This window comes from Pelodiscus sinensis, chromosome 5 (assembly GCF_049634645.1).
Source record: "Pelodiscus sinensis isolate JC-2024 chromosome 5, ASM4963464v1, whole genome shotgun sequence".
Lineage (NCBI taxonomy): Eukaryota > Metazoa > Chordata > Testudines > Trionychidae > Pelodiscus > Pelodiscus sinensis.
Window position 1 is genome coordinate 30802421 of NC_134715.1, and position 268985 is coordinate 31071405.

Genomic DNA, 268985 nt, shown 5'->3' on the forward strand with positions numbered 1-268985 from the left:
GACTGAGGCCTAAATATCCCTGAACTATCAAGTCCATCTGTTTTCAGGAAAGAAAAAAAAAAGCACACGATGCATTGTTTGGCAAACCATGAGAACTGCTCCATTTTATATGTGGCTACAACGCAAAACTGAAAGGGTCAAAAAGCATCCTTATGAGCCTGATTATTCAAAGATAAGTACTGATGGCCATTGCAGGACTTCAGTCACTATGGGATTCAGCTCTCCCACTCTTTGTTTTCATAGACGCATAGAATCATAAAATACGAGGACTGGAAGGGACCTTGAGAGGTCATCGAGTCCAGTGCCCTGCTTTCATGGCAGGACCCAGTACTGTCTAGACCATCCCTGATAGATATTTATCTAATCTACTCTTAAATATCTCCAGAGATGGAGATTCCACAACTTCCATAGGTAATTTATTCCAGTGTTTAACCACCCTGACAGTTAGGAACTTTTTTAATGTCCAACCTAAACCTCCCTTGCTGCAGTTTAAGCCCATTGCTTCTTGTTCTATCCTCAGAGACCAAGAAGAACAAGTTTTCTCCCTCCTCCTTGTGACACCCTTTTAGATACCTAAAAAACCCTCTCAGTCTTCTCTTTTCCAAACTAAACAAGCCCAATTCTTTCAGTCTTCCTTCATAGGTTATGTTCTCTAGACCTTTAATCATTCTTGTTGCTCTTCTCTGGACCATCTCCAATTTCTCCACATCTTGCTTGAAATGTGGTGCCCAGAAATGGACACAATACTCCAACTGAGGCCTAATCAGCGCAGAGTAAAGCGGAAGAATGACTTCTCGTGTCTTGCTCACACCACACCTGTTAATGCATCCTAGAACCATGTTTGCTTTTTTTGCAACAGCATCACAATGTTGATTCATATTTAGCTTGTGGTTCACTCTAACCCCTAGATCCCTTTCTGCCTTTCCCTTTCTGTTTTGTGTACTGTGTGATAAATAACAACATGAAAGGACTCTATGCTTGAAAAACTAAATTCTTTATTAAGAAAAGTATTAAAAGAGATGCTTCAGCTGTTGCTAGCATTCTAACCGTGTGGACTGTCTTCCAATCAAATCTGTGCTTCTCTCTCCAAGCTTCATGCCAATTGCTGATCTTTCCTTTGAAGAATTGTAGTTGCTGTGTCTTTTCTGCAAGTATTTTTTACCTTGCTGAGGCCAGAGTTTTCTAGAAGGCAGCCGAACCTAAGGACATAGCCTTTACCTCCAATTCACTGCAGCTTGTTAGGCCTCATGTTTTATCACTGTTGGTGGGAGACTTGTTTCCATCCTATTGTTTCGGTGGTGTCTCATTGTTTTTTTATGTTGCTCATATACCTTGTTTCTTCCGACTTTTCTACATCAGACCATATGATGGCTGGTATTGGCCTTCACCTCCTGTATTAAGATAGCCCACTGTCTGTTGCCACTCTGTAGCTATCTTCAGTTCTACGCTCTGTGTTGCTCAAAATTTTCATTTTCTCACCAACAGAAGTTGGTCCAATAAAATACATTCTCTCACCTACCTTGTGTCTCTAATATCCTAGGGACAGCCATGGTACAACAACTCCGCATGCATCATATGACCTACATCCAACTGCAGCTTAGACTGTAATCTTTTGCCGTTGTTTTGTGTGGCTATTTGATGGCTGACTCAGATCTCCTTACTTGTGAGCAGTGGCTTTAGGTCCATAGCTCCTTTGTTGTATCAGGCTGCCTGCTTAGCTCGGTATTCTTAGTTCCATCTGCATGTTGTCCATTGTTTCTCTGACTACTCCATTTGGGAAGCAGTGTTGGTTTCTCAGCCCATCAGTCCCTATGCTCAGCTACAATCTAGTTCCTGGGAGTGTATTTCATAATGGCCAAACACTGCCAAGTAGGAATCCTTTCCTATCTAGTTTGCTTTTGCCATCGGTCTCTTGACTGTCTTTACTGCTGACACTGCTCTCCCATTGATTTGTGCTTAAATACCCATTTTCTGAATGCTGGTGCTGAATCATCTGAATTCTGTACAGTGTACTGTGGCATTGTCTGAATATAGCTCAGATATGTCATACTTTGTGAAATGTGCCTTCAGTTTTCCTCATCACGTTCATTGCTCACATGTCCTCCAGATAATATTGTGCTCCAAAATTGGAGTCATGATCTACAGTGACCACAGAATTTCTGTCATTAAAAGCAAATTGGTCTATTCTGACCTTACCTCAGCATCGGCTTAAGATTTCATGAGGCTGTAAAGCCACCTCCTGTTGTTGCTCATTATGCTTTTTGTCCATCTCACACTGTTCCATAAACACTCTGAACGGGGCATTCATGCCTGGGCAGTATATACAGTGCTTACCTCATCTCTGTCACGCCTAGATTCTCTAGTGTGAAGCATGTATCGGTCTCCTGATGTCAGCCTTTACAAATCTAAATGCTGTCCTGCACACATAGTTCACCCCCCTTCTAGTAGAATTAACAATCTGTGGCACTTATTCCATTTGATCTGGTCAGCTAGGATTATAAACTGTTTTATTGCTTTTAGGACTCCATCTTGGTTGGTGCTTTGGCTTGCCTAAAGCTGTCATCCTGTTTTACAGAGTTATCTGTGCTGTAATGTGGAAGGTATGCCCTACTCAGTATATCTGCCACCAGTAGTGACTTCCTTTTGCAGTACCTAACAGACTCTGTATGCACATGGCTAGAATGCTAGCTGCAACTGCAGCATCTCTCTAAATCATCTTCTTAATGAAGAGCCAGCTTGATTTTGCAAGTTTTACAGGTTAGTTTTACAGAGTTCTTTCATGTTATTACCTGGCACCTGGTACATAAAACATGGTGCTAGAGATCCAAGGAGCCCCACAGGATGAAAAAGTTTAACAAGCAAGCAAAACAAAATTTAGAAACATAGCAAATGTGGAACAGGAAGGACTCAGACCACATTAAATGGTCTGAGACAAAAATCTATTACAACCATGGAATCAATGAAAGCAAGAACTGAGACTGTATACAAAACTGGTCATGAGGGGAAATGGTGAAAAAATGAAGATAAAGAACTTCTTTTAATTCTCTTATTGGGAAAGGTGACTAATGAAACACTGTTTCCAGGAATTATACTAAAAACATGGAATAGCTGATAAAAATATATGATGAGTTCTCTGACTCCAGACAGAATGAGATTGTAAACAGATACTGGATTTTTTGTTACCCTAAACTAAGCAGCAGAAGAGAGAATAGATACTTACATGGAACTGAAAACTCTGGTACCCATATGTTAATTCTGAAACATTAAAGATTCCCTAATTAGAGACAGAATAGTTTGTGGGACTTATAGGAGAGTTTATTGAGAGAAGGAAATCTAACCCTCATGAAATGCCTCCAAATAGAAAAGGCAGATAAACTGTCATAGCCACTAGTGCAGAACATGTACACAGGCTCAAGCTAAAGGGCCCCAGAAGCAGAACAGAGACAGGCTGACCAAGAATGCAGGCAGCATGAGCCAATGTATGTTCTCTAAAAAGCAACATAAGAGTCAAAAAAAGAAAAATGCACTGTTTATGGTATGGGAAACAGAGCCACTTTATATCCCCATGCCTCAGCTAGTCCAGGAAGTAAAAAAGTAGCAGCAGATGCATTGACTGAGGATGTAGAAACTTTCAATGAAAGGGAGGATATCTGCAGTGTGACTTTAGAGGATCGAAAGTCTTTTGATATACATGCACTGAAGATAAGGCTCCAGCCATTCAGCGGCCATATTTGCAACTATGTTATTAGATCAACAACCAATTTGATTCCAGCTGGATTGTGGAACCAGCTGCAGTGTGATCCCAGCAACACTGATAAGCAGTACTATTAGACTAGATAATGTGACTAAGTGCTGGTGATATACAATAAAATCATTCCGAGGCCAGTGGGCAAATGCAAGCTGTCAGTAAAAACTCTGCAAAACAAGAGATGTTACAGTTTGGAGTATGGTAATTGACACGCAGGAATACCATCCACTGCTGGACAGCAGGTAAGTACAAGCTACAGATTTGGTTCCAGTACATCAGAATGTCCTTAACTTGAGAGAGGCAGGAGTACATTCACCTTGAGCCCTGACCAGCATTCTAACAGGCTGCAAGGACAAGGACATGTAAGTCAAGGACATGGACATCTAGAGGACAGGCTGAAGTTAGAAATAGATATCTATTTGCAGCTTTTGTGTCTACTGAAATTTACCATGGCCGTTTGCTCTGGCGGAAAGAGCTGAAGAAAGAGCTGGTGAATCTGCAAAACAGAAATGTTACTACTCCCGTTGAAATTAGCATAGAATGGATCAGCAGCTTAGCAGTAGTGAGAAAACCTGCAGATAGAGCTCTCCACTGTTCCAAACCCACTGAAGAGAGCATTGGAAAAACAGCACTACCATTACCAAAGACTGAAGACACTCATTGTTGGCTATGTTTGGAATGGATTCTGACACACTGAGCTAGATAAGCCTGACAACTTCTGCCACATCTTTTGGCAGATACCATTGGGTATGAAAACCTATTGGCATCAGACCAACCTCTGAACCATTCCAATGAAAAATGAATCAGAAACTAGAGGAACTCTTACACATCAAGATTATAGCTGTCATCAGTTAACGTCCATGTTCTTAATGCAAGAGAAGAGGAGATCAAGGAAGAGGCTACCCAGGACAATGATATCAAGCTGTCAGAATTCCTAAACAGGTTCTGGGAGCAGACTATTAGGAATGTGGACAAGCTGAAGCTGAGAAGAACTGAGGCAATGTCTACATTGGATGTCTGTTGACTTCTGAGGGACTTCATCTAGCCCCTAAGAAAAATAAATCAATTAAAGCAGTGTGGTCTAGCAGTGAGTAAGGACTCAGAAGACCATTGAGACAGATAATACACAATGATGCAATGTGAGAGACGTCAGAGATTTTAAAACCAGGTAAAGAAAATCCTAAATAAGACACGAGTCTTAAATACTGTCATCCTGCAGAACATCTAGAGCTATAGTCAGATGCTGCAGAAGGAGGCCTACGAGTTGCCCTGGTACAAAGCCAGTAGCTCGTAGTGTGTGCAAATAAAGCTCTGACAGACACAGAAAGGATAGACAAGTAGCTACTGTCAGTTTGGCCAGGAACAATCCCATCAGTCTATTCTGGGCACAAGGTGAATTTGCAATCTGGTCACAAGCCACTAGGAAACAACATGGACCATTTGGGCATATGTGGCTATCCACAGGAGCAGCAGTGGCACATTCACTTGCATGTGGCAAGCTGTAGCTTTGAAATATTTATCATTTTGATCAGTAAAGGGACGCTCCCTTTTTTAGTCACTGATCCATTATTCATAAATTTACAGTTTTCCAGCTCCCTAGCAATCCTGCTTTAAGATTATCTGGTGTATAGTAAAAGTAGAATTAAGTAATTTCACCATAATCTAAAATGCTGCAGAAGTACTGGACAGGTTATATTAATGTGGGTATCACAAAAACGTGAAAACATGTGAAAGTGCTAGATTCACAAGGCATAGGATGAAGCCACTTTTCTTACACCAGTGTTTTGCCATGAACATTCTTTTGATGGCCTTTGACTGAAGAGTGTGATGGAACACAGTATAATGAAATACACAACTGGCTGGGGAAAACTACAACAGTATGTAACACTGAAATTAACAATATTTTCTAACCAAGTACTGAATAAACATAGTATGTGGAAAATTTTCTTGACATAAGCTTCATAAATAGAGCTGATGAGCTCAAATGACCTTCATTTCCCTAAATGACATTTCATAGTCAGTACAACTGCCTCAGCTGACCATAATACGTGTACCAGATTTGAACGTCATATCTGAAGGGGAACATGGAAAGTAATTGTTTCAGTCAGTGACATGTTACAAGCATCTGTATCTCATGTCATGTGTTGCTATCTTTATATTAATACATTTATAAATTATGTATAAAGTATGTGCCTTTAAACTCACCCCATGAGAATAAATGAACAATAATATGAGTTGATGCATCTGCCATACTTGTGCTGGGAATGTGGAAAATAATTTTGTGCTATGTTGCACGACATGATTTTGCTTAATATTTTTCCACTCTGAAGACTGTACATGCAAAAATAACATTGAGGAGTTTCAGGTTTGTCTGTAACAAAAATGTGTCTAACTGCCAGACCTGAGAATTCTGCTAGAAATTTGACGTGCAGCCTGGATTCTCCGCAGGTAGCATCACTAAATAATAAAGATTCGGCAGGTCAGAACATGTCCTCATTTACACACATTTGACCACAGTGTGTTTCAGTTATGTCCGAATTGGGCCTGATTCTTTGCTATACTAAGAGCTGGCATTAGCAAGGGATTTAGGTATGGCGGTACCTGTCCAGAGGAGGAGGATATTTTAGCCCTGCTCCCTTCCCCGCCCCCCTCACCCCACTAGTCTATTCACCTAGGCTGGTGGAGACCCAGGTTTAGTTTCTCCCTCTTCTTGATGTGGAGCTGTGATTTGAAGTTGTCTTTCCCTTTTTTTATTAACCACTGGGCTATTTGGGGGCATAACTTGCTTGCTGTGTAGAAATAATTAAACATCCAGGATACATCTACACTATGAGTTTTCTCAGCAAAAATATGCAAATGAGAGACTCATTTGCATGAGTCACAATCTCATTTGCATATTTTTCTGCCGATCCATTTTTGTCCTGGGGTTTTTGTGCAAAAATAACTACTGATCTTGCGAGAAAAGGGGGTTTTGTGAAAAAAGAAAACATCTACACTACTTGTTTTTGCACAAAAGCTCCAGTGCAAAAACAGATCGATAGAAAATATGCAAATGAGATTGTGGCTCATACAAATGAGCCCCTAATTAGCATATTTTTGCCAAGAAAACTCGTAGTGTAAACGTAGCCCCATTGGGCTAATCCTATGGATGGGGCCCACTGGCCCTAAACCACTGGCATAGAATCATAGAATAATAGAACTGGAAGGGACCTCGAGAGGTCATCGAGTCCAGCCCCCCGCCCTCAAGGCAGGACCAAGCTCCGTCTACACCATCCCTGACAGATGTCTATCTAACCTGTTCTTAAATATCTCCAGAGAGGGAGATTCCTCCACCTCCCTTGGCAATTTATTCCAATACTTGACCACCCTGACAGGTAGGAATTTTTTCCTAATGTCCAATCTAAACCTCCCTTGCTGCACTTTAAGCCCATTACTCCTTGTCCTGTCCTCAGAAACCAAGAGGAACAAACTTTCTCCTTCCTCCTTGTGACACCCTTTTAGATATTTGAAAACCGCTATCATGTCCCCCCTTAATCTTCTTTTTTCCAAACTAAACAAGCCCAGTTCATGAAGCCTGGCTTCATAGGTCATGTTCTCTAAACCTTTAATCATTCTTGTCGCTCTTCTCTGTACCCTTTCCAATTTCTCCACATCTTTCTTGAAATGTGGCGCCCAGAACTGAACACAGTACTCCAGCTGAGGCCTAACTAGTGCAGAGTAGAGCGGCAGAATGACTTCACGAGTTTTGCTTACAACACACCTGTTGATGCAACCTAGAATCATATTTGCTTTTTTTGCAACAGCATCACACTGTTGACTCATATTCAACTTGTGGTCCACTATGACCCCTAGATCCCTTTCCGCCATGCTCCTTCCTAGACAGTCGCTTCCCATCTTGTATGTATGGAACTGATTGTTCCTTCCTAAATGGAGCACTTTGCATTTCTCTTTATTAAACCTCATCCTGTTTATCTCTGACCATTTCTCTAACTTGCTAAGGTCATTTTGAATTATGTCCCTATCCTCCAAAGAAGTTGCAACCCCACCCAGTTTGGTATCATCTGCAAACTTAATAAGCGTACTCTCTATCCCAATATCTACATCATTGATGAAGATATTGAACAGTACGGGTCCCAAAACAAACCCTTGAGGAACTCCACTTGTTATCCCTTTCCAGCAGGATTTAGAACCATTAACAACAACTCTCTGAATACGGTTATCCAGCTAATTATGCACCCACCTTATCGTGGCCCTATCTAAGTTATATTTGCCTAGTTTTTCAATAAGAATATCATGCGAGACCATATCAAATGCCTTACTAAAGTCTAGGTATATGACATCCACCGCTTCTCCCTTATCCACAAGGCTCGTTATCCTATCAAAGAAAGCTATCAGATTAGTTTGGCATGACTTGTTCTTCACAAACCCATGCTGGCTATTCCCTATCACTTTATTACCTTCCAAGTGTTTGCATATGATTTCCTTAATTACCTGCTCCATTATCTTCCCTGGGACAGACGTTAAACTGACCGGTCTGTAGTTTCCTGGGTTGTTCTTATTCCCCTTTTTATAGATGGGCACAATATTTGCCCTTTTCCAGTCTTCTGGAATCTCCCCTGTCTGCCATGATTTTTCAAAAATCATAGCTAAAGGCTCAGCTACCTCCTCTATCAGTTCCTTGAGTATCCTGGGATGCATTTCATCAGGACCTGGTGACTTGTTGACATCTAACTTTCCTAAGTGATTTTTAACTTGTTCTTTGTGTATCCTATCTTCTAAACTTACCCTCTCTCTGCTTGTATTCACTACGTTAGGCACACCTCCAGACTTCTCGGTGAAGACCGAAACAAAGAAGTCATTGAGCATCTCTGCCATTTCCAAGTTTCCTGTTACTGCTTCTCCCTCCTCACTAAGCAGTGGGCCTACCCTGTCCTTGGTCTTCCTCTTGCTTTTAATGTATTTATAAAAGGTCTTCTTGTTTCCCTTTATGCCTGTAGCTAGTTTGATCTCATTTTGTGCCTTTGCCTTTCTAATCTTGCCCCTGCATTCCCGTGTTGCTTGCCTATATTCATCCTTCGTTATTTCCATTTTTTATATGACTCCTTTTTTATTTTGAGATCATGCAAGATCTCCTTGTTAAGCCAAGCTGGTCTTTTGCCATATTTTCTATCTTTCCTACACAGCGGAATTGTTTGCTTTTGGTTGAACTCAGTTGCCTTTTATGGATGTAGCCTGAAGGCCCTTTACTACCACACGGAGGGTGCGTCTGCATCGTTATTTCGAAAGAGCTAGCATTATTTTGAAATAACAATGTGAGTGTCTATACAGCCATTCCATTATTTTGAAATAATTGCAAAATAACGGATGGCTTATTCCAAAATCTGCACACCTCATTGTGCGAGGAATAAAACCTATTCTGAAATAGCTATTTCAAAATAAGGCGTGTGTAGATACACCACTGCAGCTATTTCGAAATAGCCCCTCACCAGGGCCATTCTAAGTTATTCTTCCCCAATGCCTGTTTGGACTCTGAATCAAGATAGCACATTTGCATTAGAGAAGCCCACCTCTGACTAATTTTGAGGCTTCCCTACAGTGTAGATGTGCTATTTTGAAATAAGCTATTTCAGAAAAACTGTTCCGGAATAGCTTATTTTGAAATAGTCGTGCAGGATAGATGTACCCTGACTGTGCAAAGCAGCATTAAAGTCAGGAGAGATGGATTTCTGAGAGTATTCCTGGCTAGCAATGAGGGTATTATGTGGACCCTGCTCCCAGCCTTGGTATAGGGAGCAAATCATAGTCGGGGTAGTTAGAGTGAACTATACTAGAGCAATTTTTTGCTTCCCAAGGCAAGCCTTGGGAAACAGGCTATACATTTGAGGAAATTTGGAGATAGCTGTATCTTATATCAATAGCTGAGCAGGTCCCTGTATGGCCCTAGAATATTTAGGAGGATAGTGCTGACTTAAAGTCTCATTTGCCTCCAGTCTCCTGTCTTTCCCCCTAGGCCTGCCCCAACTGTAACAACAGACAAAACTGAATAGCAGGCCAACTGCCTCAGGTGCAATTGATTGATCACACAGCTGAATTCAGTAAACAACTCTGCTGGTGAAGCTCAGGATGGAACACAACCTCTCCTCCCTCTCACATAGCTGTGCTGGTTGCAGAGGCTAAACAAAAATGTAAGGATTTAAGAGAGTTATTTTGTATTTTAGGATGGCAGGGACAAATAGCTCAATAGTCAAATACAAAATCCCAGCCATTATTTTAAAGGTCCAAATGACTGCTGTCTGAATTTGTCATGTTCCAGGAGCTCTGCAGTAAACTACATTTTTCCCCAGGAATCCCACTGAGAGTCAATTTGCATTATTTTACTAGATTAGCTCTGCACTGACAGAACTTCAGATTAATTAAAAGATAATTAAAATGTACTGAGGTCAATTTGCTGAGGCAAAATTACTCTTTTATGAGTCATATTTGTTCTTAATCAATTCAACTGAAACCTCTGCAGTATTGTGCTCAGGGCTATTGGAAAGTGACTCTCACTGGCTGCAGCAGATGAAGGACTGAGCCACAATTTGGGTTCCAAGAGCTCATATCTGCTGCATCAGGAAATGAAATAGATTGAATCTTAATTGTGAAAAGATGAGACAAGAGAGGGCGGGGAAAGGTTCATTTTGCACTGTAACCATTTCTCTCCTGTTTGGATTTTTCATTAGGAAAAAGTGCTATTCATGTGCTCCCTAGGAATGTTGTAAAACACATACAGAGAGTTTGTGAGCTCTCTGTGCTTTTTCTATATGGCTCAGAGTATTGTTTAAAACTTTTCCCACCTTCTTGAAATGACTCCCTGGGACAAAGTGTCAATGAGTAGATTAGCAGATAGAGGCCAGAAGCCAATAAGTTTCAAACAGTTCTGATAGGCTCCCTGCTTGATTCCTTCATTGAAAGAATTGATGCCAGTCCCAATGCACACTGGGGTAAGTAGACTTTCTGCTGGTGGTGGGAAGGTGTTTATATACATTAACAAAGCTTTGTCTTTCCAAATGCATTGTGATTGGAAAAGTAGTTCCATTGCAAATAACTGGATGTGGTTAAAAAGCATGTGGGTTTTTGCCCCTTGGAGTTAGAATAAGTTCTGTTAAGCCTTATGTATGTGTGTGAAGCTCTTACTGTAGTCACTAGGATTTTTGCTTATGGAAGGCGTGCAGTGTTAGGTAAGAGAGTTTATAGGTTTCCCTGAATTTCTTTGACTTAGTTCTGCTTTTAGTGAAATTCTATGTGGAGAATGAAAATACAATGGGAGATAAATATACATTTCTAAGCCACTTTAGAGTCCCTTCCCTTTTCTGAGTCACACAATGGCAGTTTCATTTCTTGAGACACTGGCAAATGCAGGCATAATCCTACATTGGCAGAAAAATGAGCTAGTTGATCTAATAAGTCTTTCTGATTCTGCCCTCTGTAATTCAATTAACTGTTCATTCCAGCTTGCCTGCATTATGTATTTGTCATTTTAAAATGTTCTGATTATGTTTAGGGATATTTCTCATGTATAGATTGATGTCCGTTCCTTATTGCACAGCCCATGTGCTGATGAATCAACAAAGCTGAATGACAGCCCCAGATTCTGCTTAGGCAATGCAGATGTTAGGATCTTGTATGATCTGCTTACTAGCTGAGTTTCCTATTAACTCTAACTACATGCAGGTTAGGGTGATCAATGCTCTTTGTCTGAAATAAAATAATGTGAAGACTGCTTAATCACTTAAAATCTGATTTTTGTAAAGTATTTGGCCCACTGCAGAATAATTTCCTTATATATGAGCAGACATGACAGCTGCAGCAAGAATAACCCAAATTAACTCATGTATTCCCTCCTGGCATCTGATGGGGTGGATTGTACAAAATACACTTTATGAAGCCAGCCAGGAAATTGAGTTCTTACAAACATTAACTTTAGCAATGTGATGAGCTGTGGCAGTGTTCTGAAATTAGCCCTAGATCTCTGTTTGCTAGTCACTTAATTACAAAAGACAAAGTGGGTGCTAGCATCCAAATTTGGTCTGTCTTTTCCTCAAGGTATCCTGGCCATGATCTGGCCCTTGCTGAGTTGGGATTATTTCCACGAAGAGACATGCAACGCACACTGCTCCTTTGAGGTTTTCTTTTCATTAAAGTTTGATTATGGCAGTAATCCCCCAGGGTGAAAGGAAGTGCTCCCACTTGGGTCATCTTAGATTTTAAAGTTTCCAAGCTGTGTCTGCAAACTCGCCATTTCATAATTTTACAAGATTCAAAGGGGGAGAAGAATAGCAATTTTAAATAGTGATTAAAATATGAGGGAGAGGAAAAGGGTGTCTTTCCACACAGCAGAGATCAATGTTTAATCCAACATACTTGCATTTTGTAGATATCTACTGATCGTTTGTTTTTAAAGATGACAGATTGTCCTTTTTCAGAAAAAATAGGTAAGCCCCATTCTGATTTAATTCAATGGGGAACTAATTCACAGGAACTCTTACTGTCCAGAAGGTCAGTATACAAAACAGGATTGTAGTGATGATTTGTAGCTCCTGAGACTAGTGGTATGTGTTTTTCTTATTTCACTAGTTTTATTTATTTCACTAGTTTTATTTAATGTTATTACCACCTCATTTGTATTCCTGTGAAGAGTGATGTTTATTTCTCCTTTCTGCCTCAGCCATGCAATGAGAAAAATCTGTTTTAAATCAAACACTTGTTTATATGAGCTAATAGAAAACATCAGGGTGTATATCAAATTTAAGTTCAAAACATATGTATTAAATTGACACTAAGAATAAATTTGTCAAACCATAAATGCTTATTGGAGTAGAACTTTTTGTAACCCTTTACTGGTCATGCCAGAATTTAATGGGTATTGTTTCTATGGTGAGGTTTCATAACATCTTTTAAATAAAGGGAGGGAGAATTTGCATGTACTGTGAATTGAAGGAACACATTATAGTGAGATCAAATTCAAAATGATCCATTAAGAATGTTGAATGGGTGGAGACTACAACCACAAAGCGTGAAAATATTATACAGTCTAAAATGGCAAAATACATGTTCAGTGGGGTTTTTTCCCCTGGGATAGAGACAGAGGAAGGATTAAGGATTAATCTCCATTTTAAAAAAAAGTTGCTTAGTTTTGACTCAAAGTGTAATTAACATTGATTTAGGTAAAAAAGATACAAAAAGCTGGGTAGAAACTCAGTAGCAGTCAACCTTTTAACTTAAATCAGTTAGGAACAGGTTCCATTTTGAAGCACTTGGAAGAGGGGAAGGTGATCAGGAATAGTCTGCATAGAGTCATGAAGGGCAAGTCGTGCCTGACCAATCTGATTAGCTTCTATGATGAGGTAACTGGCTCTGTGGATATGGGAAAGTCAGTGGATGTGATATACCTTGACTTTAGCAAGGCTTTTGATATGGTCTCCCACAACATTCTTGCCAGCAAGTTAAGGGAATGTGGATTGGATAAATGGACAGTGAGATGGATAGAAAGCTGGCTGGAAGGTCGGGCCCAGCGGGTAGTGATCGACGGCTCAAAGTCAGGATGGCGGTTGGTCTCTAGCGGAGTGCTCCAAGGTTCGGTTCTGAGATCTGTTTTGTTCGATATCTTTATTAATGACATGGATGAGGGGATGGATTGCACCGTCAGCAAGTTTGCAGATGACACTAAGCTAGGGGGAGAGGTAAACATGCTGGAGGGAAGGGATAGAGTCCAGAGTGACTTAGACAAATTGGAGGATTGGGCCACAATAAATCTGATGAGGTTCAACAAGGGCAAGTGTAGAGTCCTGCACTTGGGACGGAAGAATCCCAAGCATTGTTACAGGCTGGGGACCAACTGGCTAAGTAGCAGTTCTGTAGAAAAGGACCTGGGGGTTACAGTGGATGAGAAGCTGGATATGAATCAACAGTGTGCCCTTGTAGCCAAGAAGGCTAATGGCATTCTAGGTTGCATTAAGAGGAGCATTGCCAGTAGATCCAGAGATGTGATTATTCTTCTTTACTTGGCTCTGGTGAAGCCACATCTGGAGTATTGTGTCCAGTTCTAGGCCCCCAATTACAGGAAGGATGTGGATGCATTGGTGAGGGTCCAGCGGAGGGCAACCAAAATGATTAGGGGGCAGGAGCATATGACCTTTCAAGGAGAGGCTGAAGGAGTTGGGTCTATTTAGTCTGCAGAAGAGAAGAGTGAGGGGGGATTTGATAGCAGTCTTCAACTTCCTGAATGGAGGTTCCAAAGAGGCTGGAGAAAGGCTGTTCACAGTAGTGATGGATGGCAGAACAAGGAACAATGGTCTCAAGTTGTGGTGGGAGTAGGGATGGCCCATGGCTATAGGCCGACTCAGCCATCGCCTAGGGCGCCACCTTCAACAACGCCCAATGATGTCACCCCATTGATGGCCCATTGATGGCCGTGCAGGCGGGGGAGCCGATTGCGCATTCTGCCTGAGGAGCCAGCTGCCGCAGCCCGCCTCGGGCCGCTCCTGGGTGGGAGATGTCCAGATTGGATATTAGGAAATACTATTTTAGTAGGAGGGTGGTGAAGCACTGGAATGGGTTACCTAGGGAAGTAGTGGAGTCTCCATCCCTAGAGGTGTTTAAGTCCTGGCTTGACAAAGCCCTGTCTGGGTTGATTTAATTGAGATTGGCCCTGCCTTGGGCAGGGGACTGAACTTGATGGCCTTCTAAGGGTCTCTTTCAGCTCTATGATTCTATTAATTTAAAACTGAAATAAGTCACTCTTAGACCAAATTGGGAAAGTCTATACAGGGTTTTGCATCAGGCTAACTAAAACTGGTTCAAAAATTATTTAAGTTGAATGTGTGTAGTTTCTGTGCATAGAAAAAAAACCTACTTTGTCCTGTGCCTTGTGAGATCAACAAGATTTTGTCACTGATTTCAGTGACAGCAGAACCAGATCCTTGGTGCATGTGGTATACCAAATGAAGGACCTGGTGCTCATGGTACCAGACACCTCCTGAAAACAGGTTCTGGATGTTTTTTGTGCCAGTTTATTTATGTAAATGTGTCAGATATGAGCCATCAGAATATAAGAATGGCTGTACTAGGTTGGAATGAGTATCTTGGCTTCCAACAATGACTGGAGCCAAATGTTTCCAGAACAGGGCAATTAATAAATTCCATCCCATCATCCAGTCCCAGTTACTGGCCATTGGAGAGAAAATGCCACCCGGAGTATGGGGTTGCATCTCTGACCGTCATGGCTAATAGGTTCATCAATGGCTACCTCAGTGAAATAATCAAGTTATATTTTGAAACCCAGTTACACTTTTGCTCTGGACATCATCTCTGGAAATGAGTTCCACAGGTTGACTGTGTAAAGAAGTAATTCTTTGTGTTTCCTTTACACCTGCTACCTATTAATTTCATTTGGTGACTCCTGGTTCTAATGATATGGGAAGGAGTAAATAACACTTCACTTTCTCATCACCATTCATGATTTTATAGACCTATATCATACTCCCTCACCCCTAAATAGTTTCTCTTGTCAATTGTCAGCTGAACAGTTCAGTCTTTTTAATGTCTCCTCATGGGGAAGCTGTTCCTTCCCCCTAATCAATTTTGTTACTCTTCTCTGTACTCTTTCCAATTCTACTATATCTCTTTTGAGATGGGGTGACCAAAACTGCACATAATATTCAAGGTGTGGGGGTACCATGAATTTATATAGTAGTAGTAGTAGTATATTTTGTGTCTTTTTTCTTTACCTTTCCTAATGGTTTCAGGCATTGTAAGCTTTCTGTGACTGCCTCTGCAGACTGAACAGATGCTTTCAGGAAACTATCCACAATAACCTCAAGATCACTTCCTTGAGAGATAACAGCTAATTTAGACAACATGGTTTTGTTGGGATTATATTTTCTAGTGTGCACTTATTAGCACTGAATTCCATAAACCATTTTATTTCCCAGTCACACAGTTCTGTGGGATCTCTTTGTAACTATTCGCAGTCATCTTTTGGATTTAATTATTTGGCGTAGTTTTGTATTATCTGAAAACTTTGCCACCTCTCTCCCATCCTGCAGCCAGATCCATCCACTTCCAAACTCCCAAATGTAAGAATTTTGATTCAATTCAAACTTTACAGGTTGGCCCACGTTATACTCACTGTGTAGTTTTTGTTTTGATATGTACAATACAAGAATATAACTTGAAAGAAATACAAAATTTATAACACAGAAAAAATCTGAACGTGTCTTTCTCTCTCAAATATTCAAAGTATCTTTTAGAGCTAGCTATTTATCCACTTAGAGCATTTACCAATCATTCCAAACCAAAATGGCAAAATTCAGTGGTTTGATTATAGGATGTTAATCTCCGTTTAATGTGACATAGCTGTATGGGTAAGCTCCATCACTTAGCTGACAGGAAGGTGAGTGTGGTGGCAATTTAGCAATCTTCAAAATGCAAACAGACATCTATTAATTCATATGGCTACACTACAATTACACACCTGCAGCTACTCTTGCAGCTGACTCAGGTTCATGAGGCTTGGACTTGGGCTGGTTTAACTGTGGTATAAACAGACATTCTGGCTCAGCCTAGAGCCCAAACTCTAGGACCCTGTGAGATGGGAGAATCCCAGAACTCAGTTTGCAGTTTGAGGCCTGAATTCCCAGGTCTGCTGCCCATGCCAGCTTTGAGTATCTAATTGCAGTGTTGGCATACAGTAGAAATAATTTGAGCCCCTTGAAGACTGAACTGTACTTGAGTACCCATTGGGGGCAATATTGTAACACTGCAGAGTAGAAGAGAAGGCTCTAACCCTTGGCCTTCTCAGCCAGAAATTAATGTTGCCATTGTGCTGCATCCAGTAACAGAAATGAGTAGAGGGATGAGGTAATTAAAAAAGGGCAAAATCCTAAATTGAAGATGGCAGGAAAAACTCTGTGATCTCACTCTGATCATTTTAACATCTGGTCTGGAAACTCCAGATTGCTTTTAACTTTTAAAGAGCTGGAGTAATAGGAGAGTTACTGGTTTTGCTGCACTAAAATGAGGGGAATGGACAGTTCCTTTTGTTTGCAACAGGCTCTGGAAGCTTGACTAGGTAGCCAGCACTTAAATATGGCATGAATTTCATTGGATGGCTAGCACTACTGTTCATGACATTCAACAAAATTAAGTGATTTTCTATCCCCCAGAGTCAATGTTCACTATTTTAGGAAAGAATGGAGACAGATTTCAGAAAAGCAATACATTTCAACAGATGGAAAATAATAAATTTAAACAGATGGGATGGATACAATTATTATTTGTCCCATGTAACATTGATTGTTAAATGTATTCTATTAGTATCATAGATCTTTGCTAAGATGTATCATGAAGGCTAATGATTCTTCAGCTATTGTTTAATAGTACTATATCAATTCTGTACATAGAATAGCATACAAAGGAACAAATATTGTCCTTACTGGCAGTCAGAGAGAGTGCACTCACACAAGCTATCTATATTAAGGTAGAGATAAATAAAAATATTCATTGAGGACTTCAGGCAACTAGGAATAAGTAAATCTTAACCAGTAGTTTATCCAAATTTCATTGATTTGGAAATAGCCAGGGTCATGTTTCAGGCTTTCTTCTACATTTTACAGTAATACTTAGCTTCACCTGGTTACAAGTACTTTTAGAACCAACTTTTTGTTGCTTTTGGAATGCAGCAATAATCCACTGCAGAGTGTGCCTTACATGAAGGCTCTTGGCACAGGCATTTAAGCCATCACAGAAATGCAATAATAGACTACTAATGCAATAAGCCATTCCAGGGTTTGCATTAGGAGGCTATTGGTTTACATCTTCAGCCACCCAAGTAGAGCTACAGTGGCTTACTCTAAAGCACACCCTGTCTATCATCGATATATGCCTTTGTACAGAGAGCCTGAAGACTGTATATTCATCGTTCATATTTTGTCATTCCAGTTTCATGTGGGTCACAATGAGGTTTTTTTTTTTTTTCAGGGGTCCTTGTCATACAGCATATCATGATAGCAGTTTTCGTTGTGCTTCTCCTATGTGTATTTCCTTTCCTTAATACCTCATCATCCTTTTTGACACATGAATCTAGTGCGTGTTAACATTTGTGAACCCTATATTCATATATAGCCAAAGTAGAGCCAGTAAGGGGGGGGGGCTTATACGATACCTCTACCTAGACAGTTAAGTCAAATGTGCAGGTCTAAGTATCTTAACCATTCAACAGCTGAGATAATGGCTCAGAGGCTTACACTAATATTTAAATAAAGGTAGATGTGACATCCTGTATATTAATGAGCAGATTCTGAAAGGTATCTTGTCAGCTGAGGTCAGGAGGGACAGTGTTGGCCAGGACAAGTTTGTTGGTCTGTTAGCACCTGTTATATGCAAAGTTTCATATAGCTGTCTGCTAGTCCTGTGTTAAAAGAGCTGAGCCAATAGTGTGGTCCTTTCCTGTGTCCATTCAGAAAGAAGTTGGGTGATTTTTTTTTTTTTTTTTGGCCTTTGCGTGGTACATGTGTAAGCAGCTGGAAACTGTCTTTTTGGCCAGCACTTCTAAGGGACTGAAATCCTGGAACTATCCTCTCAGACAGCTGTCGTCTATGTAAATAAATGCCTGGCAGTAATGTTGGGAAGGTCGATTATGAAAAGGGGAAAATGTGCTACCACAGAGATGTAGATCTTTGTTTTGGAACCCCTAGGAGCTGGTCTTTTGCTCAAGTAGAACTTGGAACCAGCAGCCTCTCAGCAATAGTTCCATGGCAAAAATAACACCCTACAGTAGGACCAATGATAGTTTGTACCATAGGCCTGTGCGCCAAACTGTGTCATGTGCAGGAGTAAGATCTAGGAATATTGCACCTGTCTTACGCATAGTCTGGAAACCAGGTTTCATGTAAATAAGTGCCAGGAGCTAATTACAAGTGCTGTGGTTTGATCTGAATCCTGTTTGGACTTTGCTCAGGTTGTTCTCAAAAGTAGGGCAATTCTATAAGCCTTAGAAGAAAATTCTGAATGCAACGCAGCAAAGGAATGGGTTTGGGCAGGGCTATTATTTGTGCATTTCTCCAGATCTCAGGTATGGTGTTCTCCTGGATGATTCTAGACAGATATTGTCTGCCAGTGTCTCCCAGGTTCTTCTTTGAGGGAGAGGTTATCAAGTCCTCAACCTTTACCTATTTTCAATGTTTTGATTGCCCTTTCTGTTTCATCTGGGGTGATGAGCTAAATGCTTTCTTCATTTTCAGGTAGGAAAATGTTTGTACGGCCCTCATTTTGTCTTGACAATGTTTTGAGGTGTCTATCTTGAATGTATGCACCTTATGTGATTAAGGGATATGAATGAAGTAACTTCAAGACAAAAAGTATCTGTATCCCCATATTATGAGAGCCCTAGACCCTTTTAAAAATTTAGGATAGGTCTCATAGTTGAGTAATGTTATATTCCCCTTTTAAGTATATACAGAGTTGAGGGAAACAATATGCCAGAGCAAGCTGATTTGGTTCCAGCTATTTTTGCTAGCCATCAGAGGTAGAATTGTTTTCTTAGCATTTGGTGGGCCTACGTATATGGAGATCTGCTATGTGATGTTAAGTGACTTGACCGTGGACACAGAAAAAGTAGTGAGTCAAGAAGAACCCCAAAGTACCTCTTGTGCCACATTCTTTATCTGCTAGGCAACCAGTCACAGGTGCATAATCATTATCCATTAACAGCTAAGTGTGATTGCCTTTTCATATGGATATAGTAAAGACCTACTTGTATTTTCTCTTTCATTGCTTTGATTTGTTACTCCATTGGTTCCCCAGTGCTGGACTCTGATTTGGATAGCCATAGCCAATATCTCTCATCTTCATCTGCTCCTCCTCGCCTGCCTCCCCATCCCTCCTCACCCCTCTCCCATCCCTTCACCCAGCTGCTCTGGCTCCACCAGAGTGATACTACTTTTGATGTCCCTAAGTCTCCTCATTTCACAGCTGGTCTGCTTTTTTTCCGTAATGCCATTAAGTTAAAATGATCTTTGCAAACTTGGTCATCAACATACTTCCCTCACCACAGTCTGATCCCTCCTAAAAACTCGCTTCTGCCTTCTCACCAGTGAAAAGTGAGGAGGAAGTAAGTTAAAGAGAAAAAGTACCAGAACTAGATCTCTCAAATTATTTTATCTTATTGCTGTGCTTGACCTCCCTCTATCCTTCTAGAGTGTGAAGATGGAGTGTGTGTGTGTGTGTGTGTGTGTGTGTGTGTGTGTAAAATCACTGGATCGGTCAAGAATACAGAATATTTCTGTACTCTTCTTTTACATTGATTTGTTGCCTGGCTCAAGCAGATATACAGTTCATAGCATAAACCCAGGGGCCTACAAGCAGGGAATGGGCACTGGTAATAAGTACTCAAAACATGTGTTTTCCATTTAAGGGCAAGCATCAACAGAGACATAGTTATTGTTTCCTGTTGGCCACAACAGAACTCTTTCTTGGGGTACGTCTACACTACATGCTTATTTTGAAATGAGCTATTCCGGAAGAAATACTCCAAAATAGCTATTTGGAAATAGCATGTCTACACTACAGGGAAGCCTCAAAATTAATCCGAGGCAGGCTTCCCTAATGTGGACATGATACCTTGATTTAGAGCCCCAGAAGCCACTGGGAAGTAATTACTTTGAATGGCCTGGGGAGGAGTGATTTTCAAAATAGCAGCAGTGGTGCATCCACATTACTCCAAAATAACTATTTTGGAAGAGGCGTTATTCCTTATGGAATGAGGTTTACCAAAGTGAATAAGCCATCCATTATTTCAAATTTATTTCAAAATAACAGAATTGCTGTGCAGACACTCGCATTATTTTGGAATAACGGCCGTTGAAGAAAATATTATGAACAGAAGGTCTAACTGAAAATATATGAAAAAAGTTGATCAAGTGAGAGATCACTTCCTATATATGAACAGGGGTTGAGAAAAGGGCCCTGACACATTTCTTGATTGATTTTTGTAGAAGCCCAGGTACTAGTATGCATAGGAGGAGTGATGAGAAGTCTTCTATTCTCTTGCCTCTCCCATTGTTAAACCAAGAACCCTCATGAATTTTGTCCAGTAATCGCAGAAGAAAATTCCATTCAGGTATAGCCCTTAAACATTGTTTCTGTGGTTGCAATTAGTACTGATAAGCATGAACCTGACACTAGTCAAAACTCATGGAAGGCAATAAGATCAATTAAATTTTGAGATTTGCTAATTATCAGACTGAATAACCTTTTTCTGATGTTACAAATCTGTACACCGCTATGTCAATGGTATGAAAATGTGGGCAGTTCCTATTAATATTCATGGTGACATCCTGTGTAAATTTCCTCTGTGCTTAACCCCAACTTTTTTCATCAATCCCCTGTATTTTTAACAGTATTCTACAAGACTACTTGAACTCAGGGCCAGATTAAGGGGAAGGATAGCCAGGCAGCCGCCTGGGGTGCCAACCTATGGGGGTGCCTGATTGTAGCTGTAAGGGGCGCCGCATGGCCTTACAACTGCAATCAGGCGCCGCGTGGCCCCCGCCCCTGGGCACATGGCACCCTTTACAGCCCGGGGGCCGCACGGCTCCTGTTTACAGCTGTAAGGGGTGCCGCATGCTCGGGGGCGGGGCTGTGCATGCGCCGTACTCCCAGGGCAGAGCCGTGCATGCACCACGTGCCTGCTGCCCGGGGCACAAGAATGGCTCAAGGCGGCACTGCTTGATCTATACTATTAACAATATTTACAGTAGCTGATGTTTTAATCTTTCTTATTAATCCTTTAGTTTGGAAGTCATAAGTACATTGCTAGCTAGAAGTAGCTCCACTGTATATTTAATGTGTGTGTATTGGTACAATGACACAACACCTAACAGATGTGTACCAGAATTACTCCTTTCTTTGCATGCCATATTGTTTTTCCAAAAACTAATTTTAAGTCAAGTTTTGAAATGTTAGCTCTCAGTTTCTTCTCAAAGCTAATGCAATCACTGAGGTATACATGGCATAAAATATGCTATGCTTTAAATTTCCTGAAACCTATAAAAATAGAAAGGACACCCTCCCAAATCTGTCCTAAAATATTGAGAAGGGGAACAGTCACTTAGTTTGGCTCACTCTCACAGACTCTAAGGCACTTACACATATTTCCAGCGCTGTTATCTTCTGTCCCAGAAACACTTCCAAAGTAATCCCCCCATTGCCTGAAGAGGCATTGTGAGTAGTAGGAGACAGTTGTTGGCTGACTTTTTGGCTCAATATAAATAAAGAAGCTTTGAACTGTTTGTAGATCAGGTTTATTTATTTTCTATAGTGGAAGTAAATATGCACTAGGGGAGAGAAAATTGCACTGGAAATGAAATAAATGTGTTATATACATGCTATGCTCGTTTAGAAAATAAATGAAGTATTTCTGAAATGGACTATCAGTTTTTATTCTAGTAGATATTTCTATAGTATTTCTTGGTGTACTTAAAGTTTGAGTAAATTTATTATTCTCCAAGACACAAGTCAAATAAATGAATATTTACAAATTACATCTCTTAAACTGGTGCTTTTGGTTTGTACTTTAGTCTGTTATCTTTACATATGTTGGTACACTTTACAGTATGAATCTTCAGTAAAAAGGGTAGTCATAAAATAGGAGTGAGTGTATATGCTCCAGAGTGCAAGTTTTAGGGAATGTATTTCTTGTAAAAATCAGAGATATGGAGAGAGAGATTTTTTTTTTCCTGCTCCTAAAAGCCAATTGGAATGAGAGAAAGAGAGATGAAGATTAATCTTTGTGTTTCCATTGTTAAACCTCTCTTTCTAGATTATACTAATTTAGCATTAGAGCACTTAGCTTTGTGTATTTCATATCCAAAATCACATTAATGCATGATTTAGGAAATACACTGGAGTTAAAAACAAAATCCTCCAAGATCTTCTGTTGTTTTAAACTTTAAAGGGCTCTCTAATCCTTTAAACCTGTAAGCACTAGCAAAGAGACCATTGTCATTAAATCAAACTGATCTTTGCAGAAACAGCAGGCAGCAGAGTTCCTCTTGGATAATAATTGCACCTTAATAAGCCAACTTCACGTCTGATGTAACTTAGTCACATTACACCACCAGAGATCAATGCAGCATTTTAATCTTTAAAATGATTAAATGTTTGTGAAACAAACAGTAAGATGGACACCTCATTGCTACATGTATTTCTGAACTTCATCTTTATCGTTTCTGAAGACTACACTTTGTTTAACATTTAGGGTTACTTTAGGTCAGTTCTTAATACAATAGTGTATTTAACAACAGTGGATGTGGATTAATTAGTGCACAAGACTTGGAAAATGTAAAGTGCTATAAGAGCATGCAGCAGTACATCAGTGTGTACCTGCTTCTCCTGTTTTCTGGTGCAACAGTTCTGGCGCTTGAGAAAATGTTAATTTTCAGTAGTTTTTACTGTGTGTTGGAGTGTGTTGTTTTTTGTGTCAGTGAATTGAAAGCTTCAGTATTCAAGGGTTTCAGCTGATCCATACAACAGGTACTGCAGAGCTCCAAAATTTCCGCAAACTTCCCCACTATAATGTTCCTTCCCTGGTGTAGAGACTCCATATTTACTTATTATTTCTTTTGTCTGTACTGAGACTGTGGCCAGAGTGTGTTTGAGGCATTAGTACACAGACTGAATGGACATTCTCATAAGCTATAGACCAGTCTTCAGAGCATGGCAGCTGTCAGTCAGTAGTTGACCATGGCTAGCTTGAACCAGCAGCAGAGAAATTGAAAGCTCTTTGGCCCAGCACTCTACTGACCCATTTAACATCCCCCTTCTTGTTCCTTTCTTCTCAGGTTTAGAATATAGTTGGTTATTTTCAGCAGCACTCCCATTTGCAGGACAGTTAGTCCTCACATCTAAACATTTCCAAAGCAGAGAAATGATGGATTGTACAGCGAACATTTTCCCATCTTCCTTTGAGGCCAGCTTGAGCAACTCTATTAGCTTATAATTCTTGGAGAAGAGATATAAGGCTATTGAACTGATGACAGCAACAGACAAGAACTTAGAGACAGCACAATTCCTTCAGACAGACATTTGCCAGACAGACTGATAGCACTTCAACTTTTAAGTGACACCTCTTCTTAAAAATCCCTCAAACAAAAAAAATGGCAAAGCATCATACAGTGTCAGGTGTGAAGTTAAACATGGTTCATCTTTAGGACTTGATTATTCTCCATCTAGAGCTGTATCCTAGCAAAAGTTCAGACCTACTTTTTCTGGGCAAAAAAATGTGCCTCCTTCCCTGAACTTCTTTTTGTTTGCTTCATAAGCAGTGATTTTCTTGTATCTGTTAGGACTGTACATTCTTTATTCTTTGTATTGGACATGTGCACAATCCAATCCCTGTGTACAAGTACACCTAAATTTGGGATTGGTCTGAACTGTAAAGTTAGAATCTGAAGTCTCTAGTTTTACTTATACCTTGACTGTGGGGAAAGGGAGAAACTGCTTCATTAATAACTGTGAAAAATTGACTCATCCGGGAGAATAGCAAACCTGAAACCTGGAGCAGAGCACAAGTCCTGGTGTCTCAACACTTGCTCATTATTTTATACCATTTCCTTATGTACATAGAGCCAAACTAGAAGAAGGCAAATTCAAATCAGCTATAGATTTGATGGGGAAAGAACTCTGGATATACATGTTGGATCAATATCAAGCTGTGCTTAGCAACCTTTTTTTGAGCATCACAAAGGTTGATGGAAATGCTTTTGTGAGGGTCGGTTTCTCATACAAATAATTTAAAACCAGAGTGTAGAGAACAATATTATCTAGAAAGAATTAACCGATAAGCCTAGGAATCAATCGGCTACATGCACTCCCCCTGCCCTTGCTGCCTCTGTATTGGAGGCAGCAAAGTGGGGGAAAGAACCAGCTCCCCATGAGCGCCAGATATGTAGAGCCACCTGCCCGTCCTGCACCCCACCGCCTGCACTGATGCCTCAGATAAGAGAGACAGCAGCACAGAAGGTGATGGGGCAAGCAGGAGCCAGTACATGCAGGAATCTGGCTTTCAAGCCAACTGCCAGCATGTATCGGTTCCTGCAGAGCCGCTTGTTCCCCCCGCCACTTCCTTTCTATCAGAGGCAGCATCATGGGAGGATGAAGGGGTGGGCAGGAGCTGATACATGTGGCAGAGGGTCTGTTATCCTGCCTTCCTAATACGGGAGCCAGACCCATCTTTGGGGCAGCCTGTGTTGACTGCCTAGTGCCTGCCAGGGTGAACAGAACTTGAATCCTTTAGGGAGCCAGCTGTTAAGCCTCCTTCACAAAGCCAGTCACCCGGGGCCCCCCAATGCAGAGGCAGCAGCAGGGGATGTGTAGAGGCAGCTGCCACAGAGCAGCCTCTGTCTGCAGCAGACCCAGTCTCGCTGTAGACAGAGGCTGCTCTGTGGGATGCCAGCATGGTCTCTGTCTGCGGGGAGCTCAGACCCCCAATGGACAGGGGCTGCTGCCTCCTTGTGCTGCTGCCTCATTCTGCACAGGGAGCTGGTTTTTAATAGAGACAGCAGTGCAGAGCGGCAGGGGTCTCCCCAGAAGTGGGGCCGAGAGCACACTGACTGCCAGCCCTGTCCCCAAGGACTATCAAATAGTTGTGTAACCACAAAGATTTGATGCCCCTACACAATTATTCAATTAATCAGTATCGAACATTCCCACCTTAAGCCCACAACTCCAAAAGCACCAGATAAATTTGATGCATATTGATAGCTTACTGCAGTAGATCAAGCTTTATATATAGACCTAAATATGTTTTCTGCATCTGAAGTGTCAAGGGATCTCATTCTTCAGCAATATGTTTCTATATTTGTTGTATTTAATAAAATGTATTAAATTCTCCAAACCCCAGATCACGATGTACATATTTTATTATTAACCTAAGCACAACTGGATTTCGTTCATTAGGTACAATATATGCTACTTGTGGTGGTTTGCAGTTTACACTATGGATAGATAAATAATAAATTTGATAGTACGTGATTATTAGATTTATTTGGTGTGCCAAATATTTTCTAATACCAACTTCTCCGACTCTGCCGCAGTGTGAATGTATGTCCGTAGAAAGGTGACAGCATCAAAGCAAGTGGTAGACAGGCATCAAAAGCTGTTAATGTCTCTTCCCTTCTCCCTGCAAATTGTAAAGCAGCTTCTACTGCTGTTCTCGCTACTCTGTTCATCGCCATTCTTAGTGTGCTTTTATTTTCATCAGAAGAGCTGTCCAATGACTAAAAATATTAATCCTTAGTCGTGTGACCAAAAAAATTGAATCATGCTGTTATTACAGAATACCATTTATTTAAATATTTTTGAATGTTTTGTACTTTTTCAAGCCTCTTGATTTCAATTACAACACAGAGTACAAAGCATACCATGCTCACTTTATATTTTGATAGCAAATAGTTACAATGTAAAAAACAAAAGAAATGATATTTTTCAATTCACCTAATACAAGTACTATAGTGCAATCTCTTATGAAAGTTGAACTTGTAGATTTATGTACAAAATAACTGTATTAAAAATAAAACAATGTCAGCTGTAAAGTTTTACAAGTCCACTCAGACCTATTGCTTGGACAATTGAATTACGTTACAATTTGTTGGAGATAAACAAATGAGCGGCATTACAATGTCACCTAAAAGTGAGAACAGGTATTTACATGGCACTTTGGTTGCTGGTGTTGCAATATATTTATGTCTGGGTGCATTAAAGATTGATATGTTCCTTCTCACTTGAACCACCATTCCAGAGACCATACATCAATGCTGATGATGCATTCTGCTCAATAACAATCCAACGCAAAGTGGACTAATGCATGTTCGTTTTCATTATCTGAGTCAGATGCCACCAGTGGAAGGTTGATAGTTTTTGCTGGTTGAGTTCTATAATTTCCTGATTAGAGCGTTTCTCTTTTAAGACTTCTGAAAGCATGCTCCACAGCTTGTCCCTCTCAGATTTTAGAAAGCACTTCAGATTTTTAAACCTTGAAGAAAATGCTCTTGCTACCTTTAGAAATCTCTCTTTGGTATCTTTTTCACATTTGTTAACTATGCTGTGAAATTGTTCTTTGAATATGACCTGGGTCATCACCTGAGACTGCTATAACATGAAACATGGCAGAATGTGGATAAAACAAAACAGGAGGCATACAACTCCTCCCCAAGCAGTTCAGTCACAAATTAATTAACACTTGTTTAAAAAAAAAAAGTATCATCAGCATGGAAGCATGTCCTCTGGAATGGTGGCCAAAGCATGAAAAGGTATATGAATGTTTAGCGTATCTGGCATGTAAGTATTTTGCTATGCCAGCAACAAACATGCCATGCAACTGCCTGTTCTCATTTTGTGGTGACATTGGAAATAAAAAGCAGGCGGCAGTATCTCTCTTACCATCAACGTAAGTCTTGTTGGTCTTAGCAATTAACTGGACAAGAAGTTGGACAGAGTGAACTTGTTAGCTCTATTTTTGGGGAGGGGTTGCAATTAAGTACAAAACCCCCTGTCTGTGTCTACACTGGCATGAATTTCCGGAAATGCTTAAAACGGAATACTATTCCGTTTTCAGTTTTTCCGGAAAAGGAGCGTCTACATTGGCAGGCTGCTTTTCCGGAAAAAGCCCTTTTTCCGGAAAAGCGTCTGTGGCCAATGTAGACGCGCTTTTCCGGAAAAGAGCCCCGATTGCCATTTTCGCGATCGGGGCTTTTTTCTGGAAAAGACTACTGGGCTGTCTACACTGGCCCTTTTCCGGAACAGTGTTCCGGAATAAGGACTTATGCCCGAGCGGGAGCAGAATAGTTTTTCCGGAATAGCAGCTGATTTTGTACAGTAGATCATCGTTGCTTTTCCGGAAATTCAAGGGCCAATGTAGACAGCTTGCAGCTTATTCCGGAAAAGCAGCTTATTTTCCGGAATAAGTGGCCCAGTGTAGACACAGCCCCTATGTTTGTACATTACTTTTTTACGATGCAGAGATTCCATTATGGTACCTGTGTGAGGCTTAAATGCTATTTCTTTATCATTTTTAAAGCGCAAATATTTGCAATAAAAATAATATAAAGTATGGTACACTTAATATTCTGTGTTATAATTGAAATCAATATTGAAAATGTAGAAAGACATCCAAAATATTTAATAAATTTGAATTGGTATTTTATTGTCTAGTGTAACTAATTGCAAATAATTTCTGAGTTCACTGTGGCAGACAGCCTTAATCAGAAGGGTTTTTAAATACAAATATCCCTGGATAGTTGCTGAGTGACAAGACTATCAACTATTCAGCCTAATTGCCAAGTCATATATAATGCTGTTTTCCATGCTTACATTTACTGGCGCATTTGTGCCTGCATTTCTTCTAGATTTTATACAATGATGTATTAAATAACTTGGCCACAATTGATCAATCTCACTTACAGGAAAAAAATTAGATCTCAGTTTATCTCTGTAGTTGATTGGGATCCATATACCAATCTGGTGTTAATATGCTGTAGAATCCTTCCAGTTTCGCAATGGTGCCAATATTATCCTTGTGCTTATTCCTGGGAAATGGACCTCCTGTGATCATTTGTCTGTTACTAGTTAAAACTAACTTTTTGTCCAACTACAGCAAGTCTCTTGTCAATTTTAAGAGGGGTTGGTTGATCAGAAAGTGTCTATAGACAATTTTCTCCTTATCTCTGGTTCTTCTCTGTCAGTTGGGAGAATGAGTGTTTAGATTATTTCCCGAGAGAGGACAGCCCTTTCTGCAATGACTGGAAAATGTCAAGGGGTCATCTGAGTGTGAATCCACTACTGGAGCCTAACAAGAATGTGTCATTTGCCCCTTTTCTCAAGTCACACCCTGTGAAACATCATGTCATAAAACAGCTGTTTTAACAATGTATCAGTAGGGCTTTTGGTCCTTCTGCTCACTAAACAACATTTCAGCCAAGCATTAAAATACTTCTAAGGCCATTGAGAGAGAGGCCCCAAGCCCCTGGTGTAAGTACAAAACTATATATTGAACAAGACCAGAAGGATAGAAATTCACATGAATTGGATACTCCTTTCTCAATCTTCAATGTTACCATTAGCTTTGTATGGGAAGTGCATTTGCTCTGCATGTGCATCTATAAGTGAAATTTAAAGTAATTTGTTTTGCTTTATTGCAATAATCATGGAAGCGCCGATGCATTTCAAAGGCAAATACAATCTCTTTTCCTGTAGTAACTCTTACACAGCCATGGCTGCATAATGAAACAGCAATGTGCTGACTTACCTGCTTGTACCTTTACCCTCCTGATTTCATATACACTTATAAAAATGGAAGTAGTGTTGTCTCTCAAGATGAACTTTGCTGCATAGCATCAACAAGAATTAAAGAAGAATAGGGAGATGAACTATTATGGAGCCAGGAATGACTTCTTAGAGTAGGCGCAAATACCTTGCACTCCGAGAACCAGAGCCCTACCTAATGGCAGCAGAAGCTTTCTAACACAGAAGGGCCATCAGCATCCAAACCATGGTTCTACCACTCCATGCTGCCCCCTTCCTGAATGGTCTTGCTCCTTATCACGTGTTCATACTGATGGTAAAAAGCAGAGGGGGATATAACCTGCTGCCCCTCCCTTCTTTTCCTGTCCGTAGCTGGTAATTATTGAGTTATGCTGATAAACACCAGCTAAGGCTCTGACCCTACTGCCATTCATTAGCTCACTATGGGTATGCTCTCTTTGACTAGTGCATATCTCAGCTACTCTCTGTGGAGGCTTGTCCATATATAGTCTCAGCTTCTATTTAAAAAACAGTCTCATTTCTAGTTTTCAAGGTTAACTGAAGCCAATGTCTGCCTGAGTTTGCAGACAGCCCGAAATAATAGCCTTGAAGCGTGAATTGCCCCATCATTACAAAGTGAGCTGTCTCAGATACCAAAGGTGATACTTTAAATGTCAACATTGTTGACCATTGCACTCCTCATTAAAACAAGTAAGAAACTGGAAGAAGTAGAATATGAAGATATACAGGATCTATTCAGAGGCCTTGGGTAGATTTGCATAAAAGTTAAAACATTAGCTGATTCACTTTGGTTACTCTACCCTGTAGTGAATGGATAGAGAGAAAGAAACAGGAGCCTTAGCATTATCCCCACTCACTAGCTGGCCAGGGTAGATAGCGGGGAAGTAAACTTCATCTTCTCAAGGACAGCAGTGATTTGCTTCACTCAGAGCAAGTGGTCAGCAGGGATGCAACTGTGACAGCCACCCAATCCTCCAGTGGAGCAGTTAAGTGTTCTTTATTCAGGGCTGATTTGAGAGCTCACTATAGCCCTAAGTCTCTGATGAAGGCACATATGATTGTGCCCATTTTACAGATGAGTGAAGTGAGACTTGCAAAAGCCACATGACTGTTAAGTATCACAGGGGTAGCCATGTTAGTCTGAATTTGTATAAACAATGAGAAGTCCTGTGGCACCTTATAGACTAACAGATATGTTGGAGCATAAGCTTTTGTGGGCAAAAACCCACTTCGTCAGATGCATGTACACATGCATATGTATCTGACGAAGTGGGTCTTTGCCCATGAAAGCTTATACTCCAATAAATCTGTTAGGGTATGTCTACACTACAACGTTAATTCGAACTAACTTAGTTCGAATTAGTTAATTCGAACTAAGCTAATGTGAACTAACGGATCCAGACTAAAAAACTAGTTCGAATTAGCGTTTTGCTAATTCGAACTAGCATGTCCACATTAAGTGGACCCTGAACCGGGCTTAAGGATGGCCGGAAGCAGTGCCGGCAGGCCATCAGAGGAGGACTTAGAGCGTGGAGATGCTGTCTCAGGCTAGCCGAGGGCTGTGCTTAAAGGGTCCTGACCCCCACCCCAGACAGACAGTTCTCAGGGTGCCCCGCTTGCAAAGCAGTCCTGGCTTGGATTGCCCGGACTACCCACTCTGGGCACATCACACCACTCAGCCATCAGCCCGGCTGCACTTGCCACAGGCTGCCATCTGGGGAGAGGAGGCAATTGGGGGGCTGCAGAAGAGCTTCCACCCCCAGAAGCCCACAGAGCCAGCCCAGTCCTCCCCATCGGGGGCTCGTGCCCCATTCCTCCCTCATCTCCTTCCACTTACCCTTCCCTAGCCCCTCTTCTTGATGTACAAAATAAAGATAACGTGTCTTCCAAAATGGAATCTGTCTTTATTGAACAAAACTGGGGGAGACTGGGAAAAGGAGGTGGGAGAGGGGAAGAGAGAGGCTTTGAGAGGGGTTGGGAACAGGTCCCCTATGAAGAGAGGCTAAAGAGACTGGCACTTTTCAGCTTAGAAAAGAGGAGACGGAGGGCGGACAGGATAGAAGTCTCTAAAAGCAGGAGTTGGGTGGAGAGGGTGCATACAGAAAAGTTCTTCATTAGTTCCCATAAAGAAGGACTAGAGGACACCAAAGGAAAGGAATGGGTAGCAGGCTTCACAGTAGTAACAGAAAGTTCTTCTTCACAAAGCAAAGAGTCAACCTGTGGAACTCCTTGCTGCAGGAGGCTGTAAAGGCTAGAACTAGAACAGAGTTTAAAGGGACGTGAGATCAAGTCATGGAGGTTGGGTCCATGGAGTGGTATTAGCCAGGGAGTAGGAGTGGTGTCCCTGCCCAAGGTTTGTGGAAGGCTGGAGAGGGATGGCACGAGACAAATGGCTTGGTCACTGTCTTTGGTCCATCCCCTCCAGGGTCCCTAGGGTTGGCCGCTGTCGGCAGACAGGCTACTAGGTTAGATGGACCTTTGGTCTGACCCAGGATGGCCATTGTAAGCTCAGGGCTCAGGGTCGGGGGTCTCAGTGGACCCCCTTGATTCTCTTGCACACCTGCTCCTGGGTGGTCAGGCTGGCAGCTCTCCTGCCCAAGCCGGCCACTTTCCTGTGCCTAGTGCGGAGCTCGTGGACGAGGTCCACGATGTCTGCACTAGCCCAGGCGGGTTCCCCCCTCTTGTGGTCCTGGGCAAGCTCCCGGGAGCCGCCAGCCTGGTCCCGGGAAGAGGGGGAGGGCTGGGGGGCATCGGGTGGGTGGCTCGATCCGTGCCAGGTGCAGGGTCTGCTGGCTGGGTGCTGGCAGGCTTGCACCTGGCACGGGCACAGTAGCCAGCCCGTGACCCTTTAAGGGCTCCGGGGCCGGGAGGGGGGGCAGATGAGTTTCCCTGGTTTGGCCCAGAGTGGCCACCAGGGAAACCTGGGGAGAGCTAGCCTCCCACTAGTTCGAATTAAGGGTCTACACACCCCTTAATTCGAACTAGCTAGTTCGAACTAGGCTTAATCCTCGTGGAATGAGGTTTTCCTAGTTTGAACTAAGCACTCCGCTAGTTCGAATTAAATTCGAACTAACGGAGCGCTAGTGTAGCGCCTATGAAAGTTAGTTCAAACTAACGTCTGTTAGTTCGAACTAACTTTGTAGCATAGACATACCCTTAGTCTATAAGGTGCCACAGGACTCTGTGTTGTTTATGACTGTTAAGGATACAGAATGAGTCAACATCAGTGCTCAAAATGGAACTCAAACCTTGACTCCCATTTCACTGCTGTGCTCGTTGGACATCATCCCTTCCTAATGGACCAATGTAATAGAGAATACAACTCAAACCCTGGCTGGAGAAATGGAAAGCTTTTTACAAAAGTTGTTAACCCATATAAAGGTTAAGATTGACCCAATAAGGTTTGCAAATATGTAATGGTGGAGCTGAGTCAGATTTCCAGCAGTTGTAAATTGGCATAACTCCATTGATTCTTAAGAACATAAGAACGGACATACTGGGTCAGACCAAAGGTCCATCTAGCCCAGTATTCTGTCTGCCAACACTACCTGATACCAGATGCCCCAGAGGGAGGGATCACAACAGGTAATCCTCAGATGATCCCTCTCGTGTCATCCATTTCCAAACCGAGGCTAGAGCCACCATTCGTACCCATTCTGGCTAATAGCCATTGATGGACCTAATGTCCATAAATCTATCTAGCTCTTTTGTGAGCTCTGTTAAAGTCCTAGTCTTCACAACATCTTCTGGCAAGGAGTTCCACAGGTTGACACTGTGCCGAGTGGGGGAAAAAAACTTCCTTGTGTTTGTTTTAAACTTGTTATCTATTAATTTCATTTGGTGACCTGTAGTTCTTTTATTGTGAGAATAAGTAAATCACTACTTAAATTATATTGGGTATAGACCACATTTACAACTTACAGAAGGGGACATGTTCTACTCTAAAATACATCCATAGAGCCTCATTGACATTAATAAAGTAGGTATATTAGAAAAGATACTAAAGGTCATACAAAAAAATTACCAGGGAAAACTCTTCCTCCCTCCCATTTCATCTTTCCTTTATTCTCTCCAAACAGCAGTGATTTGTCTAAATTAAAAGCAAAACCGGAGATTCCAGAAACCAAACTATATGTCCCTGTTGGACATCATGGTCAAAACTACTAACTGTTAATAATAAGACTTGTATCTCAGTGGGATGCCCCTGGAAGTGGATTAGCAGTGCTCTAAACATCTCTGGGGATAAACAACAGGAAACTGACCCGAGAAGAGACTGCCAGTAGCTTAGCATGAACCCCCAGAAAGAGCTTCAGGCAAGATTTGTTCTTAATAAATATCCCAATATTGAATCTGAGGGGCTCTATATTCACTTTGCAAGATTGCCAGCACATGTCATGATCCTTCCCGGGGCCTGGCCTTGCCACAGCTTCCCTCCAAAGAAAGCAAACAGTAGTGGGCTAGAAAAGTACTTTAAACCTGGATTTAATTTCTTACAAATGAAAGAAATGTGTCCTTTTGAAAGCCCTCCTCTCTTATACAGCCAGACAAAGAAGTAAATCTGATTGTTTCTTCTTTAGCTTGGAGATTTACATAGGTAGAATGAAGGGAACACAATGCCCTTTGTTAAGGAGCCACTTAAAAATGAGGATTAAAAATAATGCCTCAAGGAGCTCACTCCTTGATTAAACAGTCACAGCAACAACAACAACAAAATAAAAGAAGTATTTGACTGGTAGTCATTAATTTTCTGTGTGGTATTAGAGTACCAAACAATTTTCTGTAAATGTGTGATTTCCCTGGTATTCGGTTTCATTTACCTTTCTCTCCATTTCTAGTGCACCCAACATTGTGGATCTAAGCTATGTCAGGGTTATTAAAATGCCCATAAAGCAGAAGGCATGACTTCAAGCTATGCATGGGGATGGAAGAGGATATGGAATTCATATTGATGGGGTGTGATATAAAGGCTTTATTTAATGCAAATAAATAAAACCGCCATTCAGCAATGGAGTCACAAGACCAGTTATGCAGGGCATTCACACTGCACAGTTAAAACCTTCACACCAGACCAGACAAGCATGTATTTTGTATATGCCACACATGTTACAGAAAAAACTACTGTAGGAATATTTAAGAGGTTGTGTTTTTTTTTTTTTTAAGTGTTGTGGCTCTTTTCATATTCTACCTTTTTAAAACAAGGTGCCTTAGTTACAACTCACAATTGGAAAGAGCATACAAGGAGAGAAAGATAAAACTAATAAACACTTCTCAAAAGCATCTAAAATAGCTTCTGTAGCTAAAAATGTTATTATGTGGAAGTCAGTTATCTTGGGTCCTTCCAAGATTACGGGTGAGTGCTGTGCACCCCATAACGAAGCTCCCCCATTCCCAGTGCTTTGATGGCTTTTGCACTGGTGCAGCTGACTGCACATGCTACCAGATGATAACAAATTAGTTTTTGAATAAGATGTGTTTTAAATTGATGGAATCAATAGCAACTAAACTCTTCAGTGCTCGTCGCCAACCACACATATCATTGTAGAATGGCAATTGGTCCCCCTGACAGGAATGTTATGAAATGATATATCTCCTATGTAACAATGTCATGTGGAAGGATCATGGTAGTGATGGAGTTGAGTGTTGTTCTTGCCAAAGCAGATGCATCTGTCAGTCAAGCTGGGAAAAAAAAACATTTCTGTGGCAGTAATTTTCATTTTGAAATTTCCATGCAAATGCAGCAATAAAAAAAAATCTGTAAATGCCAGAATGCAAGAACAGTCATACTGGGTCAGATCCAAAGGTCCATCTAGCTCAGTATCCTATCTTCTGACCGTACCTCAAAGGGAATGAACAGAACAAGGCAATTTTTTGAATGATCCATTGCCCTAACGTCCAATACAAGCTTTTCTAGCAACTGGAGTTTGGGGAGACCCAGAACATGGAGTTGCATCTTGACCATTTTGGATAATAGCCCTCGATGGCCCTATCCTCCATGAGCTAATAAAATTCTTTTTTGAAGACTGTTATACTTTTTTGCCTTCACAACACCCCCTCACAATGAATTCCACAGGTTGACTGTGCATACTGTGAAGAAGTACTTCCTTGGAAAAAAAATCTGCTGCATATTCATTTCACTGAATGACCCTGATTCTTGTGGTAAGTGAAGGTATAAATAATAGGGATGTTAGAGTCAACAGCACGGGGAGGGGAAAGGAGGGAGCTGGTGGTACATCTGATAGAGAGACAGCAGGGGGATGGGGTGCACATAGTCTTTTCCTTGGTAGCATTTGATTTCCAACTTTTAAAATGTGCCTGCTTAGTCCTAGTGGAGTGAGGGGAGGAGTTAATTTTTAATTTTGATCCTTACTTTATTATGTTATTTTGGATTATATATTTAGTTTAAGATTCTACTATATTGTTTTTAAAATGTTTCCATACATCTTGCAGGCATTTCACTCCTATGACTGTTCCTTTTAATTGCCATTTAAATAGCTTCCTTAGTTTTGCTTAGTTCCCCTTTTGAAGTTGTTATGGTAGAAGGGGGGTTATATTTTCTACCCCTCTGAACACCTTCTGCCAAATGTATAAATTCCTATAGCTGCTGAAAAACAGTATCCAGACCAGATGCATTATATACATGGTATTAACAAAGCATGACAATGAATGGATGGTGAATCAGACATCTTAGGTTTTGGCTGTAGCTTGGACAGCTTCTAGGCATGACTTGAGAAACTGTCTGAAGGATTACTTGCCAAAGTGGCATCCCCAGTTTTCTTTAAGCTTCTGTTTCCAATTTTTTCACTCACACCTCTTTCACAGTACCATGACTTTCTTCTTAGTCATTTATAAAATAATAAAGCACTTCTGGAGTATTGTCATTATTTGCCACTAATGAATTGTGTGTGGTTTTTATCAACTATTGAAATCTCATTATCTGTGCTAATTATTTTCAGTTCAATGACTGAGATGTCTTTGTGTGTGTCAAACGAGGTATGTGATGTTGGCCTCTTGCATGTAAAATCGTGTGTGTCAAGTGTCTGGCAAAAGTTTGGTTGGTAGCCAGGGCTTTCTTATATGAACTTACCAACAGCCAAAATATCAAGGAACTGGATCTTTGGAAACATTCACATAAACATGGTGATAGTGGAAAACAGATGTTTCAGCATCTATTGTGACTGAGATTTTTCTTTCTTTGATTTTGGATGAAAAAGAAGTTTCCATGGCTTTTGAGATGGGCATTTTTGGTAGACTGCATCATAGTTTTCCTCCACTAATCTGTAGCTATTATTTATATCCTCAAAGGAGAGCTAGAAATTCAGTCCTGACGTGGTTTCAATAGTGTGAACCTCCAGATCTGCTATAATCCCAAGATTAGATACTGAAGTACTGCTTCAATTGTGAAGTATTATCATGTACTATCACTTGGCCCCATTTCAAACTGCAGCATTTATTGACAATACTTTCAAAGCTGTTGCTAAGTTGTGAGCACTCTGCTTTATCTGCTGCTGCTTTTACAGCTTGAGCTAGGTATACTTTCTTGCAGGAAGAACTATGCTAATAATTTTGTCTGGTAATTATTATGCACGTGTGACCCTTTTTCAAACAAGAGCCTTTGCTCTGTACACAGTCCTTGTCTTTTTTTAACTAACTTTCCCTCCCCCTTTCCTTTCTCACCACTTCCATCTGGCTTGCTTACCAAAGCAATTCTGATAATTCCTGCATTTGTGGTGGTGTTCTACATTATTTAATTTTGTGCACTTTGGACAATGTCTTATGATTTGTTGTCTTCTGTGTGGTCAAGATTATTTTGCATGAAATGTTGAATAATTGGATTGTTTGAGCTCCAATGTCTTGTGTACAGATACCCTATACAATAGGCACAAATCATATAGTGACGGAAGCAGATATCTCTCTGTCATGCAGACCCAGAAATTGGGCTTGGAATTTAGTTGTGGCTACCTGTCAAAAGTGAAATAAATGTCTGATAAATTCTGTCAGCTGTGTAGAGGATGCTCTCAATGTGTTATATCGGTTGGAGTAAGAAGACCTACATTGGTTTTTCAGGGGCCCCTTAAAATAGATGCTTATGCAGTAGCTGTGCATCCCTAATGTCCAATATTGTTTTGCCAGAAATTTATTTCCAGAGCAACATTTATTTTGAATATGTGTATTAATAGTTTTGCTGCTATCTAGCATGCCAGGTAAGTGTCAGACTAAACACATGTTCAGTGCTGACCAGTGTACCAGGCATGATGCACATTCTGTGGTGCCTTCAGAATGGATATGTGACTGCCCAACTTCTCCTTAGAGGCAGGCTCAGCCAAAGAGTTTGCGGGGCCCAAAGTGGCATGCTGACAGCGGGGCCCAGAAGGTGGATGCCGCGGTGCAGGTGGAGCACCAGGGAGTGGGGCCTGGGAAGGAACTGTCTCCACTCTTCCATCCTGTTGCGGGGGCCGGACCAGGAAGCTTCCCTCCCAGCCCCATCCACTTGCAAGCCCTGAGTGAGTTTTGCTCGGGCCATAGGAGACAGTCCCACTAACTTGGGCTGGGCATCGAGCAGCAGCAGCCGGAGGCGATGGCCAGGAGCAGCAAGTGGAGGGAGGCATGCCCCCGGCTGCAGGGGCAGACAGGAGGGAGTGTGAGGAGAGAGGGCTCCGGCAGGACTTTATCCTCCGGACCGGGCTCCCATTGGGCAGCACGGAAATGGCCAGGGCCAATCACCACTGCTAATGTTGCAGCTAGCAATCCAAAGCCAGGCACCCCTGAACAGGAATCGGGCAGTTTCAGTGCCTGAGGTGTTTCTTGTGAGGCTGAATTAGCCACCTGACTCACACCAAAAAAACTGTCATTTGCAGCGTGGGGCCCAAGGCAACCACCTTGCTCGCCTTGCCCCAAGGCCAGGCCCACTTAGAGGTTTAGCAGCAGTTTTATTCCTGGCTTTGCCACTGACCTACTGATGTGAGTTTGTTTCCCTCTCCACTCCCTTGTCTGCCTTGTCCTATTTAGACAATAAGAACTTCAGGCCATTGTCTACTTTGTACCTGTGCAGTGCCTAGCACAGTTGGAGTGCTAGGTTCTACTGAAATAAAATAGTCAGTGGTGCTCTCATGCAAATAGATGAAAATTAACTTTGGAAGGACTTTGCCCATAACATCTATATTAGCTATATTTTTGCATAATAGTCACAGCAGGACCTCTTTCCATTACTTGAAACACCGTGCAGGATCAAGCCTAGACTCTGTTGGAAAGAAGGAGAACTATGAAATGCTCAGTGGATGGTCAACAACCACAAAAACTCTGTGACAAGTAGGTTGTGCCAGGAACTACACAGCAACAAAGAAACAAAAGTGAGGCGACATCTTCAAAAATGCTTAGTCCCAGAACCTCTAGACTTGTGTGTTTGGGATTTGTAAAATTCAGAGATCTGGAGTGTATTGTAGGCATACCCATATCAGCCCAGCTTTAGAGAGTAGGATAGAATGCTTGTTGAATCATCTGCTTTGTTGTTATTGTCTTGCTTATACGCGCCTCTTCCCATCCCACCTTTGGTGAATTAGGGTCGGGGTTAGCTCTAAAGGTGAAATAGTTGCTGATGCTATAAAGTATGCACAGGCAGATGCTTTTATCAAATCCGCATCAAAATAATTTTGTAGTATTGTAATGGAGAACTTTGACAAAGGAAAGGTGCAGTATCAAATATCCTAAGACATTGTCTCTCTAATTCTGGGACTATAAGCCCCCTTTATAAAAATTATACTGCATGTTTGAGAAGTTTTTTAAAAAGCCTGCACACCTTACTGTATAGATCGTCAACATTTCCTCTCAGCTTGTCCTTTATTCCTCTTTTCCACTCTTACTCTGTGAAACACTGGTGTACATCTCCGTAATGGGATACATCCTTTCCTTTCTCCTATTATATTCATGAGCAGGAAAATAGTCAATAGCATTGACATTTAAAGTATGATGATTTGCCTCTGATTTCATTGCATTTTATTTGAAATGCAGTTTACATCCATTGAAATGATTGTGGCTGTTGTTTCAGACTCTTTGCAAGCTCAAGAGAAATGTCAGTTATGTTAGCTTCATGTTTTGGAGGTTTTCATTTAGAGACTTCTAATGAAAACTGAGAGTTCAGAGAGCAAGTGAGAAATGTTTCATGACCCCCAGGTAGCTCTTTGTCTCTCCCACACTTTGAAAAGTGTGGGAGAGCCCATGTTTATATTTATATATATATACTGCAAGCTCAATGTATACAAAGCAAACAGTCTCATTTTCCTGCTGCTATAACTAATTTTGTGTTTCATTTCTGTAGGTCTTTCAGTACCTTTTTTGGAAATTATGGGGTTGTCAAATGCATTACTATTGTGTAACATCGTAAAGTAACTAGATATATTGAACTATCATATTTAAAATTTTCAGAATGCTCCATTCTATCCAAACACAGACTGTTCCGTATTTTTCTTGAAGTTATTGTAAAATGGTATAACCTAAAAGAGGGAATAAAAAATTGAATCTGGTTACCATTGAATCAGTGAAAGAGATTCTCCAGCATTTTTAATACAAATAGCATAAATTTTGTGAACAGTTGTTTATACTTTCATACCAAAATGTATGAAGAAAAATCTTCATCTAAAGTTTGAAACAACTTGCTGTTTACAAAATGGGGAAACGCATGGATTTCAGCCAATGGCAAAGATCCATTTTAGTGACTGAGTGTAAGAGACTGCAGCTGCAGTATGAATGGAGATAATTTATATTTCATTCTTTCATTTAAAAGAGAACTTAGTTTCAGTATCTCTCTTGCCTTTGAAAATGCACCCTGCCTTTGTAAATCAGCTGTGCCGACTAAGGTTCACGTGGCCTTTCATGCACTTATTGGAGACATGGCCATTTGGGGAATGTCTGTGTATGATTAGAATCATCAAGACTATGTTTTCAATAGAGGTTTTTAATTCTATTCTTCTCACTGAACCAAATTTTGCTCTCCGTAACATCAGTTTAAATCTAGAGTAACTCTAACACATTCAGTAGTTTTAATTTTCACCACAATAAATAAGTTCAGAATCCGGCTCAATAACTTACTTACTGTGACTGCATCAGTGAGAGAAATCATCACTTAAATGAAAAGAAAACTAACAAACTGTTGATTCTAGTTCTGAATGGTGAGGAGAAGAAGCCAAAACTGTGTTAAAGCCATTTTTTAGTCTACCAGTTTTGGAATCCAGAACCATTTAGTAACTCCAACCCTGTCCTAATTCATGGGGTATATGAATTTCTTCACTGTATGAATCTCTTCACTGACCCAGAATCGGGGCTGGTTTTGAAAATTTCCATCAGAATTGTTTTTTAAAGGAAAGTTGTACCCCTCCAAACCACCACCCACCAGAGAAACTTTTGATTAAAAGTGCTTTTTGTGGAAAAAATGAGATTTTTTCATGAAAAACAGAATGCCCCCAAACTGAAATATTTATGTGAGCGCCAAAATTTTGGTATTTAAATTTACACACATGCACACGTATGCAAAATCAACATTTATATGAAAATGAAATATTTTGATGAGGAGAGTCTAATTTTTCTATGGAAGAGAAATCCCTCTCTTTTGATTGGCTCTAATCCCCCTACACCCACCTTCTCTTTTCCTTCTATATATTTCCCCATTGCTCTGCCAGACCAGTGTTAGTGAGGAAGACCTTTACAAAGGATATATAGAGCTGCTTGAAACCTCCTTAGTAGCTGCCTAGCTGCTTGTGTGGCCCTCAGTTCACATAAGTGCCCTGCAATCATTAATCACAATGCTTCTGTAAATAGGGCACTACCACCCCTATTTTACAGTTGGGGAATCTGTTACACAGGTTAACATAGACTCAAGAAGTAAGAGTGTGGAGGAGCTGCAGCACTGTCAGGCTTCGCGCAAACTTGCCCCACATTTCTTCTACCCAGAGTCCCAGATGCTGGCTTTGCTGCCGGTCCCACCCGGTCTCTCGCCCTGGGGTCCCACCGGGCCCTGCATGCAGGGTCCAAGCTGCCCACCGTAGCTCTAGGATTTAGTAAGGGACATAAATGGGGATGGATACAGCTCAGCAGCCCCAGTCCAAAAACCGTGTCAGCACCACTGCAGGTTATTGATGTACCCTTGGTCCCATAGGATGCTTGTGGCTATTTTGGAAATTGACCCTAGGTCTACTGAGTATAAACTCAGTCCCCTGTCTACCAGCCCATTCTCTCTTCCTCATCCTCACAGTACATCAGTGGTTTAGAGGGAACAAATCAGGGAGAAAACTGAGACCTTTGATCTTAGTTATATCAATATAAATATAAACCTGGAAGTTTAACAAGATTGAATGATGTTATTCTGGATTTACTTTAATATGTCTGGTTGTTACCCGATACAAAGGAGCCCAACACTGCTGCCGCTACTGTGGCAGTGGCCAGAGCTCTGGGTTCCTTTGAATTGCCACTGGAGCTCAGCTCTGCGCAACTGTGAGGGCTGGGGGAGGGGTGGCACACCACAGTCTTGGCGGTGCTAAGGGCTGACTGCCCTTGGCCCCGCCTCTTCCACCCTCAGCACTGCCCATTCTGGGGGCACAGAGCCAGCTCCCTTCCCCCACACCTTGCCCTAGGGCCTATGGTGACTGTTGGCCCCACTGACATAAAGTCATTGTCCCTTAGAATATCTACCTTTTAGACCTTTAGTTGGATCTTGAAAGGATGGGAGAGGCAATGGACATTTGTAAAGGTGTGAGTGAAGTGAGGTGCTCCCAGTAGAGCTTTTGACAAATGAGGGGAAATATTTATCCCTGCTGTAGCTTCAGTGGAGTTAAACTAGGCATGCATTTGGTCCAAGATATGCTCAAATTTATTATCACAAAAAAGTGCATCAAATAAAACCAAAGCATAATAATGGCTGAAATGAGATAACTACTTTTAAATCTCTCAAATACCACTGATGTGGGACATCATTTGCCAACTTCCCCAATGAAGTCCTCAAGTAGATGGATCCCCTCTTCTCCACTCAGTGTCACTGGAGAGGATAATAAGCAAGATTTTGGAGTGGAGGGGGTGCTAGACTTCCCCAGCACACCTCCCTCTACTTCTTTCTCACCACCCAGAAGAAGCAAGGGATGTATTTTTCACAGCCTCTTCCCAAAATGGAGCCACTCGAGGGAGCTGGGAGCCTGGAAACTTCAACTGGCTTGGGTAAGTTTTTAAGCGAGCAAAACAGCACCTATGTGGAAGAGAGTGCAGAGTGTTTAACAAGTAACATGACACAGAGAGGGAAAATAGATTTTCACTTGAAACAACACTGTTCTAAAAAGAGAATAAATAGTCAATGGTGAAAATTTAAAGAACGTTGAACCTTCCTTTCCGTCTCTTGTTGGCTTATTTTCTTCTTATTGCCCAAAGCAATGGGATGTCAACATGCACAAGAGACACTCGTGCGTTAAGCCTGACTCCTCACCTCATTTACACAATTTGAAATAAAAAAAGGACTAGTCATGGCACACACAGTTTGGCCTATACAATGAAAGCTCTCTTTTGTGTAGGAACCCATCCTCATGCATGTATAAAAAGCAAACAATGATGAAAATTAGGTGACAAAAATGACACCTACAGCTTTCTGCTTATAGTTTTAAATCTCTGGACAGACTTAAAAAAATGTTTGAGAAATCATGTTTAATAATATTAATTTAGTTAGTAGTTGGCTTCTGGATGTCAGGGTCATGCATCTCCTTCTGAATTCTTATATACCTACACCTAGTGAGTGAGCTCATTTAAAAAAAAAAAAGTCTAATCCCAAAACATCTGAGCTGTAGGCTATGATTTTTTTAAACTTTAGTACCGTGTTATGGTGTTTTCTCATCTTTTCAAGTACAAATATGTAACAATACCAAATATTTTAGTTAAGGCTATGTCTACACTATACATCCCTCTGTCGGCAGATGGATGTAAATTAAGCACTTCTTCATTTGCATAATCACGTCATGGCGCTGTTTTGAACAAGCGCCATGACGAAACTACAGTTTAGATGCGTTTTTCCGATAACGGGGTGATTTTTTGAAAGATCTTGTACTCCTCAAAAAATGAGGACATAGCCAAAGAGGCCTCAAAGTATTATTCAAAAGACTATGTTGCTTTTTTGGTTTGTGTGTAGAACTTTAGCTCTGAAATTAAAATTTGATTTTAAAGGCTGCAAAGTCCATCTGTGCATTTTTAAGTTCTGTACAAGCTGAAGTCTGAGTGCTGTAAAGCGATAAGTAACCTACTTACCCTTTCACTTTATTACTCTTAAAAAATGGCGAATGCTGCAGTTTGTGGGACGTTATATAACATGAGACTCCCTGTATGATTTATAACTTTGACATCGCAGAGTGTGCTGGTTAAACTCAACCTGGCACGGCTGGTTTATATCAATATAAACCTATTTATTATCAATACATAAAAAATGCTGAGTAGTTTCATGTAGCTTTTCTGAAAAGTAATTGCTACTTAGTTCCACAAGTTCTCGTTGGATTATTATACTAGTACTAATGGTTGGAAGAGGAGTAGAGCAAGTAACTGGATTTTGGTGTCCATGTATCTTTACTGGCATACCCGCTCCTCTCCCACTCCCAAACTATGTCCCCTCTCAAAACATTGAAGATTTAATTCATTGCTGCACCAGCATAGGGGTGGAATGATGATAGCTTGTGCTATTCCAGTTCTCTGGCTGCCAGGGATATATAGAACAGCGAGGGCAAAGGACAGCCTATCCCTTATGTGCCCCTGAGCCCAGAAAATTCCCTCAATGCAAGAAGCATAATGGGGCTGCTGGTGGTTTGTGACCACTGTGCTGGTGTAATTGACCTTAAACTGATCTTCAGGATGTATCTGAGATGGTAGAGGCGCCCTGGGTGTGACTCTTTTCAGAGACAAATATCGCTCTTCTTAACTCAGCTGAAATAGTACCTGCAGAATGATATCTGGTATCAAGGGCCTGATTCCGCAAACCTTTACTTCTGTGAGTAACCCTTAGTCATGCGAGTATTTCCTTTCACTTTGACAGGAGTACTGCAGGACTAGGCCCATGGTGTTCCTTCCTATGTCTTACCAGCCCAAGACCTGAAGCCAAGCTTCTCACATTCAGAACAAAGAGTAATGTGTGCTGGGTGGGTGTGGGTGGGTGTGTGGGTGTGTGTGTTGTTTTAATGATTTGTAAATATGATAACGTGACTCCTTTTTTAAATAAAAACTGGGAAATTTTACTTAACTAAGCAGCTGCAGATCTGCTCACCGTTTACAAAATAGCTAGTGGGCCTGACTCCATGGATTTTCAGTCCACTGGATTTTATTTAGAAAAACAATGAAATGGGATTTATTGTTCAGGACCTATTGGTCATGCCTTTAATTGGATTCGGAGTTATTATGTTAATGCAAAAATCAGTGCCAGACTCTCAGCAGATTTGCAATACTGGAACAGACCAGCAATGAACAAGTTGATCCAGAAGTTTGGCTCTGTTATGGATAGAATAATTTGCTGGTGTTTGAGGTTTCACAGACCATCGAGACCTAACCTTTTACTACATGTGGGGGCTCATTAACCAATTTTCTCCTTCATTTGAATTTCCTTTGGGAAAAAAAAAAATGTATTTCTAACAGAAGCCTGTGTGATTTCAATGATAAAAGTTGCTATCCAATATGAATTCTGACTCTCCATTAAGGGAACTAATGAAACTTAATACTAAAAAGTTTAGGTTTTTTAACTAGCACCCATTCTTTTGTTTGACTCTGTTCTAGATTTGGCACATAGAAAAATGCTCTTTCTCCAAAATGTTTCTCAGTTGATGAAGTATTTGGGGCTGAAAGATATTGTATAAATGTGAGATCCTAGGTTGAAAAAATCCTATGAAAAGTAAAAATAGGACAAGCACAAAAGAACAAAATCAGAAGAGCTAAGGAACAAAATGAGTTATATCTAGAGCACTGCCGAATTCACTGCCATGAAAAATGTCAGACTGTAAATTCTGGTTTTCCCGTTTTCCCCATGAAATCTGGTTGTGTGTGTTCACTCTGTACTACATAGCACTGTTGTCTTCAAGTTGTCATTGTCAAGTCCAAGTCGAGTCTCAAGTCACTACAGTTCACTTTCAAGTCAAGTCCCAAGTCGAGTCTCAAGTCTTAATTTTTAAAATGTCAAGTAACTTTTGTACAAGCCGTCAATATTGGCATTTTTGGACACTTTTTTTTCACCAAATCGATTTAACAAAATTAGCAAGTCTCAAGTCGAGTCTCAAGTCACAAACAATGAACCCGAGTCGAGTCTCAAGTTGAGTCACCTTGACGACTTAAGTCGGACTCAAGTTCAAGTCGTGGGACTTGAGTCAACAACTCTGCTACACAGACTCCACAGGGGAGACCAGCATTTCTGAAACTAGGGGTTCTGACCAGTGTTCCCTGTAAGCTGCTCAGCAGCATAGATTCACAGGTGATTAATCAGCCTGCCCAGTCAGAAACTCGGGGCCCTCAACATGGAGCTGGCTGACTGGTGGGACTGATTAATCACCGGTGAAGCTGTGCTGCAGTACAGCTTAGAGGGAACACTGGTCCTGACCCAAAAAAGGAGTTTCGAGGGGGGATCACAAGGATTTTTTTAAGGGAGTCATATTGCCAGCTCTGCAGGCAGCAGTGCAGAAATAAGGGTGGTGATACCATACCATTCCATCCTTATTTCTGATCTCCTGCTTGCAGTGGCTCTGTTTTCGGAGCTGGAATCCCAGCCAGCAGTTGGCACTATCTCCCCAGCACTGACTATACCTCTGCTGCCAGCAGAAGCAGCACAGAAGTAAGGGTAGCAGTACCCGAAACCCCTCCTCCCCCAGCTCCTTTTTGAGAACCCGCACAACCACAATACTGTGAACTGAAACCATGAACTGAAAACTATTTTTTAAAATTCTATGGCCACGAAATTGTGCATTTGGTAGGGCCTCAGTTATGTCCCTTGCTAGGTATAAAAGCAATAAAACGTTCTTAATATACATTAGGAGCAAGAAAAAAGACAAAGGCATAGGTCCTCTATTTAGCAGAGGAGAGCTGATAACTTCTTATATGAAGAAGGCTAAGGTGTCATATGCTTATTTTCCTTCTGCCTTCACAGAAAAGGTTAATGGTGACAAGATACTCAACACAATATTAATAAGGAGGAAGGAATGAAAGCCAAAATATAGAGAGAGCGGGTTAAGTAATATTTAGGTAAACTGAATTAATTTGTTAGCAGGGCTTGACAGAATTCATCTTTAAAAAGGACAACAGAGATGGCACTGGGAATCATAGACCAGCCTAACTTTGATCCCTAGAATGATACTCGAACAAATTATACCATTTATAATCGCCCACAGGATAAGAGAGCTATAAAGTAATGTCTAGCATGAATTTGTCAACACCAAAACATGCCAAACCAAACTGATTTTCCTCTTTGGCGGGATTATTGGCCCAGTTAATTGACAGAAGCAGTAGACATGATATATCTTGATTTTAGTAAGGCTTTTCACACTTTTGAGTTTCACTTTACAGAGATTGGTGGGTAGGATAATATCTTTAACTGAGCAAACTCCTATTGGTGAAACATACAGGTTCTACATGACACTCTTTAGGCCCCACATGACATTCTCAGCTAGGGAAGTATGGACGAGGTGAGATGAATGCACAACTGGTTGAATAACTAGACTCACAGAGTATTTATCAATGGTTGTCTGTCAAAATGGGAGAGCACCCAGTCCTAGTCAATATTTTGTTTAATCACTTGGATAAAGCAGTTGAGTGTACTTGTAAAATTTGCAGATGGTACCAGGATGGGAGGGGTTTCACATACTTTGGAGAACAGGGTTAGAATTCAAAAGGACCTTGAAAAGTTGGAGAATTTGTCTGAATTCAGTAAAAATAAGTCCAAAGGAAGGAGGAAAAATCAAGTGGGTGGTAGTACTTGATGGCAGTACTGCTGAAAAGGGTCCAGAGGTTAAAGTGGATCACAAATTGAATGAGTCATTAATACGGATTCAGCTATGAAAGGAATCCTATGATTGGGTGGTGTATTAGCAAGAATGTATAGAATCATAGAGGTGGAAGAGACCTCAGGAGGTCATCAAGTCCAGCCCTCTGCCCAAGGCAGGACCAATGTAATATTGGAAGTAATTTTCCTGCTTTACTTGATACTAGTGGGGCCACAGATAGAATACCATATCCAGTTCTGGATGCCACACTTTAGGAAAGATGTGGACATAATGAAGAAAATCCCCAGGAGAGCAATAAAAGGGATACAAAGGTTAGAAAATTTGATCTACAGGGAATGGTTTAAAAAAACTGAGTATATTTAGTCTTGAGAAAAGAAGACAGAGGGAGGAGAACCTGATAAAAGGTTCTCAAATATATTAATGATTGTTATGAAATAAAGGATTATAATCAATTGTTCTCCATATCTATTGGGGATTAGACAAGAAATAATTAGCTTAATCTGCAGTAAGAGAGATTTAGGTGGTTACTTTATGGAATAGGCTATCAAGGGAGATTGTAGAATCCCCATCATTGGAAGTTTTAAGAACAATATGGACAAACACCTGTCAAGGATGGTCAAGGCTTTCTTGGTTCTGCCTCCATGAAGGAGGGCTGGATTTGATAGCCTCTCCTGGTTGCTTTCTGCCCTACATTTCTATGAGCTATCAGCAGATTCAGCAACACTAAAAATTCTAAACAGAAATCTTATGCTCCGTCTATCATTCACTGAAAATTGTAAATGGATTTACAAGAATATTGAATATTCACCATAGGATATACATGACTGTGCTATAAAGCAAAAATCAGTGTCAGGAATTTCTCAAATGATAGACATTTGGGAAAAATCTTAATCTTGACTCAGAGAAGACTACAGAAAAGTGTGAGGAGATTAATGTGAACTACTGAAGCAGTTAAAAGGAAGTAGAGAGTCCAGGATAGGGTAGTAGGAAAGGAAGATCAGTTTCTTGGGTATGATTTGAATCAGCTAGAGAGGCAAGAGAAGAGGGTATGATTTGAATCAGCTAGAGAGGCAAGAGAAGAGACTAAGGCAGTTCAGCAAAGAGAAGTATGAAATAATCAAGATGATATTACAAGAAGTGGATGATATTTGGTGATCTGAGTACATGTGATGTGATGAATTTTAAAGAGACAGTCCTAGGTAGTACACCTGCTGATGCTACCCTTAGGTGTACAGAGAGAAAGAAAATTGTCCAGTGTACTAAACTCAGAGAAGCAAGACAAACTTCTGATTTGTATTGCCAGCTCTTTCTCTGAAATTTTGTGGTGTTAAATGGTGAGAACAATATTTACCTCCCTCCCAGTGGGATAATACTTTTAACAATACTTGGAAAAATCAGTGTTGCCTACCTTTTTGTAATACTTAATTATTTTACACAAGGTCCTAGCATGTAATTGCATAAGAATCTCTACCTTTTTAAAAAAGAAGTTTCTAGCCATCATGGTTGCAGAAAAAGACTGGAGTTCAACCAGGAGGCAAATAAAAATTATGCAATACTTTTTAAAGTGGGGGGAAGCTAACATTAATTGAATGCCTAAGATTGGCAATATTGAAACTATAAAGATTCCCTGTTTGCAGTAAAGCTGATTGAATTGCTTTGTGTGTTTTTAGCTCTTTGTTTCTGTTTGCAAATCACAGATTAACAGTGATTTCCATGAAAGTTTCGTGAAAAAGTGTTAACATTAAGTGACTGATCACTCAAGTCACGTGCTGTTTCTTCTGATACTTGAACTTGTTTAGTGAAAAATAAATAGTGAATAGTGCACTGCCAATATGAATGTAAATAATCATTTTTACTGACATGTGCAACCTTCAAGATTCGCAAACATTTCCATGAGTGCCCAGTAGACATTCAGGTACTCACAAAAGAACAAATATCCATGAACTAGCACAGAATAAAATGGCCATTTATTCACAACTGTGTTTGTAAATCTGATTTTCATCATGCAGCTGGTTTTGGAGTTAAATATGTTCATTATACAATATAAAAGGGGCAGATGATGGCAATACACATGCATATAAGTAAATTTACATATGCATATAAGTAAATAATATGTAATAAATATATCACAGGATTACATATGCTTACATATGCGGACTTGGGGAAGCCGGGGGCGGCGCTGTGGGACCAACCCGGCAACACCCCAGCTGCTCTGCCCCTGGCTTCCCCAAGTCCGCCGCTGGTCAGTTTCAGCAGTGTTGGACTTCAGGAAGCAGCATGGAGCAGCTCCAATTGTCCAGCTGGCCAGAGCACTTCCGGGTTCCAGTTGGTGCCGGACTATCGGGAGTGCCAGACCACTGGATGCCAAACAACTGGAGTTTTACTGTATATCTCAAATTTCAGTAACATCCACTGTATAACTTTTACAAATACAACTAAAAGATCCTCATACAGTACAATGTTATTTCATTCAGAGCCCTCTCGCAGTATTGAGTTGACTGTAAGATTAAAGCATTACCTGCAAATGTGTGTTTTGCCACTGAGATTAGTAGTAAGCAATCCTAGCTTAAACACTGTAAGCAAACATGCAGAAATCATTCAGCTGATACAGACTAGAGCTTCTTCCTCAAGTTCTTCATTTGGCTGTGGTGAGATAAATAACATTAACAATTTCATTTTCCATCAGTAAAATAGGAAGTAAAACAAAAATGACCCGAGTATAAAAAGAATGTGCATCTCTGGGTTACATTCTGTAATGTATCCTGAATCTCTACTGCCTTTCACTTAATGCAGTAATTTATACCAGTGGAAGTAGATGTAAAATAATTTATTTTACTGATTTGGTATCATTTTATATCCATTTTGCTCTCACTTTTTACAGATATAAATAACTGGAGAAAAGGACCCTTCCAACATGCATTTATTCAGGAATTCTCTGATCCTTGACATGCACTTTTTTATTCTAGCCCTTAGCTATGCCAGCACAGGTGATTTAAACAGGTAGTGCCTTGTCACATAAAATCACTCTGTAATTGTAAACCTATTCTCCTGACTAGTCTGTTCTCTCATGAGCATGAAGTGCTTAGTTTACAGGGTGGTCATATCTGCTTGATTCATAGAGATGGGTGACCTGTTAGTACATGTTTAACTAAAATGTTTGACTAAAGCTATCAGTCATTCAAGAATCCAGGCAGGATTTATTTAGAAATGTTGAATTTTGAAAGGAATTAAGAGAAGCAGAGCCATCTTAAATCATATATAAAGTCCTATGTGGATGCTTTTTCCTCCAAACAACCAAAAAAACCCTGATGCTTTTTATGGGCTGATGTGACTTGTTACAAAAATAAGGCTCTCTCTGCAGCAGGCATCCACTGCTCCTACACACATGCGCAAACTGGTGTGCGTAAAATAAGAACTGATGATAACCATCAGCCCAAAACTAAATTTTATAGTTCTTTCTTTTCTTTTTTCTTTTTTTCCTCTAATGCATTTTAAATGTCTCTGGAATTCTGGGTTCTGGACAAACTAGAGAGAGCCATCCCAAAAATCTGGTACCTGGCTCTGTTTCTGTGAGATTTCATCCCAAATTTTCAGTCACAAGAAATTCAGATAGACATCCTTACCTGAATTCATTGGTTGAGTAGCCAAACTTTCAGGGCATATCGAACATGAACCAAACATTTTAAGGTGTGTCTGTCTATACTGATATTGCTCACATAACTCTATTTTAAATACTGTAAATATATATTCCTCTCCTCCTACTCAAAAGTGGAACGGAACAAACTAAAACTAATGGTCCTAAAACTAATGAGTATCTAGAATGACTTATGTGAGTAGTTCCACTGAATGTATGAGAGTTACTTAGCTAAATATACCACAGTATGAGCAAGAGAAAGACTGTGTATATTGCAATAATGGAGAACTACATATCACCTTATTACAAGTGGTAATACTCAATTGGCTAAAATTGTGTTTGAATTATGAGTCTCCATTTCCAGCAAGCCGAGTAAAAGATAAGATAAGATAGTGAAATGACATGTATGAATCAATTAATCTAACATAAAAAAGCTTTCACGACAGACTCAACTCAATATGAGACCATTTCTCAATAGCACAAGGTTTATACGCAAGTAATGGAGGTAGGGGGAAATGATCCTTTTTATCTGTGTTGTTGAAAGCTTGTAAATTTATTTTTAGACATGACTCACAAAGAAAAATGGCACAAAAGCTGCCTGGGTGCCAGGATGAGAGAGGTTTTAAGGCAGCAAGAAGGATTTTAATAGAAGAAATACTGTGTGAATATGGAAAACACCCTTACAATTCAGGAGACAAAAAAGTCAGATATAGAGAAGTGCCTACCACTCCTAAGTACTCACAAAGGGGCTGTTGAAATTGAACAGGAATGGGCAAGACCTGCATTCCTTTCACAATGTGTTTATTGAAGAGTAGAAGACCTACATAAGCTCTAGCAGTCCAACTCAACAGCATCTCTTAGAAAGCTAAACTCTGATATGGAGAGGATAAGTGCTGTGTAAATGCTCCCAATTTTGAAATAAACTATTTCGAAAAAAGCTATGCATTTGACACAGCTCAATTTGCATAGCTTATTTTGAGTTAAGCCCTGCTGTGTAGATGCAGCCAAGGTCACAGAGTCCTGTCTCTCCACATCAAAAGCGCGATTGAAGAAAAAGATTAAACTAGCTAAAATAGGAGTGGACCTGGGTCTTCAAAACTATAGGGCTGTGTCTACAGTGGCGCGATCTTGCGCAAAATCAGCCGCTTTTGTGCAAAAACTTGCTGCCTGTCTACATGGGCCGCGTGTTCTTGCACAAGTAAACTGACATTCTAATGTATGAAATCAGGGCTTCTTGTGCCAGAACTCTGCCGTTGCCGCTCGGGAATAAGCCCTTTTGCGCAGGGGCGGATATACGGAAGGGCGAACGGGGCAGCCGCCCCGGGCCCTGCGCTTCAGAAAGCCCCGCGCATGCGCCGTGGCAAAGGGGGGGGCCCGCGGAAGTATGCTGCCCGGGGCCCTGCAAAACCGTCATCTGCCCCTGCTTTTGCACAACTGTTCTTGCGCAAGAGGCCAGTGTAGACAGGCAACATGAATTTCTTGCACAAGAAAGCCCTATGGTTAAAATGGCCATCACAGCTTTCTTGCACAAGAGAGCGCCTACACTGGCAAGGATGCTCTTGCACAAAAGCACATCTCTTGTGCAAAAGCACATGCCAGTGTAGATGCTCTCTTGCGCAACTACTTTAGCGCAAGAACTCTTGCGCTAAAGAGTTTGCGCAAGATCATGCCAGTGTTAACATAGCCTAGGGTTACGACTAGACTGGCATGATTTCCTGGAAATGCTTTTAACGGAAAAGTTAAAAGCATTTTCGGAAAAGAGCATCTAGATTGGCAGGACGCTTTTCTGCAAAGGCACTTTTTGCGGAAAAGCGTCCATGGACAATCTAGACGCGCTTTTCCGCAAAAAAGCACCGATCGCCATTTTCGCGATCGGGGCTTTTTTGCGGAAAAGAAATCTCTGCTGTCTACACTGGCCCTTTTGTGCAAAAGTCTTTTGGAAAAAAGACTTTTGCCTGAATGGGAGCAGCATAGTATTTCCGGAAAAAGCACTGATTTCTTACAGTAGGAAGTCAGTGCTTTCGTGGCAATTCAAGCGGCTAGTGTAGATAGCTGGCAAGTTTTTCCAGAAAAGCGACTGATTTTCCAGAAAAACTGGCCAGTCTAGACACGGCCTACGTGTTTATCTTGCTGTCTTTAGCCAAAATTTCTCTCTTCTGCAATCCCTCTCCTTCTGCCCCTCACTCCACTCTATGCATTGATGTTCATGCTGTTGTGTGCTGCCTGCTATCATAAAATTCAGGTGGATGCACTTTAGTGGTATTGAATGTATGCGTTATAAAAATAGGTCTTAGATGAAAGGTGCTGCCCCAATGTAAAATGTAATTTTTCATAATAAATAAGCCCTGCAAGTTCCTGTCACAGTAATAGGCACTTTATAAATGTGTGCAATGAATAAATGACATTAATGCAAAATGAATGGAGGGAAAAAACAATTTTATTACTCATTCCAAGCCACTATCTCCTGGAGCTGAGTTTGATTGGCTCAAACAGGTAGTATTGTGATTTATGTATCTAATGCTCGATATGTGGTAGGAGACTTATGAAGACAAGACAAGGTTCCTGCTCCTACCCGTTTTATGATAGTATGAGAGGAAGTTGTGAATGAAGGGAGAAGTGCAGGGATAGTGAGATTAACTTCAGTGAGAGGTGTGTAGCTTGGTTCTAATCTTTCTCTTAAATTTATATTCCGTATATAAAAATATTTATTTTCTAACACAGAGATGGCTGATATCACACAGAGTCCTCTTCTGTGATTATTTTTGAGCATCCTCAACTCTGCTTTTAATTAATCTGTTCTGATTCATCGTATGGAACATCCCTTCCATACAAACGATTGGAATGTTTGTATGGAAGGGTACAACTTGCTCAGGAAGGATAAACAGGGAAAAAAGGAAGAAGGTGTTGCCTTGTATATTAAAAATGAACACACTTGGAGTGAGGCGGAGATGGACATAGGAGATGGAAGTGTTGAGAGTCTCTGGGTCAGGCTAAAAGGGATTAAAAACAAAGGTGATGTCATGCTAGGAGTCTACTACAGGCCACCTACCCAGGTGGAAGAAGTGGATGAGGCTTTTTTTAAACAACTAACTATATCATCCAAAGCCCAAGATTTGGTGGTGATGGGGGACTTCAACTATCCAGATATATGTTGGGAAAATAACACAGCGGGCCACAGACTATCCAATAAATTATTGGACTGCATTGGAGACAACTTTTTATTTCAGAAGGTTGAAAAGGCTACCGGGGGGGGGAGCTGTTCTAGATTTGATCCTATCAAATAGGGAGGAATAGATTGAGAATTTGCAAGTGGAAGGCAGCTTGGGTGAAAGTGATCATGAAATCATAGAGTTCACAATTCTAAGGAAGGATAGAAGGGAGAACAGCAAAATAGAGACAATTGATTTCGGGAAGGCGGATTTTGGTAAGCTCAGAGAGCTAATAGGTAAAGTGCCATGGGAATCAAGACTGAGGGGAAAAACAACTGAGGAGAGTTGGCAGTTTTTCAAAGGGACGTGGTTAAGGGCCCAAAAGCAAGCTATTCCGCTGCATCGGAAAGATAGAAAATATGGCAAAAGACCGCATTGGCTTAACCACGAGATCTTGCATGATCTAAAAATAAAAAAGGAGATGTATAAAAAATGGAAAGTAGGACAAATTACAAAGGATGAATATAGGAAAACAACACAGGAATGCAGGGGCAAGATAAGAAAGGCAAAGGCACAAAATGAGCTCAAACTTGCTACGGGAATAAAGGGAGACAAGAAGACTTTTTATGAATACATTAGAAGCAAGAGGAAGACCGAGGACAGGGTAGGCCCACTGGTCAGTGAGGAGGGAGAAACAGTAATAGGAAACTTGGAAATGGCGTCAAGAATCAGAGGGATAGCCGTGTTAGTCTGAATCTGCAAAAGTGGCGAGGAGTCCTGTGGCACTTTATAGACTAACTGAAGTGTTGGAGCATAAGCTTTCATGGGCAAAGACCCACTTTGTCAGATGCATGTAGTGGAAATTTCTAGAGGCAGGTATAAATATGCAGGCCAGAATCAGGCTGGAGATGTCGAGGTGGATCCAATCAGGGAGGATGAGGCCCACTTCTAGTAGCTGATCTGGAGGTGTGAATTCCAAGAGAGGAGAAGCTGCTTTTGTAGTTAGCAAGCCATTCACAGTCTTTGTTTAATCAGTGGCAGAATCAGGCCCTAGTAATGGAAGATGCCCAGAATTTCACAGGGGGCAATCACTAGAGGATCAAGTGCTGAGTAGTCTAGCCCCATTTGGAAGTAAATTTTTTTGCTATTTTCTGGTCTGTTTATATTTTCTAATTTGCTTATATTTGAACTAAGCCTGAAATGGTGATGACATGAGTGGGCCACTGGGAAACGGAAAAAGTAGTTGACTCTGCTTGATCTGTTTGGTGTTTTATAATCTGAGCTGGGCTTGAGCCATGAAAATTCAGGTTCAGAGCTATGTCTAGATTTTGGACCTTAGTGGAAGTTACTGGATCTTACATCCGTGGGTTTGGTTCATTTCATAGCTACCTGTATTTTAAATGGCGATAAATATGGGAACCTGAGGCTAGTAGGAGATCTCTGGAAGATCAGGTATTTTATTTTAAAATGTACAGTATTGTATGAGCCAAACTCTATCCTCCAGTTCATCCATTCCACTGAAGTCAGATTTCTGAGGTGTAACTGAAGGAAAAATTGGTTTTACATTTTTAAGGCCAAAAGTTTGTATTTATCAATTTGCAACAAGGTTAAAGAAGAGGAGGATTAGAATTTGGACCCTTCCTTTTAAAGTATGGCCACATGAAAAAAAAATGCAAATTATATAATTTTAACACAAGACAGTAAGTGGTTGCTACCAGGCCGACTGATTATGATCATGCAAAATTTCTACTGGGGTCAATAGGACTGAATATGGTTAGAGATGTTAAAACAGTTCACCAGTTAACTATTTTAACATCCCTAGAGGAATGTCCCTTAGAGCTAATGAAACGTATACATCAAAATCCCCCATGTTCCCAGTGTAAAATGAGGTCCCTGCATAGTGGTGATGGAAAAAAATCAATTGACCTACTTGCCTAAAAATGTGATCTTAGCTGCACATGGTGGGCCCCTCAAGCAGAACTGAAACCTGTCCATCATGATTCAGAACACATGGAAACAGTAATGTGCTGTAATATGCTGGCTTGATGAATTTTAAATCTGTGTGAAGCAGAGTAATCTGTGTGAAGTAATTTGGAAGCATCTCTGATCCTTCAGAACTCTCAGATTTTGGATTCTAGTGGAATTGTCTGGTAGAGATTTAAACATAATAACAAGCCAGATCAGTCTTTGTTTTCCTCTTTCTCCTAATTGGGGTAGAAAGACAGGAATTTGCTTAGGTGCCAGTCATTTTTATATGATTGCAGGCACTGCTCCAGGACTGTAGATTGCCCAGTCTGGGCATTTGGCCTATGTAACTTTCTACATCTGGGGAAATCCCACAATTTGGGGAAAAAGCATTTCTCTGCCATGATCGTTTTGTTGATTAATTTCTCTCTTGCTAATAGTAGAAGTAGGTTGGCAATTTGAGATATTAGAATAGAAAAACAGAATAGATTAATGGACAGGTTAGACTGTCAAAAGGGCATGAGAAATCAAGTTTAGCACACAGATGCTATAACATATTAATATACAATCTGTGAATATACTATATAAATTCATAGAGAGGCTGACATTAAAAAGCATAATTGTATCTATAATGTATTTATCATATTTGAAATACTGAAGCTATATTTTTCTTAGAACAAGAAATAACTACAGCATCTCAGAACATGCTGTGTCATACCTCTGAGGGAGGGTTAGTTTTAATGACTACCACTCTATTTGTATAGGGGGGCATACTGCATTATATTTGATCAATACTTTGATAGCACTGCTAAAATTCTTGTCCCTTCTCTTGCCATCTTCCACCTTGATTGCTATAATCTCATCCTCTCTGGTTCATTCAAAAGCTGTTGCTTCTATCAAGATGATAAGATGCTAACAAAGCTTACATAGTCTGAATCCTGCCCTGCCTCACATCACTCCACTGATTTCTTGTCTCCAGCATATCAAATCCAAGTTTATGGTCCTCAACTTCAAGGCCTCTTCTTACTTAACTGCTCTTATCTGTTACCACGACAGCCTCTATTCCATCAATTATGCTAACCGCTCCTGCCTGTTTGTTCTCTTGTCCTATAACCATATTTACAACTTCTTCCATATGGACCTTTCACATTGAATTCCATTGCTGTAAGGCCACTACCCTCTACTTGTTCAAATCCCCACTAAAGATCATTGTTATTATGTTGCCTACAGGAGAGAAGACAGATGATGATGATGATTAGGTTGTACATTATCTCTAGCCTCTGTAACTGCATGAACTGTTCTATTGCTTATTGCCAGTGGTGGATTAGGTCCTGGGCCAATTGGGCTGGGAAAAATGGGTGCCCCAACTCTCCCAACCTGCCTGATGTTCCTGCTGGAGAGCAGGATTGGGGTGTGAGGGCTTGCTTCACTCCACCTCTTTCAGTGCTCCTGCATGGGAGTGGGGACGCCCCCATGCTCTGACCTCACTCCCGAGCAAGAGGTGTGGGAAAAGCCCACATGCTGTAACCCCATTTCCTCAACAGGAACATGGGGGATGTTGGAGAGGGGGTTGCAGGTAAGAGGAGAAGAACCCCCATTTGCTCTGTCCCAATGCCCACTAAACAGTAATCCCCTTCTGTTAATCTCATTCCCTTTTACTTCTTGTTTTAAATTAGATTCAAAATGCTTGGGCAAGGAAGTATCTTCCTTGGGTTGTGTACAGCATAATGGGTCCATGAAACCTTGGTGTGCTACCCCAGTACAAATTATATGTATTTGGTATAATGTTTAAAAAACCTAGGGCAATATTTTTGTAAAAGAAGTATTTATTATGACAGTTTATTTCTGCTGTAGGAACAGGAGAGGTAGTTGGAATGCTGTCTCCACAGAGTTGTCAGAACTGTGCCATACAATTGTCTAGCAGTTCTAAAAAGAGCAAACACCCATTGACACTTATTGGTAGGACAGTGTTGCTTAACTTCCCTGAGCTAGTTTTTACACATTTACCTTCTGGGATTCCCATATACATCTTATTTGCAAAGCCTTTAGAGATCCATTAAAATAAAAGGAAGTGATGTACAAATAGAAGCTCCTTATCAGAACATCTCCTGAGGCTGAGAATAACATTTTGTAGGCTAGGGCCCCCCAAGATGCATTGTGAAAGGTGAATGGTGTAGCCCTCCAAACTACTACCCATAGATTAATCTTGCTTTGTTACTCGTGAGTAAGTCTGAAGCAAATCCATCAACGTCAGACTTACTATGCTATGACTTGCTATGATTTTACACTATTGTAACAGAGAATAGATATTAACTACATTTTTATAGTGTCACTTTTGGAATCTCTTGATTTTGGCTCTGTATCATAGCATGTCTATTTTAATCAAAAGCAATGTGTAGAGCAAAAAGTTATTTAATTCTAAAGGTAAATACTTCCAGCTAAAACAAGACTGAGAAAAATTCTGGGTGGGCAGGAGAAGGGAGCTGTCATACTAAAATGGGTGATTACTATTCTTACCCTACATATACTGGCATTTTGTGACAGATTGGAGCTCATCAGAGAAAACACACATACACAAAATTCTCTAGTTTCCATTTAATTTCAACAACAGAGGTTTTTTCTCCATTTAAGATTAAAGTTCTGAATTGAGTATTTCAAAATCTAGAAAGGTAAATGTATCCCTCAGAAAGAGGAGGGAGGGGAGACGGCTGGGAACAAGGACTAACATCTCACTCAGTCCCCCGCTGAAGGAAAGATCTTATCCTGCTGTTAGTGTAGCAACAGCAGTGAAGCATCTCCTGTGCAAGAGGCCTGCCCCGTTAGGACTAAGAACTTTCAACTGCAGGTGTTACCTGCAGCCATTACCAGGGGCGAGCTTAAAGCCAGGAGGCTGCCCGCTGGCAGTGGGCCACTAGCAGCGGGCCACTCCAAAGGGGCAAGCCAAAGGAGGCTTCCCTTTGGAGGAGCCCTTTGGAGGAGACTGAAGGCGAGGGTGTCTGTTGTGGTGGTTTTGTGTGCGATTGTATAATTTTTCAGGGTGTGTTTGTGTGTGCTGGCGAGAGCAACATACTGGTTGTGTGGTGGCCTATTCAGCCCTTGATGAAAGCAAGGAGGGCAGGGGTGAATTCTTGCTGAGAGGAAGTCCCCCTTACCTGCCTACACTGAAGGTCAAGGAAGGATTGTCTTTATTCTCTTTTTTCGTTATGTGCTTTGGCACAGACTAAGGGGGATGACTAAAGGGGAGGGTTCAGATAGCATTGTGGCAGTTGTGTCAGGTAGGGAAAGATATGACAGTAAGATCCAGACTGGCCAGCCAAGGGAATGAGGTTTAGACAATTGTGTTATTCCTTGTTCCAGTCCAGTTCCCAGACTTAATAACACTGGGAACCTCAATACCTTGTCATCAGCCCTGAGGGTGCTGCTGCTGAATTCCAGGTCAGTATTCCACAAGACAGCTGTCATCCATGATTTAATCCTGGATGAAGGGGCCAACCTGGCTTGTATCACTGAGATCTGGCTGGGAGTGGAGGGAGGCATTGACTCTTCCCAATTGTGCCTGGCTGGGTTCTTGATACAGCACCAGCCGCGGCTCAATGATTGGGAAGGTTGATGGTGATTGTCTATTGGAATACCATTTCCCTGGCCAGGGCTTTGGTCCAACAAAGTGTTAGATTCGAGTGTTTGTACCTGATTTGGGGTGATCAGGATAGGTTGGGTGTTCTACTTGTATACTGTCCACTCTGCTGTACGGCAGATGTTCTGCTTGAGCTGGCTGAGGTGGTCGAAAACTTGGCATTGAGGACCCTGAGGCTTCTGATCTTGGAGGACTTTAATAGTCATGCTGAGCTGTCCTGTCTGATCCGGCCTGAGATTTTAGGGATACCACGACGACCCTAGGACTATCCCAAGAAATAACTGCCCCCACACATGTTGCAGATTATACGCTTGATCTGGTCTTTTGGACTAAGGGTGATAGAGTTCTTGGGATAAGGGATGTGATTACACCCCCTTAGTCTTCACTGAGATGGCGGACCAATTAAGATGATCCGCCCTCAGAGGCTGATGGATCTAGAGGGTTTCCTGAGGTCCTGAGGGATTGTTAACCATTATGGCAAATGGTCCTGTCAATGCCCTAGTCAATATATGGAACATCGAGGTAGCCCGGGCAGTTGACATGATTGCTCCTAAGCGCCCTCTTCAGGCCAGTTGAGCCAAGTTTGCTCCCTGGTTTTCTGGAGAGTTGATGGTGGCAAAATGGTCTGTGTGACTGCTAGAACGCCGCTGGAGGAGAACTAGACCTGAGACCAATCGATTGTGTATTAGAGCTGAATTGTGAGCCTACTCTGTGGTGGTACTGACAGTGAAGAAAAGTGACTTTTCCACCCATATCGTATCTGCACAATGCCGTCCAGCAGAACTGTTTTGAGTGGTACAGGGCTTGTTACAGTCTGGCACTCATAATGAAATGGAGGAGCTCTTGGCTCCCCACTGGGATCTGTTCACAAAGCACTTTGCAAATAAGATCGCTTGCATTTGGTCTGATTTGGACTCTGGCTGCTATGTAAGTGGGGTGCAGAATGTGTTGAGCACACTGCCCAGTTGTGTGTGTGGGTGTGTTTTTTTTTTTTTTTTTTTTTTTAAGAACAGTTTCAGCTATTGCAGACTGTGGATGTGGGCAAGGTGCTTGGAGGAGTGCGACCAACCATGTGTTTGTTCGACCCCTGCCCTTCATGGCTTATTAAAACTAGCTGGGAAGGGATGACTGGCTGGGTCTAGAGGATTATTAATACATCTTTTAGATCTGGCATTGTTCCTGCCACCTTGAAAGAGGCAGTGATAAAAGTGCTATTTAAGAAGCCTTCTATGGACTCATGTAATCTGAATAACTATGGCCCGCCCAGTTGCTAATATTCCCTTCTTCGGCAAGGTACTTGAGTGGGCAGTGGCATTGCAACTACAAGCTTTCTTGGAAGAAACGGATTATCTAGATCCATTTCAGTCTGGCTTTAGGCTGGGTTTTGGAACTGAAACCACCTTGTTCACCCTGGTAAATGACCTACACCAGGAGATAGACCGGGAGAGTGAATCTCTTGGACCTCTCAACGACTTTTGATACCATCAACCACGGTATCCTTCTGGAATGACTGGTGGAGTTGGGTATTGGAGGTAGTGTTCTGCAGTGGTTCCAGTCTTACCTGTCGGGACGTTTTCAGAAGATGGAGCTAAGGGGTTGCTATTCGCCTCAGTGGCGATTGTGCAACAGAGTCCCGCAAGGTTCCATCTTGTTCCCTATGCTGTTTAACATCTATATGAAGCCGCTGGGAGAAGTCATGAGGAGTTTTGAAGGACGGTTCCATCAATATGCAGATTACACCCAACTCTATTTCCCTGTGACTTCAGAATCAGGTGTGGTGGTGAATGATCTAAACTGGTGTCTGGTAGCAGTGATGGACTGGATGAAGTCAAACAAGCTGAAGTTGAATCCAGATAAGACTGAGGACCTGCGGATCAGGAGGCCATCTGTTCAGCAACGTGGCATGGTACCTGTTCTACATGGGGTTACTCTCCCCCTGACAGAACAGGGAGCTTGGGAGTCCTCTTGGACCCTTTTTTTAACATTTGAGAACCAGATTTCTTCCATGGCCAGAAATGCCTTTGGGCAGCTTCATCTGCTCCGCCAGCTGTGACCCTTCCTGAACAAGCATGACTTGGCCACAGTGATCCAGGCTCTTGTTACATCCTGACCTGGATTATTGTAATGCGCTTTATGTGGGGCTGCCTCTAAGGAGCCTTCAGAAACTTCAGCTGGTCCAGATTGTGACTGCTCGAGTTTTAACTAATACTCATTATATGGAGCACATTACTCCAGTGGTCCGGCAGCTACACTGGCTTCCGATATGTTTCCAGGGACAATTTAATGTCTTGGTTATGACCTATAAAGCCCTAAATGAGTTTGGTCCAGGGAATCTGAAGGACCATCTGTGACCGACCTGGTCTGGGCACCACTGAGGGCGTCAGCTCAGGGTGAATTGCTCAAAACCATGGCTTACTTACAGCCTTCCACTGGAGACCTTTCCCAAATAGGCAACAAACCAGTCACCCAGAGCACTTCAGCTGCCAATCTGGCCAACAGGAAGCCTCATGACCAAAACCCCTCAGACACCTCCAGCTCTCCCTCTGCCACAATCAGCCCTGGGCCTTACACACAGGTGAGAGGTTATAAAACCCATTCTCATCAGCTCCAAACAGATCCTCCCAGTCCCAAAGAACCAGCCATGATCCCAGGTCAATTTACATTTTGGATCTTACCCACAAGAGCTTGCTGGGCCAATCCTTTAGAATCTAAAGGTTTATTAATAAAAGAAAGAAAAGGTTGAGAATAAGATTGAGTAGAATACATTACATACATCAATCACCAAGTTCTTGATGCAGGCTTTTAGCAGAGATGTTACAAACTGCTAGCTTAGAAGTCTCTGGTGTACATCCTGTGCTACAATGGGTCAGCAATCCTTCCTGGCTCTGTATCCCTAACAGGAATGCATCTGGAATTAGTAGCAAGATTGAAGACAAGATGGAGATGCCCTCATGGGATTTTTATATTCTGATGTCTCCCAAACTGGAGCTGGTCACTTGATCAAGTGACCTATCTCTGTTTCACATGCAAGTAGCCATTATGCACCAGCTACTTTGCAGGCTTCCAGCTGCATTCCTATGGTGTATATTGGCCACTCTGAGAGCCATTGTCCATGGAGCAGTGCTCATCAGCAGAGCTTTTCCACTGCACAATCCTTCCTCCCAGTAGGCAGTCCAGGCCTATTGCTCCCTCCCAGACAGAGAACATTTAAAATACAAGAACAGAGCCCATATTTATAACTGCACATACAAAGATCATACAAGTACATGCATAGCATAAATAGAATCAGTAGAGCATAAGCTTCAATTGGACACCTCACATGGTCCACTTAGTACAGAATTTGGGGCGCAAACTGCCTACGCGTGCAACAGTGATCTGTCTGCTCACTTCAAAATCCAATAACATCTTCTCTCATATGAACCTGCCCAGGGATTGAGGTCAGCTGAGGAGGCTTTGCTCAGTGTTCCCCCCACTTATGGAGATAAGATGAACATCTACACCAGTGGTCCCCAACCTTTTGAGGTTGTCAGGTGCCAGGGGCTGTGGCCGTTTGCCCGCCGCGCGCCCGGGGGCAGGGCCCCCTCCAAGAGCCGCGCGCCCGGGGCCGGCACTCCGCTCCCCCCCCCACCGAGTGCCGCAAGCCCGGGGCCGGTGCTCCTCCCCCCCCTCTGCCGAGTGCCGCGCGCCTGGGGCTGGCGCTCCGCTCACCCCCCCCCCCCCCGCCGAGTGCCGCATTCCCAGGGCCGGCGCTCCCCCCTGCCACGCTCCCCCCGCCGAGCGCCGCATGCCCGGGGCCGGCGCACCCCCCCTCCTCCCGCCGCACGCCTAGGGCCGGGGCCGGCGCTCTCCCCGCCGTGCACCCGGGGCCGGCGCTCCCCCCTCCCCGCCGAGTGCCGCGCGCCCAGGGCCGGCACTCCCCCCCTGCCACATGCCCGGGGCCCGCGCTCCCCCCCGCCGAGCACCGCGTGCCCGGGGCCGGCACTCCCCCCTGCCGCGTGCCCGGAGCCGGCGCTCCCCCCCGCCCCCTCCCGCCGCGTGCCGCGCACCTGGCGCTCCCTCCGCCAAGCGTGCTCCCCCCGCAAGCGCCCGTGTGCCATGTGCCCTGGGGACCTACGCGGACCAGGGCCTTCTCAGCTTTTGCTCCCAGGCTGTGGAATTCTCTTCCTCGGGATATTCGCTTTGCGCCAATGTTAGCATTGTTTCAGCATCAGGCTAAAGCCACTCTTTTTACTCGTGCTTTTATTGGTGTTTGAGTCTGTGTGTGTGTGTGTCCCGCCTCTCAAGACACTTGTAGCATGTTTTATGTCCCCCTGAGGTCTCGTATTTTAATTTTTTATATATATTTGTATAGTGTTTTTTTTAAAACAAAAAAAAAATTCTAAGCCACCTTGAATATTTTAAATAGAGTGGCTGGGTAAAAATATTTTAAATAAATAATATCTCTTCAGGGTTGAGCGACTGACATGTTTTCATTTCATATAATTGTATACAAAGAGAAGATAAGAAACCTCCCATTCTTATATGCCTTCTATCCATCAGCACTGACTGAAGAAGTGGGCCTCCCAGAATCTTAGCTTTTACTTTGTCTAGTAGCATTTTATCAAAGATTCATGCTGCTAAAAATCACTTGGTTCCATTAAAAGCAAGGATTAGCATTTTTAACTATCTACAGTTAATGCAGTCTCACAGAACAGGCCTCAATACTAAGTGTGTGCATCCCCAGGTACTTTGAGGGAAAGGCTGAATAGTAGACCAGACCAAAAATTATGCTTGAAATAGGTCTATTATAGATAATCCATGTTTTGCTCTATTGCTTTTTATCTTAGATAAAATATACTATAAATTAATAATTATTATATTTCCACAACACACACAGATCTCCCATGTATTATGTTATACCGTTCATGGAGGTTGGGATGGGTTTTTTTCCCATTTTTAAAGTATATTTATAAAGAAGCTGAGATTTGGCCTCTCTTACTTACAATGAGTAATGCTTTTCTTCCTGACTAGTTGCAATGATTTCAGTAGGACTGCTCACCTTAAGTAAAGGTCAACCAATTTGGTCCTGATTTGTATTTGCTGAAGCCCTGTGAGTGAAAGAATCACAGGGAACACATGTCCAGTAGATAAGGATGGCAGGAGCCCTTTAAAGAAAAAGACCTTTTCTCCAGAAGTGATCATGAACTTATGTGACTATTTGTGGCATAAAGTACTATTGTTCCTGTGTGGAATTCAGGCCCTATTTAAGTCAATTGAAGTTTTTCCATTAACTTCAGTGGAATCAGAATTTCACCAGTATAAGAGAGGAGGGAACTGGGTTCAGAAAAACTGGCATGTCCACTTCTCGAGTTGCAGGTTGAAATGTGCTGGTGTGCTGTGCTGTGCCACCTAGGGCTGTGTTTAGTATGAAAACTTAAGGGCTTTTCTTTGAGGTAAACCTCAGGACTGTTATTGGCCCCACTGCACCGGGACTTAAATTAGATTCCCCGCTTTCAGCCAGGGAAACTTAAAACAAACAAAAAAACCAGTGGGGAAAAGATTAATCAAAACTTTGACCTTTTAGTTTTTCCTTTCCTCATTCCTTTCCCTTATTTCTTTTTCTCATTATTTCCCTCCATCTCCATCTCACTCTGTCTGTCAGCTTTACTCCATTATTAGGTGATCTTCTCTTTTGCTGTCTCTCCTTACCCAATATCCCTTTACCTCTTCTCCAATGCTTTCTTTTGGACCTCCCATCTTTCTGTCCTCCCCCATTCTATGGCTTCCTTGATCCCTCTTTCTTTTCATTCCCATTTTGCCTTCCCATATTTTTACTCTCTTTGATTGCCTTGCTCCCACACTTTCAGGAAGAATAGTGATAGAAATGTAGCCGTGTTAGTCTGGGGTAGTTGAAGCAAAATGCAGGACAATGTAGCACTTTAAAGACTAACAAGATGGTTTATTAGATGATGAGCTTTCGTGGGCCAGACCCACTTCCTCAGATCAAATAGTGGAAGAAAGTAGTCACAACCATATATACCAAAGGATACAATTTAAAAAAATGAACAAATATGAAAAGGACAAATCACATTGCAGAACAGAAGGAGGATGCGGGGGGGTGGGAAGGGGGAGGAAGGAAGGTAAGTGTCTGTGAATTGCTGATATTAAAGGTAGGGAGAGTGGGATGTTTGTGAGTTAATGGTATTACAGGTGATAATTGGGGAAACTGTCTTGATAATGGGTGAGAAAGTTCAAAGACTTGTTAAGTCCTTGTTGGTAAGTGTCGAATTTTAACATGAATGACAGTTCAGAGGATTCCCTTTCAAGTGCAGATGTAAAAGGTCTTTGTAGCAGAATGCAGGTGGCTAAGTCATTTAGAGAGTGTCCTTTCTGGTTAAAGTGGCAAGAAACTGTTTTCTCTTTGTGATCTTGTCTAATATCTGTTTTGTGGGCATTAATCCTTTGGCGAAGTGTCTGAGATGTTTGTCCAATGTACATAGCAGACGGACACTTTCGGCACATGATAGCGTAGATTATATTTCTGGATGCGCAGGAATATGTGTTCTTGATCTTATAACTCACTTGGTTAGGTCCAATAATGGTATCAGCAGAATGAATATGTGGACAAAGCTGGCAACGGGGTTTGTTGCAAGGGAAGGTACCAGGGTTGGTATTAGTGTGGTATGTCCTGTGGTGGTTGGTAAGAATCATCTTGAGGTTAGGTGGTTGTCTATAGGAGACTATGGGTCTGTCTCCCAGAGCCTCTTTGAGTATGGTATCCTGTTCCAATATAGGCTGTAGTTTCTTGATAATGTGTTGGACAGGTTTAAGTTGGGGGTTGTAGGTGATGACAAGTGGTGTTCTATTGTTGGTTTTCTTGGGTCTGTCTTGAAGTAGATGGTTTCTAGGTATTTGTCTGGCTCTTTCAATTTGCTTTTTTGTTGTAGAGCCAGACAAATACCTAGAAACCATCTACTTCAAGACAGACCCAAGAAAACCAACAATAGAACACCACTTGTCATCACCTACAACCCCCAACTTAAACCTGTCCAACACATTATCAAGAAACTACAGCCTATATTGGAACAGGATACCATACTCAAAGAGGCTCTGGGAGACAGACCCATAGTCTCCTATAGACAACCACCTAACCTCAAGATGATTCTTACCAACCACCACAGGACATACCACACTAATACCAACCCTGGTACCTTCCCTTGCAACAAACCCCGTTGCCAGCTTTGTCCACATATTCATTCTGCTGATACCATTATTGGACCTAACCAAGTGAGTTATAAGATCAAGAACACATATTCCTGCGCATCCAGAAATATAATCTACGCTATCATGTGCCGAAAGTGTCCGTCTGCTATGTACATTGGACAAACATCTCAGACACTTCGCCAAAGGATTAATGCCCACAAAACAGATATTAGACAAGATCACAAAGAGAAAACAGTTTCTTGCCACTTTAACCAGAAAGGACACTCTCTAAATGACTTAGCCACCTGCATTCTGCTACAAAGACCTTTTACATCTGCACTTGAAAGGGAATCCTCTGAACTGTCATTCATGTTAAAATTCGACACTTACCAACAAGGACTTAACAAGTCTTTGAACTTTCTCACCCATTATCAAGACAGTTTCCCCAATTATCACCTGTAATACCATTAACTCACAAACATCCCACTCTCCCTACCTTTAATATCAGCAATTCACAGACACTTACCTTCCTTCCTCCCCCTTCCCACCCCCCCGCATCCTCCTTCTGTTCTGCAATGTGATTTGTCCTTTTCATATTTGTTCATTTTTTTAAATTGTATCCTTTGGTATATATGGTTGTGACTACTTTCTTCCACTATTTGATCTGAGGAAGTGGGTCTGGCCCACGAAAGCTCATCATCTAATAAACCATCTTGTTAGTCTTTAAAGTGCTACATTGTCCTGCATTTTGCTTCAACTTTCAGGAAGGAAAGAGGTCTCCCAGCAGACCTCATCCTCCCATGAAAAGCTGCACATTTTTCCTTGCAGCTCTTCTACTATGGGCTTTCTGTCAGAGAAATAGGTAGCTCTGGCACTGAATACTGAAGTTAGCAGGGAAAAAATGAGGCAAAATGTGGGATTAGCAAACATTGTGCTTTACTTCCTAATTCCTAGCTGGAGACGTTTTCCCAGGTCAGTGGCTTCTCTTGTAACTTTTTTGTTAAGGAGGTTGCACAAATATCCTTTTTGCTCCCACTAAGAAATATTTCTCAGGGATGGTAAAAAAAAAAAAAGTGTCCAATGTTGGCATAATTGCAGTATGAAATAGCCAGCTACAGCTGCTCTGTCAAGCAATGAATGTACCTGAGAGAGAGAGTAAAATCCAGAAATACTGTAAAACAGTTCACAACTTTTTAAGGAGATCATCATAGCCCTGGTCCATGACTAGGGCTTCTAAGTGCTATAGCTAGAATAAATAAATAATAGCAGAAAGTGGCAAAGCCTATATATTGCTCTAAAATTCTATAAGAAATCTGCCTAATTAGAAAAATAAGAAATTAAGAATATTTCTTATTGGCAGCATTGGTTGGAAACTTTTTCACAATGATTTTTTTTGGTTGGAAAATGCCAATGTGTCCATGCCAACGTTGTGTGTGTGGTTTTTTATTTTTGTTTTGTTTTGTTACGTTGTTGTTTGGTTGGGTTTTTTCCCAGCAATTTGTCTGTTTCCAAGACAGGATATATGGACAAAACAAGTGGGGGGAAAAAAGACAACCTAGCATAGCCTATAGTCTGGTACTTAGAGCATGCATTGGGATGAGGGAATGTCATAAACCACCAGTTTGTAGAGTTGATTTCTTGCTTTTTCTCTCTCTCTTGCTCAATGAATAGTTAATTATTTCTGCTGTGGGTGGATCAGCTCCAACATGACACACAGTGAGAGAAAGACAGGCTGACTCTATAGTCTGGTGTTTACAATATGCACCTGGGATGTAGGAGACTCAGGCTTCACTCCCTGTTCTGAGTCAGGCAGAGGAGAGATTTGAATGTGAGTATCCCACATCCTAGGTGAGTGTCCATATCATTGGGCTACTGGCTATTTAGGGGCGGCTTGCTCTCTTGCTGTCTCTCCAGTTGCCCAATAAAATGTGAAAGTTCTCATTTTCAATCTACATTAGAATGAAATCCAATGTCAAAACCTTAAAAATGTTTGCATCTTGGAATTTTTTTCTGGCCAGCCCTATTTGTATGTGTTTTCTGTTTGACATAGATTGAAATATCTCTTCTTCCATTTCTATCCATAAGATTAATATGGGTACATTCAAAATGCCCTGTTCATCTATGAGGCCTTCTTGAATGGTATGCTTATATAGTTGCAGTGTTCATTTACCAGTCTTTCCAGGAGCACTGCTTAATGAGCTATTCTGTTATCTAATTTTGTCCCTGTATTGTTTTGAATTTCCTCTTTCAGTGTGTTCTGTGTATATGTTCTTTGTGATTGTCACTGCAACTACCAGATTGTAGTTCCAAAATCTGACACGAAATACAAACATAGTCTGCTAAATGAAGAGATTGAGAAACTGATGATGATGTTAATACATTTAAACATAAACAGGAATATAAACCTGCAGCAATTAGCTAATGCCTATTTTAATGAAGACAAATATTAAGTTTAGTTATTGCCAAGAAATTATATACTGTATCATTTTTACTGAGAGAGAAATAGTTGATATCAATTATAAAAACTCACAGCTGAGTCTTGTGATCCAATGGAGAATCTGACTCAGTCTGAATTGTAGTTCTGAGGTATCTTGCTACTTGCAAGGAACTTTGTGAGTGATTTAGTAGTTCTAGCTACTCACAGAAATTAATAGTTAGTCCTAAAACTCTATTTGACCGGGAGAATGAGAGATTTACTGGCAAAGAAATTCCAAGTCAACAATAGGGATGGCCCAATACTTGTGTTAAAGAGTGAAAATCTGTAAATATCCTACATACTAATATACGGTGTTAGACTACTTTTTCAACAGAATATTTACTGCCAAAATAAAAAAAACTGGTGTAAAAAAAAAAGTTTGGTTTTTGTTGAATATGTTTGTTTGGTTTCGGTGAATAATTTTAAAGTATTAGGCTTGGAGAAAATAATAAAGTTTCAAAATTTACCTTGTATTATTCGGTGGTTCATGTGAGGTTTTTTCCATTTTTTCCCCTGGCTCCCATGTGCTTCTATGATTGTAACAAGAGCTATAATACCAGTTTTCCTAATTTTTTAAAAAAGTTTTAAATATAGATATAGAAACAAACAATATATGTTGATTAGAAATGGACAAAATATTTAGTCACAGAATGTTTTTGTCTAGTCAGAAATTTCTTTTTTTAAATGATTAAATATTTATCAGAATAGGAAGACTTATCTGAGATTTTTTTTGAAAGTGTCTGGTTTTTGTTTTCTGTCCTGCTAACAGGATAACTGTTGGTGACAAAAACAACAAATGGTCTGGTAGCACTTTATAGACTAACAAAACATGTAGATGGTATCATGAGCTTTCGTGGGCACCGCCCACTTCTTCAGATGACCGGAGTGGTGTATTGTGTGCCCATGAAAGCTCATGATACTATCTACATGTTTTGTTAGTCTGTAAAGTGCTACCAGACCATTTGTTGTTTTTTTTCTATAACAGATTAACTTGGCTACCCCCTGAAGCTGTTGGTGACTAGTTTAGTTGTGACTGCTCATATAAATCACATGGTACTGATTCTGCTTCTCTTATTGGCTGAATCTATCCCATGCAGTTAAGAGAATTAGTAGAAACCGTTTTGACTCATTTTCTTAAAATGAACGGCTTTTCTGCATTTGCTTTGCTTTCTATGAGCAAGTCAGACAAATATCAATAATAGCAGTGGTTTTGTGCTGTTCCTAATTCCAGTGTCAGAGAGAATATGGCTAGTTTTTACCTCACAAACCTGCCACAAGGTCTGTGGGGTGAGAGACATTTTTGTGTAGACAAAGGACCACATACCCTAGTGTGGTCCTCTTTAGGTTCAATGAAGCATTAACATTTTGAGCCTTTTGGACTTGACTTTAAATCAGCAGTGAAAGTAACTTAAAATTTCTTACAACTACTGTCTTGTTACAACCCAGGTCTCTGCCAGCTCTCTGGTGGCTTTTGCCGCAGGTCAGCCAGCTCTTGTGGGAGCTACGCACCAAAGCGCACCCATTTACAGTCACCTTTGCTTTCAACAAAGTTTCTTTTGTACAACTGCATAGTTAACTACCAGTTTGAGAGAGATTTCCTGGGTGTACTGCATAATAGGAATCCAGCTAAAACTGGTTAAAATGTTAAATGTCTTTTTTAAAAAGGTATGCACTGTATGATAGTATATAACTATCATATCTTTATGATAGTGTATAATTATTATATCTTTGTATGCTGAGGAACTTCACATGCATATGGTCAGTTATGTGACTGCTCACTTGTCTAAGCAATTGTATTTGTCCATGTGGTCACAGTAATTGTGGCTAACTTTATTTACAATTATCTTCACATGAGACTGCTTTACTATGTGTTCTAAAATGTAATTTGGTTGTGCTAATGTTGGAGTATGCATTTTTTTCACTTATTTTTTCCTCAGCCATAGCGTATGGGTCAGGAGCCATGATTAAAGCTTTGGACACACTGTAAAATACTGGTGGGGAAATAGATTGCTTTACCAGCAGCTTTCCTATACTAACAAATATCATTATACTGTCAGCCTTAAATTTTCTTCACTCTTTCTGGCTGTCCAAAATTCTGATTTTTAAAGTTGGACACCTTGACTGCTCACCTTCAAGGAGACAGTCAGCTCCTGGGGATGCTAAATGGAAATTGGGGAGAAGAGCATGCACAGGGAAAGCCTATTCATAGTGATGCAGCAGAGATGGTGTCTACATCACCAACAGATCTTTGGCATCACTAGCTGCAGGATGTAAGCCTTCAGCTTGTGCAATGGCATGGTGGGCTTGTGACTCCCACTGAGTAGCCAGAACTCCTGATTGTCCGGACCCTGCTCACAGTTTTTCAAGCACTAGTTATTTTGAGTGAAAGCAGCTCCTAAGTGACAGGGGCACTCTTATCTGTGTGCTGCCTTCTTCTAGTCAGTGGAAAGCTCTGGCAGTTGCTGCTGTCTTTGAGAGTACCAATGCCTCAACGCCTCAAGTTACACCTTCCTTCCTGGTTGGATCATTAGCTGTGACAGATCTCTGCTCCTCTGGCCTTTCTGGAGGTAGATCAAGAGGTAGATCCATTGCTGACCTCAAACGTGTGTTTATATAATATACTATAAATGTGAATCAGAATCTCTCTCTCAGGCAGTCTCTTCCTCCCTATATTTAGCTATTTTGCACAGTAATGCTGATTTAGAGATTAGGATTTTTTTTTAAGAGTAGTCCTGTGACTCCTTGAAGACTTTCAAATTTGTGTGTCTGTATAATATATATTATAAAATCATGAGCTTTCGTGGGCTTCTTCATATGAGATGAGCTTGAGTGGAGGAAAAAAAGGAGGGGGCGTCTTTTTTTTTTTCCTCCACTCTATCTCATCTGAAGAAGTGGGTTTTGCCCACAAAAGCTCATGATACTAAAGTTACAGACTAACATAATTAGGCTTCTGAGATTTATTTTTTTAAAAAGGCATTGATCAATGAAATAAACATCCAGGAGACATTTTGTTATATTTGTTTCCTTAAGTAATGATGATATGGTATTCCAATTCTAAAAACCTTTTCATCAACAGACTACACTGTTAAATATTACTCAGTACAGAGGTAACAAAGTAGGGCCCTTAATGTAACAATAACAACTTTATTCCAAAGAGATGGTAAGAGCTTTTCCCCAAATAGTAAAACAAAACCTACCTATGAGTAGAATGCATTGTGGTGTGCAGTACACACCACATAATTTAGAGCAGAAAATAACAGAGTACTATTTTGAAATAACACTACACTGGGATATACCTAATAAGAATGTAATTACACAAACAGGAATTTTAACTATATTACTAGGTGCTAATATACACCTATAGAATTTTTCATCATGTACATGAAGAGAACTGTAATTCTTTAGACTAGTTTTCATCCTGCTTCCATTGAAATCAACAATAATAGAAACTCTTTGACTTCATTTGGATTAGGTAAGCCCCCAGGTTTCATTAGAACAACAATCAAATAACACACTGTTGGCATTGCTAAAGTTACACTGTTTTTGCTAATGTATAGAATGTTTTTTTTTATTTAGTTGTGTCAAAGTCCGTTAGTTTTTCTTCTTATTTGCTGGTGGTAAAAATACCTACTATTCTTTACTATTCTGTCTACTTTCTTTCCCATCTTGTTTCTCTTTATTTTAGGTTCGTATCTGAATGAATTTATTTCTTTAAGAGATATTTCCAGTTCTACAAAGTTATTTCATACCTACCTACTTAAAATATTTCCTAAAGAGCTGATTCATACTGAATAAGAATTGTATCAATATCTCTCCCTTCTCCAATCCACTGTTAGGAAAATAATTCATTCTTGAGGAAATCCTCCCATGTGTTTCTTGCTGGTTTATGTTTGGATTTTACATCTGTTGTTATAAATTTCTGATTATTACCCTCTGTGGAGTAATTTTAAGAAAAGGGAGATATGTTTTTCTAGCTGAGTTGGGAAATGAGTGCTACACTTCCCTTACACGTAAAATATGATTATTTACTGAGAATAAACATAAACGTTTCAAAAAGGGAGACAAAATATAAGTTAAAGCTATCTAGAAGTTTCTAGAATAAATGTCAAAGTTAAGCCAGCAAAAGTTTTTCATTTATTTATCCTGATAGTAAATAACCATTTCCCCTGTATCATGCAGTACTGAAATATTCTACCTCTAGGACGAAGAATATAGTATCATAACATGATCACTTCAATAAATGTGTTAGAGACTATAGAAATTAGAGTGACCCTGACAAGAGTCCTCCACAAGAGTTAATGTTTATTTAACAATCGCTATAGTGTAAGCTTTTCGTAAGAAGACAGTCACATTGCATGTCTGTAGCAATTATGGCCTTTTTAAAAATTTGTCTTGCTGTCAGCCTGCTTTAGGCTTTTAATGGGTGCTTAAAATCCTTTTAACTTGTAAATCTGTTAAAGCCCTTGCGTTAATAACATAGAAGTTAAAATTTGCTTTGGCGAGAAGTTTCGCAGATAAGTGGCCAACTAGTATGAAAGCATGGGGGTGCCTTGTGAATGCAACTGGAGTTGTAAACATTATCAGGTAGAACTGAGATTTCCTGGGACTGCAGTAAGTAAAGCCTGTTACATCTTCTGGAATTAATCATAATAAGTGTTTTATCTTAGGCTGTCATGTTTAGTTTCTGCATGCAATTTACCTCTCAGGCTGAGCTGTTCACAATATCAGCCAGGCTTATCTCTGAACTTATAGTCAAGTACCTAAATGTATTTCCACCAGAGTTCCCACAGTTAATGTGACAAAAGCTAACATAAGTGCTATTTTAAGGCTGCACTCCGTCCCCTTACAAAAAACAGTGTTGCTTGTATTCTGACCACTCCTGTCAACTGGGGAAAAAAAACCTTAACGACCTCTACCAATTTACTGAAAGCCTGCTCATATCTTACCTTCCTATGTAGAGACACACTCGTGCATATTACTTTTCTAAAATGTATCATGACTCTAAATGTCTTTCACACATGCTGTCTCTTAAACATTATAGTGCCCAGGATTGCCACAATTCTTCCAAACAGAAAGGGGATCTGTGACCACCAAAAAGCTACACTGTGTACTCTGCACTGTGCATCAGGAGACACACTGATAGCCCATTTTAGATGAAAAGGGGGTAAAAAAGGTGTCTCTCTTGAACAGATTTGTCTGTAGTTCTTTTGGTGTAAAGATTCCAAAATAATAGAGAGAGAGTGGTCAAAGATTAGGCCGCTCATAATATTCCACTCTCTGTGACCCTATCTCAGTTCAATTCTCTTATGAGCTGTTAATAATCCTTTATAATTAAGCTTCCAGGATAATATTAAAATGTCATCCACATGAACACCAATCAGACTGTATAGCAAAGACTGAACTGGTTACCCCTTCTAGCCATGCATGACAAGCACTATGCAGTTTTAATTTCAAATCTTTAAGTGATTTGGCCCGGGATTTAAAGACAAATTATATTTCATTCCTGATATGCACAAATACAACAGAATAGGTCTTGATCAGACCAAAACTGTTATATTTTCTGGCTGCGCAACATACATAGTACATCTTGTAATTTTTTTATCCTTTTCCCCCTCCCCCCCCCCCCCCCGCCCCCAAAGGACTATTTGAAATGTTACCCCTCTGAATATGGTGGAAATCTCACTGGAGAACTGACTAAATATTTGAACAGCAGCACATATAAAAGGACCCAAGTTCAGACACATAATATACTGTGAATGTATCTTAAGAGGAAAATTTTGGCCTCCTATGTTTTCACTATGGCAAATATAGTTTGATTGATTTATATAAATCAATCATAGTAATCTTCTTAGGGTCAAGGGTTCTCTCATTTTGCACCAGTGTAATTTTGAAATACTTCCAATATGAAATAACAGACCTACTGCAGATTTACACTGATGTAACAGGGTAGAAATTGATTTTGTATTTCCATATGCTGCTCATGTCCCCATTTATTATCTTTACTCTAGTCTATGCAATTTTATATTCACATAATTCTTTAATTTTTGCTCTCAAAAACATAAAAGCATGAACAGGTTTATTCTGTACTAATGAAATGAAAACAAATTCAGCTTAAAAATATTGGATCCATTTGGATGTTTGTTGAACACAGCCAAAAGTATTCATCAAAAGATTCTTAATTTGCTATTCCCGTATGGTTCTGAAACACAGACAAGAACTTGAGATGCAGTTGTATGACCCATGAGGAGTGCTAGGAAAGGGGTAAGGAGGTATTAGCAATCTTAGTGTCTTGTAATCTTTTCCTTGGTTCTTTCAGAAAGAAGAGGACAATTTTAGCTGGGTTAAAGTAGAGTAAGCCTACAGAGTAGCATTTTACATATAGATTTACTACTTGGGAGAAAAAATACACAGAAAAAAACCCGCCTGCCCAGGTTATCTGGTCCTGACAAATTTCTTGTTTCTTCAGTGGAGCTTTGAAAACCCTGTGAAGAATGTGTTCCAGTGATGGCACACAGATAATGGAATTCTGAACATCTAATTAGTACATACAGATCTGTCTTGCTAGATATTGCCAGTGATATTAATATGTATTGCTTTAATTAGCCAAATCCATGAGTCAAAATTAACAACCAGTTTTCCACTGCTGGAAAACTTCATTCCAGAGCTTGACACTTGGATTCTTGCAGCTGCCAAGCTTCCTCCGTGAATGGTCAGACTCTGCTGGAGCAAATTAATGAAAGAGGGCAAAGGAGAGTCAAGCTGAATGTTACATTCAGCCAAAAAAAAAGATGATTTGCCAAGTACGTACTGTTCATGTTATTGCTCTTTAAAATTGTGTTGCTATTTTGGAAAGTACAAGTTGTGGCAAGAGAAGCCTTATCTCAGCATCTATTCAGTGTTCAGGTTATCAGAAATGCATAGAATGTGTCAGAATAAATGACAGCAGAGAGTATTTACAGCATCTGTCTGTGACCCGCCCATTCCCTCCCCTTAACACGAACATGACTCCAGCATATCGTGCAGTCTGTCCTTCTTCTTCTTCTTCTTCTTCTTCTTCTTAGCTGGACTGCTGAGATGATGTTTGCTTGTAAATATTTTTTTTGAGCACACAAAGGTGTGCTAGGTGCCTTGTAGTCAAAAGTGCATGGACTGCCCTTTTTTCAAAGTGGTGTAGGATAACATTAAAGCAGGATCTAAAGAAACAGACAGCAGGGGGGAGAGAGAGAAAAGAGGTAGCTAGCAATATTAAGAACATGGGTTATTTTTCAGTCAGCCACATTCAGCCTGCACATCTTGAAGGTTATGGTTAGCTTTTACTTTGCTGCCTGTCCTGGACCATTGTTCTAGATTCTGTAGAAACACAGAACAAAAAGACCTCCCCAAAGGACATCCAGTCAAATGAGGCTTCACCAAGTAAACTGCTTTTTTAGAAGATATTTCATGAAGCGAGAAAGATAGCTTGGTGAACCAGTTTTTGGAGTGCATTCCAAGATGTTGCAGTTTTCCACTCGTGTCTTAAGTATGTTCACATTTCTAAATGTATAATTTAAACTTCTTAGACTTTTATAGTATATAAAATTATCATGATTAAAGGTGTGTGGTGGTTTTTAATTTTATACATAGTTAGAATTAAATTGTTTGAAGAGACAGAGAGATTTTGTGGGTAGGTGGAATTGGAGAGTATCTGCCTGTATCATAGTTCTGGAAACTGAACTATTGTCAAATTTAGAAATTCATGTGAATATTTTCTCACATTTCATGTCAGGGCACCCCAGCTCAGATTTCACTTAGATCTGTTTTTGGGGTCATTCATGGCATCATTTACTGAATCCAATCTGAATTATTTCAGCTTCAAACCATTAATTAGCTCATATTTACAGTAAACTCAAGGTTCATGAACCTTTCGGTCAACCACTACTCTGAGATTTAACCTGTGACAAACATAATCTCCCAATTTTTGTGTACTTTCAAATTATGTTGCTAACATCTAGACTTCTAGATCTGAACCTTCAAGCCAAACTATGTTTAGGAAAAAATAACAATGTTTACTGTTTCTTTGCAGGGTATTATCAGGGATTGCTTACCCTTATATTATATGAATTATATTTATTTTTCTACTTTTGAATACCCATTTTCATCTTGATTTAAAGAGAGCCTGGTCCAAAGACCATTAAAGTGCTTGTTTTGAATGTTGATATATTTTCCCCCTTTAGAATGTCTTAGTCAGAATCAAAACCTAAATAACTTGGAATGCTTTTCTTCTTCATTCTCCACTCTCCCTATTGCCAAATGTCCAGAAGGTTAATGAACCAGATCTACATTGTTTAGATTTTGTACCAACTATAAAGAAAAATGTTTTGAATAGCTGATAAGTGGCAAGATCAATAATAGGAAAACATCTCCCAGCTGGTGTTGTATGAAGGAAAAATGATCAACAAATGACCTGGAATTGTCAACACTGGATTGTAATATATTGATTAGTTACACGTTAATCATCATATTTTAAACAACTGTAATGTAAACATCTGAGCCTGTATATTTGGATTATCACACATCTCAAAACTACATTTCTGAGTGGATGCCCAGGTTAGGTCTGATGTATAGCTCCACAGAGTCACCTTAGTAGTGCTCGTAAAGCCCTTCTGCAAATACTGTTTGTGCATTACTGCCCTAGTATACAATGTTAAGTACAAAAGCAAAGAAGTTCAGCTTAAGTCCAGGCATTTGCAGTGTAGGGTTATCTTTAAATTAATTTCCTTAGCATCCCTGAAGACTGAATAACTTTTGGCAACCACAAGTAAGATTTTTTTTTTGATCAACAATTCTCATAGTTTCAGTTTAATTCTTGTAGGCCTTTGTATTTTGATTAGCAGAGTAGCCATCTGTTGCTCTTCTCTAAAGAATTTTTGTGCTGTGTGAATTTAATCAGGGCTAAGGCATATTTGCACAATGCATATTTATTAAAAGATAACTAGGAAAACGTTATGTCAATAATTTGCTTTATAGGAATCAGACTAAGATATTAAATATATTTTTTTAATAAATGGCACTCACATCTAAATGCATTCCACACTAGGGTTATGAAAGGTTAACTGGTAAGGATTACCCTTTACAGGTGATGCTTACCAGTTCTGGTTAACCATTAACCGGTGGGGGCTGAAGCAATTCCCTGCTGCTTCAGCCCCTTTGGAGGTGGGGGGAGGGGCAGCTGTGGACAGGACCTGTTCCGGTGGTCTGGAGCTGCCTCTGTCTGTGGCAGGTTTGGACTCTCCACAGGCAGGAGCTGTTCAGCATCTGGAGTAGCCTCTGTCCACAGGGAGCCTGTGAACACCACTGGCTGGGACTGCCACCGTCAATACCCCTTTAATCAGTTAACCAGTTAAATGTAATATTTAATCAGTTAACCAATTAAACAGGATTTTACATCAATATATTACATACAATATTGAGCTTTGTTACTGTGAAGAACTTAATTTGAAAAACATTTTGTTCTGTATTAATATCGTTAGAATTGAGGCCTTTTCTTCCCTAAAAGGGAAGATCAAATACGCAACTCCAGCTAAGTTAATTACCTAGCTGGAATTGATGTACCTTAGTTCAAGTTTCCCTGCCATCCACCTTCCCTTACTCCTTGCAGAAGCGGGAGTGTACCGACCACCACTTGGGGTGCCCTCTGAGTTTGATTTAGCGGGTCTTCACTAGACCCGCTAAATCAAAGCCCAAAAGATTGATCACGGCAGCATCCATCTTCTGCTTAGTGAGTACATGGCCTGAGTCAGCTAGTGCCTTGAATATCCTGACAATGAAATTTGGTCCCCTGGAAGTCAATGGAAGTTTTGCCATTGAGACCTTATTTCATGTTACATTTCCCATTTTGTAATTTTTTACATTTATTATTTAATTTCTTTGTACAAATACTCTAACAAGTGCCTGTTTAAAAATAAAGCAAATAAAATTAATTTGTAACTCTGAGAACAGCATTATCACATACAGGGATACATTTCATAAGCTCCTGCCTGCTCCCCAATGAACATAGTCTGTCTTCTTGGGAATTGACAATCGTCTGACATTCCATTGAATTTTTCTGTCAACGAGATAATCATTTTGAGATGCGAGGATGCAAATTAAGAGATCACATTCACTATTTTTGTCAAATGTTATTTTAAATAAGCAGTAATTTATATAAAAATGTATGTACATTGCAAAATTATGTTGATGTTGCTTAGAAATACAAAAGACATTGTAAAGATGTAAAAATAGTAAAGTGAGTGAACTTAAAAATTTACAGCTTCAGATCTGTTCACTGTACTGAAAACTGGGAATAGTAATAGAACCAGTAATTTCTTGAAAGTCAGAATGGCCTTCAAGTGTGAACCCTTTTAGTTGAGAGGATTATTTTAAATATCTCTAGATTTGTTGATTTGTTTAATGTCTGTTTATTAGCTCCACAAATTTATATAAGAGCAGTGCTAGTAAGTCTTTATAACACAATTTAAATGTTTTGAAGGACTCCAGAGGCTGAGGAGTGTGTGTGTTTTTTGTGTGTCCATATATAAATATGAAAGGGGGAAGGCAAAGAATAGTCACCCTTTTTTTCCTCTTAAGAGAATGCCTTGAAATTTAATTCAAGTAAAATAAATGTTCTTATCAGAAGTCACAATAGACCTTCCCAGTTTTGTTTGTGGCAGAGTTCAGGAACCCTCCCATGACTTACTCTACCCTTCCCCCACTCCAGATATTAACCGGGACATCATGCCTTCCAAACATTAAATGAGCTGAGTGATGTTTTATTACATTTCTCATGTGGCTAAGCTTAGTGTGGCTTTTAAGTGTTCCTTGGTATGCCGTGCTCGCCCAAGTTATTTTCTGCTGTGGATTGTTGATGCTGCAGTAGCAGATGTGCCTTGAATTCCAATGAGGACAAGGAATTTAAAAAAATAAATAAATAAAGAGTGAGTATCTTTAAGACTTGTAAACTGAAATTGTTCTCTGTATTTCAGGTTTGATATATCAGGAATGAATTGTTTTAAGTACTGGTGCAAAATAATTCTATACTTTTACATCTCAACATTATTTTAAAACCCTGTTTGTAAATGTTGCTGTGTATTGAACTCTGTTATTGCTTCTATATATGTACAATTTTAGGCTCCTTAAAAAAACAAAGCTAAGTACACACGAGTTAATTTTTAATAATGACTGGCAAAAACAACAGGGGGAGAGAAAGTGAGTGGATGTGAATCTAAATTATAACGGATTTAGGATTTCTTTTATGGCTCTGTCTTACTTTGTTCTGACAATTTGGAAGAATTTATAAGCAGTGAGGTGGCCCAGTGAAGTGATGTGTATATTTTCACAAACTGTTTTAGGGGATTAAAATGTTTCAGTATTTCCTATCCATCTGCTTAGAGCTTGTGTTATTGGAAACAGTGCCTTTCCTCTTCCAGCAGTGGTGCTCAGATCCCTAGTTCTTAAGGGCTGTGTATGAAACAGATTTTAAGGGATCCAGCCCTGATTAGAGCAGTTAGCCTGTTAACATTCTATGTATTTACAGTGGATTATTTGAAGGGAAGCAGGGGTTAAGTCAGCAGGTCTCTCAGCTTCCCCAGGGGTTAACCTGGCAGCCTGTTTGGCACACACAGGAGGGCTGACAGGTAGCAGGATTTGTCTAAGCAGTGTGCATGAGAGCCAACAAGGAAAACTGAATGCTCTGGATTAGTTTTGGATTATGTTGTCAGAGTGAAGCCTGACGGACAAACTGCAGAGGAATAAAATGCAATCTGTTTGGGGAGAGAGACAGCGTGCATAGCTTTCATTTTTCTTGAAATGACAAGAAAAATCATTAATAATTTGTAAATCCGTGTCCATTAACTTTTCTCTTTGTTATCCCACGACAGTATCTGTAACGTGAATTTGCCACTGTTCTATATCTATTCTTTCTTGTGACAGATGGTAAGACAGATATGAAATTGCATTAATAAAATATAAGATAAAGGGAAAATATCTAGAAAACTTAACTTTTAACACCTGTACTTTTCTGTGGAGGGATGGGGGTTGAGAAGCATGTGTCTCTTGAGTGTGACGTTCAGTATAATTTTCAGGCTTTTTTATTCTGTAGTTCCACTTTGCGTAGATAATTTCAACTTGAGGAGCAGTGTATTGTAATTCAGCAAAAAGAATTAGATACTATTGATGAACAATAAAAGTGACTTTCTGATTTTTTCAGTAACTATTTCATTACTGTACTACAAGTTTGAGATCGTGAGTCACACGTTTCAGTGGTGTAGGTGGGAAGACATACAATGCAATTTACATGCCCTTTTCAAGAAAGACCTGCATCATTTTTCATTATAATAGTGTTTGTCCATGTCACTGTCATGCTGTTGTATTAGTCCCTGACAAAATGGTCATCCTTGCTATTAGTTAGCAGTGACTTCTTTGGCTACAGACAAAGCCAGTGAATAATGGTCTCCAGCAAATATTTGTAAACTTCAATCAGGTCTCATTTTTCACAAGGTGACTAATGCAGTTTTTATTTCATAATGGGAATAACGCAACTAACACATATAACTTGTCAAAGAGGGCGCATTTAAATTGCAATCAAAATAAGGAGAATGACTGACAGTTAAGATGTCAGCATGGACGCCTTTTTCAATTCTTTAATAAACGTACTCAGGTTACAACTTAAAAATTTGATTCCCCTCTCCCCTACCAAATGCCAATACTATATGGCAAACTCAACAATTTGAAAATAAAGAAGCATGTTTTCCACTTCTTAAAATAACACCCCATGACTAATAATAGTAATTCTGTATATTGGAGCCAAGTAGAACTATTTTGTTCCTGTTGCATGCGACAGACTAAAATACAACTCATTCTTTCAGACATGTATTGGCTCTGCAAGAATAACGAAGGTCATCTAGGAACATGCAGCAAATAATTTATGCATTGAAATTCAACTCTTCTTCTGCTTGTGAACAATCCATGAGTAGATTGTAATTTTTTTCTCACACTTATTCACTGTTGGAAATAGTTTGACAGATATTTTACAACAATAATTTGTGGTTTGAATTCCATCCATAAGCGGTTGCATACATTGAATATATGAAATCTGAGATGTGTTAATTAGTTTTGATAGGGCAAATAAATAACATAGTATGTTTCTGTTCTCTGATCAATTAATGTATCCCTTGCAAACAAGTTCACATGTTTAATGTCTAATTTATGTGTTTAAATATTTTCTATTCACCTAAAATGTGCTGCTTCTGTGAACATTCCTGCTAGTAATTTTGTTTGCTCTATAATTTATGGAAAGTGACCACAAAAGTGACATAAACATCAGTGCACACTAATTCTATTTGAGCAAATGTCTTGGAAAATATTTTAGGTATATTCACTCTGCTCTAACTAAAATAAATAAAACGTTTTCTCAGTAAACAAGCAGATCTTATTGGAAGAAACAGGGGCAACAGATATAAGAAGTTACAAGGTGTCAATTTTATATATAATTGTTATTTATCTGTTTGTACTTTTTAAAATGAGTGATACTTTGTTAAATTAATTTCCTCCTTACCTGCCGTAATACCATTTAAAAAAAAAAGAAAAGAGATTTGTGGATTAATAAAGAGAGATGTGTGCCTCACCTCTTTGTGGAAAAGATTGAAATCTGCATTTACATAACCTTCCAGTTTTCCTGTGATTGTTTTGGGTTTGGCTGAATCTAGATCATAAAAGGCTTACGCGTACACACACGCCCCAACAAACAAGTCTTTAGTCTAGGTGAGGAGAGAGACATCCCTTTATATTTCTTCCCCACTCCAGCATACAGTATAAGAACAGTAATGGAGTAGTAAGATAATCAAATAAAGTGGCAAAACGGAATCTAGCCAACAAAACAATATAACCAGTTAATAGTTCGCTAAGAGTATATCTACACTGCAAATCAATGTGCATTTGTATCTTAGGTTAGCTAACTCAGTTTTAAAAAAACACAGCAATTAGGCTTTTAAGTCAGGTTATCAGCTCAAGTTCAACTCAGGGCTCTCCTAGAAAATGACTACACTACAGCTGAGAGCAAGACTCCCAGCCTGAATAGACAGACTCATGCTAGTTGGGCTTGAGCTAGCACACTAAAAGTAGCTGTGTGCATTTGCAGCTCCAGCTGAGACTCTAGCTAGTACCCTCGTTCAGACGCAGGGTGCTGAGTGGTCCAGACAGACCTCTCAGCACATTAACTTGAGCTGCTAAACTGAATTTAAAAGCCTACTAACTAAATCTTCACTGCTATTTCCATTCCCGTTAGCTAATGTATATTAAGAACACCTTTTTTGCAGTGTAGATGTAGCCTTACTTGAAAATTAGGAATAATGACATGCATCAGTCTCGTCTACTTGTATCAAAATTCTTTGGTGTAAACAATTTTTGAGATACATTGTGTAAATGCAGTTTAAAAATCAAATAGAGACTGTGGCTGAAGACAACATTGGTACAAACTAAATGTACTCACAGTTTTGAATGTTAACATTTTTTGAATTCTTCTGGAGACACTGAAATAACTTTCTAATGTGGAGAGTCATAATCTCAAAGATGATTCCTATAAAACCTTGCTGACTTTCTCATCCACTCTTTTTATTTTGCTTCTTTATAAGGCAGACCGTGTATGCTGTTTGACACGCATAGCTTTTGAGCACCCAAAACTTTTTAGAGCATAGGTAATGTTAACACAGCACATATTGGTTTTAAATGGACAGAAAGAGATTATAAAGCAGTAGAACATATGTAGCATTTAAATTGCAGGCTTTGAGAACAAAAGGCCAGATCAAGTCCTGGGTAGGTTGTTCCCAGACAGGGAAGAAAAACTGAGCTGAACACTCAGAATTTTCCTGGAAATTTACCATTCTTAAACATTATTTCATCCCCCTTGTTTCTATGGAACTGACTGGGGGAAGAGGGCAGAATTCCCTCGCCTAAACAACAAGTTCAATCTCTCTAGTCCAGCATCCTCAAGACCTGACCAGTGCTGAATCACAGAATTTCCCAGACCGGGAGATCATATTGTCTATCAGCATTACCAACACTTCGACTGATTACTGGACACTTAGAAGACGTTTAAGGGTAAAATAGCGCTAAAAAACAGCAAACTGAGCACCAGAATTGGTAGCTGTAAACAGACTGTATGGGACTGTGGGAAACGTGGCCACACCCATAAGTGGACATCCAGCTAAATAAAATCATGCCAGATCATGGATGTTGCCAGACCAGAGCATGCTGGACTACAGAGATTCAACCTGTAGTGTCTCCCACAGAAATTGATAGAATCTCAAGGATTTGTGGCACTTTAAAACCATCCACATGGATGTCTTATGTCACTGGGTCTGGGTTCCTGACAGTGCAGGTTCTGGGATCACCTTGTGCCCACTGATGCAAGAATTGCCTCTTAACATAGCACTTTACACTACGAAAAGTCGGAAAAATGTGCATATCTTTTTCAGTTTTTCTTCCAAAAGAGGCTTTTCCGACATTTGACCTGTCTACACAGGGCCAAATGTCAGGAAAAAACTCCTCTTTCGGAACATCCCTTCTTTCTCATAAAACAAGATTTACAAGGATGCTGAAAAAAACACGTCTGCTTTTCCATCCATTCCTTGGACATGGCAGAGCTTTTCTGGGATACCTCCAGTATCCGGGAAAAGCTCTGTAGTCTAGACGTACCCTAAAGTACACAGATAATCCATCTAAATTAAGTGTTGACAGTTTAACAAACTCAAGAATTCATGGTGCTGGGTTTGATGCTGCATGCAGTGGCTATCCCCCAACCATGCTCCTTCCCTCTCCCATGTATGGACTCCAGACTCTTTAGAGCTGCCATGGAGAAACTTTCTTAGGGTTAGGAGAAGGAAGAACACTGCAGCACTCCTCTGCTATCTCATGCTAGCCCCTAGCCCCCTTCTTCCTCAATCTGTGAACATGGAAGGGATGATTTGGCCTCAAATCACAATTTTAAAATTATAAAATATGTATCTTTATTTCCAACCATGAGATCACAAATGAATAAAGTAAATCTTCTCTATGCCTTTTCAGAAAATACATGTTGACTAGCTGGAGAGGAGACCTGGTTTAAAGAGAGCCATCAGTTCAAGAAAACATGGTTAATTTTGAAATCAAGGAGACTACTCATAAGTATAAGTTTAAACATATGCATAAGTGTTCGTTTGAATTTAAGTCTTTGGAACTGGTGTCACTCAATTCTACTCTTGCTTCTAACATTGACTGGCTATGTAACCTGGAACAAATTATTTAAACTCTGTGCCTCACTTGCCCCTTTTGTAATGTGAGAATATCATTCTTTCACAGATGGATTGAGAGGACAAAATAGTGTTTATGAAGCTCTCCATTTATTGGATATTGTGTTCAATGACTAGGGGTAGCAGCCGGTAAATAATGGCAGGAATAGGGGAATTCACAAAAACATCATTGATTTTTCTTATTTCATTTAAATTTTGAGAAATTTTAGACTGGCTGCAGTGGTTAATTCTACTGTGGATATAATTAATGACACTAATTGCTTTTATCTAGTCACATAGATGATTGTCACAAACTATTTTTCTTGGTAAATGTGACAGCGTGGGTAGCGAAGCAGGTTCCATTCCCATTTAACTTAAATGGGGGGGGATCCCTTTTGTCAGTGAAAGCAAGTTCAGATCTAGAATAAAGAATAATACTTCTGAAAAGTTAAGCCTTTACAATGGTTTGCCACCAAAAGAATTTCTGTTTTTTAAGAGTACAAAAACTTTAGCAATAAATCCAAGTAAGGCGAAAGTTAATAACTCAACATGCACTCAAAGTAACTTCAGCACTGAGGGCTGACTAAAAGCTAACCACTTAATGGAAGAGGGAGGAGACTTAATTTAATATCCTGGCACAAGGCAGTCAGAATGAAAGTGAGCTACAGGCCTGTATTTTCCTGATAACAAAAATGAAGCCATTTTGAACAGTCTCAATTCTCCTCACAGGAATAAATATCTTTTATTTAAGGGTGTGTAAATGGCAGGAGAGGAGAAACCACTTTATATATAAATAGAGACATTTTAGTGGGATTTATTTATTTAAAGACGGAATTAATTGTATCTGCTGCTGAATTATTCTAGGCTCCCACAGGGCTCTGATATACCTGCAGCTCTCAGTACAATATACACTGAGGCATCACAGTTAGCCATAAACTGGGATTGTAGCACAAAGAAAACAAAGCATGCCAATAAATGTAATCCTCTCAGTTTTAGCTCATTTTTGTACAACAGCAACTTAAAGTAATTGTCTTACATTTCAAAATCATATTTTCTTCCCTATGACAGCTAATATAGATCCAGAATCTTAAAAAATGTATATGCATTACACCATTATACATGTTTTCAGCGTGACTGTACAATTTGCCTGCATAATTACCATTATTGCTTAGATAGTCACTGAATTGGTGTGCAAAATCATGTCCGCTGCATTCACAAATTTGACTATTTGGACAGAGTCCTCATATACAGAATATATTCATTCTGAGTGCTTCAAAAGCAATTTACAAATAGCCATGCAAATATGCATGGGTGTGGCTTCATTTATCACTAAAATGCAGCTACATAAAGTAATAACACAGCAAATTTACAGGACAGCATAGAAAACCCATCCTAATGGCAGTTGTAGAGATGTGTAGGTACAGGCAGTGTAATTAGAGATTTAGAATTTTGGAAATTGGAATTTTGTCCAGAACCCAGGTTTAACAACCTGGCTGTTAGAGTGCAATGGGGTATTAAATGACTAAAGATATAATTTTGGCACAGAAAGTTTTCCTACATTTCACAGAGCTGGTGGGGGAAGGAGGAAAGTAATGCATGGAACTAATAGGGGAACTGGAGAAGATGCCTACCCCACAGCAGAGACTCCTGTCTCACAGGGCTGAACATGGTTCCTTGTTCCAAGCATTGTGACCGAAAGCAAGAGGGTTGCAGCACCAACCTGCCTTTTCCCACCCATTCCTCACTAGATGGAGACAGACAGGATAGATAGGCCAAACCTACATGGCATTGCAAACTCACACACTAGGTTGTAACGCCACTTGGTGAGGAAGCTTAATCAAATGTATTTTTAAAGATGTTTCCAAGATTTCATAGAATGTATTTATATTCATGCTTCCAATGTTCTCTGTGACTTCCATAAGAATATAATGGCCTCACTAATGATTAGTGATGGTCAAGACCTCAGTTTTATTTCCAACCAAAAAGCACATTCAGCATACCGTTCTCTCCATTACCATGCAATTTGGTTTTTGTAAGGCTTCCTGTCTGGTGAATCACTGACAACATCTAAGTGCTACTTTATATTTTCCCATCTGCATACTGACCTAGTAGCCACCCTAAGTAGCTTTTAAGACCTGATGAGAATTGCAGCAAAGCTTGGTATGGCTACAATCTGTTAGTAGAGAAGAAAAAAAGCAAGAGAAATGCTGGTAATTCTGTTACTCAGCTTTCAAAACCTCTCTCTATTGTGCCAAGTTGACTGACCAAACTGGGATTAAGAATTTGATTTCTTTTTCATGAATTTATGGTAAATGACAGAATATAATAAAACACCTCACAATACTCTGTTTTGGGACATTAGTAATAGTAGTTTTAGGAAAACTTCAATATCCTGTTCCTTTTTTAATTTAGGAAAAAAATGTCATAATGTGTAGCTATAACTACAGCAATAAATTATCAAGAGGCAAAGGGTTTTAATGGAAATAAATACAAAAAATTCCTCTGTTTATCCTCTTGTTTAAGGCAGGCCAGATTATATATATTAAGCTTTTGTAAAGTTTGCACAATAATAATAATAATAATGAATCCTCCAAAATTAGCCAAAGAATAATACTACAACATTGTGGAAATTGTTTAAAAAAAAAAAAAAGATTAACTGACTAAGGAAGAAAGACCTTTTCTGCATTTTGTTTTGGTCTAATGACTACAGTCTCAAGTTCAGCAGAGTTATGGCCTGTCATTTTAGGTCCAGAGCTCATAGGAACATGTGAAACCATAGGCTAGTAACACATGCAATCACAAGAACAAGGTCCACTATTATATTTATCAATTTTTTATTAAAATTACTAACAAAGTTGTGTATGCTTTGACATTCATAACTCCTTATCTGTTCAATAATAACTATAGACATATCCACATCCCCCTTGATAGTGCTGGAGGCTCATGGTTCTCTCATGGATTGATCATCTGTAAATACGTGGTTCCTGATAAAGTTTACCCATACAATCTCAGTTTTCCTTCTCTCAGCACCCCTGTTTTGAAATGTGATTCTGTCTATACCTACATTCTGCACATGTACATGAAGGGACAACTCATTTTTTCCTTATTGGTCTGTTGTCCCCTAGAAACAAAAGGGACTCCGATTTCTTTCAGGTGTGTGGAACCTCATGCCCAGGGGTCGGCTGTGGCCCCCAGCTTGGCTGATCCGGCACCCGAGCATTGGATCAGGGCCCCGCCCACAGCCCACGCTGGCACGTCTCCATATCCTCCACTGTGGGGCTGGAGCACACAAAATCTACTAGGCTGGGCCCCAGCCCAGAAAAGGTTCCCCATCCCTGTCTTAGGTTTTCTATATTCTCATTGAAACAAAATACAGGACTATGTAGCACTTTAAAGACTAACAGCTACAACAGACTAACACGGCTACATTTCTATCACTATAGTCTCATTGACATTGATGCGCAACCTGTATCCTGTGTTTAAGGTGCATGTTAGAGACCGATGTGTCTTTATAGCATCTTTTATGATTTCCAATTAATCTTTCAGGTTGTTTTTCACAATATTACCAGTTGGCATCTTTTTTTCCATAATTTTAGGGCATTCTTTGGTCACTTACTTATGTCAGCATTTCTTATCTCCACGGCTAAAATAGCTAAGCTAAAAACTTGCAGGCCTCAGCCAACAAGTCTTGCATTTCAGCAATCCTTATTTAGATATCTAATATGATACCCTTTAGATATTGGTCAGTCTTATACCACTGTAATCCTACAATTTCACTCTAGTCTACATATAATGATTATATATAATCTGGCATGTTAATTCATCATAGCATCACACAATAAATGGATAATACATTAAAATCATTGGCTCCCCATGTTTAAAATATTTTATATCTTCCTTTCAGAAGCTGGACTTACTTAAGGTTAGACTTGGGGGACGAGGGGTCCTTATCCGGCTATCAATCCAGAGAATAGTCTCATTGGTCCCCTGTCACCAGTCTACATCATCCATACTTCTGTCTCTTCCTTGCTCCTTCTGTGGTGCAATTTTCATATTTTGAAACAGTTTGTCTCTCATACTGCTCAAATCTATTGTCTAGTTTTTAATTTTTTCCCACTGAACTAGCTTTATGTTTTTGACATCCATGATACATACATATATATTGGTTGGATATTAGGAAAAATTCTTTCACTAATAGAGTGATGAAGTACTGGCATGGGTTACCTAGGGAGGTGGTGGAATCTCCATCCCTAGTGGTTTTTAAGTCCGATTTTTAGTTGGGGTTGGTCCTGCTTTGGGCAGGAGGGTGGACTCGATGACCTGCTGAGGTCTCTTCCAGCCCTAGGATTCTATGATATTGAGGTAGAAGCAAACTTCACCATTGTTTCCTTTATTTTATTAATTTTAAAAAGTTAAAGAGCTTCAATCCCATTTATTTTATTATTGGAGCCAAACACATATTTGACTGTAGAATACACTTGATGAGTAGCAGCTGGCACATTTTCAGAGTCTAAGTGTAGTATGCTTGATCATACTCCCTTTTGACTTTCTGGCCTCCCTTAGTATATGGCTGACCTATGTGAGTCTGTTCAAGCTGTGAATGTTTCAGCATTAGCCCTTTTTTTGTACTGCAGTCATTAACAGACCATCTAAACCCTGCTGAAGTAGCAACATCTAATGCACTGATTCAAGAGGGCTGGCAGGGTTAATTCTGTCATTACTGTGTTGACACGAGGCATGTTACATCTTTCAGCTGAAAATGTTACTTGTAATCTTTTAATCCTAAATTAGGTCAATGTTTTATCAAGTTAATCTAACATGAAGATTAATTAGGCTAGTTAACACAGAGAGAAGTTATTTGTTTTGAGGCTACATTTAATCAAGGAGTTAGTCCTTAATATAATAGGTAACTTTTTACTCATTCTGGGCTGCTGCTCACCTGACATGTGTGATCATTTTCTTTGCAGCATGCACCCCTTAGGACATAATATTAGAAAAGTGCTAAACTTGAAATTTTCATTCAATCCACTGTTCCTTTATAACCTTCTCTTCTTCTCCCTCTCCCCACCCATACTCAGACCCCTTAAATTAAAATAATATAGTGCATAAAATGGGACCTGTTTCCAAACCAGTCTCTAGTTTTCATTTTACAAACCTGACCAACATCACAGTATAAAATTTAAATCCATCCCATTTTAATTGATTGTAACTGTGAAGACTCATTCAGAATAACAACAGTCTGACATCCATACTAAAGTGTTTAACATTTGAATCTGAAATAGTTCTATAATAAGGCTACTGGTGACAGTTATTGTCACTTGAACTATGAAAAATAAATTATTGTACCTGAAGAAAAATTATAGTGATATACCGTGTTCCTGCAAGATGTATGCTTGTGCAGCCACTCAAGATGGGTTCAAATGATGCACAGCTGGTTAGCAGAGCACCGACAGCTAGTTTTTTTTGTTTCTACTGGTGGTGCACATACACACATGTCTTGGTGCACTCAAATTTATTTGGCACATGGATGGAAAAAATCTGCACAAAGTTGAGAGAGATTAGAAAGAACAGTGATGGCACATCTTGTCTTCTGTGCCTTTGTGAAGGGAAATAGAAGTCTAGGTAACACATTCAGAATGAAATGACTGCTCTTGATAATGAGGTAGTGTCTATATTTTCCTAATCAGATTGTCTATTTTATTGTACATTTTTTAATTTAATCCTATTAAGCTGCTTGATGGTTTTTGTATCTGATATGACTTTTTTCAACTCATTCTTCCCTTCTCCCTCCCATTAAGGTTATATTTCTGTGCTGTGTTCTTAATGACAGAACAATAATAATGGGAATAACAAAATGAAAAATTGGCTTTGCTGGGTTGTTTTCTTGACCAGTTTAATTCAGTATTCTTTCCCTAAATATAAACTTTACAGATTTTAGGGTTTACTAAATTTCAGAGAATGGGGAGGGAAGGAGGAGTGTGTTCAGGGAGGTGGCATAAATCTGCTAACAGAGGTCATTAGACTGGACAAATGCCTCTCTCTCCTGAGTTTCCTAGATAAGGAGAACCTATCTAGTAGTTAAAAATTCCAAGAGTCATTCTGGATAGCATTACGGACCCCCTTCTCTCCCCCTCCCTGCGTCGCTGCAGAGTTCATGCCCTGTTTCATCAAATACCAAATGACTTTCTCCGGGGCCATGCTAATTATAGGGATTTAGCAGACAACATCTAAGAACATTTCGTCCTAAAATAGCATGTGTTCATCTTTAAATATTGGTTTGCTGATGTGCTAGCAAAATTGTGGAAGTAAAACGATTTTACAGTTTGTTAATGTATTTATCAACATATTGAAATTTTAAGATCCAAACTTCACTCCATTAGCATGAAGAATATTGTGTTCTTTCCAAATTACATGGAGGAGGCTCAAGGTAGACTAAACATTCGTGGATTCTGTGTTAGTTCAAAATGTTTTAATTCAATTGCTTTAGTGAGGTGCAGAATTCATTCACTATGAAATATTTTTCCTTGGGCAGGACGTGGAGGCCTGATTCTCTTTTCTCATACACAGCTGCAACATGAGAATTGATTCAGGATCCTAGTGTTCATATGTTTCATTACCATATAAAATTACTGTTTGATTCCCAAAGAGGAAGCATGGTCTAGTATTTAGATTACTAGCCTAAGACTTAACAGACCCAGGTTCATTCTGCCACAAACTTCCTGGTTCAAACTTCCTGTTCAACCTAAGGAAGTCACTTGTACTCTTTGTGACTCAATTTCTATCTGTAAAATGGAAAACAATGGTACTTGTCTACTTCATGGAGTTGTACGGAGGATAAATATACTGAAGACTGTGATGCAATCAGATGCACCCGTAATGGGGGAGGGGGTGAATACTTCACATAGATGCTTGATACTGTGGCAGTGATTTGAGTGCTGGGGAAGCAATTCAAAGGCTAATTGGATGAACAACATATAATTCTGAAACTCCGAATTGTAAGGAGCCCCATTCAGTTTTCCCAGATGGGGGATTCTGAAATTTTTTATGGGGCTTTGTAACTGGGAAAGAATGTGAATAAGCTGGGAATTGTACAAATATATATAATAAATGTCAGTCTCTGCACCAAAGAAATTACAAAGATTTAGCTGGCTATTCAGTCTAAATCGTTTTCATTGCATATTTTCTTATCAGCACTTTAGAAAGTTAGCCCACTGAAGTAGACCTGTAAATACTAATTAGGAGCATAACCTTAGGCATCTAGCTTTATGAAAATCTGTCAAATGTATTTAATGATAAAGCTACCCCTGTGAAAAACTAGTACAAGTGAAGGGAGATTTAGGATTGAAAGATAACTAGTTGGGCCTTTGGTATAAGTGCCATTCATTTAAGCAGAAGATTCGCAGAATTGATGTACCACTGAATTTCAAGAATACAGGACATTGCTTTTGACTCTTCCATCCCACTTGGGAGGCTATTACTGTATCTTCATCCGTTTTTGGACAATTTCTATTGACATTTCAGCCCTCAAGGGGCTCTGGAAATGAAAAATAGTATAGCTATAACAGCATTTTCAGGTCCATGAGTATGATGCCATATGTTTAAAGAAATAATATTTGTCATGCTCCTGAAATTATTACTAGCTCTAAATCTATTTGAGGCTCACTCTGCCAGCATGTCTTTACATTTATTCAGAAAATAAGGGCTAAATTCTAAGGGCACTATTCCAGGAGAACACACACACAAAGGGATTGTGCCCAATTTCACCAGTGCAATAGTGAGATGTGCAGGCCAGGACATCCTTTAGAGTGGTGCAGTTTACTCTCCGGTGCATCTGGCCCTCTCTGCAGGCCAGTGGAGAGGGACCATGTCCATCCCCCAAGCAATTATGGAGTAATGTCCATCCATCCCAATGGTTCATAGAGAGAACAATTCCTATGCTTCCTGAAACATAGGGACTGATTTTATCCCTGCTCATCCTGTAAGAGACACAAATATGGGAAAGGACTGGGTGGAGAATGGAAGCACAAAGTTCTTGCACTCTTCCCATTCTCGGATCACCCGTATATAGGAAATGATGCAGAGATGGAATTTGTCATCTTAATGAGACTGATTTTATGGTGGTTGAGACAAGCTATAGAAAAACATTTTATAGATTAGCCCTTGAGCTTTTGGTCTCTTCAACAGTCTCGTCAATGAAATGTTTGAAAGGTAAAATATTCAGCTTCGTAACATTTTCACTCTCTTCACTGCCTTGTTCTTTTTTTAAAGTCTCACATTTCTGCCTTGAATACATTTTGCAGTAGCTGGCTGTCTTGCTCTTTCTTTTGTTTCTGTGAGAAAAGGTCTGCAGAGCATTTCCAATGAGCTCACTGTGAGCTGTCAAATAAATGCACTGGCAGATACGTGCATGTTTAATGGCTCCAGGAAGTGTTAGTGACAATTCTAATCGTATAATTTTTTGCAGATACCCTAAGTCCCAGACTTTGCTAGGTCAATTCGCACACAAGGTTCAATTTTGTTTCATCCCTTCACCACACCTCCTAAACCCATGTACAGTTAAAAAACCTATCAGGTGAATATAACTTTTTTCAAGTCATATAAGTGTAAAAAAATGCAGCAGTCAAGATAAATGCCACAAGTGAGCTCTAAAGTTGTATAACTTAAGCCTCTGGCGTGTCATTGCATTAATTAAATATTCAAACACCCGTTTGATGATGCAAAGTACTGTTCAAGTGCTTTATTATTTGCATCTCTTTTCAGAACACTCCAATAGGATTGCCTAGGGAATGGGGGGAGGGATTGGGCAATGAAAATTTAATCTTGTTGACCTTCTAGGTGAAAAATAAACCATTTATTTAAACTTTTCCTCCTGATCAGATGCACAGCTCATTGTCATAAGAGCCTGGTGTGACCACAATCAGTCTTACTTCTGCATACTTCATTATAAGACAAATAATCTGGTGCATCTATAAGTATAAAAGATGTCTTTATACAACAGTTTTTCACGAATTATAGGTCTTATTCAAAGTTAATTAACATCAGTTGGAGTCCCTGAGCGCACGTACCTTCAATCTTTTTTTTCCTTCCTAGGCTTTCGCTTTTTGTTATTACACATAGTTTTGAATATCCAATATATATATTTTTAAAATATTTGCCCAGCGTTAATCAGATGTCTGTGCTATAATCATTTATATATGTATACAGAGAAACGTTGATCTCGCCTAAATCTTCTATTTGTAATGGGATATCCTTGTAAAATGTGTATTATTATTAAAAAAACAATGGGGAGTCCTGTGGCACCTTAAAGACTAACAGATTTATTTGGGCATAAGTTTTCATGGATAAAAGATGCATCTGACAAAGAGGTTTTTATCCATGAAAGCTTATACCCAAATAAATCTATTAATCTTTAAGGTTCCACAGGACTCCTCATTGATTTTGCAGATACAGATTAACACAGCTCTGCAACTTCTGATTATTGCAGTCACCGTTAGGATATATATTTATTTTTTCCAAACAAATTTAGTGCCTCTTTACATTAGTTAGTAGACCTCAGTGACATGTAAGTGCTATGGGGATTCCTCCTTGTCTTCATTTCTTCCTGCTGTCCTCTATGTCAATATTAGTTTGCAGAGAAGTGCCACGTTGCAATTAATTTGTCTTTTCAAGGATTCAGATTAGTAAATCAGCCTCTTTCTCCTGTCTCGCACGCACACACTTTTTGATGATGTATACATTAGTGAATGGCAAATTTTCCAAAGGTTCAAAGCTCCCACCACCAGAACTGGATACTTATCTTAAACAGATTCAGCAAAATTGTTTGATTTCCCTCCATCCATCTGCCATTATTTTCCTACCTGCCTTCTCAAATCCTTCCCTCTAACATTCTTTGAACTTTTTCAATGGAGTTCTTTGCTGAATAAGTTAGAAAAAGAGCCACTCCTATCCTCACATTGAATCTTGTCCTGAATAGAATAGAAGCTAAAATACATGCCTTTTTCCCCTCTAACTTCCAACTGTCCTCTGCTATTTTTTTTTTCTTGCTGCTATCTTTCTCTAGATGCCAGAAAGCTTGTCAATGTCCTTAGGATTGCCCACTGTTTTCACCTCTTGCCGCCACCTTGGTACTGCAGGAAGCCCCTGAATGTTAGTGATATTAATAACATAACTTAGCAGAGAATAAAACAGATCTGAGTCTTGCACCTCATAAGTCACATAACACCTAAACTCAGGACATACAACAGGGAGGCAAGATCAAATCAGTATCTTAGATGCCTATATACAAATGCGAGAAGTATGGGTAATAAGCAGGAAGAACTGGAATTGCTAACAAATAAATACAACTATGATATCATTGGTATTACAGAAACCTGGTGGGATGGGACGAACGATTGGAATGTTGGTATGGAAGGGTATAGCTTGCTCAGGAAGGACAGACAGGGGAAAAAGGGAGGAGGGGTTGCCTTGTATATTAAAAATGTACACACTTGGACTGAAGTGGAGATGAACGTAGGAGATAGCTGTGTAGAGAGTCTCTGGGTTAAGCTAAAAGGGGTAAAAAAATAAGGGCGATGTCATGCTAGGAGTCTACTACAGGCCACCTAGCCAGGTGGAAGAGGTGGATGAGGCCTTTTTTAAACAATTAACAAAACTATCCAAAGCCCAAGATTTGGTGGTGATGGGGGACTTCAACTATGTTGGGAAACTAACACAGCGGGGCACAGGCTATCCAATAAGTTTCTGGACTGCATTGGAGACAACTTTCTGTTTCAGAAAGTTGAAAAAGCTACCAGAGGAGAAGCTGTTCTGGATTTGATTTTAACAAATAGGGAGGAACTAGTTGAGAACTTGAAAGTGGAAGACAGTATGGGGGACAGTGATCATGAAATAATAGAGTTCATGATCTTAAGGAAAGGTAGAAGGGAGACCAGCACAATTGAGGTAATGGATTTCAGGAAGACAGATTTTGATAAGCTCAGAGAACTTGTAGGTAAGGTCCCATGGGAAGCAAGACTGAAGGGAAAAACAACTGAGGAGAGTTGGAAGTATTTAAAAGGGACGTTAAGGGCCCAAAAGCAAACAATTCCACTGTGTAAGAAAGATAGACAGGACTTCCGTCCACCCCGCTGGAAGCCCCTACTAGAGGTAGGTAGTGGGGCTTCTCAGGGGTTGGAAGAAAATGGGGGGTGGGGGTGCCCTAACGCCTCGTGATCAACTGGTCGAGGCCTCGCAATCGACCAGTCAATCATGATCGACAGGTTGGTGACCACAGCTCTAATATATTTAAAGAGAGCAATCATACCTCCCCATAGCCTTCTTTTGGTTAAGGTAAACAAGCCAAGTTCCTTGAGTTTCCTTTCATAAAACAGGTTTTCCATTCCTCAGATCATCCTAGTGGCCCTTCTTTGTACCTGTTCCAGTTTGAATTCATCCTTCTTAAATATGGGAGACCAGAACTGCACACAGTATTTCAACTGGGGTCTCACCAATGCCTTGTATAATGGCACTAACACCTCCTTATCTCTACTGTAAATACCTCGCCTAATGCATCCCAAAACCATATTAGCCTTTTTCACGGCCATGTCACATTGGCAGCTCATAGTCATCCTGTGATCAACCAGGACTCTGAGGTCCTTCTCCTCTTCTGTTACTTCCAACTGATGTGTCCCCAGATTATAACTAAAATCTTGTTATTAATCTCTAAATGCATAACCTTACACTTCTCACTATTAAATTTCATCCTATTACCATTACTCCAATTTACAAGATCATCCAGATCTTCCTGTATGATTCTCCTTTTTGTTTGTCACCCAAGCAAATAGTCACACAATCTCTCCTTTGCACAGGTGCTCAAAGAAATGGGGATCACATGAAGCTAATCTCTTCTTCCCCAGTAGTTTGCAATGGCTGTATTAGCTAGGGAGAAAGCACTGCACCCAATTCTGTAGATTCAGCAAAAATAATTCTTTTCTTCATTTATAAAAACAATTAAATATGAGCCCAAATTACAGATACTAATTGTTCTTTCTTTGCACAAGTAATTTTTAATGAAACAGTGCCCTGGGACAACCTCCTCCTTAATGTAGTTGGGCAAAGTTTCCATCAGGTTTCAATGCTTTTAAAAATATCAGATAGAGTCGAATATGGTGTTCAGTTTTTATTCTCTTAGCTGATGGGCAGAAAGGGTGAGTCTACTCTGCACACTTAGCTCAAAATAAGCTATGCAATTTGAGCTACACAAGTTGTGTAGTTTATTTCACATTAATTTAAACCACTTTTCCAAAACTTCCCTTAATCCTCAAGCAACAAGGTTTACAGGGACATTGGAATAGCAAGCCTGTTATATTTCAAAATAACGCTTGTTTCAAAGACGTGGAATAGTTATTTTGGGATACCAGAAGTATCCTGAAATAGTCAGTGTACATGTACCCAAAAAGAGCTAGATTCATCAAAATGCTCTGGCTGTTGGGCACTGCTCTGTTAATGCAAAGCAGCTGTATGCCCTGCTCAATTGACTGGCTTAACTGGCTTTACAATTAGTTTTCACCACTGGAAGGAAAGAACCATACTAGATAAAATTTTGTTTTCCCTGGACTGATTTAACATGTTTTGTTTTTTTTAATTGTGGAGTGTAACTTGGCAAATGATCACATTAGGCAGGTGGCATAGGCTGCTATTTTGCAACTATCGCAACAAAGTCCTGTTCCCTTCTCTTCTACTGATACAAAGAGCTGATAGGAACTGGCATATGGTACAGTCTTGTTAAATCAGGACTTTGAAAGTTAGATAAAGGCAGTCTTGTACTATTAATAAAGCCAGAATATTGTGGCCATATGTCTCATCAGTCCCATATTTGGCTTCAAAATCATTCTTGTTCTACACACTTAGACATGAATAGTTGTTATTAAATACTAATGCTTTTCTTCTTCTAAAATGCTGCATACCAAGAACTGAGTACACCTTAACAACCTGACATCTACTCATGGTAATCAGCTGTGAGTCTAGATTGGTTGCTAGTTCTGACAGAGATGCTTTGCTAGTTTAGATCTTTCTCAAAAGGGCTTTTTTTTTTCCTTTGCTACATCATCTTCTTCTGCATGTTTTCCTACAATGTTAATCAACAGTGATACTGAAACATTTTCTTCATATTCATTTCTAATAGTGCAAATTGCTCTACCAAGCTTTTATACCAAAAGAAATACCTATTTCTAATTCAGGATAAGTTGAAAAATAGCTTATAAATATGTAATGTCTGTTTCATCATTTCTGCTCTCTGCATGTCTTTAAGTCAGACTGTAACTGCTCATTGGGGTGACTTTCAGAAGCACAAATGGCAGGCTAATTCCCACTGATTTAATATTTGTACACTCTTAACACAGAAGGATAGGCCTGGACACAAAATGCATGGTTTGAATATTACGGGTCCACATACCAAACCCTGTGTTTCCAGAGGCGTCAGCATCAAACCAAAACCTGTGGACTCAGACCCTTACAAAAGTGTTCCTCATAATTCTTAACTAGGAGGAATTTTCCATAAGGCCTTGCCAGTTAAAGGATTAATGTGCTCTTTTATTGATTTTGTTTGTTTACATTTGGGACGTGTTAGTGCTATTTGCAATTCAAATCTCTGTAGCCTGGACTGTGGCATCATATTAGGACAAAGTAAGTAAAAAGATAAAATATCATAAATATACTGATGTTCTTGGGTGTTGTGTGTGGCGGGGGAACTGCACCCACTCTGAGAAAACTGCTACCAGGCCACTCCAGCTTGTTTACTTACCGGCTCCGCAGCCACAGAGCTTCACAGTTCTCATTGGCTTCTGTTTGCAGCCAAGGGGAGCTGTGGGCTGCTGCTTCCCACAACTCCCCTTGGCTACAAATGGCGAGCCACAGCCAATGGAAGCCACAAGCCTCTGTGACTAAGGAGCCAGTAAGTAAAGAAACCAGAGCAGTACCTGCAATTGTGTTCACTATGAAAGACCTGAACATTCTTTTGACTGAGGAAAGTCACATGTGCTCCTGTCTTTTTTATTCAAGTTTAACATATTTGCCTTTTGGCAAAGGAAGGGCGGGGATTACTTTTAGCAGTCCTCCCTGTGTCACTTTCCTGCTGTCAGTATTTGCACCTTCCTTCCCTGATAACAGGTTGTAGGTAGCAGCTTTTTTTCAGCTTGTAAAAGAGACAACTAAGGAGCTATGAGATGAGTGGATCTGATAGAGGTACATTCTTCTGTTCTTATATTCAGGTCCCTTTTCTTTTCAACTGTGCCCTTGTGCTGGGAACTTATGAGGTGCATGTTGTCCAGCTGGACCAGACCCCTAGGATATTTCATCTGGCCCCCAAATGTGCGTGTGAAACAAAATAGTCTTCAGTACAGCATAACCATGTGTGAAAGGATGCCCTACATGGAGGGCACCATTTTGTAGGTCATCCCTTGCATGGGAAAAAGTTGTTGCATACCTTGCTGAAAAAGGTCACAGCATTCCACTCCCTGTACTTTAATGTAAGCAACTTTAAATTTGCTGTTACGAAGGATCAGTGATTAACGTAAAGATAGAGCCATTTAAAACGGTGTTGATTAAAAGGATTGGGGAAGAAGATAGGAATGAATATTAGAAGGAGCAAAACTGCCATATTTTCCTGCCTACCTTCATCTACAGTTAAACTCCGGGGAAATCACCATTTCCATTCTCCTTGAAATGCTCACATTTCAAGATTGGCTTTTATTTCAAATTGGAATGAAAAATCAAAATGCCAGTGGAAATTCTGAAACAGTGCATTTCAGTGATATTGAGTTGTTTGGATAATGCCAGCGCATCTTACGAGATATTGCATATATTTAAATAACTGAATGTAATAAAAACAATATTGAAATAAAATGAAATATAAATCAAAACCAAAAGTGCAAAATGGTAAACTGGAAATAAGATCCTTTTACCATATCAAAATGGAATAGGAAAAAATTACTATCAAACATAACATATTTTGTTAAAACATTATGTTCCTGCAAAATGTTTAAATTTCATGAAACTGCTTATTCTGACAGAAAATGTTGGTTAGTTCTAATCTGCAGTCTGCAATCAACTAGTACCTGCAATTGTGTTCACTATGAAAGGCCTGAACATTCTTTTGACTGAGGAAAGTCACACGTGCTCCTGACTTTGTTATTCAAGCTTAACATATTTGCCTTTTTGCAGAGGAAGAGCGAGGATTACTTTTAGCAGTCCTCCCTCTGTCACTTTCCTGCTGTCAGTATTTGCACCTTTCTTCCCTGATAACAAAATCTATGTAGCTGATTTCTTGGTTAACTTATCACATTTGGAGTCCTGGTAGTCAAGTACTAATTGTTAGTTTTAAAAATCAGTTATATTAGTGGCTGGTTGTTTTTGGTGGGCTTTAAAAAAAAAAAAAAGTGCTGAGCATCTACCATTTTAATGGAAGTCAGTGAGACTTGAGAAAACTCAGGACTTCTAAAAGGCAGACTGATGCTGTCCATTTCTGTCTTTAAGACAGCATTTGTCATACTGTTTGCAATCACTTTCTGGCAGGCCTAGATTATTTTTAAATTCCTTGGAGGAAATGACTTGTTTGCCAAGCAATATTGCATTTTAAAATGATCATATTAATTGTTAAGATTTCCTACTCCCATCTTTTATACAATTCAAAATGGGTTTCATAAACTTTAAATCTTTACTATGCTATGCTTTTGGCATCTTCTCCCAGTAACATTTAAAAACACACAATGTAAAAGGGGTGATGGGGAATAAAAAGAACAAAGCAAGCATTCTGCTAACCTATTTGAACTTTATAAATAAGATGAAGTAATTCAACCACACATATACTAGTGCACATGTACATAAATATATCTATTTATGTGTAATGAGCATATTAATATAAAAATATTCACAAGTATTTGTTTCAACAACAAAATTGGTGTTTCCTATCACAAAATGAAAGTAATTTGAAGAGAAAGAAAGAGAATTAGTAAAAATAAACATCCATTATGTCATTGTAATTTACTCTTGTTCGGTGTATGTCAAGAAAACAGACCATTTCCACAAAGGTCTAAAAACAAAATTGGTTTTATGTTTATTGGTCCTCTGAATCCTTAGAGACTGTAAAACTAAAAATTCAGAAACTTTTTTGGGGGGGAGGAGGGCGTCCTGAGATCTACAAGTAATTGAATTTGATTTGATTTAGATACCCATGAAATGAAATATAGGCAAGTGAATCTTGGGAATCAAAAGTAAAAATACTTTCCTTAATTGATCCAGTCTTAGTGGAAATGTTACATGCTTTTTGGCACTCCTGTTTGTTTATATGAATGAGAGATAGGTAATATGAATGTATCTAGTATTTTTTCCAGCTTCATTTTTTACTTGTAATATATACATAACAAATACCAGTTGAACCTCCCTCCCACAGCATGTTGTGAAGGCCAAGACTTTAACAGGATTTAAAAAGAACTAGATAAATTCATGGAGGTTAAGTCCATCAATGGCTATTAGCCAAGATGGGTGGGTACAGTGCCTTGGTCTCTGTTTGTCAGAAGCTAGGAATGAACAGATCACTGATTATTACCTGTTCTGTTCATTCCCTCTGGGGCACCTGTTGAAAGACAGGATACTGGCCAGTATGGCCATTCTTATGTTCTTAATTTGCATCTTAAATAACTCGGAGTATCTACAGCTGAAGGAAGTAGAACTTTGTATCTATTTTCTTAGACAGGAAAAAAAGTCTATACATACGATCATTGTCTATCTCTCCAGTCAGGAGATAAAATGCAATGTCATAAGATTGCTGCACTGGAGGAGTGTATCGAGATGGTTTTCCTTTAAGAGTAAGTACAGATTGAACCTCTCTCCTCTGGCACCCTCTGATAGCCATCGTCAGGCATGATTTTAGTTAGCCAAATGTCCGTTTACCATGAGTGTGGCCAGCTTTCCCATGGTCCCATAACATTTGTTTATAGCCACTACTCCTTGTTCTCAGTGTTTGGTTCTGTTATTTAGCTCTAATTTACCACAAATATCTTCTAAGAGCCCAGCAAGCAGTGGGAGAGTTGGTAATGTTGCTAGACAATATTGACCTCCCATGATCCAGCAACTTATCTGGTTCAGCATCGGTCGGGTCCCATGGATGAGAGAGATTCAACCTGTAAATTGCTTTATGATGCTAGCGTCATCATGTTTCTGGCAGTGTAATGGAGATCTAAGACCTCTGCCTCTTTAATGGAAGTCTTGTCCTGCAATCTTCTTCTTTTGAATGTCGTGTTGAATGCTATATTTCTTTGTCAAAGTGGGACGTCCAAGCTCATCAGCCAGTGAACAGCGTCACTGGTTAGATTGTGGATATCCTCCAATGAGCCAGTGAATTTTCATGTTGGGCATTCCGCAACTATGTAATCATACACTTAGAGGTCAGATTGCCACCTTTTATTACCACAATTACAGGCAAACACAAGATTTCAGACTCAAAATGTGAAACGAATTATAAAAATGAGGAACTAAATCAGTATTGATTGAGGGTGAAATCACTGGTGTAGTACAGACCAAAAATACTGCATTTACAGGGGACCCTGTAAGGAACAAAGCTTTGTTTAATTGTAGATTCTTTAACAATGGAACAGAAAATCACACTTGGATGGATGTGAGAGATCTGTCCAACACCTGTTTTCTGTATCCATATCTTCCAGCAAAACAATTATTTTGTCCGTGGGCACCCTTGTAAAGCCTATCTCCAAAAGACAGTGATTTCTAGAATGATGAACAATGAACATTTACAAGCTGAACATTTAAAATGCCAAGTTACTAGTTTTGGAAGAATATGTGAATAGAGGAAAACCAGCAATATTTGGGGCTAATAGGAATTAGGATGAGGGGGAATTTTCCTAAAATGTTCTAAACCAGCCTGATTCATTGTCAACTCTGCAAAGCAGTGGAGAATTGCTAGACAGACATACAGCCAAGAGATACTGCATCATTTAGCATGTACCCTCTGCGACCTTTATAGAAACTTGGCAAATGCCCTTTCTCTCTGTCTCCTTTTCCCATGCTCTCCTACTGTGTACATTGAACATCCATTTCAAAACAGCAGTAACTTATTCCAGACATTTCTGGGGGATTATTGCACTTCTTGAGCAGTGAGACACTCAAAGCATGTAATAATACCCCACAAATGCTCTGCCTGGGCCATCTTATTGCTAAATTAGGGCTGGCACTACTCCGCTTTTCCTTCTAGGCAATGAACCAACATTGACATATTGAAAGAAACTGGAGGGTATCCAAAGTGGTATGCAAAAGCAGTGAGCCAGTGTCATTTTACACTTCGTCTGAATTTTCTGGTTATTCAGTACTATCTCACAAAAATGAATCTCTTATTTTAGTACACCTGCCATGTAACTACTGCTTTGCATGCGGCCAGATGAAAGAGATTGACCCTTCATCAGTCTTACTTCCTCCTGACTTCAGTGTGAGATGTGGTTGCTCATTACTTCACAAGAAGCTATCAGCACCTGGCAAAACTGGTTCTAATGTGTCTGTTGCATGCTGTTTGGTTCTAAAGGCAACACAATCAATGTTCACACAAGTGCAGCTTTCTATCTTGTCCCAAACTCACTGCTGAAAAAAGACAAAGAAACCAAAGTATGACAATACCAAGTTAAATAATCTAAAAATGATTAGTTAAAATGATTTATCAGCAATTCATGCTGGGAGAAGGACGGGGGACACTGAATACACCCTTGCACCTAGTTCTTTCTCAGTCTCTCCAGTCTCTTCTATTTCTCTTAAAAATAATGAGACACCCTTCTGGGATAACCCCTTCACTGACAGGAACAATATTGCTATCTAGAGAAATTGAGTTACTCATGGGATCCTCTCTTTCCCTTTTTGAATGTGGTAAGCTTCCTGATCAACTAGTAATGTAACCCACAGTAGCATTCAGATTAACATCTGAGACATTGATATCTGAATTTCTTCCTTCTCCCAAAACAGTCCCTTTGCCAAATTATGTTCTAATTCTCTTGCCCAAATACCTCCTCTTCCTCAAGGAGAAAAAAAAAGTCTTATTCCAGAACATAAGTGTTATCTTTGGCGTGTCTGACAAGCTTCATAAAAACTGCAACCCCTGCATAATAAACTAAGAAAACTTAAGGATCAAATATATTACACTTTGGCATGGATATAAAAGTATGGACCATGTTTTAACCTCACACACACACGCACACACCATATTTTTGAGGTTATAAAGTGGCCCATTCTCTCTTACAGTAATTCTCCTTTTATAGCTAAAATTCAAAAAATACCCGAAAATGTTGGCACGAAGTTTTCATTCCTTATTGTCTGAAAGTGGTGTGGGGAGGGGACTTTAGAAAATACTACAAAACCATCTGCAAAACTACAAAACCACCATTTATGTTCCATCCCCAGTCCTGGATTTCATCCAGTCTTTGACTAGTCATATATGTGTAGCTTTCCACTCATTGGAATGTGTGGGAAGAGGTATATTTTGCCTTGTGAGGAGGAACACTCAACAGAGCTCAATGACTAGGACAAGTCCTTAAGTACTGTACCGAGATGGAGCCCCCTGCCCCATCATCACACAAAGGGTTGTTTACTGAAGGTGGAACAACTTATCCTCCTAAACCTTTCCCCTCAGTACATATTAAAGTGGTTTACTGAGCATGGAAGGGTAAGCAAGACCAACCAGGAAGGATGAAGAATAACAGGCGGAGGACCTGACCAAGGGAGGAAGAATGCAAAAAGAGCTCTTATGACTCTTCTGTTGCATGAGCTGGTGCTCCAGTTAAATGCATCCTCATCTTCTGATCAGTTAGGATGAATTATAGACTGCCAGCATCACTCCACAGAAGAACTGCTCAATTTGTCCTTCCCTTTAAAGGACTGATTGTTGTCCTCTGGTGTGGATCATTAAAGTGAATGTACATTGATCAGAGGTTTCAGTTCCCCAAAAATTTTACCCCTGGAGTCCACTTGCCTCGCATCTGCAGTGTGTGCTCTTGTTGTGGTATTCTAGGCTTTGGTTGTAGTGAGTTTGAGAGAATCTTATAGGCTGGGACCACCCCCGAGACAAGTAGAATTAATTTGTATTACAGTGAACACGTTAAGTCTTCAAAATGGAAACTCAGTTTAGTGGTTTGTGTTATTTGAGAATGTAACAGCTTGCTTCTATACGTTTCCGCTATTACATAATCAATGAAGGGCTGGCCTTGTATGTCTAGCTACAGCCATTGTGCATGGGAAACTATTAGCTGTGCATACATTTTCCAGCAAAACTCTGAAGTCACTTTCTGAAGCCTAGGAAATAGCTAGCCCAGGAGATGGGGGGATGCTGGACAATTTGCCTTAATACTAACAGGCAAAATGATGGGTACCCCACTTCCATTTGTGTGTGTTGGACTTTTCCTGTGCCCCAGTAAATTTCACCCCCATAGTGCATTGGATTAGGAATTCATAGTCTAAATGAATTGATTCCTTAGATGACAGCATTATACTTTGAAAATATCTCATCTGAGTGTATTCATGTTTGTGTGAAAGCCAGAGGCATCATCAAACCCTATTGCCACTGAAGAAGAAACACCAGAAACAAAGTCAGTGCCACCCCACCTCAGCAAACCAGCATCCTTCCCTGTATGAGTTAATGTGCCACCTGGTGGATTAGGACTACATAGTCGTCAACTCAGTTTCCTTTGTATTTTCCTTCCCCCCGTTTTGTCCCCCCGCCTTTCTTTTTAAAGATCCAGAAAGAATTGAATTATTTCTGGCATAGTTTATTAATGGATAAAAGGCATGTGAACTTCAGCAATCAGACTGCTGCATAATATCCCAGTGCAAAGTAAAGCAAGGAGTCTTTCTAAAAAAATTACATACCTAGCCAAGTAGGATCTGTACTGTGTTCCTTTATTTCTGATGACAGAAATGCTGCTTTAACATGCAAGCATGCTTCAGAGTTCTCAATTTACTGTGAATTAGGTCTAGATCAAGCAGTCATGATGTTGTTTAAAAAAATAAGCAATCTAGGAGAAGGAAAATACTATGCAAACCTAATATTTGTTTGTAAACCATCGCGGTGTTGTGACCCATCTTGTTATGTTTTTCAATTAATGTACTCCTATAATTAAGTCTTCGTGAAACATATAGAATATTTAGTATTTACCTCTCTCATTCCTTATCCTGTTTCTCTGTTTTCAGTACTTCTTCTTCACTACGGTTATTCTTGGGATCATATATTCAATGCTATTAAATGCACAATTTTGTTTTACGTTTTTCACTAAATAAAAAGTTAAGAAAAGTAATTTCTTGGCTAAGAGAGCACTAAGTTCTCAGCTGCTGTGGTGATGAGCATGGATCTAAGTGCCTGGAGATAGATTTGAGGTTTTAGAGTTATTTTAGAGTTTTGCCCACAAAAACTCATGACACCATCTACATATTTTTTTAGTCGTTAAGGTGCTACTATTCTACTCATTGTTTAAGGGTTTTTTAGAGTTATTTGCCACTGATTAAGATTAAGATATCTTATGGGGTGAGTGCAACCCTGTTGCATCCCAGGACTTTTTTTTTCTGCTTTAAAATTTCAGCTATTTGTTTGTGATTAAGAGAATTCAGTAGAGTTCCAGTGAAATTCAGTGATTGAAAAATATACAGTCTGAGAGTGTATCTATTTATCAGAGGGGTAGCCATGTTAGTTTGAATCTGCATAAATAACGAGAAGTCCTGTGGCAACTTATAGACTAACAGATTTATTGGAGCATGTATCTATTTAGTTTCTCACAGACTATGATCAAGGCCAGAGCACAATCTCACTTTTACCTATGTAAAGCAAAAAAAGCGGGCGTGCGGACTTGTACCTGAATATTCAATATCAACCACCTAAACAGTATGTAGAAATCTGATAATTGTAATGAAAGATGATCCCCTAATTGCTAGTGGAGGCTGGTGACATCTGAAAGTGGTAAGCAAAACTGACACATGACGATGCATCCAGAGCCAGTTCAGAGACCATCTGGTAAAGATCATCAAGTGTCAAATTCACATATGGGCAGGCAATGCCTATGATAAGGAGTCTCCACTTTCTTTAACTATGAATCTGTGCGCCAATTTACACAAATAAATGGAGGTTTTGCACACACTAACTTTAGGTGTCTGCTTTGCAAATTGGGCTCTTATGGCTATCTTCCATTACCATGCTGTATCAGGCGTGTTCAGAGAACGTCTGTCTCTTTTTGGGGGGGCAATTTTATATTGAATAGATAACTGTGAAAATGTTACTCAGGTTCAACTGTATAAAATATCCAATTGCAAGCAAAGCACAACTGTGAACTGGTGTGCTTGAAATAAAGGGGACTACTATTCAAATCAGCAAATATTTATAAAGAGAACAAAAAGCAAGATACAAAGCTCAGGTAACTGGCTACTAATAAAATCTTTGGAAGGATTTGAAATAACAATTGAAAACATGCGAATGTGGGGGGGTTCTTTTTTACTAACTGAAATTTATATAATGATGGAAAACTGATTCTAATGACTTTTTACAGTTTTTTAAGTGTAAAGTGGAGAAAGAAATGTATAGACCTACAATAAGCCAGTCAACACTGTTTACTTTGATCAATTTGTTTAAATGCACTTCTTTGTCTAGAACTCACATTTTATGTTGCTATTACCTTTTAGTTAATACCTTTAGTACCATACTATTCAAAGATGTAAAAATCGAATGGCTCTTTTTCTGTCCCCCTTTAAGCATAAAATTTAGCATTCTCTGAAACTGCACACCAGATACCATAGGCAGTGGGGTTGTAGCAGTGTTGATTCCAGGATATTAGACAGAGATGAGGTGAGAGAGGCAATATTTTTGTATTGGACCAACTTCCATTTGTGAGAGAGACAAGCTTTCAGGACATATGTCTTTCCTTTCCAAGACCGGAAGAAGAACACTGTGTAGCTCAAAACTTGTGTGTCGCATGAATAGAAATTAGTCCAATAAAAATGTTACCTCACCTACTTTGTCACACCAGATACTAAACTGATAATATGTTGGAACCTCTTGAAAAGGCCCGAAAGGTGATGTACTATCTACATTTATATTGTGTGGTACTGTATATTGGAAAATGTAAAGATTAACATTGTGTCTTTAGTAGGTGTAATATGAGCAAATATCATATGAGGCAGCATAACTTCACTGATATACAAATCAATCATCTGTGCCTCCCAAACCTGTCTACCCTCAATGCCCACTAACAAGGATCATTTTAAAGCAATTGAATGTTTGTGGGAAGCATGGCACACCACAGGATTCAGTCTGACTAACTTCCTTTCTAATATGAACTAACCTAATTAAAAAACTTAAACAACTAAAAGTCTAGCAGCACTTTAAAGATTAACAAAACACGAGCTTTTGTGGGCACAACCCACTTCTTCAGATGAATGGAGTTAATAAAGGTCCAATTACAAAATAAATAGGGAATGGGGGAAAGAAGGAAAAAGGAAAGAAATAGTGAATTAGAGTGTTCATGCCACATGAAGCTGATGGAGAAGGTGCAAATTGTTCTTAAGTACCCATTGTTTGGTTTTTTAAATCAGTAGAGTGTGGAAGATAGTGTGCTAGCCAGATAATGTTCATACCTTTGTGATGGGTCCCAAAACCTGTAAATGAAGTTGTTTCAAGATTTCTCTGTGGAGTTGGCTTATGGAATTGGCTTATGGAATAAGTGACTCTGAGATCCATGAATGAGTGCTCAGGCAAGTTAAAATGTTCTCCAACAGGTTTTTGTGTGTTGCCTTTTTTGGATATCTGATTTGTGTCCATTAATTCTTTCCTGTAGAGACTGTCCAGTTTGGCCAATATACATCGTAGGCATCCTTCCATCCTGAAGGATCATGGGTTTGCACCCCTGTTGGACTGATTCGAGCAGCGTCTTCTGTGGCTGTGCAATCCAATCCGGGAATGGCAGTCCTTTCCGCACTGTGAGCAGCAGTAGGCAGATGTCGCTCTGGTATCACGGGGATCTTCCTGAGGGCTCTCTTGTCTTCCGCTTCCTTCACCAAAGTAGTTTCATACATAGCAAGAGCTTCCTTCACTCCCTGTTTCCAAGCATGCTTGGCTAAGGCGAGCGAATGCCACGTGTTCGTACTGATAGACAGAGCGCTGAGGTCACGCTTGCACGTGTCCTTATAGCTCAATTTAGCTCACTGTACACACCAAGGTGCAGGAATACACAGCCTGTGTTTTGAGCACACTGTTGTACGCCAGTGAAACATGGACTTTGTGCTCAAAACAAGAGCAGCGGCTGAACACATTTCATATGCGCTGCCTTAGGCATATACTCGGTATCTCATGGTAGGATAAGATTTCCAATAGCGCAGTGCTTGAGAGGGTGGGCACTGTCTCCATGTTCACCCTTCTCAAACAGAGGTGTATGCACTGGCTTGGCCACGTCTCACATATACTGGATGGCCGAATACCGAAGGACCTTCTCTTTGGCGAACTGGAGTCTGGAAAGAGGCCGAAAGGGCCAATATACATGGCAATACATAATAATATTCAAGTCCTAATGACTTAGAAAAAAACAATGGGTACTTAAGAACAATTTGCACCTTCTCTATCAGCTTCATGTGGCATGAAAACTCTAATTGACCATTTTTCCCCTTTTCCCCCAACCCCTATTTATTTTGGAACTGAGTCTTTATTAACTCCATTCATCTGAAGAAGTGGGTTGTGCCCACGAAAGCTCATGTTACCATCTACATGTTGTGTTAGTCTTTAAGGTGCAGCTAGATTATTCATTGTTTAAGTTTTTCCAGTTAAGTTTTCCCAGTAACAGGGCTACTCCTCTGAAGCTTTTTAACCTAATTAATTCAGCTGGTCCATACTCTTCCTTTACCTGAAGCAGATGGCTGCTGACTTCTGTTGTATCAATCCTAATTTTCTGACTGGCTGGCGCACTGTTAAAATTACTTTCAGACCCAAGACACATTTCCATTAATTCCTAGGTGGGGATGGAGGCCACGGACTGAGCAGGGAATTGAGGAGAATTCTGGACATTTGAATTGCAATGTAAAGAGAGAGTTGTCTGTCTAAATTATTTCCATTCAGCTGAAACCATTTGAACTCTTGATTTTTTTTTCTTTAATATGGATAGTTGGGTATCCAAATTATACTGTAGCTATTTATTGAAATGCTGAAGGGCTCTGGCTAGCAACTTCTCTTGTCTAATCCTTTCATTTTCTTCATTGTCTTGATCTGAGTAAAAAATTGTTTTGTGTGTTATGTGGACATCAGTTTTGATAGCATTTTGTTAAAGTGGGTCTCAGGACCAATAGCAGCAAAAACAAAAAAATTTTGTAGGAAAAGTTACCTCATAACAGAGATCTACATAGTGAGGTTTGCAGTTAGATTTATGTACTGAGAAATCGAGAAATCACTGATGTTTCATGCAAGTGTCTCCAAAGCTTGGATTTAACTGGATCATATCAACTGAGGGAGAAGAAACAGATGTATCTCCAGAACTGGAAAAAAACAAGGCAGGACAAGAGTGCAGTTCAGGAAGAAATGATGTGTGATGCATATGGCATCTGATTTCAATACGATGACTTTTTCCCCCTTTGAAAATGTATCTGGAGTATGCCGTTTGTTTTAATGTCCATGGATTACTTGATTATTAAATTAAATGTGACCTCTGTGTTCCTATTGACTTGGGAAAGAATTGCTGCTTTTGTAACATTATAAATGATATAGTTGAGTAGATTTACAATCCATTTATTCAGATAATTCTTATTATTTTCAAATATTATTCCAATAGATCTGGCACCTCACAATATCCTTATGCCTCTGTCATGAGTTAGCTGAAGAATTTTGCTTTTTTTTTTTTTCTTTCTGTCACTGTGAGACACAACCTCTTTACCCTGGCCCTCATCTATTTCTCACTTGATATTTTGGATGCTGGTTTTAATTCCTTGGACAGCATTACAGTCTTTGAAGTCCGAAAAAGAAAGTATCCTTCCACATGATCAATAGGCATTTGGCCATCAACTCATCACAGCACTATTTTTAAAAATAATTACAAAAGTTTCCTGAGAGAGAGAGAGAGAGAGAGAGAGAGAAATGAATTTCTAAATGGTTGGAGATTCATTAGAGGACAGTGGGATGAGCAGATTAATTGGAACAAGACCTGTATCGGACTGTTACACACTAAAATTCTTACATTCTCATGGTTTTATGTTCTAAAGCTTACAAATTTGTGCATTAGCATTGGGCAACATATTTGCCTTTCTTTTTTTTTTTTTAAGCTTACTTTTTCTTTTTACCAGTAGTAATCCAAGATGATGATACCCTCACATCTTTATCCGGCTGCAGTCCTTTAATGCCAGACTTTGAGACTCATTCCAATTCTGAACTGCATGCAAAATCTAAGGGAACAGGTCTTATCCAAGGGATCTCCACTGAGACTGGGGAAAGACATAATCCTCTCTGGAGGAGCAGAAAAGTACATAGCCCAGATTCAAATCAAAGGATGTATAGAAAATTAAAATGTAAATGTGAAGTAGGGAAAAGGAACAGAGAGAATGAAAATGAGAATCCCATTTAAAAAAATTCTCAGCCTTTGAGGGGGATTGGAGAACAGAGACTGGAGAGGGGACCTTTTTTGAACCTCAAATCTTCACTCATTTAGGTTCTCTTTCACTAAATTTGGCCCTCACATTGCTGTCAGATATAAATATTAACTCTGTGGAGCTCTGCTGGAGCACAGGGGTCCTTCCTTGCATGGGAGTGGCAGATCCCAAAAGGTTGAAAGATTTGGTTCAGATAATCAACTAGAAATTTCAGTGTTCTTTCATTCTTCTTGGGGCTTGAAATATGTCTGGAAATCTCATGACAAACAACCTCCTCCTTGTTCCTCATTTGGTTCAGGGAAAAAATAATACAAGAATAGTGTTTCTTACCCAATTTTGTACATAGAAGATTCTAGTCCAATCTAAGGGCAAGAAGCCTAGAGGTGCTCAAAAATGGCAAGGTAATTTAATATTTCAAAGTTTTCTAAATAATTTGGGCACAGTTTGAGATTTGTTTCATTTTTAACCCTGCCAGTTTACCCACTTGTGAATTAGGGAGCTCCATTACTCTATTTACGGAACTCTCCTTGAAGCCTAGGTTAGATGGATACCTAGATTAGATCTTTAGATATTTATTCATAATGCTAAGACTATAGAAAGCAGTTTTTACCTTGAAGAATTATGCATCAAAGGAAAATGCAAAAACCAAAATATACACAGCAAATCATTTCACTTCTGGCCAATACTAATAGCTTCATTCTTTATTTTTACTCCACTATGTGAATTTTTTTTCCAAATGACTATCCATAAGGTAAATGCTGCCATCTAGAGAAACGTAGAGAGATGCTGTAATATTCACTTAAAGATATTTTTGTTTTCCAGGGAGTCTCAGGAGCAGCTGATCAGGGTTCCTTAAAATTAATTGCAGTGTCAGGGATGCAATCCTTTGGAATGCCTTTCTGCTATCTGTTTACTCTGAACAGCTGAGCAAATACAACAAAATTTCAGAAAAGCAAGGAGAGGAAAAAAGTGATAAAAGGGGTTTTTTTGGGGGGGGGTGAATTTCTCTTGGACTCTTAAAAAAAATAATTTCATGACCAAAGGATTGTGGGGATTTCTGTTTGCCTTGTTTTTTAAGAAAAGGTTTTACTTTAATTCATCAAGTTTAAAAGAAGAAATGCAAAAGGAGTTTGCAATATTTGCTATGTATTGCTCGTCTTCCTCTTTTTTTCATGGTACAAAGCCTCTCTGTTTACTCTCCAAGAGGTTTTGAAAGAAGTGGGATTGCAAAACTCAAACATAAAAGCCAAGCACAAAGAAACCTCTGAAAATACCTGAAAGACAAGAAAGAAAAGTGGGGATTTACCTTGTCTCTCTATATTATATGTGCAGATATATAAATATTCCAGTGTGCTCAAAGAATGAACCATGCAGGCTAAGCCTGAATCACAAAATGAACTCTCATGAATTCCTTCAAAACTCAGTTTGCCTTTGCAATTTTTTTGAATACAACTAGGATTACTCATTATGAATTACTGAATTGGATGAAGTTAATCATTTCGGCCCCAATCCTGGAAACTGTGCTGCAAATGATTAACTTTACTCATGTGTCCTGTCCCACTGATTTTACTAAAACTACTCACAGGCTTGCAGTCAAGCACATAAGTAAGATTTTGCCATTTAAGTTTTGAATGCTATTGAATAAATGAATAAATGATTCTCTTTCATTTCCCCTGCAGATTATAAAGGGTATAGATTATCAAGGTTCTGCTATGAATTCATAAGTAATGTTTTCAAAATAAATTAGTGCTATATGCTTAAATACTAGTAGATTTTAAAATAGCTTAGATGTCCATAAATAAAGGCTACAGTTTATATTGGCATATAGATTATTTCACACCTGGAAATTCTTTAAAGCTTAGTGGGTGTTTTTTGTATGTAAAACCATTTCTTCATTGTGAGTTTATTGTAAACTTATTTTAAGTAGTCAAGTGAGAGAAAACAGTTCTTCCAGACACAGTAAAATGTCCTGGAATGGAAGAATAAGTTTCTCTTTTGCCCATACCTTTTCCCTGCCTTCTACCACCACATCGCTCCAGCTGTATCATGATCTAAAAACTTTTAGAAGTAGTGTTAGGGTTTGAAATCCCAGGAATAGTGTCATAAATCAGAGAGTGGGAGTGTTTGTTAGTCATTTTTGTTTTAGTTACTAGCACCAATGTCTAACGTTAGAATACAGGAAGCTCAAGTCTCTCTCTCTCTCTCTACAACACAACAAAGGCAATATGTTGTTTAATGCATTTTCCCTCTCGCAGACACAGGAGATCGGAGGACAAAATATATATTTCACAGCACTGCAAAGTTCTGTATGTTATAAAAAATGACAGATGCTTGAAAATGATAGGGAGATTTGTGGGTCTTTGTGGAAACTCACAACCTTCCAAGAGGAGAATTACAAATTCCCCGCAAATACTCAAAATTTTCCCCTAAGTTCGTGCTACTGTGTAGCATATGGTTCTGTATGTAAGAACTTTTACCCCTTTAGAATGCCATAATGATGCAAATAAAACTCTGTGTTGCACGCAGGGGATATTTTTGCTCTCCTTTTGATGTACTTATTGTCTTTGCCAGATCCTGTTCTCTTCTCATATGTCTTCCACCCTGAATGATTCATTTGTTTATTATGACAAGGAACAGAGGCATCCCAGGAAAAACAAAAGTTGAACAAATCAGTTCAGATAAAATAAGAACTGACTTGAACCAAACCCAAAGCAAACTTTTCATGGGGTTTGGAAAAGTTAGTTAGCAATTTTCTCCTCTCTTTATTTTTCAGCGTCATGTGCTTCTGGAATTTTGCTTCCTTCCAGGACTGGAAGTACTGACATATGAGAGGCACACTAAAAATTCTTTGCTTTGAAAGATTGTTTTAAACAAAGTGAGGAGATTGAATCATTAGTAAATAATTTCTTAAATATTATTTATTTTTTCTGGAATAATCTTATGATGTAATTCGCAAGCTACTAAGACTGAGATTTATGAGTTTACATTCCAGTTTTTTGTTGTTCTTTGAGTTTGTTTCTAAAGAAGGCCTGAAATTAGGCTCCTAAATTATTGACCTAATTGGGTACTCGTTAAATTTGAAAATCAGGTCACTTGCATGTTTGTCAGAATTTGGCCTTCGGAATTAATTTTTTTAAAATCTTGGACTTAGGATAATAGGAAAATAGTAGTGACTGTAGCCAAGTTCAGCAATTAATATGGCATCAAATGTGAATAAATTCTGTCTCATCCACTCATTTTAGACTGAGCTTGGTGATTGTTAAGTTCAGCTGCAAGGCTCTTCTCATTTGTTATTTTAGGGGATATTTTCTATGGGCAAATAATGGGGTCAAATTGGTGGGCAAACTTAGGTTTTATTTCTTTTTTGCGTGTGTGTGTGCTTGGAATATTATGCTTTGTGAAAAATTAAAGGATCTTAGTTACTTGGTTTATTTAGAGTAATTAATATATATACATATAACTTGGAACCCACATCTTTTTTTTTTTATAGCTATCATAAATAGAATGAAAGTGTATCTTTCTACTGTTCATTGGAAAGTATCCATGCCTAATGGAAAAAATGCTGGTAAGCTAATAAATTGTGTCGCCGCTCTTCATATCAGAGATTCACAATTCAAATTCTGTTAGTTGTATTTTCATTCAATAATTTACAAGTTGAATGTTTTTCCCTTTTAAATGAATGATGATTTTACCCATGTCATGCACAGTGGCGGCATTAAAAATTTTTAAACATTTACAAAAACAGATGTGTTAGAAAAAAGCCAGATTTGTTTACTTAGTTGACATACCAAGAGCCACTTTACAGAAGGCTTTACTATTTAAATGGCCGGTTTAATAACCGTATGTTACCTATTCAGTGCTTTTCTTCCAAACTTATCTCAAAGCACTATGCAAATTTATATGTACTGGAAAGATATCACCCCCTCTAATATGCTGTCATAGCATGGATGCAACAGGGCAGCTGTTTAACTACATAGCAACACTTGACGACAATGTAGGCAGGACAGAAAGAAGGATATGGTTTCTAACTGAAACTACAGAGAGAACAGACAGTAGTTGGAATGTGTTGATAACATGAGATGAAATCTCTCTTATATTTGCAACAAATACCATAAGATCACGTGTGGTCAGGACCTTGGTTTTACATTGCCTTCTCTAAAAGATGGTGCAGATAGCAGCACATTGCCCTTTAACACTGCTCCAAAGCATTCAGTTCAGTACTGAATCAAACATAAGTGTTCCAAGAATCAGGGCCAAGGGCTGATTTCCAATTTAGCCTTCATCCTATCTTTCTTAATAGCTATTATAGTAAAAACTTGGTTTCTAAATCAGCTCCTCTTCTGTGGCTACCTTAATGTTTTTCCATGTTGAGTCTTTCAGTCTGTGCTAGGGTCCTTGGTGACATATAAGCTGCATCATTTAACAAAGTTATTCCCTCACATTAGATGCCATGTAACACAGAATGACACAATAGGGATTTCTCTTTCCTCCTCTCCCCCATCTAGCACATCTAAGGAGGGGACTGAAGTGTAAACATTCTTCAAAGATTCTTCAGTTCTACCTTATAAAAAAAATCAATCAGTAAATTTCAAAAGAATATGCAACACTTTTGCAAACAAACCATTTTCTCCTATATCTTGAGCTATACTCCTCAGTCACTCCCAGTGTTCATTGTCTGCTTTGATTGTCTACTGACCTGCATTTTCCTTATGTTTGTGTTGTCCGTGTTTAATATTTGGTTTTCATCTATCATGATTTTACCCTTCTCCTGAATGATAAACTCTGCATTCTGCTAATAGAAAGAGCTATAAAAATTAACCAAGCTAACTTTTATTAGCTTGTTTTCTTCAACTACAAACATAGTGAGACAAGATGCACCCCTGACCTGACCCCCACATCATTGACTCATGTCATGTGACAGGTCAGATAAATGCCAATAGATAGGTATTGCTGATGACTAAATGCCATTTAAAAAATAAATGAGGCAATATCTCTCACCTTTCATGGGGGTGGAGGGGCCCAGTGACAATGTAACTGGGCAAGATTTCAGAAGCCCACACAGGAGGCGTATCTGCTCTCTACCATTTTGCTTCTCAGTGCTCTGCTTTGTTATGGCACCTTGCCTCACCTGGCAAAGTGATTCTTTGGAGATGGGGTGGATGGATACTTTGCAGCATAGATCTGTAGTCTTTATACCTCTGGAAGGAAAAGCTCTAGGTACACAAAGCCTATTTTCAGCCTTGCTGGTAGGGTAGCAGATGCAAGGAAGGTCTTATTGCTGCCCTGTGGGTCCCAAATTACTTCCAGAGCTCTCCAGCACCGAGCCTTTGCCAAGGTCTCAACAGGTGCTGGGAATAGGAATTGCCTCTTAAAGTAAGAATAAGTAGTAATATTTTGTTACTTAGTAAGCACTTCCTCCTATTAATGTCAGTATATTTTAAATTGTATAAACTAGAGGAGTCTTCAGGCTGTTCTAACCAGCAGAGGAACACTGGACTGCACAGAGTATCAGAGGAGAGCCAGGAGGCACATTTAGCCACATACAAACTCTAGGCAGTTTACAGTAAGCCCAGGATCTGGCTCATAATGTTCCTACTGAAACTGTGCAACATCATGATCTAAGTTCTTTCTCAGGCTCTTCTTTCAGAGCATAAAAGGAAAAGATGTTCTTTCTTCTTACAGAGTAAATCTTTCCCATATAAATTTTCAGAAAATGAAGAATGATACAGGAAGATTAATGCAGTCAGGAAACCTGCCTCACCACAATGCAGACCAGCTGCCAAATCCTGAAGTCCTTACTCTTTCCATCCTCCAGCAAAACTCCAGGGTGCAAAGGGGAATTTTGCCAGAGGGAAGACTTCAGAATTTGGTCCCAGATTCTTTTTCACATTTTACAAATGTAACTTTAGATATATCAACCATTTTTTACTCTGAAATGTGGAAAAGCACAATTAAGTTTAGCAAGTCTATAAACTATTGCATCTAATTAACAGAAGATTCAAAATGACAATTCTCCAAACTATAGGCTGCTGCTCACTTCCAAAGAGACAGTCAAAAGCAGCTAAGTTCTTGCATGTAGGCAAATTTTAAGAGAAATTGATTTCAAATCAATAATAGATCATGCTTTTTTCAGATATAGGCAAAAACAAGAGTATTTTCCACATATGGGTGAACTCCAGTGGAAAAACTGCAATATCCCCCTAAATCTACACAGATGAAAACAATCTGCTCTTCCTGATTCCTTAAGAAACACTATAAGCCAGGAGGAAGAACAACAATTTCAGAATATAATAGAAATAGGCACTAGCTTGGTCTAGGTTAATCGATAAAAGGTAAATCAGCATATGTGTTGATAAAGTAAACCAATGATAACATCATCTATAGCCATTTTCAAACTCGTGCAGCGTACTCTTGTATTTCCCTGGATGTGTAGCATAAGTCTTGGAATGCATATAGTAAATAAAGATCATTTTAACCTGTCTCAGAAATTTAAAAATGCATCCCAAACTGCCTGATTTTTCCCCTTCTACTAAAGAGGCAAATGAGTGCAACTATTAGAATTTATATAAAGATGGCTTCAATTACATGAGTTTATATAGATGTAAAACTGACATGGTATTTTAAAGGCTTTGGCGGAAAGATCCTGTGATATAATTACCTAATGGGCCCTCTTCTCCAACTTTTTCTCTCCTCCCACCCCCTCCCGACATTTCAGAATATGTGTGTTGTTCGATGGCATCTTTCCAAGGAGCAATGAACAGGTCAGATCAGCAACCAACTTTTTATCCACTGACATACAGACTGACTGATGGAAACCTCTAACAGCCTTAAGACTTTAAGCCTTGGTACAAGAGTTTACATCAGATGCTTCACAGAAGGGGAAAGCCATTTAATCCTAGAAACAGTTAAAACTTCCCACAAGACCAAATAAACTACCATGGAATAGAGTTTGTGTATCCTATTTATTATTTCTAAACAGTTCAATATGAAAGATAATAAACTTGGGTGTCGGCATGTTGTCTCTATTTAATCATCAGAGAGTGCTGGTACTTAAGTGATCTGATTCAGATGGCAGAAGTTTTATTCTGTCCCACTCTTTGCTTGTCCTGTAAGTGTCCATGTTTTGGTTGTGGAATTGAACATCATTCTGATCACATTCCATTGTACAAGAAAGATGATGGAGAAGCATGGTGGCAGGTGAGGAGTGCAAGAGCAAATGAAGTCAAATTTTCACTTTGTAAATTCTTGTCTTATTTATGTTGTGGGTGATTGTAAGTCAGGTTCCTAAACAAGTGGTTTTAAGTTATTTTCGCTCCTCATCTTTCTACTTTGGTATCTTGCATGCTTTTTAAAAGTAATACACAGGAAAAAAAAATTCCAAATACTCTCCTATTTTAGCACAAAGCCTGGATTTTTAAAAAGTTGATCTAATTCTATTTGTACCCCCAATTTAGGACACAAGTTTTATATTGTGCCATTTAATTTAAAGTTAAACTGTGAGCTTGCAGCCCAAGTACACTTATGCTACCATATAACTCATGTGATTTTAAATCTCAGTGTATCCAGTGAAGCCTTTTCATATGGCTCTTCAAACTGAGAAGTCAGCCTAGTGGTGAGTTCTTAAGCTCACTGCCAACATTTCTGTTCGTGCATGCAAAAATCTCATGCACTCTGCTGTTACTGAGCAACCACAACAATACTGCCGCACTTGTATCCTACTGAGTAGTCTTTTTTCATTTTGCTTATTTAAAAAAAGGAAACCATTCATAAGACAGCTAGGGATTTGCAGTACATTTTGTATTCCATAGCATAGGAAAGTAGATAAATGTATACCATTTCCGGTAAGGTACAACGATGTACAAAGATCGCTATGAAATTATTTCTTGCTCTGAATGCTAATTAGAAGCAGAAGGCTCACTAGATGTAGATCTGATCAATAACTATGCAGGTTGTCCAGACATTTTTCAGTGTCAAAAATATATACAGATTAATGAAACTTTAAAAAATTCTTAGGTGCTATATTTTTAGTCATCCACATTCAAGAATGACAAAGCACCAAAAATGCTTACAAAATCCACCATTTACTTCAGTGTATATAGTTCAACAGAGCTGTCCAATATCTGATGTCTTCATTCTCATCTAAAAGAAATGAAAATATCCCTAGATAAAGAACTCACTGTCCATTTTTTAAGCTTTTTTGTTTGTTCATTTTCTCTCAGTCTAGGCCTCATTTACCACAGGATTTGTGTGGGATCCTTCTGGAGTGCCTCAGAGTTGTTAAGTGACAATCTAAAAGCCGATTTAGGATTAGCTAGCTTAACCAGGTGAACTGAGGGTTTCACTTTGATTGGGGAGAAAAGCTGTAGCTGTGCTTGGAAGTCCATATTGTGATACTGAAGGGCTTTATCAACATCCTGAGAGGAGTACATTCAGAATAGGTGATGATGAGAATCTCACTAATCAGTGAAGGATTATCTGAGGCTCAAAGCTATACTGCTTCTAATTCCTTCTTCATGACGCTGTTCATGCACTGCAAAATGATCTAGTGCAACACCAGAAGTATAAATATTAGATGAGACTCTTCGGTATCTTAATTAGCACTTTCTGTGGAAGCAGGTCGGTGAGCAATCAGATAATCAGCTGTGAAAACAATGTAGAATCAGTGCAAAAAAGTTAAGACAATTTCAAATTTGCAGGACTTGATGTTATGTCACCCAGCATACATGTCATTTATCATTTTTAAAAGCAGTGCCAGCATCAGCTGTGAAGCTGTATCATTGCCTGGGTTTACCACTTGGGATCACATTATTGGCAGCCAATCAAATGGCCAAAGACAGTGATACTGCGTAATTCTTATTATTGAAGTTTATGGAGCTATGCACTTACAGACCTGCTCCACTAGGGGAATTGTGCCTGGGGAATGGTCATTTTAAAATAGAGTTCATAATTCCTAATCAGACGACCAGAAGAAAATATGATGATTTGTTAAAAACTGCTGGGTTTTTTTTTAATTATTTAACACAGAGTAATATGTTCACAATAAAGCAAAATTACCATTTCCTGTGGACATTATGAAAGACTATCAGACTGATCTCTTAGTTAATGGCAGTCTTCCCCCACCTCAAGCATTTATTTTATTAGTTTCCACTACTTGTTTTTATGTCTTTAAATGAAGAGCTTCCCTAGTGCATTTCACTGGGCACGTTGTCAAAATGACAGAACAAGATATCTTTAATTCCATAACATCCAATTAGGTCCAGTATCTCCAAGACCACCAGCAGAGCAGAGGGTCACCTCTTGTTACGCCTCATGTTGTTTCTCATCTTCCCTCATGTTGTCTCTCCAGGTTCTTCCCTTTCTCACCATGTAGACAATGCTGTCCAAAAAAGAGTAATGACAAACTTTTTAAAAGGCTTTCAATTCTTTGCCCTCCCAAAAAAATTCAGTCTTTATTTAAATTACGCTATTTAAAAAAAATAGGTTGTTTTACTCAGAAAACTGTTGGTTTATCACGTATGTTCATATTAACAATCCAAAGGAAGACAATGTCAAAATAATCCCATGAAAGGAGGGTTTTCTTTTAAGATTAATGGAATAAGATTATATTTATGCTGTCCATACAAAGCACATGCTACTTCAAGTGAGCTTGCACTAGTTTTATAAAAAAAAAAGCAACATTTTAGAAGGTTGATATTTGGAACACAAATATTGTATATCATTTTAATACTGTTTTCAAAACCAGATAGCAAAGTTTTATCTCCTCCTTTCCACAATACAAAAAAGCATACATCCAGGTAGACTTCAGATACAATGTCCGAAGGCTTCCATTTCTATCACTCCTTCATGATGAATGAGGTTCTTCTTCTAAACAAATAAGCACTTCAGAGGGTTACCCTTGTCAGGGCTGTTAATCCCAGGAGTCTGCCTTATCACTGTAGAATTCAAGGGTTGAAATTGTACAGTATCCCTGTACTGCCTGGCTCTTACAATGCTCTGGCTGAAAGTTGGAACATAACTACTTTACATCTGACATGTAAAATCATGCTTAGGACTTCTGTTTTGGTGCACACACAGAGAAGGTAAAATTCGACCAAATGTAGCTAAATTCAACTTAAATTCCTACTGTAGACCACCCGCTCGTAAGAGATGCCCTTGTTAATAGTTGGCTTTATTTCTCATGTAGACTGATGTTTAATAATCAGTATCCTTCTAATGTTTTCTTGCTTCTTTTCATCCTTGGGTGAAGTCTCACTAGTTTGCCTGAGTCCACTGAATGAGAACTTCTTTTGTGCATCACTAAACAGTGGAGCCAGAGTTGTGATGAATTTTTTTTCAGCAAGAAATGCAGATTCGATGACAGACATTTCATGGATTCATATTGATTCTGCCAAATTGTTTCCAGTGGAAAAATGTCTTAAAGTTCGAGGGGGGAGGAGAGAATAGAAATTGAAATTAAATATTTCTGAGAATTTTCTCTTTGAAATTTTCTTTACATTTTAAAATATTATAAAATGCTAGAAACTGAAACAAAAGATTTGTTTTCATTTTAGTTTTTGATTCACTAAAAATTTGGAAAAAATTGTTCTAAATTTGACCCGAAGCTTGCTTGTTTGTGTGAGGGTCTTCTGCATTGCCAGTGGTCTGAAAAATCTATTATTTGCCCACCTCTAATTGGCTCAATTTCTGATTTCATTCCCAGGTGCTAATGCCATCAAGACTAGGCCCTTTAGGCGTAGTAGGTCTCAAATAGAAACTCTGTCTCCTTCTCAAAGAAGTGTTCCGTCCAACTGTGTTGCACAGAGATCACGGTGCTTGTTATGTTGGCTTAATCTATATTTAAAACCCATCATCCCTGGTGTAACACTGTTGACTTTAATGGACTGCTATTAGGGAAGATTTTGAGACTCTTTGTATCACTGAAAGTTATTATTAAACATCCCTTCAAATGGCCTTCCTGCCTCAAGTCCCATCTCTCTAGAAAACTATGGAACATCACAAGGGTACTTTGAAAATGTGTGTGTGGTTGTTATTTTTTCATCCCAACCAGAATTGTTGTCCCTTAGAAGCTTTAGAAGAGGAAAATGACATCAGCTGCTGTTTGAAAAATCAATGCATAATGTGTTTTCAGTTTATAAACTATAAAATATTCAGAAGCACAGGCTAATTCTAAGGAATTGGTTACACTGCTTGGTATCTGGAGCCATTTGTTCCTTTTATGTCTCTTGCTCTCCCCTCCCCCTTTAAAATATAATGCAGAGAAAATGTAAATTATGATGCCTGGAGCCTTGGAAAGATAGGAAGGAAAAGGATAATGCCAAGAAATAAATAAGAAAGGTGTAGTTATGGAGGGGAAATAAAAAGTCTCTCCTGATAGTTCCAGTATTTGCCCACCGAATGGATTGCTAATGCAGAGTGTTATCTTTTGTTAAGGTCTTCCTAAATGTTGATAATTCTGTGCATTTACATTGTAGCAATTTTCATTCGAGGCTTTTTTTTTTTTCAAGCAATTTTTTCAAGGCTTTCAAAGCTCCTCACAAATATTAATTAAGCCTCACAGCAATTGTGTGAGAGAGACATTTTAACACACTCCCTCCCCCTTTGCAGATAGGACACTGTGTGGCACAAGCATAGGATGGAATGTAACCAGGGAGTTCTGACTCCCCCTTCCCTGTTCTAACCACCAGTGAACTCCTTCCCATTAGTTTTCAGAACATGACAGGCCAAGAGTTAAATAATGGAGTAGAGCTGAACAGAGACTGTTTGTGTGTGTACCAGTTTGTAAATGACAAAATCTGTATACACCGCTGAATTTATACATGCTATTCTCAGCCATTCTTATTGTTGGAAGGAGTGAAATACTGACCCAGTGAAGCCAATGACAAAACTCCCTTTAACTTCACTGAGGCCAGGACATTTATCTGTAACAATATGCTGTATAATAGAGTAGAATGGCACTTCTGTTTTAACAGAAGATTCACAACCAACTGTGAGAGTATTATATCAGATCATTACAATCCACAGTGATTTTCACGTTTGTACAATACTTAGCTCAATGAGGATTGGAACTGGAATCCTTAAATCAAGATCCATTTTAAATACAGAAATGGGAATGAGCAAATGACAGAGAAAAATAATATCCTTAGAATTCACTGTAACCAGATATCATTAATTAAATGTGCGTGGAAGAGACTCCCTCTCCCCCACTCCTTATACAATGCTGAACATGTTTCTTCTTTATGGTTTTAAAGGAAGGTGACTTGCAATTTTGAGTGCACTCTTCTATTCTTTGTTTGCTGTGTCATATCTCAGCTGACTTTATAGTCCCTTATCTTTCAGCTAAGCAAATGCCTGTATATTTACCATATCCCAAACATGATGTTTTCAAAACCTATTAATCAAAAAAGAACCACAAACTAGACTCAAAGTGGCTTCTGCTGATGAAACTTCTATTTGCTTTCAATGGATTTGTACAATTATGGGAAGCAAATACATTTTTGTTAGTGACTCTTATTTTGTCTTTATGTATCTATTGATTAGGATGTTTATCTGTAGAATAAACAATAGCATCTTGGATAGTGCTATCAAGTATGAGGTAATCATAGCACACAGAGATTTAGCATTCTGTTTTCCTACCTTGGTTATCTAGCAAGCCACATCATTTTTTGTTTAACTGTAGTCTTACCTCTGCAATAATTAACATTTTATTATATAATAGGGTAGATGGTACTTATTTTGATTTATCTGGCTTCTGTACTGAATTGATTTGGACAAATGAAACTACTTAACTGCTGTCATTTCATGGTTTGCGGTTTGGTTGGAAAGCATTACATTTATTGAGTTTTGCCAAGTGGTGAGTATATACAATTGATTTTATTGATATCTCAGATTCACCCTATTCATATAGCATCTGTGCTACTCTACATAGGTTTTTTTTTCCCCCCAGAAAACAGACTGCATTGTGTTTATTTTTTATTTCTCTTGTCCCAGATCCAAAGAGGCACCATTTTAGTTAGAGCAGCCAAAATACTGCATGAGTATTCCCTATTCAGTCTTTAAACTTTATAGACTCTGTTCCCGCTGCCATGGAAGTCATTGGCAGTTTTGCCATTTACTTCAGCAGAACAAGATTGGAAGTAAAGCCTATGTTTACCATTAACTTAGGTACATGAAAGCTCTGCTCATAGTAAATTAGAATGAAAGGCCTTAAAGGCTCACTGTCTGCAGACTGCAGTTCCAGGGAACTTGTGTTTATCATGAAAAGTCCTGCATTCCTTTATCAAGGCAAAAATTTCCATTGAAGTAATGAAACCTTTGCCTGAGAAAGAACAAACAATTGCAGCATTTTCCCATCAACTGTTTCTATTATTTTTAATATCTTCAGGAAAGATGCGAGAACTTGTAAGTTTCTAGGCTCAGGTCGAGTCATGTCAAAGCAACCTCTCCGCATCTACTTTTAGCGCAGTAGCATGAAACTTGTTTACATATCTATGGACCTGGAAACTCACTGCGAACACAATTTGGAAGTACCATTGGTCTCCCTCACCTTGCACATTCATGCAGGGCCAGTGACAATTGGGTCCTAAACAGTTTTGTATGTAAGCAGACTGAGGGTATGTCTACACTACAAAGTTAGTTCGAACAAACTTTCATAAGCGCTACACTAGCGCTCTGCTAGTTCGAATTTAATTCGAACTAACGGAGCGCTTAGTTCGAACTAGGTAATCCTCATTCCACGAGGATTAAGCCTAGTTCGAAATTACTAGTTCGAATTAAGGGCTGTGTAGACCCTTAATTCGAACTAGTGGGAGGCTAGCCCTCCCCAGGTTTCCCTGGTGGCCACTCTGGCCAACACCAGGGAAACTCGTCTGCCCCCCTCCCGGCCCCAGACCCCTTAAAGGAGCACAGGCTGGCTACGGTGCCCATGCCAGGTGCAAGCCTGCCAGCACCCAGCCAGCAGACCCTGCACCTGGCACGGATCGAGCCACCCACCCGATGCCCCCCAGCCCTCCCCCTCTTCCCGGGACCAGGCTGGCGGCTCCCGGGAGCTTGCCCGGGACCGCAAGAGGCGGGCACCCGCCTGGGCTAGTGCGGACATCGTGGACATCATTCACGACCTCCGCACTAGGCACAGGAAAGTGGCCGTCTAGGACAGGAGAGCTGCCAGCCTGGCCACCCAGGAGCAGGTGTGCATGAAAATCAAGCTGATCCACTGAGACCCCCGACCCTGAGCCCTGAGCTTACAATGGCCGTACTGGGTCAGACCAAAGGTCCATCTAGCCCAGTAGCCTGTCTGCTGACAGCGGCCAACCCTAGGGACCCTGGAGGGGATGGACCGAAGACAGTGACCAAGCCATTTGTCTCATGCCATCCCTCTCCAGCCTTCCACAAACCTTGGGCAGGGACACCACTCCTACCCCCTGGCTAATAGCACTCCATGGACCCAACCTCCATGACTTGATCTCATGTCCCTTTAAACTCTGTTCTAGTTCTAGTCTTCACAGCCTCCTGCAGCAAGGAGTTCCACAGGTTGACTCTTTGCTTTGTGAAGAACAACTTTCTGTTACTAGTTTGAAGCCTGCTACCCATTCCTTTCCTTTGGTGTCCTCTAGTCCTTCTTTATGGGAACTAATGAAGAACTTTTCTGTATGCACCGTCTCCACCCAACTCCTGCTTTTAGAGACCTCTATCCTGTCCCCTCCTCCGTCTCCTCTTTTCTAAGCTGAAAAGTCCCAGTCTCTTTAGCCTCTCTTCATAGGGGACCTGTTCCCAACCCCTGATCATTTTAGTTGCCCTCCCCTCTCCCACCCTCTCTCTTCCCCTCTCCCACCTCCTTTTCCCAGTCTCCCCCAGTTTTGTTCAATAAAGACAGATTCCATTTTGGAAGACACGTTATCTTTATTTTGTACATCAAGAAGAGGGGCTAGGGAAGGGTAAGTGGAAGGAGGTGAGGGAGGAATGGGGTACGCGCCCCTGATGGGGAGGACTGGGCTGGCTCTGTGGGCGGAAGCTCTCCTGCAGCCCCCAAATTGCCACCTCTCCCCAGATGGCAGCCTGCGGCAAGTGCAGCCGGTCTGATGGCCGAGTGGTGTGATGTGCCCAGTGTGGGTAGTCCGGGCACTCCAAGCCAGGACTGCTTTGCAAGTGGGGCACCCTGAGAACTGTCTGTCCGGGGTGGGGGTCGGGACCCTTTAAGCACAGTCCTCGGCTAGCCTGAGACAGTAGCTCCACGCTCTAAGTCCTCCTCTGATGCCCTGCTGGCACTGCTTCCAGCCATCCTTAACCCCGGTTCAGGGTCCACTTAATGTGGACACGCTAGTTCGAATTAGCAAAACGCTAATTTGAACTAGTTTTTAGTTCTATATGTGTTAGTTCAAATTAGCTTAGTTCGAATTAACTAATTCGAACTAAGTTAGTTCGAATTAACGTTGTAGTGTAGACGTACCCTGAATGCCTGGTACCTGAAAGGTTGAATTGTTAGGTAGTGACTTTGTATAGGCTTTTCCAGGCTAAATCCAGTCAATCATGCCAGAACCTAGAAAATCAAGGCGCTGTTAAGTTTATCTAATTGCTGACTGACTGTGCTTTCTGTGCACAAAATCCAAATGTAACCATTTCATTTTATTTTTCAAGCAGGTACTAAATAGAAAATACTGTAAGATATATCTAGTTTCAAGTCAGAGTGGAATCTGAAGTCAGTTAAATCCTAAATCTGAGCAGGAGGGAGGAAATATAAGCATCTTCATTTATCCAACTTTTATCCAATGTATAATAGGGAGTTCTAAGCAACTTCCTGGTCAGATAGACTTATCAGAGCTCAGCTCTTGCTGAATTCACCTTTTCATGTGGGAGTGGGAGGAGGGCAGTCGGAATCTCACTGTGGGGTTAGCCGTGGGGATATTACTCCCATGTGAGTTAAGCTGCTTCCCAAACTTATTGGCCTAATGTAAGAGAGGAATGACAGTCCTGAGACACATGTGAACCCAGGTCCTCAAAGAAAAAGCAAGTGCTTAAAATCACAAGAGAAGCACATTTTTTTAAAAAAATACAAATTGGAAATGATAAACTGCAATTGAGAATAAGAAACAGTAAGAAAACAAATGGCTTAATTTGAAAAAAATTAACCTTTCCACAGTCTATATTATTCTCTGTCAAATATGCTGGGAGCACAATTCTGCATCTGCATTGATTGGATCAATTTCAAAGACCTTTTACCTGCTCTCTGTTTGTGTTGCCTCATATCTTTATGACATGGAATGAACTGCTTGGCGCCACGTTGCTGTTATCCATTAACCATTCCTGTTTTCCTAATCATCTTAGACTCCATCTTTCTCTGTCCTATCTGTTATTGTCTTCTGCTAAGAGATGTGATGTTCCTTTAGCCTGTTCTGGTTTGCATGACATGATTTGTGTATCTGCCTACAAGAGTTTCTCTACTGAACCCTGTACATTATCTTCCCCCAGCCCCCCTCCTCTGTAACTAGGAGAAGAGGGTCATACATCTGTAAAATGACAGCACTTATGAAAAATGGGAGTTTGGTACACATGGCTCTCATCAGACACAGACTCATCTTCCATGCCACAGACACTACTTGTTTCCTTGCAATGCAGACTGTAGTTAAAAAACACAGGAAACACCTAATAAATTGCTTGGCCTATCAAATTAACAAGTCATCAAGAAACTATTTTCTATTTTGGTCATCAATGAGCAAAGCAGAATTTTAATTTGCTTTCTTGCAGGGAAACGGAGTGCATGGAGATATGGCAACTTATTTGCTCCCTCTTTGTTCTATAAGCAGCATTAAGCAGGATTGGAAGTTTGCTGTGATACTAGGAAAAGTGGGAGAATTCTGTTTTTAGAATTAAAAGAACACCTAGAGCCAGAGGGGAACATTGGCCTTAACTCAGCGTCCACAAGGGCTCTGTGAAATTCAGAATCATGGGCATTTGACAGCATATTTATGGCAGCAAGCTTTCAGATGAAGACATTTTTAGTGCAGACTATGTTAAATATGGAACAGAAGTGTAATTTTCCATTGTTGGGAGTAGCCTGAGCTGAAGAGAGCCTCCGTTCAGTTTCTGCTGTGGTGAACTCATTTATAGTCTTAAAGGAATATGACAATTTAAGTTAAAGATCACACTTAATTCTAAATAAACTATACTTTGCATAAAACTTTTCACATATAACAAAAATGAATAACTAATCAGAAAGCAGACATTTTGTCCATCTCATCTAGGGTGAGATGTAGAAATAGGCCTGGCTCCTTCATTTAATCAAGAAAGGCAGATGCCTGAGGCAACAAAAAATTAAGTGACTGGTTGGTATAGAGACAATTGCTAACTCTGGATGGGGTGTGTTTCTAGTTTGTCTAGGCAATGAAAAACCGGGGGCTGCTCCTATGAAGCTCAATATATTGAAGCATGAGAGAGGCAGGAAACAAAGTTGTTATAAGTTATGTTGCAGTTTATAGACTAATAACCATTACACATACTAAGGTCATGATTCAGCAAATGCAAATTTAAGCAAATTGCACTGCGTGAATATATGCATTTCCTTAGTCCCAAGGATGTCATGAGGCACCTGCTTAAGGATCTTGTTGAAGAAAGGTCTAAATCATTGTTAAATTATCTGAAAAATTTAAAATAACACAAATAACCTTGCAACAGCTTTAGCTTTCTCCTGTTTTTCTGATGCATTTATCTGGAGTTGTGCTTCCTGTGCTAAAATATGTGTCTCTGGACTAGACATCCCACTGGGAAGTCTAGGTAAAATGGCAGAGCCCAATTAGACATCTGAACACGATTCATGAGTAATGAAGATACTGAAGCACTGACATGTCTTTCTCAAATACATGTTTTGAAAATTCACTGTATCTGTATATAAGATGGTTTTTAGTAAATATATAGCACGACAGAGATATTCTCGCAAAGCTCTTATTGGCTTCAATAAGGCCAGAGTTTCACCAATAGTGCCCAAGATATTAAAAGTAATCACCATGTCCCCCTAAAGCAACAATGTTTGTAGTTTCTATTGTACTTTGCATTTAACTATAAAACCAAAATAAGCAACATACATACTGCATCTCAGTCCAGGCTATCACCTGGTTTCCTTGTCAGAGAAGCTAATCATAATACCCTGTCACCAGTGCTCTGGCCACACCAGCCTCTGTAGTTGCCATGGGCTATATATCCTGATCACTCAGAATTTCCCAGCAACCTGGTTGATGTAAGTCAAATCTTGCTGCATTAAAAGCTCAGCTTCCTACCCATTGTTCTAGAGAAGAAGCTCCACCATTTTCACAATCTAGACCTGATGACACACAATTGAATGTTTCTGATTCCACCCAGCACAGGGCAGTGCTACACATATATATTAGCCAGTTCTGTACAATATGGCTTTCCTGCATGATGATGTGCATCTTTGAAGTGCCAAGGATGTAAGTCTCTACTTTGGATTGTTCTTTATATATTTTTACAGGAGTGTTCCGCACACCTTTTCTATCCTACTTCAAAAAGAGGAGCTTGATGCATTGTTTTTGAGGGACCTACTATGATGCCTGGATATAATTTGGAAAGAGAAGTATTTGTCCCTTTTAGTATGGAGGAAGGTTGTCACAACATAGGGTCTTTGAGAATGGGGAGCGGGGAAAGATAGTTACAAAAGAGGAAATGAGATACTGGAGGAATTCAGCAATTAATTACATTGACATACATATAGAAGTTCACAAAATGCTACCTCTGCTCATTTGTTGTTCACACCAGACATATCCCTGGCTGCCTCACAATAACTTCAACCTTTTCCAGACTCAATTCAGCTTATCTCTGCAGTCCCGATTCAGCAAGGAATTTAAGCATGTGTCTAATCTCAAGCTTGTGAATAGCCCCAATGATTTTTAGTAGGACTGCTTGCATTTTTAAAGCTACACATATGTTTGATTCCCTTGATGTGTCAAAGCAAATGGCAGGAGATTGTTTGTATGGACACAGCCCTTATGTAAATTGGTCGAGGACTAGAAACTATAGTTTATTTTGTGTTGATTGTAACTATTGTGCAAATAGAACGGAGCCAAAAGGATGCATATCAAATGTAGCCCTCACCCCTAACTGGGAAACAACTAGAGGCAAAAGGCCAAAGCTGGGTCTGATTTACCCCAGTGTAAATCTGAAATAAATCAGACGTTAGAGGATTTAGGGCCCAGTCCAGCAAGTATTCCCATTGAAGTCAGTGGATTTACCCATGTGCTTAAAAAATGAGTAGTCCTACATTTATGCATTATGCTGGATCAAGAGTGGAGAATGGAACTCTTAGGGTATGTCTAGACTACACGGCTCCATCGACAGAGCCATGTAGATTTGTTTACTGGGCATAGGGAAATGAAGCGGCGATTTAAACAATCGCTGTTTCATTTAAATTTAAATGGCTGCCGTGCAGTGCTGTTTGTCGGCTCAGCGCGATAGTCTGGATGCTCCATGGTCGACATCAAAGGCATTTGTTGACTTCCCCGATAAACCTCATCCCACGAGGCATACCGGGGAGGTCAACAAATGCCTTTGATGTCAACTGCGGAGTGTCCAGACTAGCGCGCTGAGCCGACAAACAGCTGATTGGCACAGCATGGCATCCATTTACATTTAAATGAAGCAGCAATTTTTTAAATCACCGCTTCATTTTCCTATGCCGGGCAGCCTAATCTACATGCCTCTGTCACCAGACGTATGTAGTCTAGACATACCCTTAGTGTAGAATGGAACCCCATAGTGTAGAACAAGGGTTCCCAACCTTTTTCGGTCCCCATATTCCCTTGGCTTTTAGTAAACCTTCCCATACCCATTATTCAATATGAAAGGAAATAAATTCTAGATTCTAGAATCCACAACTTTTTTCACTAACACTACTACTTTTGGAATATTTCAATTAGGATAATCTAGTTATTTACCAAATATTCCCCCAAGCTTCTCACCCCAGGTTGGGAACCCCTCGTGTAGAATGATGCTGGAGTAAATTGGAACAGAATTCAACTCACATTTTAAAAAATACATATTGTCCTCAAAAGAAAATTTTCATTTAATCAGAAAAGGTCTACAATTCTTAATGTTGCTAAAACAGAATTTATTAAACAAAAAATACATGATTAATTATCATTCCTTGGCACCTGCATACAGTGCTCATTTAACATGTAATCACAATGCACAGTATGGGCAGCATCAGTGAGTAGGGCATAAAATTGGCAATGATTCAGCACATAATCAAATTGTTTAAACTAAACAGTTCCTTAGAAAGAAACTGTGTGTTCATACTTTCATAGCTATGCATAATGTCATTAACAGTTTCCATTTTCATAAATTTCCCCAGCTAGAATTCACATTTTATGATGTTGTTCAAGACAGGAAATGCTAATCATTAATGGAATGCATGAAGAAGACAGAAAAATTTCAGCGAAGGCAAATTGTATAAACGTGTGTCTGTGTAAAGAGAGAGATTCATTAAGAACTTGCAGTATAATCACTTTAAAACTCAGGGTTTTTAATAGGTATTTACTGTGTCCTCTAATACCTACTCATACACGTAATCTGCATGTGATGTGCGTATGGCTTGCAAGATCAGAGCCTATGCCATAAAATTAAGATAAGAGTTTCCTCATTGAATTACTATATTTCATTATATGCACAACCATTTTTATTTTATTTTTGAATTTCACGTAGGGATATATTTGGAGTTTTATTTTATTCCTCTGTTCGCTCTCCAATTTCTCTGTTGTCCTCTTTAAATTTAAAAGTATTCCTACCGGATTCTGTAACTCCTGGAATTAAGTTGCCATTCATTTATTAAAATTTTACTTTTCATACAGACACATAATAGTGGTTCCAGACAAACTGCTCTCTCTGGTTTCCTCAGCACACCACTTATAGGTCAAGACATCCCCAGAAAGCCTGAGCACTACTGGGTAATCAACAAAATCAGGTTAACTCCCTAAACAGCTGTTAGGAGAGTAACAATAATGTTATTTTACAATGATTTTACTTAATAGGGACTGTTGTTTTGTTTTTATGTTATCAGTTCTCTAGCTTTAATATTTTTGGGATGTGTCACTGTTCAGTTTTAGGAATCTCTCGAGTTGACTGCATTTAACAGATGTTCATTTTAGAAGAGTTCTTTAGTGGTATAACTTATAGTAGATTAAATTGTTCATTTAAAGGTTTGACAGAGTGACTCTTTGAAAATGCCCTCATAGGTGCTGCAGAGAAAGCAAGTGCAAAAAGTGCATGGGGCTCTCAGAAAAAAGTTCTCTTCCCATGTTTTAGAAAGCAATTCTGTCATATAAATGTTATGCCTGCTGTTAAAGTGGTTAAACCAGCTGCATCCCATGTGCTGTAAATGCTCTTGTCTCTTATTTCTCCTGTTCAATTATTGTGTCTATAAATTGCAGTAGGCCACCTGTGCAAGGCACTCATCCAGAATAGCCCCAGAGGAAGCATTAACATATCAAGCCTCATAAAGCACAAATCCTTAAATGTAAAAACTGACACTTTCATCCTAGTACGTCTATATAGATATTAAACCAGAAAAGAGGAGAGAACATTTTCCTATATAATTTAAGGGCCCAATCCTTCTACCATTGACGTCAATGGCAAAGCGCTCATTGAATTTATTAGAAAGAGGATCAAGTCATAAAAGCATAATCTCAGTTTCAATATTTTAGAATTCTTCTATTCTCCTTTCACGTGTTCCCCCTATATATCAGGTTCTGGCGTAATTTGAAAAGTGATGGGTTGCAGTACTCCCATTGCCATTAACTACATTGGTGTGTTGTCTTTAGACATCTTTTCCCAACCCAATGACATTTTAATAAAAATCTCCAGGCAAGAGCAATGGCGTAGCAATGACTGGAGAGTGCTGCCCAGATTAACAAAAGCAATTGATCGTGTTTCTTTCTTGCTATTTCCATATCTAGCAGTCATGTGTCAGGGCATTTTGAGAATGAACTTAAACAACAAATAGTCTTGCAACACCTTATCTGTTGTTTTGTAAAGTTTATTTAGTTACAGACTAACACAGCTACCCCTCTGAAAATTTTGAGAATGCTTATCCTTATCTTGATTTGCAATTATTTTCAAGAACTCATGAAGGATGGGTAAGGTCCACAGGACTGGAGAAAGGCAAGAATAGTATCTCCCTTTAAAAAGAGGATCCAGAGAGTTGTAAGACACTTAGCCCAACTTTGTACCTGGAAAGATACTAGAATAAATTATTAAATAATCAATTTGAATAAATAACAGCCTGAGCCAACACGAATTGAGCAATATCAAACCATACCAATCCAAACGAATTTCCTTCTCTGAAGAGTTTTCAGGTTAGTGGATGCTATGAAGCAGTCAACATGCTAGATCTTGATATTTGTAAGGTTTGTGACGCAGAGCCAGTTAATATTCTCAAATGAGGGTTAGTTAGATGGAAGGTAGGTTAGATGGAATTATTATAGGGAGGATGTAGAACTACTTGATAGATCAAAGAGCAGTTATCAATGGTTTTTGTCAAACTGTGAGGAAGTATCTGAAGTAATCTAACATGAGTCTGGCCACGGGACTGGTACTCTTCAACATTTTGATTCATAAGTGGATAATGGAGCTGAGAGTATGTTTATAAAGGTTTGTGGATGACACCAAGTTGGGAGTGGTTGGAAGCACTTTGGCAGACAGGATTAGAATTAAAAAGGACCTTCAAAAAATGGAGACTGGGCCTGAAATCTATGCAATTGAATACAGTACTTCAGTTGGGAAGGAAAAATTAAATGCACAAATACAAAAAATGGGGAATGACTAGCTATGCAGAATATGGAGGATTATAGTAGATCACAAATTCAGTCTGAGCCAATAAGTGAATGTGGCTGTGAAAACGCTAATATCATTCTGAGGTGCTGTAATAGAAGTGTCATATGGAATATATGGTATGTAACTGTCCTGCTCTACTGGGCCTTGGTGTAGCCTCAGCTGGAGTATTGTGTCCAGTTTTGGGTTGGAGTATTGTGTCCAGTTTTGGGTATCACACTCTAAGAGAAATGTGGGTGAATTGGAGAGAGTCCTGAGGATAGCAACAAAAATGGTAAAAGGTCTAGAGAATCTAATCAATAAGGAAAGGTAAAAACAGTGTGTGTGCTTAGTCTTAAGAAAAAGACCCATTGGGAGGAATTTGATGACAGTCTTAAAGTATCTTAAAGGCTGTTCTAGAGAGGACAGTGATTCCTCATATATGCTCAACATAGAGCAAGAAGTCATGAACTTAATATGCAACAGGAGAGATTTTGGTTATATAGTAGGAAAACTTTTTAACTATAAAGCTAGGTGAGTACTGGAATAAGTTTCCAAAAGATATTGTGTAATCACCATCATTAGAGGCTTTTAAAAACAACAAAGCATCTAGTTGCACCTTTCTTGGATCTGGGCTTCCAACATTCTTGTCCTCTGAAGAAGTGGGTTGTGCCCACAAAGGCTCATGATACCATCTACATGTTTTGTAAGTCTTTAAGATGCTATTAGACTATTTGGGTTTTTTTTTAAGTTTTTCCTGTTACAGATTAACTACCCCTCTGAAGTTTTTAAAAAACAAGTTAGACAAACACCTACCTGCTAGGAATGGTGCAAGTATACCTGGTCTTAGTTCAGGGTAGGAGGATGAACCCAATGATTTTTCAGGGTCCCTCCCAGCTCTACTTTTCTATTTTTTAAAAAAAGGCACCTTTTCCACTTCTATGCTGCAGATATAAGAATGATACATTTCCAAATGATCTAACCAATTCTTGAGCTCTTAGATTGTGTGCTTCTTGGAGAAAGACCCATCCCCTTTGAGTCTTTGGAAAACATCTAGCATATAGTGGGCATTACTGTAAATAAATAATAATAGTCATGTAATGGGGACTGAATCTTAGTATTCATGGCAAAGGTTGTGTATAGCTTTCCTCTGTTTCCCTACAATCTCTGATGTAAAATCTTTATTTAAATACACTTTCAAACCAGTCCTGCATTCAGCTGTATATTCTTAAGTACTCTGATCAATATTATTACATGCAGCAATAGTAATAATTTGCAAAAGATTAGGTTTAGATACAAAATCTGGATTTCAGGCCCCTCTTATAGAAAATAAAAGATTAGAAAGGAAATGCTCTGAACTATAATAGCAAGGGGAACTTTGAAAAAATATAATTAAAATGAAGCACATTCTTCTAGATACAAAATGTTCTTTTTTTTTCCTGTGTCTGATCCTGCCATTTAAAGATAATAGGAAAATTTGTACCCCTTTATACTTCCACTTTAATAATCATGCCAGCAGTTTTTGCTATTCTTTTTGCAGTGAAACTTGCTGAGTCCATGTAGAAACTGAGAATTTCAACAATGATTCTTGCAGGAGTTGTCGGGGTGGGGCTTCCAGTTTAAGGAAATTCAGGTATATGTACTCTGCATTAGGGAATATGTTGCCCTACTCATCCCTTGTCAGTTCCTGAGCAGTGGCAGTGCTGTTTTACAGCTCTCACTACTCTAATTGTGAGGGCAAGTGCCTCCTGCCTTTGGAAACCGTAGAGGTGCAGTTGCTCTTCCTCACGATTTCCAGAGATCTTCAAAAGTAGGGGGGAAAGTCTCCTCTTCCACTGAAGATGACTATTGTTAACAATTAGGGCTTCTGGCAACTGATTGTGCAGTTACCACAAGCCCTGGTCTGCAAAACTAAGAACATAAGCCTATCTTGGTTTCAGGTGGGGTCAGGTTTCTATCCAAATCATCTGCACAGCTCTGAGCTCAGCATCAAGAACTGTCAATTTGACATCTTTCACTAGCACTGTATTCACTTTTTAAAGTACATTTACATCCATCCCAAAAAGTTTGGCAATTTGCCACAGACCTTCACAAACAATACCCTGCTTCATTTCTCTGTTGTTTAACTGTTAGATTTAAAAAAAAAAAAACCTGGCTCTATTTGTAAGACGGCTCCAAACACATCCACACACTGCAAATGTTTTCCTTTTCCTCCCTGCAGCACAATTAGACCCTGTGACCTTCTATTCCCAGATGGAAAAGCAATGCCAAATTACCGCCAGCGCTTCATTATGATTATATATTGGTCTTTTGGGGCTTGATTTTTCTTGGGCTTCCCCCATCCCTTCTTTTTTCTAATTTACTAGCAGCACACAACTATCTGTAACATGCCAATACTCTCTAAAAAAAAAAAAACCCTCTATTTTTTTACCAGCTGGTTAATGCTAAAAGTTTTCTTTTACATTGATAAGTGTCTTGTACATTTATGGTTTAGTGGAAGCCAAAAGCTAATGTCAAAGCAGTAAAGGCTTGTCTATGAGCAACAGTCAAATGGAAATAACAAGAATGTAAAAATCCAAATAGCTTTTGAAAACGATATTGGAAGATTGAATGGTCTTAGGTTCTGATCCTTCAAACGCTTACATGTACTTAACTCTATTCACATTAGTAGTCCCATTGACTTGTAAGCCTTATCTTGTAATCTCTTTGGGACAGAAACAGCATATTTATGTGTTTGTATAGCATTTAGCACAGTGGTGCCCTGATCCTGATTGGGGCCTCTAGGCACAGCAGTGATAAAATATTGAAGGAGAAGAATTATTTTAATAGACTTGCACATTTGTACCTATATTCACAAAAATGTAACTCTGTAGCTCTTGATTCTGTGTATTATGATGATGATGATGCCAAAAATATACTTTTGGTAGGTTTTGTGCTTTTCTCAGTTCGTTCTTGATATTCGGACATTATTTATTCTTCAACCTCCTGCTGTCAGATGGGCAAAATCTCCCTAACTGGAATGAAATACCACCCCCAAAATAACAGATATTGATTAGCTATCATCAATAAGTATACTGGGGAAATAAGGCCCCACTGCAGCAAAGTGCATAAGCATGTACTTGAGCTCCATTGACTACAATGCACGCACTTAAGTATTTTGCCCTATGTTACTAATGCCTATATACCATCTCTGCTTACATCATAAGTTGCTCCTCCAAGCCCCCACACCTATGATTTTTCACACTGACTTCTGCCCAAGCCACTATAATCATTCAAACTCTGTTTAACTCCTTATGCTTCAGGGAATAAACAAATTACCATCTGTGGTAAGGAAGTAATGTATCCTAGGACATGATATTGCAGTTGGGCAATATGATATTGACATCAGTGGATCTATAAAAGAACTGTCCTTTTCTCTCTGCTAGTTCCTAGGGCTCTGTATTTGTCTATTCTCATTTTATTGGTCATTTTGGTTGGATTTGACCTCCATATTCTCCAAACAAGCATGGCCTCATCAGCTGATTGGTCTGTTTAGCTACTATTTCACCTTTTGTGCTAGCTACAAATGTATACAACAAAGTGCATTTCTAAAAATATGTTGTAGCTCAAACACATTGGTCACGCTGCTATATTCGCTGGATGGAATCCTAAGCAGGAGGTCAGAGTCAGACGGTCCTTGCCGGCCTTAAAATTGATTAACTTTTTTTTATCTCCATGAAATAAAAAATATGTGACTAGACATTACAGTGTGAGAATTGCAATTGGCATTAACTTGCTGCTGTAAGCATCGTGGTTTAATGCACACCTCAGCTTTGGTCTCAAAGAGTATTTAGCACAGGACAGAGTTAGCATTGCATAAATGGAACGTATCCTTAGGTTACCCTCTAATAATTTTTTAGTTCTGGAATGTCTTTGTGGCCGGGGCTGATTCTTATTGCAATGTGTTTTCAGAGTATAAATTGTATAATAGGTTCCTGATCCTGGTGGGGGCCTGTAGGCACTACTGTCAGACAAGGAGTAATAATTCATTTTATTTCAGATCTTAGTCACAAAAATCTCATTGGTTCAAGCCCCTGAGATTAGACTTGTTGAAAAAGAACTTCTCCTCATTACCCCGGATAGAAAATTGCTCGAAAAACCCCGCTGTTCATCTGACATCCAGGCTTTCATACCTAGTTCTGCTTATGCTGACCCTTTGTATTGTCTGCAAAACAGAGGTTTAACTAGCATGTCCAAATTCACTAGATTCCTCTTAGTTTACACTTTCTGTCACTTTTCACCAAGATTAAGAATCTCAAATCAGACCCAAAAAATCTACATAGTGCCTGGAAACTATTTTATCTTGTAGTGTTAGTAGTACAGCTCCACAGCATTATTTCTTTTTAAGCAGTTGCTTTTGGAAAGCAAGGGTTTAATATGTGATAGAAAGATGTGTAGTACAAATACATGCATTTGGAGGGGGAGAACATGGAAAGAACATTTGGCCTCATTTAAATAGCCTAAAGAATAGGAGCCCTGTGTTCTTGTTTATTGCATTTGTTGTTTCCATGAAATATGCACTTATTTCCTTCAAAATATTATCCTTTTCAGGATTGGGGGGGGGAGGATAAGAAAAGGGGTAGAGAAATGTCCAGATTACCTTGTTTGTCATATGTTAATAGCATAAGCTACCCCAATACATAAAACAACAGTATTCTTTGGATCAGTCTATTCCGATTGATTAAAAGATACAGCAAGACATCAGAGTTTTCATACTTTGCTTGTCCCCGCTGCACTGCTGTTGTACTATGAGCTTGCATCTTTTTCATGGTGATTGCTAAGACATTGTACACATGGATGAAAACTGCTTTCCTTCCATTTCCCAAGCCTGCAGAAAGGGGAAACCTAAACACAGACCTGGTACAGTCACTCATCTTACAAGAGTGCTAATTAGATTGGCAACTTGGCGTCTCTAAGGCTGTGGCTTTATTCCCAACATTGCCAGTCATGTCAGGAATCACAACTATGTTGAGATGCACATTTTCATGGTCTCAGCTCAAGTAAAAAAGGAGGTTGTAGGCAATAATTCTTAAGTGTAACTAGCCACTGATGGAGTACTGTGAAGTTGCCTTGCATTCTTAAGTAGCCAATTCATGCTCATCCTCATAAAGCTCTGCCTAGATACCTTCATCAACAAGTGTATTTTTGGATGTTGCTGCCAAAAAAGCTACTATATAAGCACATTCATTGGGAAACACTTTCCTGTAATAAATTATGACCTATTGCACAAGATTGATATAGTGGTATGGCTGTGGCGCCAATAAAAAACAAATAAATTTACCAGGCACCTCTAAGCAAAACATTGAGATGCCTACTTAGGGTATGTATACTCTGCAGACAGCCATTTCTCTGTAGCTGTACAGTGGTTGTTTAGAAAGAGCAGTGAGCTCACAGAGAGAGCAATCCAAACCAACCTAAAGGGCCTTACTTTTTGGTAATGATTCACTGCATGGATGCCAAATCTGTAGCTTGTATATCAGATTAAAGTGGGTAGCAATTTAAATAACTGGCAATTAAAATATGAAATGAAAATCAATAGGTATGAGTCTGGTCTTATTACAGAAGTAACTCCATTGAAAGCCATGAAATTACACAGTAAAACAGGTGTAAGAGAAGAGTCAGGCCCAAGGATTTCACAGTTTAAATATCTTTCTGTCTTTTGTCTTTTGGTGCTTTCTTGTAGTAAATTTTTTTTAAAAAATCATTTTGCTTTTCTTTCCTCTTCGGAAGTGACAACAAGTTAATATAAATGAAAGGATTCTATGGTTGATTTCAGAATTGTGGAGGACCTCTATTCAAGTAAAATAATTAATATTGTGCATTTATTTGCAAGTCCAACCATCTTGGTCTGCACACCTTGAAACTTCAAGGGTCTTGATTGGGGTTGGCAATAATTTTTTATGGCGGGCTAATCCAATAATTTGGAAAAGTAGCCAAGGACCACACTCTTCCATATTAATAGAGAAGGTGCAGGTTCTGGGATGGAGGTTGGGTGCAGAAGGGAGCTTGCAGTAAGGGATTGGGGTGCAGGAATGGGTGTGGAGTCTGGAAAGAAGTATGGGTGAAGGAGACAGTTGTGACCTGGGTTAGGGAACTAGGGTGCAGGGGCTTGGGTTGTGACCTTGGAGAAGAGCGCTTAGGTGCAGGAGGGGGTGGAAGGGTTTGGGCTGTGACCCAGGGCAGGTGGGGGTTGTGACTTGGGGCAGGGTACTGGGGTGCAGGGGTTTGGGTTGTGAGTTGGGGAGGGGATATAGGTGTAGGAGGGGGAGGGCTTGGGTTATGTGAGGTAGGGGTGGCAAAGGGTCAGGGTGCCAGAGGCAGACTCTGGCTGGGAGACTTACCTGCTTGACTCCCAGCAAGGCTCTTTCTCAAACAAACTCCCTGCCTGTCCTGCCCCACACTGGCTGCAGGGGCCATGTGGTTTCTGAACGGCTATGAGCCTGGGGGGAGGGGAAGCCAATAGGATTGTGCTTGGGGTGGGGGCAGCACATGAAGCCTCTTTTCCTTCCCCTGGGCTCACAGTTATTCAAACAGAGCACCATATTGGCCACTTTTCTCAGAAGTGTGCGGTGGGGGTGGGGGTGGGGGCGGGGGCGGGGGCGGGCGGAGGGAGGCATAGAGTCTGCCTGAAGCTCCCTGCTATATCCACAGGCTGGATCTGGTAACTTGGTGGGCCAGATCCAGACTATGGGCATATTTTGCCCAGGCCTGGTCTTGATCCAGTTCCAAATGTTAAGGATTGGATCCTTGTGTAGTTTCAAATTAAGCTGGGTGAGCTAAGTGGTGGTTTTATATTGAAATCATGCAAAATTCTGAGTTTTTCATTATTTTGACAGTAAATAAGATAAAACTTAAAAGCACCAACTGAGGCCTCAGTCTTGCAAAAAATTGCACAAATTCTTAGAGACATGTCCCATTCATGTTAAAGGACCTATGGTAGCTGTTTTAAAGTCAAACACGTGCCCAGATTTTTACAGGAAAAGAGCCTGAGGTTTTGGTTTTGGTCAAACCTGAAACTGAGTGAAACTTCTGTCACAAGCCTCTCAGAGAAAAATCAAAAATAATTTCGGAGATTCTACTCTGATGTGTAATTGCTGAATTTTAACTAGTTTTATTTATGAGATGTTGTAGCTAATATGTACATCAGTGTTTCAAGTAACATTATTTAGTAATGCCACCAAACCACAAAATTAAGATCCAAACCCTGGTTCCTATTTCTGATGCTTTCAGTGTCTGAGGTCAGCTTGGATCTGGGATTTCTATTGGTAATGAATTTCATATTTTTCAACTGTTGAATAGCATTATTGCTCTTTGATTTTTTTTTCCCCTGTAACTTGCTTTAAAATGTTCATAGTCACATCTTCATGTCACGGTAGTTTTATACACAAATATTTTTTGCAGTCGTATGATCAGTTTGCCATGTCCCTTGCATCGCAATAGAACTACAAATTAGTGAGAAGATCTCTTGGTTATGCAAAGAATTAAATAAAATAACGACATTTCTTAATAAGTCTTTCTAAACACAGAGCTGTCCCTCCATGACCTCTAGCTGCTCTCAGTTACACATGTGCATGGAGTAGATGTTTGAGACAGAAATCTTTGTAACAGACTACACCTGCCATTTCCATCATACAGCAGCAGCTCCACAGCAAGCAGTAAATCTGTCAGTGGGTCCTCGAACTGAATGGCACCAATGGTTTCATATCCAGTCATTCTGAAGCAAGCATCAGAGCTATTTCTTTTCCCCTGAAGTGACATCGATACTCTGCAGAGAAAACTGATTCCAAAAGGCATTCGTTAGTTCCCCTCATCAAGCCAGCTTAGTGTGTAGTAAACAAATAATTCTTTTACTTTCTTTTTCACTCTGGATGACCGGTTTTTTTATAAAATCTTTTCTTAAAAGCTGGCCACAGGTTCTATGCTATGCTTTAGGTACACACATTTCCAGTCATTTTTCTTCAGCATTATTCATGCTCTGAAAAATGGCACAGAAACTACAGATGTAATAGTATAACCATTTAAACAGTTAACCAATAAGCCTGAGCTTATTGATTACCATTAACGGTTACACATAGGCTTGTGGCCCTGCTCCAAGGGAGCTGGCTGCCACCCCGCACTGCTGTCTCTGTATTGGAGCCTATACTGTGGGCTGGCAGCTAGCTTCCTAGGAGCAGAGCCAGCAGGCAGGAGCCAGTACATGCCAGGAGCCAGCTTAAAAGGTAGCCGCATGGGGCAGCAGCCAGTTCTCTGGGAGTGGGGCTGGCAGGAGGGAGCTGGTATGAGGCAGGAGCTAGCTTAAAAGCTGGCTTTCAGTGCACATCAGCTCCCAGGGAGCCGGCTGCCACCCTGCACTGAAGGCTCTTGCAGTATACAGTTTATACTGCAAAGCCTACAGCACAGCTGGCTCCTGAGGTGTGGGTCCAGCCGGCTATGCTCCTGGGGAGCCTGCTGCACTGCAGTATAAGCTTTATACTCCAGAGCCCACAGCAGCATGTAACCATTGAGCGGTTATACAGTTACCTAATAAACCACCTTTTAACATCCCTATCAGAAACCAGGGAGCCAATTAGATAATCTCTTAATAGTCAGGGACAATGATTGATTCTTAGGATCTAAAAAAAAAACAAGGGCTAAAGGCCTATCTGCAGCCTGTGCTACAAATACAAGAATCATATCTTATTTGCATATCTTATTTGATCTAATTTTGAAATAGCTTATTTTCTACACAGTGCCAAATTTTGAAATAGAGCACTATTCTGAAATGTCCCTTAACCCTCCTGGAATGCGGGTTACAGGGACACCAGAATAGCGCGCCTATTATTTTGAAATCTAATTCAAAATAATGGGCACGTTTAAAGACACAGAATAGCTATTTTGGGATACTTACCGCTGTCTAGACATAGCCTGATTGTTTTCAGATTGTTATGATAGAGCTCATGTTTAACCCCCTTCAGAGGTGTTCCCTCTAATTTTTTTCATCCATGTGTGGAACAAATTTTGTTTTCTGTGCCAATAGGGAGGTGATGTATGGCAGGAGTGGGGCTAAGGGGTTTTGAGTGTGGGAGGGTGCTCTCGGCTGGGAAAGGGGGATTGATGCACAGGGGTAAGAGCTCTGCCTGGGGAGGAGAGGCTTGGGGTGTAGGAGGGGGATCAGGGCTGGGGCAAAGGATTAGAATTCAGGAGGGAGAGGCTGGGGTGACCGCTTTGGAGTGCAAGCTACCTCAGGGCTGCAGTGGGGAAAGAAGACTCCTCCCAGTCGTCTCTCTTGCTGCAGTAGCCTAAGGCTGGAGCAGAGCAGCAACTCGGGGTGGGGAGGCACCTCTCCCTAGCCCTGGCAGCTCTGGGAGATCTGCCTCTGCAGCTACTGCAGCTCCAGCAGGGTCAGGGAAAAGGCACCTCTCCCCACCATGACGTTGCATGGCCATTAATTGCCTACTGCACAGCGGCACAGACTAAAGGGAGTTTAGAACTGATAGCATTGTCTACATCTGTAGCTTTAATTAGGGATATATCAATTACAGACCTCTGTAGAGTGGCAACTCAGTACTCTGCTTGTACCTTTTCTAATTATCATGTCCCAGTGCCAGCAGAAAGATCAGGTATTGCTGTAAGCAACACAGTTCTCTCCTCTGTATTGGACTCTGATCTGAATCTTCCACCTTCTTAAGGGGGTATTGTTTAGCAGTCACCTCAGGTGGGCAAAGAAGGAGCAATTGCCCACCTTTTGCGGTAACAATTGTGTTTCAAGATTTATCTTCCCCCCCCCCCCTCCGGTGGGTGCTCCACTACCTGCCCTCCTTCCTTACTACATCGCGCTGGTGGGATTTTGTGGTGGAGAGGGAACTAGAGGCAGTTCACTTCTGCAGCAACATATAGCCCTAGGGCATATGCGCGGGCTGAATGGGCACCACTTCCAAAAATATGCCATCAAAGGCACTCAGCACAAGCACACTTGAGTGGTGCACTCACAGGCACATATATCTTGAAGAATACCAGATACCCCCCTAAGGTGAGTAATCTCTCCATGCATTTCAAGTCAATCGTGTCAATTGAAGGAGCGTGACTCTGCCCTTTTTTCTGGGAACTCATAATTGCCCACTGCTCCTTCTCCTTAGGAGGCAGGATACTGAACAAGGAATATTCTCATCCAGCATGGCAATTCTTATGTTTTTCTGTACATTCAAGCATTTGATCTTTTTTACAGAAAAGGCATTTACAAAAAAAGGTAACAAATCACTCTGTCACTTAGGGTATGTCTACACTACCCTCCTAGTTCGAACTAGGAGGGTAATGTAGGCATACCACACTTGCAAATGAAATTTGAATTTCCCGGGCTTCATTTGCATAAGCAGGGGGCCGCCATTTTTAAAACCCCGCTGGTTCGAACCCCATGCAGTGTGGCTACACGGGGCACGAACTAGGTAGTTCGAACTAGGCTTCCTAGTTCGAACTACCAATACTCCTCAATCCACGAGGTTCGAACCAGCGGGGTTTTAAAAATGGTGGCGCCCTGCTTATGCAAATGAAGCCCGGGAAATTCAAATCCCGGGCTTCATTTGCAAGTGCGGTATGCCTACATTACCCCGCTAGTTCGAAATAGCGGGGTAGTGTAGACATACCCTTAGGGATTAAAGATGGGATTTTCAAAAGTACTAGACATTGTGCTAACTGCTCCCACTGAAATCAGTGGATATTTGACTTCACTGTGGACAGAATTAGGCTAACGATGAACATTTTTGAAAATCGCATCCTAAACTTTTAATTCTTCAGTAATTGAAGTTTCTAATCTCCTGGCACTTAAAGTTGTCACTGAATGGAGACCTATGACTGATAGCTATCTTGCACTGGGTTTTTGGGAAGGCCCACCTGCAAATACAGGAAAATAGTTTGCCTAACATTTTAAGTAGTACAGGCCCACATGCAGCTATTATCAGTAGCTCCATACTGCAGGGATGAGAATGGCACCAGAATCCTTTTCATCCTCTTGCAGGAAACTGCTCAGTATGGCTGGCAGCTACTACAGCAGAGAGTAACCCATGCTGGCCTTCAGGAAAGGGCTAAGGCCACAAACTATTCACCTTGGGAAAATTTTTTAGAATGCTGTGGTGAAAGAAATTATTCTTAGCCAGAAGAAAGTAGATTATTAGCAATTATCTCTTTCTCTAAAGACACCTAATCTAAGAAAAGGGGTGTAGATGGCCTGGGGTGTAAAAGGCGACATGACTGGGGAAAAGAATGTGGTGGGTGAGGAAAGGAGTGGCAAATCTCTAAGAGAAAGCAGGTTCTAGCAGAAATGAGAGGGTGGTGGGCCAGCAGCAAGAGATGGGAAGTAAGTACTATGTAAACACTGCTGTTTGTGGTATTTATTCCTATGTCCCCCTATGTTATGAAAAAGTCTTTTATATGATTCTGACTGTATCCAACACCAAAAGTGTGAGATTTTATTTAGATTCCTTCCTTCCCCTCTCCTCCCCTACACAAAATAAATTCAGAATATAAGTTCACATTTAGGGTATCAAGCTGAGCCCACCATTAAGAACCAATGAGAGAGAAAAAAGTAATTTTTTTTGTATGAAACCCATCATCATGCAAATAATTGCAAGCACATTTCGTTCAGGAAGCTACATCTTAATCAAATAATAGCGTGTATCCCCTTTGAAATGTTGCCTCTTCATTTTGCTTTGAAGTGTCAGACTGAAGCCAGAAGAGGCCTTCTGTGTTTGTCACTTGACATGAATGCATCTGCTACTACCCGAAACTGAGTCAATTGCCCTCTCTCTCTTTCTCTACTCTTCCGTCTTCCCTCTACCTCTCCCCGCCCCTGTATTTTTCAGATGAATGTTTGACCAAATCTTGTGCTCTCTGACAGGACAAACGTATGTCAACTGCATCAACTTTTCCATGTAAGCAGGACATCTGAAAAATAACTAGAAAGACAATCTTCCCTTCATTGGCTTCATTCATGTTGAAATCTATGATCAGAGTCAAAGTATTAATCTTCACCAATGAAGTTCACTTCACAGCTGCTGGCCTAAACTTAGCATGTATCCCAGCCCTCTGTGAGAAAGCAAGACCGCTCTGATTGGATTAAAGAGAAGAGAAAGGGAATGTCATGTTACTCCTTTAGGCAGCAGAGATTCTCACAAGGAAGCTCAAATAACAAAAGGCAAGGAATCTGACCCAGCAAAAGCACGGCAGGCTCCAGCAGGTTTTTTCCCCCCACTGGCTGCAGCAGCCACAATGAAGTCACTCTTGCCACACTGTATGGGGTGACTTCTCAATTTGTACTAAATCCCCTTTTACTTCAACAGAAGGCAGAAGGAGGTAGGCATTACAGTGAGATGTTCACATCCTCCTGCTGAGACAAACCAATCAGTAACACAGAAAGCCAAGCCAAAGCATTCAGTCTTCACTGTAGAGCTCCTTGTTAACCATTATAATCTCCTAAAATGCTAACAGAAAGTGCCAATACCAATTCGCAGCATTTATTTATATGTTTGTGACCCAATGCACAAGGAAACCTCCTTTTCTCAATGTCTGTAACTTCAGAGAGCCCCAGTGAAATAGCACATAACTCGCCCATTAATGTTGGCATAAGACGTCATTACATCTTCAGTATTCTGTATGTCACGTTCACAGAGTTTCAACATGCCAAAATAAGATTTCTTTGTCATCACTTCCTCTTTGGCCTCATCTTTGTTCCTTCTGCTTCAGACATGATCATCAAGCACAGAAGGGTCCAAAGAAAACCCAAGTTTCAGCTCTAGATCCAACCTTTCCCAAGTGCAGTGTTTGAATCTGAGGGTTCATGTCTATCATAGGCATGAAGAGTTTGGGATCAGGATTTTATTAGCATGGTTGCCAATATGAAAGCCAAAGAAAAATCCATGGTGAACAGTACAGCAGTATTGACTCTGCAGCAAACAACCATCAAAGTGTGTCTTTGGAAAAACTTAAACAACAAATAGTCTAGTAGCACCTTAAAGACTAACAAAACATGTAGATGGTATCATGAGCTTTCATGAAGTGGGTTTTGCCCAGGAAAGCTCATAATACTACATATAATTTTGATATGTCTCTAAGGTTCCACAAAACATCTTGTTCTTTTTTTTTATAGTTAACTAAGCCAACAGAAATCAAAGATGCATTATGGTGCAGTTCACAGTGAAAGTGACATTTTTGCAAAGTTAATATTCTAATTCTAAAGATAGCTTTATAAAATTTTCTGCAAGTAAAATGAGCAGCTGAAATATGAAGCATGACAATAGTTCTCAAATTAGAGACGGTCATAAGCTCTCTGATTAAAAACACCCCAAAACAATGTGGGTTTCAAAATCCAACTCCTTTGTGGTTTGAGCCCATTTTAAAGTTCAAATTACACAAGGTAAGTTCAAACACAAAGCATCAATTATTAGCAAATGTTAAAGATACCTCTGAAGTTAATTCCTGCCTCAAACACCACGAAATTATTGGAAAAAGCCTAGCGCCAAACTTCATACTTAGAGCTGTCTCTTCTAAATGTAGAGTAGGCATATAAAGAACAAGTGGCTACTTACTAAATAATGTGCATAAAAAGTATTTGGGCCAGATCCTCGACCCCACTACAGTAGCAAAAGCCCTCTTCACTAACCAGTTTAGGATTCTCCCTTAGGATGGAGTCACAGGTGGGATTTCTAACTCTGCTCCTCCTGATCTCCAGTACTGAGATAAAAGGGCATGGACAGCTTGCCCTGAAAATCTTTCGCTGCCAGAATAGCCCTCCTAGACAGCTGATCCAAGATAGAGATGCCCAAATGTGGCTCTGTCTTGTGCCAGGGACAGGGCTGTCACTGATTTGCTTTCGGGCTCTGGAAGCGATAAAAAAATTGTTTAAAGTCAACTTGCCTCTCCTTGGTCTTGTGCCAAACCCAGATCAGCTAGTTAGGAGAACTTACTATTCAGTTTTTAAAGCCTTTCCTTTGCAAGTCAGCATAATTTAGTATCCATATATTTGACCCTTTTTTGTATTTTGTATTTCTGAACAGAATCAAATATCATCATCTACTGCCTTCCACAGCCAGTACAGACAAAATATCTTGGCCCAGCAACTCAACCTGCAGAGGCTGTGCTGTCACTGCAGAGATGTATTTGGTCATGTGCTCCATGGTGCTCTTGATGATGAGAGAGACACAGACCCTATGTTTATTTTCAAATATCAGTTTTGCTAAGGCTTGAGGAAGATGGATGAACTGAAACCTACTTTGATTTGGAGCTAATAGCCCAAATCAATCACTGCAAGAGGCTGCTGCGTTACTTCAGGTAAGAGCACGACCTGAAGGTATTTGGGCAATACACACACTGACAGCTTTCTATTTGCTGATATGTTTATTTCGCCCATAAACAAACCTTGAACAAATTGCCCCATTGATGGCTGGATTATCACCTTATGTTTGTTAGTACAATATAGGAGCCTTTTCTTTCAGAGCATAACTGAGAAAATGTTTCCACCCTGAGTAATTATAAGACCATGCAAAAGAGCATCATATGACATTCATACATGTCTGGGGAAAGTAAATTGCCATCAGTTGCCTTGTTCTGAGCAGCTATATTGGCTTTTATATTGGGATGGATGATATCTATATTCAGCCTCTGGCTTGCCCTACTATGCTGCAATTTGATTAAGGGCGTGAATTTGAGGTACTGGTAGTTGAGTGAGATTACTGAAATTATCCCAAAAGAGCACGTTCACAGTTCTCCATGAAAAGAATCTCCATTGTCTCCTTCAGAACAAAGAAAGCAGGTCAAGAGAAGCTTAATTAATATGGAATTAGCACAAGTCAGTTTTTGTTTTATGTCTTTTCTTGCCCTCTGTGGCTTTAGGACAACTGAAGGAGATCATACTCATATAAGTGTATTGATCAAACGGATTATTGATTAAGGCCAGTCTGCGTACTATCTTTACAGAATCCCTATTCTGCTATGCTACATAGCTCATAGAAACCTACTAGGGAGAAAGAGCCAACAAGATGGTGTATTTTGGCCAGGGCCAGATCTGTGTGTTGTATGTAGCAGAACTCTTCAGCAAGAACGATCCAAAAAAACAAGATTGTGGATTAAGTGTGCTGCTAGTTTCTTAGCCTCAAGTGGTTGGATTCTTGCCTGTTTAGCTCTTTGCCCTAGCCAAACTGCACTCCTTCCTAAATGTACGTGCCAGTGGAAAATCATGAAATAACTTCCAGTCATCTGACAGGTACCTAATTCTGGTTTTTCAAAAATAGTTTCTTTAATGTAATTTCTTCTGAATTTTAGGTACAAAGATCAAGATAAGATGATGTTTCATCTAATTGCCCTCTTAAATATCATTTTTTCAGTTATATTTAAGTTCTTAGCACCGAAGTAGGCATTTGCTGAAAACTCTTTACTCATCACTCTTTGGTGTTGCATCCCCGTGTTGGAATTCAGAAAAGATTCTTCTGCTTTCTTTACTATTTATTGTCAGAATTGTACCAAACCTGTATTAGTACTCTGACTTTCAAAGGTGATATGGTTCCCTCCCTCATCCCCATTGACTTCAAGTATAGTCCTCCTTTGCAGTTCCTGTACAATGAGAGGAAGCTAGCCAGGAGCAACACAACTTTCACAGGAGCCATGCTAACTGGGAATAGAGAGGCAGATGCCATTCCTATATTAATTAACACTGTTACTATGTACTCAAATTCACTTCTGTTTGTTGAATATGTCTACTAAATTACAATGGACACTAATAATGTGGTCCTACAAGTTACTGACTACCTTCAGGGGGCCAAAGACAGTGGGATGTCATGTAATCAAGTGTCCTTCAGGACATACACAGCCCCCAACAGGATTGGCTTCTATGTTTGTAAACAGCTAATTATGAATCTTTAATTCAGCTTTGTGGAAAACATTTCCTTTGAATACAAATAGACATTGAGTTAATATCCCATGGATTGAGCTCAAAATTCTCAAAGGAGTTATGAAATGGCCATTTGTGTGCTGAACTCATGAGTCTCCTAAGAAACTGAACATGATTCTCCCAGGGATCCTCCAAGAAGCTGATATGTCTTTTGTCATATGCATTCCCAGTCTTCTCACACCCTTGCAACCTCCCTGACATCCCCCGTCTGAGCTTTGAGCATACAGAAGCCTCTGTGAAGGCTGCAGGAGGGAAGGATGATAATGCAGGGGAAGTTGGGCCCCATCTGTTCTCTTTTTGAGATTGTTGGGAAGAACAGGTGTCACTGATCTTGTGCACCAGATGGAACTATAAGTCTCTGTAAATTTGTCTTTCTGCAATGTTTTGAATGAGCAGAGAGGTTCAGTTGACTCTCTCCATTTCTCATCTCTTTACATCAGTGGCGTTAACATTATAAGCAATAAATGAATTCATTTTACAGTAAGCCTAAGCTTAACAATGAACTTCATATCTAAATCATCTCCATGTCTCTCTGCTGCATGTATATAAAGTGCACAGGCAGGAGCTGACTACTTCCAATAGTGAAAAGCTTCTCTTGAAAATTAAAAATCCACACCACCCAATAGATGATTCCTCTTCATTCTTCCTTGCTAAATAGTTGTTCTCGTTCTGTAAACTGGGGATTCGTGCATCTTATACTACAGTGGTAACATCCATCTGCTATGAACAGTCAGAAATAGTATTTAAAAAAAGTCTATGTAACCTAACTGAAGTAGTAGTTAGTAATGAAGCTCCAGATGAATATAACATCTAATAATGATCCATCTTTGGGGTAAATTCAAGCAGCACCAGCTCCCAGACATACATGGCTGTGTTTTACAAAATCTTGTGGTGTTTTCTAGCACTTGCTTCAGAAAGTGTGTGATGATATCCTAATAAATATTTTGCCATGCCCCCATAATTAATATTGCTTATTTTATCAGAGTTATAATCAACCATATTTACTTACTTACACATCTTTAATATTATATAAAGCTTGTGTTGTTGCTGACAATGCTTTGTGTGAGAGATGGTTTGATTTATTTTATATAACAGCAGTTGGACTGGGGAAAAATAGTTCCAAATCAGTTTTCATAGAAATTACTTCGTAATCAAAGCAAAACCAGCCATTAAAAATATTTTTTTCCACAGAACTAAGGAACAGCAATTTTTAGAGAGAAACTGGTTATGCTTAGTATAAGATACTAATGGAACTATAACTATCAGTTTGGTTCATCATTAGGATATTGGTTTATATCATATGTTCTCATTTATTTCCAGAAAACATGGCTTGGTGTTGTACATTAATGCTTTTTCTCTTCTCCAAAAGGATTCTATGAATTACATCAAATAGTTGAATGTGCTGACCCTTAACCTTTGGAAACCTGAGACTGAATTACAGCTGTGCCTTGAGAGGCTTGAATTTTAGCTCTCAGTTAAGATCTGTGCTGGAAAGATTAGAGGTGTGTGAACTTGACCTTCTAAAGAAACAGCAAAATTAGCACAAGATTTTCCAGTACTACTTCTACAGTCTTTAGCAGTGCAGGTAGGGGAATGCTGATTATATTACTTTGGAAAGTACACACAGCAAGAAGTCAAATCTAGTGACATTAGCGGGTCAACCCCTACAGTCTTTAGTCAAGATTCAAAAAGCAGAGCACTCATTGAACTCACTGAACTGATTTGATTCAGAATTAATTTTAAAAGAAACTAGATGTAATTGCAAGACATATCTTGGAATATATCTATGAGAGAGAGGAAGAGGCTTGTTAGGTGTCCCTGCAACAAGCTGTTGCATGTGGGTGGACTGCTCAACCCATGCTGTGCCTCAATATTGGTAAAAATATCTGAAGACATAACAAGCTAAATTGTAACTCCTATGCATCTGCACAATGGCGTAAAAACTCCCCTTCAGCCCATATATGGTCCATGTGGATGTTGGGTCTGGATACACAGGTAAATTTCTAGATAAGAAGGCTAAAAGGGAGCACTCTGATCATCTAATCTCACTTCCTGCAAAACTCAGGGCATGGGAGTTCTATAAATTAATTCCTGTTTTCCATAGTTACACCGCTTAGTAATTTTTAGATTAAGATTAGATGTTTTTATACCTACCATGGTCCTTGGTAAATTGCTCCAATGGTTAATTACTCTCACTGTTGAAAAATTACACCATAATTCCAGTCTCTATTAGTGTAGTTTTATCTTCTAGCCATTAGATCTTGTAATATCTTTGTCTGCTAGGTTGGAGAGCCCATAATCTAAATTTTGTTCCCCGTGTAGGTATTCATAAACTGTGATCAGGTCATCCATTATTCTTCTTTGTGTAAACTAAGTAGCTTGAGCACCTAGAGTCTACCACTATAAGGCATTTTTTTCAACCCTTTAATCATTCACATGACTCTTCTCTGAACCCTCTCTAATTTATAAACATCCTTCTTAAAGAATGGGCACCACAACTCTGCACAGCAGCAGTTACACCAGTGTCAAATGCACAGGTACAGTCTCCCTACTCCTACTCAGTATTCCACCGCTTATACATCTGAAGGCCACAGCATCTCACTAGGAGCTCTTGTTCTGCCAGCACTGGCAATGGAGGATGGGGGGGGAGGGGGAGGGAGGAAGCATTTGTCCGTGGGCCCAATGATTCATAAGAGCCCAGAACTTCCAGCTCCATTACTATGGGCAGATGAGGGAAAACTAATCCAGGCCCCACCCCTTCTGCCCAAAGCCCCACCCCTTCTGGGAATGTGAAGCCACCTTCTCCCATGTTGCCCAGAGACCCAGCAATTTAGGGTCCCCCATTATGTAAGTATGGCCTACCTCCTTTTTATTCTAAATCAATATTTAAATTTTATTTTATTCTAAACGTTTATTTAAACTTAGCCATATTAAAATGACTGATGGCTCACGCCCAGTTTATTGCACTGTCAGTGACCTGTTCCCTTTATTATTATTGCTTCTCCTATCTTTGTGCCATCTCTAAAGTGTATCAGAAATGATTTTATGTTTTTTTCTAGTTCACTGACAAAAATGCTAATTAGCACAGGGCTCAGAACAGATCCCTGCAGGGCCCCAGAAGAAATACAACCATGCAGTGATTCCTCTTTTACAGTTACATTTTGAGAAGAATCAGTTAGCCAGATGATGTATGCCATGTTAATTTTTTATTCTTCTAGATTTTCAATCAAAATGTTATTTAATGAGTCAAGTGCTTCATGGAATACTAAATAAATTAATATTTACCTCTGTGTAACAGCAAACTCTAAACCAAAGAAACTATATATGTGTTACATACAATTATTATGGAAGTTGCTATAGGATTTTATCTCTTAGGGTATGTCTACACTAGCCCCCTAGTTCGAACTAGGAAGGCTAATATCCCGGGCTTTATTTTCATATTCCCGTCTGGTCACCATTTTTAAATGCCACTAGTCCGGACTAACTGCCCGTGGCTACACGCGGCAGTTAAATGGTCATTTGAACTAAGTCCTTAGTTCGAATTACCTGTTGCTCCTTCTGGAATGAGGTGTAACATATTTCCATAGTTTGGTTTGGAGGGGTTTTTGGTGTGTGTGGTTTTTTTTTTATAGCGATAAATAGGAAATGAAGGAAATGTTTGAAACTGTGGCACTACAGCATTGTATAGAGGCAAAAGAAAGGCAATGGGGTATTCCATATCAGCTATGTAGAACATCCTTCCAATAAGGTATATTTACTGATTTGTACTTTACAGTTTTTCATCTCAGAATATGTCTACACTATAGTTTTGTCGGAAAAACGGCCATTTTTCCGACCAAACCTTAGTTATGTCCACACTGCAGTCGCATTCTTCCAAAACTAAATTGAAAGAACAGAGGGTTTTTTCTGACATTGGTAATCCTCTTTCTATGAGGAAGAAGTCTTTTTCCAAAGAGCTCTTTCGGAAAAAGATGTGTATGGACGGGGAAGAGGGAGTTTTTTCAAAAGAAGAGGAAATAGGAAAAAGCGCAGGTACCTTGGGCACCATTCAGTGTGGATGCTATCTTTCAAAAAAGCAGATCACTTTTTTGATGCACTTTTGTGTGTGGACGCTCTCTTTCGGAAGAAGTTTTTTCGGAAGATTTCTTCTGAAAAAAGGTTCTTCTGAAAGAGAGACATAGCCTGAAAATTCAATTATTCAGAAAGATAATTTTTAAAAGCATTTCCTGGTATGCCATACTTAGTGTCAGACTGTCTCAGTTAAATTTTAACTTCTGAATTATTTTAACTTTTAGTCCTGAAAATGGAAAAATGATGATGCATGAGTGTAGCCAGACAGGAACCCCCCTTGAAACATCCATCTTGCTTGCCCCTCTGAGGTGCCTGGAGCATATAGGGTGTAGAAAGCAATAAAATCAGCATAGTCTTTGATGCCTTGACAGAAGGCCCAGATATGCTGGCTGCTGTGACACTGGATGGCTGTAAACAGAGATACGTCAATTGCTGACCTCGAGATTGCGAGAACTGCTTTGGCTGGCACCTATATTGATACGAACACACAGCCGTCCTCAATGGGGGAATCGCCCGCTGAGCAAAGGATGTCGAGTACTCCCAATTTAGTTATCTCTCTTACAAGTATAAATTAAGTTCACAACTCCCTTGTAAGAGCTGGCGTCACAAAGATGAACCAGCACCATTTGGCACCATAGATAAGGAAGAGAATACATGACCCCACGGGTATAAAGATGGGTCCAGCAGCACACTCACTCTGAGTGTCAATCTACCATCTACCTGCTGGTCGGGTAAGGTAATTGCCTCCCAAGGTTCCATGGGGACACCCACCTCGTATTTGTCTTTCCAAGGAATTGAGAGACCGATCCTGGCTTGACACGCTGGAATCGAGAGACGCAGAAGGGGGTAAAAATTGTACCCGTATGTGTCCTTTTGTTATAGTGCATGCTTAGAACAGAGCTCTTTAAAGATTAAGCTGTTACTTGGTACCATTATTTTCTATTTTCTTTTTCCTCTGTAACCATTTTAAGATCTGAATTTGCTAGCAGGTAAGAAATAGAGCAATAGCCACTGTAACCAGTGGCAAACACAATTAAAAGAACTCCAGCCGGTCATAGGAGCAGACACAGTAAGGCTGGGCATTTGGATCGTGTTGCCTCCATGGGACAGATCCTTTGGGGCATCCATCAGCCTTCCCTAGGCCGCCCGCTGCGAAGGGACCCCAGTCCTAGCAGCTAAAGACACGGATGTAAAAGCTCTTCCTGCAAACTTTTGGGGCACCCATCAGCCTCTGGCTGCCTGCTGCGAAGGGACCCCGGTCCTAGCGGTTGAAGACTCGGGTGTATAACACACACAAGCACCACGCCCTGCCCTGACCATCGGCTGACAATGAGCCAGAATAATCTAGTTGACTTGCCTTTGGTCAGAAAGGCAGGTTATCAGCATTAAAAGAGTCTGATGGTTGATAGAGCTGATCAGTTCCTTTGTCTAATCATAAAATGTACATAGCTCAGAACACTAATTCTGAATAAAAGGAACAATTTTAGGATTGTAATAATTTAGGAAAACCAAATAAATGCGAGGAAAATTGAACAAATTTTCAAAAAGGGAGCTCTTAAAATATTTTTATGGAAAAATTAATAAATGTTTCACAACAAATTCATAAAGTATTCATAAACATCTAAAGAATTATTGAATCAAATTTGGAAGCTAAATTCAACCTTTAAAGTGTAAAGCAAATGGATTTTAATGTTGTTTGAAATGCAAATCTCAGTGGAAACTTTACAGAGTCACTACTGATGTCCATCTACTACTCATTTGAGAGAATTCGTTTTTCCTGCGTGTGTGTGTGTGTGTGTGTGTGTGTGTGTGTGTGTGTGTGTGTGTGTGTGTGTGTGTGTGTTCAAAAACTTCTCCTAAACAATAAGAGCTAGGATCACCAAATTTGGTATACAGCTTCCTCTTTGAACTTTAAGCAACATAGGGGTTTATTTGTGCCAGGAAAATGGGATTTCTTCTCATAAACCCCACAGAAGAGAGACAGAATCACCAGGCAAATGAAAGGAGCCGACTGGGGGTATGTTTTGCTCCATCTGGCTCTGCCCTTGCCCCAGCCCCAAGCCTCCCACCCCTGAGGAACCCTTTAAGGGTCAAAGAAGGGCTGAAGCTTCCCTCCCCAATTCAGACAGGAACATTGCTGACTGTTCCCCTTCTTCAGGGAGTGAGGGGAAAGTGCACAATTGGGTGCATTCCTCACTCTAGCTGGGGAGGACTGGGGCAGATGAATCTGCCCCATGGAGAGGCACTTCTCACCTGACCCTAAGCTGCTGTGGTGAGAAAGGGCAAGGGTTATCCTCTCTTCCCAGGACAACCCACAGACTGAACCCCTTATCCCCAGCCCCTCCTAAATCAATGATTTAAATGAAGCATGTACATATTCATTTTATGTTCCAACAAACAAACATTAATTGAGGTAAGAACCTGAGCACCGCTGGGTAAATTTTCTGATACTATATAAACAAACAGGTCAAGATTTTCAAAATTGTTCAGCATTATCATTGGGAGTCTTGGTTTTGAGGTGCCCAGTTTAAGTGAACCCAGTTGAAGAGAACTGATGTTTAGCACTTTCTGACAAAGTTACTAGTATGTTTTGGAAAACTTTTATCAGAGACCAAGAGAAAGAGAGCAAGGGAAACATGATGGTGTGATGTAAAAGTTATTACCATAAATGTGAGATTGAGTTTCATGAGTCTTCCCCAAAAGTGCCCAGAAAACCTTTTGGGTTCCATTGAGAGTTTTGCAAAGCAAACTTGTATGATGATTTTGCTTTGCTCTTTTAGTAATGCCAGAAAGTGGTTACCCACAAAAAAAAAAGAATAAAATCAGATTTGTGACAAAAAGCAAGACTATTAAAAAATCAAAACTCTTTTTCAGGAAGTTGATCTTGCGTCTATTTTCACATAAAATTTGTTAAATTATACACATTTTCCCTAATACTAACATATCCATGTCAAAATAGTCCAGATTTGAGTGAAACGAAGAACAAAAACTAGTCCACATCTGAGGAAAACTGTGCTTAATTTTGAAAATGTTTCTGAATCAAAAATAATTATTTTGTTTAAAAAACAATAACTGTGATGCGCAAGTATCATTTTTGTATGAAAGGACAAGAACTGGGACATAATTGGTCAGCTGGGAGTTATGTGGTGGGAAATATTCCTCAATGCTATAAAGCATCTGAAGTTTTCTCCTGCACAAGCATCCCTCTCTTCTCTTGGTGCAGAGGGCATGCAGGGGCAGAAGAATGGAATTCTGCAAAGTTACACAAGTTTTCAGCTGTTCAGACGCATGCTAGGATGGGCACAGACCAGCCCTCAGAATCAGGGAGAAATTATTGGCCATTTGGCACTCTCTTCCCACACTTAGGTCTCAGAAGTGAGCTATACCAGAGAATCTGGCCCTATGCATATTAGAATTCAAATCTCAGAATTTCATATTTGTGTAATAAGACATTAATATGCTTCGGATTAGTAAAAATATTTAAATCATACACAACTCTGACAAATTTCTTTAATTTTTGAATCAGGTGTAAATAGCCTCTGAAAGGCATTTGGAAGATGGACACTGTTTGCTTGCTTGTTTCTTTGTTTGTAAAAGATAACAGAAAGGAACACCCCATCTCCTGTTCTAACATGTCTTTTAAAATGCTGCTATCAAATACTAAAATTATGGTCATAGCTAGAGTGACCTCTAGTGTCCTACCGTGGAAGTAATTAATAAAATATCAAATTTCTATACATCTCTTTTTAAGACACACAATTCAAGTGAATTTGATTAAATGAAAATAAGGGAAGAGTGCAATGAACAGAACCAGAGGCTGCAAATCAATATATACGTTTCTGCCATTCAGTTCTGCCAATCCATTTGCCAGTCTCCCTTCTTATGAACTGCAAATTGATATTTTGAAAAGAAATTTCCTACCTCCAGCATCCGCACAATCAGTTCTCAGTTGCTAAGAAAAGGAGACACTTTTCAGCATTCTGCTTCAGTATTACCAAGGACAATCTAGGATTAATGTTCTTATATTTTTAAAACAGATGATTCATGAAACTGCAGAACCCCAAAATAAATAAATAAATTGTTGACTCTGATCTTCCTAAACTCTAGGGGCTACGTCTACACTGGCCCCTTTTCCGGAAGGGGCATGTAAATTTCACTAGTCGTCGTAGGGAAATCCGCGGGGGATTTAAATATTCCCCCGCGGCATTTAAATAAAAATGTCCGCCGCTTTTTTCCAGCTTTTAAAAAAGCCGGAAAAGAGCGTCTAGACTGGCCCCGATCCTCCGGAAAAAGTGCCCTTTTCCAGAGGCTCTTATTCTTACTTTCATCACTTTGAAGTAAGAATAAGAGCCTCCGGAAAAGGGCACTTTTTCCGGAGGATCGGGGCCAGTCTAGACGCTCTTTTCCGGCTTTTTTAAAAGCCGGAAAAAAGCGGCGGACATTTTTATTTAAATGCCGCGGGGGAATATTTAAATCCCCCGCGGATTTCCCTACGACGACTAGTGAAATTTACATGCCCCTTCCGGAAAAGGGGCCAGTGTAGACATAGCCTAGGGGTATGTCTACATTACAGCACTAATTCGAACTAACTTAGTTCGAATTAGTTAATTCGAACTAAGCTAATTCGAACTAGTGCATCTAGACCTAAAAACTAGTTCGAATTAGCGTTTTGCTAATTCGAACTAGCATGTCCAGACTGAATGGAACCTGAACCGAGGTTAAGGATGGCCAGAAGCAGTGCCGGCAGGGCATCAGATTAGGACTTAGAGTGTGGAGCTGCTGCCTCAGGCTAGCCGAGGGCTGTGCTTAAAGGGACCCGAACCCCACCCCGGACAGACAGTTCTCAGGGGTTCCCTGCTTGCAAAGCCATCCTGGCTTGGAGTGCCCTGAGTGCCCACACTCGGCACATCACAGCACTCGGCCATCAGCCCGGCTACACTTGCCACAGGCTGCCATCCGGGGGGGGGGTCAATCAAGGGGCTTCAGGAGAGTTTCCACCCTGAGGAGCCCGCAGAGCCAGCCCAGTCCTCCCCATCGGGGGCTCGTACCCCATTCCTCCCTCACCTCCTTCCACTTACCTCTCCCTAGCCCCCCTTCCTGATGTACAAAATAAAGGAAACGTGTGTTCAAAAATAGAAACTCTCTTTATTGAACAAAACTCGGGGAGACATGGAAAAGGAGGTGGGAGAGGGGAAGAGAGAGGGTGGGAGAGGGGAAGGCAACTAAAATGATCAGGGGTTTGGAACAGGTCCCATATGAAGAGAGGCTAAAGAGACTGGGACTTTTCAGCTTAGAAAAGAGGAGACTGAGGGGGGATATGATAGAGGTCTATAAAAGCATGAGTGGTGTGGAGAGGGTGCATAAAGAAAAGTTCTTCATTAGTTCCCATAATAGAAGGACTAGAGGACACCAAATGAAATGAATGGGTAGCAGGCTTCAAACTAATAACAGAAAGTTCTTCTTCACAAAGCAAATAGTCAACCTGTGGAACTCCTTGCTGCAGGAGGCTGTGAAGGCTAGAACTAGAACAGAGTTTAAAGAGAAGTTACATAAAGTCATGGAAGTTGGGTCCATGGAGTGCTATTAGCCAGGGGGTAGAAATGGTATCCCTGGCCTCTGTTTGTGGAAGGCTGGAGATGGATGGCACGAGACAAATGGCTTGGTCATTGTCTTTGGTCCATCCCCTCTGGGGTACCTAGTGTTGGCCGCTGTCGGCAGACAGGCTACTGGGCTAGATGGACCTTTGGTCTGACCCAGTACGGCCATTCTAAGCTCAGGGTTAGGGGTCTCAGTGGACCACCTTGATTTTCATGCAAACCTGCTCCTGGGTGGCCAGGCTGGCAGCTATCCTGCCCTAGACGGCCACTTTCCTGTGCCTAGTGCGGAGGTCGTGGAAGAGGTCCACGATGTCTGCACTAGACTAGGTGGGCGCCTGCCTCTTGCGGACCCGGGCAGGTTCCCGGGAGCCGCCAGCCTGGTCCTGGGAAGAGGCGGAGGGCTGGGTGGCAGCGGGTGGCCGGCTCGAGCCGTGCCAGGTGCAAGGTCTGCTGGCTGGGTGCTGGCAGGCTTGCACCTGGCACGGGCACCATAGCCAGCCCGTGCCCCTTTAAGGGCTCTGAGGCCAAGAGGGGGGCAGAAGAGTTTCCCTGGTGGTGCCCAGAGTGGCCACCAGGGCAAGCTGAGAAGGGCTAGCCTCCCACTAGTTTGAATTAAGTGGCTACACAGCCCTTAATTCGAACTAGTTAATTCGAACTAGGTGTTAGTCCTCGTAGAATGAGGTTTACCTAGTTCGAATTAAGCGCTCCACTAGTTCGAATTAAGTTCGAACTAGCGGTTTGTATGTGTAGCGCCTATCAAAGTTAATTCGAACTAACGGCTGTTAGTTCGAATTAACTTTGTAGTGTAGACATACCCTAGGATATGGGTGTGAGCAACTTCCTTTAAAGAAACAACAACGGAATAAATATCTGAAATATCTATAATAGGTGTCTGAGATACCTTCCACTGCCATCTTTCTTTTTTTCTCTTATTACTGAGAGTCAATTTCAAGCTGGTTCTACATAATGATAAGAAAACTGTATCAGGGTTTTTTTTCCAAAGAGAGTAGACATATATATTTGTTGTTCAAAGCATCTTAGCTTTCTGCTGATGTGATATGAAAACAAATCTGAGGGTAATAAAAGTGAAATATTTTTACTGAAATGAGATCCATAACTCTTTCAGTCCAGATGTCCCCCAAATTTTGGGGGGGGCTGGCTTATGTCATAAACTGCCCCAAGTCTGTAGTGAAAGAATGCTGATAAATTTTACATCACAGGGAGAAATCTATTACATCCATTTTGTTATTCTTCACCCCATGATTATATGCTTCTGATTTAAAAAATTCAGGCATGCAGTTTATTGAATTAAGCTGATGTATCCTCTTGTGTTGTGATATTTCTTAAATATGGGCCTCAGCTGAAGTCCCTGATAGAAGCCATCCACTCACTCCCAAACACTGAAAAGGAAGGTCAGACTTTGAGCCCTGACTCAATTTTCACATTTAGCCTGTACATCTCTATATTGAATTGAATGGGAAAACCCCAAATACAAACAAAGATGAAATGCTGAGTGTTTGAAATACACATCATGATCTTAACTTGCAGCTCAAGTCTGTCTCTAGTATTGATAACTCTTCTATAATTTTTTTCTTCTGCTTTCTGTCGCATGAGGGCAATAACAGATTTCCCAACTTTTTAGTGACAGGGTGAAAGGAAAACAATTAACAGTGCTCTCTCTGGAGGCACCAATAATGTGTATTGACTAACTTCTTGGATTCATTCTCACAACTATCTGGTCTTTCAGTGTTCCATGTGAGTATCTCAAACGGATTCAGCAGCAAAGCAATTCTGTAAACTCTTTTAAATTGTATTTGCCCCTTACCTTTGTGTGATTTCAATACATTTTTTCATAAAAATGTATTTTACCCATTATGTGTTTAACCTGCTGTATACCAACTTATCTTTCTTTAACATGATCTTCAACAACTGGTCAGTGGAAAACATACATATAAATATATAAAATGGTATGAAAATAGTGTTCTATAATTTCATGTGTAACTCTGAGGTCTATCAGATTGTTCTCTAAGCCTTTGACACAATGTGAATACATTTAAAAAAAACTTAAAAAACAACAAATAGTCTGGTAGCACTTTAAAGACTAACAAAACATGTAGATGGTATCATGAGCTTTCGTGGGCACAGCCCACTTCTTCAGAAGCTGTGCCCATGAAAGCTCATGATACCATCTGCATGTTTTGTTTGTCTTTAAAGGGTTACCAAACTATTTGTTGTTTTTTAAGTTTATCCTGTTCAGACTAACTCAGCTACCCCTGAAGCACTTAAAAAAAGGTCAGTTATTTTCTTCCATCTCTTATGTCTTCCCAACACTACTGTGGTAGCTCTTCAGCTATAAGCTCAGACATGTCAAACTCGTTTTGTTTTTTGTTTTTTTTTAAGCAAACAGGCTGTGCTCTCCAATACTACAATGCCCCTGTGTCTGAACTGAAAAAAAATAACACTGCCAAAGCACATTTGAGTTCTTGACAACACATAAACTGAACTGGCAAAAGCTAAGATGTGCTCTTTTAGATGACTAATTTTGAAGATTGCTCTTGAAACTTTGACTCATTCAGCCAAATCATGCCCTCGTGTTCACCTATTGCAGAGCAACAAGGAAAAAATAATCCTGCCCTAACTTGCATACTGTGCAATTACAATGGAAAGATTTGTCTTGACTAATTCCTCATGCATCTCCATTGATATAAATGATTAGATAGGGTGTAAATCAAGGCTAGATATTCTCACTGATTTCAGACGAGCTGCGTATAGCAACATAGGTGTAGCTTCAAAGTATGTACTTTCCCAGAGTCATGCAGGTGCTAAATGAGCACTTGAATTGCTGTACTGCTGAGCTACCAGTGTCTGGAACCTGAAGAGAGAACTCAGAAGGATGCCCAAAGGAAGACAATTTTCTTGAATAGTGTTTCAGTCATTTCTGGTTCCCTAAGGAGAGTTTCCTCTCTGAAGCTCCATTTCAGCAAAACATGTGCAGGTACTTAACTCTAGTTGGCTTCTGTGGGACCTTGGCATGTGCTTTGTTGAATCAGGGCCTTACACCACAGCAAATTCCTAATATTATCTCACACAGCAAACTCATTTAAACCCATGAGAGTAGACTGGTACCCAATGCTTGAAGGCCCTGGGTACCTAAAAGAAAATAACTAAAAGGATACTGTACTAGTATATCACAAGAAAACTCAAATCCCAAATAAAGCAGAGAACCTCAGAACAGGGAGGAAACACCAAAATGATACTATACTAGTAATCTTATACCAAAAGGAAACAAAACGGTCTTGAATTTTGCCCTGCTCCATTCGGAAACTGTGGCACAAATGAAGGAGGCAGAGCTGCAGACATTTAAAAGAAAAGGTGCTATCTGTCAGAACATCCAGGAGGTCCAGCTCCAGCTAACTCAACTGTAGCTGGGACCATAGGCAGTCTCTTGTGTACATGTATCCTGAATAATGTAAGGCCTTAGATTTGTTACTAATAATTAAGCCTTGATGCAACATTGCTTTATAACACTCAGTACAAATCAGAGGTGAACAATTATGAATCTAGAGAGAGAGGGGAAAGTGGCCCTCTGCAACTTCTATCTGGGGAGGGAGAAGGGCGGCCTATTCTTGCAAATATATATATGTACTGTTTTGTCCTTATCTACCTGATGTACTCATCTCATTTCCATGCTTATTTTCGAGGATTAGTCTGGATGCCTGACTGGTGTTTAATTTTGAGAGTGATCGAAACCTATGAACATTTTTATAACTTTAAATTGCATTTAAAGTGATTGGCATGTCAAAGAGAGAAGATATTTGAGGGTCATTGTTAAGGTGGCCTAGCTAACGCAAGCCTCCCATTTCATGTTATCCTTTTATTTCCATTTTCCTCTTGTCTTGGTCCCATCTCTTCCATAATATATTATATGGACAGAGTGGGCAAAAAGTCAGGTTCAGAACAAAACAGACCAATTCTACCTTTGTCATTGACTTTTGTCATAGCCAGGAGGAACATGAGAGAGCTGACTGAGAACTGACATCAGATTTATTGGGCTTTTCATAAGGGATGAATTAGGCAAAAGTCCATTTTTGGTGAGTATCCTGAGCATGAAGTGTAAAAAGAGCCATAAGCTCCTCAAAGGGGGGGGGGGGGGAGAGAGAGAGAGAGAGAGACAGACACACACACACACACACACACACACACACACACTCTTCTCTATCAAAGCATCTAGGGTCAGAGATTTCTTGTGTTACAACTAAAGCTTGGTATAATAGAGGTGAAAAAAATGCCCCAAATATAATTGGTTTTAAAAAGCAACTCTGAGGAAAACTGCAACAAAACAGATACTGAGCTTGAGTAAAAGTAATCTCAGGTACAATTTCTTCCCCTGAGGCAGTATTTTACTGCCGTTGCCCTTAAAGCCAGTCATAGTCCCTAGTTTTTGGCTTGGATCACTCTGTGTGCCTACTTGCAGCTAAATACTTAATGGAAATTAATTTTCACTGTTTAAGTAGCATTATAATGATATAATTGACTTTAATTATTTCAAATTTTACACTGTGTGTGTAAGAAGAATGTGTAGCAATGGCTCTAGTTAAGGTTTCCTAAGCCCTTGCACCCTCCGGGTTATTTTTCATTTCTTATTACCTTGTCAAACTTTCCCCTTTCAAAAGGAAAATTTTGGGGGCAGGGGAAGGGAAGAGTCTGTCTCCTCAGGGTGAATTTTACTTAAAAGTTTGAGCCAGAAAGCAATGAGGCCATTTTTGAGTACAGAGAGCGGCAGATCAATCTAGAGGCTAGAGTACCAGACTAGAACTCAAGAGACTGGATTTTAGTGTCAGCACTGTCACTGGTCTGCTGAATGATCGTGAGCTGATCATGACCCTGCTCTGTGCCTCAACTTACTCATATGTAAAATGGCAGTCATAACACTGACCTTCTTTGTAAAGCAGTCAGAAATTTGTTGATGGAAAGCACTAAATAAAAGGGGTTTTTTAATTTTAGATTGGCAACTTTTTTAATAATAGCTCTAGTGCTTAGAGGTCTGGAACAGAGCAGAAATGTAAATTTCAGGTGTTTTATTGGTGGTCTGGTGAAACTCCATTTGGCATTGGCCAAGCAATATGGACTTTAAAATGTGTCGTGTATATGTAATAAACTATAAATAGCTATTAAAAATCCTGTATTTATTGTTATTGCACACTACTGTGTTATGACAGTAAAAAGTTGAGTGCAATTTTACCTCTTGGAGGGCCCATGTAAAATGAGAGTAGGCTACAAATACCATTGAATTGAAGGGAAAACTTCTGTTTACTTCAGTAGACTTTGCATTAATCCCTGAATGTGCATTCCATGCAAGGCAGAGAATTTCAATGCTGTCCAGCTAATAGTATTTTGGATTTTTAAAAATATTTCTGACAAAGTTATATAATTCTATATTACAGAAATGTTCTGCCTTTTTTTTTCTTTTTAAAAAACCTAGGAAATGAAAGAAAATAAACCATGTTAAAAGAGAATTTAGGCTACAAATGAAAGGCTGAAAAGCTAGAGATTGTGAAAATTAAGGCAAAAACTTTAATTACATTCCTTTGTGCATTATGCTATAGTCTTTGATAATACACTTGAGCTCTGGATAGAGATTCTGCCCTATCCAGGTTCAATGGTACAGTGAATGAGGTAGAGATATACAGGTTGAACCTCCCAAACCCAAGACTCTCTAGTCCAGCAACATCTGTGGTCTGGCAAGACCATGGATGTTGCTAGACCAAAGAGCCTCAAAGGCAGAGACAGGAACAGGTGGCATCTGGGGAGCCCTCTCTGCCCTGGCCGGGGAACCCCTGACATTAGTGGAGCAAGTTCGCTGGGGTGGAGAGCTCCATCCCCAGCTGAGGCTCCCCTGGTATTAGTGGGGCCAGGAAGCATCTGAGAACACTTGCCCCAGCCAGGGAAGTCCCAGCCAGAGAATCCCCAGTTTCAGTGAATTTGTCAGCGGCTGGGTGGCCCTAGCCAGGAACCCCCCAGTGGCAGCGGGGCCAAGGTGACAGGGCAGCCTCTGCCAGGGATCCTCACATTTGAAGCAGGGCTGGCAGAGACAGGAGGCTGGAACACCCAGCAGTAGCGGGGCAGCCCTAGTAGCAGGGCCATGGCATCCGGGTGGCCCTAGCCGGGAACCCAGGGAACAATCTGTGGCACCAGGGCCAACAGCAGCCAAGGTTCCTGCAGCCAAGAACCATGGGAGACCCTGGGGCAGCAGGATGGAGAGCCCATGCTGTAGCCTGGGAGTGGTCCAACCAACTCCCTGGTTCGGGACAGCTCAGGTCCTGAGGGTGCGGGACCAAGGAGGTCCAACCTGTACATAGCAAAAGAGAGAAGGATCGTCAGGAACTAAGTTTGATCTGGGGTCAAATTCTATTTGCAGTTACCAGGGTGCAAATCTAGGGATTTGCCAGTGATGATTGTACCCCTACCTCATCCCATCCTCTAAGTCTTCCCACAATACAACTCTAGAGGACCACCAGACGATAAGACTCAACCAGCTCTAACCTTTATCCTCTCCTCCTGAAAAGAGTCCTTTGCTCAATTAATTAAGATCAAAACTTCCCATTAATGAGTAGGATTGCTCATTATAACAATCTAAAATATGCACAAAGATTTTACATGAAAATGCATGAAGGACAATTTGTCTAGATAGAATTATCCATACAATAAATCTCAAAGCAGCATGAAAAGCAGAAGATCAAGATGAGTTGTCCTTTCTTCCCCACCCCTCAACCCTTATGCTGCTTATACTTTTTCTTTCTTTCTTTCTTTCTTTCTTTCTTTCTTTCTTTCTTTCTTTCTTTCTTTCTTTCTTTCTTTCTTTCTTTCTTTCTTTCTTTCTTTCTTTCTTTCTTTCTTTCTTTCTGTGTGGGGGGGGGAGAGAGAGAGAAGAAGCATTTGGAGGGACAGACACTTGCTTGAAGCCAAAGTTACTCAACTAGATTAAGTGGTAATCTTTTAAGTATATTGCCAAACATACCACAATAAGAGCTAAAATAGCTCTTGACTGCAAAAAGCTAATGAGATGTAGTAACAGCACAGCTCAAAATGTTTCTCTGAGGGCCTAAATCTCCAAAATGTTACTTTCATCTTATTAAAAAGTGCATGAAATGTAGAAAGGTTTCAAGCTTTTCTCTTATTAAATGTTTTTTCTTTTCTTTCAACTTGTAGCTTTTAATACTAGCATTTTTATTAAAATGGAAAATATGTTGCCTCCACAAAGCAAACTCTGTTTAGGAACCTCTGTCCTTATTTACCTCAATTAAACTGGGACAATTTGTACTGAATCTTTCATGGCTTTATAGTATAGAATGTGGTTGTATTTTATGTAGAATACTTTTCTTAGTTGCAAGTACTCATCCTTATCAATAGGTTTTTCAGTGCTTGAAACCCAGCACCATTAGATGGACAGTAAGTTGTGCTTTAATGTAGAATCACCACCTCAGTATATTAAAACAATAAATCCTTGTCTTTTTGTGGAATATGGAAATACCAACAGCTTTCATAACTGGCTGAACTGTCATCTTACTAAGGAATGAAGTGGAGGTGTAGATATTTGTCAACAGAAGACAGAAAAAATGTGGACATTATCACACAACTGTTATTTAGATGCCAACTAGATGCAGTTGAGGCCCTTTTCTAATTACTTGTCTTATACCTTCAAACAAGCCACCTCATTCAGGGTATGGTTACACTGTGTTGGGTTTTTTCGAAGAAGGTATGCAAATTCTGCCTGCATTTGCATATCTTCTTCTGATTCTTTTTCCAGAAGAGGATTTTCCGATATTTTGCCAAAACCCCTCATTTTACGAGGAATAAGGGGGCTTCTGAAAGAGGTTTTTCTGACCTTTGGCCCTGTGTAGATGGGCGCAATTTGCATACCTTCTTTGAAAAAAACCTCACAGTATAGCCATATCCTCAGAAGTAAAAAATAAGGGTCATAGTCAGAGGTGACTCTGCTGATGTAATTTACTCTTTCATCTGTAAATTCCACTCTCTGACTCTCTGTTCATTTCCAAAGTCAGTCAGTCGGGCTCTGCTCTGTTCTTTTCTATTAATTCTTACAACCTCTTACTGATGTATAATTTACACTCTGTCGAAGAGAGTCAATATTAGTGTAACTTATATGCTATGGAGGTTACCAGAAGGCCTAATCCACATCAGTTGGCAGTTTCTTAAGGACAAATTTTAGGGATGATTCTAAAGCTCAAGTGCTTGTTGTTATACTAGGACTGTGGCCACCTCTTCCATCCACTTCTTTTTTTCCCTACATTTTTTTTATCTTGGCTTCCTTTTCTTTCTCCCACACTTGATGACTGCAAAGTCCTAAACCAAACTGAAGAAGTCCACAATGAAAAAAATGGGTAAAAACTTTTCTTCTACCATCAAGATAAGTATCTTAAAACTCTTGACCAACGTAGAGTAGGAGAAAACTGAGAGATGTACAGTGTATTCTGAGATACTCTCCCCATCACACCCTAAAAGTTACCAAAGAGAAACAGATTCCATAGCATCCAGGATCATTCCCACTACTGAAAGGGAGTGGGAAGTGTATCTTGAAAATTACAAGTTTGTACATTATTGCAAGGTATAAGCTATAACATGGATAACTATGACATACTGAAGTTCTGCCAGCAATCTATAGTACATAAAGTTTGATTATATTTAGTAACTTTATAACTGAGAGCCATGTCACTGAATTCCATAGGGGTATCAATAATATTATGTGAGAAACACAGTGCAGTGTCTCTTGTAAATCACTTGTCTGATTTCAGTTGATTCTATATAAAGTGTATATATCTTCAGCTACTTGTAAACATCAGCTTTACAGCATTCAGCTTGTTAAGCAAGGCACAGCAGAACTGGTTTTGGACAAGAACAAGTTATTGAACAAAGCAAGATTTAGTGCCTATTACAAATTAACTGCTGGTGTTTTCTACTTATCACACCAATTACATTGATAAGGTGCAATTGACTGACAGTTAAAAACATGTACCTGATTAATATTTTCGGTAGCTTATTTGGTCCTTGAACAATTTCACATGGATTAATAGCTGTTTGAACATCTGGTTTTATAGTCTCGGGATACCTAGAATTATTGGCTATTGAATTTGAGCACAGAACTAGGCATGGTCTGCTGTGGGGGATTGTAATTTACTAGGTAGAAAGTTAGAACACAGCTTTGTATGCTAGGAAATATCAGTTCTATTCCTAACTCTGCCACTGATTTGCTGTGTGAGCAAGTTGGTTCACCTCTGCATTGCAGTTTCAATGTCTGTACAATGAGAAAAATACTTCCCTTCCTCAAAGTACTGCAAGGCTAAATGTAAAGTTTGTGAAGAGCCACTGATGGAAAGCACAATGAAAAAGATGATGTGGGTACAAAGTAGAACTGGGACCAACCAGAGATTTCATAGAGAAGTATTCAGTTCCATCAGTAGTATTACAGGTCAAATCTTGAGCCCTCCGAAGCCTATGACAAAACTCCTATTTTCACATTGTCCTACATTATTGAAGTATATTATTAATTTACTTCTGCTCTTCTCTCCTTACTACATAATAAATTTTATTAAGCACAGTTTAAGTGAGTGAGCTTATTAGTCGGATTTATATGCTAGTGAGACAAACTTGTTTTAGCAATGACCAAACTGTATCTTTCAAGCTTGTGTATTTTAATCAATTATATCTGACCAAGGAGGGAGTTATTTGATATTACTTGTCTTTGTTTTAAAACAACTGTCACATTATGATAGCTTGAAAGTGTTGTCAAGTTAAAATAACTCAAAAATAGCATTATTTTAACCAGGCCAAACTAGTGCTGCTTCGTATCTAATGAGACAATTAAATAAGCATAGGACAAATTTGGTTTCAGTGTCATAGAGTTCTGGCTCTTTGAGTATTGAAAGTAATTGCAAATGTGTTTAGATGTCACAGAAGAAAAATCCATTTTCTAATGTATATGGTAAAATAAAGGAGTATCAATGTACATGTGTGTGCACACGTACACATCAGAGCAGTAGAAATTCAGAATATACACATTTATAAAAACTTTCTTTATTAAACTATGAAGCAGAAGGAAAATCCTGGGATGTATGTAGGTAGAGAGGGGTGTCATATTGACATAATATTGTGTTTTTATATATATAAGTGAGTGGATCTCAAGAGATTTTCTTTCATTAGAGGAAATCCGAGTAATCAAAGTAAAGTTCATCCTCTTATCAGTACATAAGGGGGAATGTTGTCATAATGTAGGACTTTATAATGTTTTGAGGTGCTTCAATTTTAATCAATTTTAATATGTAAAAATAATTTTACACAAGACATTTAATTTCTTTCTTTTCATGTTTAAGAAAATCCAGTGAAAATGTAGCTAATTGGTTAATAAGATATTAAAAACATCCTGACTGATTAATAATGTAAATGTGTTAATTAAATCACATAGTGTTTTAAAATAATGCACTGCAAAGAGTTACAGGAGACTCATTAAAGAGTCAGTTGTGGCTCATGAGGCTTAGTCTGAGTATCACCACTATATACTGCAATATCCAGTGGGGTGAGAAAAACTGCTTCATCTAGATGTTGCCCAATCTAATAGAGTTTAGACTCTATGCTTATATTTTGGTTTTTTTGGTCTGACTTATTACCTATCACTTAAAATCTGTCTTTTGTAGTCCAAAAAATTTAACTGTTTATCTTTACCAGTGAGTTTGCCTAAGTGTTTGCTATCTTCTCTTACAAAGTCATATATATCCACTTTCAAATGCTGAAGTGGTGAATCCATTAATACGTTTGCCCTGCTCATCTTAAGCAAAGCAGGATGGAATATTCCAGAGGTAACATGCTGCAAACTGGCAGGCTTTGGTTGCGGCTTGGGTGATTCATGATTAGCTCTGGGGACATTCGTGTAATCTAACTGGGAGCAGGTCTCCACGTGCTGTTGTGCTGAGTGATAACGGGCTGGAAGGGTTTGCTGCTTGTCATTGAGTAAAGCATTGTGAAAGATTGCATGAGTTTAGGGGACACAGGGGTCCCACAGTCCCAGGCTGCATCCTTGGGATCTCATCAGATCTATTCTTCCAGTAAATTCTCACTACTATGGCTCTTCTGGGTAATACTAATTTGGTTCCTGAACCACTGAAGTCTGAGTATCAATGATCTATAGCATCAAAATTCATGAAAAATAATGAAGTAAATTTAAGAAAATTGTAGTCTGTTCATGGACACTTTTGTAAGCAAAAAGAAGATAAATCTCTCAAGTAAATTATATGGCCTACCCACTAATAAGAAATTTATTAAAAAAAAAAAAAAAAAAAGTTGATCAATTTGTGCCTGTCAAGAAAGAGGTAAAAATTCTGCTTTGTGCTATCACAAATATTGTGCTATCACAATGCCAAATGAATTTCTAGCAAATCTGATTCCTTTCATTTCCATGCATGTCCTGAAACTAGCAGTTTTGGGTGTTTAACTGCGTATTGTTGCTGCAACCGTACTGTCAATCCCAAAAGTAGAAAAATCATAAAACAGACCTTAGAAAAGCAAGAATTAGTTTAAAATATGAATTTTTAAAAAATAATAAATTTGTCACTCTTATGAAGTGTTTGAGCCCTTAGAGTTTACTTTTCTCCATCACTATGAGGATAAAAGCTTAGTCTTGTTTACATCAGAGCTAAGATTTTCACATAATCATATATCTCTGGTAATTTGGGCTTTAAGAAAATGACTAGACATTGCAAAATCCAGGATAAAATTATAAGGATTGGCAACAAGCACATTATTGTGCACCTCTCCAGCTGATTGTTCTCCTTACAGGTGGATGGTGAGACTTATCTTAAAGTGTCCTGGAGAGGCTGCAGCAGAAGCTGGCAGCTCTTGCAATGCAATCTTTACTGGTTTTGAGAATACAATTTGGAGTCTGCTCCCATGGCTAGTAAAGGAATCATGCTCACACAATGCCTAGTAATTGTTTCTGTTGGAATCATCTAAAAAGACATGGTCAGATTTTTAAAATATTCTTTAACACCTGATTGAATAGTGCAATAGTCCTCTGGAGGTCAGAGTTTGTTTATGATCCTCACTAGTAGATCTCCTTGTAGTTTTCACCTGAAGGTGAACAGAGATGCAAGAAAAAAAATGCACTGTAGTAGAAGAAAGTAGAGCCATCTACCTAGCATTCCTGAGTCATTGCCAATGGTAACTGTGCTTACAGGATATCCCAATACAATTAATAACAAAGATTTTAATTCCATACTTTGCAGATATTAAGATATTAGTTCCTTTTTCCACATGGCAAACCTAATGTACTGTAATAACTACATTTATTTCAGGTAGCTGAAACACAATGTAATGATTAGCGCTTTTGCAGCAGCTGAGTCACCCACTCTTAGTGTCAGTTAGCCTAATTAATGGTTAGCAGTTCACATTGCCCTTCAATCACTTGTAAATGTCTCTCCATACAAATGTCAGTTACTCATACACCAATTTTTTTCTCATGTCTCAATATGTGACTTGGCAGCTGGAGACAGGAACTGGAAAATATCCTGTTTGATTTGTCAAAATACGTATCCACCCACTGTCAGAAAATCGAGCTTTCATTTGCCACCCACTTATTCTGTGCTTTTCTGTCCGTCACAGAATCCAAGGCACAATTTGTTGTCCATTGACACGACTGAACACCCTATTATCTCTTCATTTCGTCAGGTAGGTGGTCCGTGGCATACTTCCCCTCAGGGGACATGTACCTGTTAAGACAATATTTCTTTTGGCTCCAGTTCCAAGCCATAGGCAAGGGGATTAGAGATTCAGCTTTTAATTGTGCTTGCCCTTTTCTTTTGCAGATGACAATCATTCCATAGCGCCTTTTGTGATACAAAAAATGAAAGCTGAATTCAAGCATATTTTTGGTGCCTGAACAACCATTCCAGTCAGTAAGGCACCTTGTTTAAACCAGTGGGTTTGCTCATGAGACAGCACAGGATTTGGCAATAATGTAACGTAGGCAAACATTGAGTAATTTCTAAGCAAACCAGTCTTAGCTTCCATGGAGAAAAGCACTAACGCTTGGTTTTTATAGATGACACACAGAATTATTTAGCATTGTTCATTTATTTATCAGCTTCAAATCTTTCAGGTTTTGACAGATTAATAACTTCCTTCAGGAGCTTTAAATAAACATGATGGATTAACAAACAGACTAAGAGCCTACTTAAATTGTACAAACATATAAAGCAGGCTGACGTGTCTAATGAAAACCTGATAAGCAAAATATCATTTTAAAAGATAAGATGGTGTGTGTATTTCCAAGACAGTAATTTATCATTTTATATCCATTAGAGCAACAAATGAATGGGATTCTATCTTAGTTTAAATAAGCGCCCCCTTATGCCCTGTCATGATCTTTTTGTTTTATTAAGAGTTGTTTTAATAAATATTGCTTTAAATATGTTATAAATATGATGTGCTTTTACAAACTCTAGTTTGTTTTGTCTTTTTAAAAATCTTTGTAGATTTAAAAATGCATAAGAAATACTCCTTGAAAAGGGATTTAAATTATAGCCTCAGCACACCCTATATCTACTGCAGCTGTATTAGAACCTCAGCATCTTATGAGGTTCCGTGAATAGGCCAAAATCTCCTGCAACACTTGGTGCAATAATCTAGCATAAGACATACAGTACATTTGACCCAGTAGGCTAGATCCTCCAGTACAGCACAGCCATTTGTAGCTGAACTACAGACATAACATGGTGTTGGAGACAACTTTTTCAGTCTAATATAAGTTTAGTCCTCCCCACCCCCAGTGGCATAAAGCCACTATAGGGGCTCTTGTGTCACTTCCCTTCCCTAGTGGCAGCACTGGAAGAAAAATAGAATGTGATCCGCAGAAATTGGTATGGGATGGAGTTGCCCTCAAGCTATACCTATCCTTAACAGCAGGTTTTTTTTAATTTCCTGGTAGGAGTTAGAGCAGTGGTAGGGCTACTCTGGCATAACACAAAGCAGGTAGCCAGGCACCAGCATCAAAGAAGTACAGACGGTCTGCTTTTCCACCTTCCAGATTTATACTCCATGTATTTAGGCTGTAGCTAACAAAGTGGTTCAATGCACAGGATAAACAGTATCCTCAAGATTACGTCTCCAAATAATGAAGTTTCCTCCAAAAAAGTTCTATTGCTCCAAGGTGAATGGCAAGAATTGGCAAAATGAATGATCAAGATATTCCTCTGGTTAGCAGTCACTTGGCATTTAAGTTAATTTCTCACTAATGGAAAGTAAGGGTTCACAATCAGGCACCAAGGAAATGAAATGACTTTGTAAATGGCCTCTCCCTTTTTTTCATTGTACTGTCAACAATGTTTATATATATGGCGGAGAGTTGGTAAGTTAAGAGCAGGATTCCTGATTTGCCCCAAGCCATGTAATACTTTAATTGCAGAAAACACCACTCCAATTAGAGAGAAAGTTTCATCTCGTGAGGAAGGCTCAGGAGCATAACAGAACAAAAGTACAGACATTTTTCTGAACGCTGTATTTGTTAAGGCATGTGCTTTTTCCTCACATCTAAGTTCCTCTTATATGATTTTTTAACATATTATTGTACTCTCTTGCAGTGAACATTATTGTGCAGTCATATATGTGAACCCTAAATCTGCTGCTAATTGTTTGAATTGGGAATAATGCTCACTACCCTCCTGAAAAGTGCTCAGATACTGCGCTGATGGGCTCAAGATAAGAACCTAAATGAAATAAAATGTACCATATGCAATGTGCTTGATAAGCAGGATTTGATCTAAATCTGATATTTGTGCTTTAGCTAGACCTTTTTCTCATGCAGTCCCAACCTCTTCTGCTTGTTTACCCACACTATCTCATGGGGTTGGTAATGTGCAGTACTAACAAAAAGAAAATTTGAAAATTATTGGTAATGTAAATTGCTTTTACAAAAGATTCTTTAAAAAAAATAATTGCCTTATGGTAGAAATCTTGATCTTCTAATACCTATTTCTCCCTTCCTGATAACATACATAGTATTTGGGGGCATGTTGAGGTCTTTGTTTTGTTGTCCATGTACCTTTTGGAATTGTAATCCACCATTTTCTGAGAAAATGTATTCAGAAATAGGAGTGTGAGGTTGCTTGACACGCTGCACCAAAAGTTAGACATGGCACCATAGAAGATATACACACACACATGTCCATCATATACAAACATTAATAAATGAGCAATGATAATTCAAGTGAGAAATTTCACAGCTGTGTCAGAAATCCAATTACACAGAAGGTTTTTTAACACTGTACTTACATTTCAGTGCCTCTGTGGCTTGTTTTGTCTTCTGCTGTTTCTATTAGATTTGTCATTTCAAGTTTGCTCCAAATGGAATTTCATGAAATCCCAGAAGACCACAAGATTGGTAAACCTGTCTTAACTGCTCTGACAATATCATGAAACAGAGCTTGAATTACCAATACATATGGGAATTCTAATGCAATTATGAGTGTTTACTTACACCATGTGTTTCTCACTGAGCCTCCGTGTATCAGGATAAACCAAAGGGAGCTAATGTTTTATAGATGGTAAGACTCTGTTTGTTTTCAGTAGGGCTAAGTCTCCCAAAGCACTCAGACACACTAATTAAAGTAAACTGCAGAGGCCCATAATAAAATATATGTGTTTGGAGACTGGGAGATGAACTCCACTGGCTTATTAAAAGTCAAAAGAAAAATATACATTATTTATGACTTCAAAGGGACACATTGTGAACTCAAGTTTATTTAAAGGATTAACTAAGCATTGGTTATTGGTGACCATCTGAACAGCTTTCCTTTCACAGTTCATTAGTTATGTCATATATGTGGGAAGTCGTAATTTGGGTTTAGATCAAATATTATTAATCAAATAAATTATGGGGGCCATATCAACATTATTAAATGTAATCTTTATGAAAATAACAGCTAACAAATTTTGGACTCATTTTTCTCTAGTTGCGCAATTACATTTCAATACATAAACAAAAATCAAACAGATGGGTTGCTATTTTTTTTAAAAATTGCTTCTTGTAGATTTTTTTATAGCTCTGTCTCAAAACATTTAGTGGAAGTGAAAAATAAGGGAGGGACAACTAGGAAGCTCAGAGGAACCCCCCAAAAATTGGTTACTTATGTGAATTTTCCTCAAACGGTTAGGCTAGAATCCTGCCTGAGAAATTTTGTGAGAACAGACTGAGAGTAAAGTGTTCCCATAGACAGGTACAGGCAGTCCCCGGGTTACGTACAAGATAGGGACTGTAGGTTTGTTCTTAAGTTGAATCTGTATGTAAGTCGGAACTGGCGTCCAGATTCAGACACTGCTGAAACTGACCGCCAGTTCTGACTTACATAGAGAATCAACTTAAGAACCCCAGGCGTCCCCAAGTCAGCTGCTGCTGAAACTGATCAGCAGCTGATTCCAGGAAGCCCGGGGCAGAGCAACTCTGCCTCCGGCTTCCTGTAGTCAGCGCTGGTCAGTTTCAGCAGAAGCTGACTTGGGACGCCTGGGGCAGAGCAGCTGGGGTGCTACTGGACCAACCCAGCAGCACCCCATCTGCTCTGCCCCAGACGTCCTGATTCAGCCGCTGCTGAAACTGACCAGCAGCGGCTGAATCAGGACCTGGGGCAGAGCAGCTGGGGTGCTGCCGGGTTGGTCCAGTAGTGCCCACGGGCACTGCAGGACCAATCGGCAGCGCCCCAGCTGCTCTGCCCCAGAGTCCAAAACAAAAGCCTGGTCTGCAGGGGGGGGGCACACTAGCTGCGCCCCCCCCCCCCAGCAGACCAGGGACAGGGGAGCAGAGCCGCAGCGGCAGCGGGGTGCCGCGCCTCTGAGGCTTTGCTCTGGCAAAGCCTCAGAGGCGAGGGACCCCGCCACGGCTGCGGCTTCAGTCTGGGTGCCTGTGGTCTGCTGGGGACGGCCCCCAGCAGACCACAGGCACCCGGACGGAAGCCGCAGCCGCGGGGGGTCCCGCGCCTCTGAGGCTTTGCCAGAGCAAAGCCTCAGAGGCGCGGGGAACCGCCGCTGCTGCCGCTCCAGTCTGGGTGCCTGTGGTCTGCTGGGGACGGTCCCCAGCAGACCACAGGCACCGGCACCCAAGTGGCAGCAGCAGTGGTTCCCGCGCTTCCGAGGCTTTGCTCTGGCAAAGCCTCAGAAGCGCGGGAACCCGCCCGGTGCCCCTGGTCTGCTGGAGACGGTCTCCAGCAGACCAGGGGCACCTTGAGCAGCTTACGAACGGGGCTTTCTCGCCCCGACTTCCGGGGCGAGAAAGCTCCGTTCGTAAGTGCGGATCCGACGTAAGTCGGATCCGCGTAAGTCGGGGACTGCCTGTATTTAATTGGGAGATAAGATTCTAGTCCCAGCTCTCCCATTAGCTCACTCTGTGACCCTGAGTAAGTTACATCTTTGTGCCTCAATTTCCTCATATTTATAATAGGAATCATTGGACTTACAATCATTTTACTTACAAAATCTATATTATTTATTTGTTACTCAGCAGGATTTTAGTTTTGTTTACTGTTTGGCTTTGCTATTTCAGTGTTTATTTCTACATGACGTCAAAGGTGGCCAACTCAGCATCATTGTCCTTTCACATTTAATCTAGGAACATAATTCAGTCCTAAAATAGGGGACAGTTTAAATATCATTCTGATTTTCCCTGACATGAATCAGAGAGATTGATTCATTCTACAAGTAACAGTTCTTGTAAATTAACAATGAAAAAGTCAGATGTGGCATTTGTTGTTTTATTCAGCCAGTTCTTATGCTCTGGCTATGTAAAGGCAGTAGCGATCACTGAATTCAGAAATAAACATTGAAATAGCAAAGCTTTGCAAATAAGAAGTGAAACTAATATCATACTGAGTAACAAAATTCAGAAATGAAAGAAAAGAAAAACTATTCTTAGGGCCAGATTGTCCCATTAATTACATAAAGCATTTCAGCAATAAAGGCCATAAAGCCCCCTACACCAGTGATCCTCAGCCTTTTCCATCCTGAGATCCCCCTTTTTGTATACTACAGCCCTCCCCACTTCTTTTCAATCCTCGTTCCCATCTATCTGAAATATAGCTTGGGACCCCCATCCTATTTAGCAAATGAAAAATGCAGGGCCATCATGACTTCCTGAAAACAGCTTGCATACTCGCAGCCTTAGATTCATATACAGTAGTCCGGTGTAGGACTATATCTGCTGCCTCAGTTTCCCCTTGAGGATGTTCTCTCTTGACTTTGTAGAGTGTTTAGAGGAAAGAAACATCAGCCAGAAATGATTAGGGCTTGCAATCCTGACACAATCTGAAGACCTGGTCTGGAGCCTCTAAACAAGTGTTTCTCAACCTTTTTTTAATAAAGTACCCCTTTTAAAAAAAAAAAAACTTGTAAGTACCCCCAGTACCTACAATTTTCAGACACACACAAAAATTTTCTACCATTGCAACACATTTGTTTAAACAACTTAATCGTACCCAGGCGGGCAATTAAATTTTTGGGTGTAAAAAGTACAAAAATAATAAAGCGCTGTAAAACTTAAAACAAAAATTCAGTTTTCTCCAAATTTCAGTTGTTGACATACCCCCCCCCCCCCCCCCGACTTCTCTCTGGTACCACTGGTTGAGAAACACTGCTCTAAACCATAACCGATGGCAACTCTTGACCTCAAGCCCACACCAATGTTGCCATTGTTTGCTACACTCCTTCTCATGGTAGAGGCTTCTTTCTTACCAGCCTTTCCCTCATCCCCCCTTGGGCGGAGTCCTTCCTCTCCTCTTGGTGGAGACCCCCTATCAGGTCTGACCTCTTCTCCCCTTTTCGTATTGCCCCATCAGCTTCATGGAGAATCAAAAGTTTACCAATCCCTTTGGCTGCACCTCCTATGATTTCCCTTCAACCATCTTACTTCTCCAGTGTAAAGAGGCATCTGCTGTTTCAGGATGGTTTATCCAGGCTGAAATGAGACCGTCCTCAGTCTTTTTCAGGGGATCCACTCCTGGAATCCTTCCACAGGTCCCTGTCACTGTCCAGCCAGTGAAATCATGGGGTGAGTGTTCACAGCGATTATTCTGCTGTCCCTTTATTTGGAAAATGTACATTGGTCTGACTTGTAAAGAGATGGAGTGGAGTTCTAGCCTCTGGATCAGACAGTCTGATTTTGCTTTTTATTTCAACAGTTTTCTTTTTCATCTGTCCTTCTATAGATGATATTGTCATGTTCAGGGCCGATAACTAGCACAACTTCAAACAGTGAGATTTTTTTTAAAACATTGAGAAGTTAGAACCTGGCAGTCGTTGTAACATTTGTGTTCTTGGTCCCATATTGTATGCCATTTTCATTTCCTGAAAGTTTCATTCTAGAGTTAGATGCCCCATTGTAATTTTGCAAAGGAAGAACCTGTCCTCAGTGAAATTTGAAATGAGAGAATTTTACTTTATCTATTTTCTTCCTTGACTTCACAAAGAACACAGGCTCACATTGCATTCTTTGTGGCAGTTGTTCTTTTTCAGCACTGTTGTATGATATCTCAGTAGCTTGGAGCTGCAGAAGATTTCACATCTTCGGACACATCTTCGGACTCGGACCATCGTATGCTTCTTTATAGCTGACTTAACAAAAAGTAAAACACCAATTTGTTTCTCATTCCTGATATTTTTTACTATCAATCCCCTTTTGGAAAGGGAAGCAAAAGCCCTTTTGCTGAAATATATGTTAATTTACTTTTGAAGACAGTACAGGGGTTCGTAGCTCACAGGATGCACAAAGTGTCTAAAACCACAGGTTGCCATACTGTCATCATCCAAAAGGATTTCTCTGTGACCTTTACAAATTCTTACTAACCTAAATTAAAACCAGTTCTGGCCAACAAGAAATCCTTAATGATGTGATCCTTGATTGAAATAGCCATGACAATTATTTAGTGTAACTATTTTCACAACAATAGCTCTCCCTAAATAGGAAGTAAATGTGTTATGATAACAGGCAAACACAGGTGAATCCTCTAAGTCAACTGTGACAGTGCGTTGCCTGCACTGGCCCTTTAAGGGGCTGAGAGTGGAGTCAGAGGCGGGCCCAGGTAGAGGCTATAAAGAGTGACTCCTGGAAGGAGGAAGAGACCTGCCTGCTGCTCTGGAGGGAGGGCAGTAGAGACCTGACTGCCAGGGTAGCAAGAAGTTCCCTGGAAGAGGGCAGGGCTGGGGAGGCTTTTGCCTAGCAAAACCAGGCTACCAGGCCTAAGGCCCTAAGGGCTACAAGAGGCAACCATGGTGGGCGGGGCTGCGAGAGGCAGTCACGAAAGGCCGGGCTGTGAGAAGCAGACGCAGGGGGCTGGGGAGGCTTGGGCCAGGGAAGCCCCAGTCAATAAGGCCTGAAGACAGGATTGCAAGAGGCAACCTGGTAGCCAGAGGCAGCAGGTCCACACCCTTTGTCAGGGAGCAGTGGCCAGAAGGTACTGCAGTCTGCCCAGAGACAGGGGCTAGAGAGAGGGACTGGCAGAGGGCCACTGAGGCTTGGAGAGTGCAAGGGATCTCGGTGTTCCTAGAGGGAACTGAGTGTTCCCTGGCAGAAGAACGGGGGTCCCAGGGAGTAGGGAGCACCCTGGAGAGTGTAGTGGAGGAAGAACAACAACTGCCTCTCCCCCCAGAAGGGGGTGCTTTCAAAGACCGGAGTGGGCATTGCCAGAGGGCAGTGCCCTGAAGACAACGTCATACCGATGGAGGACATGGGGGAGACGCCAGTGGAAGGGGGCACGTTGGAACAGCCAGCTAATTCCCCAAAGTCATCTTGCTGAATGTGCCATGCTGGTGAGTCGACCCCATTACATCAACAAAGCTGGAGAAGCTGTATTAGCCTGCAAAAAAGTTTTCTCAGACTCCTGGAACACTTTCCTCTTTATTATGTGTAATTCCAGTGGCTAGAAAGGAAAAGGGGTCCCTACAAACATAGCTTCACTGCCAAGAGCCTAAAAAGGCAGTGCATCACCTACTAGCAATTTCAAAGGCACAGTGTCTAGGTGCATGAGTCTGGTTTCCAACAGATCCCTACAACGCAAACTTGCTGAGGACAAAATTTTCAGTTCCTTTCCTTGGGGCAGATGATGCAAATACTACTCCCTTGTGCAACATTTAGAAGAAAACTCCAGGAAGGGAAACTCTGAGGTTGCTTTCTCACATGGCCCCTCCCTTGGGCATGTCCACAAGAAGGAGTGGTTTGGCTTTACTATCAGAGCACTTGCAGCGATGGAAAGGGAAAAGATGTATTTGATACACCATTTTGCCACAGTACTTGATCCTTAAAGTGCCATCTATGCTGACATCATACCTTTAACTGAGAGGTACTGAGAGTGCATAGCGTGAATAAACAGAATATCCCAATCGAGACCTCCAGCAGCACTTAGATTTCTTACTATAAGGCCGCTTGCTGGCAACAAGAGCAGCAGCCAGAACTGAGGTACTTGCGTGGATAAAGTATTTTATTCAATTATGAGTGAAAATTTTCTACTATTCTATATAAAGCTTGCTTTGTTTTCTGCAAATGCGCATACAGCCTTATCATAAAACTAGTTACAAACATACACTCCAGTGACTTGCTTCCTTGATATGTCATTCATATTTCCTGTGCTATGAATCATGCAGCATGGCACAGACACACTGTTTGGGTTTAATTTTCTACTGCCTTAGACTGTGTCATCATTTGGGCTAATGCAAAGTAATACAACACACTAACAAAACCCATTGATTGCAACTTACACCTGCTTTATATGCAAGTAAATAATGACAAAAAGTGCAGGGCAACAGTGGTGTATTTCTGAGCTAATCAATTTGCACCCAAGGAAATTCTCACATGACATTCTGCTTTGTGAACACAGTTGTGGAAATATTCTCTCAGATTATATTCTCTCAACCCCTAAACTGAGGGGGGGTTAAGATTTATTTTGGTTTATAAATTGTATTTCAGTAATTACAGTATAAAATAACTGAATCCAGATTGAAATCCTTTATTGCTTATATAGTGTATTAATAAGAGAGATGTATTGTAAAGTTATGAACTATTCATCTTGAAATGGTCATTGATCTTAAAAACAACTGTACACTTCAGACAACAGCCTTCAGTTAGATTAATGATTGCTGCTGCCCCTTTCTATCATTGCTGCCCCCATTCTATCATTACTGAGCCTAATTTGTCTCAGTAAGGATTGCCTTTGATGTCTGGCTTAATTCACTATGTGTTAGTCTTTTAGGGGTAGATATGCTTGATTGTACATGGAACAGGTTTCCAGCTAACAGAAAGACTGCATAATGTATAATTACTTTATCATGAAACTGGTAACTGCACTGTTTTGGTGCTGTGTTTTTCTTAATAGTAGGAAGAGACAAAAGATAAAAGTCAACAGCTAATATTTCTGATAAGGACATCTGGTGGATTGGATTACTTTTATTGTCATTTAATTATCCATTAACAGTTCTCTGTGTAGCATCTTGCATCCCACAGAACAAGCATAGAAAATTAGGGTTATGCACTAATTTTTATTTTGTGAATAATCACACATTTGCTTGCATTTCTTTAATTTTTTTCCTTTGCTAGATAACAGGTACATAACTAAACAGAAAGCAGCAAAATAGACTGCTGATGTGGTATTTATTGGTAGCTAATTCATTCATTTATGGTTGTGGACAACATCTTAATTAACTGCCTTTTCACAGCACAGGTACAATCAAACTACTCAGAATCTCTGAGCTGCCAAATAAATACAATGTTTATTTATATTTAAGCAACTATAAAATACTTAAATGTGGGAAAGGTATATCTGTGTCAAGCATCTAGAATTATATAAAGTTTCCTACACAGAGTATAAGCTCAATGCCCAGAAATCTGAGGGCTGAAATTTTCAGCTTCCTCTATTGAGAAGGGAAAAAGGCAACTCTAGCTAGCTTCCTTTGCATATTGTTTACCCCTAATTTCACCATTTAATCTTTATTGTTTTGATTACAATGTAAGTTTTAACATGCATATTGAGTAACAATAGTTAGTTATTAGTACTTAATGAAAGGTCAGAGAAACTGTGTTGTTAAATATGATCTGGATAAAGGGTCACTACCAGTGTTCCCTCAAAACTGCACAGCGGGACAATTTCACAAGTGATTAATCAGCCCCACCCCGTCAACGTCTCAGGACTCTATGCATGAAGCTGACTGACTAGATGGGGCTGATTAATCACCTGTGAAGTTGTGGTGCCGCTCAGCTTGGAGGGAATACTGGTCACTACCAGGGACATTTTATGACCTAAGATTTGGTTCCTGCAAAGAAAAGAGGGGTGGGTGGGGGAGGGGGGGGGGAAGAGAGAGAGAGAGAGAGAGAGAGATATCTTTCCTAAAAACAGGATCTCTGTCCAAAAAGTCTTGTTTGTCCTGGATTATTCCATCTAGAACTTCTGACACTGCATGAAGGAATCTGTGGGATGAGACTGGACCGGTGGTGGTGAAGAAAATGTGACTCCACAGAAAAGTATGACTGAGCCAATAGAACAGCACAACTGAGATGCCTCCTGAAAGAGGCCTGACTGCACCAACTAGGTAGATCTGACTTCACAACACCCTGGCTCACTTGGGCATGGTCTACACATAGATTTTAGATCAAGTTTAACCACTTAAAGTCAAACTGAAATGTAGGAGCATAAGCTTTCGTGGGCAAAGACCCACTTCGTCAGATGCATGTAGTGGACATTTCCAGAGGCAGGTATAAATATGCAGGCCAGGATCAGGCTGGAGATGACGAGGTGGATCCAGTCAAGGAGGATGAGGCCCACTTCTAGTAGCTGATCTGGAGGTGTGAATTCCAAGAGAGGAGAAGCTGCTTTTGTAGTTAGCGAGCTATTCAGAGTCTTTGTTTAATCCAGAGTTGATTGTGTCAAACTTGAAGATGAACTGTAGCTCAGCAGTTTCTCTTTGAAGTCTGGTCCTGAAGTTTTTTTGCTGCAGGATGGCTACCTTTAGATCTGCAATTGTGTGTCCAGGAATATTGAAGTGTTCCCCTACAGGTTTTTGTATGTTGCCATTCCTAATATCTGATTTGTGTGCATTGATTCTTTTACGTAGGGACTGTCCAGTTTGGCCGATGTATATAGCAGTGGGGCATTGTTGGCACATGATGGCATATATTACATTGGTAGATGTGCAGGAGAATGAACCAGTGACAGTATGGCTGATCTGGTTAGGTCCTGTGATGGTGTTGCTGGTGTATATATGTGGGCAGAGTTGGCACCGAGGTTTGTTGCAAGGATTGGTTCCTGAGTTAGAGTTATTATGGTGCGGTGTTTAGTTGCTGGTGAGAATATGCTTCAGGTTGGTGGGTTGTCTGTGGGCAAGGACTGGTCTACCTCCCACGGTCTGTGAAAGTGAGGGATCATTGTCCAGGATGGGTTGTAGATCACTAATGATGAGTTGAAGAGATTTTAGCTGAGGACTGTAGGTGATGGTCAGTGGTGTTCTGTTGGTTTCTTTCTAGGGCTTGTCCCGTAGCAGGAGGCTTCTGGGTACACGTCTGGCTCGGTCAATCTGTCTCCTCACTTCCTCATGTGGGTATTGTAGTTTACAAGATCTTGTAGATGTAGGTCTCTGTCTGAGGGGTTGGAACATATGCGGTTGTACCTCAGGGTATGTCTACGCTACCACCCTAGTTCGTACTAGGGTGGTTAATGTAGTCATATGAACTTGCAAATGAAGCCTGGAATTTGAATTTCCTGGGCTTCATTTGCATGTTGCTGGGCGCCACCATTTTTAAATGTCCGCTAGTGCAGACTCCGTGCCCGCGGCTACACGCGGCACGAACTAGATAGTTCGGACTAGGCTTCCTATTCCGAATTATCTGTATGCCTCGTAATAGGAAGCCTAATCCGACTATCTAGTTCGTGCCACATGTAGCCGCGGGCACGGAGTCCGCACTAGCGAACATTTAAAAATGGCGGCGCCCGGCAACATGCAAATGAAGCCCGGGATATTCAAATCCCGGGCTTCATTTGCAAGTTCGTATGACTACATTAACCACCCTAGTTCGAACTAGGGTGGTAGTGTAGACATACCCTCTGTGCTTGGCGGTAAACAATGGATCATGTGGTGTGTCCGGGATGGAAGCTGGAGGCATGCAGGTAAGCATAGCGCTCGGTAGGCTTCCGGTATAGGGTGGTATTGATGTGACCATCACTTATTTGCACCGTGGTGTCCAGGAAATGGACCTCCCGTGTAGACTGGTCCATGCTGAGGTTGATGGTGGGGTGGAAGCTGTTGAAATCATGGTGAAATTCTTCCAGAGTCTCCTTCCCATGGGTCCAGATGATGAAGATGTCATAGATGTAGCGTAGATAGACTAAGACTAATTCGACCAGTAGCTGTATGGCATTGCAAACTTCCACAGGGCAACTGCCAGGTGCTTCTCCACTGTCAGAGTGGGCCTCATTCAGATGTTCCTGCCCTTCAGGGTGGGAGAGAGCCATTCACAAAGTTCCAAGAAAGTGGCTTTGAGCATTTGCAAGTTTTACAGCCACTGCTGATCATCCCACAACTGCAGCACTATATGATCCCAACAGTCTGTGCTTGTCTCATGGCACCAGAACCAGCGCTTCACTGTGTCCAGAGGATCAATTGCCAGCTGCATTTCCATTTTACTGAATGTAAGAGCTTGCCTATACAGTGTGCCCATGGCACCCCAAGATGGAGGAAATTCCTCCTCACCCTCTTCCTGGCATGCTGTGTTTGTGTTCTTGAAATACTGCACCATTAGGCGCACTAAGGTAGAGCCCAACATCACAATGATTTTATGCAAAGTGGCATCTGCACCATCAACCAGGGCCAAAAATGTTATGAAAAGGCTGTTTCCCATTGATCTCAAGCAAGGGGGAGGGCATAGTTTATGGGATGCTGATGACATGAACCCATCACCATCCGCTCCACAGGTGGTCCCAGAGTGCACCAGAAGCATAGGCCAGAATGCAAAGCAGTGCACGCACTGTGAGAACACTACCCACAGTGCATCACTCTCTACATTGATGGCAGTCTCCCTATTGGGGAAGTGCGACTTTGAACTACATTGAATTCTTACGCACAGTGAGGACATGGGCCTTTGACTTCGCAAAATTGGGTGACTAGATATCAGCCTGAATAGATTTGAGCTTATCTTGTAGTATAGACATGGCTGTGGTCTGATAAAGATGAGCTGAATCACTGAACTTCTCTCGTAGCTGCTCATTGGAGCGGGTCCTGGCAGATCAGTGCCATCGGGACTGGAGGAGCACCAGTTCTAGATGCCCGTGGGCCACCTTGAGATTGACTCGTGCAGTGAGTAGCATTTTTGGAGGGTAAGATATGAGAAAGAGAAGATCCAAGTCCCTTAGTAGTCAGACATGTATTATCAGAGGCTGGAAGAGGTTGACTGCTTTGTATATTTTGAGTTGCTATTTCTTATATGAGTAAATATTTACCCATGGATGTCTTCTTATGTTTCTTTCATAAAAAGAGTATCTTTCCCACTTTTTCCATCTAAAAGATTCCTGTGCTACATGTCCCCAATGGATTTGGAGTGCTTGTGAGTCGGGAGGGAAAAAACTAATTATTAACCTCATGTTTTTGTGATTCTGGATAGTCTTTTGGTCTTTGCTCACAGATCAGTTGAGCTGTGCCTTAGAAGCGCTACGTTGTCAGGAAAATCTAACGTGTGTGATGTATCTGTCTACACTCTTCTCATAATGAAGTCAGTAGCAAAGATGACTAGAGATGTTTTATTTTATTTCCCAGAGTCAGAAACTCTGGATTGGGGCTCGAACTATCCTTGTCATTCTAAGAAGGAAACCTAGTGACCTGCACCTGACCTTTGCTGCATCCTTCAGAACCTGGGAAAAGGATAGGAAAAACATCTTGCCACATGCTCTATTTTGCTTCAACATGTGCTTGTAGCTCCCGTTAAAATCAGGCCCTTCTTTCGGGTAACACTATAGTTATAATTTTGTTTGAATCAAGACTGGTCACAGTGGGATGTACACATGTTCACAGGGTAGACTGTATACCACAGAAATGGTTGCCAATTTGACAGGTTATGTTAAATGCAAGAAGATTTCTATTTTTGTAAAATGTGTGAATTTGCTCTACCTTATAGTTAGGGTGACCAGACAGAAAGTGTGAAAAATCAGGACAGAGTAGAGGTTAGGTGTTAAATGGAGACTATATAAGAAAAAGCCTTGAATACTGAGACTATCTGTATGAAACAGGATATGTGGTCTCTCTAATAATAGTAAATTTCAAATTTTTTTATTAGATATTTATATAAGTTGCACTTCAAACTCTCCTCATGCCAAAAAGCTCCACAAAATTTAGTTTTTCACCAACTTCCAAAAAACCAATGATACATGGTACAGTAGACGTCCGATAATCCGAAACCTTTGGGACCTAGGTGGTGCTGGATTATCGGATATGCCAGACTATCAGAAGGTACTATAAACTGGTTTTTTAATATATATATACACACACGCGCACACAGAGAATATATTATATATAAAGTGTTTTTAACCCTTTTTATTATAGCACAAGCACTGTCCAGCGTCACACAATGCCAGTGGCAGACTGACCTGGTCCCGTCCAGTTTCGCTCTGTTCAGCTGCTGCCGCTGCTGCCTTGTGATTCACTTTTTGCCAAAGCTCACTCACTAGGCTCTTGCCATTTTGATGCCCAACTATCAGGAGTGCCATACAATTGGATGCTGGACTATTGGAGTTTTACTGTATTTTAATCTTGAGAGTAAGAAACCATAGGTTTCAAAGAGTATACAGAAATTTAATTTAGGTAGGAAAACATTTGAACTCCATCCATGTTTATCCTGAGTCACTCTTTGCAGGCCCTCTGTGTTTCTAAGTCTCACAAGTATTCCTTCCTGAAGTAGTGTTCGATGGAGGAATATTTTCAGACATATATTGTTGCAGATTCCTCCAATTGTCCAGTGGCAGGGTTGCATTGGCAGACACTCTGGCTTCCTTCTAAATTCACATTGCAGAGATTTCTATTTTCTCCTCTGGCTAACCTTGGAGATACAGGGTTGTTGAACTCTGACAAATCTTGGCATTTGTCATACATTCATTCCATTTAATATTTAGTATTTGTCTAAATAATTTCCTTTCACAGCTTTTAGATGTATGTCTGTACCTCTGGTGGATTCCTAACATTCACATCCATATATTAAGATGGAAATAACAGTTAAAGACGTGTAGTTTGGTCTAAAAGTATAGATTTTCAATGACAAATCTGGATTAAACTGGTAAATGCAGCTGTTGCCTTGGCAATTCATAACATTCTTTCCTTTTGGATATCCCGTTGGCTTGCATGTTACTGCCAAGGTTTGTGAACGCTCGCTTCTTGCATTCCATTGTCTTTCAAGGTAATGCTTGAGCTGCTGGCATTCTCTTTAGAATTGATTTTTCATAACTAATTATTAACCTCATCTTTTTATGATTCTGGAACGCCTTTCAGTCTTTGCTCGCATATTAATTGAGCTGTGCCTTAGAAGAGCTATGTTGTCAGGAAAATCTAATGGCTATCGTATCCATCTACACTTTTCTCATAAAGAAGTCAATAGCAATACCAAACAGTAGAGGAAAGCAGATGCATCTTAATGAACTTCTGATTTAGCATTCCATAATCATTGCCTTCCACTAGAACCAGGTGAATAATTCATAATAAAAAATTAACTACATTTATGTGTTTTCCTGAATTGTGCATGAGCTGATTTAACAAAATCACACATTTAATCAAATCAGATATTCACCAAATATTTCCTCTGACTATTTTCTGATCTCTAGATGATTCACAAGCTGTTAATTGAGAGTGTCATTTCAGGTCCATATTTTCACTGTAAATCCAATCTTCAGGCTAAATTCAACTGGTGCTATATTTGAAACTTCCCAGTTTTCAATGAAATGGGAATGATTTACACAAAACTTGGTGTGTTCAGCTCAAAGATTTTTTTATTTGAAGTTTAGTTTGAACTGTTACCTCAAAAGCAAAACTTAGAGAAAAAAATCAAAATTTGCATCGGCGTGAAATGTAGTTTACAGATGGTTTGTATGAACCATTGTTCCTTTAAATGTTGTACATGCTGTCATGCTAAACAAATTACTGGCAGAGCAACTGAATAAATTTATGAGCCAAGTCTGTATTTCTTCCTTCCAAATTCTTTCCCACTTCTTCTTTCAAGTATTTTCTCTCTCTCTCCTTCTCCTCTTCCTCCTCCTCCCTTGAGTCATCTTTCTTTCTCATTCTAACTCAGTGTTTTTACTAGCACTACCTGGAACTTCTTTCCCCTTATCTAGAACCTACAGCACAAGAAGGAACTGGGATGAAAGGGTAGCAAGGGCCCCATTGGAGGACATCTGTGCATAGCAGTCTGTCTACAGTGCTTGCCAGCAGAGTGAGCAACTTTGTGGGAAACTTTACATTAGCTTCTATTACATGAACTGCCATTGTCACATGTTTTTTCCGCTATTTCCTCAAGTTACTTTGCCTCAAATGTGTCAGAGAGAGAGAGAAGATATTAGTGATGACCTGTTATGTTTTTCAGCCACTAAGCTATTCAGTCTTGGCCTTATGTAATGAGCATTCTTTTCTCCTATGCAGAGGAACAAGCTCCCATTCTAATCCCAGTTTCTCACGCCTTGTGCTGTCTGATGAAGATTGAATATTGTGGAGATCTCACTTTTAGATGTTCAGAAAAAATGGCCTTCCATCACTTTGCGGTGACTCCTGTGGCTGAACGAGAAGAAGAAGGGTGACTTCTGTAGTGTCCAGCCTTCCTAGGTCAGGGAAGGTCGTCATCATACTGGATCTGGATGAAAATATGGAGAATCTCTTTCCTAAGGAGTGAGGACCAAAAGCCCTCTCTCCTGAAGATAAACCTTCTTTGTCCTCATTAAAGTAATTTTAAAAAATAATTCCACATAATCTTTTTAAGTCTTTTTTTTTTTCCATCAGAAATCAGTACAGGATGAAGATTCAAACAAACAGCTGCATCTTCAAGCCGTTTTGGAAGGCAGAAGTGAGCCCACATGGGCATTCCCCCCACCAGCCCCAAGAACATTCAGCTGAAATTTTTCAACAAATGTCATATGAAACACATGGTATCATTTATATTTTTTTCATAGGGATATTCTAGCCAGAGAGTTTCATAGGGATATTCTAGCCAGATAGTCCCCCCAAATCTGTGAATTTTTGACAAATAATGGAAAATGTTCACAGAAGGAATATTTGTTGTTACTGGAAACTTGATTCTAAGATTAGTGCTCATTCAATCAGGGAGCAGAATATTGTATGTAATCTCTGACACATGTCCCATCAAAAGGGTCCGTCTCTAAATTAAATCTGCCAATACATGCATTTCACTTTCTTTTGAGGGTTTGTTATGAATGGTTCACACACTGTTACTACCAGTGTGATTCAAACAAAGAGATTGGATCCTACTAACAAAGTGTGCCATGCTTCTAGTCTGTGTTGTGGACAATGGTCCTTTTTGCTGTGTATACTGGGTGTTTTCTGAGAATTGCAAACATATTTAGCAATGTTAAATCTCTGTGTAGTTCTTTCATCTGAGGCTCTCAACGTTTTTCATACAAGGGAATAAGTATCACTGTGTTCATTTCACCAATGGGAACACTGAGGACAGAGGGGCTAAATGACTTGACCAAGCTGCTGTGCCTGACTCCCAATTTGGTTGTCAAGCCTTGTCATGCTGCCTAACTCTACATAGCAGCATTTTTTCCCTACATTTTCTGAAATATTTGGGCTCTGCTCCAGAAACAGCATTCTAAAATTAATAATGGAGTACATAACAAAGACTCTTTTATATTAAAAATCTTTTTACAATAACCTGCTGTTTAGAAGCTATTCTGATTTCTTTGTAGATGTAGACAACAAATTAATAGGCTTCAGCCTGTTTTCTCTGCTCCAATTCCTGAAACACACACTTTCCCCAGCCATGTGTTAGACCATTTCTGATGTAATGCATCTAATTCTGTGACAAATCCACTTCAGCCTCAGTAATGCCCTTCGTTTGGACTTCAAAACATTCACTGACTCTCATGGATTTGTACTATTTAACACCCAGAGAAAGTTGAACTTTTTTAATAGCGATGGATTACATTTTCTCGTTACATGCACTGACGCAATTTGATTTTTCAGGGTGCACATGTATATCAGAGAAAACAGTAATGCCAGTGTATTTCAGAGAAAACAGTAATGCCAGTGTGAGAATTGTAGTTATTAGAAAAATAAACAAGTTGAAACAAAAACTAACAGACAGATATTAGCTGATTAAATTAATGCTATAAAGGACTATGTGTTTTCCTTCATCAAGCAGAAAGGTGGTCTATTTTGCATTCTTTTTCCTGGATAAGCATATCTTTAGAATCTTAACAGTCAGACTCTGGGTGACTTCCTTGTATTAGGGTTGGGGAGAGGCACAGAGTTTCCCTATATGTTGCCTTTCAAATCAGGGGTCAGATACAATTGCTGTCTCTGCTCTCCTGAAAAAGGCTCTCTTGTACCCCAAAGAGGCAGGGGTGTGTTCCCCCACCCTTCTCTGAAGCTGGCCAACAGCAACTAAAAGTGCATGTAGCCCCTCCCATATTTCTGTGCCTATTTCTGCATGCTGGACAGCTGCAGGAGACGTGATGCCTTTCTGGTGCTCCCACAGGGTCAATACAGCATGAGAAGATCTAGAGTTATCTGTTGACCCATCTCATGCTTGCTTTAACACTAGCACTATAAGATGGGGGCATTCAGCTGTGATGAACAGATACACTGAAGTGTTGTTGATTAGTCCCCTTTCCAGGACATACAATTTAAAATCAAAACCCTGGACTGTACTCCACACGCAGCTTTTGGAACAGTTTTGATCTAGGTCTGATATTCATGGCTTTGACACACGTATCTGAAAGGAAACAGAACCAGCTGGTAGAAGCTACTTCATCATGGCAAAAGTTTTCTGAATAGTACGCAGGGAAGCCTCACATCTGTGAAACATTTAAACAGATGTATATAAGTCCATCCCTGTTTACTAAAGTACTTAAGCTTCTGCATATGCTTAAATTCTATTAAAATCAATGGTACCTTAACATGTCCTTAAGTGGGGTTTTTTCAACTTGTTTATTTTTCTAACAGTTATAAGCTGATTAAAGTTAATTAGGTCCTTAAATGCTTCGCTGAGTTGGGACCTGAAGCCTTATATGATCATGTCCTTATATGGTCAATCTGACGCCAGTGCTTGAAACTTGTATTTTAAATGCGCGGTCAGTCAAAATCCATCCAAGAAACTGCACAGACTGGAATATATTTTGTGAGGAGTACCACACAGAGTACCATGAAGCCAGTTCACCTGTCCTGCTGCACAGATGATCTGCGAGGGTTCAGGAAGAGCCAGAAAAGATTTGTTTATTTGCTTAGCCACCCTGTTTCAGCCATATGGAATGACATAACCCTATTTCGATAGGATTATTTTGCTAAAATAGTCTGAATATCATATTTTTCTTCTTTAAAATGTATTACAACATAATGATGCTTTGAGAGCACAAAAAAGGAAGATATGCAGCCTTTTCTATTTCATTTCCTGCCTTCATGGATTGTTGTTACTAAAATATTTTATTATAAAAGAACTTGATGCAATATGCAATGTTTGTCAGAGAATTATTTATAATCCCTTTAAGCTGAATTTCTGTAATGAAATCCATTTACAGACATTCCACAATGACCTATGGTTACTTGCTTATGCAAATGAAATGTGACCCTTGGACAAAGTCTTTTGCCCTTCCTGGCATCCTCCCTGGCTTTAAAGGTCTCCAGGAGATCACCTTAAAAAGTGGTCTATTTTGTTTAAAAAGAACAGAAAACTGTATTGTATGGCGCTTCATACAAATTTGTAGAAATTGATATCTTAAAAGTCATTCCCCATCTATTTAAGAACAAGTAACACTATGCTTATAATTGTTCTTATTAAACAGGGATTAGCTGAGGTTTTTTTTTTTTTTTCAAAAAGACCCTGGTTACATTTTTCAAAAGTACCTAGGTGGTTTAGGAACCTAAGATGCTTTTTCTCTCAAGGGGCTCAGGCCTCTAAATCACCTAGAACTAGATTCACAAATGGATTAAGGTGTCTTCTGCCACTTCAGGTGCCTATATCCCTGATTTAGGTGCCACTGGTTATCATAGAGCCCCCATTTAGATGCCTGTAGGTAGTTAAACTCACTTGGTGCCTATATTTTTTTCAGTAGAAGTTTCCCACATGCCTAGATTTCCATAGGCACGGACTCCCTGGGTGCTCCAGAGGTGGTACACCCATGTAAAAAATTGGGGGGCACTGATCACCCACCAGTAAGCCCCATAATAGCATCTCTCCCTCCCCTCGGTTTCTCCCACTTGTTAGTGGGCCTGCAGTGAGTCTCCCTCCCTCAGCTGTTTAGCAGCATGCAGGAGGCACTGGGACAGAGAGAGAGGGAATGAGAGCAGGGCATGCTCTGGGAGGAAGTAGAGCGGGGGCAGGAAGAGGTGGGATGGGGATCGCCCTTTGAGGAAAGGGCTGAAGTGAGGGCAGGGCCTGGGGTAGAGTCAGGGGGAAAAGTCAATGTCTATGTATGTTTCAGCAGCAGCGGCACAGGAGCCAGCAAACAGAGCTGTAAACAAGGGAGTTTGAGTGGGAGTTTGTAAGGGGAGTTTGGATTGTGGGACTCATTTAGGGTTAGTTTTTGCCATGGGGGGTGTTTTTATTTGTTTTTGTGTTTCCCAGACTAACAGGATTTAGGTGAGAAGGCTGATTAACACAGAGATAGCAGTGGCCATGACCCAAGCAGTGGAGGACACAATGAGACTGAGTGGATGTGGCAGCTGTGGTATGTATATGATTCTAGAAGGGGTACCTGAAAGGAGTTTTTGTTTGCATGAAGTGCCGCCTAATAGAACTGATGGAAGAAAAGATCCAAGGATTGGTGATGCAGGTGGAAACTTTGGTCGAGTTTAGAAAGGGGTTCGAGCAGATGATGGAGTAAAGGCATGAGGTGGCTGAAGGGGAAAGCTTAGACATGCAGACTGAAGCAGTATCAAAGGCCTCAGAGGAGGGACTGCTCAGCGAAGAAAATGGACAGTGGAAGCATGTGACTATGAGAAACAGGCAGAGGAAAAGATGGGCCAGTGAAGGAGAAATAGAGCTCAAGAACAGGTATGCGGAGTTGGAGAATGGAGAAGGGATACAACAGGTGGCCACTGAAGGTGGAAAGACAAGGAAGAAGAGAAGAGTGGCTAGTCCCATACATAAAGGGGAAGAGTCGATGGAGACAACACCAATAATGAGCATCTGGAGGATACAGGATGGGTTGAAGAAGATTACAAGGGAAGATAGGAATGGAAAGGACTTGCAGCCAGAGGAAACAAGGTATAGACCAGAGAATCGTACTGTCACCAGGAAAAGGCAGGTCTATGTGATTGGGGACTCCTTATTGAGAAGAATAGACATGCCTATAACTAGAGCTGATCCAAAGAACAGAAGGGTGTGCTGTCTGCCAGGTGCTAAGATACGGGATGTGGAACTAAAGTTGAAGAGGATCCTAAAGGGAGTGGGAAAGAATCCATTGATCATCCTTCGTGTAGGAACAAATGATACGGCTAGATTCTCGCTGGAACGAATCAAGGGAGACTATGCCAGGTTGGGGAGGATGCTTAAGGAAATCGAGGCTCAGCTGATTTTCAGTGGGATTCTGCCTGTTCCTAGAGAAGGGCAACAAAGGTGTGATAGGATTATGATGCTCAATAGATGGCTCAGGCAGTGGTGCTATAAAGAGGGCTTTGGGATGTATGGCCACTCACGGACAGAGGACTGGTCTCTAGGGATGGACTTCACCTAAGAAGGGAAAGAAACAGACTTCTAGGATGGAGGCTGGCACAACTGATTAAGAGAGCTTTAAACTAGGAATTTGGGGGAGATGGTTGGGAAATGTACAGGTAATCTCTACGTTGGATTTTAGCATTGAGAGGGAGGAAAACGAAGTAAGAAAGGATATAGCCGGAGGTAAGAGAATGCACATAAGGAGGAAGGGCAGGGTGGATACTAGTCTAATAGGTCATATTGGAGGTACAATGTCCATGCCAAATGGGGTAAAGAATGTGAGTGAGGTGAAACAGCAAAAATTAAGATGTTTGTACACCAGTGCAAGGAGCCTAGGTAACAAAATGGAGGAACTAGAGCTACTGGTCCAGGAAGTGAAACCAGATATTATAGGAATAACAGAAACACGGTGGAATATTAGGCATGACTGGAGTAGAGGTATTGAAGGGTATGTGCTGTTTAGGAAAGACAGAAATAAAGGTAAAGGTGGTGGAGTAGCATTGTGTATCGATGAGGTAGATTGCAAAGAATTAAAAAGTGAAGGAATGGAGAAGACAGAGTCTGGGCAAAAATCACATTGGGGAAGAAAACTACTAGATCCTCCCCTGGGATAGTGCTTGGAGTGTGCTATAGACCACCAGGATCTAATTTAGATAAGGATAGAGACCTCTTTAATGTTTTTAAAGAAGTAAATACTAATGGAAACTGTGTACTCATGGGAGACTTCAACTTTCCAGATATAGACTGGAGAACAAATACTGGTAATAATCATAGAATCATAGAACTGGAAGAGACCTCAGAAGGTCATCCAGTCCAGCCCCCTGCTCTAGGCAGGACCAATTCCAACTAAATCAACCCGGCCAGGGCTTTGTCAAGCCGAGACTTAAACACCTCTAGGGATGGAGACTCCACTACTTCCCTATGTAACCCATTCCAGTGCTTCACCACCCTCCTAGTGAAATAGTTTTTCCTAATATCCAACCTGGACCTCTTCCACCACAACTTGAGACCATTGCTCCTTGTTCTGCCATCTGTCACTACTGAGAACAGCCTCTCTCCATCCTCTTTGGAACCTCCCTTCAGGAAGTTGAAGGCTGCTATCAAATCCCCCCTCACTCTTCGCTTCTGCAGACTAAACAGACCCAAGTCCCTCAGCCTCTCCTCATAAGTCATATGCTCCAGCCCCCTAATCATTTTGGTTGCCCTTCGCTGGACCCTCTCCAATGCGTCCACATCCTTTTTGTAGTGGGGGGCCCAGAACTGGACACAATACTCCAGATGCGGCCTCACCAAAGCCGAATAAAGGGGAATGATGACATCTCTGGATCTGCTGGCAATGCTCCTCTTAATGCAACCTAATATGCCATTAGCCTTCTTGGCTACAACGGCACACTGTTGATTCATATCCAGCTTCTCATCCACTGTAACCCGCAGGTCCTTTTCTGCAGAACTACTACTTAACCGGTTGGTCCCCAGCTTGTAACTATGCTTGGGATTCTTCCGTCCCAAGTGCAGGACTCTACACTTGTCCTTGTTGAACCTCATCAGATTTCTTGTGGCCCAATCCTCCAATTTGTCTAAGTCATTCTGTACCCTATCTCTGCCTTTAAGGGTATCTACCTCTCCCCCCAGCTTAGTGTCATCCGCAGACTTGCTGAGGGTGCAATCCATCCCCTCATCCAGATCATTAATAAAGATATTGAACAAAACCGGTCCTAGAACCGAACCTTGGGGCACTCCGCTAGAAACCGACCACCATCCTGACATCGAGCCATTGATCACTACCCGCTGGGCCTGGCCTTCTAGCCATCTTTCTATCCATCTTACCGTCCATTTATCCAATCCACAATCCCTTAACTTGTTGGCAAGAATATTGTGGGAGACCGTATCAAAAGCCTTGCTAAAGTCAAGGTATATAACATCCACTGACTTCCCCACGTCCACCGAGCCAGTTACTTCATCATAGAAGCTAATCAGATTGGTCAGGCATGACTTGCCCTTTGTGAATCCGTGCTGACTATTCCTAATCACTTTCCTCTCATCCAAGTGCCTCAATATGGATTCCTTAAGGATCCCTTCCATGATTTTTCCAGGAATCGAGGTAAGACTGACCGGCCTATAGTTCCCTGGATCATCCTTCTTCCCTTTTTTGAAGATGGACACTACATTTGCCTTTTTCCAGTCATCCGGGATTTCTCCCGATCTCCACAACTTTTCAAAGATAATAGCCAAAGGCTCCACAATGACATTTGCCAACTCCCTCAGTACCCTCGGATGCACTAAGTCCGAACCCATGGATTTGTGTATGTTTAGCTTTTCTAAATAGTTCCTAACCTGTTCTTTACCCACCACGGGCTGTCCATCTTCATCCCATCTTGCGTCACTTAGCGCAGAAGTCCAGGAGCCGACCTTGTCCGTGAATACAGAGGCAAAGAAAGCATTGAGTACTTCAGCTTTCCCCACATCATCTGTCACTAGGTTACCTCCTTCATCCATCAGGGGCCGCACACCCTCTCTGATCACCTTCTTCTTGTTAACATGCCTGTAGAAACCTTTCTTGTTATCCTTCACATCCTTAGCCAGTCGCAATTCCATTTGCGCTTTCGCCTTCCTGATAACCCCCCGGCATTCTCGAGCTATACCTTTAAACTCCTCCCTGGTCATTTATCCAAGTTTCCACTCTTTTTGTAAGCTTCCTTTTTGTGCTTAAGTTCACCAAGGATTTCCCCTGTAAGCCAGTCCAGTCTCCTACCATGTTTGCTTCTCTTGCTACGCGTCGGGATGGTTTCTTTCTGTGCCTTCAATAAGGCTTCTTTAAAATACTGCCAACTGTCCTGGACTCCTTTTCCCTTCATGTTAACATCCCAGGGGATTCTGCCCATCAGATCTCGGAGGGAGTCAAAATCTGCTTTTTTGAAGTCCAAGGTGTGTACTTTTCTACTCTCTTTTCTTCCTTTGGTCAGGATCCTGAAATCTACCATCTCATGATCACTGCTTCCCAGGTTGTCACCCACCTCCACTTCCCCTATTAATTCCTCCCTGTTTGTGAGCAGAAGGTCAAGCTGCGCACGGCCCCTGGTCGGATCCTTCAGCACCTGTGTCAAGAAGTTATCCCCAACATTCTCCAAAAACTTCCTGGATTGCCTGTGTACTGCCGTATAGGTTTCCCAGCAGATGTCAGGGTGATTAAAGTCCCCCACGAGAACCAGGGCCTGCGATCTGGAAGCTTCGCTCAGTTGTCCGAAGAAAGCCTTATCTACCTCATCCACCTGATTCGGTGGCCTGTAGCAAACACCAGCCACAACATCAAGGCTGTTGTTTGCTCCTTTAAACTTAACTCATGGACTCTCAACAGGTTTTTCTCCCTCTTTATACTGGAGTTCAGAGCAATCGTAGTGCTTTCTTACATATAGTGCAACTCCTCCTCCTTTTCTCCCCTGCCTGTTGTTCCTGAACAGTCTATACCCTTCCATGACAGCACTCCAGTCATGCGAGTCATCCCACCAAGTCTCTGTTATCCCAATTAAATCATATTTCTTGGTCTGGGCCAGGGCCTCCAGTTCTTCCTGTTTGTTGCCCAGGCTTCTCGCATTAGTGTACAAACACTTCAGGTAACCAGTTGATCGTCCTATCTTCTCCATTCGAAACATGGGTCCTCCTTTCTTGCCCCTTCCTCTCTGCATTTCTTCCCGGTATCCGACTTTCCCACTCCTCTCAGGTTTTTGGTCACTGTCCCCTGATGAACCTAGTTTAAAGCCCTCCTCACTAGGTTTGCAAGCCTGCCCGCGAAGATGCTCCTTCCTCTCTTCGTTAGGTGGATCCCATCTCTTCCTAACAATCCTTGCGCCCGGAACAGAGTCCCATGGTTGAAGAAACCAAAGCCCTCTCTGCGACACCATCTGCACAACCACGCATTTACGTCCTCAATTTGACGATCCCTGCCCAGTCCTTTCCCTTCAACAGGGAGGATGGAGGAGAATACCACTTGCACTCCAAATTCTTGGATCCTTCTTCCCAGCGCTACATAATCTGCAGTAACATGCTCAAGATCATTCTTGGCCGTATCATTAGTTCCCACATGGAGAAGCAGGAAGGGGTAGCGATCCGAAGGTTTGATCAGCTTGGTAAGCCTCTCAGTGACATCCTGAATGTGAGCTCCCGGTAAGCAGCACACCTCTCGAAATTCCAGGTCCAGACGGCAGAGGGATGGCTCAGTCCCTCTTAGAAGGGAGTCCCCGACCACCACCACCCATCGTTTCCTTTTGGGCGTGGTGGCCGTGGAACCCCCATCCGTAGGACTACGCATCCCATGCCTTCCAGTAGATCGTGTTCCCTTCTGGTTTCTTCCTTGTGAGGTCCCTTCCAGAGCTTTCAGCACTGCAGAGCCTGTGGAGAGAGCTTGAAAGCGATTGCTTACCTCTATAGCATCGGGGGATTCCCGTGCTGGCCTTTTTCCCCTTCTAGAAATTACATGCTGCCAGTTCTCTTCTTGGTCACGTACTGCCCTCTGTGGCTCTTCTGCCTGCTGTGCTTGAAGGATTAAATGCTGCCTTCTATCGAGGAAGTCTTCATCCTCTCTGATCAAGCATAGGGTCGACACTTGGGCCTCCAGTCCTCTAATTTTTTCTTCCAAAATGTCGACCAGCTTGCACTTGGTGCAGATGAAATCCGTTCTTTCTTCCGGGAGGAAGACAAACATGGCACACGCTGTGCAGGTAACAACAGCAGACCCATCACCAACCATCGCTGCAGTCCTGGAAAAGGGATTTAAAAAGAAAGGCAAGAGAATCTCCCGCCCTTCCTTCTCCCCTTCCCAACTCCCTCTCAAAACTCCCTGTTAGCAATCACCTGTTCGCAAGCTCCTTGGTCACTTGGCCTTATAAAGCCCCTCCCCCTACCAAGGCTCTGCCAATCAGCAGAGGCTTCTAGAATTCAAACTTTAATTAGAAGCCAACAGTTTCCACCTGCCAATCACAGCACAAACTCCATCAAGGGGGGGGGCAGAGGGGAGGTGGAAAAAAAAGCCTCACTCTCAAACACAGGGGAAAATAAATAAATAAATAAATAAATAAATAAAAAACAAAAAAGAATACACACCAACCCTCACTCACAAGCATAAGCTCAGCACACAGCAAGAAAGCCCCAAACACAATAATAGGGCTCAGATTTTCCTAGATGTGATAGCTGATGAATTCCTTTATCAAGTAGTTGTTGAACCAACAAAGGGGGAAGCCATTTTAGATTTGGTTTTGGTGAGTAGTGAGGACCTCATAGAAGAAATGGTTGTAGGGTACAACCTTGGCTCAAGCGATCATGAGCTAATTCAGTTCAAACTAAATGGAAGGATAAACAAAAATAAATCTGAGACTAGGGTTTTTTATTTCAAAAGGGCTAATTTTAATAAATTAAGGAAATTAGTTAGGGAAGTGGATTGGACTAAAGAATTTATGGATCTAAAAGTGGAGGAGGCCTGGGATTATTTTAAGTTAAAGTTGCAGAAGCTATCAGAAGCCTGTATGCCAAGAAAGAGGAAAAAATGTATAGGTAGGTGTTTTAGACCAAGTTGGATGAGCAAGCATCTCAGGGAGGTGATTAAGAAAAAGCAGAAAGCATATAAGTAATGGATGATGGGAGAGATCAGCAAAGAAAGCTACCTTATTGAGATTCGAGCATGTAGGGACAAAGTGAGAGAGGCTAAAACTCATGTAGAGTTGGACCTTGCAAAGGGAATTAAAACCAATAGTAAAAGATTTTATTGCCATATAAATAGGAAGAAAACAAAAAAAGAGGAAGAGGGACCGCTAATCACTAAGGACGGAGTGGAGGTTAAGGATAATCTAGGCATGGCCCAGTATCTAAACAAATACTTTGCTTCAGTCTTTAATGAGGCTAATGAAGAGCTTAAGGTTAATGGCAACGTAACAAATGGGAATAAGGATATGGAGGTAGATATTACCAAATCTGAGGGAGAAGCCAAACTCGAACATCTTAATGGGAGTAAATCGGGGGAGGGGGGGCAGATAATCTTCATCCAAGAATAGTAAAGGAACTGTCACATGAAATTGCAAGTCCATTAGCAAAAAATTTTAATGAATCTCTAAACTCAGGGGTTGTACCATATGACTGGAGAATTGCTAACATAGTTCCTATTTTTGAGAAAGGGAAAAAAAGTGACCCGGGTAACTACAGGCCTGTTATTTTGACATCTGTAGTATGCAAGGTCTTAGAAAAAATTTTGAAGGAGAAAGTAGTTAGGGACATTGAGGTTAATGGCAATTGGGACAAATTACAACATGGTTTTACAAAAGGTAGATCGTGCCAAACCAACCTGATCTCCTTCTTTGAGAAAGTAACCAATTTTTTAGATAAAGGAGATGCAGTGGATCTAATCTACCTTGATTTCAGTAAGGCATTTGATACAGTACCACATGGGGAATTATTGGTTAAATTGGAAAATATGGGGATCAATATGAAAATTGAGAGGTAGATAAGGAACTGGTTAAAGGGGAGACTACAGTGAGTCATACTGAAAGGTGAACTGTCAGGCTGGAGAGAGGTTACTAGCGGAGTTCCTCAGGGATCAGTTTTGGGACCATTATTATTTAATCTTTTTATTACTGACCTCGGCACTAAAAGTGGGAGTGTGCTAATAAAGTTTGCAAATAACACAAAGTTGGGAGCTATTGCCAATTCAGAAAAAGATTGGGATATCATACAGGAAGATCTGGATGATCTTGTAAATTGGAGTAATAGTAATCGGATGAAATGTAATAGTGAGAAGTGTAAGGTAATGCATTTAGGGATTAATAACAAGAATTTTAGTTATAAGCTGGGGACACATCAGTTGGAAGTAACGGAAGAGGAGAAGGACCTCAGAGTCCTGGTTTCTCACAGGATGACTATGAGCCACCATAGCTGTGAAAAATGCTAATAAGGTCTTGGGATGCATTAGGCGAGGTATTTATAGTAGGGATAAGGAGGTGTTAGTGCTGTTATACAAGGTATTGGTGAGACCTCATTTGGAATACTTTGTGTAGTTCTGGTCTCCCATGTTTAAGAAGGATGAATTCAAACTGGAACAGGTACAAAGAAGGGCCACTAGGATAATCTGAGGAATGGAAAACCTGTCTTATGAAAGGAGACTCAAGGAACTTGGCTTGTTTACCTTAGCCAAAAGAAGGCTGAGGGGAGATATGATTGCTCTCTTTAAATATATTAGGGTATGTCTACACTACCACCCTAGTTCGAACTAGGGTGGTTAATGTAGTCATACGAACTTGCAAATGAAGCCGGAGATTTGAATTTCCCGGGCTTCATTTGCATGTTGCCGGGCGCCGCCATTTTTAAATGTCCGCTAGTGTGGACTCCGTGCCCGCGGCTACACGCGGCACGAACTAGATAGTTCAGACTAGGCTTCCTATTCCGAACTATCTGTATGCCTCGTGAAGGGGAAGGTTTGATGAGGTAACATGATGTTGGCAATTAATTGACCTTTCACTATCAGTGGTAAATAGGCCAATGGTGGGAAGATAGGAGTTGCTATAGAGAACTTTTTTCTGGGTGTCTGGTTGGTGAGTCTTGCCCACATGCTCAGGTTTCAGCTGATCGCCATATTTTGGGGTCGGGAAGGAATTTTCCTCCAGGGTAGATTGGCAGAGGCCCTGGAGGTTTTTCGCCTTCCTCTGTAGCATGGGGCACAGGTCACTTGTGGGAGGATTCTCTGCATCTTGGGGTCTTTGAATCATAGTTTCAAGGACTTCAATATCTGAGATATAGGTGAGAGGATTATTCTAGCAGTGGGTAGGTGAGATTCTGTGGCCTGCATTGTGCAGGGGGTCAGACTAGATGATCATAATGGTCCCTTCTGACTTTAAAGTCTATGAGTTTCTGCCACTGAGTATGAACATTGCTGCTCCACACTAAAGATATGGAGGCCTAAACCGCTATGTGATTCATGAACCAGAGGAAGATTTGCATTCCTCTGTGGCCTGATTTGATAGTTGTACATACAACACCGTGCTGGGGGAGGAGGAGTAGAACAACCTCTCTCCTAACTTTTAGCTTAGTGACTAAAGTACTCAGTTGGATTGTGGGAGACCCCTAGGTCAAACTCCCCCCACCTGATGGGAGAAGGGATTTGAACAGAGATGTGCCTCTAAGGTAAGTGCCCTCATGTGGTCTCCCTCGGTCTCCCTATTGACACTGATCTGCCTTGGATAAATAGATTAATTGGGGCAAGGGAACTGGATCTGAAAGGTAACTTAGGCACAAATGATCCTAATTTGATCATATTCATAGTGTGCAAATAAAAGAATGTCTAGAACAGCTATTATGTATTTATGTATTTGTTTATTTTTATTAATTTATCTATAAATTTAAAAGGTCACCCAGTTTCACAAAGCTGAAAACAAGCATGTAACTTTTAGCCAACCAATTGGAGGCTAGCATGTGGGAGACCCAAGTTCAGTTTCCCACTCTGCTGCTGGGGAGAGAGGATTTGAACACCAGCTCTGCCCTGGAAAAAGTGCCCTTACTAGTCGACTAATCTGGGTCTCCTTCAGTTTGTCCTGTTGTTCAGAATCACCGCAGGAACCCTGCACTCTGCACTTCAGCCAGCGCTGAGGGTGGCGCACTGCCCAGCCCCACCCTTTCTGGACATGTGGAGCTGGATCCACACATCGCCCGGGGGGTCCCGCAATCCTGTCAGCTCCCCTGTCCATAATTAAGTAGTCTTAGGAACAGCGTGACTGGACGCTGTGTCTTCTACTTGACAAGTGTACACCTTAATCAGAGGGCTATATAGTCGCCTACTCTTGGTGTTTCTTGCCGAATGACTGTTATATATCTATCCAACCTGCAATGGCTTCAAAGGGAACAACTGAGGAAGATCTCCCCCCCCCCCCCCCCCCCCATAGCCCAGTGGTATAGGCATTTTCCATTTTCGAGTTAGGAGGCACCTGTTCAAATCCATTATCTCCCTGAGGGAGAGAGCCACAGCCTTGGGCCAGTGCTCTAACCACTGGACTAGAAGTTGTAAAGGAATCATCAGCACCTCCTCCTCCAGTGCCATGTCTTGCCAGACACAGCTAAGCCACCTGACTCCAAGGCAGGAGTTCCTATCTGTGGGTTTCAAGCAGAGCTAGTTATTTCCATGAAGCCTAGACCTAGATACTCACCTGCTTGAGAGGACTGAGGTAAGCCCCTCTCCCCACATAATCTGTTGACTTTGTGGGCCCCATTCTTAAGTGCCTTTCTATCTCCATTCATTGTATAGGGAGTCCGGGCATTAAGCTGAGGTTTTGCAGACCCTAATATTGTTCCAATCATTTTCTAGGCACCTAGAAGTTAGTTATTGTAATACTGAATGTTTCAGTGCCTAAGTCCCTGTGTGCCTCTGAGCCTTTCTGTTTTCCGTGAGTAAATACTGACATGATATGCTATAAAATCTCCATAGAGTGAGAGTACATTAAGAGACAAATCTTATCAATCCTTGCTCTCTATCACAGGGTCTGGGCTGAGCACTTTAAGAAAGTACAAATACAGCCTGTCTCTCAAGGGGGCCTGATACAGGGCAGCTGGTCTTTAGAAAAAGAAGAGAAAAAAGGGGGAGAATTGAAACTGGTTATAGGAATCAAATCCATGCAGACATGAGTAAGGTTCTGTGATCGGATTCATAGACTTGTTGAGCTTTATGATTGCAGATGGATCTTTCAGCATCAGTCCAGAGTTAAGTGAATGTCCATTATAGAGGCACCAGGATATCCTGGTGTCTCATTCCTTATGGCTTGCAGACTTCCCCGTAAACATCCATGCAGAAATGAGATGGAAAAGGATTGTGTCCAGAGGTCCTTTATATTTAATTTCCAACAGCCTTTTTGCCTGGAGAAACAACAGGCTTTTGATGTGACCTCCTGTTTCCCAAACATCGTGGTGATTAGCATAGGGCAATTTATCCATTTAAACAGTTCACTTATAGTTTATCACAACATTCCAAGAGACATATAGACAATACTACTACTTCAGTCAAATTTCACCAAATGTTAATATTCCTTTTTTATCTTAAATCAAGGTTATAGTAAAAAACAAGAGTTGCTTGTTCATATCACAAGACCCGACTAAGCACCTACCACTCCAAGTATATAGATTTACATTTAAAAGTTCTACTCTAACTTAATGCAATAGCCCAACTATCACTTGCATATCTTCCAAACAAGTCTGCAAAGGTCAACCCTGGTCATTCGGCCTCTGAGCTGGTTAACACTTTCTGGCCTTGTTCCACATCTTAATCAGATGTCTAACATTTCAATCGGTTAACACCACAGAGGGTTAAATTTGACTCATACATTTGATACCTTTCACACTAGATGATTCAGTGTGAAAGATGTCTGCTTACAGTTTATCAGGAAACAAGTGGAAGAGCCACAGGAGGAAGTAGTTAGACTGAGGAGAAACCATGCACACAAGGAATTCATTGTGTGTATTCATATGGAGCTGTCCAAGCCTGAGGAAGCTATCCAGCTAGTCGCACCTCCAGGGGAAGATAATATGGTTTTGCCACTGGGAGGACATTGGCTGCTTGCTATTTCTGGCAGCAGGTAGTGCTTCACCCCTATTCAAATCCACCCACTGTAGTGATGATGAACCATTATGCTGCCATGGCAATGTGCAATGACAAATTACCCCCAAGTGGAGGAGGAGAAACCTGTACCCCCAAGGCTGGGAACATCACAGCCACCACTCCCAGGAGAAAGCTTTGGGTAGTGATGGTTGGTTATTCTCTTCTGAGGGGGAACCTTGTCACTCTGTCACCCTGGAATGACATCTTCAGAGGTATGCTGCCTAACAGAGTCTCTAATTTGAGATGTTATGAAGAGACTATTGAGGATCATCTGACCCTCTGACTGCTTCTCCATGCTACTTACCTATGTGAGCTCTAATGATACCATGAGCAAATCAGAAGTGACTAAAAAGCTCTGGGAATAAGAATGAGGAAGAAGCAAGTGCAGTTGGTGTTCTCTTCAGTCCTTTCGATAAAAAAAACCCTGGAAACAAGGTTAAATTAGAAAGGATGAATATAAACAACACACATATGTAGGGGCAGAATTAGAAAAGCCAGAGAACAAAATGCTACAGCACTCCTTGCTTTTCTCTGTCATCTAAGAAAGTTCCCTTGTCTTGTTTGTGGACCTTTTAGTAAAATCAGAGACAGTGCGCACAGAATAGCCGATATTTATTCATAGAACTTCATGGGTGTGAAAAAAATCTAAGTCACTTGGGTTGATAAATCTCATTTCCTAACTCCTGACAAAGGTATGAATGAATAAGATTAGATTTGCTACCTTCTTGGGCATGACAAGTTTGTGGCCTTTCTGAAAGATATAGTCTAATTAAAGAAATCATACTTGCTGAAAAACAAATGTCTGGAGATCAAATACCTGGGAATGGTATTATTGATCTGAATCATAGAGCATTTGTAACTAGTGCCAGGTCTACACTGGGAGTGAGATTCAATTTAAGACATGCTATTCTCATATCTGAAGTTAGGTATCTGGAGTCACTGAATTTTAAATTGAATTTTTGAAATGGCACCACTGCTGTCTGGTGCCAATGGGGGCTCCATCAGCATTTGATTTAGTGGGTCCTTATTAGACCTGCTAAATCGAACCTGTAAGATTGTTCTCTGTAGCAATGATCTCCAGCCAAGTATAGACAAGGCCTAATTGTGATGAGCATTCATTAATTCATCTGTCCTTTTCTATGGGCTAGGACTGAGCAAGCACAGGGAAAACCCAACTATTGTAATTAAAATAAATTTTCCCAAACCTCAGACTTGGGAGTATAAAACAAATATAACAAAGGTTAATGTATCCATTTCAAAAGGGACAAAGCTAGAACTCCTAGGTCAAGTTATTGTAGATTGTTTCTTTGGCCCAGTCCTCCTCTCACATACATAGTGGCAAGCCTATTAAAGCCAATGCAGTTATAACTGGTGTAAAATAAGTGTATGTGAATTAGGTCCTTTGTCTTTGCCTGTCACATTTCATCCATGAATATATGATGCTCTATGAACAATGGGGCAAATCCAGCAGCCCTTGCTTAGGCTAAATACAAGACAAAAGACATGTAACTCTTCTTAATTAAGTCCTGGAATTTTTCTCTAGCCTCTGTTTAATGTCCTGAGAAGCAATCATTTATATGCATCTGACCAGAACTTTGGAACAACTAATGCACAGACAGCCCTTTATACCTGTATCTTAATACTGGCAACTTGTGCGGATGGTTTTACAAATATACTCGGGAATGATGATCAGCAAATGTTTGCCTGTGCTGTATTTTTATCCAAATTATCTTCAGTTACCATAGGGTACGTCTACACAACAGGGCTAAAGTCGAATTAAGCTACACAACTTCAGCTATGTCAATTTTGTAGCTTAAGTCAAAATAGCTTAACAGGGATTTTGGTGTTGTCTACATAGCAGGAAGTTGAAGGAAGAAAACTCTTCCTTTGACTTCCTTTACTCTTTGTGAAATGAGGATTACCATGAGTCAAAGTAAGAAGTCCTCCAGCTCAACATTATTTCGAAATAAAGGCTTATAGTGTACACGTACACTATGTTATTTTGGAATAATTTAAGTTATTCTGAAATAATCCTGTTGTGTAGACGTAGGCTATGTCTACACTGGCAACCGTTCTTCCACAAAAAGTTGCCGGCTGTCTACACTGCACAAGCTTTCTTCCAGAAGTAAATTTACAGTATAGCATTGTAAAACAGGGCTTCTTCCAGAAGAGTTATTCCTCTCCCCATGAGAAATAAGCCCTCTTGCACAAGAGCTCTTCCAGAAGAGGGCAGTGTAGACAGGCAACATGAATTTCTTGCGCAAGAAGCCCCTATGGTTAAAATGGCCATTAGAGTTTTCTTGCGGAAGAGAGCGTCTACACTGCCATGGATGCTCTTGTGCAAAAGCACATCTCTTGTGCAAAATCACATGGCAGTGTAGACGCTCTCTTGTGGAAGAGTTTTTGCACAAGAACTCTTCCGCAAAAGAGTTCTTGTGCAAGAAGCTGCCAGTGTAGATGTAGCCTACGTAGTGTTTATTCATGTAAATCAGAATTTACACCAGTATAATGGGCAGCACATCAGAATCTTCAATGGACAAGATAGCAGTCTGGACAAAATGAAACAAGGTTTCAGAGGGCATGTTGCAAAGGTTATCTTTTTTCCAAGCATCTGAAAATGGGCTGGGTTACAGTGTATTAAGTTTGGTCAAGAGCACTTCAAGGTTATGGCTAGGAGCCTTTTTAATATTTTTATAAATCTGAATAAATATTCAGAACATTCAGCATGATATTCAGAGGATTTGCAGTGAATAAAGCAAAGATCCAGTCATTGAGCAGCAAAAGCAAATTTACCTAATAAACACTGCCTCATTCACTGCTCCACACCCAGCCTGTTCTGTGAGTGAAACAATAGTCCTGTAGAAAAATAAGTATGACACCATATAAGTAAAGATTGTATCATAACCCTGGACAAGGCAAGAGTTAGGATACAGGCCACGTTAGTTTGGACATTTCTGATTTTCAAGTGCTTCACTCTGCAACCTTAATGTTCTTGTAAAGCATGGGGGGGATAGCGGTTATGGGTTTGTATATGCAAATAATAGTACTTACAATTTTTCTGTAAGATTCTACTAGTTTTAAAAAGATTCCTTATATATAGCACATAAAAAAAGTACAGTAATTACCTGCTTAACACGTTTTTGCGATAGCACAATTTTTTTTTTAGGCCATGTTTTTTTGAATAACATGACTGTCCCTGAAATAACACAAAAAAAAATCAAGTGGTGGACTACTTCGTGTGACAGTATAAATTGTGAAAACAGCAGTAATACAGTAGACTTCCGCTAATCCGACGTACTGGGAGGTACTATAAGGCGGCTGTGACGGGTCTGCCGGGACCACACTCTGTCCGGTGAGAGGGGGTCAATGGGGAACAGCGTGGCAAGTGGTGAACCCTCCGCCACTTTGTAGGGAGGCGGGGGAAGCCCCACGCAGCCGCCGGCGACAGGCCAGCTGGGGAAACCCAGCCGCTGGCCTGCAAGAGGGGGCAGAGGAGAGATGGCAAGATGGCTGTGCAGGGCTTCCCCTGCCTGCCTGCAAAGCAGCAGAGGGTTTGTCGCTCGCTGCGCCATTCCCTGCCAACTCTCCCCCCCTTGTCGGATGCAGCGCAGGTCCCGGAAGACCCATCACAGGGGCATACTCCCAACCCAATCCTCCTCTCCTCTCCTCTCCTCTCCTCCCCTCCCCTCCCCTTCCCTTCCCTTCCCCAGAGCCTAAAACTTCCCCTCCCTGCTGTAACCCAGTCCCCTTTCTCCCCCTACCTTATGTCCTGGTCCCAAGGCAGCTGCCTGTGTTCAGCTGCCAGCTGCTAGCAAGTGCAGGCTGGAGCCGTGAGCGCACATGCAGCTCACAGCAGCCCAGCCGAGAGAGCAGCTGACCAGAACACTTCCAGGTTCCAGTTGATGCTGGACAATGGGGTTTTACTGTACAGTACATCATCTAATGTTGACGTTGACAACTCAGCACCAACAGAAAAGTGACTTCGACACCACCGCTTGAAATACAACCCCCACCTTTTCCATTATTTTCAATGGGAAAATTGACCCCGCCTAACATGTTTTCGCTTAGCACGATCATTTTCTGAAACGTATCTACCGTGTTAAATGAGGAATTACTGTATGTGATCAGGTAATTATAGACTGTACCATAGTGCATACATAGAAAGGGAACAAATTTAAGTTGCACAGATTAAATGCCTTAATTCTGGCATTTCCTACCTTTGAGTGTTTTGCATGTGTGATGCATATAATACCGTACAAAATATAAGAATAAATTCCTCCTGTGAACTTTTGAACTATTAAGAGCTGGATTTCAAGTCCACTTTTCAACTGCCTTTTTCACATATAAAACTGTACTCAATTTTTCCCCACAGTCTGTGGGTTTAGCTCCCACTCTGGGATGGTAATTTATTCATCCACAATAAGGCTATGTCTACACTTCAACTTTTCTTGGAAAAATGGCCATTTTTCAAAAAAAAAAATCACGGAACATCCACACCAAGTGCATTTTTGCACAAAAAAATTGAAAGAACTGAGGGGGGTTTCTGGCACAGATATTCCTCATTCTTTGAGGAAGAACTCCTTTTTTGTGAAAGATCACTGGGAAGAGGGGTTTTTTTGTGCAAAAAGAGGAAAAAGCACAGGTGCTTTGGTGGCCACTCTGAAGCAATCAGAGCTTACTTTTGAGAGAGCATCCATGCAGCTTTTGTGATGCACTTTTGCAGTGTGGATGCACTCTTGGCAAGAAGATTTTGTAGAAGATCTCTTCTGATAAAAGCTTCTTGTGCAAGAAGCCTGCAGTCTAGACATAGCCTAAGGCTGTGTCTACACTGGGCTGCTTTTCCGGAATAAGCTGCGAGCTGTCTACACTGGCCGCTTACTTTTCCGGAAAAGCAACGATGATCCACTGTACAAAATCAGCTGCTTTTCCGGAAAAGCTACACTGCTCCTGCTCAGGCAAAAGTCCTTTTTCTGGAAAAGCTTTTCCGGAAAAGGGCCAGTGTAGACAGCTTTTCCGGAAAAGCAGAAGAAACGGAAAAAAGCGGTTTGGACGGCACGAGACCCCGTAGGAGCCCTGGACTTCCTGGTAACCCGAGCTGTTAAAGAGCTCGGAGGCTGCTGGGCGCACATGGCAGGAGCATGCCTCAGACCTGCGGCCTGAGGTTTGCCACGGCGCCCCTGTCCTGCCCAGCCATGGCAGCTCCGGGTGGTGAGCCACCTGCACCCCCAGCTCAGGAGGCCCCCAGGGGCCGCAAACAGTGGGCCCCATCCTGGACCCCCAGGGAGCTGGAGACCCTCCTGGACCTCTGGCAGGAGGAGGAGGGTCTCCACGACCTGTACTCCAGGTGCCGGAATGTAGATATCTACACGCGGCTGGCCAACAACCTGGCGCAGCAGGGACACCCCGCCCGGAATTGTGAGCAGGTCTGCTCGAAAGTCAAGGAGCTGCGGCTGGGGTACGTCCGGGCCAGCGAGGGCAGGGGGGCAGGACCAGACGCCTGCCCCTACTACGAGCGGATGAACGCCTTTCTGGGCCAGCCAGCCCCGCAAGCCCCAGGTGTCCCTGTGGACACGTGCCAGCGCCCCCCCATCATCCAACCCACCAAGGCGAGGGAGGGAGAGGAGAGCGGCAGCGCATCCAGTGGAGAGGAGGCCAGCGTTGCCACCGCCCAGCAGGCCCCCTCCAGCAGCTCCTCTGAGGCCGAGGCCGGGGAGGAACCCGCTGGTGAGTCTTTGCAGTTTGCACTCCAAAGGGCGGGGGGCGGAGGGCGGGAGCCAGGTGCCCAGAGGGAGGAGGGGGAGAGCATGTCACTAAGGCTACGTGAGCTGCACGCTGAATTGCATGAGGCAGCAAGCAGCACGTGCAACCACGTGCAGCCTGGTGACCGAGCGGCACGTGGCCGCAGCAGGCAGCTGCAGGGCACACCTTGGACCGTGCTGCTCACACACATTCGCCGGGACCAGGGGGAAGGGTGGATGCCGGCTGGAACCGGCCAGGGCCCCAAGGACTCAGCCCAGAGCCCGCACCTCTGCCAAGGGTGCAGCACGGAGAACGGCACACTGTCCCATGCCTCGCTGTGAGGCACAGCCAGCTGCTCGTGGGTAAACCGCAGCGTCACAGTCCTGTGAGCGTGGGCCCCACTGAGCCCCTCGCCTGCTTCCGGTGCCTTGGCTGGTTCCCCGAGGGAAGTCCCCACTGTGGCCACACATGTCCCTGGGCTACCGGCCTTGCAGGAGGGATAGTGGGAGGGACAAGGGCCCCTGAGTTTTGCTGCAAGGATGGGACACCCCCCCCCCCCCACCCAGTCACTCTTCTGCTTCCGTCCAGGAGATATCCCATGCGAGGGGATCTGAGAGCCCAGATGTGCTCCCAGGCACTGTGTGGGGATGCATCTCGCTCCCTGTCAAACACCAGTGATTAGCCCAAAGCTTTTCACAGTCTCCACCGGCAGGGAGTTCCACAGGTGAACGCAGCACAAGCACCCTCCCGCCCTCCACGGGGCCAGGATACAGACTGGTGCTTACAATACTGGAGGGAGGACCCTACTCCAGGGGCGGTCCTCCTTGCCAACATACAACACGGGGGCAGGAGGGGAACTGAGTGGGCCCAAGCCACACAACTGTGGGGTCACCTGGGCTCAGGGGTGGAGGGCATGAGATGTGGGGACAGTGGACGGCCTGCCTGACTGACCCATCCTTTCTTCTTTTCCCTGCAGTGGGACCCAGCACCAGACCCTCCACTGCGGCAGCAGCAGCACCCCCAGCTGGTCAACCCCATAGGCGCAGGCTGCGTCAGAGGGACCAGCTTCAGCACCACCACGTGAACGCCGTGGAGGGAATCGAGGGCTCCATTGCAGAACGGGTGCAGGGGGACCTGCAGTGGCGGCAGGAGGACTGGGCTGCCTTCCTAACAGAGTGCAGAGGGATGCGCACCTGTATGGACATGCTCACGGCACATTTAGTGCACGCCATACACTATGGCATGGCCGGACCCCATGCCCCCGCCATCCATCCCGGAGCACAACCCATGCCCCCTCCTATCCCTGCTCCTGCTCCTGCCCCTGCTCCTGCCCACCTCCCCGTGCAGGCTGCCCCGACGTGGTCTGCCCAGCGTGTGCAGGTTCCCCCCCGGAGGAGCGCTCGCAGGGGCTGCCGGTTGCAGTAACTGCCCCCCCTCCCTGTCCCAGTTGAAGGTCTCCCCCCCCCCCCCTTGTAAATAAAAAGTTGTCTATTTTTCAGTTCATTCTTGTGTTGGTTATTGTGTTACTCTAGTAACTGTAAGAAATGATTTGAGATGCCAATTAGCCACTTAAATTTAACAGGATTACAAACTGTGGACAACAAATTCTTTATTCTATCACCGGGGGGGGCCCTTTGTCAGTGGTCATTGGTTTGTGGCGCATAAAGAAATACTGAGACTTTTCAGTAAAATGTAAACCACAAACTATATTTACATAGCAACAAACAAGCAAGAACGGTTAAAAGATGCACACTACAGATTATTAAAAATAGTCTAGGCGCAGGGAGGACAATTGGTGGTGTTGCTGGCCACCTCAATCCTTTGCTCCTTCCGGGCCTCAGGAGAGGAACAGCCAGGAGATCCCTCGACGGAAGACGACTGGAATCAGGTACGCTGACTTGAGCCTTCCACACGAACTCCGAATCCTCTTGGCTGTTCTTCAGGACAGGCGATGGTGGCCTAAACCCTAGCCTAAACTAAAAAGAAAAACCCTAACTAAGCCCGACGCACCCGACGAACAGTCACGATGACGGCCGATGTGCTTTGACCCAATGCCTTACAATTGGAGGGGGAGGTAAGGGGAGGGGGTGGAGAAGGGTAGAGGATGGGAGGGAGTAGTCTGGGGAGACCCAGGCGACTCTACTACGGGGCTTGGGCAAACATGTCCACCAGGGCCTCTCTGATGTGCACCGCATCCTGGCGCTCCTGGCGGATGGCAGCTGTGTCGGGCTGTTCCAAGGTCTGTGCCTCGGCTGACATCCATGCAGGGAGGAAGGCCTCCCCACTGCGCTCCACAACGTTATGGAGCACGCAGCACGCGACCAGTACCTCCGTTGCATTCTGCTCACCCATGTCGAGACGGGTGAGCAAACAACGGAAGCGGGCTTTTAAACATCCAAAGGCCAGCTCCACTGGGTTTCAGGCCTGGTTAAGGCAGTCATTGAACCGGGCCCGGTTCTGGTCCAGCTGCCCCGTGTATGGCCGCATTAGCCAGGGCATCAGGGGGTAGGCCCCAACAACGCAGATGGGCATAGGCACATCCCCGACAGTCAAGTCCCGCCGGGGGAAGTAGGTGCCCACCTCCAACCTGCGAAACAGTCCAGAGTTCCGGAGGATGCGGGCGTCGTGTGCCCGGCCAGACCAGCCCCCATAAATGTCCACGAAGCGGCCCCGGTGGTCCACGAGGGCCTGCAGAACGATGGAGCAGTACCCCTTGCGGTTCATGAAATGGCCCACTCGATGCTCCGGGGCCTGGATGGGGATGTGGGTGGCATCCAGGTGGTGTTGGGGAACCCGAGGGCAGCGAAGCCGGCCATGGTATCATCCACATCGCGCAGGTGGATGATTCGCGGGAGCAGAACATCGTTGATGGCGTGGACGACCTGCAGAAGGGTGCAGAGAAACACAAGGGAACACATTACATACAGCCAGGGGTGAGTGTGCGCTCCCTTGGGCCCCCCCTTGATTCCCTCTGTCCTCTCTCTCACACACACACACACACACACACCAGGGCCCCCCTCGCCCCACGGCCCCCCCACCACCACCGGGCCTGTGCAAGGGAGGGGCGGCCCAAACCCCTGGGTGACCCAGCCTGGAGTCTTGCTGTCCCTGGGCCTGGAGTTCAGCACCCTCCCCCCATCCCACTCCCCACTTCCCTGGAACTTACCTCCATGACGATCACTCCGACGGTTGATCTTCCCACCCTGAACTGCTGTGCCACTGAGTGGTAGCTGTCCAGTGTGGCCAGCTTTCAGAGCGCAATGGCAACCCTCTTGTTCACAGGGATGGGTGCCTGCAGCCGGGTGGCGGCTCTCTGCAGCACGGGGGTGAGCCAGGTGGACAGCTGCAGGAAGGTCCTCTTTCTCATCCGGAAATTCCTGATCCATTGCTGGTCGTCCCATAGTCCGAGGACCACCCGGTACCACCAGTCGGTGCTGCTGTCCAAACTCCAGATGGGCCTCTCTACGGTGGGGTGCTGATGCGACAGGGTTGCCAGGGCCTCCCTGGTGAGGGAGTCCAAGGCGATCTCTGCCTTCTGCTACATGTACACCATGGCACTGGCCTCCAGCACGAGCAGCAGGCACTTGTACAGCTGAAATGGGGGCCCAAGCAAGTACGTGGCCACCCACGGCTCCATAGCAGACAGAGCGGGGCAGAAAAAACTCAGGGAAAAGCAGTTGGGGGCCAAAGGGTGGTGTCCCCAAAACTCAGAGGGCAACCACCAACCCTGCGAAGGGTGCCAGTCCCTGGCAGAGGCCTCAAGGCACCGGAGCAGGAGACAAACGGCTGTCCAGCAAAACCCCTTTAAGCATGTGTCTGAACGGCGCTCTGGCCCCGCCCCCGGAAAGGTCTGGTGGCCTTTGCCCTCTTCAAAATGGCTCCGGGCTTCTGCTTTTCCGGAAAAGCACATTATTATAACGGTAACTCCGGGGCCAATGTAGACGCTCCTTTTCCGGAAATACTTAAAACGGAAAACTGTTCCGTTTTAAGCATTTCCGGAAAAAGGTGCCAATGTAGACACAGCCTAAATGTTGGTACAATCAACAGAGGAAGAGAGGAAAAATTGAGCAGATTCATGTCTTGTTCAATTGTTCTTAGGATGATATATACTGTGATTCATAACAGTTGATCTCTTGCAAACAAAACTGATTTTCAAATTAAATCCATAAAATAACACAGACTAAGGTGCAGTAACAATGAGGAAAAATGGCAGTAATAAAAATTCATGTGTAACATACTGGAATCCTATGTTTCTTAACACAAATAATTATTTAGGAGGCATATCTAAAAAGAGAAGCATCAGTGTGATAAGTCAGTTCTTAAAAGTAGCTTATTGAAAAGATCTGCTGTTAGGTTTTCATAACCTGCCATTCTATGGTAGGTAGCATAGTGGCCATTCAGTCCCCAATCTGAGTCACTGGATGCTCATAAAATAGATTTACAGCATTATAACTAGATGCAAATTATTGTAAATCCTTGCAATTAAGAAAAAAATTGTTTTAAAATGAAATCTCTGGACATATGGTGTATCAGGTGTGACATTACCTTTTGATTATTATCTATCCCCCAGTGTTTAAGTTTGTGCAAAATCTGCATCTTTATTTGTTGCCTTTTGTTTAGTGTTTTTTAATTATACATACATCACACTCAGAATAAGCGAATCAATACATACAGCTGAAAAATAGCTGGACCTGACCCAAAGTAGCTACGGCCAGTTTGGCTTCAGGCTTTAGTCTTAAGCATGCTCCAATCTGTTTATATGCTCTGTGATTGATGTTTTCTCTGAACTATTTGTCTTGGAAAAGGAAATGAAATACAAAAATCGGGGTCCAACCCTGGTTAATGTGAAAATCTGCTTATTCGTGAGTTTTACCCTCATCTAATTAAGAGTATCTTTCTTTTTTAATCCACCTATTGAAATATTCCACCATCAATCAGGGAAGACACAATATATTGCATATATTATATTGGTATGCAAAGCTTTGTTATATAATAATATATTTCCAGGAATCAATATTTCCTTTTAATTGATGTGAATTCATCTACATAAGCCTGATTTTTCTCTGTATTATCTTTTCCCTGTCTGTCTCCCAGATCTTCTCTATTAATCCCATATATATATATATATATATATATATATATGTATATTTCTGCTTCATTATTGCAAAATCAAATAGCTACCTAAAACATGACTAGGACAAATTTCTGTGTAGCACAGCTCATCCTCTGGTAGATTTTGAAGTGAAACTATATTGTAAATTAGAAGAGCTGCCATTGGTGAAAAGAGTACTATGCCAGATAAACCTCTATTGTACATACAGGTGTCTAAATTTGTATAAAGGAAAAGACAACATGGGTTGTGCAATTTGATCGAGACTGTGCCCCCTTTTGCTTAGGCTTCTCAGAGGTGTGTTATTGCTACATCATCAGATATGATGCCTCATAGGGAATTGGTTAACATACAGGTTAGTTCACAAGCTTTAATTAGAACTTTATTTAAAGTTGCAGCCAGATATTTAAACTCTATTTATATTTGTCATTGTCTTTTTATTCCCCTGTCCAGGGATGGATAGAGAAAAAAAATGTTCTAGTGATTAGGGCACTAGCTTGGGACTTCAGAATCTTAGATCCCAGTCCTTGCTCCCCTACAGCCTTTCTGTGTGATCTTGGATGTGTCATTTAATCTCTCTAGACCTCCATTCCCCCCATAAAGTGGGAAGATAAATACAGGTAGACTTTGAGGCAGTCAGATACTATAGTGATGGGGACAATATACACACTGTAAGGCTTGTCTAAACAGCTAGTTTGTATGCCACAAGTTGGGGTGTAAATTTACATTATTATAGCCTGCCATGCAATAATAGATGATAGGAGGTCCTAGTGTGTAATGGCAGAACAGTTAGTTGACCTTGCCCAGAAAAACATCTGAGATAATACTACCTCTTTCATTAAGTGCTTATCCCCGTTTTAACTATTGGCTTGTCTACACGGCTAGTTAGTACGCAGTAATCTGGTATATGAATATACAGAGCACTCACATTCTGTACATGCGGACCCTGCTACCCCACACTGAAAGTTCACTAGTGCACATTGCCATAGTCCTATGGCTTTTTTGCACCAGCATCAGAAAATTTTGTAGTAGTATATTATATGTAATTTATTGCCATTCTGATTGTTACCAAAAAATTATGTGACTTTCCCCTAAAATCTTACAACTTTACAAATACTATAAAAGTTTTACAAAACTACCTTTAAATGCAAGGGAGATGCAGAAATTGACTGTGCTTGCCAGAGGTGTATGTGTCCCAACGGATACATGACACTTGGTAGCACTGAATAAAATTGCATGACCTTGGAAATTTGGCTATTTTTCTCTGTAAGTTTCTGTTATTGTGAACAGCTTGGTGGCTGAATTAGAGAAATGTCTTTGCCATTCTTGATGCTCCACTCATTTAGCCCAGTTTCACCTCAAGGTCAAGTCTGGTTCTACGCCAATTAGACAACAACGTTGTCTTAAAGTGTGTATAATGCCGTTGGGGCCAGAGTTCTAAAACAAGCAAGTTGAAAAAGCCAAGACCCCATTAGCTAAGGATTACAATTAGAAGAATTCAAGATGAAGGCAGGAATCACTGTAGTGGAGCAACACCACTGCCTTCCAACTACAGTAGTTGTAAAGATTCCAGAACTGCGGGTGTCTTTGGTATTCACATTCATGCATATGAAAAATCATTTAGTTTTCCTTTCTAATTTTCTCTCCACCTTCAGAGCCATGAGGCCTGATTTAATCTCCCACCTGTGTAAATCGAGATAAATCTGTCAATGTCACCTGGGCTACAATGTAAAACTAAGTTAAATAAGAGAGACAAGGTGGATCAACTATTGTTGGTAAAAGACACAAGCTTTTGAACTTACAGAGGCTAAGCTCTCCAACAGAAGATCATCCAATAAAAGACATAACCTCTGTCTCACTAATATCCTGGCTACCATATATAATTTAAAATCAGGACAATAGAGTTAATAGCATCCATTGAAATGTTTAGAAATTGCTATCTAAAAGCATAATTTGCTTGTAGAACTTATAAAACGAGGCAGGTTGAAAGAAAGTAAGCAAAATCTTGTGCTTGTTTACACCTATAGTACCACAGTGAATTAATTGGGGTTGCATGAGTGTGATGGAGGAATTTAGCATTACCATATATAAGACCCATTCCCAAATAATGCGTTGTATATATGTAACTAGTTTGAGAACACATGTTGTGATGGCAGTGCAACATAAATTCCAAGTATTTGTCATTTAGTTACCACCATCAAGGAGGGGAACTGTTGCCAGGGAAAAGATTTTTAGAGCTATTATGTTCAAGATGGAGTCTCTTTAGATTCCATCTTGTTTTCCTTCTTCTCCATGTGTTACCCTTTTCCCGCCAAAACCTAAGTGCACACAGTCATCTGCTCGGTGCACCCCCACACTATAGTTTGCACTCAGTGCAAAACTGTGCACTGGGCACTCAAATGAGCTGCACACCGCTCAGAAACTGTGCACCCCTCCCTACTGGAGTGTTGCACACAGCACCATTTGCTGCACACCACCCTTACCACCCTTTTCCCGCCTTTAAGGGCTTATAAACCCTGACCAAGGAAAGGTTCGGGTTCGCCACTGTCCGTCCATATTGTAACCTGTCAGTCACTATCTGCCGTCCCAAGTCCTGTCAGTGTTTGTTCGTCTCCCGTGGTGCTCCATTTTAGTTCGTGGGTTCAGGTATAAGGATTTTGTTCGAGCTGTGGAAGAGAGAGAGAGAGAGCCTCGCAAGTGTGGGAACGCCCCACTTAAGGATTATTGCCTTCTGCCACATGGACTTGAACTCATTTACCGCTATCCTTTCCTGCTGGATTGGACTGGAAGTCGAAGGGCTACCAAGTACTAACCCCAGAGGGAATCTACCCGACCCATTAGAGGCAAGATCCACCCGCAGGAGGGCCGTTCAACTGGACTACCTTTCCCTGTCAGCGAGGGACTCCCTGCCGTCCTCCCCTAAGGCTTTACATTAGCCGCAGGGTAGGTCACAGGCATCAATCGCCGCCTGCCTCTGACACTGTAAAGTATATTCCCCTTTGTTGTATCCAGGACTTATCTATCTTCTTCCCTTCTGGGATAGGGTGAGTTCATGCTGTTGTTGTTGATGTATGTTCCACTGTTCAAAATATATGGTTTGGACCTAAACATTGGTCTAGCCTGATTTGTGGTTACCCAATCCAACGGTGACTAGATACGTAACACCAGGCCGAATCTGGCTTCTGGGGGGGGACACCTTGCTTTAGGCCTTGGGCTCAGTTATTGCCACTAGCCTTAGCTCCCACAACAATTGCTTACCTCAGTTCCCCAGGTAACACCATATAAGACCCATTCCCAAATAATACTCAACTTATTGTACACAGTGTATACCCAAAAATTGCTATGTATCTTCTTGCATTGGCCACCTAGTGCTCAGGTTATCTAAACAAACTTAGTCAGTTTTCCAGATTCCCTATTCTGTGGCTGGACTAAATGCACATATCACAGCCCCAGAATAGTTAACATGCACCTTGTCAGTTAAAGGTAAACCTTCTACTAGCCCTGACAATACTAGTCTCTTTTTGCAACAAGAATTTGATAGTAGATATTCAGAATCCACGCTATTGGTTTAATTTAATTTAGTCCTATAAATTACATGGTATTTATTGTTTCACTTCCCTGATTGGACAAATATGATCCATAATGAAAAGAAGGAATTGAAGAAGCTGCTGGGGCTCTGAATATCATAGAAAGAAGTGGCAGATTAACAAGGTTAGTGAGTCTTGGAAAATGTTCTTTTTTGAGCCCAAGAGCATTCTCCTTCAGTATGGCCCTAGGACATCCCACAAAGTCTATCGTATCTCCATTTCTTTGTTCACACTAGTGCCAAATGACACAAACTGACCAAGTTTTAGTTCCATTGATGGTAATTTAAAATCTGTAAACACAAATTCTTGTATAAAGGAATAATAAAGTTGACATTCACGATTAAATGCTTAAGAGCCATGGAAATTTGTATCCAAATACTCTGCATTTTGGAACACAAGAGAGGCTCTTAATGATGATTGGAAGATAAAATTAAACCATTACAGGAGTTTCTTATACTGGCTTAGGTACAGAAAATCTGCCACCCAGAGTAAACTGTCCAGATATTATAATGGAATTCTAATTAAATAAAACAAAATTTAAACTATTATTCCAAAATTAACATGAGACTAATGTGTCACTCATCCCTCCTTGCTTTCTCTTGTAGCTGAAACTTGAATATTTGTATTCAAGAGCAATAGTATTTCTATTTGAAAATTGGTGAGAGTGGCATAAAATGTTCTGACCATTTTTAAATATAATTGTCTGAGTGTTTGTAGATTAGATTTGAAATAGCCCTTTAAGTAGCTTTTTGCCATTAGGAGAGCAGACTAATAGTAGATGTAAAGAAGCAATTTAGCAAGCATGGATGCGGTTTTTCTTAAGATGAAATCTAACAGTAGCAATCACTGTTGTCTTGTTCCAAAATCCATAGGTTTTGTCTAAATGCAAAGACCATCTGCTGATCAAGATGGTTTCCTTAATCCTCAAGGTGTCATGATTATTTACTGAACACCATAATGTGAAAGCTTCAGTAATTCAAGATCCATATTGGCTTGGGATTCTGCTGTTAATAGTTCCAAATTGTGCCAAATTGTATGGTGGAGTGTAATGCAGATCAGAATACTTCTGGATTTCATAGTTTTCTGATTTCTGTCTGGGTGGAAACAGTGACATAGATGACAAGGGCTCTTCTTGCAATATGCTCTCTATTAGAACACTACTGGGGAAATTTAAAAATAGCATGTTTCAGAACCTACTGAAATATTATGCAGCTTTTTGAACTATTGAGTGTCAACTCATGAATATGTGAGACACAGGTTTTCTTTTTAAATTAGATTGAATACATTCAGATTTTTAAAATGACTGAGGGCTGTTTAACTGTCCTGAGTCTGAAGACAAGACTATTGCTGATGAGAAATCTCAATGGAAGTTCCATGCTGAGATTGATGGTATTATATATATTTTTAATGGCTCATTCAACTAACACCAATCTCTTTGTTAGAAGTGCTACAATGATACCATTGACCCTTATAAGCCCTCACCTTTGGCTCATAATACACAGTTCAAATTGTAGTCAATTATATCCCAGCAGAACCTTCAATAGCACAGAATGTAGCCAAAAAAAGAGTTCCTGTTGTAATGACAGGCAGATAAAAATGTAAAAAGAAAAGACAGGAAAATTGATGTGAGCGGTCAAGAAGAGCACACACTGCTAGTCAGATACTAAGCACAATGACATTTATTTTCTCTACCATTACCAGATAAATCTGGTTGATTCTACTCAACAATTTACAGCCAAGGGAATCTATGGAGAGATGTTTGCATTATCCTGATTTCTAGTATGTATATGAAGATTTCTTTTCCACGTTAATCAGAAAATGGTTAACCAAATTCCATGAAACCAGTGACTGAAACAGATTTAACTTAAAAAACAATAAATGATCTGGTAGCACTTAATAGTCTAACAAAACATATAGATGGTATCATGAGCTTTCATGAGCACAGCCCACTTCTTCAGATGACTGGAGTTTTGAGTTTAGGATGTGCAGACCCAAAATAAATAGGGGAGATGGGAAAGAGAGGAAGGAAAAAAAGGAAGGGGAAATTGGGAAACAAGGAGCAGAGGGCATGAAAATATATAAAAAAAAAAACAAGTAGGCAGGACTGGTAACCTATAAGCACCTAAAGATGCTTCCTTGTTTCCTGCCCCCTTCCTTTTTTTTCCTTCCCACCTCGCCCTTCTCCCCTATTTATTTTGGGTCTGCACATCCTAAACGCAAACCTCCGGTCATCTGAAGAAGTAGGCTGTGCCCACGAAATCTCATGTAGCATCTACTTGTTTTGTTAGTCTATAAAGTGCTACCAGACCATTTGTTGTTTTTTAAGTTTTATCCTGTAGAGACTAACTCGGCTACCCCCTGAAGCTTCTGAAACACAGATTTGTTAGAAAATCAGTTTTATTTTGAAACACAAAAGCTTTTTTAAAAGTACTGCAGTGGATTCTTCCCATAATAATCTCTTCAATAAATGAGCAACTGAAAGAATCAGAAGAAACGTTCTCAGTGGTGGAAGATAATCTGAAAAGTTTGAGGACTGTATTAAAAATATGCAGAGAAATAATTCCATTGTCTCTACACAAAAGAATAGCTCAATCCCACAGGCATAGCTGGGAATGTTGAGGGTGAATGAGGAAAAGAAGGAATTTTGTCTTTCAGAAATGGACCTTGCTACCATAATCTATGACTTTTTTCCTTGAAAACCTGCAAAGTGTTCTACATGTGGTATACCTTGCATCTAATGCAGAAACTCAAGCTGGTGCAGAATACAACAGTTGACTTATTAAGCAGTGCCTCTAAGGCTGGGTGTACACTAGGGAGCAAAGTGAAACTAAGGTACACAACTTCAGCTACTTGAGTAGCAAAGCTGGAGTTAATGTAGCTTAGTTTGACTTATCACAGCATCCCCACTGTGGGCAGTGAACAGGAGAAACTTGTCCATGGTCTCCCCTTACTCTACGCAACCTGGTGGAGTGCTGGAGTGTGGTCAGTGGTTGATTCAGCAGGTCCTTATTAGACCTGCTAAATAGATCCCTGGGAGATCGAGCTCATGAGTATCAATCTCCCGGTAAGTGTAGACAAGGCTTCAGTGGCATATGTTTCCAATGTTTGAGATCTGTGCTGACTGCCTAACTTCTGGGTGGAGTTTACACTCTTGATTTTGAACTCTAGAACCCTAAATGGTTTGGGATTTACCTACTGGGGTGACTGTGTCTCGTTGTGTGCCATACCGATGCTGTTACAATCAGTACTGATGCTTGAGCTTGATTCCATTCTTGTTATAAAAGGCTGCTGAAAGTTTAAAAAAAATAAATTGGCTCTAAGTGCAATGAAACAGTACAATTGTCTGGGCTCATAGTTCACAGGGGCTCATAAACCTTTCCCTTTTTTTTTTTCTTTTTTTTTTTCTGATGGCACCTTCTAGATCAAATGAAATCTTTCCATATGTGACTCAGTTCCAATTAATCCATCATCTCAGTGAAACTCATTCATGGGCACTGAGGATCCTTGATTTGGCTGCTAAAACCCTAGAGTTTGACATGGGTTCCATCCCGTAACATAAATAGGCATAAATTCATTGTTACAGTTCATTTGAAACTTGACCTTAGATAACCAGGTCTAAGTTTTGCCTTCAGTATGTTTCACACTGTGCTAATATGCAGTAACCAACTTGAAATCAGGTAGCAGCACACATCTAGGCTATATAAATGCATATTTTCCTTGTCCTCCCTCTTCTATACCTTTCAGATGCATGTTACACCCATTTCTTTAATCTTGTCAGTTTCATCTTTACGTGGCAGAGATGATATTTTACATTGTTTGTAAAGCATGTTCACAATGGACCTCCAAAGTGAGCTAGAAGAAGCATCCAGTTACTTTTATTTATTTATATATATATATATATATATATATATAAAAGTAAGTTTGAAAAGTAGCTGGTGTAGGTGCAGAACAGCAGATTTTCATAGGTAAATGTATTTTAAATTATAAAAAGTAGTAATAATATATTCCAGGTTGCAGTGATTGAGTTTTATGACACCAAAAAAAAATTCTGAGACTTCTACTTTTTTACATTTTTCCTTTCTATTTCTTATTTTTTCAATTTTTAGGACCTGAGTTTGTAAGTACTATACACTTGGCATTAACACTGAAATCAGTGGATACTGATTCTTGAATGTAAACTGGAATTTCATGTTGAGAGCGGCTTTTAAAATGAAGCTCCTGATCATAAATGTAAAATATGCTTCCAGGCTGAGATTCTCTTAATTTTAAGACCCAGGTAAATTTTGTGCCAAGTTAAGACCATAGATAAAAATAACAAAAACAGCTATCTTATTAGTAGTATACACCCTAGGGTTTGTTTGTAATTTTGGGATTTTTTTTTATTTTGAGAATATGTAAAGCTTCAGGATTTAAGTCTGGTAATTAGACAAGGAGTAGATGATATTTTGCATTATTTATGCATGCTCTTTAAAAAGTTAAATGAAAAAAATAGCAGACAGCTTGCTCATTTTCGGATGTGTTGGCAAGATTAATTCTTACTACGTATACCTGCACAGGAGTTTGATTAAAATGTCTTAATTAAATTGACCGATAATGAAAGAAAAAAACCCAGTATGTGACTTTTGTGTGTATATTTGGATGTATTATGCTTTTATTACAAATCAAATTTATTCTATTCTCAAACACTGAAAAAGTTTGTAATAAAGTATCAGTTACATAGGTAATCCATCCTAAATAGGAATGCACTGATTATCTTCAGGCTATTCTTATGCTGTGACTTCTGTAGGAAAAAAGGTAAGAACCACATAAAAAGCCAACATTATAATAATTGTACTTTATTAACCAAACAATATTTTCTTCCTTCTGAGACTTGGACAAAATCCTTTTCAAGTTTCTGAAAAGATGCATATTCTTTTATCGTTATAATTCCAACTCTGTGTGTCTGCATTTGCATGCGCACACCTATGTGCTTATATGGATAATAGGGCAGCCTTTATAATATTATAGGCCTTGATCCTCCAACAGTTTACGCACATGGTTAATTTCATGTTTATGAAAAGCCCTATATGTGTGTGTTGACAAAATCAGAATCTTAGGGTATGTCTAGACTGCATCCCTCTGTCGGCATAAAAGTCTCGACAGATCCCCCTCTAGACTGCTGCTTTTTGCTGACAAAGTGCTGAGTCGGCAAAACGCAGTGGCCATTTTTATGCAAATTAGGCACGGGATATTTAAATCCCTGCCTCATTTGCAATGTCGACCTTCCTAATCTGCATCCCTCTGCTGACAGAGGGATGCAGTCTAGACATACCCTTAGTGCCCACTGAAGGTGGGGAAGAGGGCTGGCAAGTTAGTGCCAATGTGCAACATTGAAAAACTTCTTACAAATAAGAGAAGTTCAGGAGGTTTTTATTATTATTTAAATTTTTTAAAATGCACAATATTTTGATTACATTAACCATCTTTTAAAGATTGTTCTCTATGCAGATAAGAAGCTTATATTAGCAACAAAACCTGGGAGGAGGGAGGACAGGAGAATGACGTCAGCTGCAGCTGACAGCTTTTCTACCATGATTAATGAGTACAGCAACGAGTACAACATGACAAAAACTAATCACTACACATTCAGACATACTATATATTTGAGAGAGTATGTCTGTCTGTTCAAGAACTCCGAAACAGTAAGGGCTAGGACCACCAAATTCAGTATACAACTTCTTCTTATCATAACTAAGCAAGATAAGGGTTTGGTTTTGCCAGGAAAATGGGATGTGCCTGGAATAGGATTGCTTCTCATAAAACCATATGGAAAAGAGCCAGAATGACCAGACAGATGACAGGGGTTGGCTGGGGGCACATCACTCCCCCCCTCCCCCCCACCAGGCACCTTTAAGGATGACAGGGGAGCTGAAGCTCCCCTTGCCAATTCATATGGGAACATTACTGGCTGTTCCCCTTCATCACAGAGTGAGGGGAAAATGCACAGTTTCCTGCATTTCTCACTCTGGCTGAGGAGCGCAGGGGACAGATGAACCTGGACCTGCCTCAGCTGGGAGACATGCATCTCTTGCCTCCTGGAGCTGCAGTAGCCATGAAGAGGTGCTTCTCATCTAGCCCCAAACTGCTGTAGTGAGACAGAGCTGAGGGAATACTCTCTCTCCAGGGCAATCTGCATACTAAACCCCTCATCCCCAGCCCGGCCCCAGAGCAATGATTTAAATGAAGCATGTACATTTTCATTTTATTTTCCAAAATAAACCAAAATTGAGTGATGGACCCAAGCGAGGCCAGGTAAATCTTTTAGTACCTAAAATCTATGTATATAATATTAATAAAGTAATGTGGAGAAAACAAAAAAAAGCAGGGGAGGCAGTGAGATATCTTGAAAGTCTAAATTAGTGTCTTATTTTTGTACTTAGCAAGAATGTTACTGCAAAACCTAAATGTGATCATTTCCATGTTTCTTTTAATTAATTCTATTAATAGAATGCCTCATTGGAGAAGGGAAGAATTCAATTTATTATGCATAAGTTTGCATGTCCTGGAGAGTGTGAGTGTGTGTGTGTGTGTGTGTGTGTATATATATATAAAGTTCATGATGGTGTATATGATGTGTGTCCAATTTGTTTATATATAATATAAACAAGATTACATCAACTGCCGCTATGAAGCTTGTGTTGTAAATGTTTATACATTGATGTGCTTTTTTATTCTTCAAAACTTAGTAAACAGCTCCATCTTCAGACATCACTCAATATGCTAAAAAAAATTCCACTATAAAATCAGTCAGGAGCTTTCAAAGAGCTGTTTGCAGGTTGCCATTATATAGTCATTTTACTATATTCAGCCATGGACTACATCAGAAAAAGTCCCAAATAAAACCCATTAAAATAAGGGTTCCCAACCTGGGGTATGCGTACCCCCCGGGGTACAAGAAGCTTGTCAAGGGGGTACGGAGAATATTTGGTAAATAACTAGATTATCCTAATTGAAATATTCCAAAAGTAGTACTGTTAGTGAAAAAAGTTGTGGATTCTAGAGTCTAGAATTTATTTCCTTTCATATTGAATAGGGGGACAGGAAGGTTTACTAAACTCCAAGGGGGTACGGGGACTGAAAAAGGTTGGGAACCCCTGCATTAAAATGTAGTTAAGATTGATAGCATCTCTCAGTAATTTATAGTTAAATACAACAAAGGGATATAGCACTTACTCCAAAAACAAGTATTTATGAACCAAGGGAATTTGGAGTCCAGATTAACCTTTAAAGAAATTCTGATATGTCAAGGTTCAGAAATGCACATTGAATGTGCTTAAGTAGAAATGCTATGAAATAGACAAGTTTGATTGGTGTTTGTGGCCCCAGATTAGACCAAATTGTAATGTGTTTCTAAAATTCATTTTTTGTTTGTTTTTTCCCAAATAGTGCCACAGCATGAGAGAGTTAAGGTGCCTGGCCCTGCAAAAACAGCTAGGACTAGTCACAAATTTAAAACTAATGTGTACAGGATCACAGACCAAGTCAGCCTTCTGTCTTCTGCATTAGTGCAGATGGACAGAGGGCCCGATTCTGCAAACATTTCTTGCACATGGAAGGGGTCACACTGGAGCTTGACAGGGAAATTCTGACTTCTCTGATTTCAACTGAGCCAGGATTTCATCCTGAAAAGGACAGATCCTACAGATAAAGTAAGGCCCTGTAGGAGTGACCTTTTCAATGACCTATGGACATAAAGGGCAGAGCCGGCCCAAGCCTCAGGCTGGTGTCCCATTGTAGGGGCGCCACGCGGGGCTGCTGGGCCGGGCAGGGGCGGGGCTGTGTGCCTGGGGGCGGGGCTATGCACATGTGCTGCACTCCCGGGGGCGGCGCCGCTCTCCCAGGGCCCGGGGAGTGCGAATGGCTCAGGCCAGCCCTGATAAAGGGCATGATGTTACATGCAGGCAGCTGTGTAAATGTTGGATGTATTTCTACAAGACATGTTGTACATCTTGAATCTTTCTAGTCCGGCACCCTCTGGACCTGACTGGTGCAGAACCAGAGAATTTGCTGGACCATGGGAGGTCAATGTTGTGTAACAGCATTGCCAAAACTTCCACTGCTTCCTGGGCTCTTAGAAGTCATTTAGGGGTAAAATAGAGCTAAACCACAGCATAGAACACTGAAACCAGAACTAGTAGCTCTAAACAAACTTTATGGGATCCTGGGGAAACTTGGCCACACATATGATAAGTGGACATCCAGCTAACTAAAATCATGCTGGACCATGAATGCTGCCAGACCAGAGAGGGTCAACTTGTAGGAATTATTTTGGGAACTTTCAGCTCTTGGTCCAGATTGGGGGAAAGAATGTCTCCTAATTAATAAAATACAGGACAATGTAGCACTTTAAAGACTAACGAGATGGTTTATTAGATGATGAGCTTTCGTGGGCCAGACCCACTTCCTCAGATCAAATAGTGGAAGAAAATAGTCACAGCCATATATACCAAAGGATACAATTAAAAAAATGAACACATATGAAAAGGACAAATCATATTTCATATGTGTTCATTTTTTTAATTGTATCCTTTGGTATATATGGCTGTGACTATTTTCTTCCTCTATTTGATCTGAGGAAGTGGGTCTGGCCCATGAAAGCTCATCATCTAATAAACCATCTTGTTAGTCTTTAAAGTGCTACATAGTCCTGTATTTTGTTTCACCTATACCAGACTAACACGGCTACATTTCTATCACTATCCTAATTAATAATAATCTTTTGACTCTTTGAGAGATTTGCATGTGGCAATTAATTGCAGCTTGATCCTGCTTCCATTGGCAAGGGTAGGATCCAATACCTAGCCATTTTTTAATGTTGGATCCAGATTATAATTGTGCCACTTTAGAAATGAAAAATATTTTAATCAATTAAAGCCATGGGTGATCTTAATCTCTGGGAAGGCAGGAGTTTGACTCTGGCTCCAGAAGCTTATGATGCCAAATAGTTTGGGTAGTTAGTCTCAAAACTGTAGTATAGTATTAAACTAAAACACTGTACCCCAGCTCTACCAGAATTCCCGAACTGCCTATGTGAAAACTCACGAGGAAAAAATTGTTACCTACCTCACATTTTATAACATTAACTGGTTTTTTAAAGAGTTATTTTAATTTTTAAATATAATTGTTAAATCAACAACAAATAAATGAACAAATTCAAGCTGAACAAATTCACACCGAAAAATAAGACAAAAACATAGGTGAACACTTCACAAAAGGATCACTTCATATCTAATCTCTCAGTTCGCATCCTTAAAGGAAACCTGCACAATTTCTTTGAAAAATCAGACGAGGAGCTTAAATTCATAACTTTGCTACTAGACACTAAACATCATGGACCAATAAAAACACTGGATTTATGTCACATTAGGACAATCTGTAACTCGTGGATTTTCTTTGTGTTCCACAAGTATTAACTGCTCAGTTCACTTAGAATGATCTCTTGCAACACATGTCAATTCCTTATGCTAAACAGTCTATTCCAGTGTGACACTGGAAGGATTGGTGTGCACTAAGAAATTAGGTCAGTATAACTTCGTCATTTGGGATGTGAAAAATTGACACTCTCGGTGATGCAATTAAACTGACTATCCCTCAATTATTACCCCACCTACCTTGTCTCTCTACTATCTTGGATACAACAACAGTGCAAAATACAAGTCAAATAAAATTTAACCTCAACCACTACTACAATTCTTCTTTCAAAGAAAAGTTCAAGTGTAGTATTTTACGTGTTAGTTATTTTTACTAACTGATTGCAAAAGTTAGTACATACAAGCACACTAAATTAAGCTAGTAGGAATTTTTTTTTTATTATATTGATCTGTATGTATTGGTTTGCCAGAAGCTAGGAGTGGACAACAAGGAATGAGTCACTTGATTGCCCATTCTATTCATTCCCTCTGAGGGTCTGCAGGAAGAGGGAATGTCATGCTGCACACTCTGGGTGACTCTGATGGCCAGGGGGCAGTGGCATGCAGGGCTGGCTGCCCCTGGTCTCACCCTTTCCACTTGAGACACCATCCCTTCCAAGAGTGTGTAGCCAGCCTGCCCTCCTCCCCCGCAACTTTCCCAGGAGCGTGTGGAGGCTGTCAGTGCCCCCTGAGTATTACTACAGTATTGCCATTCTACAGAGAAACTGAGGCACAGAGAGATGAGCCTACTCATGCAAAACTTCATTTTATCTGAAATCCCTGGGAGAATAGCCTTGATCCAGAAAAGTGTTTTAACACTGAAGCTCTCATTTCAGTGGAACGACTCGCATACATCGTGTGTTTACATGGCTTTGCTGGATTAGGACCAGGGAGTTCAGCATCTTGCAGAATCAAGCCCAAATTGATTTGCTCTAGCCTAGCAGACCCCGTACCTCCTGTATCTCCATCCATCTGTCCCCATCAAACACTGTCCAAGGAAGAACCTTCCTCAATTCAGAGCATGCAATAAAAAAAAGCCATTTTCATTAGAGAAAGTCAAAGCTATCCGAGAAGCTGTCTTATCCACAAGACCATTCTTCTTTTGGTCCTAGTCAAGCTCCGCTAGAATGAGAAACACTGCAGTAGTTGGATTCCACCTCTTTCCATAGAAACATGAACATAACTAAAGTAGAAAAAGCCTGGTTGTACTGCTTTTTAGTTGTAAACAATCAATTCTCTGCTTTTAGCTAGATTTAGTTACATTTAGAACAAAACTGAAAAAATCAAAAAGTAATGTAACATGTGGCATGCTTTTTATTGAGTGAGCATTTTGTTTTTATATCTTGCCATGCAATAAAGTAGGAACAGCTGGCAGTCTCTGCTCCAGGGAGGGTGAGTGAATTTAAATCAACAACATTTGTTTACTCCCATAGCACTCATATTAAACATATTTTATGAATAAGTAAGTTACCATCACAGGACTAGAAAGGACCTTGAGAGGTCATCTAGTCCAGTCTCCTACATTCATGACAAAGTGAGTATTAACTAGACCAGTGGTCTCCAACCATTTTACACCCAAGATCACTTTTTAAATGACAGACCAAGCCAAGATCTACTGCCCTCCCCTTCCTTGAAGCACCGCCCTCTCTATTCTCCTCCTCTCCATCACTTGCTATCCCCAATCCTTATACTGCTGCTTTTTTTAAAAGGTTTTTCCAGCATTTGGAAGTGGTGCTCAGCCAGGGTGCAACATACTCCACGTGGACTTTGTGCTGTTGCAAAAAAAGCAAATATGATTCCAGGTTGTATCAACAGGTGTGTTGTAAGCAAAACTCGTGAAGTCATTCTGCCGCTCTACTCTGCACTAGTTAGGCCTCAGCTGGAGTACTGTGTCCAGTTCTGGGTGCCACATTTCAAGAAAGATGTGGAGAAATTGGAAAGGGTACAGAGAAGAGCAACAAGAATGATTAAAGGTTTAGAGAACATGACCTATGAAGCCAGGCTTCATGAACTGGGCTTGTTTAGTTTGGAAAAAAGAAGATTAAGGGGGGACATGATAGCGGTTTTCAAATATCTAAAAGGGTGTCACAAGGAAGAAGGAGAAAATTTGTTCCTCTTGGTTTCTGAGGAGAGGACAAGGAGTAATGGGCTTAAAGTGCAGCAGGGAAGGTTTAGATTGGACATTAGGAAAAAATTCCTAACTGTCAGGGTGGTCAAATATTGGAATAAATTGCCAAGGGAGGTGGTGGAATCTCCCTCTCTGGAGATATTTAAGAACAGGTTAGATAGACATCTGTCAGGGATGGTGTAGACGGAGCTTGGTCCTGCCTTGAGGGCGGGGGGCTGGACTCGATGACCTCTCGAGGTCCCTTCCAGTCCTATTATTCTATGATTCTATGATTCTAAGAAGCTGCCTGGCCAGCTGGCTGTGGCCTTCAGCCCGGAGGAGGCTGAACCGCACTCCAGCTGATTGGGCAGCTTCCCCTCTGAGCCTGCCCACGTGGAGTGTGGTACTCCCTGGCTGAGCGCCATGGCCAGCTGGCCGGGAAGCCACTTCTCTTCGTTCCCGCCGAGCTGCCCTGCGCTCAGCCCGGGAAGCTTGCTCCAGCACAGCTGGAGCTAGACGCAGCCTCCCTGGGCTGAGCGCAGGGCAGCCGGGCTAGAGGGAAGAGAAGTGGCTGCCCGGCCAGCTGGCCATGGCGCTCAGCCAGGGTGCACCAAGCTACATGTGGGCAGGAGTAGAGGAGAAGCCGCCGATCAGCTGGAGCACAGGGCAGCCTCTTTCTGCTGAAAGCCACAGTCAGCTGGCCGAGGTATTTCAGCCCTCCCGACCTTCCAGCTCCCACCATTCCGCGCAGCTACTCACCTGTGTTGTTGCTCGGTGAGTCGCTGCTCCTTAAATGAGGAAATCTAATGTAAATGTACTACGCAGGCGCGCAATTCAGAGAGGGTTCAAGAGCTACTCTTGGAGCCCCTGAGATCTACCGGTATATCGCGATCTACTGGTTGGTGACCACGGAACTAGACCATTCCTGACGGATGCTTGTCTAACCTGCTCTTAAATTTCCGATGATGGAGAGTCCACAACAGGAGCGTACTAGCAATCAAAATAGGCCCAGGAAATGGATTGAGAATGGCCCTCTCCATGACGTCCCCCTGCGTGCCCCTCAAGCCCTGGCCCCTACATCATGTTCGGCACACTGCACAGGCCTCTTGGAGTGAGGGGCAATGGCGTGTGGACATGACGGCCCACCGGACGATGGCCCACCAGGAAATTCCCTGTATCTGCCCCTGGTCCACAACCTTCCTAAGCAATTTATTCCAGTGCTTAACTACCCTAACAGTTAGGAAGTTATTCCTAAAGTCCTACCTACAACTCCCTTGCTTTGTGTCCTATCCTCAAAGATTAAGAAGAACAATTTTTGTCTCTCCTCCTTGTAACAGCCTTTTATGTGCTTGAAACCAGTTATCATCTTCTCTGTCTTCTTTTTTCCCGGACTAAATAACCCTCCCCCCTTTTTTTCAGTCTTGCCTCACCTGTCAGGCTTTCAAGACCTTTAACCCTTTTTGTTGTTCTGCTCTGTTCATCCATTTCCCATGTTTCCAGCTTTTGCTTTATTTTTTTTCAAAAGTCAAAAAAAGGAAACTCCTTCAGATATGTTCTTCATGGGGTTGCACAACTGACTATATCATTCATTCCCTCATGTCAAAGCTTTACTTTCAACACCAGGAAGGGAGTTGCCAACAAGATCAGTGGCACATATGGTGCACTGCCAAACACTAATGGAAAAGAGCCCATCAAATGATGCTTCCATGCCCATGATAATCAACCAACCCATCTGCACAGTTGCAGCAAACTTGTGCTTATTGCAACATCTGCCCTTCGGTTATTATGATCAATTTAACATATTCCAGAGGATCCATAAGAACCCTGAGTCTGGATGTGATACCAATAAAACCTACAGGGACATGCCAGAACAGCTTCATGAGGGATTTCACGGCATCCAGATTCACCATAGTCAGTTAAGTACACATTCCTTTGGTGCATGTGTGGCTAATCTACTTTTAATTGAGCTCCATTGTTTTCATCTGTTTGGTAAACAAATGTGCAGAGGTGCAAAAGCTGCTGCTTGTTTATAACACAAACAGAATGCAGATTGCTGAAGCTTTGGAAAGAGGCATGGTTGGCAGTGACTGGATGTTTAATGCTCAGGCATATTCCTTGCTTTGCACTCTTCTGATTTTTTTTTAACATTTCTTAGACATTTCAGTCCCAGCTGGTGATTCTGTGTGACTACAACAGCTGAGTGTAGGTGTATGCAGAGGTCCTGCTCCAAACATAGCAATACATGTGCCAGAATTTTTTTTCTTATTAAATATCAAGCCTTTCTGGACTGGCCTGAAAGAGGTGGATTTTTTGGTATTATGAAGACTCATTCATTGCTTCATTGGCAAATGTCAATCTCATTCTATTCACCTTCCACCTGATTTGAAAAGAAGATAATTGTATTTCCCTTTCCCCTTCAAAGCCCAAAAATGTCACTTAAGGAAACCATTATTGCTAATGTTTTTTGTATCATTTGATGTTTAAGACCTGAATCCCTCCATCTGTATTTACAGATTGTCTGCTCCTACCACACCTCTCTCTGCAGGGGCAGGATTGTCACAGTTTCCATATGAGGGTCATACGTCTCCTGCATGATGAAAAGGGCTGTTTTGCAGCTGGTACAAATGAAAAGAACATAAGAACAGCCATACTGGGTCAGACCAAAAGTACATCTAGCCCAGTAACTGTCTCCCAACAGTGACCAATGCCAGAGGAGAAGTGAACAGAACAGGTAATCATCACATGATCCCTCTCCTGTCATCCATTTCCAGCTTCTGACAAACAGAGGCAAGGGACATCATTCCTACCCATCCTGGCTATTAGCCATTGATGGGCCTAACTTCCATGAATTTATTTAGGTTTTTTTTACCCTGCTAAAGTCCCGGTCTTCACATCATCCTCTGGCAAGGAGTTCCACAGGTTGACTCTGTGCTGCATGAAGAAAAACTTCCTTTTGTTTGTTTTAAACCTGCTACCTATTAATTTCATTTGGTGTCCCCTAGTTCTTATGTTATGGGAACAAGACAATAACTAACTTTTCCTTATTCACTTTTTCCACACTAATCATGATTTTATAGATCTCTATTATATCTCTCCCACCACCTTAGTCTCCTCTTTTCAAAGCACTTTTTAATCTCTTTTCATATGAGACAAGTTCCAAGCCCTTAATCATTTTTGTTGCCCTTTTTTGAACATTTTTCAATACCAAGATATTTTTTTTGAGATTAGGCGGTCACATCTGTACATAGTATCCATCAAAATTACAAAGGGGGCGGATGAGTGCAGGAAGGCTACTGGCTCAATGCTTAAATGGGAGTGACCCATGAATGCCACACAGAGGCCTGAAATACCATAGCCTGCTTGTGATTTACAGAGTGAATTTTATCTTCTCTTCCCCAACTCTCATGAAGTTCCCTGAACAACACTTGAGTCATTGGGCTTCATGCAGGGATCATGGCAGTGAATTGCAACTAAAGATTGTAGATTCAGATGATATGATCCCTTTACAGTAATTTAGAAAGCTTGCCTAAGTTAAACGATCCATATTAGGGGACAGCCCCTTTGCACATTTCTGAATTGCAACTTTATTCCTGGAAGACTTTTATTCTCCAGTAAATCAGCTTTGGTATGACTAATGTACCCTAGTACCATATCCCTGACTGACTGCTACTTATGTGGCAAGAGAAAACAGAACCATCTTTCTGCCCATTAGTCTTCACAATGGGGGATGCTGCATCTTTTAATCAGCTTGCCATCCTTCTTCTTAGCAGGGTCTCAAAGTGACATCTAGTGGAATACCTGCTCTCTGTGGGAAAATTTAATTAAACCACAGTCCCTTTATACCCATACAAATATTGTGAAGGAAAACAACTCAACTCCTTTGACATTTTTGCAAATAGGTTCAGTGGAATCGGCTGTGTTTACTTTAACCAACATTTGTTTTTCAGTCAATTACTCCTAAGTCTTTTTCTTCCATAATTTATTACAAGCATCATAGCCATAATAATAAATACAAGTTGTTTCCCTTTATTATTGTTGTCTTGTATGCTGTGGAAACAAATGAGGAAAAACAGCCTCCCTATTTTTCTGTTTCTGTAATAGCCTTGAATTGCTTGTAGATCATAATTATGGACTGTAGCAATCTCAAATTGGCCAGAATTTAATCCTAAATACAAGCAGAAAATTTACTTTGCTGCTTTAAAGTAAAGTTTTGTTTTGTGTCCACACCGGAGACCCGTCCTAAAGCTGATTGAAGTCACTGAGAATGTTTTCATAATCTTCAGTGATCTTTGTCTCAAGTATCTGTGGCCCCCTCTCACCTCACAGATCAACATGCTGCTTCTATGCAGCACTGCATATCCTCCCTTACAATCCTTCAGCCAAGAATTTTCAGGAAACACTCAACCTTTTCCAAAGAAAAAGCTATGTAAAGTTACACCAAAATTCTGACTTTGACACGAGGGCCATAACAGAGGAGATACAAATATAAAGCTGAAATCCTGAATCCCTCAGGCTACGTCTACATTTGCATGATCTTTCACAAATACTCTTTAACACAGGAGTTCTTGCGTTAAAGTATTTGTGCAAGAGAGCGTCTACACTGGCATGTGCCTTTGCGCAAGAGATGTGCTTTTGCACAAGAGCATCTGTGCCAGTGTAGACGCTCTCTTGCGCAAGAAAGCTCCGATGGCCATTTTAGCCATTGGGCTTTCTTGCGCAAGAAATTCATGTTGCCTGTCTACACTGGCCTCTTGTGCAAGAACAGTTGCGCAAGAGGGCTTATTCCTGAGCAGGAGCATCATAGTTCTTGCATAAGAAGCACTGATTTCACACATTAAAACGTCAGTGTTCTTGCGCAAGAACTCCCCGCCAGTGTAGACAGGCAGCATGTTTTTGTGCACAAAATCATGCCAATGTAGACACAGCCTCAAAGTGCATGGGGATTTTGCCATTGATTTCAGTGGGAACAGGATTGTACCTAAAATTTCAATTGTGACCAAATGTTTTTTTGCTAGTCAATCAAATGTTGCCAGAATATAGGAAAACCGTGATTTTTTTCATTGCTGTTTTCATTATAAAATGTCATCTTTGCAAAAGCCAAGCTCGCTTTTCACAATGCTTTTGCACATACCAGGTGTGCATGAAGTGTTTTAAGAACGAGCAATGGAAGAACAGTACATGCAGTACTCGTTTAATCTACCAGTACATGCTGTATACTCGTTTAATCTACCAGCTAACTCTGTCCTGCTATTTGGCTTTGTAATTTAAGAAAATAGTCTAACCTTTCATAAAAATCTTTCATCAAAGCAAAATACATTTTCCAGATAAATTGTGAGCTTTGTTAACTTATCTGAAAGTATTTCCATTTCCCAAACTGTTGTTTGGCTGACCAGCCCCAAGCTCACTGGTAAGAGAATATGGTTCTATTTTTTGTTTCTTGTGCTTTATAATAAGCAAAATACGGAACTCCTAGGCTACATAAAATCTTGACGTGGCATCTGGGAAGCTCCTCAACAGTAACTTTAAAAAACTTTAATGTTATCAGTAAATAAGATGTGATCGCATTTGATCAACCAAGGTGCTTAGGTGCTTTTAAAAAATCAATGGAATTAGGACATTTTTAATCTTAAAATTCAAATTAAAACAAAGTCACATCCAAGAGGAGAAAAGAGCTAGGAAATAAGTAGGGCACTGTCAGTGGTCCTGACATTTTGAAATAAGAGACTCAGTGTGTTTTACAAAAGTGTAAAAAGGTAAATTGAGCAGGATGTTGAGGGGCAGCAAGTTCCATAGCTAAAATATGATTGTCTGCTGACCCAAGAAGTAATGATGGAGCCCCCTCACCAATGAGAGTGGATGTAGAGCAGGGCTCAAGAGTGAGATGTCAACCACATAGCCAGGACTTTGTGTGAGGCTTTAAAAGCCAAAAGAGCCAATTTGAAGTCCCAGTGAAGAATGTAGAGGCAAATATACTCATAGCTGCTTAGCCTCAGAAGCATACCTGATGCTGCATTCTGGACAAGCCATCCTGCTGTACGCCCTGCAAAGCAGTGCTGTTTCCATGTTGTCTACTGACAGTGCTGACTGTATAACTGGGAAGTGGGAAATGAAAAGCTTTTTCCACTGGTCCTGAGGCAGGGCTTTCTTGGGAAGGCTGTAGGGGTAAAGGATTTTTCAGCATTCTTGACTGAATACACCAGCCTGGTGCTGATCTCATTGACACTGGCTTTCCCTGAAGGTAAGTACATTGACATCAATGGATTTACTCCTGATTTCTCCCTGTAGTGGAAGTAGGTCCATACCTCCAACAGTGTGTCTCATAAGTGTTTGGGTTACAGATGAGCTCAAACAAAATCCCTCTGCCCCTATATATCAAGGTATTCTTATCTGAGATTGTTCATTGAGACGATTCTAAAGGGAGGGGCCAGCTGCAAGATTTGAATGCAGATTTGCATATGGGACTGTGGTCCCAATCCTCAAGCCAGCACCAGCCTAAACAACTGAGCAGGGCAATAGGGTGATATACAAGTGGCTGTTAAGCTGTAAATCAACTCCTTCCCAGTCCATAAAGTAGCTGTAAAGGAACTCCTTCCCTTACACAAACTTGCTGCAGAGAATCAAAAATCCTCTCGCCCCTCTCACACCTGCATGCATGCTACCAGGTAAGGATCCCTAGTGAACTGCAGCCCATCCCTGTCCCTTATATCTTATTCTTCCACTTGCAGTAACCAGTTCTCCTGTTACAGGAAGCAGAAGCAGGATTTGCCCCCATGTGATCCAGAAAACCATTTCCAACTCCTTCCTCTGTGATCTTTTGAAGAGAGAACAAAACAAGACCATATGTCACACTGCCATTAAGGACAGACTTGTTTCACTGTAGCAAATTCAAAGGAAGAGAACATTTATACACTAAAATGTTTATTTAGCCAATGATTTTTAATTCCTTATGTTTATAATATCACGTGTGTCTCATAAATGTTTTCTTGGCCTTACTGTAGTTTCATAAAACAATTGCAGTGTTGCATACACATGATGGCTTCCGTTCAAGATGAAGTAAGAAAAGTTGAGCTGCTGAGAGGAGCTAGTGAACTTGGTATTGTAAACAGAAATATTTGTAAAGGTTTACAGTTAATAGCTCTGTTAATAGCTCTGTTTCTGATGTGTTCAAGTGTCCCCCAGTTAGAAACTTCTTGTTTAAGGATCATTGTATTGCCTATTGCCTTTGTCTCATGCACAAACTCCAACTAATATCATTCAAAGATGCACATCCAGACTGTATATGGCTCTCAACAGCAAATGAAGTAGGCAAAAGAAGGAAGATCTGAAATATAACTAAAGTTTGCTTTAAGATGGACTTTACATCACACTGTGCCTACTGTGAGTCAAATTTTCATAGACTGGTGCTCAAGTCACATGTAAAACCTGTACGTGTACATTATGCAAGTGAAGGGCTTGATTAGCCTCTTATGCCTGATTTACACTGAGGTAAGTTCAAAAAAATCCACATTTACATTTATGTAAAAATGGTGTTAAGTGGGACCTAGTTTTATATTTATATATACCATCCAATACTTTGTGTGCAGAATGGATATGCTGAAGCACAATAGCCTATTTTACCCCTGCAAAAATGTGTTTCAAATGCAGCTTTTGCTTATGCAGCTGGTGCACATGCAAATTTTGTAGGTGCCACCTTTAGGAAGCTTTGAAAGCTTGCCTCTATTTGTACAGAAAAAATTGCTAAATGTTGAAGTTGGCGGATGTGATGGAACACTAAAGTAAACTGGCCTGTGCTAACATCTCCTTTAAATTGTGAACAGTATGATTATCTTCAGCTATATTAAATATTACCCAAAATAGGTCAGGGAGCCTACAGCACATTTTGCAGTTAAGACACTGATTGGAATGACTTGCCTTCAGATATTCAGAAAGAAATTGCTTTTTTTTCTATTCTGAAGCAAAGTGTCAGTTAAAATGGCAGCACCTTTTTCATAAGGTGGTAATAATTACACTACTAGTTTGTTTGTTTTTGTATGTTTAATGCAAGAGTAGGAAACCTGCAAATCTGACACCCGCCTTATTTTGATCCAGCCCACAGCAAGGCTCGGAGATTCACCCCACAGCAAGACTCTAAGCCCTCAGTGCCCTCAAGGCTGGAGTGTAAGTACCAGCACACTCTGCTGCTGGTGAGTGTCTTTTTCTTGTATTTTCTTTTTTTCCAGTTGGGAGCCAGGTCTTTGGGGTTTCTGTTTTGTTTGGTTTGCTTCTCACTTGTGTGTGGCCCGACTGATTTTTCTGTGGGTCAGTGGCCCCGATCAAAAAATATGTTCCCCACCTCAGTTTAATTGAATGTGTTGTTAGTAGATGTAATTTTAACAATCAATTTTAGGTTTTTTTTAATGTATTTCCTCTCTCTCATGCCAGTCTACAAGTTTCTGGTGTGGGATGGGTTGGTTTGTTGCTTTTGTTTTTACAAATGACTCCCTGTGGGCCAGATTGTACATGACTCTTCTGGCGGTGCACAGATGAAAGGGCACAATGAGTCATGTCTTTTTTTCCCATCACCCTCTGTGTGCCCTCTTTAATAAAGGACAGGGAAAGTTGCAATCTCTTTGTAGGAAAATCTGTAAGAAAGGATCCTGCGAGAACAAAATTTTAGGAAGTCTTGTTCAATGAGTTTTCCCCAAATCATTACACAGGGAAAATTTACCCGCTTCCCTCCACCCCCTATTTTTTATTCTCCCAACCACAAACTGTGGTGCCTTGCGATCTGTTGTGGATCTTGGAGGAAATGCCTGGGCCCCAGTACTACCCTCACAAGTTCTGTAGCACCCTCTCTCCTGCTCTCTTTGGTTCCTCATGGCTTCATTGGTAAGATTCCTTAATGAACTTCTGCCAATGTTTTTACTTCCTGATGAGCAGCATCTATACCATGGACAAAAATTTCCAGTGAGGCTGAGACTGAGACACGATTTCACTTGTAATATAAACCCAATTTAAATCCACCAAGGCCATAGGAATGAATACACCATGCAGCCCTAAATAAACTAGTATCAAAATGGCTGACAGCAGGTACTGTACTTGAGGTAGTCTTAGAATATCTAGCTTCCAGTGGTTACCTGAAGGCCTCCATGTCCAGATTTCTGACACAATCCTCCTCTGAAACATAACTTGCTGCATTTGAATTGAGCATCAATAGTACCATGCCACCATTTCAATAGCATGAAAGGCAAAACTATAGATGGTTAGGGACAGCAATGAATGGAAAGAAAAATGTTCTTTCATTATGGTGATGTGTTGCTTCTCTAAGAAGTCCTTGGAGATGATGCAGTAGGAGTCGCTATACATATAGTTGGCTGACACACAATTGTTTGTCTGCTTTTGGTATTTGGAAGCTAGTTTGTTAATGGGTCCTGCTTATACTTTAACATACATGATTTCCTTCACAAGTGGCAGAGTTTCAAATAATAGCTTGTGATATACTAATAAATTATTCAGACTTCTGAGCAGGCTACATGAAAAGCACATTTTTCCATCTGCAGCTGGCTAAGCATTTGCAACTGTTTCCCTTGGATCTGGACTGCAGCACAGTTATCCGTGCTTTCGTGACCTCCAGAATGGATTAATACAATATGCTCTGCATGGGGCTACTGTTGAAGGTTACTCAGAAGCTTTAGCTGATAAAACATGTGGCTACCCACCTGGGTGGCAATAGTAATCACAGAAAGTGTGTTGTTCAATTTCTCCAGTCTGAAGCGAAAGCATGTGCTGCAGATGAGGGACATGGGGTCCAGTTCTCTTCTAAACATGCAGCAGTTTTATACTCATGCAATAATGCTAGTACAATACTACTGCCTTAATTGGAATTACCTCTGAGTTACACTGGTGTAATTAGCTTACAATTACTATATAGATCACACTATGACAAACACTAGAATCACAGGTCTTTTCTCCTTACAGTAAAGGGGAATTCCATTTGGCTTCTAGTAATAGATCCCTTATTGTTCCTGTAGGCAGCCACAAAAGGCCTGATCACTTACTCATTAATACAAATCCAGTACATTACTAGCCTTTCTTCCTGCTTGTTTGTGGGTGCAATTCCTATGTCTGGTGTAAACATACCAGAGCTAGCTTTGATTAGCTATATCAGGGGTGGGGAACCAATAGCCTGCAAGCCTCATCCAGGTCCCCCGGCTTACTTTGATCTGGCCTGCAACAAGTCTCCAAGCATGTGAGCAGAGCCCTAGCACCCTGAGTTGAGTGAGGTGACTGTGGTTCCCCCCCACACATGTACACACACACTTGTGCATGGCTCCTAACTGATTTTCTGTGGGTCAGTGGCCCCTGACTGAAAAAGGATTCCCTATCCTTGAGAGAGATCAAAGCTAGCGCAAGTAACAGTAGCAATGAAGCCATGGCAGCATAGATACTGATCACAAGAATATGCCACCCTGTGTAACTGCCACTCCACTGCCAGAGGTACTCAAACTATATCAAAACTAGCACAGAAATAGTCTGTATGTACTGCAATCACTCCTCCAGATTGCAGTGCAGACATACGCTAAGTAGGTCCTGATTATTTCAAACACTGCCCCTCTTCCCATGTTCCAGAAAGGGATGAGCTAAACTACAGCACTCAAGCAAAGAACCCCCGGATTTAAACATTTGGAAACAGAAATGGGATCTCAACTCTCTAGCTAGTTCAAGAAGATCCAAATTTGCTAGCCATCTGTTTACTGACTCTTCAAGATCTATCTCTTCTCTCAGTCTTTTGCGTGGAGTAAGGGAATGTAATTATACTGGGGGGATCTGGAGATTTTTCTTTAACTTTTGTTTTTATCTGTTCACTTGTGGAATTACATTAAGTTTAAATTTAACTAAGAACATAAGAACAGCCATACTTGGTCAGACAAAGGTCCATCTAGCCCAGTATCCTGTCTTCCAGCAGTGGCCAATACCAGATGCCCCATAGGACGGGAACGCAACAGGGAATCATCACATGATCCCTCTCCTGTCATCCAAAAAAAAATACACTAAGTTGGATTGTGCCTTCCCATTAATTTATAGGGAGTTTGGGGTGCACAAGAAATGCAGGTTTAAGTCACTAATGAGTGCAGTATTCTCCTATACCCTGGCTAGATGAAACACACCACATACATAGAACCTTGCCTTGCACCATTCTGCATATAAGTAACACATATGTATGTGCGTAGTGAATTGAAGTTATTAGGTCTTGGAGTGAGCAAAAGCTAGGGAATCAGGACCCAAAAAGATGTGTTTTTCTGAGTTGAAAACGATAATCAACACAATAACTACTCTCTCCACCCCACCCCAAAAAATTGCTATTAGTCACATTTTATCTCTTAAGCTCTATAGCCTACTTTGTCAGTATCCCATAACTCAAGTCCTTGACTATGTGTCAGCAGATGCCTGGAAGATGATATTTCACAGTTTTCCAGTAGCTAGACTAGCCTTCTGCAGGACTCTTAACCTTGAGCTAACAATAATTGTCTTTCAAGGAGTAAACCATTTTGCTGCAGCTGTTTACTATTTACACAAAGGAAATGGCATGTGAGACTTCCCATTCATACAGTTTTGTTATGTGGACTTCACTTTTTTCAAAAAAAGACATCAGATTTCATTACTTTTTTTCAACTTCCAGTGGGCATGCTGTCTTCAGCTGTCACTGGCCAATTTTTTCAGCCTTGCTTATTGTCAGATGCAATATTAATTATTTCAATCATTTTCCTCTCTATTTATTACTGAACCATGAAAAATGAGCACTGAGGTAATGATTAATCAGAAAGCTGTGGCTGAAAGTGAAGGCTGGGGTTTGCAGGGCTGTATATGAAAAACTTTTTTTATGATAATATATTGTTTGTGAATGGGTTATTTATTGGAGACATCTGCAGTACTATAAAGTTTGTAATGATGATTACTAAAGTGTATCCGTATGTGGAATGTGTGTTCCTATTTGTAAACTTGGCAATTGGTCCAAAAAACATTTTCATCGCTTAAAAATGAATTTGAAAATCCCTTTTTAATATTCAGCATATTTTTCAAAACCACCAGGCTAACTCCTGTTCTCAACTAGAGTAGTCCAGTCTAAATCCAGAGTAACTCCATGAAATAAGTGGGGTAACTCTAGAATTACACTCACGTGACTGAGAACAGAATTTGTTCCCTCGTACATTCCAGTGTCCTACAAAATTTAGTAGCCTTTCTTTAGCCAAAAAAAAATCTCTTTAAAATAAAAATATGCTAAATAAAATCATTTGTCAGAAAGAAAATTGAAATTTTTGTGATTCTAAAATTCAAGATTTTGATATTTTTTGTCAATTTTTCCATAATCCTTATTTCAGATCTCACTAGTTTAACTGTCCACAATACTTATTACATTTATAGAGCGCCTGATCCAGCTCCTATGAATGAGGTCACTGCCAGTAGTTTTCATTGAGACTGATTGGCATTTCATCACATAGTGCCTTACAGATGTGAAAGACTGCACAAATATTGGCATCTCCACAATGGACCTCTGACGCAGATAAGTAATTCTTACCTTTGTTTCTCAGATAAGGAAACTGAGGCAGGAGGGTGCTGTGACTTGCTCCAGACAGCACATACATGACAGATATGAATTAACAGGGATGGGCAACAACTCAATTTTTAAAATTTGATAAAAGTCTGAGTTGGAAGGGGGGGACTATAAATGGTTAGCTTATTCAACTGAGGTCAGATCTGAGGAGGTAGGGTCCAACCACATTACCTTCCAGTGGACCATTCTAGTACTTTTTTTTTTTTCAAAAGTAGCGACAACATGTTCTGAGCCCTTCTCAAGATCTACAAAACTACTACATATTCATGGAAGGATCGTTCTGTTTATTTGATGTGGTGCAATTTTTGTTAGTATTCTTGGACTTCTTACTGTTACTATGTAGCCCAAGGATATTCGCTAATACAGGCAGTCCCCGAGTTATGCGGATCCGACGTAAGTCGGATCCGCAGTTACGAACGGGGTTTGCTGCCCGTCTCCCTGGTCTGCTGGAGACCAGCAGACCAGGGAGACGGGAAGCAAAGCCTCTGAGGATGCCGGCAGGGGGACAGCCGCGGTGCGTCTGGGCTGCCCACGTGCTCCGCGGCTTTGCTCCATGTCTCCCCAGACCAGGGAGACGGGGAGCAAAGCCGGGAAGCACGTGGGCAGCGGACAGCCCAGACGCGACGCGGCTGTCCCGCTGCCAGCGTGCTCCGCGGCTTTGCTCTGCTTTGCTCCCCGTCTCCCTGGTCTGCTGGAGACCAGCAGACCAGGGAGACGGGGAGCAGAGCCGCGGAGCACGTGGGCAGCAGGACAGCCGCGGCGCGTCTGAGCTGTCCCGCTGCCCCCGTGCTCCGTGGCTTTGCTCCGGACGCCTGTGGTACAGCAGCTGGGGTGCTGCCGGTTGGTCCCATAGCGCCGCTCTGGGCGCTACTGGACCAACCCGGCAGCACCCCAGCTGCTCTGCCCCAGGCGTCCTGATTCAGCCACTGCTGGTCAGTTTCAGCAGCGGCTGAATCAGGATGCCTGGGGCAGAGCAGCTTGGGTGCTGCTGGGTTGCTCCAGTAGCGCCGATGAGCGGCGCTACTGGAGCAACCCAGCAGCACCCAAGCTGCTCTGCCCCAGGCGTCCCCAAGTCAGCCGTTGCTGAAACTGACCAGAGCTGACTACAGGAAGCCCGAGGCAGAGTTGCGCTGCCCCGGATTTCCTGGAATCAGCCGCTGATCAGTTTCAGCAGCAGCTGACTTGGGGACGCCTGGGGTTCTTAAGTTGAATCTGTATGTAAGAACTGGCGTCTAGATTCAGCCTGTTGAAACTGATCAGCGGCTGATTCCAGGAAGCCCGGAGCAGAGCAACTCTGCCTCGGGCTTCCTGTAGTCAGCCGCTGGTCAGTTTCAGCAGCGGCTGAATCTGGACGCCAGTTCCGACTTACATACAGATTCAACTTAAGAACAAACCTACAGTCCCTATCTTGTATGTAACCCAGGGACTGCCGGTAACCACAACAGTAGCCATACAGTTACTAAACAGAACAAGTAACGAAGAAGCCACTTCAGCAAAGTATTTGAGCATATGCCTAACTTGCAAGGGATTTTAAGCATATAATTAAGTGTTTTGTGAATAGGAATGGATCTGAGCATATGCTTAAAGTCAAGCACATGTTTAAGGGTTTTGCTGAATTGGTATTAAAATAATTTATTTCTAATATGTATGTATAGATGAAGGCAGGAAGAATTTTCATTCACTTTCAAGATAAGTGTCTCAATGGTTTGGATGGGAATTAACAAAGGTGCCTGCAAAGATTAGAAAGTCATATCCCAAACAGAGAATATATTAAAATAAAAGTTATTTTATGGACTTCCAGAAGACTGCTATAACAGAGGGAAAAGGTTTGGTAAACAGACAAATCTGAGTTTCAATGAGGAACTTAAAGGGGATTTGGGAAGTCAAACACTAGAAGCTATGATTTGCCTCTAATGTTAAAAATAACCCTGCCACTACATCTTTGCAGCATCAGGCTTATTTTAAACAAATCTAGTTTGCAGAGGCTATTCTGTGTAAAGCTATTTGATATATTAATTGTCCTTTACACAGACAGTACAACTGCAATAACAAACCATATCTGAATTTTATGACCCTATTAATTTTGTATCAAACTTGGGAGCTATGTTTTGTGCCCATTGGCAGGTTTATGTTATAACTCAGTATGGAAAATTATTTTGAAACCGTAAATCATTTGCTTAAATTTTCAAAGTATGCAATAAATGGCATTTAGGAAATTATATAGCATCTTGACAATGATACAACTGATCAGTTTCAGATCATTCTATTTCAATATATAAAATTAATAACAAGGGTGGGTACATATACATATGCATATAACTACAAAATCAAATATCTGAATTATTTTTATGAAAACATACAGGCTACGTCTACACTGGCCCCAAATTCCGGAAAAGTGATGCAAAGCAGGTAAGTCAGAATAGGGAAATCCGCGGGGGATTTAAATATCCCCTGCGGATTTAAATAAACATGTCCACCGCTTTTTTCCGGCTTGGGGAAAAGCCGGAAAAAAGCGTCTAGACTGGCGCGATCCTCCGGAATAAAGCCCTTTTCCAGAGGATCTCTTATTCTTTATTCCTACTTTATTCCTACCTCTCACTCTCTAACTGCTTAGGGACATATTAGATTCTTTAGAGGAATTTTGTCAAATTCCAAGTAAATTATTTATGCTAGTCGTTTACCCTTTATTCTGTAGGCATGTTCAAAGAACTGTAGTGGATTGATCTACCCCTATAACGTACTATCTGTCCCTCTTCCAGGGCAGCTGCAATTTCTGTCCTATTCTTTAGTATTGAATTAGTATTGCTACTTATGTCTAGCGTGTTCCTTTGTTCCACCTGAATCCTTCTCGGTGCTTATTTTAGTTTTCCCCCTGTTTCTAGTTAAACAATCTCCATGCCTTGTCTATTGTCTGTGCCAGAAATGTGGTTCCACTTCAGTTAAGGTAGAGCCCCAAAAGTTGCTTGGTGCCAAATCAATTTAAAACACTCCACTTTCCACCGTCTTCTAAAGTATACAGAGACCCTATTGTTCCTCTTCATTAGCCCTTCATACTCAATAGGGAGCACATCAGAAAAGATTACCCTAGCAATCCTGGACTTAAACATACATTTCATTTCCAGGCTCTCAGCCCCTTGCTTTCACTGGTACCACCATGAAGCATAACCATAGACTTCACCTTGCAGTGACAACAAAAGCCAGCTAAAGAGACATAGAAGAATCTGATATTCCAAACAGGTAGTTTTTGAGTGGCCACTGTATTCCTATTAGGTCACCTTCCCTTCCACTGTGCTGAAATAACATTTCCTGAAACAGCAGTCTTTTTCAGGAAACTGCCACATCTGTAGGGCAGTGTGTAGCAGCAACAGCCATGAAATCCTTATGAAACATTTGAATGATGGAATCTGACAGCCCATCTGATGACCTAGTAGAAGTGTTCTACTCTGTGCCTTAATGCTATACAGAAGTCCTAGATTGAATTCAGAGGCCCAGCCTCCCATATTCTGGGCTGACAAGGGTTGAGAGAACCAGCAGCGAGAGGGAGCATCTCATGACAGTGGCTGCTCTGCAGAATGGGAGTATGGTGAAAGTAGTGAAGGGAAGTTCCTGACTCATTTTATCATTCAGTCCCTGGGATCTCACTGATGGAGGAAATAGTATGTTTCATATCTTTAAACTTTTCCCTTCTTGTCTGCCACAGGACCATTGGTGGCATGGGATGGATTCCATCACATTGATCATGTTTGTACATCACAAGCAATTTGATCTGAGGAAGTGGGTCTGGCCCACGAAAGCTCATCACCTAATAAACCAACTTGTTAGTCTTTAAAGTGCTGCATGGTCCTGTATTTTATTTCAGCTAGACTAGACTAACATGGTTACATTTCTATTACTAAAGTAAATATAGTGATCCCAGAATTCATCTAGCAGAACTGGGCTTTACTTTTAGGGTACACCTGAAAATTCGTAGCTAGAGTCAGCTTCCCTTCAGCCAAGCTTGACATCATCTTCACAGAGGTGACTGCTAGGAGTACTGGTGCCACCCTCAGCATTTGATTTAGCATGTCTTAACTAGACCCACTAAATCTAATCCCAGAAGATTGATCTCTGGCGCACAAGTGAAGATGTGGCCTAACCTACTGTCTCCTGATCTCCATTTAAGTTCAGTTCTCAACAATGGTTGTTTCCCAAGCTTCTAGAAACCTGTAGTCTTAAATACAACATGCCTTGTGTTTAGGATAACTAGGCCCTCCAACCGGAGGGAGGAGGACAATTTGTCTTGGGGCCCGGCAATTTGCTCCTGGCCACTGCTATTGTGGCAGAGGCTGTGGCTGGAGCACTGGGCCCTTTAAATCACTGCAGGAGTGCCACATGCTCCTTGTGGCTCTGAGGGCTGTCAGGGGCCACTGCCATGCTCCAGGCAGTACTGAGTGCTGACTGCCCCCAGCCAAGTTTCTTCCACCCAAGGCCCTGCATCTTCTACGAGCATGACGCTGTTGCTGGCAAGAGTAAGTCTGAGGTCTGACACTGGGTTCTCAAAGTACAAAAAACACTACACAAGCATCTGTCAAACACAAGCAGTTTATTTTCTGACAGCTATCAGCTGTGCCCCTTAACTAAAAGAACAACATGATAGGAAAAGTGGCATTTCTTACATCCCTTTGGCTAGCCAGGAGCCCCATTTCGGCTGCAGATGAAGTGGGAGACTGTCTCAGCTTCCGAGGCGCCGGTACCCAAAGCCCTTTCCATTTAACTTAATGGAGTGGTTCTGGGCAGTCACATACCATTAGGTACCATTTATTTGGACCAACTCTGCATGTGTTAGTTTCTTGGTAACAGCCTCTTCGAACCTAGACAGATTCATTAAAGCATTATATGGACATGGACATAGAATCTCTTTGTCAGAGTGGGTGCAACAGTCACTGGGGTACAGTGCCTTTCCAGCGACTTCAGAGTATGCCACACCTTTTATTCTCATAACGTGACCTAGCCTCAACACTGGCAGGGAGATCACCACTCTCACTAGCTGAGTGTGAGGAATGTCCATGGGTGCTCGCCCACATTGTGCACCAGGTGCTAGAAGGGCCCTTCTATATAGGCCTTTGTATTCTCATGGATTCTCTGTTTCCACATTCCCATGGAGAGGTATTGGGGAGATGAGGGTCTCACCACTTCCATAAGGGCTGAGTGGACTTTGCCATCTAAAAGATCTGTTACGATTCCTTGTATGCTGATAGCTAGAGCTTGCCCCATTCTTACCCTGTTCTTAAGAACTTGGTTAATCGTTCTCAGCTGAGGGCACTTCTACATGGGCCATTGCTTCACAAAGATTTGCCATGCTTCCAGGGTGACCTCTGTCTGTGCTTTAAGTGGAAGGCCCCATCCGGAGTCGGCAGGCCTGACTTCCATGGGCACTATGCCAGTGTAATTAATGTTTGACTTGATTTCAGTATTTTGTTTCTTACCTACAAGATCCCACTCAAGTTCTAATATAGAGGATTGTGTCATTTTTTCAATGCCAGTGTTGTAGTATGCAAAGTAGTTGTGTTTAAATGAGGGGTAGCCCAGCGCCTTGTATTTTCCTTGGCTGTCAGTATGCAGCTGTCCTCCTTTAAAGGTGATTTGGACGCTGGTTGCATTAACTGCAAATACTGTCCCCTGAGAGGATCGCAGCATGGCTTAAGAATGTCTTTCATTATTAATGAGGAACCCATGCAATTCCATGATTCTCTCCAGGTATTTTCGAGGCCTTATAAGGCATCAGGCACCTGGCACCAGAGTAACTGGGCAATCGGCTGTTATTACAGTGGTGAGGTTACTAGTTTCCCTGTTGTTGTGAGCATTGTTGTATGATTCTATCCACAGTTTCTGATTTTCCACTTGCAGATTTATTGTTACCTCTGGCCAAGCCCCTTTCACGGTTAGTGTGTAAGTTTTGCAAAAGCTAAATATTTCATTAGTGTAGCAATTAAAGCAAAGCAAACCCAGTGGAAGCTGACAGCCTCACCTTGCTGGCAAAGGCTGTCAGCTCCCCTAAAGGTAAACAAACATCCCAATACTGTCAGGACCATCTCATATTAGGACTTTTGTCTTCTATAGGCAGCTGTACGAACCATCCTATCCACCTCCTGGGAAAAAGTTTTTTCAGTTTTTCACATTTGCTACCTGGTCATCCTATTTATGTAAGAGGATTTGTGCCAATTCTGGGATTTGGTCATTTGAAACAAAACAAGAGTAAAGAATAACTCTTGAGGAGGAAGAAGAAAAAAAAGGGGAGAAATAGTTTCAGTCTATGACTAATCTGCTATTGCCATCTGTGCAACCACTAGGATTTGTTTTGACATGTCCCCGTGTGTGTCTGGCAGTACTAGATTTCTCTAGCTATGCTATGGTGCTCATCCAAACACTGTATTCCAGATGGAAGTCAAGTCCATTGTGTCACTGCAAAAAACAGAACCAGCTTTTACCATAATTGATACAGTGATAAGTCATTTTAAGGAAGCAAAAAATATTTCCCCTCCACCCATTCCAGTTTTTGTTCCCATATTGTCATTCTAAATACTAGCACAAAGTGCTCCTCTCCTAGACTTCTATGGCAATAATTCAGAGGGGTGGGGGTGCATCAGGCCTGAGCATAGTTCATTTGACATGTACAAATGCTGCAGGGAAAACTGTAGAACACCTGCATAATAATTTTATTACTGAACAAGGCCCTTTGTCTAAGCTGTCAACTACCCTCCTGGAAATCTCTAGTTTTGACAATAACAAGAGAACCAGTTTTACAGATGAATGTTCTGATGCTGGAAACAGCAAGCCCCAACCCATACGGCGAGAGAGTGTGTGACTCGTTCATTCAATGAAGCATAATTTGGCTACAAGTGTTCAGTGAAAGCGTCACTCCTCAAATTCTCAATTCTACTTAAGCAAGCAGGTGTGTTGGGCTTTACATACCTTGCTTCTGAGGTGGTCTTCACTGACAACCCTGCCAAAAAGCAAACATACTAGAACATAATTCCAGTGCTTTATTTTACAGTGCTCTCTTGCTTGCGGTCCAATTACCCTCCCATGTACCCTCCTCACTATGGAGGGGACACCAGAGCCTCAGGTAGTGTAAATCTGGTGGAGCTTTTTATTTCAAAGGAGTTGACACAAAGATATACCAGCCACTGGGCTGGCCTTTGTTTTTCAAAAAGTCAGGCACAAAAGTGTACACGCCCCTGTGTAGTTTATTGTTTAGGCCCAGTTAGCATGGTAAATTGAGTGTTTGCCAGTACAAACAGGCAGTTAGATGTAGGAGCAGCCATTTGCTTCTGCAAAGGAAGTGTGTGTATGTGTGTGCAATTACAGTCATTGTAACTAATGTAGGAAGTCTGTTGGCCATGTGCCTGACTTCTGGAAAATCAGACCTTAAAAATAGTCATGTGGTTACAACAGAGCTGCAGGCTTGCCGGCTGCACAACTGTATGCCAGCTCAGAGGCTGCAAACCTTTGGCCAGGCTGGGGTCAGCTCCCACACATGGTGCGTAAATAGGAGAAGGGAGCAAGGATCCTCCCTCATCTTCCTTTCAGTCACCATTGCCGTACTTGCAGTCCCTGTTTGGTGAATGCAGGGACTGCACCCTGCTTTGGGGTACTAGTTACAACAAAGGAAATCAAAAGGAGGCAAAACATGCAGAACCCCAATGAGGCGATCCCCAAAAGGCACAGTGGGGCTCCATATGCTTTAACAGACACAGAAGACCTGATACTATTTCCTATCTCATACTAGCTCAACTCCATTAATACACATCCAAAAGAATGAAAGCTGATCTTGCCACGTTTGTTTTTCTCGTTCACCTCTTCTTCTTCATTGAGAGTTATTTTTACCCCTATTTTGGTTCAAATGACTAAATCCCTGGCACAGTTAAGAGATCTTCTAACAAAGGCATGTTGCAGTCCAGACCACAGGCTTACAGAAATTGAAACGGAACTAGTGTACCTCCCAGCTGTGCTGAGTTGTGAGCATAGGGTGAGCAGCCCTTTCTTAGCTCACTTCCTGCCCTCCTGCTGAAAGGAGGGTGTCACAAAACTGCTCCAAACAGAATAAGTCAAATCATCTTCCAGGGTAAGAACACAAATCTTACAGATTAAAATGGAGCAGCAGCTTGTTCTAAAGTGAGGTCTCCAGCAAGTCACATTTTCCATTGCTGCTCAGTTGAAAGCACCTAATGTGTCCCACAAGAGGACAAAAAGGATCCAAATTAAGAGTTTTCAGCCATCTGAAGGAGGAGGAGAAAGCTTTGGCAGGTGGATGACAGAGAAATCCACGTCTCTGTACATGTACTGACCACTTTGTATTTATAGTGTCATCATTAATTAAGCCTGACCACAACCATAGACAGATAGTATTGCCATATTTTACAGATGGGTAGTGAGACATGCATAGTAAATCAGTAACAGAGATGGACATAGAATCCACATCTTGCTCCACAGAGACTGCCCAATCCACTTCTGCATCCAAGGCTGCCATATGGACAGAAAATATGATCATGCTCATGAATTTCACCCTCCAATGGTTTTCTAAAACCCACTGTGCTAGCATCTTCTCTTTCTGGTTTTTCAATGTGGCTGTTTTATATGCAAGAAGCAGAGTGATCTAGGGGCTAGGATGCTGACCTGGGAGTTAGGAGATGCACGTTCCATTCCAAGCTCTGCTTCTAACCTGTTGGAAGGCCTTGGGCAAGTCATTTCATCTCTGTCCCTTCATTTTCACTGTTGTAATATAGCAATAATGACATTTAAAGTATCTGTAAAATGCTTTCAGATCTACATATTAAAAGGTCTATATAAGAGAGAGGTGGGCAATAAAACCATGGCAGTTTACCAGAATTAGCCGCTGCTGCTATATTTGCCTGCACCTCCGCAAATGTGGGAAATTGCAGCTTCCATTGGCCGGGAACAGCAATCCACGGCCAACAGGACCTGTGGAGGCATAGGTAAATACAGCAGTGTGGGGGCCTTCCGGGGGTTAACCCTGGTAGTTTTTATCTGGCCCGTGGGCCAGTTTTTGTCCACCCCTGATATCAGCTAAGTATTAATATACTAAGACTAATTTGCTATCGTATCACCTCAGTTGCACGGATGATAGACAAGCGACATAAGGATTAAATCCTATCTTGTTAAAAACATTCCAAGCTAAAGCACCATGAACATTCAGTCTGTCCATCCAAGTCAAATAAGATGCAGCTAGCGCTAATTTAGTTCAGTTGTAGACTGAAGCCCCACATGTGAAATGTGTCAAACCAAGTTAGTGCTAGCTATGTCTTGTTTATCTTGACTATTTTAAAATCTAATCTTTTCATAAAGCATTTCCCGTTCAAATCTGTTTTTAGTGGTGTTCCATCTTTATAGGACTGCAATTATGAACTGTACTTCTCTTAACTTGTTTTTTAAAGGCAGAATATTTTGGATTAGATTCACAAAGTACATAAACATTTATGGTTTGATTTCAGAAATGCAGAGCATCTATAGCTTCCATTGATGTCTGTAGCAGCTAAGGCTGCTGAGCACTTGTGAAAATCAGAGTGCTTTTTAGGATTTAGGTATCTAATTTCAAACAGCCAAGACTGGGAATTTTGCCCTTTGTAGATTGAAAATCTCAGAATCAAAGGCTCCAACTCGAATGTCTTTAAAGGACTGAGCAAGTGGCTGGAATAATATGGATTCTTTCACACACACATGGATTCTCTCTTAGGTTTTATCATTTTTTGCATAATGTCTGATGTTCAGATGAAATCCTCTCCAAAAGTCTTGTAATTCTGTGGCACACAATGGGAAATTATGTTGATAGTGATTGATTACAAAAATGGAGGCTGCACTGTATAATCATATGCCAGAAGAGGGAGCAGATGACATAGCTCAGTTTCCATTTCAAACAAATAGACAGCGGAACAATCGGGAAACTGCCAAAGAAAATTAATTCAGCATGGCTGGAACACCAGCAAAACACAGCTTCAGAAAAGGCTATGGTCATATGTTGTTGCTGCATCAATAGTGAAAGATCTAGGTCTTGTGGGTTGTTATGTTATGTTTTTTGTTTTTGTTTTGTTTGTTTGCTTGCTTGGTTTTTTTTAACCAAGCCATACTCTGCTGTGTTAAATCTGCAATAATTCCAGTGGCTTCAAATAAGTTAGCCTGTGTCATAGATCCACAGAGCATTCTAGGCCTCTGATCTTTATACAGTCTCTCTGGAATGGTACCTTTTTCATGCTAGACCCTAAGATTCTAACTTGTACAAGATAGTCTATGGCTCCCTACTCTGAGTCGACGGCAGAGCACCTACTGTCAACATGCTGTAGTGAGAATACTGCAATAAGTATATCTAAGAACACTGACTTCAGTTATGTCAGTCATGTAGCAGAACTTAGATCAATCACTCCTAGAAAGTGTGGCTTCAGCACTTTCATTCTTCATCCTTCCTTCTTCAGCTGGGTCCAAGAGATCCTATCCCTTCTGTGGGAGACTTGTGGGAACTGTACAGACAGCAGATGTTTTGCAGTGGCACAGAATAGCCTTTTCAAACCAATCCATTGCTTGCTAGTAAACTAGAAGGCAGTGTGTTAGGGTCCCTGGGTTAGAATGGAAAAGCAAAGTTTATATGCAAAGCAATTCTGGCAGCATCACCTACCTCTCTTGCACAAAGCCAGGATTCCATGTCCCATTGTTCTGGGTAACAGCCTACTTAAACAAGGTATGTCTACATTGCAGCAGCACGGTGGAAGTGCCAGCTCAGGCAGACACAGGTGCATGAGCTTTTGTTCAAGCTAAAAAGAACAGTGGAGCCACAGCCACATGGGAAATGGCTTGAACTAGCCACCGAAGTGCAATCCCACCCTGGGTAGATTCTTGGGTGATTAGCAAGAGCCACTGTCTGTGCTGCCACAGTATTAAGGCACTAGCTCAGGGTACGTCTACACTACAGCGCTAGTTCGAACTAACTTAGTTCGAATTAGTTAATTCGAACTAAGCTAGTTCGAACTAACGCATCTAGAACTAAAAACTAGTTCGAACTAGCGTTTTGCTAGTTCGAACTAGCAAGTCCACATTGAGTGGACTCTGAACAGGGCTTAAGGATGGCCGGAAGCAGTGCCGGCAGGGCATAAAAGGAGGACTTAGAGCATGGAGATGCTGTCTCAGGCTAACCGAGGGCTGCGCTTAAAGGGTCCCGACCCCCACCCCGGACACACAGTTCTAAGGGGTGCCCCGCTTGCAAAGAAGTTCTGGCTTGGAGTGCCCTGAGTGCCCACACTGGGCACATCACACCACTCGGCCATCAGCCCGGCTGCACTTGCCGCAGGCTGCCATCTGGGGAGAGGGAGTAATTGGGGGGCTGCAGGAGAGCTTCCACCCCCAGAAGCCCGCAGAGCCAGCCCAGTCCTCCCCATCGGGGGCTCGTACCCCATTCCTCCCTCACCTCCTTCCACTTACCCTTCCTTAGCCCCCCTTCTTATTGATGTACAAAATAAAGATAACGTTTCTTCCAACATTGACTCTGTCTTTATTGAAAAAAAACTGGGGGAGACTGGGAAAAGGAGGTGGGAGAGGGGAAGAGAAAGGCTGGGAGAGGGGAGGGCAACTAACATGATCAGGGGTTGGGAACAGGTCCCAGATGAAGAAAGGCTACAGAGACTGGGACTGTTCAGCTTAGAAAAGAGGAGATGGAGGGGGGACAGGATAGAGGTCTCTAAAAGCAGGGGTTGGGTGGAGAGGGTGCATTCAGAAAAGTTCTTCATGAGTTCCCATAAAGAAGGACTAGAGGACACCAAAGGAAAGGAATGGGTAGCAGGCTTGAAACTAGTAAGAGAAAGTTGTTCTTCTTGACAAAGCAAATAGTTAACCTGTGGAACTCCTTGCTGCAGGAGGCTGTGAAGGCTAGAACTAGAACAGAGCTTAAAGAGAAGTGAGATAAAGTGATGGAGGTTGGGTCCATGGAGTCCTATTAGCCAGAGGGTAGGAGTGGTGTCCCTGCCCAAAGTTTGTGGAAGGCTGGAGAGGGATGGCACGAGACAAATGGCTTGGTCATTGTCTTCGGTCCATCCCCTCCAGGGTCCCTAGGGTTGGCTAATGACGGCAGACAGGCTACTGGGCTAGATGGACCTTTGGTCTGACCCAGTACGGCCATTGTAAGCTCAGGGCTCAGTGTCGGGGGTCTCACTGGACCCCCTTGATTTTCATGCACACCTGGTCCTGGGTGGCCAGGCTGGCAGCTCTCCTGCCCTAGACGGCCACTTTCCTGTGCCTAGTGCGGAGATCGTGGACGAGGTCCACGATGTCCGCACTAGCCCAGGAAGGTGCCCGCCTCTTGCGGTCCAGGGCAAGCTCCCGGGAGCCGCCAGCCTGGTCCCGGCAAGAGGGGGTGGGCTGGGGGGCATCGGGTGGGTGGCTCTGTGCCGTGCCACGTGCAGGGTCTGCTAGCTGGGTGCTGGCAGGCTTGCACCTGGCACGGGCACCGTAGCCAGCCCGTGCCCCTTTAAAGGGTCCGGGGCCGGGAGGGGGGCATAGAGTTTCCCTGGTGTTGGCCAGAGTGGCCACCAGGGAAACCTGGGGAGGGCTAGCCTCCCACTAGTTCGAACTAAAGGGCTACACAGCCCTTAGTTCGAACTAGCTAGTTCGAACTAGGCGTTAGTCCTCGTAAAATGAGGTTTACCTAGTTCGAACTAAGCGCTCCGCTAGTTCGATTCAAATTCGAACTAGCGGAGCGCTAGTGTAGCACCTATTAAAGTTAGTTCGAACTAACGTCCGTTAGTTCGAACTAACTTTGTAGTGTAGACATACCCTCAGTCTAAGTTAATGCAGGTACATCTTCCTGAGCTGGGAATATCATCTCCCAATTGCTGTGTACACACCCACCGACTGCTTCCACTTTTGTTTCAAGGTGCAGTCATGCTGGTTCCATATGTTCTCCCTTCCCATCTCTCCATCATTAAAAGTTAAAGTCCAGGTGTTGGTCTTCCACTGTATGAACTCCACTCACATGTTGGCAGTTCTTGATCATTCATTTATGTCAACACAGACAGACATGCATATTGCCTGGGGGACACCTCTCCAGCCCCCAATCCCAGAAAAAGAAATTAACCCCTTAGCACTAAATGGGTAATAGCACAACAGGAGTGGGGAAACCAGTCATGGCTATTTTTCCATGAAAATAATACATAAATTCCCTACATTTTCCACAGTCTGGCTTTCCTTTATTGTAAGAGAGATCAGATTCTAGTCTTCTCTACATCAAGTCATGAGATATGCAAAATATGCTATGGACTATGCCTTCTGGGGATTTATAGTTTGATTTGACTGTTCCAGGCAGTTTCCTGACCACACTAAAAGCTATAAGAGAAAAGAGGAAATTATCTCCTTGACTTAAAAAAAAGGGGGGAAACACTAAAATAAAAATTGCCCATGGAAATTGTAACAGGCCCCAAGGTAATATCAGGTTGCATTATGTAAATTACATTCGTTGTCATCTTCAGTGTTAGCGGTGTATGGCTGATCACTCTGGGAACCTTTGTTCCAACATTCCAATGTCTGCACTGGCTTTTGTTTTTTGACATATGTTAAATCAAAGGTCACATCTCACCTTTATTTGGAAAACTGTCACAGGACTTCTTTTCTAAAAGATTTAAATTATGTATGGAAAGCTGAATATAAATACCATGATGTGCACTCTCTGGGCTCTGACCTGATCTCCAGGACACTGGTGCACAGCATTTGGAATATATGTTATATCTGGACAAAAATCAGTGGTGCTCCAGCTCTGCCTCAGGCTTCCTGTAGTCAGCCGCTGGTCAGTTTCAACAGCGGCTGAATCTGGACGCCAATTCTGACTTACATACAAATTCAACTTAAGAACAAACCTACAGTCCCTATCTTGTACATAACCCGGGGACTGCCTGTTTGCAGTTATTGTTCTGCCAGTGCAAGTTGTGCACTGCAGTGTACCTTGGAAAAATCTCCTGGGACAGAGCAGCTGGGGCGCTGCTGGGTTGGTCCCGCAGCGCCGCTCCTCGGGGCTACTGAACCAACCCGGCAGCACCCCAGATGCTCTGCCCCATGCGTCCCCAAGTCAGCCACTGCTGAAACTGACCAGCGGCTGACTACAGGAAACTGCTGGGGAGCCCAGTGGACCAGGGAGACGTGGAGCGGCTTTTCTCACCGCGGCTTTGCTCCGCATCTCCCTGGTCTGCTAGAGACACGGAGCGGCTTTTCTTGCCACGGCTTTGCTTCCGTCTCCCTGGTCTGCTGGGGGAGGGCCCCCCCCCAGGACCCCACCCCCCAGCAGACCAGGGAGATGTGGAGTGGCTTTTCTCGCCATGGCTTTGCTCTGCGCCTCCCTGGTCTGGTGGACCCCGCCCCCCCCCAGCAGACCAGGGAGAGGCGGAGCGGCTTTTCTCACGGCGGAGGATGTGGGCGGAGGGACTGCCTGCATCCTCCACGGCAAGAAAAGCCTGGTCTGCTGGGGGGGGGGTGCACTAGCTGGGCGGGGCGCACTAGCTGGGCCCCCTCCCCCCAGCAGACCAGGGAGATGCGGAGCGGCTTTTCTCACCACGGCTTTACTCCACGTCTCCCTGGTCCGCTGGGGGGTCCCCCCAGCAGACCAGGGAGACGTGGAGCGGCTTTTCTCGCCGCGGAGCATGCGGGCGGCGGGACTGCCTCCATCCTCCACAGCGAGAAAAGCTTGGTCTGCTGGGGGAGGGGGCACACTAGCTGCGACCCCTCCCCCCCCCCCAGCAGACCAGGGAGACGCGGAGCAGCTTTTCTCACCGCGGAGGACGCAGGCGGTGGGACCGCGGTGCGTCTGGGCGGGCCTGCCGCCCGCGTCCTCCGCGGCAAGAAAAGCCCCGTTCGTATGTAGGGATCCAACATAAGTTGGATCCACATAAGTCGGGGACTGCCTGTATTGCAATACGCTCAAGCACAAAGGACTTGTGAAGATTCTATTTCTGTTCTCACCTTTTAATTTCTGCTTAGGACAAAATGGGTTTGAAAAATCTCTTAAAATCAATGCTGTATGGGTTCTTCCCTCTGCTGATGCATGCTTAGTTCTCACTGGCTTCACTGGGACCTTCTTGACCCAGTGCATGTTAGAGGACAGACTTAGACCCAAATTGTGTGTTCCACTATTAAAATATACTATACTACCAGATGAGGCCCATCATTGACCGGGCCAAGTCATTTTGCGTAGATTACACTTATAGGAATGTTCAAGAAATTAAATATATATAATAGAATTTTTTATTAATGTGCCTGCAAAAGGGAAGTCAAAGAACAGTTTTAAATGTATAGAATTTTAACTTCAAATATTATTCATTTTATTGAATAATTACTATACATCGTTAATTTGAATCAGAAACTTGTAAAGTTTCCATTACTCTTTCTGTAACTAATTTGAATTATTTTGTGATTTGTAACAGTAAAAATTTTCTTTGCACTAAAATGACAGAAGAATAGATTACTTGATTTTAATGTTGTTAGAAAATATTTTGATGAACACTAATCATAATGGTCATGACTTCTTTCCGATGAAAAACAAAAATAATTATTTAAAGCAGTGTTTCTCAAATTGGTCCACAGACCCACTCTGTGGGAGTTGCTACCAGGCCACTCTGGTTTGTTTACTTACTGGTTCCACAGCCGTGGAGCCTCATGGCTCCCATTGGCTGCAGTTCACGGCCCAGGTCACATTGCTCCCCGTGGCTGCCATTGGCTGCAAATAGCAAACCACAGCCAATGGGAATCACGAGACTCCATGGCTGTGAAGCTAGTAGGTAAACAAACCAGAGCATCCCGATAACAGTTTTTTCAAAGTGGTCCATGGACCACTTTGAGAAACACTCATTTAAACCTTTCACCCAGCATATTCTGGTGTAAAAAGTAATGCATTCAGCTAATTTAAGTGGCAGGATTGTTCATGAAAACTTTGGTATCTCTAGGTAATCACAGAATATGACTTTGTTTTGCACAAACAAATCCACAAAAACTCTTCAAAATATATGAGAGAGATCTTTGTATTTAAAATTGTGACTAAATTTCAATTTACTGTTCTCCAAATATTTGACAAGTGCACGTTTCTCTTCTACTATTTGAATGTTTTAAGTTATAACAACACGTAGCACTGGACTTTTAATCTTCAATGTGCTTTACTAAATCTAATTAATAGTCAGTGGTACATATGCATTAGAGAGGGGTGTGTCCTCTTTTGCAAGGAGAGAAACAGTGACATTGACTTCTCTCCCATTTGTTCATTTAGTGAACATAGACCATAGCTATAAAAGGGGGATTTGAGTTCAATTCCAGTACCCTATTATTTTGCTTAAACCACTAACCCATCTTCATTATCCAAGCACCAATGCAATTTTCATCTAACCAAGAAAAATTTGAACAATCAGCAACCTAAATAAAATCTATGGTTCATGTTAACACCATGTTCATAGTTATATAACTGTCGTTAAACATATTGTCCTAATTGTTGGAACAGAACAAAATATATAAAGTTCCCAATGGTATTATATTTTGCAAAATTAGTGTAACTCCAAAATATGTGCTTTTTTCCTCTTGCCAACTCTCCTTCTGTTTCACCAAGGAGAATCATGTTCCACATGTCATCTGCTTTCTCAGTGCTTTAACAAATGCTCATTCTCCTGTGGATGTCAATGTCTAATTAATTCATCTCATGCAGCTATTACATGCCACTGTATTTATTAACTTAAAAGCAGCAACATCAGCATTCAGCTTTTCAAAAGGGAGAGCTCTCAAAAGAGAGGTAGGGAAAATCTAGAACTGATCAATCCTGTTTTTTCTGTTTTGACTCTTTTTATTAGGTTTAATTAATGAACATGTATACCAAAATATAGCAATATTGACTCTTTCAGAGCACGATTGTTACTGCAGCTAAGGACATAGCTACCTTAATTCTAAACATCTGACTATATTAGGCAACCAAGTCTGCAAAAAGAAAAAAAAAAGTCTGGTATGTCCTCCCTTAGTGGAAGATGGCTGGCATATTTACCAACCTCAGTAGACTCTTTACAAAGCCTGACCACAGTGGCAATTGGTATTTGTAGCCCCCCGGTGTCAACACAACTGATTGTGGTACTGCTGTGCTATGCATTTTTAAGCTTGTGTACCTACATTTTTGGCCACCTCTTTATTCAGGCAAAATTCCCGTGGAAGTTTGTCTTAAATAAGAAAGGAGGTGAGGGCTCTGTTACAGAATGGATTGAGCCCTGTAGGAGGGAATTGGCCCAACCCACCTCTGACTCATTAACAGACTTGGGATGAAGTCTGCTAGAGGGCAGCTGGTCTCTATGTACGAAACAGAAGAAGAAAGCTGTGGTATGGCACTGTTGTAAAGGGGCAGAATACTCCAAGACTGTGTCTACACTGGGCCACTTATTCCGGAAAAGCAGCCGCTTTTCCAGAATAAGCTGCGAGCTGTCTACACTGGCCGCTTGCTTTTCCAGAAAAGCAATGACAATCTACTGTAAAATTGCCAGTGTTTTTCCGGAAAAACTATGCTGCTCCCATTCGGGCAAAAGTCCTTTTCCAGAAAAACTGTTCCGGAAAAGGGCCAGTGTAGACAGCAAAGTAGTCTTTTCCGCAAAAAAGCCCTGATCGCGAAAATGACGATCGGGGCTTTTTTCTGGAAAAGCGCGTCTACATTGGCCACGGATGCTTTTCCGGAAAAAGTGCTTTTCCGGAAAAGCATCCTGCCAATGTAGACGTGCTTTTTCCGGAAATACTTATATCGGAAAACTGTTCCGTTTTAAGCATTTCCAGAAAAGGGTGCCAGTGTAGACGTAGCCCAGGAGAATTTGGAACACCAGCAGAAACTATTTCAGCCAGATAAGGTAGGAAATGACCTGTTCAAGCTGCATTATTGAAGCTGGAGGGGGGAAAGCCTTAGCACTGAGTTTGTTTCTAATTCTATACATAAATTAGAGCCAGAAGATGACCACTTGCAGCTCTCATTGGCTGTGGATTGCCATTCCTAACCAATGGAATCTCCTATTCCACACATCTAAATTTAAAGGTCAGAGGTTTTTGCTGTGTAACTGGTACAGTGACTTGGGCCAAAAACATAGCTGAGAGCCTAAACAGTTTGGAGATAGAGTCTCTATTTTCTTACTGCTATGACTTCCTGTATAGGCATGCAGAAATCCCTTGCTGCCTAATAAACATTATCTACCTTTTATATAACTCTTTTTCATACTGAAAGGAGTATATCAACTCTCAGAAAAGCACAAAGCATAGATTTGCTTTACTTGATTTACCCAGTTGCTACAATTTAAGTTGTCTTCTGAGGAAAAGAGCAAATAGAACAGTTAGTGGTGTTGCCACGTTGAGTTTTACATCAGACCAGAGTCATTCTAAGGAAGGTCATACTGAGTAAACACCATGTATAAGGTGGAACATGCCGTACTTAATTTTATCAAATAAGTTTTTCCAAGAACAGTCTCCTATCATAAACTGTATGCTTTCTGGTATTAGGTAAAGTTACTTATGATTAATTAAAAACAGTGAAAAATGACAGTAGGAAAACTTCAGGTCCCCCCCCATGACAAAAACAAAGGATTTCATTTAAAATAATGGAAGAGCTTCCCATGTATTGAATATACAATCCCAAGTATTTAGGCTGAGGAATTTCACAGATGATTATTCTGCTTTTAGCATGTTGCTCTTAAAATGTACATTGTGTTATATGTTCCTTGTCTGCTTTTTAAACACAGAGCCTATTGGTAGCAGTCACTACTATGGATTTTACAAAGCAGTGTAGATATGCCCTTAGAAAGTACTTGTCACTACAGTGACGTATGCTTTAGCAAGTTAGTTTAGAGATAGAAGGGCTAGTCCCCTTCTTTCAGCACAGATTTGTGAACGGGCTATGCATTCCCAAACACTACTCTGTGATAGAGGCCACGCAGAGCTGCACCACCCCAGGGAACATTCACAGATGGATTCTGCCTTGTAGACTTACAATTTCTCCCCAGGTTCCCTGATTCCCTACCCCCTATTTGGCTGACTTGCTGTACTGGCCCATGTAAAGGGGAGAATAGAGTCCCCCTCCCCCATGTGGTGCAGAGATGGAGCACCCTATGCTCCCCTGAATCCTGGGGCTCCAGAACTTGTTAGTCCTTACGCGGATCATATAAGAGGGGCATGGCAGGGAAAACTCCCCGCTGCTTTCACCTAAGGACCAAATATTGTCTGGCCCTATATCACTAATGCTCTCACAAGAGTAAAGATTATGGTTAAACCCAATAAATCCTGATTTCTATCTCGAATGTCAGTCTACTAGGGCCGGCTTCTGATGCCCTTGCATGCACTGTAGTGCCTTCCTCCCTGGCTATAAAGACTTTGGGGGAGTAAAATTCTGCTTAACGCAAGAAAGGGGTAGTTTAATTCTGCTTGAATTTGCCATTGTCAGTTTTTATTGACATCTGTGAGAGCAGGATTGGATTTAGGGTTAAACTGGGGGGTTAAACTGGATTTCTACTTCTGTGGCACAGAAGTCACTTAGCCCAAAAAGCATTTCAGTTTTCTGCAATACCAGCAAACAGTACAGATGGGGAGTGCTCGTCTTTCCATCTATCTCAGATCAAACCTCATGAGCAAAGAAACATGTCTATATATGCACGGATAGAGCAGCCAACAATTCCAGTCATTGCCATGGGATATGGTAACAGGAAATTACTTTTTCCCATTGTTGATTTATCACTATTAAATTCAAAATTATCAGTCTGGCATTTTCCATAGGGGACTCACTTGCTTTGGATTAAAATGTGGCTGAATCCAGTTTTTAAAAAGTCAGCCCTACAAGTCCTTAATATCTCCGGATATGTCTACACTACAGCACTAATTCGAACTAACTTAATCCGAATTAGTTAATTCGAACTAAGCTAATTCGAACTAGCGCATCTAGACCTAAAAACTAGTTCGAATTAGCGTTTTGCTAATTCCAACTAGCATGTCCACATAGAGTGGACCCTGAACCGGGGTTAAGGCTGGCCGGAAGCAGTGCCGGCAGGACATCAGGTTAGGACTTAGTGTGTGGAGCTGCTGCCTCAGGCTAGCCGAGGGCTGTGCTTAAAGGGACCCGACCCCCACCCCGGACAGACAGTTCTCAGGGGTTCCCCACTTTCAAAGCAGTCCTGGCTTGGAGTGCCCTGAGTGCCCACACTCGGCACATCACAGAACTCGGCCATCAGCCCGGCTACACTTGCCGCAGGCTGCTATCCTGAGGGGGGGGTCAATCAAGGGGTTTAAGGGGGAGAGTTTCCATCCCGAGGAGCCCGCAGAGCCAGCCCAGTCCTCCCCATCGGGGGCTTGTACCCCATTCCTCCCTCACCTCCTTCCACTTATCCCTCCCTAGTCCCCCTTCCTGATGTACAAAATAAAGGACACGTGTTCAAAAATAGAAACGCTCTTTATTTCACAAAACTGCAGGGGGGGGGGGAACTGTGGGGAGACGGGGGAGAGGAGGCGGGAAAGGGCAGGAGAGAGTGTGGGAAAGGGGAGGGGGAAAACTGGGAGGAGGGAGCTGGAAGGGGGAGGCAAGGGAAAGGAGGGGGAGGGGAAACTCAGGGTTTGGGGTGGGGGTCTCACCGGGCCAACTGCCTCCCAGCATGGTGAGGGAGGGGGCCTCAGCATCCCCAGGGGGATGGGGTGGAGGGTGTAGAGGTTGAGGTGGGGGGTGTGGACATATTAAAGAAGAGGGTGTGGGGGTTGAGGAGGAAGAGGTAGGAGGGGGCAGGAATGGGAGGAGGGACAGTAGTTGGGGGGGCAGCAGGCGCAGGACCAGCACGGGGCACCATGCTCTGTAGCAGGGCCTGCAGGTTTAAGGTCAGCCCTCAGACCTCAGCCTCCTGCTCCTGGCGGAGCTGGAGGTCTGCCCGTATCCAGGCCTCCACTGTGCGATGCAGGGCTCGCAAGGACCCCAGGTGCTGGTCCAGGTGCAGCGGATGATGCCCAGCCTATTGCGCCATGGCCCCTGGGTGTCACGCAGCTGGAGCCACCTGCCCAAGGGTGGCATGGCATCTGCTCGCACGTGCACAGGTGTCTGCGTGATCCGTGGAAGGCATGGCCCACACGCGCGGTCTCTGGTCTCCCTCCCGCCTCCCCCCCCTCGAACTACTTAATTCAAACTACTTACCCAGTACGGTTTCCCTGGACAACCCTGCCAACTCCAGTGCTGGAATACTTGGCGGTGGCCCCTCCGGTGTGCCCAGGTCAGGGCCCTCTGGTCCTGGCTTGCTGTCCCCCGGGCTGGCACGGACCGCCCCGCCCCCCCAAGAGTCGGTCGAGGGTGGGGAGGTAGGGGCAGGTGGCAGCCCCTCCTGCAGCGCCGCCCCTGGTGGCCCTGGCGTACGCCTGCCGCAGCTACTTATCTTTCAGGCGCACCTGCTCCTGGGTGCGCCTGTGTCCCTTTCGGGCCATGGCGGCCGCTATGCGCCCGTAGACAGCCGTGTTCCTCCACCTAGTGCAGAGATCATGGACGTTGGGGGCCTGCCCCCAAACCTCAATGAGGTCCATGACCTCCGCACTAGTCCAGGAGGGTGGCTGGGCCCTGGGTGCTGGGGAACTGGGCGGGGGACGGCTCGCTGGCACTGGCTCCCTGGCACATCCTGGGGCCACTGGTTCGGGCCAGAGACTGCTGGCAGGGCTGGCTGTGTGAAGTGCCGTCTGGCCACAGTCTAACTCTTTAAGGGCCTGGGGCTGGGGGAGAGGAGAGGAGTTTTCCTGGTTGTGCCCAGAGTGGCCACCAGGGGAACCTGGGAAGGGCTAGCCTCCCACTAGTTCGAATTAAGTGGCTACACTTAATTCGAACTAGCTAATTCGAACTAGGCATTAGTCCTCGTAAAATGAGGTTTACCTAGTTCAAATTAAGCGCTCCGCTAGTTCGAATTAAGTTCGAACTAGCGGAGCGCTAGTGTAGCGCCTATCAAAGTTCATTCGAACTAACGTCTGTTAGTTCGAATTAACTTTGTAGTGTAGACATACCCTCAGATGGAATAGTGAGAAATGATTCCAGCAGCCTATCAAGGTGCCATCACCCAGAGATCCTCAAGCAGGGTCCCCCTTTTATAAAAGACATGGCAGCTGGCAGGACTGGTCAGACATACTTCAGAGTGGGTGAACTTCCAGATGTGTTGAAAAGGCAGTTGCTTAAGAGTGTTTTGGAGAAGACTGAAGAGAGAGTCCTACAATGAGAAGAGGGTGGAAAAGAATCTCTGTGGGTGGTTGGCTGTGTTCCTGTTGAAATGATCATTGCAATGCTGCTGGAATGTTATTGTATAATTAATGATGTTTTAGGGTGCCAAGGACTTGGGTATGCATCTATATTTTTCAATCTAAATAAATATAGGCAGTCCCCGGGTTACGTACAAGATAGGGACTGTAGGTTTGTTCTTAAGTTGAATTTGTATGCAAGTCGGAACTGTCGTCCAGATTCAGCCGCTGCTGAAACTGACCAGCAGCTGACTACAGGAAGCCTGAGGCAGAGTTGCTCTGCCCTGGGCTTCCTGGAATCAGCCGCTGATCAGTTTCAACAGCAGCTGAATTTGGACGCCTGGGACAGAGCAGCTGAGGTGCTGCCGGGTAGGTCCCCGTAGCGCCGCACCTCAGCGCTGTGGGGACCAACCCGGCAGCACTCCAGCTGCCCTACCCCAGGTGTCCCCAAGTCAGCCACTGCTGAAACTGATCAGCGGCTGATTCCCGGAAGCTGGGGCAGAGCAACTCTGCCTCGGGCTTCCTATAGTCAGCCGCTGGTCAGTTTCAGCGGCTGACTTGGGGACGCCTGGGGCAGAGCAGCTGGGGTGCTGCCAGGTTGGTCCAGTAGTGCCAGAGGACGCGGGCGGTGGGACCACAGTGCATCTGGGCGCCACGTCACTCCCGTCCTCCGGGGTGAGAAAAGCCCCGTTCGTAACTGCGGATCCGAGATAAGTCGGATCTGCATAACTCGGGGATTGCCTGTAATACCATGAAGGACAGATCTTGAGAGGTTGTAAAAGCAAATGAAATATCCAAACTCTAAATCAAATCAGTGGGCTCTGAAGGAGCTTGACATCTTGCCGGATCAGATCCTAATTCCTTAAAGATGTCCAGTGCTCACCATGTGAAACGGTGTCTCACGCTTATTTGTTTCCTTAGGTGGTAACCGTGACAGGCTCTAAGCACCCTCCACTCCTGGAGACTAGACTGGTAACTGACACCTTGCAGGATAGTGCTCTATGTAAATATGCTGTCCTAGTTCTTTTCCCATTTGCTAGTACTACTTAGAATCATAGACCACTAGAACTGCAATGGACCTCAAGAGGTCATCAAATCCAGACCCCTGCCCTCACCACAGAACCAAGCACTGTCGAGATCATGGGTTCCCAAACTGGGGGGCATGCCCCCTAGGGGGGCATGAAGAAATTCCGGGAGGGAGGGTGCGAGGTGACCCAGCCTCTCCCCGCATCTATTTCCCCCTCCCCAAATTTTGCTGCTATTTTTGTTTTTTGTCCCTGGTCAGTTCCTTTTTTTTCCCTCAACAAGTTTTGCTGCTATTTTGGGGGGGGGGGGGGACTTGAGGGCTTCTCAAAAATCAAAAAGGGGGTGAGATGCTGAAAAGTTTGGGAACCACTGGTCTAGATCATCCCTGATAGATGTCTATCCAACCTGCTCTTAAATATCTCTAGTGATGGAGATTCCACAACCTCCCTAGGCAACTTATTCCAGAGTTTATCCACCCTGACTATTAGGAAGTTTTTCCTAATGTCCAACCTAAACCTCCCTTGCTGCAATTTAAGCCCATTGTTTCTTGTCCTGTCACCAGAGACCAAGGAGAACAAATTTTTCTCCTTACACCTTATAGCACCCTGTTAGATAATTGAAAACCACTATCATGTCCCCTCTCAGTCTTCTCTTTTCTAAACTAAACAAGTCCAATTCTTTCAGTCTTCCCTCATAGATGTTTTCTAGACCTTTCATCATTTTGGTAGCTCTTCTCTGAACCTTCTCCAATTTCTCCACATCTTTCTTGAAATGTGGTGCCCAGAACTGGACACAATACTCAAATTGAGACCTAATCGGCACAGAGTAGAGTGGAAGAATGACATCTCGGGCCTTGCTCACAACACTCCTGTTAATGCACCCAGAATCATGTTTGCTTTTTTTGCAACAGCATCACACTGTTGACTCATATTTAGCTTGTGATACATTATGACCCCTAAATCTCTTTCTGTAGTACTCCTTCCTAGACAGTCACTTCCCATTCTGTATGTGTGAAACTGATTGTTCCTTCTTAAATGTTATGCACCCACTTTATAGTAGCCCCATCTAGGTTGTATTTCCCTAGTTT

At 41.2% G+C, this 268985-nt stretch overlaps 2 long non-coding RNA genes across 12 annotated transcripts; both read left to right on the plus strand.

The window, feature by feature from the left end:
- Window positions 1–10370: 10370 nt before the first annotated feature.
- LOC142829565 (uncharacterized) lies at window positions 10371–193244 on the plus strand. 11 transcript variants are annotated; one of them, XR_012904076.1, is made up of 9 exons: window positions 79827–80083; window positions 148906–149179; window positions 173132–173197; window positions 179347–179558; window positions 180009–180132; window positions 181156–181315; window positions 183938–184084; window positions 186745–186861; window positions 190163–193244. It is a non-coding gene; the product is annotated as an uncharacterized LOC142829565 (long non-coding RNA). The 11 variants fall into 11 exon arrangements; XR_012904075.1 differs by lacking the exons at window positions 180009–180132; window positions 181156–181315 and having other exon boundaries at window positions 79834–80083; window positions 190163–193232; XR_012904079.1 differs by lacking the exons at window positions 180009–180132; window positions 181156–181315 and having other exon boundaries at window positions 79836–80083; window positions 179487–179558; window positions 190163–193231.
- A 40669-nt stretch (window positions 193245–233913) lies between these two features.
- Window positions 233914–245105, plus strand: LOC112545152 (uncharacterized). The gene is made up of 3 exons (XR_012903801.1): window positions 233914–234751; window positions 238767–240203; window positions 244423–245105. It is a non-coding gene; the product is annotated as an uncharacterized LOC112545152 (long non-coding RNA).
- The last annotated feature ends 23880 nt before the right edge of the window (window positions 245106–268985 follow it).